At 39.3% G+C, this 288358-nt stretch overlaps 2 protein-coding genes across 30 annotated transcripts; one reads left to right on the forward strand and one right to left on the reverse strand.

Moving 5' to 3' along the window:
* Nucleotides 1–9782: 9782 nt before the first annotated feature.
* SNX14 (sorting nexin 14) lies at nt 9783–170558 on the forward strand. 26 transcript variants are annotated; one of them, XR_010336674.1, is made up of 35 exons: nt 9849–10043; nt 32585–32705; nt 34842–34918; nt 35001–35079; nt 38904–38947; nt 41063–41150; nt 49431–49515; nt 57071–57227; nt 59225–59300; nt 60067–60111; nt 60220–60300; nt 60391–60505; nt 70490–70645; nt 70990–71114; nt 72338–72396; nt 75608–75634; nt 77575–77707; nt 83176–83377; nt 86672–86755; nt 88416–88516; nt 92612–92723; nt 106803–106843; nt 106968–107087; nt 113021–113144; nt 113421–113585; nt 113762–113857; nt 120561–120652; nt 121311–121367; nt 122587–122670; nt 124097–124149; nt 124506–125498; nt 133581–133648; nt 144112–144228; nt 150469–150680; nt 150784–152339. XR_010336674.1 is itself a non-coding variant. In XM_012468806.2 (29 exons), exons 1-29 carry the CDS (start codon nt 9904–9906, stop codon nt 122623–122625), a joined length of 2841 nt encoding a protein of 946 aa, XP_012324229.1. In that variant the 5' UTR covers nt 9783–9903; the 3' UTR covers nt 122626–123866. The 26 variants fall into 26 exon arrangements, 6 of the variants coding, with proteins under 6 accessions (XP_012324229.1, XP_021521237.1, XP_021521235.1 ...); XR_010336680.1 differs by lacking the exons at nt 150469–150680; nt 150784–152339 and adding exons at nt 136312–136565; nt 144571–149634; XR_010336676.1 differs by lacking the exons at nt 150469–150680; nt 150784–152339 and adding exons at nt 144571–149316; nt 149413–149634.
* NT5E (5'-nucleotidase ecto) lies at nt 122738–178722 on the reverse strand. Of its 4 annotated transcripts, none has more exons than XM_012468813.3 (9): nt 178321–178659; nt 160262–160484; nt 155917–156105; nt 142114–142311; nt 140876–141030; nt 138807–138912; nt 137791–137940; nt 136354–136554; nt 122738–125488 (listed from the first exon to the last, which is right to left on the reverse strand). In XM_012468813.3, the coding sequence occupies exons 1-9, from the start codon at nt 178657–178659 to the stop codon at nt 125478–125480; spliced, it is 1572 nt and encodes a 523-aa protein (XP_012324236.1). In that variant the 3' UTR covers nt 122738–125477. The 4 variants fall into 4 exon arrangements, with proteins under 4 accessions (XP_012324236.1, XP_012324233.1, XP_012324234.1 ...); XM_012468810.2 differs by lacking the exon at nt 122738–125488 and adding an exon at nt 132781–134722 and having other exon boundaries at nt 178321–178722; XM_012468811.2 differs by lacking the exon at nt 122738–125488 and adding an exon at nt 132781–133899.
* Nucleotides 178723–288358: the final 109636 nt, after the last annotated feature.

Here is a 288358-nt window from a genome sequence, read left to right on the forward strand (position 1 = left end):
CTGGCCTGAAAGGCCTTTTTGGAAATAGGTTCAGAAAATGTTTCAACATTTAGTTTCTGAACATTTAAAAATAAACCATTGAGAATTTCTTTTTCCCCATTACATTTAACAGTTTGCCTTTGTGTTTTGTTTTAGAAAGGTAAAATTATTGGCAGGTAATGAAACTTAATTATTTTGGCAGGTATCTCAAACCTACCTTCCAGATTTTGATGAGTCCACGTGAATTTACTTGTGGAATATATTCTATACTTCTATCAACTCTGGTGATTAGGTTGTCTAATTTTCTACATAAAGGCAAGTCAAACATCTTGAGTCACTCTGGCTGTTCTTACCTCATCAAGATATCAAAACAGTTCTTAATTAGGTTTTATGTTATTAAGTATTGACTGATACCAAGGAAGACACTGACTTTCAAGGTGTCTGGTACCCACAATCTTGGCTGTTTTTAATGATAATAGCATTTGGTCAGCCACACATATAAATGTATGTACATACATATATAAATGTATACATGATAGGAAACTAAAGAGGGAAATAAATCATCTTAAGTAGTAGACCTAGATCTTTCAATTAAAATTCGAGGACATAAAACACTTAATTTTTCACACTAGTGTCTTACTCATATCGCTTTCTCTTTTTCTGAGATGGAGTTTCCCTCTTGTTGCCCAGGCTTTAGTGCAATGGCACGATCTTTGCTCACTGCAACCTCTGCCTCCTGGGTTTAAGCGATTACCCTGCCTCAGCCTCCCTAGTAGCTGAAATTACAGGCACGCAACACCACGACTGGCTAATTTTTTAGTATTTTTTAGTATAGATGGCGTTTTTCCATGTTGTTCAGGCTGGTCTCGAACTTCCAACCTCAGGCGATTTGCCTGCCTCGTCCTCCCAAAGGGCTGGGATTACAGGCGTGAGCCACCTTTCCTGGCCTTGGCTTTCCCATTCTAACAAGCATGATCTGGCTTGTATATTCATTTTCCACAAATACTAAGAAAGGGGTTGCTGAAATAATATGCTGTATGTGCATTAATACAATTTCCTTATTTCAACAACTTAGATAATTGCTCTTTTTTCAGGAGTTCAGATGAGAAACTGAAAATCTATTAGTCATTGGGGCATTTAATGGAAGCAGTTACATACAAACATTTAATCTCTCTGAGCTGGAGTTTCCCTGTAAAAAGATAATAAATTTTTCCAGCTCAACATAGCCTATGAATAGGATCCGATCCTGTTTTTAATTTTTTTTTTTTTTTATTCTGCCTAGAGGACCTTTTTGCCTTCATTCATGCTTTTATATGGAGGCTTATTTTCACGAAAGAATAAACGTTACATTAAAATAGACTTAATTCACCCTGTAATACCTTAAATGTATGAACATTTTGGTACTTTATTTTTGTGATAGCTCTTTGAGGGAAAGACAGGGTAATGTGACTCTTAAAGTTGAAGCTAACACTGAAGCCCTTATGTTCTGAGGAAGGAAACTATCAAGCCGTCAGTCCACAAAGCATTATTCCAAGTTATTCCCAAATTCCCTAAATTACCATGTTAATGCATGAGTTGGGAGTTAACCAGAATCACATAGATGTTAGCTAATAGATGGATCTACTTTGGTGGTGGTAACTACATTTTAAAAAGTTTTGGAATAAGTGTTCAGTTATTCTGTGTCTTAGTTTGAAATTCCAGTCAAAATTCTCAATGCTAGTCGATGAATGAACCAGATAAGGAAATACAAGACAGTCTAGCTGCTAAACCAATCTTCTAAATCTTATTTAGGTAATAATTGTTCTCTAACAATTAGAGGACCATCAGATAGTCCAAAATAGCATTGGTGTTGTGAGTACCAGTGACTCCCCAAGTGTCTTTAGACTGAAAACCCAAATATTTAATTATCAATAAACTATTTTATTGCACCTTTTCTAAAAGTGAGCTTGGTGGTTTGGAAATGATACCTCTTTTAAGTGGGTTTTCCTCCCTGCCCCCACCTTTTTTTTTTTTTTTAAACAGTCTTGCTCTGTTGCCCCCAGGCTGGAGTGCAGTGGTGCAATCTCTGCTCACTGCAACCTCTGCCTCCTGGGTTCAGATGATTCTCCCGCCTCAGTCTCCCAAGTAGCTGGGATTATAGGCACCGCCACCATGCCTGGCTAATTTTTTGTATTTTAAATAGAGTCTGGGTTTCGACACATTGGCCAGGCTGGTCTTGAACTCCCACTTCAGGTGATCCACCCGCCTTGGCCTCCCAAAGTTCTGGAATTACAGGCGTGAGCCACTGCGCCTGGCCTCCCCTCTTTTAAGAGTTCTTCGCAGGATACCAGTGTCCCCATATGAAAATTGTATATTTTAAAGATTTAATCTCTATGGCATTTATTACATTTACTTAACCTGTTTGAAAAATCTTGGCACTTTGCCAGGTTGTGTCATCTTGCATGCTTACCTGTTGTTTCCTTGATCACATCTATATTACAGCCCCAAATCACATCTCTGTGGACTCCTGTTTTAGTGTCAGGGCTTCCTTGATCTCTGTTAAGTGCAGTTCTGCATTTCAGCTGTCTGCTGTACACATTCAAGTGCTCCTCTCCATCAGCAACTGTCTCATTAATTTCTCATATCACATCCAGTCACATTTTGATAATTTACTTGAAGAGGCCTGAAATGTCCTCTCTATCTAAGTCCTATTAGTCCTTTAGGAAGTTCAGATCTGGCATAACTCCTTATAAATAAGTTAAACTTTTAAATGGCACATTTAATTTTACTGGTTCTCTATATCTAGCTCCAGAGTCTACAAACAGTATTGTCGAATGGAAATGAAAGCCACATGTAATTTATTTAAAGTTTTATGGTTTGCCCCCGGTTAATCCTTCTAGTGTTATCTTCCATTAAGAATGTCTGTTATCTTCCATTAATAATGTCTGTAAAACTGCCTGCCTTGTGTTTCTTTGGCTCATCTCGCAGTTTCTGATGTTTTGAATTCTGGCCCATTTTCTTTAACCAAAATAGGTTAAAATTATCTTACTATAGGCTCATTAAAACCACCAACATCAGTCGGGTGCAGTGGCTCATGCCTATAATTCCAGCACTTTGGGAGGCTGAGGTGGGTGGATCACCTGAGGTCAGGAGTTGGAAACCAGGCTGACCAATATGGTGAAACCCCATCTCTACTAAAAATTCAAAAATTAGCCAGGCATGGTGACATGTGCCTGTAGTTCCAGCTACTCGGGAGGCTGACAGGAGAATTGCTTGAACCTGGGAGGCAGAGGTTGCAGTAAGCTGAGATCGTGCTACTATTGCAATCCAGCCTGGGTGACAGAGCAACAAGACTCCATCTCAAAAAAAAAAAAAAAAAAACCTAACATTGTATCCCTGAGGAACAAGTACAGATTGGAGAACATCAAGGTAAAAGTCTTCACTTTTCCTTCTGGGGACAAATAAGGCTATTAGCTGATTTTTCTTCTTTTGTTTTGTTTTTTTGAAATGGAGTCTTGCTTTGTCATCCAGGCTGGAGTGCAGTGGTGCGATCTCTGCTGACTGCAACCTCTGCCTCCCGGGTTCAAGGGTTTCTCCAGCCTCAGCTTCCCGTTATACAGGCATGTGCCACCATACCCAGCTAATTTTTGTATTTTTAAGTAGAGACAGGGTTTTGCCGTGTTGGCCAGTCTGGTCTCAAACTCCTGGCCTCAGGTGATCTGCCAGCTTCGGCCTCCCAATGTGCTGGGATGACAGGCATGCGCCATGGCACCCAGCTTTCTTTTATTATTTGTGCTATAGGTTTGTGATACAAAAAATTTATCAACCTCTGTTTAAAGGTAACTTTAGGAGCAAAAGTTTAGTTTTATTGTTTATTTTTTTTGAGACAGGTCTTGCTCTGTCGCCGAGGCTGGGTTGAAGTGGTGCCATCTTGGCTCAATGCAGCCTGGACTTCTGGGGCTCAAGGGATTCTCCCACCTCAGCCTGGGACCACAGGTGTGTTCCACCACGCTCGGCTAATTTTTACTTGTTTTTTTTTTTTTTTTTTTTTTTTAGACAGTCTTGCTCTGTCATCCTGGCTGGAATGCGGTGGCATGATCTCAACTCACTGCAATCTTCGCCTTCTGAGTTCAAGTGATTCCCCTGCATCAGCCTCCTGAGTAGCTGGGACTATAGGCATGCGCCACCACACCTGGCTGGTTTTCATATTTTTAGTAAAGACGGGGTTTTACCATGTTGCCCAGGCTGGTCTCAAACTCCTGACCTCAATTGATCTGCCTGTCTCAGCCTCCCAAAGTGCTGGATTACAGGCCTGTGTCACTGTGCCTGGCCTCTAATTTTTGTTTTTTTTTTGCCTTGTAGAGGTTTCATCATGTTGCCTAGGCTGAAAGCCACAGTTTTAAAACATCTGACACCATTTGAAAATCTGCTATTTCTATGCTTTGCAATAGCAGGAACCTTCAGAATCATTTAAATTACTGCTACCCTTACAATTTATTTTTTGGCAGTGTGTATGTGGTAATTACAGTCTTCTTCCCTCCATGATGGTAAATGATAGTTTCATATGTTGCTTTACATAGTAGAAAATACGATGGAATTTGGTAGAGGTTTAAACCAATTTAAAAATAATTGTGTTAACATTTGAAAACTCAGTACTTGCAAGGGACTGTTTACATAGGGATAATGGTCATGCATGTCTTAACTCTGAAGCTACTTAAGTGCCCCACAAAAATTGCTCTAGTTCTGCTATCAGTGTTTCTGTGAGTATCCTTAAAGTTTTCTTTTTAGCAACAGGAAATATCTGAAAATTGATGTTTTAAAATATATGTTTTGTTTTGTTTTTAAACTAAAAATAGAAGTGATAGAACTGTTCTCTGAACATCTGGGGACAGCAGAGTTATTCACTGTCTTGAGTACTTAAGGATACATCTTGAATTGTTTCACAAAATTGAAGAGTATAGGCCATAACGCTAAAAATTCAGACTGTTTTAGAATCTTGTGTTCCTGTGAGTTAAAGAAACCAAAATTCAAATGGTACCTGTCTTTGAATATATAGGGGAAATTAAAAAATTTTTCAATAAAATTTTCAAAACTATGATTCAAGATTTATACTTAGATATATTATGTTGAGTTTATTTTCTGGAGTCAGCTTGCCAAAAGAGGAAAAGTTTATTTTTAGTGAAGGTAAAAGTTGATTTTAATTACTTGGTGGTAGTAACCCTTACTAGAAGAATATGAGTTGAAGTACCTATATTAGTGATTCTCACAGTTCCAAATTGCATGGTGGTTTTTAGGATAACTTCAAAGAGCTTCAATTTTTATGTTTTGGGAAATAGCTTGTGAGAGGTAAAAAGGATTGCAAAGTTTTTCCAAAATATTTTCTGAAGTTAGTGAAGCCAGTTGAAATCTACTTAAACATTTGAAGTGATACAGTTAACATTTTTTTAAATGAAGGTGAACCACTGTCTGTAGTTGAGAAATAAGATGGAGTGTTTTACTTATTTAAGGGGTAATTTAAAAAGTAAACAAAAGCATTGACCTACAAGAGAATGGTGTTGTTGGATTGTAAGTGCCTTTTCCAATCTTTAATATTCACCAAGAGGTGAGTGTATTTTCAGTTTCCAAGCAGTTATTAATTTACATTTTCTGAAATTATGGCTAGCTGCCTACTTCCCCAAAAGTGAGGCTTAAAAGGGATGGCTATTTCATTCTAATTTAGAAAAAAGATGACAAATATGAAGTGCTTAACTTTCTTGGTACTAAGATAATGAAACCATCCAGAATTTTATGATCAAAACATGGCATTTACCCAGGGAATATCTGTAGTTGAGCCACTGGCTCTATATAACATTGTTTGTTCTTTGTATCTTCCCCCAATGGAGGTTTTTCTCTCATGGCCATACAAATAAAAGAGGGTTAAATGTGAAAATAACTGCATTTTGAACATCTCAGTCCCTCCACTCATAATAATTTAACGTTCTTCTTCCTTGAATTACATATTTTCTATTGTAATAAGTTCCTATTTTGAAAACCAAGGAAGTGAACATTTTTTGAAGAAGGCAGTTCAATGGCCTCTTTAACAGGTGTTTTATCCAGAGGTTGATACATAGGGATCGGTTGTGGGGAGGAGAGCGTGTTATGAAATGTAAAATTAAGGCTGTGAAAATAACATTAGGGTTGCCACAAAAGGTGAAATAAACCTTGATCAAGGGAAAAACAGCTTTGAAAATGCATCATGTGACAGGAGGCATCTGTGAGGGAGGGAATGAAACGGCTCCCAGGGGTAGTATATCCATCCTCTTCCCGATATACTTGTGCCATAGAAATAATGACCCTCAACATGTTAAAATGTGGTTTACATTCAGGGTCATCAGAGTTTAGGCCTAATTTCTGCAATTCAGGTATCCAGCATTACTTTGCAAAATTCTTGTATGAACATAAAAAACATTTTGCTGGTGTGGTCGGGAGAATCAGGTTAAATTAAGAGGAAGCATTTTGGATACTTTGCCTAGTATTGCATGATTTCTGAAAATTACAAGTGAAAGCAGAGATAAGTCCTATTCTTTGCTCACATTATTTCCCACAGACCTTTCCAGATCCTCATAGTTAAAAATTTCCCTGTCATTAAAAACAAAAAAATGATTACAGCCTTTATGTATAAATCTGCTGCCCTTTATAACATTTTATGTGACTTGTTTGTTTCACTAGATTGTAAGCCTTTGGAGGTCAGAAAAAAAATGCATCTAAATTAATTGTATCTGCCACCACATCTAGGACAGTGCCTTACACTTATTTGCTATTCAATAAATATATTCATTAAAATAATGGACATACTACTGGATTGCAATTTAATGTCTGAGCCCTTTAAATGAATGCATTATCAAACTTTAAACTTGCTATAGTTTGTCCATGTACACCTAGCACATGTCACATTTGTAGCATTTATAAAAAATTTACACATTTCATTGTACTGAATCTCCAAGGCTAGCAGTCTGTAACAGCACTGACTAGCAGAAATATAATGCAAGCTACATATGTAATTTCAAGGTTTCTAGCTACATTAAATACCTGTAGGCAGCTAGTTCCAAAACAATGTGTAATCGCTTTAAAACTAATTTTAATTTACATTTAATACTGTTTCCATGGTAAGTCTTTGAAATAACGAGCCACATTTCAAGTGCTCAATGAGCTCAATTGAGCTACTGACTTGTACTGGACATTGCAGATGTAGAACTGTAGGGTAGGTAGTTTCCATGGATCTCAACCTTTCTGGATCTCAGTTTTCCGAGAAATCAGATATCTTAATATGTCATTTTCATTTTAGGTTGTTGTATCTAAATAAAAGCTAATTGGTTTAGGTCATTATTGTCATGTTCATAAAGCTGTAAAATTTGAAAAAACAATTTTGTATTAAGCATTATACGAAGATATTTAACAGGCACTTTCCAACTTTCCATCCATTTTAATTGTCCCTGGCCCCCAATTTTATAAGATAGCTCTGTTTTAGAGTTGAGGTAGGAGTGAGATAGATCAAGTTAACCTTGCTAACTAACATGTTGCTAGTAGGAGATAAAGCTAGTTTCAGAACCAGGATTGACTGTGGATATTCCATATAACCCCTTGAAAGTTCAAAACTTAAGCTTGGGGAAAAAATTTCTAGCTCTGTGGATGTAAAGGTGGATTCTAGACCATAGGCTAAAGAGAGAACATTTAATGAAATAAAAGTTATTTTATTTCCTCACGTGGGGTCTGTAGGGACAGAAATGTAATTACATTTCTTGCTTTAGGTGTGGAAATTCTCTGCCATAAAGAATTTCCTTATGGAAGAAGTATTATATATTTTTTTCCTTTTCTAATCATGAAGAGCAATTTGGAAATTTAAATAGTCTGTTGTCTAGTTAACTTATTCCATTGCCTCTAAGAAATCAGATGGGAAAGAAGTCTTTTAATTGGATGTTGTAATGATGTCTGATTTGAAAAGAATTCAAGACATTTTGTCTTTAAAATATACTGGTTCTTGGTGAAGAGAGTAATTTCAAAATAAGTCTTTAAGGAAGCAAAAGTTTTAAACAATAAAAGGTAATATAGTTTATCAGACAAGCTAATAGGGTAATTTACATTATTTTTCATGAAATTAAGAGTTTTTAAAAAAGTAATTTACAAAACCATAATGCACTCAAGTCCATAGGCACTTGATACATGTAGATCCACTCAACATACATCTCGAATATTTTAGAATAAACAGATTCTACTAAAGTAGGTATTCTACTAAATTAGTATTAGGTACCAAAATCTGTTTTAGTTACCTAATATGTACCTAAAAACAGTTTTAAAAAGTGGTAAGCTTTCCAGTAAGTAATGTTACACTGTAGTCTTTTAAATGGTTTAGTCACAAATGGAAAAGTATATTTGTGATGTTAAGACAATAATGCCTAATCGTGAGGATCAGTGAAATTGTTTACTTTTATACACCACTGTGGAATTGGTGCCACCATTCTACAGAGCAGTTTTACTATATCAAGAATGTTTGTTCTTACTCTTTGACCCAGTAATTGTATTAAAGTTCATCCTAAAGAAATAGAAATGTGCATAGATTTATGATCAAGGATGGTCATAATATCAATCAACTTTACTGATTAGTAATAATGGGACAAAGGGTGGTCCATTCTGAGAAAGGAAAATAATGCATCATTAAAGATACATGTTTTTATAATATGGGAAAATATTCATGAAACCACATACACCATTAAAAAACATTTGTTTCCCTACTTTGAAGGGTAAGATCCTAGGAAAGAGAGACAGCAGGGGCAGTCTCTGGCCTTAGAACCTATTCATATCCCGGCTCTGTGAGTTGTATGATCCTAAGTTCCTCTGTCTCAGTACCTGTATAATGGTTGAAACTATAGTACTGTACCTACACCATGGGGTGAATGCATGGAGGTTAAATGAACGTGCTTACCGCACCACCTAAGTAAATTTTTAGCGGTAATAGTCTTTCTGCATCTCTCATTGTAGCGGACAATACAGAAATAAAAATTTAGAAATGTGATGAATTAGCAAAGGGAAAACCCCATGAGACTCTCTGTAAAAGGGATTTCACCTAATCTGCCAACCTGCCTCGTCCAAGCACTTGGATTTTGGTTGGGCTCCCGGAACCGGCGTGAACTGAGCTTTACCTTGCCTTGTGAGCACGCAAAAAGATTCTGTTGGTGGGGTGGCAGCTTGGTGGGTTGTATTTATTCCACGGCTGTTTTACTCGCCACACTCGCAGTCCACAATATGCCCCTTTTAAAATACGGACTCAAAGGCGTCCTCCCATCCACCTTTCCCTTAGGCGTCACGCAAAGCTCGGACCTGCCCCCACCCGGAGCCGAAAGTAAGGTGAGGCGCGGAGCGTTGTGGCGTCGGGGAAACGCGACCACTCGCTCCATCCCTCTGCGGGTTCGTGTCACGAATACTACAGTTCCCAGCAGGCTCCACGAGCTCTGGGTGCCCCTCAGACGGCGCCCGGCGGCTACGGCGGGGGGCTGTAGTTTCTTCCGGGCTCGCCACAACCTTCTTCCCTCTCCTCCGCAAAACAGGCAGTTACCGGGTGCTGGAGCTTTCCCTCGATTTCCGGAAAAGGCCGGTCGCCAGTGGCGTCAGAGTTTCCGCGCAAGACTGCGCGCTACTCCGGCCTGGAGGGCGGAGCGGCGGGACCCTAAGAGCCTTGCGCTGGGTGACGACCTCGGTCACGTTTTACGGCCGTCCCTCTGGTCGGCGGGGTACGGCGGCCGCGCACGCGCGGCAGGGGGCTTGGGGCTGGGCCCTGCCTGACGCGATCGCAGCCTGCGGCGATGAACTGCCGGTAGGCGGCTGGCGACGGGGCGGGGACGCGGGGTGTGGTTGGGGGGCGTCTTGACCTCGGCCTCAGCCAGTAGGACAGCCTCGGCCTCGCGGACGGAAATGGTTCCCTGGGTGCGGACGATCGGGGAGAAACTGAAGCAGCGGCTGCGGCTGGACGTGGGGCGCGAGATCTGCCGCCAATACCCGCTGTTCTGCTTCCTGCTGCTCTGCCTCAGCGCCGCCTCCCTGCTTCTTAACAGGTAACGCCGCAGCGCGGAGCCGGGGCGGCGGCTTTTCTCTGAAGCTGCGGACGCCCGGCCCGTGCTGCTTCACCGTGTGGAGGCCGCGTAGCTGCGGAACTGGGGGCCGCTGGGGAGAGCGAGCTTTGCAGAGGAGCGTCCTCGGGGTGCTCTGCTGAGCGTCGGGCGCGGAAGCACAGGCAGGTGGGGTGGGGTTGATTGCCTCCTTTCCCGAGGCTTCATCTTCTGAGCTACCTTCTTCTTATGCATTTCTCAAAACGAGTCCTTCGTCTTCAGTGCTTTTCAAAACTGAAATCTGTGTGTCGTCTCCAATTGAGACCGTACAGAGGCAGTCGAGTCTGCTGACGGAGGAGGGTTCAAGGTCCAGTCCGAAAGCGCAATTTTAGGCGGAATCCGCACACCTCCAGCGCGTTCCTTCATCCCCCCTGCCCACCCTTCAGCTTGCAGCTGAAGCTTTTCCCTCAGTATTGTTGAATAAAACAGTCATAAAGATTTGTTGGATAGAAATCAGAAAGCAAAGTGGTACCCGTCTCAACATCCCTAGAATATTTTTAAGGGTACTTGATGACAAAAAAAGGAAAAGGGAAAAAAAAAAAAAAACCCTGAAATATTCCGAAAGGTTAAAGTTGGGAAATTCAATTGACATTTTAAAATCAGAAGATTCTACCCACGAAAGAAACTTGTTATCCTTCATTTTGGAAATTGTTGCGATGCAATAGGTAGCAGAGGATACTTTTCCATTAAAATTAATACCAGATTTGCTTTTGGTGGAAAGAAGTCTGAGACAGTTGTCATTGACAGCATCTGCATGCTGTTTTCTCTGATGTTTTGAACCGGCAACCATTCTTTTTTTTTTTTTTTTTTTTTTTTTTTTGAGACGGAGTTTCGCCCTTGTTACCCAGGCTGGAGTGCAATGGCGCGATCTCGGCTCACTGCAACCTCCGCCTCCTGGGTTCAGGCAATTCTCCTGCCTCAGCCTCCTGAGTAGCTGGGATTACAGGCACGCGCCACCATGCCCAGCTAATTTTTTGTATTAGTAGAGACGGGGTTTCACCATGTTGACCAGGATGGTCTCGATCTCTTGACCTCGTGATCCACCCGCCTCGGCCTCCCAAAGTGCTGGGATTACAGGCTTGAGCCACCGCGCCCGGCCAACCATTCTTAACTCTTTATCTTAAGGTAGTTTATACCCAAGGATAGCAACAGAGAACAATGCACAAGGAGTTTGGTAACTTCATTTTGCTCTAGCGTAACCATTATTTGTAACTATGTTGAAGTTAGATTTCTTCCCTAGTAGTGGCATTGCTTTCTTGTTGATTCTCGGTTTAAATATTATTGAGCTTAAATAGTAGTTGATATTTACTAAGAATTGTGCTTTGTGATGGTGAGATGTTTGAACTGTTGGAGTGTGGGAGAAATGGAATCCTTAACAGAGGGAAACCTAATTATTATTTACTTTCTGTCATCTGTAAGGTGTTCCAAGCTAGACAAACAGGTTTAGTATGAAAGAAATGTAAGCTTCATATGATTTTTATTTTATTTAATTTTTTTGAGATGGAGTCTCACTCTGTTGCCCAGGCTGGAGTGCAGTGATGTGGTCTCAGCTCACTGCAACCTCCACCTCCCGGGTTCAAGCGATTATCATGCTTCAGCCTCTAGAATAGCTGGGACTACAGGTGGTTACCACCATGCCAGGCTGATTTTTTAATACTTTTAGTAGAGATGGGGTTTCACCATGTTGGCCAGGCTGGTCTTGAACTCCTGACCCCAAGTGATCCACCCACCTTGGCCTCCCAAAGTGCTGGGATTACAGGTGTGAGCCACTGAACACGACCATATGATTAACTTTTGTCCATGGATTCTTGCCTGCCTCTTGGGAACTGGGTCAGTATAGGTTTCTAAGGTAGGACAGCCATCTACTAGGAGCAGGTTGAACTAGATTTCTGAGGTCATCTGCTTATGAAATCATGACATTTAGTGTTGTGTGTTATTAAGAAGTTACAGTATACCATCTGATCTGTATACCATCTAACCTGTACCCTTTATTTCTTTTATGCAGAGAAGGTAGGAAATACACATAAATGTTATCTGAGTGGTTGGCTTTATGAGTGAAGCTGTTTTTACATATGTTTTGGTGTTTTCCAGTTATTCTGTAATCAGCAAAAGTGATCTTAGACACTGTAGAACTGTCTTGAATAAAATAATTATTATGTATCCCTTTTCCAGGAAAAAGTCTTTTGGAAGGTGCCAGATGGTGTATATAGCATGCTTTTCAGTGTATACATGTGATTTTAAAAAAAATTGTGTGTGTTCACACACACACACACACACACACACACAGATGCTTAGAGTATCTCTGAAATGTTATTATACAAGAAAACATGCGCCCTTCTGAGATGACGTATACTAGGTACATCTATTCTGAAATAAACAATCGTAGATGAAATTGATCCTTGAACAGTGCAGAGATTAGGACATTGACCCCTATGAAGTAAAAAATCTGAGTTGAACACCTTGGGATCCATACAAAGTACCACTAATGTTGTTGGGAGTGCTCCCAGGAAGCAGAGAAAAGTAATGATATTACAGAAAAAGCTGAAATGCTTGATATGTACTATAGATTGAGATTTGCAGCTGTGATTACCTGCCATTTCAAGATAAATAAATCGAGTATAAGGACCACTGTGAAAAAAGAAAAGGACATTCATGAAGCCATTGCTACAACTATGCCAGCAGGTGTAAAAACTGCACTTTTTGCAAAATACTTTTTTATCTTGTGCTGAAAATTTAGCTTTTATGTGGGGGCAGAATTGCTATGAGAAGGGCATACGTATAGACTAATACTATTCAAAAAAAGGTAAAGTCATTCTATAACAGCCTAAAGCAAAAGGAAGGAGAAGAATCTAAAACTGGATAATTTAATGCCAGCAAAGGATAGCTTGATAATTTTAGGAAGAGGTCTGGTGGAAAAATGTCAAGCAAACCAAAGAAAGAGCCTCTGCTGACCAAGCAAGAGGCAGCAGATGAGTTCTCACACACCATTAAGAAAATCACTGAGGAGAAAGTATTAAATATATCTTCCTGAATGGCTGTTTTTTATGAATGCAAGTTTATTAAGAAAAAAGAATAAAAGAATGGTGACACCATAGACAGAACAGGTTTTTACTGCAATGAAAGTGTCTTGGTTTGGAAAAAATGCCACAAAGGACATTTATTAGTAAGGAAGAGAAATGAGCACCAGGATTTAAGGCAGGAGGGGATAGGCTAATTCTACTGTTTTATGCAAATACAATTGGGTTCCTTGTTTGTGAAGCGTCTAACCCCCAGCTTTGAAGGCAAAAGGTAAGTACCAGCCTTTTGGTTGTACAAGAAGGCCTGGACAACAGGAATCTTTCTGAATTAATTTCATTGATGTTTTGTCCCTGAAATCAGGAAGTACCTTGCCAGCAAGGGATTGCTTTTAAAGATTCTTTTGATATCTGACTATGGCCCTGGACACCCAGAACCCCCTGAGTTTGACACCAAAGGCATTGAAGTGGTCTGCTTTCCCCCAGACACAATGTCTCTAATTCAGCCTCTAAATCTAGGGTGTCATAAAGACCTTTAAGGCTCATTATAAGTGGTACTGTATGGAAAGCATTGTCAGTGCTGTGGAAGAGAACTCCAATAGAGAGAACACCATGAAAGTTTGGAAGGATCACACCATTGAAGATGCAGTCATTAAAGCCATAAAAGCCATCAGGCTTGAAGCAATAAATTACTGATGGAGAAAACTACACCCAGTTATTGTGCATAACCTCACAGGATTTACAGCAGAGCCAATCAAGGAAATCATGAAAGAGATTGTGGATATGACAAAAAAGTTTGAGTTTAGAGAGTTTCAGGATAAAGATCTTGGAGAAATTCAAGAGCCAGTAGACATCACACCAGAGGAATTAACAGAATACAACTTGATAAAGATGAGTGCTTTGCAACTAGTGCTAGACAATGAGGAAGAAGACTTAGAGGAAACAGTGCCAGGGGCCGAATGCAGTGGCTCATGCCTATAAGCCCAGCACTTTGGGAGGCCAAGGTTTATGGATTGCTTGAGCCCAGGAGTTCAAGGCAAGCCTGGGTAACACGGTGAAACCCTGTGTCTACAAAAAAAAAAAGTACAAAAAAATTAGGTGGATATGGATGTGCGTATCTGTAGTCCCAGCTACTTGGAGGGCTGAGGTGGGGAGGATCAATTGATCCTGGGATGCAGTGATCCATGATAGTACCTACCATTGCACTCTGACTGGGATAACAGAGTGAGACTCTATCTCAAAAAAAAAAAAAAAAAATTCAGTGGTGCCAGAAAACAAATTGACAGTAGACAATCTGGCAGAATGTTTTTGATTATCAAGACTGCTTTTGACTTCTTTTGTGACATGGACCCTTCTTTGATTACTGGCACTGAATCTAAAGCAAATGGTAGAATAAAGATTAGTACTGTATAAAAATGTTTTTGGAGAAATGTAAAAGCAAAAAAGTTGGGCAGAAATTATGATGTATTTCCGTAAAGTTACATTGAGTGTGCCTGCTTCTTGTGCATCCCCTTCTGTCTCTTTTACCCTTGTAATTCCTGAGACAGCAAGATCAGCCCCGCCTTTTCAGCCTACCCAATGTGAAGACAATGAAGATGAAGACCTTTATGATGATCCACTTCTACTTAATAGTAAATATATTTTCTCTTCCTTATGATATTCTTAATAGCATTTTGTTTTCTCTAGCTTACATTATTGTAAGAATGTATTGGTAAGGCTTTTGGTCAACAGTAGACTATTAGGAGTTAAGTTTTGGGGGAGTAAAAATGTATATGTGGATTGTTGATTGCAGGGAGACCAATGTCCCTATATTGTCTTTATCTGATTTAGGAATTCACATTATTTTAGCCCTTTTATTTATTTATTTATTTATTTATTTATTTATTTATTTATTTTTTTTTTGAGGCGGAGTTTCACTCTTGTTACCCAGGCTGGAGTGCAATGGCGCGATCTCGGCTCACCGCAACCTCCGCCTCCTGGGTTCAGGCAATTCTCCTGCCTCAGCCTCCTGAGTAGCTGGGACTACAGGCACGCACCACCGTGCCCAGCTAATTTTTTTTTTTTGTATTAGTAGAGACGGGGTTTCACCATGTTGACCAGGATGGTCTCGATCTCTTGACTTCGTGATCCACCCGCCTCGGCCTCCCAAAGTGCTGGGATTACAGGCTTGAGCCACCGCGCCCGGCCCCTTTTATTTATTTTTTTGATACAGAATCTCACTCCGTCACCTAGGCTAGACAATGGCATGATCTTGGCTCACTGCAGCCTCCACCTCCTGTGCTCAAGTAATCCTCCCACTTCAACCTCCCAGTAGTGGGGACTATAGGCATGTGCCACCCTGCTGAGCTAATTTTTTAAGTTTATTTTTTGTGTACAGATGAGGTCTCACTATATTGCCCAGGCTGGTCTTGAACTGCTAGACTCAAGCAATCCTCCTGCCTCTGCCTCGCAAAGTGCTGGAATTACAGGTGTGAGCTGTCATGCCTGGCCTAGCCCTTTTAAATGAGCAGTTTTCTTTCTCTCTTTCTCTTTCTCTTTTTGACCCTGAAGCAGTCTATAAGGTAGGTATCTGTTTCATGAAACTTTGGTAAAACCATTTGGGCCAGGTGCCTTTTATTGGCAATCAGGATTCTAATTACTGTTTTAATTTTTTAATGATAATTGATCTATTCAAATTCTCTAGTTTTTCACTTACTAGTTGCTAGCATATTTGTCTTTTAAAAAATTTGTTTAAGGCCGTGTGTGGTGGCTCATGCCTGTAATCCCAGCACTTTGGGAGACCAAGGCGAGGATCACTTGAGCCCAGGAGTTCAAGAGCAGCCTGGGCAATATGGCAAAAGCCCATCTCTACAAACAAGTAGTTGGGCATGGTGGTGTATTCCTGTAGTTGCAGCTACCCACAAGGCTGAGGTGAGAGGATCGCTTACTTGAGCCCAAAAGGTTGAGGCTGCAGTAAGTAAGCTGTGATCATGCTACTGCATTCCAGCCTGAGGTGACAGAGTGAGACTCTGCCTCAAAAATGTTTTATAAAGTTATTTTATATAGGTTTTCCATTTATTAATATGTAGTTGTTCATAGTCTTATATTTTATTTCAGTTATAGCTATGGTTACTTTTTTCATTCTGTATTTTATATATTTGTATCCTTGATCTGTCTTGTTAGAGATTTGTCCTTTTTTTTTTTTGAGATGGAGTTTCACTCTTGTTGCCCAAGCTGAAGTGCAATGGCGTGATCTTGGCTTACCACAACCTCTGCCTCCTAGGTTCAAGTGATTCTGCCTCAGCCTCCTGAATAGCTGGGATTATAGGCATGAGCCACCATGCCTGGCTAATTTTGTATTTGTAGTAGAGATGGTCTACAATTTTATATTTGTAGTAGAGATGGTTTCTGTATGTTGGTCAGGCTGGTCTCAAACTCCCAACCTCAGGTGGTCTGCCCACCTTGGCCTCCCAAAGTGCTGGGATTACATGCGTGAGTCACTGTGCCTGGCCAAGGTTTGTCTTTTTATTAACTTTTGATTTTGAAAATTTCCAAGCATACATAAGAGAGTGTTAAAAACTTCCAAGCACCCATTACTCAACTTTAACAACTATCCTTATTTTGCCACTCTTTTTTGGCCTAATCTTTTTTAAAAAAATATCTTGAATGGTGGGTGAGGTGGCTCATGCCTGTAATTCTAGCTCGCTGGGAGGTAGAGGTGGGAGGATCACTTGAGGCCAGGAGTTGGAGGACAACCTGGACAACATAGAAAAATGCTCTCTCTCTTTTTTTTTGAGATGGAGTCTCACTTTGTTGCCTGGGCTGGAGTGCAGTGGCATGATCTTGGCTCACTGCACTCTCTACCTCCTGGGTTCAAGATATTCTTGTGCCTTAGTCTCCCAAGTAGCTGGGATTATAGGGATGCACCACCATGCCTGGCTAATTTTTGTGTTTTTACTAAAGACCCCAACATGGGGTTCTGCCCACCTCAGCCTCCCAAAGTTCTGGGATTATGCACCTGGCCAGAAAGACCCTGTCTCTACAAAAAAAAAAAAAAAAAAAAAAGCCAGGCATGGTGGCACATGTATGTGGTCCTAGCTACTCGGGAGGCTGAGGTGGGAGGATTGCTGGAGCTGACAGTTCGAGGCTATAGTGAGATATGATTGTGCCCCAACACTCCAGCCTGGGTGACAGAGCAGACCCTGTCTCTATAAAAAATAGAAATAAAAAAAAAAATCACTTCTATACAGAACTAGGATATTACAAAATTAATAATTGGTTAGTATCATCTAATAACTACTCCAAAATAAAATTTTCTCAATTGAGTAAAAGTGTATAGTGTTTTTTCTAATTGGTATCTAAACAAGTTCTACTCCTATTTGGTTGCTATATCTCAAGCTTTTCTAAATGTTTTATAATCTAGAACAAGGGTTGATACTTTTTTTTTCTGTAAAATGTTAGGTAGTAAATATTTTAGGGTTTGTATGCTATGTTAGGTCTCTGTTGCATATTCTTCTTTTTTTTAAAAAAAAAAAAAAAACCCTTTAAAAATGTAAAACCTTTCTTAGTATGAGGGGCATACAAAAACAGGTATACTTTGGCTCACAGGCCATCATTTTTCAACTGCTGATCTGCAAGATCCCACTTCACCTTTTTTTCTCCTTGCTATTAACTTGTTGAGGAAACTGGATCATTTGTTCACATTCTGGGTTTTGTTGGTGGTTTCCTTGTAGTGTCTTGTTTTTTAAACCTCACATTTGTATTTTTGGTAGTCAGAGTGTTTGATCTATAGGCTCAGTTAGATTTAGTTTGTTTTTTTTTTTTTTTTTTAATCCATGCGGGGAGTGCTGCACAAAAACTTTAGTGATGCCGTGTATATTCTGTTGCATCACATCAGTGGATATGTAAGATGGGGTTGCCTCACTTTTAATGGATTTAGTAAATGTCAGCTGATACTGTGTCCAACAATCTTACTCCGGTTTTGCCATTTATCTATTTCCTGAATCAGTTACTTTATTATGGGGTACAACATGGTTATTCTCTTAATTCTTTCATACTTTCTGTAGTTTTAAATTTGAATTCTTTTTTGTAGAATTTCTTCATTCCATTCATTAGGTCTATTTAATTACTCTGATACACAGTTCAAATTGGAAAAGTAGGATAAATGCTTATTCTTTATCAATTTTTAGAGTAATAATTGGTGCCATACTAACCTCCATTAGTAGCTGTGACATTGATCTCGTCGGGGTCACCACCTGAGTTAATCACCACCTGTGGGGGGTCTGTCCTGCAAACCCTGACTCCGCAACACTCAACACAGAGTACAGTGAATGAATGGGCTAGGGAGGGTGTTAGCTTTACCCTATGACCTAATGCTCTAAGTTAGGAACTGGCTGCCTTCAGCCTGTTCCATTATTACAAGTTATGAAAACCTTTCGGCCTTCCAAAAGGTATGAGAGTATATCTTATAACTTTCCCTAATATTTCCCTTAATATTTTGCCAACCACTCTGAGTGAATCCCAATAAGTATCCAGTTAGAAGTTTCCTTGTTTTATTAATTTTTCCAAGAACTAGCTTATATTTTATTAATTTGTTGTCATTGTCTATTTTGTTGATTACTGCTCTTGACTGTTTTCCTGTATTTGAAGGTATGAATGCTCAACTTACTGGTTTTCAGTGGTTTTTTTGTTTTTTTGAATACTTCAAGTTCTGGGATACATGTGCAGAGCGCACAGGTTTATTACATAGGTATACATATGCCATGGTGGTTTGCTGCACCCATCAACTTGTCATCTACATTAGATATTTCTCCTAATGCTATCCCTCCCCCATCTCCCCCAGCACCCTACAGGCCCAGGTGTGTGACGTTCCCCTCCCTTGTGTCCCTGTGTTCTCATTGTTCAGCTCCCACTTATGAGTGAGAACATGTGGTGTTTGCTTTTCTGTTCCTGTGTTAGTTTGCTGAGAATGCTGGTTTCCAGCTTTATCCAGGTCCTTGCAAAGGACATGAACTCCTCATTTCTTGTGGCTGCATAGTATTCCATGGTGTATGTGTGCCACATTTTCTTTATCCAGTCTGTCATTGATGGGCATTTGGGTTGGTTCCAAGTCTTTGCTATCATTAACAGTGCTGCAGTAAACATATGTGTGCCTGTGTCTTCATAGTAAAATGATTTATAATCCTTTGGGTATATACTCAGTAATGGAATTTCTGGGTGAAATGGTATTTCTGGTTGTAAATCCTTGAAGAATTGCCACACTATCTTCCACAATGGTTGAACCAATTTACACTCCCACCAACGATGTAAAAGCATTCCTGTGTCTCCACATCCTCTCCAACATCTGTTGTTTCCTGACTTTTTAATGGTTGCCATTCTAACTGGCATGAGATGGTATCTCATTGTGGTTTTGATTTGCATTTCTCTAATAACCAGTGATGATGAGCTTTTTTTCATGTGTTTCTTGGCCACATAAATGTCTTCTTTTGAGAAGTATCTATTCATATCCTTCGCCCAGTTTTTTGGCCACATAAATGCCTTCTTTTGAGAAGTATCTATTCATATCCTTTGCCCACTTTTTGATGGGGTTGTTTTTTTCTTGTAAATTTGTTTAAGTTCTTTGTAGAATCTGTATATAAGCCTTTTGTCAGATGGATAGATTGCAAAAATTTTCTCACATTCTGTAGGTTGCCTGTTCACTCTGATGACAGTTTCTTTTGCTGTGCAGAAGCTCTTTATTTTAATTAGATTCCATTTGTCAATTTTGGCTTTTGTTGCCATTGCTTTTGGTATTTTAGTCATGAAGTCTTTACCCATGCCTATGTCCTGAATGGTATTGCCTATGTTTTCTTCTAGGGTTTTTATAGTGTTAGTCTTACGTTTAAGTTTTTAATCCATCTTGAGTTAATTTTTGTATAGGGTTTAAGGAAGGGGTCCAGTTTCAGGTTTCTGCATATGGCTAACCAGTTTTCTCAACACCATTTATTAAATAGGAAATCAGTTCCCCATTGCTTGTTTTTGTCAGGTTTGTCAAATGGTTGTAGATGTGGGGTGTTATTTCTGAGGCCTTTGTTCTGTTCCATTGGTCTGTATATCTGTTTTGGTACCAGTACAATGCTGTTTTAGTTACTGTAGCCTTGTAGTATAGTTTGAAGTAAGGTAGCATGATGCCTCCAGCTTTGTTTTTTTTTTTGTTTAGGATTGTCTTGGCTATACGTATCTATCTTTTTGGTTTCATATGAAATTTAGAGCAGTTTTTTCTAACTCTGTGAAGAATGTCAGTGGTAGCTTGATGGGAATAGCATTAAATCCATAAATTACTTTGGGCAGTATGGCCATTTTAATGATACTTATTCTTCCTAACCATGAGCGTGAATGTTTTTCCATTTGTTTGTGTTCTCTCGTATTTCCTTGAGCAGTGGTTTGTAGTTATCCTTGAAGAGGTCCTTCACATTTCTGTAAGTTGTCTTCCTAGGTATTTTATTCTCTTTGTAGCAACTGTGAATGGGAGTTTTCTTATATTTTGGCTATTATTGATGTATAGGAATCCTTGTGATTTTTGCAAATTGATTTTGTATCCTGAGACTTTGCTGAAGTTGCTTATCATCTTAAGGATATTTTGGGCTGAGACGATGAGGTTTTCTAAATATACAGTCACGTCATCTGCAAACAGAGACAATTTGACTTCCTCTCTTCTAATTCAAATACCCTTATTTCTTTCTCTTGCCTTATTTCCCTGGCCAGAACTTCCAATACTACGTTGGATAGGAGTAGTGAGAGAGGGGGCATCCTTGCCTTGTGCTGGTTTTCAAAGAGAATGCTTCCAGCTTTTGCCCATTCAGTATGATATTAGCTATGGGTTTGTCGTAAAAAGCTCTTATTATTTTGAGATATGTTCCATCAATATCTAGTTTATTGAGAGTTTTTAGCATGAAGGGGTATGAATTTTATAGAAGGCCTTTTCTGTATCTATTGACATAATCATGTGATTTTTGTTATGGCTTCTGCTGATTTGCGTATGTTGAACCAGCTTTGCATCCCAGGGATGAAGATGACTTGATTGTGATAGATAAGCTTTTTGATGTGCTGCTGGATTTGGTTTGCCAGTATTTTATTGAGGATTTTTGCATCTATATTCATTAGGGATATTGCCCTGAAATTTGAAATTTTCTTTTTTTCTTGTGTCTCTGCCAGGTTTTGGTGTCAGGATGATGCTGGCCTCATAAAATAAGTTCAGGAGGAGTCCTGTTTTTTCTGTTGTTTGGAATAGTTTTGGAAGGAATGGTACCAGTTCCTTTTTGTACCTCTGTTAGAATTAGAATCTGAATCCATCTGGTCCTGGGCTTAATTTTGGTTGATAGGCTATTAATAACTGCCTCAATTTCAGAATTTGTTATTGGTCTATTCAGGGATTTGATTTCTTCCTGGTTTAGTCTTGGGAGGGTGTATGTGTTTAGGGATTTATCCATTTCTTAGGTTTTCTTGCAGTCTTGGCAGTTAGACGCTTGATGTTACTATTTATTTCTTTTTTTTTTTTTTTTGAGACGGAATTTCGCTCTTGATACCCAGGCTGGAGCGCAATGGCGCGATCTCGGCTCACCGCAATCTCCGCCTCCTGGGTTCAGGCAATTCTCCTGCCTCAGCCTCCTGAGTAGCTGGGATTACAGGCACGCACCACCGTGCCCAGCTAATTTTTTGTATTAGTAGAGACGGGGTTTCACCATGTTGACCAGGATGGTCTCGATCTCTTGACCTCGTGATCCACCCGCCTCGGCCTCCCAAAGTGCTGGGATTACAGGCTTGAGCCACCGCGCCCGGCCTTACTATTTATTTCTTATTGCACTGTCTGTGTCTTAAGAAGTTGTAATTGTTTTTGATCAGTTCATCTTTTTGTCTTTGTACTTAAGCTATCAATGGTTTACCCACCACACTTAGAGTGTCATAATATTCTGTGCTTTTCTGTGTACTTACTATTACCAGTGAGTTTTGTAGCTTGAGATTATTTCTTATTGCTCATTAACATCCTTTTATTTTTCAGATTGAAGAACTACCTTTAGCATTTCTTGTAAAGTAGGTGTGGTGTTCATGAAATCCCTGAGCTTTTGTTTGCTTGGGAAAGTCCTTATTTCTCCTTCATGTTTGAAAGATATTTTTGCCGGATATACTATTCTAAAGTGAAAGTTTTTTTCCTTCAGCACTTTAAATATGCTATGCACTTTAAATATGTCATATGTCTCTCCCAGCTTGTAAGGTTTCCGCTGAAAAATCTGGTGCCAGATGTATTGCAGCTCCATTGTATGTCATTTGTTTCTCTTCTCTTGGTGCTTTTAGGATCCTTTATTTATCTTTGACCTTTGGGAGTTTAATTATTAAATTTCTTCAGGTAGTCTTCTTTGGGTTAAATCTGTTTGGTGTTCCTAATCTTCTTGTACTTGAATATTGATACCTTTCTCTAGGTTTGGGATGTTCTCTATTGTTATCCCTTTGAATAAACTTTATACCCTGATCTATCTATCTACCTTCTTTTTAAGGCCAGTAACTCTTAGATTTGCCCTTTTGAAGCTATTTTCTAGATCTTTTAGATGTGTTTTTTTTGTTGTTGTTGTTCTTTGTTCTTTTGTCTTTTCTGACTTTGCATTTTCAAATAGCCTGTCTTCAAGCTTAGTAGTTCTTTCTACCACCTGATCACTTCTATTAAGAGACTCTAATGCATTCTTCTGTATGTCAGTTGCATTTTTGAACTGTAAAATTTCTGCTTGATTCTTTTAATTATTTCAATTTCTTTGTTAAATTTATCTGATAGGATTCTGAGTTCCTTCTCTGCGTTATATTGAATTTCTTTGCGTTTCCTTAATACAGCTATTTTGAATTCTCCTTCTGAAAGGTCACTATCTTTGTTTCTCCAGGATTGGTCCCTTGTACTTTATTTTTTTTTATTTTTATTATTTTTTTTTTGAGACGGAGTTTCACTCTTGTTACCCAGGCTGGAGTGCAATGGCGCGACCTCGGCTCACCGCAACCTCTGCCTCCTGGGTTCAGGCAATTCTCCTGCCTCAGCCTCCTGAGTAGTTGGGATTACAGGCACGCACCACCATGCTCAGCTAATTTTTTGTATTTTTAGTAGAGACAGGGTTTCACCATGTTGACCAGGATGGTCTCGATCTCTTGACCTCGTGATCCACCCGCCTCGGCCTCCCAAAGTGCTTGGTGGATATTTTTCAGTGTCTGGGTATTGAAGAGTTAGTTATTTATTGTAGTGTTTGCATTCTGGGCTTGTTTGTATCGTGTCCTTGGGAAGGCTTTCCTGGTAATCGAAAGGACTTGGGTGTCTTGTAAGTTTTTGGTCACTGCAGCTGTATTTGCATTAAGGGGCACCACAAGCCCAGTAATGGTGGTACTTACAGACTTATAGAGGTACCTCCTTGGTGGTCTTGGATAAGATCTGGAAGAATTCTCTGGATTACCAGGTAGAGACTCCTGTTCTCTTCTCTCACCTTCCACCAATCAGGTGGAGCCTCTCTCTCTGTGCTGAACTGACTGGAGCTGGGGGAGGGGTGACACAAGTGGCCATTACCACTAGGAGTGTGCTCTGTCAGAGAAGCCAGCACAGTGCTGGGTCTCATCCAAGGCCCACTGTAATCACTCTCTGGCTACTGATTATGTTAGCTCTGAGCCCTAGGGCTCTATAATCAGCAGGTGGTGAAGCCAGCCAGGCTTGTATCCTTCCCTTCAGGGTGGCAAGGTCCTCTGGATATGGGATGGGTAGAGAGATGCCATCCAGGAGCCAGGACCAGGAGTTGGAAACCTTAGAAATCTACCTGGTACTTTATTCTACTGTGGCTGAGCTGGTACCCATGCCGGAAGACAAAATCCTTAGCACTTTTCCCTTCCTTTTCCCCAGGCAGAGGAGTTTCTCCCCGTGTCAACTACCACCATAAGCCCATGGGAGTGCTGCTAGGCTCTATCTATCTAACTATTACTGTCAGTGCTTACTTAATGCCCAAGGCCTCTTTAGTCCACTCGTGGTGAATGGTGCCAGGCCTGGAACTCACCCTTCAGAGCAGTTGGCTCCCCTTTGGCCCAGGGTAGGTCTAGAAATTGTATTTAAGAGCCAAGGCCTGGAATTGGGTAGCCCAAGAGCCCTCTTGGTCCTCTACCCTACTTGGCCAAGCTCGTACCTGAGCTGTAAGACAACATTCCGTTTACTCTTCCTTCTGCTTTTCTGAAGCAGAAGTTGTCTCTCCTTGTAGTCATCAGAGTTGTGAATATTCTAGGCACACCTGAGGCCAGCACATCTCAAAGTCTCACCCAAGACCTACTGCGTGACCCGGTTACCGCTGCTGTCTTATTCAGAGTCCGAGGCCTCTTTAGTCAGCAGATGATGAATCCTACCAGGATGGGTCCTTCCCTTAAAGGCAGTGGATTTCCTTCTGGCCAAGGATGCGTCTAGAAATGTCATTTGGGAGCTAGGGCCTGGAAGGAGGGCCTCATTACTCTGCCCAGTTTCCTGTCTTCCTATAGTTGAGATGGTATCGAAGTTACAAGACAAAATCATCTTTACTTTCCCCTCTCCTCTCCTCAAGCAGAGGGAAAAGGTCTCTTTTGGACCTGCAAGCTGCACTGCCTGGCACTTGGGGAGGGGTTTTACAAGCCTTCCCTTACCTGCCCTGGCTGATATCTCACTAGTTCACATGCCCTCCAAGTCCACTGGCTTTGAGCCCCAGCACAGTAGTAGGACTTGCCTAGGCGTTACAGTCCTTGTGGCCTAGACTACCTTTCAAGTTTATTTAAGACCTCAGAGCACTTTAACCTGTGATGTCAAGGCTTGCCAAAACTCAGATTTGGACTACTGGGATGAGCAGTTGCCCTCTGGCCAGGACATGTGTAAATGCCCCCTCTGTGGGTGTCGGCTAAGTTTTGCCTGGTGTTGGCAGCACTGAGTTTCAATGCAAATTCCCACAGTCACTGTGTTGTCCCTCCCTCAAGCCATGTGCTTTCCTTTGCCATTTGGCTACTTCTGGGGGCTGGAGAATGGGTGTTGGCATTTCAAGATTGCCTTTCCTACCCTCCTCTGTGCCTCTTTCAGCTTATGAAGTTAAAATCATGTACTGTGATCAGTCACCTGGGATTTGGTTCTTAGGAAGGTGCTTTTTTTGTTTAGATGGTTGTTAAATTTGGTGTTTCTGTGGGGAGGCTGATCAGAGGCTTTTATTTGGCTATCTTGCTCCGCCTCTCTCTCTTATTATGGTTCTTTTGTTTACTTATTTTTGCTTTTTGCTTGGCTGTCATTTCAGTTATCTCTGTAGTGAATAGATATTTTTCTTGCCCATGGCCAACACCTGGCTCTTGTCCTCTTTGGGGTTGGTCACTTGGGTGATGATGGTCAGGCCATCAATGAGTATGTGGCATGCCAGCTGTTTACCTCTGAATTTTTTTTTTTTAGACAGAGACCCACTCTGTCGCCCAGGCTGCAGTGCAATGGCATGATCTCGGCTCACTGCAACCTCCGCCTCCTGGGTTTGAATGATTCTCCTGCCTCAGCCTCCCGGGTAGCTGGGATTACAGGCACACACTACTATGCCTAGCTAATTTTCTTTTACTTTTAGTAGAAACGGGGTTTCGCCATGTTGGCCAGGCTGGTCTTGAACTCCTGACCTCAGGTGATTCACCCGTCTAGGCCTCCCAAAGTGCTAGGATTACAGGCGTGAGCCACTGTACCTAACTGCTTCTGAAATCTTTTTTTTTTGGTGTGGATTCTTGAGGGTTTTCTTAATATAAAATCATGTCATCTGTGAATATAAGTAGTTTCACTTTTTTCTTTCTCATGTGATTTTCTTTTCTCTTTTTTTTTTTTTTTTGCAGCATTCATATATTAAGTTGGATGCCAAAGTTTTTTTTTTTTTTTTTTTTTTGAGAGAGAATAGGAAGGAGGAAAAAGGAAGAGAAAGAAAGAGAGAGAATGGGGAGGAGGGAGAAGGAAAAGAAAGAGGGAGAGAGAATGGGAGTATTGCTTTCTTGCCCAGGCTAGAATGCAATTTAGTAATGGGTATTGAAAAGCTCTTTTATACTGATAATTATACTTAATGATGTAGTCAGGAAGGAATAAGGGAAGAAGATAACAAACAAACAGCCAACCAATATTTAATTTAAACCTATGAAATGCTATGCGATTACTGAGGAGTCATTTACTTCCAATTATATAGTCACCTTTGGAATAGGTGTGAGGTGGTAATGTATGTTTTGTGTATTTGAAGTGGAGAGTTCTATAAATGTTTATTAAGTTTACTTGTTCCGGGTCTGAGTTCAAGTTCTGAATATCCTTGTTAATTTTCTATCTCGTTGATCTATAGAATCGTTAGCTCTTCTTGTTACATTGATCCTTTTGCCATTATGTAATGTCATTCCTCGCCTCTTTTGATCTTTGTTGCTTTAAAGTCTACTTTATCAGAGGCGAGAATTGCATCTCCTGCTTTTTGTTTATTAGTTTATTTTTACTCTCTGTTTGATTGGTAAATCTTCCTCCTTCTCTCTGAGTCTTTGTGTATTGTTGCATGTAAGATGGGCCCGGATGCAGCATACCGATGGGTTTTGGCTTTTTATCCAATTAAAATATATATAGGTTTAATACCGGCGTTTGATGCTAGCTGGCTGTTTTGCCCATTAGTTGATGTAAATTTTTTATTGTGTTAAAGTTCTTTGCTTTTTGATATATTTTTGGAAAGGCTGATATTGGTTGTTCCTTTATATGTATAGTGCTTCTTTCAGAAGCTTTTGTAAAGCAGGCCTGGTGGTGGTGAACTCTCTAAGTACTTGTTTGTTCGCAAAAGATTTAATTTTTCCTTCGCTCATAAGGTTTAGTTTGGCTGGATAGGAAATTCTGGGTTGAAAGTTCTTTTCTTTAAGGATGTTAAATATTGGTCCCCACTCTTTTCTGGCTTGTAGGGTTTCTGCTGAGAGATCTGCTGTAAGTCTGATAGGTTTCCCTTTATGGGTAACCTAACCTTTCTCTCTGGCTGCCCTTAGTATTTTCTCCTTCATTTCAACCCTAATAAATCTGGCGATTATGTGCCTTGGGGTTGGTCTTCTTGAAGAATATCTTTGTGGTGTTCTCTGTATTACCTGGAGTTGAATATTACCCTGCCTTGCCAGATTGGGAAAATTTTCCTGAATGATATCCTGAAGAGTATTTTCCAACTTGGATTCATTCTCTTCATCACATTCAGGTACACCTATCAAACGTAAATTAGGTCTTTTCACATAGTCCCATATTTCCTGGAGACTTTGCTCATTCCTTTTCATCCTTTTTTCTGCATTCTTGTCTTCTCGTTTCATTTCACTGAGCTGGTCCTTGACTTCTGATATCCTTCCTTCTGCTTGATCAATTCGACTGTTTAAACTTGTGCATGCTTTGTGAAGTTCTCGTGTTGTGTTTTTCAGCTCCATCAATTCACTTATATTCTTCTCTAAATTGTCCATTCTCGTTAACATTTCGTCAAACCTTTTTTCAAGGTTCTTAGTTTCTTTGCATTGGGTTAGAACAAGTTCTTTTAATTCACAGAAGTTTCTTATCACCCACGTTTTGAAACCTGCTTCTGTTATTGGAACACACGTGTAATCTATTAAGCCTTGTTCCGTTACTGATGAGGAATTGCAATCCCCTGTAGAGGGAGAGGCATTCTGATTTTGAGTATTCTCTACCTTTTTACGCTGGTTTCTTCCCTTCATTATATATTTGTCCGTCTGTCGTCTTTATAATTACCGGCTTTCTAACTGGGTCTCTGACGTCCAACTTGTTGATTCCCTGCGCCGAGATCTGAGCAATCCACTGAGCCGGCCAAAACAGTGGTGTTAAGATTGATGGTGCTTTTCTGCCTGGGAATCTCCGGACTCTGCACCAAGAACTGGCGTGCTAAGGCACCAGCAAAACCACCACGCCGGCCACAAGAGTCGCCCTGGCGACCCGTGGGGCTCCTCCACTGGGAATCTCCTGGTCCGTGAGCAACAAATATTCGTCTGAAAGTGTGGCGTCCTCTCGTTCTTTTTGCTTTCACTGGGAGGTACGTGCCCGAGCTGCTAATCATCAGCCATCTTGGATCTCTGAAATCTTAAGAATCAAATATCTCACTTACTGGCCAGTGTCAGCTTATTTCATTTAGTCAGTCACACGGTTCCTGCTTCTTGACATTTCAATCTCCTGACTCTACTTTCTTTCTATATGTTGTTCCCTTCTGTTATTACTTTATGATGCAGTTTAGAGTCAGTCCAGCTAAGATACCTTGGTCCATCAGTCACTTCATGCAATCTATTTCCGGTATCCTTAATTCTATCCTTTCCATTATACTCGCCTGTCAAAACCAAAATCTGGGATCGGTGATGCTGTTTGCTTTTTTTAAGATTCATTTTCTGAAAACTGAATGCTGCTGGAAAAGATCTCACAACTGAAAGTTTGTTGTCTCCAGCCTCAGTGATGTCCAGCAGTCCCCCAGAATATCCCCCTCTTCCCTTCTTTGTGGCAACTGTATCAGAACTTCCCCAGTATTCTAGAACTTCTGTCATGCCACCTTTGTCATTTACTCTAAGCATCTCCTGTTTTATATAAAGGCCGTTATATGGCATTTAATTCTTGTTATGAAATCCTCACATGTACATGTTCATCCTTCTATGCTTCCTGTGTAGTATTGAGGAAGAGACATCTCTGTCATTTATAACTGTTTCTTGCATTTAGGTTTTGAATCCTAACTACACCTAACTTCTATAAGATATTATTCACTCAATTATTTCTTTTTTTCTATTTCTTTTCCTCTTACCTCCTTTTCTTCTATATCACCATTCAAATGTGATCAGGTTTTTACCAAAAACCTTAACTTATTGTCCTCCTCCAGTTACTGTGTTAGCTCTTCTTTTATTTAGAAAGACAATTATCTGCATTCACCGCTTCCACTTCCTCACCTCCATCTCACTCCTCAATCCATTGTAATCATTTGCCATTTGAAAATTGCTTTTGCCTAGTTAATCAGTGCCTCTTTTATTGTGAAAACTAATGAACACCTCTCAGTTTTTTTCTTTATTTTACAAATATTTGGTCATGTTGACCACTTTATTTCTGTAGATACATATATTTTTTTACCTTGCCAGTTTTTATGACTTGACCCTTGGTTTTCTTTCCAACTCTTCTAATTACTTGATTCCTTTATATATTTCCTCTGCCTGGTTCTTAAATATCTTATGCTCATTTCTTTAAATCTGTAGATTCTCCCTGGGTCATGTCATTTACTCCTATGGTTTCAGTGATATTTATGTTGATAATTCCTAAACCTTTATCCTTAGCCCATATTCTCTCCAGAGATTTATATTACCCAATATTTAGGTGCTTGTGGAACATTTCTGTGTAGCATGTTTTAAAGTATCCGAAACTTAACATGTCCAAAGAGAACTGATTTTTCATCTTTCCTTTCTCCTTACATCATTCATTCATTCATTCATTTAGAAGAAGTCTCACTGTGTCACCCAGGCTGGAGTACAGTGGTGTGATCTCTGCTTATTGCAGCCTCTACCTCCCACGTTCAAGTGATTGTCTGCCTCAGCCTTCTGAGTAGCTGGGATTACAGGTGTATGCTACCATACCCAGCTAATTTTTGTTTTCTTTGTATTTTTAGTAGAGATGGGGTTTTACCATGTTGGCCGGGGGCTGGTCTTGAACTCCTGACTTCAAGTGATCTGCCTGCTTTGGCCTTCCAGTGTGTTAGGATTATAGGCATGAGCTCCTCCTACCCAGCTCCTTCTGCTCACATCTAATCAACTACTTAATCTCAATTTTTACTCCCATTGTCATTCAAAATAATTCACTTTTTAAAATCTCTAAGTCTCTACCCTAGTTTAGGCCATCACTGACTCTCATAGATTACTGCAACAGTTTTCTAAGTAGGCTGTGTGTTTCCAGTCTAGACCATTTTCCATATTTCAGCCAGAGTGGACTTCCAGTTGTTTAATCTAATGATATCCTCCTTAAAACTCTCAAAAATTCTTAAAAATCTTCTTAAATCTCTCGTCTCCTAGGTACTACCAAGGACTCTTGATGGTAAATAACAGAAACTCAACTCACACTAGGTTTAACAAAGAGGACAAGATTGGAAGGTTTTGTAAGTGCAGAGATAACGAGTGTAGCTGGGCCCCGTAGACACATGGAAGCAGGATTTGGAATACTGCCAATACTTTCTCCTCTGAATTCTGGCTTCATTCTCTTCTCATTCCTCTTTCTTTTAAGTGGCAAAGCATATGGCTATCAGTTTTATTACAGCTTCATGTTTCTGCTCTCATGAGATAAACGAGACTGGTTGGACCCTAGTTCATGCAATATTCACTCTGTTTAAAATGCCTGTTAACCTCTTAGGTTGTCTCAGATGGTGTCCATCTCTGAACCAGTCAGCTGTAGGTAGGGAAGAAGATGCTATGATTGGCCTATTTTGTTGTTGTTGTTGTTACTGTTTTGTTCATTCTTAATCCAGTCTTGAATGAGGGAGATAGAATCTTAAGGAGATAAAAGCTCTTGTTTCCATTTGAACTTCATGAATAGAGTGTAAAGAAAGAACCCTTTGCAGAAGGGATGGTAGTCTCTTCTGAGTCTACAAAGTATTAGATCCCTACAGTGCATTTGCTTGTAAGATAATACAGGCAGTCCCTCCTTTGCCTGGTAGTGAGGGTCTGTAAAAACGATTGTGCAAGCAGAAACTGTGCAAAGTGGTTTTAATCAATTGGAAGATTATGATGGACTTTTAAAAAAAATTTGTCGAACAATTGAAAACTCTTGTCAGTTATAATAGTATAGGGAAATGAAAAAAATAGTAAAGTGAGTAGTACCCTAATTTTAAACATTAGAAACATTGAGAATTAAAGTGTTTTATTTCTTTGTAAAAATATATATTAAGAGTAACTTAAACAGTGCTTGTCCTCTTCTCATCCTATGACATAGGATACAGAGTGAGTATCTTTTTCATGCGTAGGTGAAGTACCATACTCTTAAGTTTGGATCAACTTCAGTGTTTTATCCAATGTTGCGAAATCTCCAAGAGTTCCTTTGCTGGTGCCACTTCTTCTGGGACATTTTCGTCCTTATGCTGTAACCACTTTTCTCATTAATGCCAATAAGTTCCCTTCACTATCTTTCTCTGGCTGCATAGAATCTGTTGAACAGCAGCATTGTCATCATTCCCACAGTCAGCTGTTTTTTCTGTAACTTCATTTACATTTGATTTGAATTTTACTTCTTGCATTATCACTGTTTGTTTCTTTGTTTCTCTTTAATATTTGTGGGATAATGGCCATTTTTGTAAAATGTCATGCATATTTATTATTGGGAGACAAGGAGTTAACATAGCTCCATAGTTTGCTGTCTGTGCATGCACTGAACAACAACAATGTACAGTGAGTGACCAGTCACTGACAGAACTGATGTGATTGGTCAATGATCATGAGGCACATCTGTTATTTATAAAGTGATTTATGGACTGATGAGTTAACAGCAAAATTTGTACTTTATGCAATTATTCACAGTTAACAAATATACTGGGGTCGTTGGCATTTGAACTGGGGCACTGGTGTTATTTAACACAATCATGATAACTGAAATTTTTGCATATCAGAACTGTGCCATGTGAGGACTGCCTGTATTAAGACACACATTGCCTATTATATGAAACTATATTATTTGGCTTCTGCTTTTGTTTTTAGATTCACCTAAGGCCTTCTTCCTTAGAACTATGTTCACACAGACCTAAGCCCATGCATTTCTCTCAAGTTTGAATTCCCCTGCCTCTTCCCCAGTCTTCCATACCTCTATACCATCCTCTTCTGTTTGTTTGCACCTACTTACCCTTTAAGTTTTTCTGTAGACTTTGCTTTCTCTGAAAAAACTTTTCTGTTCTTTCAAATTTGAATTAACTAATCACCCTGTGGTGTTCCCATATTACACAGACTTTCTGTTGTAATATCACATATGGATCACATTGTATCGTTCTTCTTTTTACTTACCTGTCACCACTACTAGACAGTGTTTTCCATGCAGGTAGAGACTATGCAGTGGAGTTCCTTGCTATATTCCCAAGGCCTAGCACTGTGTAGAACAAAATAGGTACTTAGTAAAATTCCTTTGATGTAGTGAAAAATAATCAGAATTTTGGTGGGGTATGTATGCAACAATATCGTAAGAAGGTATTCTGGAGGAATTTGGTATAGACTAAACATAGGTATGAATTTTGAAATACTGATAATTTATGCTTCCTTATACTTTAAATGAAATATATATTTGATAGCATACATTTTATGACTCTTGTATATAATAAATATATTACAGAAAATTAATCATAATTGGAAAAATTGCTTCATATGATATTGTAGGTGCTTGTTAAATCAATGAAGCTGCTTGTTAAATCCATGAAGCAGTAAGTTAGAATTATGCCTATCCTTTGGTTCTAATGATTATTTTTATTTATTTTTAAGGTATCTTCATGTTTTAATGATCTTCTGGTCATTTGTTGCTGGAGTTGTCACATTCTACTGCTCACTAGGACCTGATTCTCTCTTACCAAATATATTCTTCACAATAAAATACAAACCCAAGGTAAAATTATGTGTTCTTATTGCATTCAGTATATATCAGCCTCAGCTATTTATTATTTGAAAGCCTGCTAAAGCAGTGTATTTTTTTGTTAATTTATAAAAATTATTTTTTAAAAATTTCTTCTCTATTTTTCAGGTACTATGCTAAAAGCAGTGATTTAAAAAATCTGTCTAATACTACTTTTTTTTGAGATGTAGTCTTGCTCTGTCTCCAGGCTGGAGTGCAGTGGTGCAATCTCGCCTCCTGGGTTCAAGCGATTCTTCCGCCTCAGCCTCCCGAGTAGCTGGGACTACAGGCGCGTGCCACCACACCCAGCTAATTTTTTTTGTATTTTTAGTAGAGACGGGGTTTCATCATGGTGAGGATGGTCTCGATCTCTTGACCTCGTGAACCGCCTGCCTCGGCCTCCCAAAGTGCTGGGATTACAGGCGTGAGCCACTGCGCCTGGCCCTAATATTACTTAATAATGGAAGTGTATTAGAAAATTTTCAAAATATAATGTGTATATGTGTATGCTTTTAAGGCATACAATTCTCCTAGGAGGAGCTATAAAAAGAAAATGTGGTACAAAATTTTCAGAAAGTGGGGATCCACAATTTTAGGGTGTCCTCTATTAACCATGAGGACAATAAATTAAATCAGAGGTTCCCAAAGCTGGTTGTACAGTAAATCTCCTGGGGAATTAAAAAATACAGATTGCTGGGCTGTATAACCATGTTTTGATTGACTAGCTCTGGGTTAGAGCCATGTAATCAGTACTTGTTAGAAGCTTTCCGGGTGATTCTGAGGCACAGACTCAGGAAATTTGAGGTTAAATGATCTAATCATACTAAATTTTTTAAATGTTTATGTGTTCCATAGAAACAGATATAATTAGGCAGTTTACATAACCAAAGTAATTTATTTCTGAAATGTAATGAAGGGTGGTAATGTGTTGAATCTATCTCTGTAAAGCAAGGTTCTGGTCTATAGATCAAGGTTTAGTGGTGTATCTTTTTTTGTGAGATAGAATCCTGCTCTTTTGCCCAGGCTGGAGTGCAGCGGCACCATCTTGGCTCATTGCAATGGTGCCATCCTGGCTAACTGCATCCTCCGCCTCCCAAGTTCAAGTGATTTCTGCTGCCTCAGTCTTCCATGTAACTGGGATTACAGGCAAACACCACCAAGCCCAGCTAATTTTTGAATTTTAATAGAGATGTCGTTTCGCCAATTTGACTGGTCTCGAACTCCTGACCTCAGGTGATCCACTTGCCTTGGCCTCCCAAAGTGTTAGGATTACATAATCCTACAAAATACCAGCAAACCTGAGACAAGACACTACATCAACTGAAGGAATTATTAAGACTTAAAGATATCCCACTTGCCTTGGCCTCCCAAAGTGTTAGCATTCATCAATTTAAGGAATTATTAAGACTTAAAGATATCCCACTTGCCTTGGCCTCCCAAAATGTTAGCATTCATCAACTTAAGGAATTATTAAGACTTAAAGATATCCCACTTGCCTTGGCCTCCCATCTTAATAATTCCTTAAGTTGATGTAGTATCTTGTCTCAGGTTTGTAGGTATTTCTACTTAGAGGGAACACAGCTGAAAGTGGTGCCCCATATTTTTATCAGAAACTATAGTAGTTACCTCATAACTTTTTCATTAAATTCAAGATTTTAGAGAAATAAAAAATAGTTTTTTTCTTATTATACCCCTGAGGTAGAGTGTCACTTCTTTTCTCTTTCTTCCTGTTTTTGAAACAGGCTAGATTTGCACAGGCTAGAGTGCAGTGGCAGGATCACTGCTTACTGCAGCCTCAAACTCCCGAGCTCAGGTACTGCCACCTCAGCCTCTTGGGTAGCTGAGACTAGGCATGTGCCACCATACCCATCTAATTTTTGTATTTTTTTGTAGAGATAGGATTTTACCATGTTTCCCAGGCTGGTCTCAAACTCCTGGTCTCAAGTCATCCACCCACCTCGGTCTCCCAGATTGCTAGGATTATAGGTGTGAGCCACTGTGCCTGGCCAAGTTATCATTTCCAAATATAGATTGAATTTTTTTTAAGTAAACATAACAATTGATTTTAACTTTAAGCTTGGAAATATGTAAAGACAGTTCTCCCCACCACCTCTCATTTTCCTTTTTTAGCAGTTAGGACTTCAGGAATTATTTCCTCAAGGTCATAGCTGTGCTGTTTGTGGTAAAGTGAAATGTAAACGACATAGGTAAGTTAAATATTTTATTATTTGTTGATCCTTCTAATTACATTTGGATTTCAAGTGATTTAGTTGTATAATTTTTCTTTAGGCCTTCTTTGCTACTTGAAAACTACCAGCCATGGCTAGACCTGAAAATTTCTTCCAAAGTGGATGCATCTCTCTCAGAGGTAACTGATTTAATATTAACAGAAATCGTTAAATGCCTGTGGAAAAATTTTCCAGAATTTTTTACCAAATAATTTAATTATGGAACATCTTAACACACATCACCTAAATCAGTTCTAGGTTAGGTAGTTGATTATTGCAAACTAAGCCACTTGAATAGTAAGCTAGAAATGTTTTTGAAGCTCATGTTTAATTTATACATTTTAGCTAAGGAAAGTACTGCTTTACCTGAAACAGTCATGGAAGCACTGCTTTACCTGAAACAGTCATAAAGATGAAGACAGTAATCTTTATGATAAAGGCAGTAGAAATATCATTTTGTAATTCCAAAAGGAACCCTGGACTTCAAGGAGCAAATAGATACATATCTTACTGAATTATGACCCCAGTTTTGACACTAACTGAAGTATAGAGTAGGGAATGGGGTATTTTTCACTACTTCTGCGTAATACTGGACTGGAAAGCATGTTCTCGTATCTTTATTATAGTTAAATTTTATATGTATCTTTTTGGTAACATGTTTTATTTTTTTATTTTATTTTTTGAGAGAGAGTTTCGCTTTTGTTGCCCAGGCTGGAGGGCAATGGCATGATCTTGGCTCACTGCAACCTTTGCCTCCCAGGTTCAAGCGATTCTTCTGCCTCAGCCTCCCTAGTAGCTGGGATTATAGGCATGTGCCACCACGCCCAGCTGTGTTTTAGATACTTGTCTTCTCAGTGGTTTTGACAAAACACTCAAGTCCGTGAAGGCAAGGAATGAGGTCTCATTTGTTCCTAGCACCAAGTATTGGGTCATGAATATTTTTGGTAGCTAAGTCTATTGAATTAAACTAGATGCTAATTAGTTGAAGAAGAGCAGTAGGCATCTGATTCCCACTTAGTTGTTCTTTATCCTATTTTGTATCCTGCATAAAAGCCCATTAAAACTTGGCATTTTTTTCTTTGCTTCTCTAAGGCCTTTTTCATCTTCAAGATACCCTGATTTAAGACTCTGTCTAATATGGTAGTTGCTAGCCACATGTGGCTATTAATAAACACTGCAAGTGTGCTAGTCCAAGTTGACATGTGCTCTGTATGTGAAATATATAGTGGATTTTGAAGATTTAGTAAGAAAAGACTTAGAAAAACGAAATATAAAGTATCTCATCTTTTATATTGATTACATGTTGAAATGATAACATTTTGGATATGTTGGGTTAAATGAAATATAAAATTAATTTCACCTATTTCTTTTTACTTTGTAAAACATGTAGCTACTAGAAAATTTTAAATTAATGTGTGACTTACATTTCTGTTGGAGAGTGCCAAGTTGAGGTCTGTTGAAGAAAACTTCTAACAGCTATTATTTGTGTCTTTAACACATCAGATATTCATTCATAAAAATGAAAGGACTTTTATAAAACTCTCGGTCCAGTATCCGACACACATTGGTGTTCAATAAATATTAGCTCTCACATTTAAAAACATACTTTGAGATTTTACAGGTAGGAACTGGGCTAGGCTGTAGTGATTAAAAGTGAAATAAGATATGGTCCCTTTCTACTTTAGAAGTGAAGGCAGGCATATAAACAGGTATTCACAATATAATTTAACGCAGGCAATAATAGCAAAAAAAATTAAGGTATATAGAATTGATATAGAGGAGAAGTACATAACTATTGAGAGGGACAATCAGATCGGATAACTAGAGATTTACCAGACTAATAGGGTGGGAAAGAGTATTTCAGGATTTAGGTAGAGCTTTCAAAAGGAAAGAGAGGCTTGAAATAAGATGGAGGGTTCAGCAAACTGGAGAGTAAAATGTGAGGGAAGATGTGGGCAATGAGGAAACAATATTCTAGTAGCTAATATTTAGTGATCTACTTACTATATATTAGGCACTGTGCTAAGGTCATGCATTATTTTATGTAATCTACATGTAACCTATGAAGTTGGTACTATTATTGATAATTTTACCAAAGGTAAATGAAATTTAGAGTTTTAATAATGTTCTCAAGTTTCATACTTGGTTGATTGCAGAACTCAATAAAAAATTCAGATCTAGTTAAGTTCTTAATCGGTATTTTATATGGCCCTTTAGAAATCACACTGTCAAGTGACTTTACAGGCTATGCTGATGGAGTTTAGATTAATTGATCCTGCAAGTCAGTGATTTTCTTGAGTTTTCAGATGAGACTCATAGGGTGCACTGGAAGTGAAAAGGAAGTAATGCAGCTGCCCTTCAAAATCAGTGCAGTTTCACCTTTCTTATTTTCATATAATCAGGTTTGATACATTGAGGATTTCGTGAAAGAGGATGATGTGGTCAGATACACATTTTAGGTTACTTTGGCAGCTCTATTTAGGATGGAGGGGAGTGAGCTTGGAAGCAGGGAGGTGAGAGGCCATTGCTGCAGTATGAGGGGTAAGAAAATGAGGACCCAAGCAATGGTGCTGTAGAAGAGCACTACTTAGGATATAAAATCAGTAGGACTTGGTGATTGATTGGATGTGGGGAATAAAGAAAGAACAAATGTTTAATGGTAACTCTTTCTAATCTCTTCTCTCTATCCTATTCACTGTTATCCCTGTTTATATGTATCTTCATTTCCCAACTCATATAAACAATGCTTAGTTTTTGTACTAAAAAATCTAAATTATTGTTCCCTTAATATTTAAAGTAGAGAATTCACAGCCTTTGTTACTGCTGCCAGAGAAGTATGTGATCTGATTTTGGAAGGATTAGATTAGATATGCCGTTTTGTGGCCTCCCTACTACTTTTTTAAGTTACTGCCCAATGTTGCAACTCCTTGTAAAAATTATGACATCCTGCTACACCCAAATCCAAGGAATGGAAGATTTAACACCCAGGGTTTGTTTTGTTTTATTTCATTTTGTTACTTTTTCCACTCCTATAGCTTACATACTGATTTTGAGTGTACAGGTAAAATTTTCACAAGGTGAGCATATCTGTGTAACTGGCATTCAGATCAGGAAACAAAACATTATCAGCATCCCAGAATACCCCTTCATGTTCCCCTCTAGCCACTATACTTCCTTCAGAGGTACCTACTAACAACTAATTTTGACCCCTTACGTAAATCTTGCTGCTTGTTTCTTCATTGTATTCTGAAAATACTGACTTACAAAGTTAGGAATGCAAAGGGCTAACTTGCTCTTTTTCTTCTTTCCATAGCACACTTTTGGTTCAGTTAAGCTTCAGACTCAGGAACAATTTATTTAACTTTTTGTTTGATTATGAGAATATTTAGAAATAATTGCATGTTATTCTAATAATAACTTTTCCTATTTGTGGAATTTTTATAGTTTTCCAAATGTTTTCTCATATGTTCTCTTTGATCCTCAAAATCATATAAGGTTGAAATATACATTTTGTCATGTGAAAGCCTTATATTACTGTCATTATTTGTATTTTGTTTTTTTTGTGACAGGGCTCACTTGTCGCCCATGCTGGAGTGCAGTGGCAACATCTTGACTCACTGCAACCTCTGCCTCTCAGGCTCAAGTGATCCTCCTGCCTCAGCCTCTCAAAATAGCTGGGACTACAGGTGCATGCCACTACACCCGGCTTATTCTTGTATTTTTTGTAGATAAAAGGTTTCATCATGTTACCTAGACTGGTCTCAAACTCATGAGCTCAAGCGAACACTTGCCTTGACTTCCCAAAGTACTGGGATTACAGGTGTGAACCACTACTCCTGGCCTACTGTCATTATTTGTGATAATAAAATTGGTTCTTGGTAATGTTATATATTACCAAATAGTACCATTTATTTTCCAAAAACTAATTAATATCATGTTTCTTTAAAAAATAATTTTTATGCAGGTTCTTGAATTAGTGTTGGAAAACTTTGTTTATCCATGGTACAGGTATGTCCTTTTTATAAGATCTTTTTCTTTGATACAGTGAATACTATTAAGTTGAGCATGCTAATGATGTGTTTCTGTGGTGTAGACCAGGATTTCTTAACTTTGTCAGTATTTACATTTTAGGCAAAATAATTATTTGTTGTGGGGGCTGTACTGTGCATTATGTGATAATTTAGCAGCACCCCTGGCTTCTCCCATTAGGTAGTAACAGACCTCTCTGCCACCAGTTGTGACCAATAAAAATGTCTTCAGAGGTAGCCAGATATGACCTGGAAGGCATAATTGGCCCTAATTAAGAACCACTGATATAGATATCAGTTAATTAATAATTTAGTGATAATAAGGAAGAAGAAAACTTAGGCTGCGTTTTGAGACAAAAGTAACTTGTAGAATTCCTTATCCCTCCTAGATGTAGTGATTTAATAATTTTGTATTCAGTTTTCACATTTGAAATTATTATACCTTTTGGAAGGGAATCTGTATTCACATATTTCATTAAATTGAAAGATAACTTCAGTAGTTTTCCTGGAGAATTAATGTGTTTTTTTGCCCCAGAGTACCTTTGTTTTTGGTGTATGCCACGTATGTACAAGGGCCTTGTACTTTTGAAGATACAGAAAATACTTTAGATTTGAAAGAAATTTATTTTTAGAATCAGAGAGATCCAACTTATATTATTTAATAAATACATATTTCCTTAAATAAGCATCATGTGTTTAATATATATTTATATATATTTGAACACTTGCATCTCTATGGCTTATACATGTGATGTTTAATGACATCTACCCCAATTTTATATTGATTAGGTATATTTTGAATTTTTTTTTTTTTGAGTTGGAGTCTTGCTTTGTTGCCTGGGCTGGAGTGCAGTGGCATGATCTCAGCTCACTGCAACCTTCACCTCTCAGGTCAAGTGATCCTCCCACCTCATCCTCCCAAGAAGCTGGGATTACAGGCGTGCACCACCATGCCTGGCTAATTTTTGTATTTTTAGTAGAGATGGAATTTTGCCATGTTGCCCAGGCTGGTCAAACTCCTGACCTTAAGTGATCCACCTGCCTTGGCTTTCCAAAATGTTGGAATTATAGGCATGAGCCACCACGCCTGGCTGAATTTTCTAATTAAAAAAAAATGCTACTAGTTGAATTCTTCTGGAATGTGTTACGACAAATGCAATATCCAGTTTCTATGCCATATTTTCTTGAAAAGCTATATAAATTAATTTTTTACATTTAATTCTGTCTTAAATGTCTGGCATTTGCCATTTAATTAAAGTTGATGGTGAGGCTTTTTATAAAATGAATCCTTTTGTGAAGACTCCCTTACCTTCTCCCATCTCTGCGTTATGACACTTTAGACAAAATTTGGTTGTATTTCTAAGTGTGAAAGTATATATTTTCTTCTCAGTGGTAGCTATTGATGCTGTAATATCCCCTTCTTTAGGGTTAATAGTGGGAGGCATGGTTGATGCAATTATCTTTCCTATTCTGCCAAGAAAGTTAACAATTAACACCATTTTCAAGTTTAAGATATTATCATTCTTTCTTTTCTTGCCTTTGATTAGGGAAGTGTTCTTATTCTAGGGACCTCAAAACAGGAAAATGAAAGTAACTCCTCAGATGAAGGTTGTCAGAATTTCTGTTTTACAAAATGTTTGAGTTTCATTTAATTTCTTTTTCAAATAGAGCACACCTTTATTTTAACTTTTAGAATTAACATATAAGTATTTTAAACTATTTAAAAATTTTGTGTTAATTTAATTCTATTTCTTCTCCTAAATTGTTCATTGTTTTACTTCTTTAAACTTTCTTTCATGTTGCTTAGAACATGATCTCAGTATTGTAAAAATAAAACTATGTACTCATATATGTCTGCAAGGAAATAAATGTTACAATTTAGTTAATGGTGATTATGTCTTGATGCTAGAATTATGGTAGATGTTTGTTTTCTTTTTTGTACATTTCTTTTATTCTACAATGAGGTCTATTGTTTGTAAATGAAAAAGGAAAGTAGGTTAAGTAAACAGAAAAAAGGAAATTTTTTGCTTGTTTTCTTGAAGGTGAAACTGTATTTCTCTGAACTTCTGAATATTTGTTTTTCTCCTTATTGAAGGGATGTGACAGATGATGAATCCTTTGTTGATGAACTGAGAATAACATTGCGGTTTTTTGCATCTGTCTTAATAAGAAGGATTCACAAGGTAAATATTTTAATGAGAAATTTGGGGATTTGGGGCTTTATCATTAATGAAAGAGATTTAAAACAATTTTTCGTGGGTACATGGTGAGTATATATATTTATGGGGTACATGAGATACTTTGATACAGGCATGTAGTAAGTAATGATCACATCATGGAAAATGGAGTGTTCATCCCTCAAGCATTTATCTTTGTGTTACAAACAATCCAATTATAATCTTTTAGTTTTTTTTAAATGTACAATTAAATTATTGACTATAGTCGCCCTGTTTTATCAAATATTGGATCTTACTCTTTCTAAGTGTATCTTGTAGGAGATTATTTTAAATCTTATTTTTACTTTCTCCTGTACCATGCATGTTTGTTTTGTCTTCATTTTTTTCAGGGTAAAAAATTAGTGAATAATTTTTGATCCATTAATCAGTTTTGCTTGCTTGCTTTCTTTTCTCTTTTCTTTTCTTTTCCTTTTCCTTTCTTTTCTTTTCTGACGGAGTCTTGCTCTGTCCCCAGGCTGGAGTGCAGTGGCATGATCTCATCTCACTGCAACCTCTGCCTCCCTGGTGCAAGGGATTCTCCTGCCTCAGCCTCTCGAGTAGCTGGGATTACAGACGCGCACCACCACACCAGCTAATTTTTGTATTTTTAGTTGAGATGGGGTTTCACCATGTTGACCAAGATGGTCTTGATCTCTTGACCTCGTGATCCACCTGCCTCAGCCTCCCAAAGTGTTGGGATTACAGGCATGAGCCACTGCACCCGGCCCAGTTTTGCTTTCTTTCATTTTAATGCTTATCTTGGTTTGTAGAAATTAGAAGTGAAAAGACAGCTATAGAAAAAAAGTCATGTTCCAGTTAGATGTTTTTTGTTTTTGATATGGAGTCTCCCTCTGTCACCCAGGCTACAGTGCAATGGCACGATCTTGGTTCATTGCAACCTCTGCCTCCTGGGTTGAAGTGGTTCTCCTGCCTCAGCCTCCCTGAGTAGATGGGACTACAGGCATCTGCCACCGTGCCCAGCTAATTTTTTTTTTATATTTTTAGTAAAGACAAGGTTTCACCATGTTGCCCAGTCTGGTCCTGAACTCTTGACCTCAGGTGATCCACCCTCCTTTGCCTCCCAAAGTGCTGGGATTACAGGCATGAGCCACCATGCCTGGCCCCAGTTAGATGAATTTATTAAGTAAATGGCAATGATTATGATCTACTTTAAATATTTTTCTTGGCTGGGCAAGGTGGCTCATGCCTATAATCCCAGCACTTTGGGAGGCTGAGGTGGGCGGATCACTCAGGTCAGGAGTTTGAGACCAGCCTGGCCAACATGGCGAAAGCCTGTCTCTATACTAAAAATACAAAAAATTAGCTGGGCATGGTGGCGGGCTTCTGTAATCCCAGCTACTCGGGAGGCTGAGGCAGGAGAATCACTTGAACCTTGGAGGTGGAGGTTGCAGTGAGCCAAGATTGCGCCATTGCACTACAGCCTGGGCAACAAGGCGAGAATCTGTCTCAAAAAAACAAAACAAAACAAATATTTTTCTCAAGCTATATTTTGTGCATATTTGGATCTTTGCCTGTATATATTTGTATACCTATTTGAGAAATGAACAGTATAGTCAACTAGTATAGAAAAGATGTGCAAAAAACATAAATAGTAGTTCACAAAAAAAGATACAAAATGGACAATGAATACTTGAAAGTAGGTTGTCTCACAGCAAATAAATGTAATTTTTTAATGAGATATTGTTCTTTTACTTATCAGACTGGGAAAGGTAAAAAAGAGTGTTAATATCTAGCATTGGTGAAGTATGGAAAGCAAGTTCAAATTCAAATTGGCATAATTCTCACATTTAAAGGCAGTTTGGTAATCTTTCTTAAGACTTAAAAACATCTTGAGAGATCCAAGATGGCTGATCACTAGCAGCTCGGGATTGTAGCTCCCAGTGAAAGCACAGAGAACGAGAGGACACCACATTTTCAGACGAATTTTTGTTGCTCACAGACCAGGAGATTCCCAGCAGAGGAGCCCCACGGGTCGCCAGCGCGACTCTTGTGTCTGGCGCGGCAGTTTTGCAGGCGTCTCGGCGCGGCGGAGATACCCAGGAGCCAGACCCGAGATTCCCGGGCAGAAGAGCACCATCAACCTTAACACCGCTGTTTTGGCCGGTGCAGTGGATTGCTCAGATTTTGGCACTGGGAATCAACAAGTTGGACGTCCACTCACTGACCTTATTAGAAAGTCAGTAATTACAAAGACGACAGATGGATAAATTTATAACGAAGGGAAGAAACCAGCCTAAAAAGGTAGAGAATACTCAAAATCAGAATGCCTCTCCCTCTACAGGGGATCACAGTTCCTCAGCAGCAATGGAACAAGGCCTGATGGAGAACGAGTGCGTTTCATTAACAGAAGTAGGCTTCAGAAGGTGGATGATAAGAAACTTCTGTGAATTAAAAGAACTTGTTCTAACCCAATGCAAAGAAACTAAGAACTTTGAAAAAAGGTTTGACGAAATGCTAACAAGAATAGACAATTTAGAGAGGAATATAAGTGAATTAATGGAGCTGAATTAATGGAATATAAGTGAATTAATGGAATATAAGTGAATTAATGGAGCTGAAAAACACAATATGAGAACTTCGTGAAGTAAGCACAAGTTTTAACAGTCAAATTGATCAAGCAGAAGAAAGGATATCAGAGGTCGAAGACCAACTTAATGAAATAAAACGAGAAGGCAAGATTAGAGATACAAGGATAAAAAGGAATGAGCAAAGTCTCCAAGAAATATGTGACTATGTGAAAAGAGCTAATCTATGTTTGATAGGTGTACCTGAATGTGATGAAGAGAATGAATCCAAGTTGGAAAATACTCTTCAGGATATCATTCAGGAAAACTTTCCCAACCTAGTAAGGCAGGACAATATTCAACTCCAGGTAATACAGAGAACACCACAAAGATATTCCTCAAGAAGACCAACCCCAAGGCACATAATTGTCAGATTCATTAGGGTTGAAATGAAGGAGAAAATACTAAGGGCAGCCAGAGAGCAAGGTCAGGTTACCCACAAAGGGAAGCCTATCAGACTTACAGCAGATCTCTTAGCAGAAACCCTACAAGCCAGAAAAGAGTAGGGGCCAATATTCAACATCCTTAAAGAAAAGACATTTCAACCCAGAATTTCATATCCAGCCAAATTAAGCTTCACAAGCAAAGGAAAAATAAAACCTTTCGCAAACAAGCAAATACTTAGAGATTTCACCACCACCAGGCCTGCTTTACAAGAGCTTCTGAAAGAAGCACTAAACATATAAAGAAACAACCAGTATCAGCCTTTCCAAAAATCTATCAAGAAGTAAAGAACATTAACGTAATGAAGAATTTACATCAACTAATGGGCCAAACAGCCAGGTAGCATCAAATGGCAGTATTAAACTCACATATATTATTATTAATCTTAAATTTAAATCGACTACATCCCCCAATCAAAAGATAGAGTCAGGAAAAAGCCAAAACCCATTGGTATGCTGCATCCAGACCCATCTCATATGCAACGATACACAAAGACTCAAAACAAAGGGACGGAGGAAGATTTACCAACCAAACGGAAAGCAAAAATAAATAAATAAATAAATAAATAAAAAGCAGGAGTTGCAGTTCTCGCCTCTGATAAAATAGACTTTAAAGCAACAAAGATCAAAAGAGGCAAAGAAGGATATTACATAATGGTAAAAGGATCAATGCAACAAGAAGAGCTAACGATCCTAAATATATACACACCCAATACAGGAGCACCCAGATACATAAGACAAGTTCTTAATGACTTATAAAGAGACTTAGACTCCCACACAATAATAGTGGGAGACTGTAACATCACACTGTCAATACTCGACAGATCAACGAGACAGAAAATTAATAAGGATATCCAGGACTTGAACTCAAAGCCGGAACAGGTAAACTTAATAAACATTTATAGAACTCTCCACTTCAAATACATAAAACATACATTCTTATCAGTATCATATCACACCTATTCTAAAAGTGACTATATAATTGGAAGTAAATCACTCATCAGTAATTACATAGTATTTCATAGGTTTAAATGAAATATTGGTTGGCTCCTTGTTTGTTATTTTCTTCCCTTATTCCTCCCTGTCTCCATTGTTAAGCACAATTATTGGCATAAAAGAGGTTTTCAATTCCCATTTTTAGAATGCATTCTAGCCTGGGCAATAAAGCAATACTCCGTTCTCTCTCCCTTTTTCTCTTCCTTTTTCTTCCTCTCCTTCATTCTTTTTTTTTTCTTTCTCTCTTTCTTTCTTCTCTGCTTCCCGGGTTCAAGCAATTCTCCTGCCTCAGCCTTACAAGTAGCTGGGATTACTGGTGCATGCCAGTACCGCCCGACTAAGATTTTTTGTATTTTTAGTAGAGACTGAGTTTCACCATATTTGCCAGGCTGGTCTGGAACTCCTGACTTTAGATGATTCACCTGTCTTAGCCTCCCATAGTGCTGGGATTACAGGCATGGGCCACCATGCCCAGCCTCTTTTTATTTGTTTGTTTGTTTGTTTGTTTTTTAAGATGGAGTCTCACTTTGTCACCCAGGCTGGAGTGCAGTGGTGCCATCTCAGCTCACTGCAATCTCCGTCTCCCGCGTTCAAGAGATTCTCCTGCCTCAGCTTCCGGAGTAGCTAGGACTACGGGTGCCTGCCACTGCGCCCAGCTAATTTTTGTATTTTTAGTAGAGGTAGAGTTTCACCATGTTGGCCAGGCTGGTTTCGAACTCCTGACTTCAAGTGATTCACCCACTTTGGTCTCCCAAAGTACTGGGATTGCAGGTGTGAGCCACTGTGCCAGACATATGTTAGGCTTTGGGATAGCTTAGTGGATTCAAATTAATAGCACCTCATACTTGGAGTGTTTTGTATGTATGTATGTGTATTTTAAGAACGGTTTTATTGAGATATAATTTATATATCATGTAATTCACCCATTTAAAGTGTATGATTTGATGGTTTTTAGCATATTCACAGTTGTACAACCATCCCCATAGTCAATTTTAGAACATTTTCATCACCCAGAAAGAGACCTGTACCCTCTAGCCATAAACACCAACCATTCTATCACTTCATCCATAGCCAACCACAAATCTACTTTGTATATCTATGGATTTGTATATCTATTCTGGAAATTTTATACACATGGAGTCATACAATATGTGGCCTTTTGTGACTGATTTGTTTTACTCAGCATAATGTTCTCAAGGTTTATCCATGTTATGTTGTAGCGTGTAACAATATTTCATTCTTTTTATGGCTAATATTCCATTGTATGAATGTACATTTTGTTTATCCATTCATCAGTTGTTGGACATTTGTATTGTTTCTACCTTTTGTATATTACATACCTATTAGCATTTGTATACAGGATTTTTTTGTTGGATATATATTTTCACTCATCTTGGGTATATACATAGGAGTACAATTGCTTGATCAAATGGTAACTCTATGTCTAACACTTTGAGGAACTGCCAGACTATTTTCCAAAGTGCCTTCACCATTTACATTCCCATTAACAGTATATGAGAATCTCTATTTCTCTACATACTTGCCAGAACTAGTTATTATCTCACTCTTTTATTCTAACCATCCTAGTAGATGTGACATGGTATTCCACTGTGGCTTTGATTTGCGTTTCCCTGATGCCAGTAATGTTGAACAACTTTTATGCTTATTTGCCATCTGTCTGTCTTCTTTGAAGAAATGTTCATTCAGATTCTTTACCTGCATGTTAACTGGGTTTTTTTTTTTTTAATTATTATTACTGAGTTGTAAAAGTTCTTTTTATTGATATGCATCCTTTATCAGGTAAATTATTTGCAAAATATTTTCTGCAATTTTCTGAATTACACTATAAATTCTTCCTATTTTATCTGCATCACTATCCTGGAAGGTAAATGGGTCATTATTATATTCATTTTACATCTGTTTTTATAGAAAGTTATATATTAACTTTGTCAAAGTGTTAGCAGTTGTTAATGGGCAAAAGATTAGGTCTGGGTCATCTTATACCTTCTACAGTGTTCTGTTTGTGATTTTGTTGACTGTGTAATGTAAATTGGAAGTTTGGGGATGATGAAAACAAAGAATCATTTAGAGTCTAGAATTTTTAAAAAATCAAAGTTTAGGCCGGGCGCGGTGGCTCAAGTCTGTAATCCCAGTGCTTTGGGAGACCGAGGCGGGTGGATCACTAGGTCAAGAGATCGAGACCATCCTGGTCAACATGGTGAAACCCCGTCTCTATTAACACAAAAAATTAGCTGGGCATGGTGGCGCGTGCCTGTAATCCCAGCTACTCAGGAGGCTGAGGCAGGAGAATTGCCTGAACCCAGGAGGCGGAGGTTGCGGTGAGCCGAGATCGCGCCATTGCACTCCAGCCTGAGTAACGAGCAAAACTCCGTCTCAAAAAAAAAAAAAAAAAAAAAAAACCAAAGTTTAGTGACAAACCCATTATTTTACCATTTTAATTCTGACCTGAATTCCCTAAAGTGGAACTTAACAAATAAAAATCTTGTTGAGTATTCTCAGAAGACAAGACTTTACAAAATGTTTGAAAACTAAAACATCTTATTTATTTGATAAATATGAGAGTAATTTATAAGCAAGTACCAAGTGGCCAAGGGCAAATGAAGAATGATGTTACTTTCAGTGAGGTGTAATACTAGCAAGAATATCCCCTCTTACTGAATGTGTTTGATCTGGGTTTTATCAGCAAGTCATTAAATTTGGGGGTTTATAATCCATCATACTTAACTAGATTTATCACCCTGGGATTTTGTTCCATTCCTTAATGTGGAATTTGAAAAGAATTCAAAAATTGACACTATTGTGATGGAATTTTCTCATGCCTTTGATAAAGGAAATATATAATGTATTAAATTTTATAGTGGAAGATAAGCCTGTTGAAGTCCAGTAAATATGCTTTCTGGTGATTTATTTATAATTTATTTTTAGTAACTTTTTTCCTGTTTTCTGTGTGTGCATATAAGCCCTCAGCCCTCCCTCACTAATCTCCCATGATCACTGCAGCTTCTAGCCTTTAGGTTGAAAAATCTTGGAGGGGAATAATAAAACTTAATTTTATTCTAAAATAGAGTGTTTCCATATATCTTTTTTTTTTTTTTTTTTTTTTTTTGAGACAGAATCTTGCTCCATCGCCAGGTGCCAGACTGGAGTGCAGTGGTGCGATCTCAGCTCACTGCAACCTCCGCCTCCCGGGTTCAAGCAATTCTCCTGCCTCAGCCTCCCGAGTAGCTGGGATTACAGGTGCATGCCACCAAGCCCAGCTAATTTTTATATTTTTATAAAATTATTAAAATTTTATTAAAATTATATTTTTATAAAATTAGAGATGAGGTTTCACCATGTTAGCCAGGATGGTCTCGATCTCTTGACCTTGTGATCCGCCCGCCTCAGCCTCCCAAAGTGCTGGGATTACAGGCATGAGCCACTGCGCCCGACTCCATATATCTTAAAACCAGGATTCATGCTGGGCACAGTGGCTCATGCCTTTAATCCCAGCACTTTGGGAGGCTGTTGGGAGACTGAGGTGGAGTACTTGAGTCCAGGTGTCAGAGACCAGCCTGGGCAACATGGCGAATCCGTGTCTCTACTAAAAAGTGCAAAAAATTATCTGGGTGTGCTGGCATTCTCCTGTGTTCCCAGCTACTTGGGAGGCTGAGGTGAGAGAATCCTTCTTTTCTCAATTTAATTGAGCCTGGGAGACTGAGCGGCAGTGAGTCGAGATGGTGCCACCCCCAGCCTTGGTAGCCGGAGTGAGACCCTGTCCCAAAAAAACAACAGAAACCCAAAAAAACAACAGAAACCCAAAAAAACAAAGCAGGATTTATCTTGTAAGCTTAATGAAGAAGTTTATTTTCAAGTAATTTCTTACTAATCACAAATTTCAGCATCAAAGGGTTAGTAAATTACTGGAGTTTTCCTTGAGTGCATTTAATACAAAGAACACATAAAGAAACAAGCTAGAAATAAAGATAATTATTTTGTGGAAAAGATTTAGTATTTAGGGTATGCATATTAAGATTAATGTACTGTTCTTTTAAAAAAAGTAATGTTACAGTTTTAGTATGATGTAATATAAAGTGTTATTTTTGAAAGATTCTGAATAATACATAGTTTTTAAGATATATTGCAATATCATAATTGTAGTGTACCTGCCATTGTAACTTGGTGATAGTTATTTAAAAAGTTTTAATGTTGAATTTTTCTAGGTGGATATTCCATCCATTATAACCAAGAAACTATTAAAAGCAGCAATGAAGCATATAGAAGTGATAGTTAAAGCCAGACAGAAAGGTAATACAGTTTTCTACTACATTTTGAGTGATTTTGTTTTTATACACCATTTTTTACCTGAAATAGCTAATTATGAGTACCAATTCATTAACTTATGTATTCACAGTTGCTGTAGAGTATTCTTTTAAACTGAAATCTCTTTCAGTAGTTTGCTAATAATGAGTGAAAACTCGAGAACCTTTGAAAATTAAAATAAAGTTAACTTTACTGCTGACACTCTCATTGTTTTTTAAATGATAATCTGTTTCTCTTTGGTATCTTTCATTTCTCTTCTCCCTTTCTCCTTAATTTCAATGGTTTTGACCTATTCTAGCCCATCCTATATATTGCTCTAGTTTACTTTCGTGATATGACAAGTCTCATGTTGTCTTTCTACTAAAAAAAAATTTAGTAACTATCATAACATCTAAATTGTGTATTTAACTCCTTTTCTATCTAGTCAGATATTAGATCTAGTCTTCTCTTTCGCTATGTATTATGCTTTAGCCAGGATGACCTATTTGCTGGTTCTTATGTTTGTGCTTTCCTTTTTATGGTCATGATTTGCACATAGCAAATGTTCATTAAATGTTTTCCCTTCCTTTCTTCCTTTTCTTTTTATCATATCCTGCAGGATCTTTTCTGATTGAGTGAGTGGAATCCTCATTTGAAACTTTTCATGCTCTAAGATCAAGCTCTAAAATGTTTCTTTTTAACAAAACTACTTCTATGCATTAAGTTCTTTATGAAACTGAGATTTTCCTTGTATTTGCATTTGGTATTCTTTTTTGTCAATGGTTTCTGAAGTATGTTCCGCAGAATACCACTCTACATACATGACCATATGACCAGAAGAGGTTTTATGGTCATATCTTTTGTTAATTACTATTGTATTCCCCTTGTAAAAATTCCCATAGGTAGGAGCACACCAAAAACTCTTGGTAGTTTTGCAGCAGTGAAATAGCTTTAACTTCAACCTAGCACGTTCCAAATTCATTTGAGCATGGAACCATTTATCCCTCCCACATAGTGTCAATTATTTTAATCAGAAAACATTTTGGGAAATTATGCTATAGGTAGATTTGAAGTTAAATGTAATTATCAGATTATTTGCCTCCCCACTTTTTTTTCTTTTCCCTGGAAAATTAAAGCAATTAAATCAAGAAGAGCTGCACTGTGAACCCAAGCAGTCATATGCTCAGTTCTGGCACAGTGCATGAATATACAAGGTGCTAAACAAATGCTGTTTTGTTGTTGTTGTTTTTGAGACGGAATCTCTCTCGTTGCCCAGGCTGGAGTGCTATGGCGCAACCTCCGCCTCCTGGGTTCAAACGATTCTCCTACCTCAGCCTCCCAGGTAGCTGGGATTACAGACATACGCCACTGCGCCAGGCTAATTTTGTATTTCAGTAGAGACAGGGTTTCTCCATGTTGGTCAGGCTGGTCTTGAACTCTCAACCTCAGGTGATCCACCCACCTCAGCCTCCCAAAGTGCTGGGATTACAGGTGTGAGCCACCGTGCCCAGCCCCTATATGCCCTTTGATATGAATAGTTCCTCAGATATGAGTATTATTTTAAATTATATATTTAAAAATTATTCTGTGTTCATCCTATAACAAGTAAAAATAATTTTACTTTCAACATATTTAAAGGGAGGCTGAGGCGGGTGGATCAGTTGAGGTCAGGAGGTTGAGACCAGCCTGGCCATCATGGTAAAACCCCATCTCTACTAAAAATACAAAAATTAGTGAGGTGTGGCGGCATGTGCCTTTAATTCCAGCTACTCAGGAGGCTGAGGCAGAATAATGGCTTTAACCCAGGAGGCAGACGTTGCAGTGATCAGAGATAGCACCACTGCACTCCAACCTGGGTGATAGAGCGAGACTCCATCTCAAAAAAAAAAAGAATGTAAAAGAATTTGAGTACATGTAACTTTTCTTCTTTTTAGATTAAAAAAGGTTTTTTTTTGTTTGTTTGTTTTTCTTTTAGAAATGATGTCTTACTGTGTTGCTCAGGCTCGTCTCAAACTCTTGGGCACAAGCAATCTGCCTGCCTTGGCTGTCCAAAGTTCTGAGATTACAGGCGTGAGCCACCATGCCTGGCCAAGTTCACATAACTTAATTGTGTTGTGAAGGCTACTTTACTGTCAGAAGAACGTATAGGAAAAGTATTTTTTTTTTTAAATCAGTAGATTTTATGTTTTAGAACAATTTACAGAAATATTGAGCAGAAAGTACAGTGAGTTCTCATACACTTTCACCTTTTCCTAATATTAAAACATCTTGCATTACTTGATACATTTGTTATAGTCAATGTGCCAATATTGATACCTTGTTATTAACTAAAGTCTGTAGTTTACATTAGGTTTTACTCTGACCTTGTACATTCTATGGATTTTGATAAATGTATAATCATGTATTCACCATTACAGTAGCATACTGAATAGTTTCACTGCCTAAAAATCCCCTGTGCTTTATCTCTTCATCCTTTTTCCTCTGATAACCCCGGCAACCACTGATCTGTCTCCACAGTTTTGACATTTCCAGAATGTTATATAGTTGGCATCACACAGTATGTTTCAGATGGATTTCATTCACTTAGAAATATACATTTAACTTCCTCTATTTTTTCATGGCTTGATAACCTATTTCTTTTTATTACTCAATTACATTCCATTGTACAGATATACCACATTTTGTTTATCCATTCACCAATTGAAGGGCATCTTGGTCCAGTCTTTGGCAATGATAAATAATGCTGCTATAAATGCTTAATACAGTTTTAATTTTGTTCTAAAGACAAAGACGAGAAGCCTCTCAGGCTATGAGTAAATGGAATAATCTTTTAATTTTTAGTAGAATTGATGAGTTTAGTAAAATCCCCAAATTATTTTGTCTCTATGAGAGTGATGTTATATATATAACACATTGTTAATCCCAGCACTTTGGAAAGCTGAAGCTGGGGGATTGCCTGAGCCCAGGAGTTTGAGACAAGCCTGGGCAACATAGTGAGACCCTGTCTCTACAAAAAAATAAAAAAATTAGCCGAGTGTGGTGGCGTGTGCCTGTAAGTCCTAGCTACTTGGGAGGCTGAAGCAGGAGTATTTCTTGAGCCTAGGAGTTTGAGATGCAGTGAGCTATGATCACCCCACTACCCTCCAGCCTGGGCAACAGAGCAAGACCCTGTCTCAAAAAAGAAAAAAAAAAAGAAAAAAAAGGAGAGTGATACATAGGTAAACTAATTTGACTTAAATTTATTATTGAATTATTGCAAGAAGCATTCCTAATTTGCTACTATTCATGTAAAAAATAATCCTCAATTATGAAGTCACCCAAAAATGCTACATTGGATTCATTAATTACGTTGTAATCATTATAATTAATGAAGTCCATAGAAGTGGAGGGCTTTGATTTTATCCCAAGATCCCAGTGTTCTAAATATTATGACAGTAAATTAGGTAGCCTTGTAAAAAAAGGTTTTTAAATTTTCGATTTTTCATTTCTTTTAATGTATAAATTTGTTTTCTAAGTTGTTTGGTTCTACATGTGAGCATAATTCAGGAAGTAAAATTTCATTTCTTCATCCATAGTTGTCTTTACTGTCTTGGCATCCTCTGCTTAATCTTCTTCTTGAGAATAGGCATTATATAGAAGTTTTCTGTCTATGTAAGTACTTCCATGGCTCTTAGAAATACTGAATATATATATGTGTGTGAATATATACACATATATATATATGAAATATGCGAATATGTGTACTTTCAATGTTTATATACATATATATATAAATAACTGCATATATAACATTTAAATTGAATAATTATTATGTAGAAGGACCTTACTCCAGACTTTCAACCTGAAGATATCTCTTTATCATAGATTTTGGGGACCTTTTCTTTTATGGTCTGAAAACTGCCAATTGATTAGGCATTAAGTATACTGGTGATTCAGTGGAGATTAATCCATGCTCTGTATTCTAGCATCTCTGTTTTGCTTATATTCTCTGTTAAGATTAAGATGTTTTCCCCCACTTTTAAATATTTTGCCTGATTTCTTTAATTTCTTATCGCTTAGGATTATAAAAATCCCTTATGTCTGACAGGTGCTGAGTAGATTCCAATCTGGTGATTTAATTTATATATGATGTGTGAATGCTGAATCACACCAAATATTATAATTACTTTTTTATATTACATGATGACTTTTCAGTGTTAATAACTTTTTACTAATACAGATTCTAAGACTCAAAGGGATTATTTCATTTGTTCAAAATCTTACCAGTAATGAAGCAGAGCTGGGACTTAGCACAGCTTACTGTTCTAAGATAGTGTGCACAGATTTCTGACTTTTATGCCCATGATATAAATTTCTAAAAGATCTATGCCCCAAATTCTCGAGGGATGAAAAAAAAACTTGGCAAATAATTTAAAATGCACTTCTTATAAAACTATGTCCTTTGCCAATCCCACTTTAGTATCACAAGTGCAGATAGCCTTGATTTACCTTCTTAGTAGTGTTGCCAAACTGAACTTGGTTCTGCTTCCCTAGTGTGCAGAAGAAAACCAAGCACTGACACTGGGATCTGCAGTATGAGAAAGTGAAGCATTTGTTGCTAACAAGGAGAAAAGGCAGTTAATGCTTATGACCTGAACTCCCCAGTGGCATACAAGCAAGGTTTTTAGACTTGGGGTAAATTTCAAGAAAGCAAAAGTTACATGTGAAATCATAAGTCAGTACATGAAGGTTATACATTGGTTTGACTCAGAAAGCCAGGATATCTTGAGGGCTTACAAGTGATAGGTGGATTCAGAGAGTCTTTGGTTTGCAGTTAGTTAAGAAAGCAAGGCTTTGTCTAAAAACCTGGGGTTAGCAGAAGGGAATGTTAAGGTTTGGCCTGTGGGTGTGACTCTCTTCAGGCCCCTCAGGAAGAAATTTAGAACAAACAACAGTGGTTAGAGTTCAGTCCTCAGTTCCCCCTTGTCTTAGGTCTACGTGACAGTGGTTGGCATTTTCTGTTTAGTGGGGGTCCACGTTTCTGAAACGTAGTTCAAGGACATACGTTACAATTTTATCTTTAGTTTCCGTAGGGAACCAAACATCTTGTGACTCTGGCTTACTTGGGTGGCTACTGTTTATGTTACTATTTTCTTGTTTAACAGGTTATTCACTTACTCTCCTAATTGCTGGTTGTAGGGCTAGCTAGGTGCCTGCAATTTCCCTTGAAGGGACTCAAAAGTTTTCCTTTATTTTCCTGCTGGGTGTCCTGGCAGGCTCCTAAGAAGAGTTACTGCTCCATCTCAGTATTCACACTGTTGGAATGCATATAATGCCTTTTTGTGTATATGAATATGCTTGCATTCTATTTCAATAAAAATAGAAGGAAATAGTTCTAAAATAAATGCCATTGAATTGGGATTAAGATTCCCAACACAGACTCCATGATGTGAAAACTCTGTACAGAGTGCAGAAAGGGAAAAGCTTCACTTGACTTTCCACTTAGTCTTTTCAGGTCTGTAAAAAGGAGACAATACTATTAATTTTACATTTGAAAATATTAGTTAACGCCAGGCCTAAAAAAAAACTTTGTTAACATAACTTTTATTTATCAGTTAATGTTTATTAAGAAATCTATCCTTTCATGGGCTTATACTTTAAACAGTTTTATATTTCCGATGTCCTATGCTCTGGGCTGAAGATCCACAACTTAACCAGTGAACACAAGTTCTATTGTGACCACAAGTTCTCTGAAAAGGAATTTGAGAGTAAAGACACTTGGTTTCAGGGACAGTTTGCAAACCAGGGAAACATAGCCTTCAGTGTAAAACAAAGGTGCATTTCAGAGAACAAAGACAGAGTTACTGGTTTTATAGCAAAAGTTCCTCCCCAGGTTCCCAATCGGGCCTGTTTATACAGATGAAGGATTGAAATCTGATTGGTCAATGCAACTGAATTCTGATTGGTTGATACAGCTGAATCCTGATTGGCTGGGACAGGTGAGCTTAGATTGGTTGGTTCATGTGAGCTTCTGATTGTTTGGTTTCCAGGCCCAAAACCAGAAATCTGCCAGATATTTCTTTGAAATAGCTTCTAGGGGCGGGGGTTTCTGGCCACAGTTTATCTTGGCACCCAACAGCAGGAACTGGTTTTGCTTGATTGTCGAAAGGGAGGTCCTATGGAAAAAGTTTCACAGCATCTTTCCGAGAACACAGAGATGTAAGTGTTTCCTTACCAGCTACAGCCTGGTTGTATTTTAAATTTGAGTTTCTCAGTTAGCTAGGGGGAGTCTATTTTGTCTGATGGCCGAGGGCATATTTTGATACTGTAAGTGCTTTAAAAGGTTACTTAGATGTGAAGCAGATGCAATTAAAGAATTTGAGGCTGGGCTCAGTGCCTCATGCCTAGAATCTCAGCACTTTAGGAGGCCAAGGCAGGTGGATCACCTGAGGTCAAGAGTTCCAGACTAGCCTGGCCAATGTGGTGAAATCCCATCTCTACAAAAAATATAAAAATTAGCTGGAGGTAGTGGCAGATGCCTGTAATCCCAGCTACTTGGGAGGCTGAGGCAGGAGAATTGTTTGGACCTGGAAGGTGGAGGTTGTAGTGAACTGAGATCATGCCATTGCACTCCAGCCTGGGGGACAAGAGCAAAACTCCGTCTCAAAAAAAAAAAAAAAAAAAAAAGGAATTTTGAGGCCTATAATCCCAGTACTTTGAGAGGCTAAGGTGAGCAGATTGCTTCAGTTCAGAAGTTTGAGACCAGCCTGGCAACATGACAAAACCCCATGTCTACAAAAAAATACAAAAATTAGTTGGGCACAGGAGTACCTGTGGGCCCAGCTACTCTGGAGATTCAGGTGGGAGGATCACTTGAGCCAAGGAGGTCGAGGCTGCAGTGAGCTGAGATTGCACCATAGCACTCCAGCCTGGGTGATGGAGCGAGACCTTGTCTCAAAAAAAAAATATTAATTTTGTGTAGGAAAGGTTTTGCTTTTGGAGAGGATAAAGAAGATACAGCATTTGATAACAAAAGCCTTATGTGTGCTAGAAGTTGTAAAAGTTGTTTTCTCCAATTTGTTCCACTTAATCATTTGCTATTATTTTATAACTTGTAGAGACATAAGTTTAAATTCCTGTTTACAAAGGGTCCATTTATCGATTTATTTCAAAGTAAGCAGGCTTCTCCAAGAATGCACGTTGAAAAGAGGCTAGGAAAGGAATGACTCGGTTACATGCTTTTTTAAAAAAAAAAAAATCTTCATTCACTGCAACTTCTGCCTCCCAGGTTCAAGCGAATCTTCTGCCTCAGCCTCCTCAGTAGCTGAGACTACAATCATGTGCCCTCACACCTGGCTAATTTTTGTATTTTTTGTAGAGATGGGATTTCGCCATGTTGGCCAGACTGGTCTCGAACTCCTGGCCTCAAGTGATTTGCCTACCTCGACCTCTCAAAGTGCTGGGATTTCAGGCGCGAGCCAAGGTGTCCAGCCCATGCTCTTCTATTTGTTACTGGAAATGACCAAAAGTATTTAATATCACTTAACTTGTTTCAATATTTATCTTTAATCTCTTTTTATAGTAAAAAATACAGAGTTTTTACAGCAAGCTGCTTTAGAAGAATATGGTCCAGAGCTTCATGTGGCTTTGAGAAGTCGGAGAGATGAATTACACTATTTAAGGAAACTTACGGAACTGCTTTTTCCTTATATTTTGCCTCCTAAAGCAACAGATTGCAGGTATAAAAAGACTAGACAATGTAATAGTATTTGGATATCATGCCATATGTATATTGCTATTTTTTATTATGATAGAAGTAAACTAGAACTTGAGGTTAGCCTATGAATAGCTTTTCATTTGGAAAAAATTTATTAAATTATTAATGTATAATTTATTATTTATTATGGTCTTAAAATGCCAATTTAAGTGCTATTTGTGGTGTGTTGTGTTGCTTATAATTTTTCTTTAAAACTGATCTTGGACATATGGCCCAGTGCAGTGGCTCACACCTATAATTCCAGCACTTTTGGAGCCCAAGGCAGGTGTATCACCTGCAGTTGGGAGTTTGAGACCAGCCTTACTAACATGGAGAAACCCCATCTCTACTAAAAATACAAAATTAGCCGGGCATGGTGGCGCTGGCCTGTAATTCCAGCTACTTGGGAGGCTGTGGCAGGAGAATCGCTTGAACCTGGGAGGCGGAGGTTAAAGTGAGCCAAGATCATGCCATTGCACTGGGCAACAAAAGCGAATCTCTGTCTCAAGAAAACAAACAAACAGACAAACTTATCTTGGACATAAAAGATAAATATGAGTAAAATTATTTTTGTTATTTTATATTTTAAAATATACATTATATTTTATTTCACGTGTTCCCCTTTAAAGATATGCACGTGATAATAGGCAGACACACTTGAACAAACTATATAGATAAGTTTATGTTTCAAGGTATCCAGCTGGGAAGAAGAATTGGAGGTCATCTAGTCTTTTCTCCCTTTTTCTGGCTGGACCATGTTTAGATTATTCTGTAAGTTACCTTGTTACTCTTACCCTAATAGCCCTTAGAGGAAACAGAGTCTCACTCTGTTGCCCAGACTGGACTGCAGTGGCATGATCTCAGCTCACTGCAACCTCCACCTCCTGGGTTCAGGTTCAAGTGATTCTTCTGCCTCAGCCTCCTGAGTAGCTGGGACTACAGGCAAGCACCACCATGCCAAGTTAATTTTTGTATTTTTAGTAGAAATGGGGCTTCTCCATGTTGGCCAGGCTGGTCTCGAACTCCTGACTTCGTGATCTGCCCACCTTGGCCTCCCAATGTGCTGGGATTGCAGGCATGAGTCACTTCACCTGACAACCATGGCTTATTTTTAGTACATCACTTTACATATCACTAAAATACTTATTTATCACTAAAATATTTATCATATCAATATATTTTAAAATAATTATTTTATCACTAAAATATTTAGAGTGATGTGCTTTAAATATTACTTTTTGTTTCACATTTTCATTTTGTTCTTAAAAGTATTTTAATATTTTAAATTACATGATTTTTATGCTACACTAGTTTATAATAGTAACAAATAGGATTATATGGTAATTACTATAATTATCTTAAGCATTAATTTAAATATATATTAAACATTTAAGTATTCTTAGAAAGTATTTTCTTGATTTTTAAAAATTTTTTAAAGTTTTTTGAGTTGGAATCTTGCTCTGTGGCCCAGGCTGGAGTGCAGTGATGTGATCTCGGCTCACTGCAACCTCTACCTCCCTGGTTCAAGCAATTCTTCTGCCTCAGACTCCCCAGTAGCTGGGATTACAGGCGTGTGCCACCACACCCAGCTAATTTTTGTGTTTTTAGTAGAGACGGGGTTTCACCATGTTGGCCAGGCTGGTCTAGAACTCCTGACCTCGTGATCCGTCCACCTCAGCGTCCGAAAGTGCTGGGATTATAGGTGTGAGCCACCGTGCCTGGCCAATAGAAAGTATTTTCTAATGTCCCCCAAGTTCCTCCTGTTAAGGGAATACTTTTTTTCTCTTAAATAATATTCTCTTTTAGCCAAGTAAGAAATCTCACTCTCTGCTATTCAACATGTAGTCTGCAGACCAGTGGCATGAATGTTGGTTGACAGTTTGTTAGAAATGCAGAATCTTAGGTAATTCATACGCACTTGAAAGTTAAGAAGTTTATAAATTACTAAATATAAACAATTATTATCATTTATTTTTTCAGATCTCTGACCTTACTTATAAGAGAAATCCTGTCTGGCTCTGTGTTCCTTCCTTCTTTGGATTTCCTAGCTGATCCAGTAAGACTCAAACATTTTTTTTAATTGTTACAAAATACACTTAATATAAAATTTACTATCTTAAAGATTTTTATGCATATAGTCAATGATAATGAAAACATTTATATTGTTGTGCAACCATCCCCACTCTCCATCTCCAGAACTCTTCTTCTTATGAAACTGAGACTCTACACCTGTTAGCAGTAACTCCTCATTCCTTCCTTCCTCCAGCTCTCCTGGTAACCATCATTCTGCTTTTTGTCTCCATGAATTTGACTACTCTGGTTACCACATATAAATGGAATCATACAGTATTAGTCTTTTTATGACTGGCTTATTTCACTTAGCATAATGTCTTCAAGATTCATCTATGTTGTAGCATGTGTCAGAATTTCCTTCCTTTTCAAGGCTGAGTAGTATTCTGTTGTATGTGTATAACATGTTTTATTTTCATCCATTGATGGACACTTGGGATGTTCATCCATTGATGGATACTTCAGATGCCTCTACCTTTGATTCAGTAAGATTCTGAAGAAACAAGAATGATTTAGAAATATTTTAAATGCCAAAATCAGAATAGTTTTTATTTGCCGATTTTCACAAACGTTAAGAACCTCTTTTTGTAGATGTAAAAAAGTCCCTGCTGTAATACATATGTGCAGATTTTTTGCCACTGCTCCATTTGTTTCTTTATTTTTCTAGAAACTTTCATAATATAAGTTAGGACAATTTTGGGGAGAATGCAGTAATGGAATTATTTTGATTTACATTTATTATTTTCCACTAGGATACTGTGAATCATTTGCTTATCATCTTCATAGATGACAGTCCAGTGAGTATTGAATATATTAGAAAACACTTCAGATTGCATTGAATTTTGATTGTGTATGTCAAATCAGGTGGGAATTTTACCGAGTTAATAATTTTCTTTCTTTCAAAGCCTGAAAAAGCAACTGAACCGGCTTCTCCTTTGGTTCCATTCTTGCAGAAATTTGCAGAACCTAGAAATAAAAAGCCGTCTGTAAGCATTTTCAGCAATAACATTTTTTTGATATAAACAATTTTAGAACTCATTTATATAGCTTAAACTTACTCTTTCTCTTATATTGAGGTGCTGAAGTTAGAATTGAAGCAAATCAGAGAGCAACAAGATCTTTTATTTCGTTTTATGAACTTTCTGAAACAAGAAGGAGCGGTGCACGTGTTGCAGTTTTGTTTGACTGTGGGTGAGGCTTACCTGTGTATTTTACAAAAGTAATTTTTAAACCTTTTAATGTACTTGAATATTTTAAATCATATCTGATGTTGTGGTACCCATCTATCAATGTACTAAATTTCGTATACTAGATTTTCTTTTTTTTTATTTATTTATTTTTATTTATTTATTTATTTATTTTTATTGCATTTTAGGTTTTGGGGTACATGTGAAAAACATGCAAGGTTGTTGCATAGGTGCATACGTGGCAGTGTGATTTGCTGCCTCCCTCCCCTTCACCTATATCTGGCATTTCTCCCCATGCTATCCCTCCCCAACTCCCCACCCCCCCGCTGTCCCCCCCAACAGACCCCCATGTATAGTGCTCCCCTCCCTGTGTCCATGTGTTCTCCTTGTTCAACACCCGCCTATGAGTGAGAACATGTGGTGTTTGATTTTGTGTTCTTGTGTCAGTTTGCTGAGAATGATGGTTTCCAGGTTCATCCATGTCCCTACAAAGGACGTGAACTCCTCGTTTTTAATGGCTGCATAATATTCCATGGTGTATATGTGCCACATTTTTCCTGTCCAGTCTATCATCGATGGGCATTTGGGTTGGTTCCAGGTCTTTGCTATTGTAAATTGTGCTGCAATGAACATTCGTGTGCATGTGTCCTTATAGTAGAATGATTTATAATCCTTTGGATATATACCCAGTAATGGGATTGCTGGGTCAAATGGAATTACTATTTCTAGGTCCTTGAGGAATCGCCACACTGTTTTCCACAGTGGTTGAACTAATTTACACTTCCACCAACAGTGTAAAAGTGTTCCTATTTCTCCACATCCTCTCCAGCATCTGTTTTCTCCAGATTTTTTAATGATCGCCATTCTAACTGGCATGAGATGGTTTATCAATGTAGTTTTGATTTGCATTTCTCTAATGACCAGTGATGATGAGCATTTTTTCATATGTTTGTTGGCCTCGTGTATGTCTTCTTTTGTAAAGTATCTGTTCATATCCTTTGCCCATTTTTGAATGGGCTTGTTTGTTTTTTTCTTGTAAATCTTTTTTAGCTCATTGTAAATTCTGGATATCAGCCCTTTGTCAGACGGGTAGGCTGCAAAAATTTTTTCCCATCCTGTTGGTTGCCGATTCACTCTATTGACTGTTTCTTTTGCCGTGCAGAAGCTGTGGAGTTTGATTAGGTCCCATTTGTCTATTTTGGCTTTTGTTGCCAATGCTTTTGGTGTTTTGGTCATAAAGTCCTTGCCTACGCCTATGTCCCGAATGGTTTTGCCTAGGTTTCCTTCTAGTGTTTTTATGGTGTTAGGTCTTATGTTTAAGTCTTTAATCCATCTGGAGTCAATTTTAGTGTAAGGTGTCAGGAAGGGGTCAAGTTTCTGCTTTCTGCATATGGCTAGCCAGTTTTCCCAACACCACTTATTGAACAGGGAATCCTTTCCCCATTGCTTGTTTTTTTCAGGTTTGTCAAAGATCGGGTGTTTGTAGATATGTTGTGTCGCCTCCGACGCCTCTGTTGTGTTCCATTGGTCTATATCTCTGTTTTGGTACCAGTACCATGCTGTTTTGATTACTGTAGCCTTGTAGTAGAGTTTGATGTCCGGTAGTGTGATGCCTCCCGCTTTGTTCTTTTTGCTTAGAATTGACTTGGCTATGCGGGCTCTCTTTTGGTTCCATATGAAGTTTAAGGTGGTTTTTTCCAGTTCTGTGAGGAAGGTCATTGGTAGCTTGATGGGGATAGCGTTGAATCTGTAAATTACTTTGGGCAGTATGGCCATTTTCACGATACTAATTCTTCCTAAGCATGAACATGGAATGTTTCTCCATCTGTTTGTGTCCTCTCTTATTTCGTTGAGCAGTGACTTGTAGTTCTCCTTGAAGAGGTCATTTACGTTCCTTGTTAGTTGTATTCCTAGGTATTTTATTCTCTTTGTAGCAATTGTGAATGGCAGTTTGTTCTTGATTTGGCTCTCTTTAAGTCTGTTATTGGTTTATAGGAATGCTTGTGATTTTTGCACATTGATTTTGTATCCTGAGACTTTGCTGAAGTTGCTTATCAGTTTCAGGAGATTTTGGGCTGAGGTGATAGGGTCTTCTAGATATACAATCATGTCATCTGCAAATAGAGACAATTTGACTTCCTCCTTTCCTAATTGAATACTCTTTATTTCTTTTTCTTTCCTGATTGCTCTGGCTAGAACTTCCAGTAGTATATTGAATAGGAGTGGTGAGAGAGGGCATCCTTGTCTAGTGCCAGATTTCAAAGGGAATGCTTCCAGTTTTTGCCCATTCAGTATGATATTGGCTGTTGGTTTGTCATAAATAGCTTTTATTATTTTGAGATACGTTCCGTCGATACCTAGTTTATTGAGAGTTTTTAGCATAAAGGGCTGTTGAATTTTGTCGAAGGCCTTCTCTGCATCAATTGAGATAATTATGTGGTTTTTGTTTTTGGTTCTGTTTATGTGGTGAATTACATTTATAGACTTGCGTATATTCAACCAGCCTTGCATCCCCGGGATGAGTCCTACTTGATCATGGTGGATAAGCTTTTTGATATGCTGTTGTAATCGGCTTGCCAGTATTTTATTGAAGATTTTTGCTTCTATGTTCATCATGGATATTGGCCTGTAGTTTTCTTTTTTTGTTGAGTCCCTGCCGGGTTTTGGTATTAGGATGAGTTTGGTCTCATAAAATGATTTGGGAAGGATTCCCTCTTTTTGGATTATTTGGAATAGTTTCAGTAGGAATGGTACCAGTTCCTCTTTGTATGTCTGGTAGAATTTGGCTGTGAACCCATCTGGGCCTGGGCTTTTTTTGGGTGGTAGGCTCTTAATTGCTGCCTTGACTTCAGACCTTGTTATTGGTCTATTCAGGGTTTCGACTTCTTCCTGGTTTAGGCATGGGAGAAGGCTACTGTCCAGGAATTTATCCATTTCTTCCAGGTTTTCTAATTTATGTGCATAGAGTTGTTTGTAATAATCTCTGATGATGGTTTGAATTTCTGTGGCATCTGTGGTGATATCCCCTTTATCATTTTTTATTGCATCTATTTGGTTATTCTCTCTTTTCTTTTTTGTTAGTCTGGCTAGTGGTCTGTCTATTTTGTTGATCTTTTCAAAAAACCAGCTCCTGGATTTATTGATTTTTTTGTAGGGTTTTTCGTGTCTCTATCTCCTTCAATTCTGCTTTGATCGTAGTAATTTCTTGTCTTCTGCTAGGTTTTGAGTTTTTTTGATCTTGCTCCTCTAGCTCTTTCAATTTTGATGATAGGGTGTCAATTTTAGATCTCTCCTTTTTTCTCATGTGGGCACTTATTGCTATATATTTTCCTCTAGAGACTACTTTAAATGTGTCCCAGAGATTCTGGTATGTGGTGTCTTCGTTCTCGTTGGTTTCGAAGAACATCTTTATTTCTGCCTTCATTTCAGTGTTTATCCAGTCAACATTCAGGAGAAAGTTGTTCAATTTCCATGAGGCTGTGCGGTTCTGGGTTGGCTTCTGAATTCTGAGTTCTAACTTGATTGCACTGTGGTCTGAGAGACTGTTTGTTATGGTTTCCGTTCTTTTGCATTTGCTGAGGAGTGATTTCCTTCCAATTATGTGGTCAATTTTAGAGTAGGTGTGATGTGGTGCTGAGAAGAATGTATATTCTGTGGATTTGGGCTGGAGAGTTCTGTAAATGTCTATTAGGTTTGCTTGTTCCAGGTCTGAGTTCAAACCCTGGATATCCTTATTAATTTTCTGTCTCGTTGATCTGTCTAATATTGACAATGGTGTGTTGAAGTCTCCCACTATTATTGTGTGGGAGTCCAAGTCTCTTTGCAAGTCTTTAAGAACTTGCCTTATGTATCTGGGTGCTCCTGTATTAGGTGCATATACATTTAGGATCGTTAGCTCTTCTTGTTGCATTGATCCTTTTACCATTATGCAATGTCCTTCTTTGTCTCTTTTGATCTTTGTTGCTTTAAAGTCTATTTTATCAGAGATGAGAATTGCAACTCCTGCTTTTTTTTTGCTCTCCATTTGCTTGGTAAATCTTCCTCCATCCCTTTATTTTGAGCCTTTGTGTATCCTTGCAAGTGAGGTGGGTTTCCTGGATACAGCACGCTGATGGGTTTTGGCTTTTTATCCAATTTGCCAGTCTGTGTCTTTTGATAGGGGCATTTAGTCCATTTACATTTAGGGTTAATATTGTTATGTGTGAATTCGATCCTGTCATTTTGATGCTAGCTGGCTGTTTTGCCCATTGGTTGATGCAGATTCTTCATTGTGTTGCTGCTCTTTACCATTTCGTGTGTTTTTGGAGTGGCTGGTGCTGGTTGTTTTTTTCTATGTGTAGTGTCTCCTTCAGGAGCTCTTGTAAAGCTGGTCTGGTGGTGATGAAATCTGTGAGTACTTGCTTGTTCACAAAGGATTTTATTTTTCCTTCACTTATGAAGCTTAGTTTGGCTGGATATGCAATTCTGGGTTGAAAGTTCTTTTCTTTAAGGATGTTGAATATTGACCCCCACTCTCTTCTGGCCTGTAGGGTTTCTGTTGAGAGATTGTGAGTCTGATGGGTTTCCCTTTGTGGGTAACCCGACCTTTCTCTCTGGCTGCCCTTAGTCTTTTCTCCTTCATTTCAACCCTGGTGAATCTGATGATTATGTGCCTTGGGGTTGCTCTTCTAGAGGAATATCTTTGTGGTGTTCTCTGTATTTCCTGGACTTGAATATTGGCCTGCCTTGCTAGGTTGGGGAAGTTTTCCTGGATAATATCCTGAAGAGTATTTTCCAGCTTGGATGCATTCTCTTCGTCACATTCAGGTACACCTATCACACGTAGATTAGGTCTTTTCACATAGTCCCATAATTCTTGTTGACTTTGTTCATTCCTTTTTACCTTGTTTTCTCTAATCTTATCTTCTCGTTTTATTTCATTGAGTTGATCTTCGACCTCTGATATCCTTTCTTCTGCTTGGTGAATTCGGCTGTTGAAACTTGTGCATGCTTCGCGAAGTTCTCGTGTTGTGTTTTTCAGCTCCATCAATTCACTCATATTCCTCTCTAAGTTGTCCATTCTCGTTAGCATTTCATCAAGTCTTTTTTCCAGGTTCTTAGTTTCTTTACATTGGTTTAGAACATGTTCTTTTAGCTCACGGAAGTTTCTTATTATCCACTTTCTGAAAGCTGATTCTGTCATTTCATCACACTCATTCTCCATCCAGTCTTGTTCCCTTGCTGGTGAGGAGTTGTGCTCCCTTGTAGGAGGAGAGGTGTTCTGGTTTCGGGTGTGTTCATCCTTTTTGCGCTGGTTTCTTCCCATCTTTGTGGATTTATCCACCTATCGACTTTGTAGTTGCTGTCTTTCTGATTTTTGTAATTTTAAGTCTGCAGCAGCTGAACTCATAAACCCCCTTTTCTTCCCCCCAGGTGTTCTGGCCCAGGGAGTAGTTAGGGCTTTATGATTTTCAGCTGCGTTGCTGTCGTTTTCCCTGCCCACAAGGTGGCAGTCTAGTCACACAGCCTGCAGAGGCTTCGCTGAGCTGCTGTGGGCTCCGCCCAGCTTCCGTGTGAGCTTCCCTGCAGTCCTGTTTATATGGGTGTAGTTAGAACTGCTTCCGCTATTCTGACCCGCCCCTGTAGTGACGGAGTCTCTGTAGTGGCGAGTTGTCGTGGTTACGGCAAATTGCCCCGGGAACTGCAGGGTGTTTCCCGATGGAGGACGCCCCTCCCCCACAGAGCTGGACTGTCCCTGGTTCAGCCGTGTTTCCAGTGGGGCCTTCTTTGCCCGGGAATCTCTTGGCTTGACTCCCTGCCTCAGCTCCCCTTGCTGGCCCAGAGGGGACACAGTCTCGTTCACTTTGCTCAAGGAGCTGCTGCTCCCTGCCCCGGTGCAGGCCGAGCGGCTGCTCCGGTCCAACCAGCGGTGCTGGGAACCCGTGGAGCTTCTCCGCCTGTGAATCTCCTGGTCTGTGGGCAGTTAAAATCCGCTGCCCTGTGTGCCGCTGCGTCAGCCGAAGCAGAGGCACTGAGATTCGTGGCACACCCTTGCCTGGGGGTCTCCTGGCTTGACTCCCTGCTTCAGCTCCCCTTGCTGGCTCAGAGGGAACTCTGTCTCTGTCGCTCCACATAAGAAGCTGCTGCCCCCCGCCCCAGGGCGTAGGCTGAGCGGCCACGCTGCTCAAACCAGCGGCGCTGGCGACCCGTGGGGCTTCTCCTCCTGTGACTCTCCTGGTCTGTGGGCAGTAAAAATCCGTCTGGAAATGCGGCGTCCACTCACCCTCTGCGCCTTCTCTTGGAGCTGCAATCCCGACTTCCTCCTAAGCGGCCATCTTGTTCTGTCTTTCATATACTAGATTTTCTAAGAGCGTCTGTGAGTTTCTTTCAAGTGCTCACTCCTTTCCATATTGGGAAATAATCTGTCATTGACTTCGTTCAAATCCTAGTAGCAGAAAAAGAAAAAACTACTAAAAATACAATATAAGGCCAGGTGCACTGACTCACGCCTATAATCCCAGCTCTTTGGGAGGCCTAAGGGGGTGGATCACCTAAGGTCGGGAGTTCGAGACCAGCCTGGCCAATGTGGTGAAACCTTGTCTCTACTGAAAATACAAGAATTAGCTGGGTGTGGTGGCGGGTGCCTGCAATCCCAGCTACTTGGCAGATTGAGGCAGGAGAATCACTTGAACCTGGGAGGCAGAGTTTGCAGTGAGCCAAGATCGAGCCATTGCACTCCAGCCTGGGCAACAAGAGCGAAACTCCGTATAAGATATATACATATATATATATATATATATATATATACACACACACACACACACATACACACACACACACATACACACACACACACACACACACACAGACATATATATATTGAATATATATAAAAGACCCAAACTGTAGCCCTTATCAATATCACTTGTTCACAGTTTTTGTATAGCATTGTTTTGATTAAAATATCAAGTATAAAAATGTGTGATTTTGATTATAAGCTCTCTAGCATTATAGATTATTGGATTTACAAAAAACTTTATAAACTATGAAAAGTTTATTTTTAATGCATTTAATTTCTTTTTAAAATATAACTTTAAAAAAATTGAGGTAAAATTTATATAGTGAAACTCATAGAATTTAAACGTATAGTTTGATCAGTTTTACACATGTGTACATCCATGTAACCTGCATCTTTATCAAGATGCAGAACATTTATTTCCGTCAGCCCAGGAAGTTCCCTTAGGCTTCTTCCCAAGAGATCCACCCTTTCCACCTACTCCTGCCAAAGCAATCACTGGTCTCCTTTCTCTCACCACAGATTAGTTTTGCCTGTATAATTTTTTTTTTAATATAAATGGAATCACATAACATATACTCCTTTGTGTCTGGCTTCCTTCATTCAGGATAATGCTTTTTAAGGTTCATATATGTTTTTGTCTAAATAAGTAATTTGGGCCAGACATGGTGGCTCATTCCTGTAATCCCAGCACTTCAGGAGGCTGAGGTAGGTGGATCACTTGAGGTCAGGAGTTCGAGACCAGCGTGGGCAAAATGGTGATCCCCTGTCTTGACAAAAATACAAAAATTAATTGGGCGTGTTGGCTCATGCCTATAATTCCAGGTACTCGGAAGGCTGAGGCAAGAGACTCGCTTGAGCTCGGGAGGTGGAGTTTGCAGTGAGCTGAGACCATGCTACTGCACTCCATCCGGGGTGACAGAGTGAGACTGTCTCAAAAATAGATGAATAAATACGTAGTTTGTTCTTTGCTGAGTGGTATGCCGTTGTATGAATATATTTATCTTTTAAACTTTATTACTAGGTGCACACACATTTAAGATTGTTGTATCTTCTTAATAAATTTATCCTTTTATCATTATAAAATGCTTCTCTCTTGTATCTGTTAATTTTCAGTCTTGAAGTTCTACTTTGTCTGATGTTAATATGGCCACATCATCTTTCTTTATACTTAGGTGTGCATTTGTATATCTTTTTCTATCTGATTGAAATGTTTGATGTATTTCTAGTAAGCAGCATATAGCTGCTCTTGCTTTAAAAAAAAAAACTAAGTCATCTTTGCTTTTTAATTGGTATCTGTAGTACATTTACACTTGATATATTTATTATATGTTTATTGTTAGGGCTTCCATCTTGGTGTTTGTTTTATATTTGTCCTGTATATTCTTTGCTTTTTTTTCCCTCCTTTTTTGACTTTCTTGAAATTTTTTTAGTATTTTGTTTTATCTCTCCTATTGACTTTTCAAGTCTGTTCTGGCTTTTTTTAAGTCATTGATTAGAGATTATAATATGTTTATTTCATTTATCATAGAATCAATTTAAAAATATTTTACTGCTTCGGGAGCAATGTAAGAACCTCAGTGTACCTCAAATCATCCCGTCCTGCCTATTGTGCTCCTTTTGTTATTTATTTTAATTCTGCATTGGCTATAAACCCACAGTACATTGTTTCTTCATTAAATAGTCATCAGACTTCTACACATGTGTGGAGTGCACACATACATTGATTTTTAAAGGTCCTTATAATTATTGGCGTATTTACTGTCCCAGTATTCTTATTCTTAATTTATTTTTGCAGAACCAGATTTCTTTTTTTTTTGAGACTGAGTTTCACTCTTGTTACCCAGGCTGGAGTGCAATGGCGCAATCTCGGCTCACCGCAACCTCTGCCTCCTGGGTTCAGGCAATTCTCCTGCCTCAGCCTCCTGAGTAGCTGGGATTACAGGCACGCGCCACCGTACCCAGCTAATTTTTTGTATTTTTAGTAGAGACGGGGTTTCACCATGTTGACCAGGATGGTCTCGATCTCATGACCTCGTGATCCATCCGCCTCGGCCTCCCAAAGTGCTGGGATTACAGGCGTGAGCCACCGCGCCCGGCAGAACCAGGTTTCTAATATTGTTTCTTTCTGCTGAAAGAAATCTTTTTCATAGTTATTATAGTACAAATATGCTGGAGATAAATTTTCTTAGCTTTTGTCTGTCTGAAAAGATGGCATGATCATGGCTCATAAAATACAACCTCAACTTCCTGAGCTCAAATAATCCTCTTACCTCAGCCTCCGAAGTAGCTGGGACTACAGGTGAACACCATGATGCCTGGCTAATTTCTTTGTAGAGACATGGTCTCACTATGTTGCCCAGGCTGGTCTTGAACATCTGGGCTCAGGCGATCCTCCGGCCTCAGCCTCCCAAATGCTGGAATTACAGGCATAAGACACCACACCTGACCTTTAATCAATTTTGAAAATTCCTGGCTCTCTTTTCAAATATTCTGCCCCATTTTCTCTTCTTTTACAACTCCAGTTATATGCATATTAAGTCATATGGGAATGACAGTTGTATTCTATTGCCTCACAAATCTTATATGCTGAGTTTCAGGTTTTTTTAAATCCCTTTTTTCCACTTTATGTTTCAGTTTGAATGATTAAGAAGTAAAAAGTAAACTCCTTATTATAACAGCTTGGAGTAAAACGAAAAAACAATTGGTATTTTGGCTATCCTAATACTACCATCTTTTATTTTCGAATAAACATTCATTTATTCAAACTGTCACTTCTGCCACTAGTTTGCAACGTTCATGGTGGAGAAAAATATTGTTTACAAACATTGATTGGAACTAAAGTCATCATTTTTATTTTTATTTAGTAAATCAGATTTTGAAATAATAAAAGACTTTTGGTATCATAAATTAATCTAATATTGGTCTTTAAGGAAACTATTAGAAGTGTGTTTAGTGTTCTGAATTTTTGCAGATTTGTATTGCTTTTTATGTATTTACATATTTTCTATTAATCTATATAAAAATTGGTTGATTGCATTTCTCTTATTGAGTAGTTATTTTACTCTCAAATATTTTTTAAAAACTTAGATGAATTAGATTGCTTCTAATTGCTGCTTTTAGTATTGGCTACAATTAGAATGGGACGATGAAGTTTTCATGAATAGTTTTATATTAAAATTATTTTTTCTTATTCTTTTCCTTATTTCTTAGAGGAATTTAATGATAGAATTTTACGACCAGAATTATCAAATGATGAAATGCTGTCTCTTCATGAAGAATTGCAGAAGATTTATAAAACATACTGTTTGGATGAAAGTATTGACAAAATTAGATTTGATCCCTTCATTGTAGAAGAGATTCAAAGAAGTAAGTCAAAGATGATGAGAATGAATTATTTAGCACTTAAGCAGTTTTCAGAGTTTTACCATTTATTCTGTTTATTATTGCAGTGGCTACGTGCAGTACATGGGCAGCTATTATTCTCTTTTACTAATGAGATGAAAGCTTTGAAGAAACAACTTATTCATACTTTACATATTTGTCAGAACTAGACCTTGGTTGATGTAATTTCTCATTCTAGTATATTTCTTACAGTGGAGTTTCAGTAAAACATAGTTTTAGAACTGTATGCTCTTCACTACGATGACTTTTAAATTAACATACATTTATGCTATTTACAAATAATTTCTAAAATAGAATTTTTTTAATAGTTGCTGAAGGGCCATACATAGATGTTGTGAAACTTCAAACTATGAGATGTCTTTTTGAAGCATATGAACATGTTCTTTCCCTCTTGGAGAATGTATTTACCCCGATGTTTTGCCATAGTGATGAGGTAAGTCAAACTATTCACCTTGTTTGAGAATTACTTTTAGGGGTGGAGGGGTGGTGACGGAGTCTCATTCTGTGGCCCAGGCTGGAGTGCAATGGCATGATCTCAGCTCACTGCACCCTCTGCCTCCTGAGTTCAAGTGATTCTCCTGCCACAGCCTCTTGAGTAGCTGGGACTACAGGCATGCGCCACCATGCGCAGCTAATTTTTGTATTTTTAGTAGAGATGGGCTTTCACCATATTGGCCAGGCTGGTCTCAAACTCCTGACCTCAAACTCCAGCCTCTACCTCCCAAAGTGCTAGAATTACATGCTCACTGAGCCACCGCGCCCGGCCTTGTTTGAGGATTTTTATGCAGAATTTATTAGTAGCTCTGATATCATTAGATGAGTGATTCAAGTAACAAAATAAAATAGAAAAATAAAACAAGATTGCCAAGCGTGGTGGATCATGCCCATAATCCCAGCACTTTGGTCTCGATCTCTTGACCTCGTGATCCACCCGCCTCGGCCTCCCAAAGTGCTGGGATTACAGGCATGAACCGGTGTGCCCAGCCTAATCCCAGCATTTTGGAAGGCTGAGACAGGTGAATCACTTGAGTTCAGGCATTCAAGACCAACCTGGCCAACATGGTGAAACCCTGTCTCTACTAAAAATACAAAACATTAACTGGGTAGGGTGGTATGTGCCTGTGATCTCAGTTACTCAAGAGGTTGAGGCAGGAGAATAGCTTGAATCTAAAAGGCTGAAGTTGCAGTGAGCTGAGAGCATACCACTGCATTTGAGCCTGGGCAACAGAGCAAGACTCAGTCTCAGTGAAAAACAAAACAAAACAAAAAAACCAAGATTAAGAAAGTGAATATTCTTTTCTACTTTGTAATTAAGTGAAGATTAAAAAATAATTGTAGAAACAATTATCAATACCAAAATCTGTTTGTATTTATGTGAATAGATAGATTGGGATCAAATAGGTCTGCCTGATTTGCCATATGCCTGAGTGGCTTTGTAGTACTGCAGTCATGCAGAAATCTCATTGTATACACATTATTTACAAAACTGTGGCAGTCCTCTGCATTTGCAGTATTTTCATCCTTACCCTATTTGACTATGTCTGTATTCCCTTGATTGAGATAGCTTTTTTTTCCAAAACCAGAAAGTAGTCAGCTAAGGTAGCATGTTTTAATGTTAATTATAGTAAATGATAATTATTATTTATTATTTTAAAGTATTTTAGACAACTCTTAAGAGGTGCAGAATCACCAACACGCAATTCAAAATTCAACAGGTAGGTTGTATGTTTTGTTTTAGAACTTGCTGATGCTAATCATTCTATGATAGCATCATTGTCTTTATTAGCTATTTTTCTGAATGAATATGTGGTTCCGTTGTTATATGAGTAGACAAGGGATTTTACTAGTGAATTGTGGAACTGTGTTATATATAGTGATCTGAAAATGCCTAAAATTCTTTTAGAAAAATTTAACAAGATATATAATATGGCCTTGTTAATCTCATAATTAATATATATTAGTTTTGTATACCTGCCTTATTGGAGACTAGGGCATGCGTAAGTGGCATCCACAGATAACTCAGAATTTAGACAGTTTTTGTTTTAGAGGAAACTTCTTGTTAGAGTGCTTACTGGGTACAAAAGTGGAGGGATGTTTCTTTCTTACTTTTTTTGGCTCTCTGGAAATCTAAGTGTATAGTTAAATGATCCAGAGAAAGGCAATAGAAGAAAAAAGCTTTATCCATTTATAAACTGGATAATGTTCTGATTTGTCTTTGCACAAAATTGACACACCTTCCAATAATGAAGTATAGACATAAAATATATGAATAAATATATATTTTAAGTCACTTAATAGCAAATCAACAAAGCTTTTCTAAATTTCCAATGAAAAAATGTTAATGGCCAGGCACGGTGACTCATACCTGTAATCCCAGCACTTTGTGAGGCTGAGGTGGGTGAATCACTTGAGGTCAGGAGTTTGAGACCAGCCTGGCCGAAACAGAAAAATTGTTTGAGCCTGGGAGGCGGAGGTTGCAGTGAGCTGAGATTGCACCACTGCCCTCCAGCCTGGGTGACTCTGTCTCAAAAAAAAAAAGAAAAAGAATGTTAAGAAACTCTTTTAATTTACTATATATAAGGTAAATGAATCATTTCATTTCACTTACCTTATATGTGTACAAAATTGACAGACATCTCAACACCTTTCAATTTGAGCAAGTATCTAATAAACATACAAATAAATTGGATATATACTACAAAGAGAGAAGTAGATAAGTCAAGAAATGGAACAGTGTTTTAGATAGTTAGTACAAAGAAAAATGTGAAAACTTTACCATGAGGAAAATATATTGTATTTCTTGACATAAGCGTTACAAGAATGAACTTTTTTTTTTGACCATTGAATATTAATTCTGATTTAATGCCTCAGTAGAGGCATTAAATGTGTAGTACACATGTAATAACTTTTCTGAAAGGTAGAAAATACCTTTAGGATTATCTGTAAAAAATCTCTTTTTTTGCTTTTTCCTAAAAATTTATGTGTTATAGCCATGAAATATAGACTTTATTTAACAATAATCATATTTATGCTATTTAAAATAGCATTGTTTGCTCAGGCCACATGCCTCTTCTTGCATTTGAATACTTTTCCAAGGAGTTTCATCAAATTTGCTGACATACTTGAGAAGCAGGTAGAATTTATCCTTCGATGTTTGGAGTCTCATACCAGGATACGGAGCTAATGAAATGCCTTTTTCTAGGACCATTTAAGGGGAAGTGGTTCTGTGATCTTAAAAGCCTGCTTGGTAGCTGACCAGGCATGGTGGCTCATGCCTGTAATCCTAGAACTTTGGGAGGCTTCGACAGGTGGATCACTTGAGATCAGGAGTTTGAGACCAGCCTGGCCAACATGGTGAAACCCCGTCTCTACTAAAAATACAAAAATTAGTTGAGTGTGGTAGAAGACATGTGTAATCCCAGCTACGTGGGAGGCTGAGGCAGGAGACTGACATGAATCCAAGGAAGCAGAGATTACAGTGAGCCGAGATTGCACGACTGCACTCCAGCCTGGGCGTAAGACACTGCCTCAATTAAAAAAAACAAAGAAAACAACAACCAAAAAAACTAGCTTGATAGCTAAATCTAAATCAGGGTCATAACTTGGGAGATGAAAATCTTTCTTTGCTGCTTTGAGAACAGTTGATTATTTTCAGCATGTTAAGGCACTAATTTTGTTGGCTTTAAAATATATAAAAAAGAACAGGTTATATGGGTTTTTTCCATTCTGGATACTGATTATGACTTTTTAAGGTATGTTTTTCTTTATGGTAATCTGACTCTAATAGTAACTATCAGTCTTGCTTCTGTGATACTTAATAATTTATTTACCTATGTCTAATACATTAAAAGAGTTTCTTAACATTATTTCATTGGAAATTTAGCATAGCTTTGTTAATTTGCCATTAAATGATTTAAAATATATAAAGTATTTATTCATATACTTAATATCTACATTTTATATTTTCAAAGTAAAATTATAATGCATATTGTTTATTACGTTCTCTGTTTCGTTGTACACTCAAAGTACAACATTTTTTTTTAATATTTAGAGATCTTTTGTTAACTGTGCTTCTTAGCTTAAAACATATATATATATATATTTATTTGTTTGTTTTTCTTTAAGTTCTGGGGTATATGTGCAGATCTTGCAGGACTGCAGATCTTGCAGATCTTACATAGGTATACACATGCCATGGTGGTTTGCTGCCTCCATCCCCCTGTCACCTACATTAGGTATTTCTCCTAATGATATCTCTCCCCAGTCTCTCCACTCCCTGCTATCCCTTCCCTAGCCCTGCATCCCCCAACAGACCCCACTGTGTGATGTTCCCCTCCCTGTGTCCATGTGTTCTCATTGTTCAACACCCACTTATGAGTGAGAACATGCGGTAAAACATATTTTTTTACTCAAGCTAAAATGTGAAGCATAAGTGATTATATCTATTATGGACACAAATTTCATGTTGGAAAATATGAGGGTTTTTTTTTGTGCCAGGTATTTGGTGACTCAGTCTCTTTATACTTTCCACTGTGTGAAAGAAATGGTATGCCTAAGACAAAGGAAAGATATAATTATTTCTGGATATTTAATTTCTAAGAACATTTTTTAATAATGCAGAAAAAAGTTTTTTCCTGACATACCTAATTTTTTCCATGTCACCCAATATTATAACATATTTAATTTTTAAGAACCTTTTTTAGTATATAAACTTCCAAACACAAAAGACAATTATGTGCATTTATTTCTCTTCCCTTTATCACCTTATTCATGAGGATTTCTTCCCTTTGCAAAGATGAATGTTATACACCTGTGTAGCTTCTGAAGCTTTTAAATTTTGTTTTGTGTTCTAAATTGAAGTTTATATAATATCTGGGTTTTCTTTCTCTCCTCTTTTTATACAATTTCACATATCTGTTATTGCAGAGGTAGCCTAAGTTTGGATGATTTTCGGTAAGTGTTGAGCATGTGATTCTTTTCAGTATTAAATGTTTTTAGAAAGTACATTGTGAACAACCTCATACAAATAAAAAAGAAAAAAATGAAACACTGTGGTATTAACTGCCATTGTATCCTAGCTATTTAGGATAATCTTTTAAAATGAATACCTACTTTGATTCTAGATATCTACTTTTTGATATAGCATATGTCATTATAAAATAAAAATGTCCTGGTACTTTAAAGATATTTTCATCATTTAATTTGCCAGTATCTTGTTTTTTAAGGCTGACTCATTTTTGTTCTTCTTGTTGATTTTGCTAAATTAGTTTTAGAATTATTTATGTTTAAATAACCTTTTTTTTTTAGTAAGAAGTATAATGATGTTTTTGCATTTCTGGGCATAATCACAAGTGAGAGTTTTAAAATTTCATATTTCAACAACCTCCATTGTTTTATAATTTCCATGTTATAGAGACTAGAATAAATTATCTAGATTCTAGAGATTTTGAAAATATTTTGTTAACATTTTTGTGTTTTGGGAAGCATTTTTTTAAATCAAGGACAATTGTGTCTGCAATTCTGGATTAAAAAAAACCTAATTGTATGTTTTTAAAAATAGAATAATCTAGTTTAAGTACCCCTTTTCTGCTTACTGCTTATTATTAGTGTTTTTCCAGTTTTTTCAGAAGTTTGATTTACTTCTTGGATAGTGTAAAATACACATTACTGCATATTGGTATATTTAAAACTTCATTACTTTTCTTTCTTTAATTGTATTATTTCAGTAGATAATTTAAATTTTCCTCATAGGAGTAATAGCTATACACTTGAGGATTTAAAACTGGAGTGCAGTGGTACATTCTCAGCTTACTGTAACCTCTGCCTCCCAGGTTCCAGTGATTCTTCTGCGTCAGCCTTCCTGGTAGCTGGGATGACAGATGCTCACCACCATGCCTGGCTAATTTTTGTATTTTTAGTAGAGACAGGGTTTCACCATGTTGGCCAGGCTGGTCTCGAACTCCTGACCTCAGGAGATCTGCCTGCCTTGGACTCCCAAAGTGCTGGGGTTACAGGTGTGAGCTACTGTACCCAGCCTTGAGCATGACTTTTAAATTGGATAAAAGTTATGGTTTTAATTGCTGAAACATTGGGCAGTAGGCTAACAGACATTTTTGCTACTTTTAGCTTATTTATTTTGTTGCTTTCCAACTATTTCTGCTTTCAGAAATTCAGCTTTAAAAAAATTGCAAAATTAACATTTAATATTTATGGCAAAGCAGACTGCTTTCCTAGGGCTCCATTTGCTTTTATCCCTATTCTCATTGCTAACCTTTCTCTTTGGCACTATTCTTTTTCTTACTTTGAAGTTAAATAATTTAAGATCCATTTTGTACCTCATGCCTTTTTTGAGTATTTATATGATTATAAAGTTGAATTTTGCTTGAAAGTTTGTCAGTCATAGACAGTTTTTTTTTTAAAAGTTCTATTTGAAAATGAAGCACTGAGAAAGTAATAGCTTAATGTTTTTTTCTGTTGCATTATTTTAGTATAGTTACTCTAAAGGGATGTTTTCGGTTTTGAACAGATCTTAGGTATTTTTCTATCTATTTCAAAATATCACAATAAGAACTATATTCCACTAGGGGGCTCTCATCTTTTAAAAATTTTAATCTCATTAATATTTTGAAGTTAATACTAGGTAAATTTTGAGAGTTTATAAATATATATTGTCCCATTTATTCATCTACCAAATTTAAACTTTAAATACTATGTCATTTTTGGCTTCTGAGATGTTGTTACTTAATCCATGGATGAAAACTCCAGAACTTATGTTAGCTATACCTTTAGTTTACATTTTTAAAATTTTTTTTTTTTAAAAAAAATAGTTTACAATAAACTAGACTGTTGTGATGATTTGCTATGTACTTGATACATTTTTGTTTAATATTCAGGAACACGCAGAAAAGGGGAGAATCATTTGGAATCAGCAGAATAGGTAGCAAAATTAAAGGAGTATTCAAAAGTACCACAATGGAGGGAGCTATGTTGCCTAACTATGGTTTAGCTGAAGGTGAAGATGATTTTGTAAGTAAAAATGTATAAGTTTGATTTATGTATAACTTTAGACTTAACTATAACATAAAAAAATTAGATACACTCATTGTTTTCCTTTTGTTTTTGGAGAATCTGTGTTCTGTTTAATACTTTCCCTCTATCTTCTTACTTAAGACTTCCTTTGTATTTCTCATTCCTTCATTAGTTATGATAGTTTCATGATGTGAATCTAATTTTTAATATTCATGAGAACTATGTTATTGCTTATTAAGGCAGAGTGGTTTCTGTTAAGCTGAGGTATTTCTAGTAGTCAAACAGTTTACCATCTTTTGGTTAAGCTTCATATTCTGATGTTACCTTTTTCCCACCGTATGTTCCAGGTATACAGAGCTGTTAATAGATACTCTGACTCCTTGCTACTTAAACTGTGGTCTGTGGACAAGCAGCATTGGCATTACCTGGGAGCTTGTGTAAATACAGAATCTCAGGCCCTATCCTAGACTTACTGAATCAATTTGCATTTTAATAAGATTTCTAGTTGACTTATATGTACATTTTACTTACCATGCTATTTTATTTCTCTGTATGTTTGTCCTGCTTAAAATGCCCTTCCTTCATTTATTGACCTGGAAAATTCATATGCATCCTTGAGAATGCCGCTGTTCCCCATAAACCTTTATGTGAATCCCTGAGTTGAACTGAGCATTTTCTCCTTTTATGTCTCTATTATATCATATGTTAAAGCTTGTACCATAATGTATTTGAAGTTATATATTTATGATGGTCTTTCCTATCACATAGTCCCATAAAGGCAAGTATTGTCTCATTTGTACTTTTCATTTTTATTGAATAGAGATCTTGGATTCTCATTTGCCTTTTAATGACCCTGGGCACTGGGGATGAAAAAATGATTACATGTAGACCTCGGCCTTAAGAAATTCACTAACTCAGGTGTAAAGGGGATGTTTAGTACTGATTGGATTGATTATGACCAAGAAGGAGGAAAGGTGGGGAGACAGGAGTAAACCCTTTTCTTTACCCCATCCTTTTAACCTTTGTCCCATTGCCTTGATGAATTACTAAGGGTAACTGATTCTTCATAATGATTTAAATGGAAGAAAATCTTATTTAAGACCTTTTTTATTAATCCAAATACAGCAATTTTTTATGCCTTTATTTTTCCCTATAAGTGTGGGTAGTATTTTTGTGCAGGGTTTGGTAGCTCACATCTGTAATCTGAGCACTTTGGGAGGCTGAGGCAGGAGGATTGCTTGAGCCAAGGAGTTCAAGACCGGCTTGGGCAACATGGTGAGACCCTGTCTTTACAAAAAAGTAAAAAATAAACTGAGCATGATGGTGCACAGCTGTAGTCCTAACTACTTGGGAGGATCACCTCACCTCAGGAGGCTGAGGCTGCAGTGAACTGTTTGTGTCACTACACTTTAGCCTGGTTAACAGAGTGAGAGCCTGTCTCAAAAAAAAAAAAAAAAAGAAAGAAAAAGAAAAAAGTGTGGGTAGAAGAAAGTAGAGAAAGTCATTTTGAAAATAATGTTTATGTTTTCTAATTTTAAGCAATTATATTCTCAGTTTTCTTTCTTTCTTTTTTTTTTTTTTTTGAGACAGAGTCTAGCTCTGTTGCCAGGTGCCAGGTGCCAGGCGCCAGGCTGGAGTACAGTGGCACGATCTTGGCTCACTGCAACCTCCGCTTCCCGGGTTCAAGCACTTCTCCTTCCTCAGCCTCACGAGTAGCTGGGACTACAGACGCGCGCCACCATGCCCAGCTAATTTTTATATTTTAGTAGAGACGGGGTTTCACCATGTTGACCAGGATGGTCTCAATCTTGACCTCGTGATCTGCCCGCCTCAGCCTCCCAAAGTGCTGGGATTACAGGTGTGAGCCACCGCGCCCAGCCAGTTTTCTAATAATATAGAACAGTGGGAAAAAATTTAAATGCCACTTACACCCATAATCTTACCACCCAGTAACCACTTCTATTAATAGTTTGGTGATTTTCTTTAAAAAAAATCCCCCAAACACAAAAACCTTTTCCTTTTCACTAGACTAGACTACATTATAAATATAGTTTGCTATCCTTTCTCCCCATTCGATATTATAACAAAAGTATTTACTCATGTTATCCTGAACTTTTAAAACATATTTTTTATGGAGGAAGGTGTATTTTGCTTTCCCAATTGCTTGATACACAGGCTGTATTTCAGCTTCAGTAATAGGAGGATATCTTTAAAAAGCTGAGAGAGTTTGCTCTGTTTTGTAGTGACCCAAGGAAGAAGGAAATTATTGATTGGGAGCAAAGACAGTAGTAACAGAAAGTTGGAGAAGCAGGCAAACTAATGTTTAATACTATCAAAGGAAAATACAGGGACAGTAAGGTGCTGACACAGACTAAGATGATGCCACTTAGGATTTAGAAGACACTGTGCTAGTTCCAAGCTGGGGGTCCTGGGGAAATCCGCTTTGTCTTGTTTAGGAAGTTGAGGGAAAAGAGAAGTTGCCAGTTTCACTGCCAGGAATAAAGTGGTTTGTAATCTTAAATTGGAGACATTTAGGATATCTTATTAGAGACATAGAAGACGTTATCTTTCAGAACCCTTATTGTGTCATTTGGCAGCAGTGCCTACTCGCTCAGTGATCTTGGATATGTTGGTTAATTTTATTGTGATTTTGTTTTGTCACCTTAAAATGGAGATAATACTATTTATCTTACATAGAGATGTTATAAGAAGTATTAACCAAGTAATATATATGAAGCACTGAGAACAGTGCCTTGCACATAGAGTAAGTCCTGTAAGCACATCAGTGCTCATAGCTATATGATTGCAAGTTGTGAATTAAATTAGCATCCATCCATATGCTGCCCTGTGAACCAAAGCCTGGTATATAAGATTGGGTTGGGGCTAGGTTTGGTGGCTCACACCGGTAATCCCAGCACTTTGGGAGGCTGAGGCTGGAGGATCACTTGAGCTCAGGAGTTTGAGACCAGCCTGGCCAACAATGTGAAATCCTGTCTGTATAAACATAGAAAAATTAGCTGGGTGTGGTAGTGTGCCCATAGTCCCAGCTACTCAGGAGACTGATAAAGGATGATCACTTGAGCCTAGGAGGAGGTTGCAGTGAGCCTGGCAACCTAGTGAGACCCTGTCTCAACAACAAAAAAAATTGGGTTGATGTAGCAGAAAATGCATTTCTGTTTTAAGTTCAGAAATATGGCTTACAAATATAGTTATGAAATATAATATGCCTGTACATATTATACAGAGATATATACAGAGATAACTTGGGAGTTACCTCTGTATAGGAAAAGAATAATCAGAAATACTAACATTTCTTAAGGAAATAGAAGGACATTTAACCTTTTATCTCCACCTTCCATAATCACCATCCTCTTGGTAGAAAGAACAGCTGTTTGGAAACGAAAAGTATTTAAAGTACTTGGTTTTCCCTTATTAACATTTTGATTACAATATTTACTTATTTTCAAATAGCGTTAAAGGATGCCCTGAAAGTTCTTAGAGAAATATTTCCCTAGATATTTTTCTTTAGACTTTGTTGATAAAAATACCATTTAACTAGTAACAGTAATAAATTACTAAACTTTGACCTTTTTCATTGCTAAGAATTTTGTTTTCCCATTTTGTTTCTTAGATTGATTCTGAGGAGCTTCTTTTAATTTAAGAATGTCTTTTTTTTTCTTCTGGCTTTTAGTCAGCATTTTCAACAAATTCTCTGTCATTTTATGATTCACTTTTTCTTCTCCTCAGAAGCCAGATCCATTAACAAAAATATACTTGTAGTAACCATGGAAGATGCTACCTTAAACCTCAAGTATTAAGCGTTGGGTGTTTCCCTTATACATCTCTGTTTCTTCCAAGATTATAAGGAGATAATCTTGCCTCTTAAAAGGCAAAACCCAACATCTGTCATCTATTTTTATAGTTTTGTTTCTTAAGGTCTTCAAGTTATTTTCAACAGAGCATTAAGAAGTCTTCCTAAGATCAGTAAGAATCTTATTAGAGATTATGGAAAGCCAATTTAGGATGAGAACAGAAAAAAGCAAAGGAAGTTTCTGGGGGAGGAAAGGAATTTCCTTAGAAGAGAGGTGGGTACCAGGGTTAAGAGGAAAGAACTGAGAGTGAAGGTAGGGTTAGAATTCTGGAAATAAATTCCTCTGTATTACTGGTTTGCTCTGACTAGGCTACTCAGAATTCTCTTAAGTGCTGCAAACTTTGACTCATTGCTTTTAAAAAGGTGTGTTCGTTTTATTTATATAATTTTGTCCTTTTAAACATGAATAAGAGATGTCTAGGTGAGTTGATGTTTATAATATGCCAGATTCAAAGGAACTCTTCCAATTTAAAAAATAGAGACAGTTGTTTCCTTCTTCCTGTGTATCTATTTCTAGAACATGTAGTTTTGTTTTTTAAATAATTGTTACTTTATTTTTTTGGTATTTGAAAATATTTAGCATTTAAACATTTATGTTAAAGTTTTAGAGTGATGAAACAGAAAAACTCTTAATTCTGTAGAGGTGGGTTTTATTCCGACCTTTTTTCCAATTTTATGTTAACTGCTACAGTTTTTACTTGGGTCGTTTTTATAGTTAAAAAAAATTTTTGGAGTAAATATTTTTATTACAACAAATTTTCAAAAATGGAATTACTTGTTTGAAATCGTTTTTTGATTCTTTATAGATACACATTGCCATAACACTTTCCAGAAGGGTTGTGCTGGTATACCTTGTAACCAGCAGTGTGTCACAGATCTAGTTTATCTGTGCAGTCTCCCATCAGTGACTGTTGTCATTTATAAAATTTTACTTTTCAAAATGAAAAAATACCAGTACATTAATTTTTATTTCTTATCACAAAGGTTGAACGGTTTCTGTATTTGTGTTTTACATATTTTTTTCCCATAATCTCTAAGGTATTTATTCTTTATCTTCTATTATATTTTCTTTCTTTCTTTCTTTCTTTTTTTTTTTTGAGACAGGGTCTTCCTCTGTCACCCAGGATGTAGTACAGTGGCACAAACTTGGCTCACTGCAATCTCAGCCTCCTGGACTCAAGCGGTGCTCCCACCTCAGTCTCCTGAGTAGCTGGGACTACAGAGGTGCACCACCATGCCCAACTAAATATTTTGTAGCCACGAGGTCTCACTGTGTTTCCCAGGCTAGTCTCAAACTTCTGGGCCAAGCATTCCTCCCACCTCAGCCTCTGCAAGTGTTGGGATTATAGGCACTGTCCCTGGCCTATTATATTTTGATATACAGATGATACAACAAAACTTAGAGTTGATGCTAATAACTTAGTTTTTAACTTTTTGTCTTTATTTTTTCAGTAGAAAATTTAATATTACCTAGCTTTCAGAGTCTTAAAAAATTATCAATTGATATGGGCGTATTACTTTTTACTCTTATCTCATATGCTATAATTCTAAAGGTATTGGGAATATTAAATTTATCCCATTAATTTTTTTCCAGATTGAAGAAGGTATTGTTGTAATGGAAGATGATTCTCCAGTGGAGGCTGTGAGCACACCTAATACTCCCCGAAACCTTGCTGCATGGAAAATTAGCATTCCATATGTAGACTTTTTTGAGGATCCCTCCTCTGAAAGGAAGGAGAAAAAAGAGAGAATTCCTGTGTTTTGTATTGATGTTGAAAGAAATGATAGAAGAGCAGGTAGGAAGCTTTCTGAACACCTTTCTTAAAAGATGCCCATGAATGAGTATTGTTTTCAGGTACGATAAACATTTTGCCACTTCAGTCTAACAAATATAGCTGCATATCCAAAAGAGAGTGTCCAAAACAGAAAATTGAAAGAAGGCTTAGGATGTCCCAGGTTATCTTTGTTAGCAGTTAACTAACTCATTCAATCAACATTTATTGAATGAAGCCTGCTAGACACCTGACAGTCCATCAGGCATTTAATGTAATGTTCTTTTAATGGTTTTGTTGCCATCATTAGACATTATACTTACTCAATTATCATTAATCCATACAGCACTATATCAGGTATTATATTAATTTAATTAAGGCAGTATTTTTTTCTCGCCCATTTTGTGGGCTAATTAGAATTGATGAAAATATGGCCAGGCGTGGTGGCTCACTCCTGTAATCCCAGCACTTTGAGAGGCCAACGCGGGTGGATTACCTGAGGTCAGGAGTTTGAGACCAGCCTGACTAACATGGTGAAACCCCGTATCTACTAAAAATACAAAAATTAGCCATGCATGGTGATGTGTGCTGTAGTTCTAGCTACTCAGGAGGTTGAGGCATGAAGATCACTTGAACCCAGGAGGCGGAGGTTGCAGTGAGCCAAGATCTTGTGATTGCTCTCCAGCCTTGGAGAGAGAGTGAAACGCTGTCTCCAAAAAAACAAAAAAGAACTGATGAAAGTATGGTTAAAACTTTGCAAGTTTTCTTCATGTTTAGCCATATTTTTTCTTTTGATTATTTCAGGTATAGACTGTAGAAGAGATAAGGGTTAACGGCGTCTGTAGCAGGATAAAGTCACCCCTTTCAAGTCCTACTTGTAACTTCATAAAAAGAAATCGAATTAAAAAATAAAACAGTCACCACTTTGCACTTTGTCCAAGAAGTGGGTCAGTCAGTGTAGGGAAAAGCACAAAGTCACGTATATTTTGAGAATGATGAGCAGAAAATAAAGTTGAGCTCAGAAAGAGGGAGTTATGAGGAAAGAAGGAAAAAAAGTGACAATGTTAGAAAATGGTTTTGAGAGGATAACTAAGTGGTAGTGTGAAGATCAGTGCTAATTATTCTTTTTTATTTTTCAAAAAGTATTAGGTTTTCTGATTTTCTTCAAAAGCTGATCCTGTTTCAAGAATATGAGACACAGGAATTGGGAAGGAAGAATGCCCAGAGTAGCTAGTTATAATTTTTCCTATCACTAAATACCAGGCAGAGTCTTATTCTGTCCAGGTCTTAGGCCATACTGCCTGATTTTGTTGGAGTTGCTGTTTAGTCTTACTAGTTGTTGTTCTCTCAGCATTCTGACAGGTGGACAGCCAAACCATTGTCAATAATAGAGTCTGATTTCTGTTTCAAACTTAGTTTTGTTTGGAATATACTTTTGGTTTTGCTTTATGACAACTGCCTTTAATTTTTATGCTTTATTTTAAAAGGTTAATAATTTAACATAAATTATAATAATTTATGGCTCAATAACTGAAAAATAAAACCCCAAAAATCTTAAAACTTGTATTTTATTTTTTAATTTAATTTTTTTTTCTTTTTGAGAGAGAGTCTTGCTTTGTTGCCCATGCTGGTGTGCAGCGGCATGACTGTTACTCACTACAGCCTCAACTTCCTGGGCTCAAGTGATCCTCCCATCTTAGTCTCCTGAGTAGCTGGGACTATAGGTGCATGTCACCACACACAGCTAATTAAAAAATTTTTTTTGTAGAGGCAGGGTTTCAGTGTGTTGCTGAGGCTAGTCTTGAACTTTTGAGCTCAAAGCTGTCTTCCCACTGTGACCTCCAAAAGTACTGGGATTTCAGGTGTGAGCCACTGTGCCAGGCCAAAAGCTTGTATTTTAAAGATAATGCTTGTCAACAGTGCTGCAGACTTCTACTGTCAATGTAATGTGCGCTTAGAAACCATGATCTATGAGAGAGAAAAAAGTGTATCATTTACTATGTTGATTTTATATGGATAACAAAATAAAAATTTCAGCATTAAAAACCTAACCTAAATATACTGTGGATCTTTTAAGACCAGTGTTGAAGAAGAAAACTAGGATTTGTTTTATATGTTGTGATCAGGTTGGTTTTTTCTAAATAGAAGTATTGTTTTGGATGGTTGTGGTATTGATTGACTTGATCATCTAACACATGATGTTAGATGTTAACAATAACAATTAACATTTATGAGGTATGTACTCTGTGCTATGCACTGTACAAAAGTACTTTATGTAGATTATTTTATGTAATAGACACAATTATTTTTATTCTACATCTAAGTATTGTAAGGTACGGTGGTATTATTTGTTTAAGACCGCATGGTAAATGGGGGCAGGGTTAACTGGGATTAGAGTAGGCAGTCTGATTCCAGACTCACTCTTGAAACTATTACTATGTGCTGCCCAATTTGGTAGCCAGTAACTGCATGTGGTAATTAAATTCAAATTAAATTGTATTAAAATTTCAGTTCTTTAGTTGCAGTAGCTGCATTTCAAATACTCAGTGACAACATGGGGCTAGTGGCTGCTGTTTTAATGCAGATCCATGGAGCATCTTCATAATTGCAGACTTCTATTGGATAGTACTGCTCTGTACTATGTTAAATTAGGACAGCATGGTAAATATTTGAGAGACCCAAAATCAATAAAAAAAATTTTTGTGAAATACATCATTTTGGTGACATTTAAAAAATAATCATAATTGCATGATATTTTAAAGTTTCTGTCAGCTCTGATTCTGTATAGAAAAAGTATATTTTCTTGAGATAACTTCATAAATAGATAAAATTTGTTAGTTACTTCTAGGTAACTAAAATATGGGATAAAATTTGTTAATAATGTTATGCCAAAAATAACAAATTATGACTGTGGAATAATTTCCAGTTTTGTATTCTTTTTTTTTTTTGAGACAAAGTCTCACTCTGTTGCCCAGGCTGGAGTGCAATGATGCAATCTTGGCTCACTGCAACCTCTGCCTCCCAGGTTCAAGCGATTCTCCTGCCTGAGGTTCCTGAGTAGCTGGGACTACAGACGCCCGCCACCATGCCCGGCTAATTTGTATATTTTTAGTAGAGGCAGGGTTTCACCATGTTGGCCAGGCTGGTCTCGAATTCCTGATCTCAAATGATCCACCCACCTCAGTCTCCCAAAGTTCTGGAATTATAGGCGTGAGTCACCATGCCCAGCCAGCTTTGTATTCTTAATGTTTTAAACATGGCATTCTTTTAGGGTGTTAAAATTATTTGTTACTCAGTGTGTGTTTACTCAATTTACAGTTGGACACGAGCCTGAACACTGGTCTGTCTATAGAAGATATCTTGAATTCTATGTACTTGAATCAAAATTAACAGAATTTCATGGTATGTTATTCTTTTTGGATAAAACATTACATTTCAGCATTACTATTCTTTAAAGCTATGATACCAGATTAATTTATTTTAAATAATTATACCAAAGAAATACAACAGTGGCAGTGTACCCTTTTATTGATAACAGAAGTATATTGTTTACCTTTTTATTTTTACTTATCTCTGTATTTAAAGTTCTTGCAATGCACATTTATGCTTTTTTAATAATAAAATAAAAATTTAAAAATAGCTATTTTAAAGCTGTATTTTAGAAAGGGTTTTCTATTTACTCTCTTTTGTTCCTCCTGTCTCATCAATTTATTTATTTTGGTTAATATCAGGGATATAGTTATAAACAATTTCCAGCCTTTTTTTTTTTTTGTATGTAGCTTGGTGAGTTTTACCTGTGTGTTCTAAATCTTTTTATTTTACAAAAGCTCTGTAGAGTGTCCCCTGATCCAAATTCAGGTTGATTTTGAATTGAGAAGAGTAAGGAACGTTCCTTTCCCTGCTATAAGAACAAAGCCTGTGATAAGAATGATTATTATAGGAAAATAAAGGTCCCACTCCATATTTGTGCCTAAATTTTGAGTTTGTATGTGTATTGAAATGGTTTTTTCTTTCTCTCTACCAATCTGGTGCAGTACCATCCTTGTTCTTTCTCTGAAAACTTTTTTTGTTTAAGGCTGAGAGTTTTCTCTGAAAACTTTTTTTGTTTATACTTTTCTTTTTTGATACTAAAATTTCTAAAGCCAGTCCTATCTGAGAAAGTACATTCATAGTTTTTACATTTTTTTCTTTCTTTTTTTTTGTTTGAGATGGAGTTTTGCTCTGTCACCCAGGCTAGAGTGCAGTGGTGCGATCCTGGCGTACAGCAATCTCCGCCTCCAAGGTTCCAGTGATTCTCTCACCTTAGCCTCCTAAGTAGCTGGGATTACAGACATAGGCCACCATGCCTGGCTAATTTTTTTTTTTTTTTTTTTTTTTGAGACGGAATTTTGCTCTTGTTACCCAGGCTGGAGTGCAATGGCGCGATCTCGGCTCACTGCAACCTCCGCCTCCTGGGTTCAGGCAATTCTCCTGCCTCAGCCTCCTGAATAGCTGGGATTACAGGCACACACCACCATGCCCAGCTAATTTTTTGTATTTTTAGTGGAGATGGGGTTTCATCATGTTGGTCTCAAACTCCTAACCTCAAGTGATCTGCTCACCCCGGCCTCCCAAAGTGCTGAGATTATAGGTGTGAGCCACTGCACCCGGCTTACATTTTGATTTTAAGCTATTTATGTAGCATTTACAAAATGCTATCTTTTTTCCCTATGAGAAATTAGTTACTTCTTTAGTAAGGTTTTATCTAATATATCTCACCAATTTCAAAACAATGTCATAATAATTTTTGAAGCTGTTTTACTAGTATAGAAAGCTAAAAAAATCTATGTCAAACCATGGTTGTTACGAGTGATATTTTGTTTATCAGTAGACTCAAGTTCTTTCGTCTGGACTTCTGACTTGAAGTTCTCTGATTTTGTGAAGATTATTCAAAGAATAATGTCACATCTCTACAAGGCAGTGTTGTTAATCTGAAAGTGCCATAGTAAATGTTAAAACCTATTTTAAAGTTTTAAAAATAGTAGCAGAACACAGCAATAACTTTAATATGTACTAATTTCAGGTACATTTCCTGATGCCCAGCTTCCTTCTAAGAGGATTATTGGCCCCAAAAATTACGAATTCTTAAAGTCAAAGAGGGAAGAGTTCCAGGAATATCTACAGGTAGAGCATCAACTGTATTAATTCCAAAAGTTGCTAATTATAGCATTCTCTAATTTGTCTCTTTTTCTCTTGTACATTTGCGCTTTGCTCTATAAATACCTGTCCATGTGGATTTTAATTTTTAAAAATTTCCATGTAAGTTTTAGAATGAATTTTTGTCAAGAGTATATTACTTCCACCTACCTTCTCTCCCCGCCCCCTCCCCCCAAAAATGGAATAAAATACAAGATACTTTCTTAGGGGAAGAAAAATCTTTTTTTTTTTTTTTTTTAGACTGAGTCTCACTCTGTCACCCAGGCTAGAGTGCTGTGGCATGATCTAGGCTCACTGCAACCTCCACCTCCTGGGTTCAAGTGATTCTTCTGCCGCAGTCTCCCTAGTAGCTGGGATTACAGGCATACACCACCACGCCTGGCTAATTTTTGTATTTTTAGTAGAGATGGAGTTTCATCATGTTGGCCAGGCTGGTCTTGAACTCCTGACCTCATGGTCCACCTTCCTTGGCCTCCCAAAGCACTGGGATTACAGGCGTGAGGCACCACACCCAGTCCAGAAAAATCTTTACTTAGTTTTAGGCTGATTAAAACTTTGTATAGGACATTAAAAAAGAAACATTTGGTGTAAAAGATTAGATGCATTTGAAGAGTACTGAATAGTATTCTTAGAATATTTATTATTATTTGTTCTGTTTTCTGTTTGATTTTGTGTTTAGCATATTCTGAACTTTGGAGTACCTTTTCTTTTGGGTTCATAGATGTTTTTCCAATTTCCTGGGATCAGCTCTACTATTTGCTACATGGAATTGAATTCTATTTTTTCATAGTGTTATGTGTGCACGTAACATTACGTTAAAATATAATTGGTATATTATTTCAATACCTGGTACAGTCGGTGTAAAAGTTGCTTGAGACATCAGGCTCTCCAAGATTAATAACCGTCAAATTTGGATGCTTCCTACCCAAAAATAAATACTTTTAAATTAAAAATACTCAGCAGTGTAAAGGAGTATTTACACTTTATTTCCTCTCTCTGAACTGTTGAATGCTTTCAACTCCAAGTTGAAAAAATAGATCTATATTTTCTATATACATTTTTTGGTGATGTGAAAATTGAAATATGAAATAATAATTAACTACTGCAAGGATGTTTGGATAAAACATAAAGCTATGTCTTTGTTGATACTGTTAACCCATTATTTGAACCCGCTAATTATTTCTACAAACTAGAGTACTTCACTGTATAAGAAATATTTTCTGTTAATATGGATTTAAATTAGAGGTTGCTGTACTGGTTTTTAAATGTAGATTTCTATTTATGTTTTGTTAGTGTTTCATAGGTAGAAAACTATTAGGTTAAGACTGGGTTAATTTTGGCTTTTAAGTCATTTTTTTTTTTTTTGAGATGGAATTTCGCTCTTGTCATCCAGGCTGGAGTGCAGCATGATCTCGACTCACTGCAACTTCCACCTCCTGAGTTCAAGCGATTCTCCTTCCTCAGCCTCCCAGGTAGCTGGGATTACTGGCCATCACCACCGGCTAATTTTTGTATTTTTAGTAGAGACGGGATTTTGCCATGTTGGTCAGGCTGGTCTCGAACTCCCAACCTCAGGTGATCCACCCACCTCAGCCTCTAAAGTGATAGGATTACAGGCATGAGCCACTGCGCCTGGACCATTTTATCTTATTAGAAAATAGTGTTGCAGGAAGAACAGACAACAGATTTTTAAAGTTATTTCACATTTCCACATCTAGTTTTCTGCAAAACCCTTTATGCTAACTTTTAAAAATGGTTAAGAAAGTTGTATTGGCAACAAAAGCCAAAATAGACAAATGGGACCTAATCAAACTCCACAGCTTTTGCACGGCAAAAGAAACAGTCAATAGAGTGAATCGGCAACCAACAGAATGGGAAAAAATTTTTGCAGCCTACCCGTCTGACAAAGGGCTGATATCCAGAATTTACAATGAACTAAAAAAGATTTACAAGAAAAAAACAAACAAGCCCATTCAAAAATGGGCGAAGGATATGAACAGATACTTTACAAAAGAAGACATACACGAGGCCAACAAACATATGAAAAAATGCTCATCATCACTGGTCATTAGAGAAATGCAAATCAAAACTACATTGAGATACCATCTCACGCCAGTTAGAATGGCGATCATTAAAAAATCTGGAGAAAACAGATGCTGGAGAGGATGTGGAGAAATAGGAACACTTTTACACTGTTGGTGGGAGTGTAAATTAGTTCAACCACTGTGGAAAACAGTGTGGTGATTCCTCAAGGTCCTAGAAATAGAAATTCCATTTGACCCAGCAATCCCATTACTGGGCATATATCCAAAGGATTATAAATTGTTCTACAATAAGGACACATGCACACGAATGTTCATTGCAGCACAATTTACAATAGCAAAGACCTGGAACCAGCCCAAATGCCCATCGATGATAGACTGGACAGGAAAAATGTGGCACATATGCACCATGGAATATTATGCAGCCATTAAAAACGAGGAGTTCACATCCTTCGTAGGGACATGGATGAACCTGGAAAACATCATTCTCAGCAAACTGACACAAGAACACAAAATCAAACACCACATGTTCTCACTCATAGACTATGGAAATGATGTTAGACAAAAAGCAGATTTGAGCAATTTTCTTATTTGAGCTCAAAATGGATCGAAAAGCAGTGGAGACAAGTCACAACTCATTTGGCCCAGGAGCTGCTAATGAACATACAGTGCTGTGGTGGTTCAAGAAGTTTTGCAAAGCAGACAAAAGCCTTGAAGATGAGGAGCATAGTGGCGGGACATCGGAAGTTGTCAATGACCAGTTGAGAGCAATCACGGAAACTGATCCTCTTACAACTACCCGAGAAGTTGCCAAAGACATCAATGTTGACCATTTGATGGTCGTTCAATTTGAAGCAAACTGCAAAGGTGAAAAAGCTTGATGAATGGGTGCCTCATGAGCCGAGCAAAAAATTGTCATTTTGAAGTGTCATCTTCTCTTATCCCACGCAACAACAATGAACCATTCCTTGATCAGATTGCAACGTGTGATGAAAAGTAGATTTTATATGACAACTGGCGATGACCAGCTTACTGGCTGGATTTAGAAGAAGCTCCAAAGCACTTCCCAAAGCCAAACTTGCATCAAAAAAATGGACATGCTCACTGTTTGGTGGTCTGCTCCACTACAGCTTTTTGAATCCTGGCCAAACCGTTCCATCTGAGAAGTATGCTCAGCAAATCCATGAGAGGCACAGAAAACTGCAATGCTTGCAGCCTGCACTGGTCAAAAGAAATGGTCCACTTGTCTCCATAACAATGCTCAACTGCATGTCGCACAACCAATGCTTCACAAGTTGAACAAATTGGGCTACGAAGTTTTTGCCCCATCCACCATATTCAACTGATTTCTCGCCAACTGACTTTCACTTCTTCAAGCATCTTGACAATGTCTTGCAGGGAAAACACTTCCATGACTAGCTGCATGAAGAAAATGCTTTCCAAGAGTTTGTGGAATCCTGAAGCAGGCATTTTTACGCCACAGGAATAAATTTATTTCTCGATGGCAAAAATGTGTTGATTGTAACAGTTCCTATTTTGATTAATAAAGATGTGTTTGAGCCTTAAAAAAAAAAAAAAAAGGAAGTTGTATCATGCTATCATACTCATTTTACAGTTGAGAAACTGGGAAATAATAGTAGCTTATGTTTAGTTTTACTTCCTGTGTGTCCAATACATGCTAAGTGCTTTATGTAACAACACTATAAAGTCGGTAGTGTCATTATTCTTATTTTATAGGTGAGGAAACTGACTCTTGGGCAATTTAGGAACTTTTCTAGTGTCACTTAGCTAGCATGTGGAAGAGCCAGAATTCAAACTCATTCATGTCTGATTGTAAAGGCCAAGGTCTTACCTACTATCCTATACTCTTCTTTCTAAAAATGCAATTGCTTTCTTATTATTTTAAATATAAAGTAGGTTTTGGGGATAAAAATAAAAATAAAAAAAACATTTAAATACAGTTTTGATTACTCTTCTAGATTTCTAAACTGTTTTCCCCCCTTTTTTTTGTTCATTCAAGAAACTTCTGCAGCATCCAGAACTGAGTAATAGTCAACTTCTGGCAGACTTTCTTTCCCCTAATGGTGGGGAAACACAGTTTCATGATAAGATACTGCCAGATGTAAATCTTGGTAAGTCAATTTAAAGAATCATTATAAGAGAATAAGCTGAAAAGAATCAGCATTTTCAAATTAATTTAGAAAAATAGTTTGTATAGTGTAGCCTATGGTGAACTCCAAGGGCTCTTATTTCTGCATTTAGAGGTAGATTGACCTTACTCTGTCCATTCTGAGTTCTGATTATTTAAGCAGTCACTTCTAGCCATATGTCCTCATCACAGAAAATAATATTAGTCAATATATTTATAAATTTATTTTCTTAAATTTAATTATAAGAAAAGTAGAGATGGTGTTTTTAGCATATGTGAATCAGTGTTTTCAGCATACAGAATATGAATAGCTATGGTATTTGTGTCTCATTAAATATCTCAAAAAGACTAGCTCTGTTGGCATTTGACTTAGTGTAAAGACAGTTGATTTTTTCTTCATCTTTCAGTTCTATTGTGTCCTTTCTTATTTTGTATTTTAAAGCATATAAATATCGTTAAAACATAATTTTTGGATTACTTGTAGTAGTAATTTAGGTAAGTAAACTTTGTATAATTGGCTTTTAGTTAATTTGAATTAATCTTAATGTCATTCTGAGCAAATTTCATTTCATGGTACTTCTGTACATGGATTTTATTTAAAGTTGAATTGTTGTCTGTGAAACTGGCATGGAATGTACACATAAGATTGTAGAAACATTTCCGCTTTAAATATCATTGTTTTTCACTTGTTTTGATTTTTTAATTAGTAATTTAGAAAAATAATTTAGGTTCTTTTTCCTTAATTTCAGAGTAACTTTGTAATTAGTAAAACCATTTTGCAGTTAGTAGATTGCCTTATTTCTATTAGTACTGTTGTAAAGGAAATTAAGATGTGTCAGAAAGCTTATATTTGCTCTGTTTTTAAAATATTAATGGTTATTATGACAGATAAAAAATCTGTGGCCAAAGCACAGTCTGCTGGGATACTGAAGACATTATTATATTTTTACTATTAGAGATTGAAGTTAGTATTTCCTGAAGATGATGTTTCAGAAAGCATTTTTGTGTTGTAATATTTGAGCACCTAATTTCAGCTGTCACTTTTGGATGAAGTATTTATATTATAGTTTGTCTAAATAGCAACAAGGTCAACAGAAATCCAGATAGATCATCTTCTCTAACCACTAATTTAGTATATACCTTATAAGTGCATGTATAGTCCGGGCACGGTGGCTCACACCTGAAATCTCAGCACTTTGGGAGGCCAAGGTGGGCAGATCGTGAGGTCAGGAGTTCGAGACCAGCCTGGCCAGCATGGTGAAACACCGTTTCTACTAAAAATACAAAGATTAGCCAGGGATGGTGGTGCATGCCTGTAATCTCAGCTACTTGAGGAGGCTAAGATAGGAGAATTACTTGACCCTGTGAGGCGGAGGTTTCAGTGAGCTAAGATCACGTCATTGCACTCCTAGATTGAGACTCCATCTCAAAAAAAAAAAGTGTATGTATTAAAAAATAGAAATATAAAAAATAATTCAATGAAATAAATGGTAGTCTGAAATTTTCCAAAGAATCATCTTAACAACCCCCGTCACATGCCTCCATTCTGTTTTATAAACTGTTCCTTAATTACCTGCTGGTTATCAGTGATTAGATTTCTTTTTTTCCTGTGATGGAGTTTTGCTCTGTTACCTGGGCTGGAGTGCTGTGGTGTGATTTTTGGCTCACTGCAGCCTCCACCTCTCAGGTTCAAGCGGTTCTCCTGTCTCAGCCTCCCAAGTAGCTGGGATTACAGGTGCCCGCAACCACACCCAGCTAATTTTTTGTGGTTTTAGTAGAGATGGGGTTTTACCACATTCCCCCGGCTGGTCTTGAACTCCTGACCTCAGGTGATCCATCCTCCTCAGACTCCCAAAGTGTTGGGATTACAGGCATGAGTGAGCCACCGTGTCCAGCCAGTGATCTCATTGTTAACGGAGACATTTTCTCACTCCTCAGTCTTCTTGACCTCCTCTGCAGCATTCTTTCTTTTAGAAATTCTTTGCCTTTGGGATTCATTAATGTATACTATTCTCTTAACTGTTCCAGTCCTATCACTGCATTTCCATCCTACACAATCTTCCCTTATCTCTATACACCTAAATATAGGTGTTTTCGAAGCTCTGTCCTTAATTTTCTTCTTGCCAGTCTCCACAGAACCTATTATTTTAATTTTTACCTATATGTAAATGTTTCTAAATGTAGTCTGACCTTTAGTTGTAGTTTTCTAATATCCAGTCGGATGTCACCACCTGATCTCCTGTCATCTTTTCAGAACCAACATGTAATTCTGTTAATGGTATTACAGTCATTTCAGTCATTTGAAATTTTACCATTAACTCTTGGATTTTCTCTCCCATGCTCTCTCTCACTACACATCTTTTTTTTTTTTTTGGAGATGGAGTCTCTCTCTGTCACTCAGGCTGGAGTGTAGTGGCATGATCTTAGCTCACTGCAACTTCTGCTTCTCGGGCTCAGGCAGTCCTCCCACCTCAGCCTCCTGAGGACTACAGGTCTGCACCGCCATGCCTCGCTAATTTTTGTATTTTTAGTCGAGATGGGGTTTTGCCATGTTGCTCAGGCTGGTCTTTAACTCCTGAGTTCAAGTAATCCTCCTGCCTCAGACTCCCAAAGTGCTGTGATTACAGGTGTTAGCCACCATGCCCTGCCTTACGCATCTTTTTAGTTCCCATATTCTGTAAATTTTTCCTATTTGGTGTCTAATTTATGGCTTCCTCTTCATCTCCTTTACTCTTTCCTTAATTCAGTTTTCATTGCCTCTTATTTGGACTGTACTAAGTTTCCTATCTAGTCTCCAGGATTTCAGTCCTCCTCCTGCCCCTATCAGTTTGTCTTATATAGCACAGTAAGATTAATCTTCTTAAAGTACACGTTTGACCATATCTAAAATCCTTTTGTTTATCTCTCTTTATTAACTTAGGAAATCTGTATATGGAATCCTCTGAAAATCACTATGTGCTTTGATACCAATATATCTTACCAGTATTATTTCTTACTACTTCCTTTCATACTTTAGCAAAATTGAATCCCTTATATTCTTTTGCTCCAGTGCCTTTGTTTATACTCTTTTCTTCTACTTTAAATGCTCTTCCACTCTAACTATATGTTTACATATTACCTATCTTTGAAAATCTAGCTGAAAGAAAGGAACTGCTGGTTCTTCTTAGGGAGACCGGGAAGCCTTAGGAAGGCATCATTTGTCTAATCTTGAAAGATTAATAGAAATCGGCAGGAGACAGATAAGGAAATCATTCCAGTTGGAGGGACTGGCATGTACAAGAGGCATGAAAGAGGGAATCAGCTGGTAATGTTTGGAGTATCTTGAAGGTAGAATACATGTAAGAGAGTGAGACTAGAAAAATAAGTTATGGTCAAATGTGTCATGGTAAGGGGTGCGGAATTCAGACTTGATCATCTAAGTAGGAAGAAAGAGATATTAATATGTTTTAAACAATGAAACCAAATAAGATTTTAGTTTCAGAAATCCAACTCTGGCAGCAGTTTAAAGGATGATACTAAAGGTACTTAGAATCAGTATCTGGGAATAAACCTAGTAGAGTATGTGTGTGCATAACCATTACAGAGAACATTGTAAACTTTTATTGAGAGATACTAAAGAGACCCAAGTAAATAGAAATCGTAATCGTTGTTTAGAAACCACAATATTGTAAAGATGTAAATGTGTCCCCAAGTTGATTTCAAGCTATAGTACAGTCCCAATCAAGATCAGACAGGTTGTGTCTGTGTACACCTTGAAGCTGAATCTGTAATTTATATAAACATGCATAGGATCAAGTAGATAACACACTTTAGAAGAAGAACAAGGTTGGAGAACTCTATCATATGTCTTGACTTTTAACACTAAATTAATGGGTAGATCTGTGGAACAGAACAGAGAGCCCCAGACAGATCTGTACATTTGTGGACACTTGATTTGTGAGCATGGTTCTGCAGAATGGGGAGGGAGTCAACTTTTCAAGAAATGCTACTGGGACATTGGGTGTACATTCAAACTCTTAAAAAGTAGCCACACTTAAGTAGACTAGAGTCCTATATAGAAACCTGTAAAGATTTTAGAAGATTGCAGAGGTAAATCCATGTATTTATAGTCAACTAAATTTGACAGAGGTACCAAGAACATACATGGGGAAATGGATACCCTCTTTAATAAATAGTGCTGGGAAAACTGGATATCTCTATGCAGAAGAATGAAACTAGACTACTATCAATCACATAATAAAAAAAACTCATAGTGAATTAAAGACTTAATGTAAGACCTCAAACTATAAAACTATTAGATGAAAATGAGGGGAGAACTTTAGTCAAAGATCTTATGGCTAAGACTTAAAAGCATAGACAACAAAACAAAAAAGACAAATGAGGCTATATTAAACTATTAGGTTGGTGCAAAAGTAATTGCGGTTTTTGCCTTTTTTTTTTTTTCTTTTAAACAGCAAAACCTTACCTTTGCACTAATCTAATAAAAAGCTTCTACATAGCAAAGGTAACAGTCAGCAGAGTGAAGAGACAACCTGTAGAATGGGAGGAAATATTTGGGGGTATTTCACCTGTATGTTTTGCAACTATTTAACCTGTACAATGGGAGAAAGTATTTGCAAATACTGCAAATACAATTAGAAGACAATACAGTAGAAAAATGGACAGAAGAAAATAATTTCACCAGGCTGGGCAACATAAGTGAGACCCTATCCCTACAAAAAAACAACAATAAAAAATTAGCTGGGAATGGTGGTGTGCATGTGTTGCTCTGGCTGTTCAAGAAGCTGAGGCAGGAGGATCACTTGAGCCCAGGAAGTTTGAGGCTACAGTAAGCTATATGATCGCACCACTGCACTGTAGCCTGGGTGACAGAGTGAGACCCTTTCTCTAAAACCAAAGGGGAAATCAGATGGCCAATAAATATATGGAAAGGTGCCTAATTTCATTAATAGGGAAATTTAAATTAGAATCATATTTGGAAAATACCACATTCACCAAAGTTTAAAAGTTGATAATACTAAGTGCTAAGTATTGGTGCAGATGTAGAGCAACAGGAACTCTTATACACTGTTGATAGGAATATAAATTGAAAAACTACTTGAAAAATTGTTTGGTATGAAAATGAAGGACCCAGCAGTTCCTCTCTCAGATACATACTTTGGAGACTGTTTATGTTTAAGAAGGTTCAGAGTAGCATTGTTTGTATAGCCCAAACTGGAAACAGCACAAATGTTCATCAGCAGTTGAATGGACAGATAAACTGTGGTAAAGTCATAACATCAAATACCCGTATCATGAGGCTACTAGCAACAATGTGGATAAACTTTTAAAAATGTTGAATGAAAGAAGCAAGACATGAAAGAATATATACAGCCTGATTCTTTTTATGTAAACATCAAAACATACCAAACTAATATAAGTTGAAAAAGTTTGAATAAATTTTTAAAAAATGGGTGGGTGCAGTGACTCATGCCTGTAGTCCCAGCACTTTGGGAGGCTAAGACAAATGAACCACCTGAGGTCAGGAGTTTGACCAAAATGGTGAAACCCCATCTCTACTAAAATTACAAAAATTAGCTGGTCATGGTGGTGGGCACCTGTAGTCCCAGCTACTCGGGAGGCTTAGGCAGGAGAATTGTTTGAACCTGGGAGGTGGATTGCAGTGAGCTGCTATTGGGCCACTGCACTACAGCCTGGGTGACAGAGCGAGACTCCGTCTCAAAACAAAAAAAAAATTGTTAAAAAATAACATAACATTGGCTAGGTGCAGTGGCTCACACCTGTAATCTCAGTAGGCTGAGGTGGGTGAGTCACTGGAAATCAGGAGTTCAAGACCAGCCTGGCCAACATGATGAAGCCTTATTTCTACTAAAAATATAAAAATTAGCTGGGCATCATGGCATGCACCTGTAATCCTAGTTACTTGAGTGGCCTAGGCGGGAGGGAGAATCTCTTGAACCTAGAAAGTGGAGGGAGTTGAGATCATGCCACTGCACTCCAGCCTGGGTGACAGAGTGAGACTCCATCTTTAATAATAATAATAATAATAAAGGATAAAAGCAATATTTCTAAATATATTTTATTTTTTATTCATTATGGTTTTTAGAGATAGAGTCTCACGCTGTTGCCCAGGCTGGAGTGCAGTGGCACAATTATACTTCACTGCAGCCTCAAATCCTGGCTCAGGTGATCCTTCCTGCCTCAGCCTCCCAAAGTAGCTAAGACTACAGGTACACACCTGCTAATTTTTAAATATTTGTAGAAATGGGCTCTTGCTATGTTGCCAAGCTGGTCTTGAACTCCTCTCCTCAACTGATCCTCCCACCTTGGTTTCCCAAATTGCTGGGCTTACAGGCATGAAGCCACCCTAGCTAGCCTCTAAATATGTTTTATATGATGTAATCTGAAGTAATGTATGTGGAACTAAATCGTTGGATTAAATAATGCAAGTGGACATTTGGCCTCTGTCTATACCCCCACCCCCCAAATTAATACCTTTTTTTGAGCCGAAATATTTACTGTGTGTGTATCTTTTTATTAGGGGAAAACGTGAGGAAAAAATATTTAATTATATATGGTATTTAGGAGATTGGGTATTCCTGGTTACTGACTAGGTTTGATTGCAGAAGAAATGATCAAGGATGATCCAAGTTTCTGTTTAAATAACTAGATGAATGCTGTTACTTGTTGGGATAGACGATACATTAAAAGCAGTTTTGAACTTACTTGTAGAATCCAGTTTTACAAGGCAGGATAGGCCAGGAGACAGACAGGGATTAGAGATTTGAATTTTATTTGAAATCAGATTGAGCAAATAATTTGGCTCAGTAAGAACACATAGAAGACAGAAAAGCATAGGATAAAGCCATATAATTTAAGGAACTTGGGAACATTCTAAAGAGGGGGTGTTACGAGAACCAAAAATACCAGAAATAGGCAAGTAGGAAGGTTGGGTGGTTTGCCTGTCAAAAACAGTATTTTTATTCTTTATTATTAATATCCCCCTCTATTGCCATAAATGTACTTTTTTATGAGTTGTTTGGAAAGTGGTTTAAGTTATATTTATCAATTTTGATTAATTTTTAGCAGTCATTTCTAAATGCTGGAGAAAATCTCAAGATGTTTGATGTTTTACAGTAAGGGAACTTGGAGCTCAGGAAGTAATTTTAGCAAACATAGGATTTAGGCTAGAAGTTCTTAATCTAAAATTTTGAGTATAAACTACTGAAATAGTTTTAAATATTGAGGCAATTATTTTTAAATTCTTTTATTTTATTGCATTTTAGGTTTTGGGGTACATGTGAAGGACATGCAAGATTGTTGCATAGGTACACACACATGGCAGTGTAATTTGCTACCTTCCTCCCCATCACCTGTATCTGGCATTTCTCCCCATGCTATCTCTCCCCAACTCCCCACCCCCCGCTGTCCCTCCCCTATTTCCCCCCGACAGACCCCAGTGTGTGATACTCCCCTCCCTGTTTCCATGTAATCTCATTGTTCAACACCCACCTATGAGTGAGAACATGTGGTGTTTGATTTTCTGTTCTAGTGTCAGTTTGCTGAGAATGATGATTTCCAGGTTCATCCATGTCCCTACAAAGGACAAGAACTCATTGTTTTTAATGGTTGCATAATATTCCATGGTGTATATGTGCCACATTTTCCCTGTCCAGTCTATCATCGTTGGGTATTTGGGTTGGATCCAGGTCTTTGCTATTGTAAACTGTGCTGCAGTGAACATTCGTGTGCATGTGTCGTTATAGTAGAATGATTTATAATCCTTTGGATATATACCCAGTAATGGGATTGCTGGGTCAAATGGAATTTCTATTTCTAGGTCCTTGAGGAATCGCCACACTGTCTCCCACAATGGTGGAACTAATTTTACACTAACAGTGTAAAAGTGTTCTGATTTCTCCACATCCTCTCCAGCATCTGTTGTCTCCACATTTTTTAATGATTGCCATTCTAACTGGCGTGAGATGGTATCTCAGTGTAGTTTTGATTTGCATTTCTCTAATGACCAGTGATGATGAGCATTTTTTCATGTTTGTTGGCCTCACGTATGTCTTCTTTTGTAAAGTATCTGTTCATATCCTTCACCCACTTTTGAATGGGCTTGTTTGTTTTTTTCTTGTAAATCTGTTTTAGTTCTTTGTAGATTCTGGATATCAGCCCTTTGTCAGATGGGTAGGCTGAAAAGATTTTTTCCCATTCTGTTGGTTGCCGATTCACTCTATTGACTGTTTCTTTTGCTATGCAGAAGCTATGGAGTTTGATAAGGTCCCATTTGTCTATTTTGGCTTTTGTTGCCAATGCTTTTGGTGTTTTGGTCATGAAATCCTTCCCTATGCCTATGTCCTGAATGGTGTTACCTAGATTTTCTAGGGTTTTTATGGTGTTAGGTCATATGTTTAAGTGTTTAATCCATCTGGAGTTAATTTTAGTGTAAGGTGTCAGGAAGGGATCCAGTTTCTGCTTTCTGCACATGGCTAGCCAGTTTTCCCAACACCATTTATTAAACAGGGAATCCTTTCCCCATTGCTTGTTTTTGTCAGGTTTGTCAAAGATTGGATGGTTGTAGATGTGTGGTGTTGCCTCTGAGGCCTCTGTTCTGTTCCATTGGTCTATATCTCTGTTTTGGTACAGTACCACGCTGTTTTGATTACTGTAGCCTTATAGTATAGTTTGAAGTCTGGTAGTGTGATGCCTCCCACTTTGTTCTTTTTGCTTAGAATTGACTTGGCTATGCGGGCTCTCTTTTGGTTCCATATGAAGTTTAAGGTGGTTTTTTCCAGTTATGTGAAGAAGGTCATTGGTAGCTTGATGGGGATAGCATTGAATCTGTAAATTACTATGGGCAGTATGGCCATTTTCACGATATTGATTCTTCCTAACCATGAACATGGAATGTTTCTCCATCTGTTTGTGTTCTCTCTTATTTCGTTGAGCAGTGGTTTGTAGTTCTCCTTGAAGAGGTCCTTTACGTTCCTTGTTAGTTGTGTTCCTAGGTATTTTATTCTCTTTGTAGCAATTGTGAATGGCAGTTTGTTCTTGATTTGGCTCTCTTTAAGTCCGTTATTGGTGTATAGGAATGCTTGTGATTTTTGCACATTGATTTTGTATCCTGAGACTATGCTGAAGTTGCTTATCAGTTTCAGGAGATTTTGGGCTGAGACGACGGGGTTTTCTAGATATACAATCATGTCGTCTGCAAATAGAGACAATTTGACTTCCTCCTTTCCTAATTGAATACCCTTTATTTCTTTTTCTTGCCTGATTGCTCTGGCTAGAACTTCCAATACTATATTGTATAGGAGTTGTGAGAGAGGGCATCCTTGTCTAGTGCCAGATTTCAAAGGGAATGCTTCCAGTTTTTGCCCATTCAGTATGATATTGGCTGTTGGTTTCTCATGAATAGCTTTTATTATTTTGAGTTACGTTCTGTCAATACCTAGTTTATTGAGAGTTTTTAGCATAAAGGGCTGTTGAATTTTGTCAAAGGCCTTCTCTGCATCAATTGAGATAATCATGTGGTTTTTGTCTTTGGTTCTGTTTATGTGTTGAATTACGTTTTTAGACTTGCGTATGTTGAACCAGCCTTGCATCCCCGGGATGAATGCTACTTGATCATGGTGGATAAGCTTTTTGATGTGCTGTTGTAATCGTTTTGCCAGTATTTTATTGAAGATTTTTGCATCTATGTTCATCATGGATACTGGCCTGAAGTTTTCTTTTCTTGCTGAATCTCTGCTGGGTTTTGATATCAGGATGATGTTGGTCTCATAAAGTGATGTGGGAAGGATTCCCTCTTTTTGGATTGTTTGGAATAGTTTCAGAAGCAATGGTACCAGCTCCTCTTTGTATGTCTGGTAGAATTCGGCTGTGAACCCATCTGGACCTGGGCTTTTTATGGGTGGTAGGCTCTTAATTGCTGCCTCGACTTCAGACCTTGTTATTGGTCTATTCAGGGTTTCGACTTCTTCCTGGTTTAGGCTTGGGAGGATGCAAGTGTCCAGGAATTTATCCATTTCTTCCAGGTTTACTACTATATGTGCATAGAGTTGTTTGTAATAATCTCTGATGATGGTTTTTATTTCTGTAGAATCTGTGATGATATCCCCTTTATTGTTTTTTATTGCATCTATTTCATTCTTCTCTGTTTTCTTTTTTATTAATCTGGCTAGTGGTCTTTCTATTTTGTCGATCTTTTCGAAAAACCAGCTCCTGGATTTATTGATATTTTGAAGAGTTTTTGTGTGTCTATCTCCTTCAGTTCTGCTCTGATCTTAGTTATTTCTTGTCATCTGCTAGGTTTTGAGTTTTTTTGATCTTGCTCCACTATCTCTTTCAATTTTGACAATAGGGTGTCTATTTTAGACCTCTCCTTGCTTCTCATGTGGGCGTTTATTGCTATATATTTTCCTCTAGAGACTGCTTTAAATGTGTTCCAGAGATTCTGGTATATTGTGTCTTCATTCTTGTTGGTTTTGAAGAACATCTTTATTTCTGCCTTCATTTCATTGTTTATCCAGTCGACATTCAAGAGCCAGTTGTTTAGTTTCCATGAAGCTTGTGCGGTTCTGAGTTAGTTTCTGAATTCTGAGTTCTAACTTGATTGCTCTGTGGTCTGAGAGACTGTTTGTTATGATTTCCGTTCTTTTGCATTTGCTGAGGAGTGATATGCTTCCAATTATATGGTCAATTTTAGAGTAAGTGTGATGTGGTGCTGAGAAGAATGTATATTCTGTGGATTTGGGGTGGAGAGTTCTGTAAATGTCTATTAGGTTTGCTTGGTCCAGGTCTGAATTCAAGTCCTGGATATCCTTGTTAATTTTCTGTTTCGTTGATCTGTCTAATATTGGCAATGGGGTGTTAAAGTCTATTATTGTGTGGGAGTCTAAGTCTCTTTGTAAATCTTCCTCCGTCCCTTTATTTTGAGCCTTTGTGTATCCTTGCATGTGAGATGGGTTTCCTAGATACAGCACGCTGATGGGTTTTGGCTTTTTATCCAATTTGTCAGTACATGTCTTTTGATTGGGGCATTTAGCCCATTTACATTTAGGGTTAATATTGTTATATGTGTAATTGATCCTGCCATTTTGATGCTAGCTGGCTGTTTTTCCCGTTAGTTGATGCAGTTTCTTTATTGTGTTGATGCTCTTTACCATTTGGTATGTTTTTGGAGTGGCTGGTACTGGTTGTTCCTTTCTATGTTTAGTGCCTCTTTCAGGAGCTCTTGTAAAGCAGGCCTGGTGGTGATGAAATCTCTGAGTACTTGCTTGTTCACAAAGGATTTTATTTTTCCTTCACTTATGAAGCTTAGTTTGGCTGGATATGCAATTCTGGGTTGAAAGTTCTTTTCTTTAAGGATGTTGAATATTGGCCCCCACTCTTCTGGCTTGTAGGGTTTCTGCTGAGAGATCTGCTTTGAGTCTGATGGGCTTCCCTTTGTGGGTAACCCGACCTTTCTCTCTGTCTGCCCTTAGCATTTTCTCCTTCATTTCAACCCTGATGAATCTGACGATTATGTGCCTTGAGGTTGCTCTTCTTGAGGAATATCTTTGTGGTGTTCTCTGTATTTCCTGGACTTGAATATTGGCCTGCCTTGCTAGGTTGTGGAAGTTTTCCTGGATAATATCCTGAAGAGTATTTTGCAGCTTGGATTCATTCTCCATCACATTCAGGTACACCTATGAAACGTAGATTAGGTCTTTTCACATAGTCCCATATTTCTTGGAGACTTTGTTCATTCCTTTTTACCCTTTTTTCTCTAATCTTGCCTTCTCGTTTTATTTCATTGAGTTGATCTTTGACCTCTGGTATTCTTTCTTCTGCGTGGTCAGTTTGGCTGTTGAAACTTGTGTATGCTTCGTGAAGTTCTCGTGTTGTGTTTTTCAGCTCCATCAATTCACTTATATTCCTCTCTAAGTTGTTTATTCTTGTTAGCATTTCGTCAAATCTTTTTTCAAGGTTCTTAGTTTCTTTGCATTGGGTTAGAACATGTTCTTTTAGGTCACAGAAGTTTCTTATTACCCACCTTCTGAAGCCTGTTTCTTTCAATTCATCACACTCATTCTCCAGCCTTGTTCCCTTGCTGATGAGGAGTTGTGATCCCTTGTAGGAGGAGAGGCATTCTGGTTTTGGTGTTTTCATCCTTTTTGTGCTGGTTTCTTCCCATCTTTGTGGATTTATCCACCTGTCGTCTTTGTCATTGTTGACTTTCAGATTGGGTCTCTGAGTGGACGTCCAGTTTGTTGATGATGAAGTTATTTCTTTCTGTTTCTCCATTTTCCTTCTAACAGTCTGGCTCCTCTGCTGTAGGACTGCTGAGGTCCACTCCAGGCTCTGCTTGCCTGGGGATCACCTGCAGCAGCTGCAGAACAGTAAGGGTTGCTGCCAGTTTCTTCTTCTACTATCTTTGTCCCCGAAGTATACCCGCCAGATGTTAGTCTGAGCTCTCCTTTATGAGGTGACTCTTTGGATATACGGGGGTCAGGGGGCTGCTTGAGGAGACAGTCTGTCCTTTATAGGAGCTCAGATGCTGAGCTGTGAGCTCCATTGTTCATTCAGAGCTACTAGGCAAGTACGTTTAAGTCTGCTGCAGCAGAACTCATAGACCTCCTTTTTTTTTTTTTCCCAGGTGCTCTGTCCTGGGGAGTTAGGGCTTTATTTATGAGTTTCTGTAGTGCTGCTGCCTTTTTTCAGGGCTGCCCTGCCCAGCGAGGAGGCAGCTGGTCACTGTCTGCCTGCAGAGGCTTTGCTGAGCTGCTGTGGGCTCTGCCCTGCTGCTGTGTGAACTTCCCTGCAGTCCTGTTTATACGGGTGTAGTTAGAACTGCCTTGACAATGGCGGCCCACCTCTGTAATGGCGGACTCTCTCTGTAATGGTTGGCTGCCTCAGCAATGGCAAACTACCTCCACAGTGGTGGACTACCTCGGTAATGGTGGATGCCCCTCCCCCACAGAGCTGGACTGTCCTGGTTTCAGCTGTGCTTGCTGTGAAACTCTCAATCCAGAGCATTTCTGATTGCTGTTTTTTTATGGGGGTGGGACCAGCCGAGCCTATTCACCTGGCTCCCTGCCTCAGAGCCCTCTTTTTTTTTTTTTTTTCAGTTGAACGGTCGACTGTCTCCCAGGCGTTCCAGTCGCCTGTTGAAAAGGCGCCGGGATCTGTGTGATTTCCCGTGTGGCGACTCACTGCGCCCACTGAAACAGCCGCGCTGAGATTCGTGGTGCTTTTTTGCCCAGGAATCTGCTGTCCTGGCCTGTTTCAGTCCCCTTTTTAATCAGATGAATGAGCAACTCTGCCTTCCCCGAACTCCAATCGCCAGCAAAAATGGCACCCGGACCCTTGTATTTTGTATGGAGAACTGCTGTGCCAGGGCGCCGGCAAAAGAGCTGCATCAGCCAAAACAGTGGCGCCGCCGGGCGAAAACAGCCGCGCCTGCCAAAACAGCCGGCTGGCCAAACCAGCCGCGCTGGCAACCAGTGGGGCCCCTCCACCTGGGAATCTCCTGGTCTGAGGGCAATAAAAATACGTTTGGAAATGCGGCGTCTACTCATCCTCCGTGCTTTCGCTGGAAGCTGCAATCCTGAGCTGCTCCTAATTGACCATCTTAGTTCAAAAAACCGAGGCAATTCTTAAACCTTTTTTTTTTTGACTGGCCTTTGCATATCTTTAGATACCGTTATATATTCATTATTACCAAAAATCTCTTGAAAACGTTTCCTATGGAAATTTTCAAATCAACACAAATTAGACAAAATTGTATAATAAACTTCTCACTTGACTTATCAACACTTGACTTGTTCTGTCTCTTCTCCCACCAGCTAGCTCACTGGATTATTTTAAAATAAATTCCAAATATTATATCTATAAATATTTCAGAATGCCATATTTATTGAAAATTTCTATGGAGTATGAAATGGTCAATCATAAATACTTTTTACAGTTTTAACCTGGCTATTTCATATTTAAAATTACCTGGTAAAGTATTCATATGAGCAATTATGAAGAGTATTGTCATCCTAAAATAACGTTTTACTTTCATTTGCAGGGAAAATTATAAAGTCTGTTCCTGGAAAACTAATGAAAGAGGTGAGTAACTGATTTATGTGTTCTATAACATGATAATCATAAACATTTAAATATTGATGAATTTTGATGGATTATTTACTAAAAATTATCTTTATTTGTTATTTTCTTAAAATTATCACCACAGAAAGGTCAACATTTGGAACCTTTTATCATGAATTTCATTAATTCTTGTGAATCTCCAAAGCCTAAACCAAGTAGACCAGAACTGACCATTCTCAGCCCTACTTCAGAAAATAACAAGAAGGTACAGCACATTGCATTAAAGAACTATTAAGTTTTAAGTTGCCCTACTTGAGATGATGTTTCCATTATTGGGACAATGAATCCTTTGTTAATGAGATGGATTGAGCTATTCATTTCCTTTACGTGGAAATCAGTTGTACAGTATACAGAGGGTATTGTGTGTAATTACTTGAATTACTTGGTTCTTACATGCTTTACTGTGGTAAATGTGTCTTTGGATACTATATTTGCAAACTTATGCCACTTCTGTATTTGGGGGATTTTTAAAAGTGATTTTCTTAGCTTATATGTCACTAACGTCCAATAATAATAAATTAATTGCTATATTGTATTTATGTTTATTGGATGACATTACCTAATTTTAATGGCTTATAAAGTATTTTATCCGTTCATTAAACAAACATTTTACTATGTGCCTACTATTGCATGCTAGGCACTGGGAATGCAAAAATACATTTCTTGTCCTGAAGCTGTTTAGTGCCAAAGTGTAGTGCCCAGCATTGGGAGCTATGGGAGCTCAGAAGACCTCCATCTTTATTTTTGTTATTACTCTCAGCAATATCTTTAATATTATTATTTTCATTTTATTACTTTATTATATATATAGACAGAAATACAATTAATTTTTATTCAGTAATCTTGCTAGACTTATATTAGTTTTAGTAATATCTGTTAATTCTTTTATATTTACACAGTTGTCTGCAAATGATTGCAGTTTTGTTTTATTTCTGACTAGGACTGCTGTATGCAAAGGAAATTGTTTCATTATTTCACTACTGAATAGAATAGTGTAGCTCTTTTTGTATTACTAGATAACCTTTATAAGATTAAGGAAGTTGCCAGACGTGGTGGCTTACTTGAACCTGTTATCCCAGCACTTTGGGAAGCTGAGGTGGGTGTATCATTTGAGGTCAGGAGTTCGAGACCAGCCTGGCCACAGTGGTGAAACCCCACCTCTTCTAAAAATACAAAACTTAGCCAGGCGTTGTGGTGGGTGCCTGTAATCCCAGCTACTTGGGAGGCTGAGGCAGGGGAGTCACTTGAACCGGGGCGGTGGAAGTTGCAGTGAGCTGAGACCCTGCCATTGTATTCCATCCTGGGCAAGACTTTGGCTCAAAAAAAAAAAAAAAAAAAAAAAAATTAAGGAAGTTTACATTCATGTTTATGGGTAAAAATAGCCTACAATTTCTTATTCTGTTCTTGTTAGGTTTGATATCAAAGTTTTATTAGCATTTTTAATTTTTTGTAGACTTTTTATAAATATTTGGTAGAGTTGGTAAAGTCATCTAGGCCTCCAGTTTTATTTGTAGGAAGATTTTTTATAACTCATTTAATTTCTTTAACGGTTATAAAATTCTTCATGAATCAGTTTCAGTATTTTTGGACAAATTTTGTATTTTATCTAAATTTGTAATGTTATTGGTGTGAAGTTGTCAATAATTTTTCTTTTTGTAATTTCTGATGTTTGTAGCTATGTCTCTTTATTCTCGACATTGTTTACAACTTCTCTCTTTTTTAAATTTGAGCAGTCTTGACAAGATTCTGTTTTATCTTTTGGCTTTGTTGAGCTTTTCTATCAGACTTTTAAAATTACCTTAATTTCTGTTATTTTGAAAATTTCTTTGTATTTCCTTGGGATTTTTTTTGTATTATAGTTTTAACTTCTTGTGGTGGAGCTAATGCCTAATTTAGCCTTTCTTTTCTAATATAAGCATTAAAATGTATACATTTTTCTTTAAATCTGTTTTTAATAGTGGCTTGTAAATTTCAATATGTGGTATTTTTGTTATTCAGTTCAGAATTTTTTATTATGATTTCTTTTTTGACCTATGGGTTATTTATAATTTTTTAGTTTACAAACATTTTTGAATTTTCAGATTGTTTCTTTATTGATACTGATCCTAGTTTAATTACATTGTAGTCAAAGAGTACATTCCCTGTTATGTAAGTTTTCCATTTTCAAGAACAACTGCCTCATTGCTTTCTGACTTAAGTAACAGCTTGTCATTTTTCCAAGTTTTATAACAGACTCTGCCATTTTTCCAGCCTCCACCCACTCCTGGCTTCTAAAGCTAATACCGTGTATTTTAGGTTTATGTTATGGCAACACCCTACTTTTAGGTAGAAATCACTTAAACATTGTTGTGTTATAAACCGCTCCAAAAGTGAACAGTTTAAAACAACTCTTTTATTTGCTCATGATACTGTGGGTCAGCAATTCGGACTTGGCTTAGCTGCCTTGTACTTCTGGTCTCACTTGGGCTGCAGTCTTAGAGCTTCTTGAATTGGATGGCCAAAGATGGCCTCATTTATGTGTCTGACTGTGTATGTTTCCTATTGGCTGGGCCATATGTCTTCAGCAAGCAATTCTGGGCTCTCGTGGTACCAGCATTGTAAGAGAGCTCACCCCAACACACAACTTTTCAGGACTCTGTTCATCATTTTGCTCAACGTTTATCTCAAAGCAAGTCATGTAGCCAAGCCCAGAGTTGATGTGGGAGGGGACTACACAAGAGTGTGGCTGTAGAGAATCATGATCACTGGGTGCTGTTGCTTTAACAGTCTACTTCAGTTTACCAGTTTTGAAAAATTCTCAGCTGTTGTTCCTTAGATATTGCCTTGTCTCTGTCCCATCTCTTGTCTCCTTCTGGAATACAGATTTATTTCTCATTCTGTTTTCTGTATCTCTTAAGCCTTCCTCCATATTTTCTGTCTTAATTTTTGCTACTTTCTGTTTACTTTTTCTGATCTGTCTTCCAGCTCTGCCTCTTCAGTGTTGTCTGATCTTCTGTATAAACCTATCTAAACTTAAAAAAAATTGTTACTGCATTTTTTGTTTTTAGAATTTGTTTGGTATTCCCCCCAGGTCTACTATCATTTTAAATATGGTTTAATATTAGCTACAGACATTTTCCGGCAAAACAAATTTATTGCATTATAAAACCCTGGTTGGTATTCTTGAGTAGTAAATGCACACACAGGTTGGAAAGAGCAGGAGAAAATAACCTATCTAGTGCTCTGAAGAATATAGTGGCTTAAAATTTGGCTTAAGTTGATTTTGTTTGTGGTTTGTCAATATTAATATACATTTTGCTTTCCTTAATGGATCCTTTATGTTTATCTTTACTGAATACAAAAATTCCATTAAACATCATTATAAAGTAAAAATGTTAAAATGTTCAAGAGAAGAAATGGAGATATGGGCCCTAACTTTTTCCTCTCCTCTGCTCAAGCATGATAAGTGGCTCTTACAGTAAGTCTTCAGTCCTCCTCAGTAATAGCTCTGTCTCCTAAGGAACAGACATAATTTCGTTCATCAATCTTAGTAATATTTGTCTTCTCTCTCAGTATTATTGTAAATGCACCTTGAGACTTATATTCAAAACTACTTGAAAAGATGTGAGAGTTTCTTAGGAAATTCTTGACTAGGTGGCCTTCACTATATATGCATACTTTTGTGAATGATGGAATATGAAAGACCTAATGGGTATGATTTCAGAGGATTAACCAGGCTAAATATAGGGAAAGAAGAATTATACTGGAGTGTGGATTTTAGTACATAGGGGATATGTTTGCAAAATGAAATGTTGGTCAAACTGGATATTTACTTCCCTGGTGACTTACAAATGGGCCCAATTTTGGGGGAAATAAATTGATACTATGTAATGAAATAAGTCAGGTGTTTATGCTCTTTGACCTCCTGACCTGAATGCTAGGAATTTGTCAGGGAGAAGATAATAAAAGACCTTATAACATGTTTAATAAAATGATGTTAATGTAAGTGAAAAATTGGAAGCAACATGAAATTCTAACATTGTAGGAATGATTATTTTAAGAAACGTTTACTCAAGGAATGTTTTGCAGCAGATGAAGTTGTGCTTATGAAAACTATAAAGGAAAATAAAGATATCTGATATGGTGCTAAGTGAAAAAGTAGGATGTGATATTTTTTGAATCTCATTGATTTGTGGCTATGTACATAGGGTCTAGAAATTAATACACAGAAGTTTAATAGTTATGCTATTAGGTGGTTGGGTTTTAATTTAAAAGTTTAAATGCCCCTTTGCTCTGTGTCACTTTGGCCTTAGTGATTATTGTCAACAGATGTAATAAACTATATATCTCATAATTATTCTGACTTTTTAGATTTTCAGTGATCTGTTTAAAAATAATGTAAACCATGCTGAAAATACAGAGGGAAAACAAAATTCATTTGTTTTTCCCCTCTCTTGTCCAGACTTATTATGTAATATCACTATTTGTTAATTAAAAAAATTAAACTGAAAATTTAAAAGAGTAGAGGAAATAATATATTAGAAGGGAGAGCCCTTTTCCTATTTTTTGGGTTGGGAAAATGTTTTAAGTTTATGCCTCTGTATTAATATATCTGACAATAGAATATATAGTCTTTGTTCTCAGGATACTTTTCTAGAAAGCTTTTAAAAAACTCATCTTCAGGTAAAATTGAATACACTTTCCTTCACAGTCTCCTTACTTTTCTTTCTTTCTTTTTTTTTTTTTTTTTTGAGGCAGAGTCTTGCTCTTTCACCCAGGCTGGAGTGCAGTGGTGCAATCTCTGGCTGACTGCAACCTCTGCCTCCTGGGTTCATGATTCTCCTGCCTCAGCCTCCTAAGTATCTGGGACTACAGGCATGTGCCACCACACCAGGCTAATTTTTGTATATTTTGTAGAGATGGGGTTTCTCCATGTTGCCCAGGCTGGTCTTGAACTCCTGACCTCAAGTGATCCACTCTCCTCGGCCTCCCAAAGTTCTGGGATTGCAGGCATTAGCCACCGTGCCTGACCTCCTTTACTTGTTTCATAGTGCCTGTTTTACATTATTTTATTTGTTTCTTGACCTGTTTCTATTAGATGTTAAATTTTTTGGAGAACAGTGATCTATCTTTGTATTCCCTGCCCTTGGCACGCCATCCTGCACATAGGAAGTATTTAGTACATTTATTAAATGGATGTTTACATGAATGAAGTAATGTTTTTGTAAAAATTAGTTACCTAGGATATATTATTATTAGTGATAGTGGATTCTTTTTGTATATTTTTGGAGTAAGTAGGTATGAGATTTAGTGACATTTTATCGTTTTTACTATGATTGATTCTGAATGTCTTTCTTTTTTCACATTGATTAGACCTTTCTGGGCTTTGAATAGTGTCCAAATAAACTTTGCCTAAAGCTGGATTTTTACCTCTGCTCATAGTGATTTATAATCTTTGAATCATGTTCGGTGTTTTTTTTGTTTTGTTTTGTTTTTTGTTTTTTGTTTTGTTTTGTTTTTGGAGACAGAGTCTTGCTTTGTCCCCCAAGGTGGAGTGCAGTGGCATGATTTCAGCTCACTGTGACCTCCACCTCCCAGATTCAAGCTATTCTCCTACCTCAGCCTCCTGAATAGCTGAGACTACAAGTGTGCACTACCACAGCTGGCTAATTTTTTTGTGTTTTTAGTATAGATGGGACTTCACCATGTTGACTAGGCTGGTCTTGAACTGCTGACCTCAGATCATCTACCTTCCTTGGCCTTCCAAAGTGCTGAGATTACAGGCGTGAGCCACCACGCCTGGACTAAATCATGTTAGTTTTAAAGTTAACTATCAATAATGTATTTGTATGTCTTTTTATGTTACTTCGCTTTTGTGGTATATAAAAACAAAGGAGGGCGTCTTTTATGGATAATGAATTATTTGCTGTAATTAAAATGAATATTTTTGTTTTTATGTAATACTTTTGGGGCACATGTATTTTTTAGTCCAATTTGGGGCATAAATGGGGAATTTTAGAAGCATTATTAACCTATCTAATATTCTATTTTGATTGGAAAAAGTTTAAATGCCTTTGCTGTGTATCACTTCATCCTTAGTGATTATTGTCAACAGATATAATGAACTATATCTCTTTATTATTCCAACTTTTATTTTAGCTTTTCAATGATCTGTTTAAAAATAATGCAAACCGTGCTGAAAATACAGAAAGAAAACAAAATCAGAATTATTTTATGGAGGTGATGACTGTAGAAGGAGTCTATGACTACCTGATGTATGTAGGTAAGATGTAAGTGGTTTATTTTAAGACTTGTTTTTCATTCATCTTGCTTCTTCTGTGATGCAAATAATGATCTTGAGTATTGCCCCATCATAACTCTTTTTTTAATTGAAGATACCTTTTATAAAAATTCAGTACAGTTGGCCTTGATCATATTAAAGTTGCTAGTGTTTACAAATAAAATATTGACCATTGTCTTTCATGTTTTCTACATTGGAAAATTTTTTAAAATACCAGTTATCTGGAACAATGAGGCATCCCATTTTATCCTTCCTCAGGACGTGTAGTTTTCCAGGTTCCTGACTGGCTTCATCATCTCTTAATGGGAACTCGAATCCTCTTTAAAAACACCCTGGAAATGTATACCGATTACTATCTTCAGTGTAAGCTAGAACAGCTATTTCAGGAACACCGTTTGGTCTCACTCATAACACTTCTTCGAGGTTTGTATTTTCTCATGTGTTTGTTTCATGTTTTGTGTACTCTATGATTTTAATTGAATCTAAAAGAGAAAGAAATCTTGTTTTGCTTTGCTTTATTAGTATTTCTACTATGAGGAAATCCTTTGTGTATAAGTAGATGAAAATTCCAGAGTATTTCTTTTTACTTTTTTTTTTAGATGCTATATTCTGTGAAAACACTGAACCTCGCTCTCTCCAAGATAAGCAGAAAGGAGCAAAACAGACTTTTGAAGAAATGATGAATTACATTCCAGGTGTAATAACTAAATTTCATATAGATTAGCAGTCCTTTGAGGTCACAATGTATAGTAATTATTGAAGCTAATATTTACTGTGAGTTTTCATTTTATGAAAAGTTGAAAAGATAGTTAAAATTAACACACTAGTTAAATAATTCTTTCAGATGTTAGCACTAGGACTAAGATGTTAGAACTTTAAGGCAATGCTGTTTCTATTCCCATAATAGCCAGATTCATTAAAACATAACTTACAATCAGATTGGTCAAAGTGACATTTTGTGGGACAGTTGGAGGCCTGTGCCCACTACACCATAAGCATTGCTCACTAGTATATATGACTAAAAGATGAGAATTTATTTATTTCAAATTTATTGAGCACCTTCCATATTCTAGGCACTATGCAAAATGCAAGAGATATAAAAAATGTAGTTGAGTAGCTCAATGTAGCAGGAAGACAGACGTACAGACAAAACATATATGTGATAATAGAGGCATGTTCAAGTTACAGAGGTATAACAAAGGAGAAAGATAGTAGATTTGGGCCACTACAGAAATGAATGGTAGTAACCTCTTACTGTGATGAGAAATAACAAGGAAAAAAGATCAGGGGATTGAAGCAGAAGATTCTTGGTTTAGAACATTTTGAATGAGAAGTACCTATAAATTATTCAGCAATCTATTAAGCAATTAGACATCTGGGTTCAAAGGTTAGAGAAAAGGTGGTATAGAATAGATTATTAGAGCTATGGGAGCCATGTGTGAGTAAATACTAAAGCACAGAAAGAAAGTATGGAGTAAGAAGAAAAAAGAGTGACTTCCAGTTTCTGGTCTGGCACATGAGAACCTGGATGTCATCACTCCATCCTAGTAACAAGGAAAAAGCTGAATGAACTAAAAAATACTAAACAGCTCTTAGATCCACCAGAGAGTGAGGTCATATGGCAAACCACTACCTCTTAGATTGGAGATAATCATAGCTAGCTGAAGCAGAAACCCAAGAACTCAAACCTCTGGAGAAGCCAGTGCTGAGATAGGGAAACCTGAACTATAACTGACAAATTACTGCAGCCTTTTAAATCTCTTTCTAAGAGATTAAAAACTCCAGGGGAACCAAGACATGGGGTTACCCATCCACACTTTGGCATGATCTCAGGTCACTGCAACCTCCACCTCCTGGGTTCAGGTAATTCTTCTGTTTCATCCTCCTGAGTAGCTGAGACTACAGGCGTGCACCACCACGCCCAGCTAATTTTTGTATTTTAAGAAGAGACAGGGTTTCACCTTGTTGGTCAAGCTGGTCTCGAACTCCTGACCTCAGGTGATTACCACGTCAGCCTCCCCAAGTCCTGGGATTACAGGTGTGAGCCACTGTACCTGGCCCATCCACAGTTTTTTTTGAAACAAAGTCTCAGGGCTGGAGCCCAATCTCTGATCGCTGCAACCTCCACCTCCCTGGTTTAGGTAGTTCTCCTGCCTCACACTCCCAAGTAGCTGGAGCTATAGGTATGCACTACCACGCCCAGCTAATCTTTGTATTTTTAGTAGAGATGGGGTTTCACCATGTTGGCCAGGCTGGTCTTGATCTCTTGACCTTGTGATCCGCCTGCCTCAGCCTCCCAAAGTGCTGGGATTACTGGCTCAGTTTTTTGTGACTTTTACCTCCAGGGCCTTGACCAAGAACCCACAGTGAATACTGGAGAAAAATCTCCTTGTGCTTCTGGCACGGGGGCCAGAAGGGAACCATTTTGAAATACGTCATTCAGGGCATTCTGTTCTTTGAGACAAGGCCTTACCCTCAGGAGAAACTATTTAATCAGAGCCTGACTGACCTGAGGGAAGGGAAATAACCAACTCCAGCCAGCTCTGGCCTTCTGCATGGAAGAAGGGAAATATACCCAACAGTCCACTCTAGCCATCTTGTCCCATGCAAGGGGGTCAGTGGAGCCTGAGAAGCATGTGTGAAGTTCATAGTTCAGTGGTACAGGCTCACTAAAAGATTGATACCCCCTCCTAGGACTATAGAACCCTTCCTCTGCCTCCATATTTTATCACCACATTACTAAAGGCCTCTTTGCAGCAGTTTCTCTTACTCAGTGCATCATATCCAGCTATCAAGAAAAAAAATTACAAGACATTAAAGGCAAGAAAAATACAGTTGGATGAGAAAGAGCAAGTATCTGAATGGCAGGGATGTTAGAATTATATTTCTTGATATCTCACCAAACCTGATTTTAAAATTGGCCACATATCTTGAAATCTCACCAAAGCATATGAAAAGATGTTCCACATTATATGTCATCAAGGAAATGCACATTTAAAACATGAGATACCACCACACACCTGTTAGAATGGCCCAGATCTTTAACACCGACAGTACCATTTGCTGGTGAATATGTGGAGCAATTCTCATTCACTGATGGTGGGAATGCAAAATTGTGCAGCCACTTTGGAAGACAGGTGAGCAGTTTCTTACAAAACAAGGCATACTCTTATCATAAGATCTGGCAATTATGTTTCTGGTATTTACCCAAAGCAGTTGAAAACATGTCTGCCCAGAAACCTGATCATGAATGTTTATAGCAACTTCAGAATTGCCAAAATTTGGAAGCAACTAAGGTGTTCTTTATTTAGATGATTGGGTAAATAAAACTCACACTTTTTAGACAATCGGATATTATTCAGTGCTATAAAGAAATGAGCTATCACATTATGAAAAGTCATGGAGGAGCCTGAAATTCATCTTACTAAGAGAAAGAAGCCAATCTGAAAAGACTGTGTACTGTATAATTTCAACTATCTGATATTTTGGAAAAGGCAAAACTAAGAAGACAGTGGATTGGAGGGGAGGGAGGGATGAATAGGCAGAGCACAGAGGATTTTTAGGGCAATGAAACTACTCTATGATACTGCAGTCGTGGTTACATGATCTATTTGTCCAAACCTACAGAATGTACAACACCAAGAACGAACTCCAGTGTAAATTATGGACTCTGGGTAACAATGATATACCAATGCATGTTAATCAATTGTAACAAATGTACACTGTTGTTGGGGATGTTGATAGTGGGGGAGACAGCATGTTATGAGACAGGCTCAGTTTCATTGTGAACACAAAACTACTTTAAAACATAAAGTCTATTTCAAAAAGAAAAGAGGGCTTAGGACAGAACCTTAGAGAATTCTTAACATTGAAGAACTAGTCTTAGAATAGTTCTGCTGTTCCTTGTGAAAATAAGTTAAATATCTGTTCTGAATGTAAAAGTGAACATAAGCTGTTTTTGAGTAAGTTTTCTGTAGGCAAATGATGAAATAATTTTTTTTTAACCTGTTCTCTGATATAGTGACCCTTAGCATTCATACTTTCAACAGTGTCAGCTTTGATACTCAGAAACAACATGGAGAGCCAGAGAATACATTAATTTTTTATTTTCAAACCAGATTCACTTTAAGACTCCTGTTTGGGAGAGTAACTTAGCTCTTGAGTAAGCTTAGCATGCTTTTCTGTTATCCTCTGCTCCTCAACTCTTAGTGACACTTGAAAGATCTGAATGAATCAGTTATATTTGTTCATTAGTTTCCTGCATATTAATTGGGAAATTCCATGTAGTATTGGTGAATTTGAGGATTAACAAAGATTTGTATTGGGCCACATATCTTGAAAATACCCAGGATGTACTATGCCTATTGTAAATTAAATTTGGCCTTTGCCTCCTAGTGTTGGAATTTTTATGACTAACACTAGGAGTTTAGTTATGATAGGGGGAAAAGGATAAATATTTGAGTACCCTGTTTGCTTAAGAATACCTTTTTTCTGCTTGGGGAAAATCATCAGTGGAGATGTTTTTTTTTTTTTTTAATTTTTTTTTTTAATTGCACTTTAGGTTTTGGGGTACATGTGAAGAACATGCAAGATTGTTGCATAAGTGCATACGTGGCAGTGTGATTTGCTGCCTTCCTTCCCTTCACCTATATGTGGCATTTCTCCCCATGCTCCCCACCCCCCGCTGTCCCTCCCCTATTTCGCCCCAACAGACCCCAGTGTATAGTGCTCCCCTCCCTGTGTCCATGTGATCTCATTGTTCAACACCCATCTATGAGTGAGAACATGCGGTGTTTGATTTTGTGTTCTTGTGTCAGTTTGCTGAGAATGATGGTTTCCAGGTTCATCCATGTCCCTACAAAGGACGCGAACTCATCGTTTTTGATGGCTGCATAATATTCCATGGTGTATATGTGCCACATTTTCCCTGTCCAGTCTGTCATCGATGGGCATTTGGGTTGGTTCCAGGTCTTTGCTATTATAAACTGTGCTGCAATGAACATTCGTGTGCATGTTTCCTTATAGTAGAATGATTTATAGTCCTTTGGATATATACCCAGTAATGGGGTTGCTGGGTCAAATGGAATTTCTGTTTCTAGGTCCTTGAGGAATCACCACACTGTCTTCCACAATGGTTGAACTAATTTACACTCCCACCAACAGTGTAAAAGTGTTCCTATTTCTCCACATCCTCTCCAGCGTCTGTTGTCTCCAGATTTTTTAATGATCGCCCAACTGGCGTGAGATGGTATCTCAATGTAGTTTTGATTTGCATTTCTCTAATGACCAGTGATGATGAGCATTTTTTCATATGTTTATTGGCCTCATGTATGTTTTCTTTTGTAAAGTATCTGTTCATATCCTTTGCCCACTTTTGAATGGTTTTGTTTGTTTTTTCTTGTAAATCTGTTTTAGTTCGTTGTAAATTCTGGATATCAGCCCTTTGTCAGATGGGTAAACTGCAAACATTTTTTCCCATTCTGTTGGTTGCTGATTCACTCTAATGACTGTTTCTTTTGCCGTGCAGAAGCTGTGGAGTTTGATTAGTTCCCATTTGTCTATTTTGACTTTTGTTGCCAATGCTTTTGGTGTTTTGGTAATGAAGTCCTTGCCTACGCCTATGTCCTGAATGGTTTTGCCTAGTTTTTCTTCTAGGGTTTTTATGGTGTTAGGTCTTATGTTTAAGTCTTTAATCCATCTGGAGTTAATTTTAGTTTAAGGTGTCAGGAAGGGGTCCAGGTTTTGCTTTCTGCATATGGCTAGCCAGTTTTCCCAGCACCACTTATTAAACAGGGAATCCTTTCCCCATTGCTTGTTTTTGTCAGGTTTGTCAAAGATCAGATGGTTGTAGATATGTTGTGTTGCATACGAGGCCTCTGTTCTGTTCCTTTGGTCTGTATCTCAGTTTTGGTACCAGTACCATGCTGTTTTGATTACTGTAGCCTTGTAGTAGAGTTTGATGTCCGGTAGTGTGATGCCTCCTGCTTTGTTCTTTTTACTTAGAATTGACTTGGCTATGCGGGCTCTCTTTTGGTTCCATATGACGTTTAAGATGGTTTTTTCCAGTTATGTGAAGAAGGTCATTGGTAGCTTGATGGGGATAGCATTGAATCTGTATATTACTTTGGGCAGTATGGCCATTTTCACGATATTGATTCTTCCTAACCATGAACATGGAATGTTTCTCCATCTGTTTGTGTCCTCTCTTATTTCGTTGAGCAGTGGTTTGTAGTTCTCCTTGAAGAGGTCCTTTACATTCCTTGTTAGTTGTGTTCCTAGGTATTTTATTCTCTTTGTAGCAATTGTGAATGGCAGTTTGTTCTTGATTTGGCTCTCTTTAAGTCTGTTATTGGTGTATAGGAATGCTTGTGATTTTTGCACATTGATTTTGTATCCTGAGACTATGCTGAAGTTGCTTATCAGTTTCAGGAGATTTTGGGCTGAGATGATGGGGTCTTCTAGATATACAATCATGTCATCTGCAAATAGAGACAATTTGACTTTTTCCTTTCGTAATTGAATACCCTTTATTTCTTTTTCTTGCCTGATTGCTCTGGCTCGAACTTCCAGTACTATATTGAATAGGAGTGGTGAGAGAGGACATCCTTGTCTAGTGCCAGATTTCAAAGGGAATGCTTCCAGTGGAGATCTTAATAAGGATTGACTCTTCTTGGTAACAGAATCGATATCAGTGGTACATGACATCTATACAGCCAGACAGAAGTCTGAACTTGTTGGACCCTGAAAAATTGTTTAAATATTTGTTACATTTCCCAAAATGATTGGTCAGTAAGATGGTTAATAGTAACTTATGCAGAAGTCCAGAAATTAGGTGTTCATATTCACTGGGAAAAGTCTGCCTTAAAAATTAAACTTTTTTATTCTGATATTAAGAGCACTCTGAAAATATATAGAATAAAAATCAGAAGCCATCTTCTGCCCACCGTATAGGAGTAGGCTTATGCTCCATTGGGTGTCAATCCTTACATTTTTCCATGCCTTTCTATACATGTATGTACAGATGTGCAAACATCATTTTAGAGTTTAATTTGTTTTGTTTTCCCTTAGTAGGGTAATACAATAAGTATTATTTTCCAACTCTCTTTTATCATTTAATAGTATAAGCAGATTTTTTTTTTAACTGCAGCATTTAGAGTTTGCATTACGCTTTGTGCATCGTAAATCTCCAAAAATGAGATACATGATACTGTATTTGTCAACTTGACCATAGAAACCTCTTGTCCAGGAGCCTCTTATAGAAACATTGGTTTGGGGAGTACTGATTGTCAGATTTTGCCTAATATTTGGGAAACAGGGTGGGAATTTTGCTTTATGATCCAGTTAATGATGAGTCACTTTATAAAAATAAAATAATTTCACATGTGCCTTTTTGTTTAGATCTGTTAGTCAAGTGTATTGGTGAAGAAACCAAGTATGAAAGCATCAGACTTCTGTTTGATGGCTTACAGCAGCCAGTACTCAACAAGCAGGTAAAACTCATTCGTGTTAGCTAGGTTTGGTGAATGACATAGTAGGGTTTCTGGTAAATCATTAGCTATATAAATGACACTACAGTAAATCAAGGCAATATAATTTAAACCTTCAGATAAAAAAAGTTTATTTGTTACTCTTTTTGTGTCAGTTACCTTTTTCTTGCTTTGATTTAAAATTAATATATAGTCATTGCAGAAAATTTGGAATATGTAGAAAATTCATGAAATACAATAAAAAATTAAAAATTGGTAATTCCATTATTCAAGTCACATAGTATAACCAGTTAACATTTTTATGTTTATGGTTTATATAAACTATATATAAACTTTATATATTCTGTTGAGATCTTAATGCAGTTGTAATTTTGTTCTTGTTTTTCTAAAAATTTTTGTTACATATAAAATATTTAACATAGAAATGAATTAGTGAGGCATGATGAAGTGTCCTCATGCAAACACATTTGTACTTATTACCTGTTTTGGGAATAGAACATTATTGATACTACTGAGGCTACTTTTGTGCTTGTATTATATTATCGTTGCTATTCCCTGCCTTTGCACTTAGATGTAACAACTATCTTTAATTTTGTGTTCATCATTTTTATGGTTTTTATGTTTAGTGCCTTAACATTTATTATTATTTTTGGTGCTTTAGCTGACTTATGTTTTATTGGACATTGTGATACAGGAGCTGTTTCCAGAGCTCAATAAGGTAACTGAAAAGCAGTAATTTTATTCATTATTTTCTTAATGGTATGCTGACATTTATTTTAATTAGGGACAATAATGTAAGAAAACCCTTGACTCTGTTCTCTTTGATTATTTAAAAAATTAACCTCAGCAAATTGCTTTTTATATTTTCTTTATTAAACATGCCCCAACAGTTCTGGGGGACAGTTGTTGAATAGCTTCTGCTTTGATGACTTCATCCCTTTTTAATTACAAGCAGATAGGGACCTTTTACAGTCTTTCCAGGGAAAGAAGTGAGTTTAAGTCCTAGAAAAGGCCAAGCTCAAAGTTGTCATCTGTAACATTGTATGCTGTGTAAGTAGAAACTTGAGTATTTTTTGAAGCAATTTTTATATAAACCCAAGCACAAATAAACTAAAATTAGAGCATAGTTATGTTATTACTGTATTGAATCTTGAGGATTTTGACTTTTGAGCAATGGTTTAAGTCATTATTTTCTTTTCTTTTTTTTTTTGAGACAGATCGCCAGGCTGGAGTGCAGTGGTGTGATCTCGGCTCACTGCAACCTCCGACTCCCTAGTTCAAGTGATTCTCCTGCCTTAACCTCCCAAGTAGCTGGGATTTCAGGCATGCCACCATGCTCAGCTAATTTTTGTATTTTTTAGTCGGATAGGGTTCCACCATGTTGGCCAGGATGGTGTGGATCTCCTGACCTCATGGTCTGCCCACCTCGGCCTCCCAAAGTGCTGGAATTACAGGCATGAGCCACTATGCCTGGTAAATTCATTATTTCCTGTCTTACTTTTTGACTAATCCTTTTGGTTGGATGAAACAAATATTGTTCAGTGCTGTGGTATTGCGATGAAGTGTCGCTTTTGTAGAGTAGAGGAAACCAGATTTGGACTATTCTACCTATTATAAACTTTCAAGTTACCGTAATATTAAGTGCCTGTTAAAACAGAGTGGCAGTTACAGACTTTATATCTTTATAAAGATATAAAAAAATCAACAGCAGGAAACCTTTAGCTCTATTTGAGACTTCATAAGGTCTGTCATTAAATGTTGCCTTTTTTTCTCATTTACAAAATAGACATTACTTGCTCCATATGCCAGCCAATTTCTTTTGGTTTACAATATATGTATGTCTTAGGTTAGAATTTTAATACACTAGAGCTGTTAGGCAATTACAAATGAGCTCGTATCTTATTATCTTCTATTAAATGGATTTATTTTTACTTTAGGTACAAAAGGAAGCTACCTCTGTGACACCTTGGATGTAAACACTTGGTTTTGGTATAGGATAACCCATTGAAATTTCTGCTATGGTAGGGTGGTAGAAATGTACTTTTTTGATTATATTCTCATATATATCATGTACATCACTGTCTGAAATTTTAATTATTTTTTTGTTTTTAATAAAGACTAACACAAACAATAATAATTAAAAGTGATTGAGTCTCATAGCCTGTCATTTGCTGTCTGTGATCCAGATTTTATTAGAACATGTGTCACTTGTTATTGCCATTTTTAAAAGAGAAAATACATAATGATGTTAGGGCAAATAGTTAAGACTGATAACCTTCATATTGTATAACTTTGAAAATAATTGTGCCTAGTATGGAGAAACAGGAGTTAGATCTGATTTTCTTATTTAGAGTTAATATATTTAAGTAGATTAATTTTCCTTTTTTTATTTTGTACATAGTTAACTGTGTACCTATAAATAATATGTCCTATATTATAATAATTTTTCATAATAAACAAGGGATTTCTCCTTATTCTTGCTGGGTGTCTGACAGGTTTGTAGCCCTATTTTGTGTGAAAACCGAATACTTACAGATACTCGTGATTGTGTGATTGCCACTAAGTTTCACTGAATTGTCTGTAACTAATAATACATTCCCAAAGCTCATATAAACAATTTAGGCAAGTAGATTTTTGGTTTATGTTGTCTCTTATCTCTTTAAAAGAAAAATGTAGAATTACTTATACTTTTTGAAAGTTTACTTGAAACATTTCTTTTTAAAGAATCAATGTTTCAAAATTCTTGCAATTCCTTACCATGTTATGCAGTTATCCTTGAAACAGGTTTGTCAGGATTGAGCATTTTGCATTAGGTTATTGGCTGTAATGTTTATCAGAATATTTATTGAGCTTCATTCATGTATTAGACACTAAGCTGGGTAATGTGAGAATGCTGAATATGATTTAGAAAAATAACATTTAATTTTACCATTCATTAATTTTTCTCAAGATTTCAAAAAATGATTGTTAGGTGTTACAGATTTTTGAAAAGATTTTGTTAGCAGTTCTATTGTAGTTTTTAAATACTGGAAAGTTCTAGAATATGTATGAGGTTCCATGAATCAATGGTTTAATACCAAGCTTTAATAAAAAGTTACCGATTTCTCAGGGGCAGGTGGAAAATTGATAAAACGAACTATTCATATTTAAATCCATAGCCTTTTTATTATTTAAAATGTAATAGGTGAACTGGAAAAATAAAATATTTTACAGCCTTTTTTATGTCATCCTCACCTGTTCTTCTTTAAATTGTGGTATTCTCTTTATTTAGATACGAAAAAATTTGTGGGTGTAATATGTCTGCTCGATTTACCATAATAGAACACCAGACACTGGGTGGCTTACACCACAGATATGTAATTCTCACAGTTATGGAGGCTGGGAAATCTAAGATCAAGGTGCCTGCAAATTAGGTTCTATTCTGAGGACTATTTTCTTGGCTTGTAGGTGGCTGGCTTCTCGCTATGTGCTTACATGACCTCTTGTACACATGTGGAGAGGTAAAAAGAAATCTCATTCTTTCTTCCTTTTCTTAAAAGGCCACCAATCCTACTGAATTAGAATCTGACTCTTAGGACTTCATTTAACCTAAATTAGCTCCTAAAGGCTCTCTCTTCAAATATAGTCAAATTGGGATTTATGGTTTCAACATATGAGTTTTAGGAGGATACAGTTCAATCCATAACAGTAGGCGAGCTCTATTTAAAGGTGGTGTTATGTATACATGTCTGTACATATAAAATTAATCACATTGTGAAAGAAGAAAGGAACTAAAATGCAATCCCTATTTAATTTGCTGGGTGTTTTATATACATCATCGCAACAACTCTGAGATGGTGTTTCTTCTATTTTATAGGTGAGGATATTGGGGCCTGAAAGAATGGTAAAGTTAGAATTTGACTTAAATCTCTCTAGTCTTCATGTTCTTGTCACTGTTGCACCATGAAAGGAACTTGTTTTTAGATGTAGTCACTCTCTGGATCCCTTTGAAAAGTATGCTCCCTGATTTGTTTTAAAAATTGTTTTGCATATTTCTTTCTATTTATTTTTGTATGTGTCTAGTGTATGAGCTTCATGAAGAACACATTTTTAAATTTGTTTACGTAAACAGAGCTGTCAGTTTTTCTGGTTAGGGGAGATACAATGAAGTTAAACAGGTGTGAAAACACTTTGAAATTTATAAAGGACTTTGTAAGATTGTGTTAAAAGTATTACTTTTTTTTCCTTCAACTTTTAAGTTTTGGGGTACATGTGCAGGATGTGTGGGTTTGTTACATAGGTAAACGTGTACCCCATGGTGGTTTGCTGCACAGGTCAACCCATCACCTAGGTGTTAAGCCCAGCTTCCATTAGCTATTCTTCCTGATGCTCTCCCTTCCTCTGTTACCTCCTGGTCCCCTGCCACAGGCCCCAGTGTGTGTTGTTCCCCTCGGTGTGTCTATGTATTTTCCTTGTTCAGCTCCCGCTTTTAAGTGAGAACTTGCAGTATTCGGTTTTCTGTTCCTGTGTTAATTTGCTGAGGATAATAGTTATATACTAGAAGATTCAGCAAAATGGTGAAAGTTAACATTTAAATTACCATTTATTGACTTCCTAAAAAATTTTTGTTTTTACAAAAAAAGTATAAACAGAAGTCTAATTTGCCCACTGTTGTTCTTAGCAGACTGTATAATGATGTATGTACAAGTTATAATTTCAGATACAATCAACATTAAAATAGCAAATGACTGACCAAAGGAAGAAACAAATGAGTATGTCTTCTTAGTCCACTATACAGTAGTACTCCTTTATCTGCAGTTTTGATTTCCAAGATTTCGGTCACCCAAGATCAACCAAGATCTGAAAATAGGTGAGTACAGTACAATAAGATATTTTGAGAGGTCACACTCACATAACTTTTGTTACAGTATATCATGATAATTGTTCTGTTTTATTGTTAGCTATTGTTAATCTCTTACTGTGCCTAATTTTATGTTAAATCTTATCATAGGTATGTATGTATAGGAAAAAACAGTACTATCATGTGCTGCATAATGATGTTTTGGTCAGTGATGGATTGCATATATGACAGTGGCCCTGTAAGATTGTAATGGAGCTGAAAATTTCCTGTCACCTTGTGATGTAGCCATCTTAATGTCATAGCACAATGTTTGTGGTGATGCTAGTGCAAAGTAAGCCTACAGTATTTCTAGTCATATAAAATTGATAATAAATCACTATGGTACTGGACTGTATATTTACTATACTATTTAGCATTACTTTAGGGTGTACTCCTTCTACTTATAAAAAAAGAGTTGACTATAAAAAAAGAGTTCTTATAAAAAAAGAGATTTTTCAGGAGGAATTCCAGAAGAAAACATCGTTATCTTGAGATAGGACAGCCCCATGCATGTTATTGCCCCTGAATACCTTCCAGTGGTACAAGATGTGGAGGTGGAAGACAGTGATGTTGATGATTCTGTCCCTGTGTAGGCTTACACTACTGTGTGTGTGTCTTAGATTTTGTTTTTTAAACTTTTATGAGATGGAGTCTCACTTTGTCACCCAGGCTGGAGTGCAGTGGCTTGATTGCGGCTCACTGCAGCCTTGAAATCCTGAGCTCAAGGGATCCTCCTGCCTCAGCCTCCCAAGTAGGTGGGAATACAGGTGTGAGGCTGAGGCAGGAGGATCCCTTGAGCCCAGCAGTTTGAGACCAGCCTGGGCAACATAGTAAGACCATGTCTCTACAAAAAAATAGGAAAATTAGCAGGACATGGTGGCATTTCCCTATAGTCCCAGCTACTCATGAGGCTGAGGTGAGAGGATTGCTTGAGCCCAGGAGGTCAAGGCTTCAGTGAGCAGTGATTGTGCCATTGTACTCTACTCTGAGTGACAGAGCGAGACCCTGTCTTTAAAAAAATTAAAGTAAATTTTAAAATAGGAAAAAAGCTTATAGAATAAAAATATAATCAAAGAAAATACATTTTTACAGCTGTACAATGTGTTTGTGTTTCAGGCTAGGTATTATTACAAAAGAGTTAATGCTACTCTCACTTATTTGCATGTTGTGGGCTTTCTTGAATGGGTTGGGGATGGGTAGAATTTTAAGCAGTGCTCAGATAATCAAGGAACCAGAAGCCTACGTTATCAGTACTGTAGTTCTAGAGAACAGCATTTGCTAAGGTTACAATACTGATTTGTTCATTATGACTTTTATTCTCCAGTAGTATGTGGGATCTCTTTTCAGTTTTACCCAGAGATAGATTTTCAATGGGGAATAAGGCAAGGCTAGATAAAGAAGACTTAAGCAGAGTAATGATACATCTGTGTTACAAATGAGCAGGCATGATGCTATTAATATTTCTTGGTGATGAAACAAAATTTGTGATCATATAATCAAAGTTTCACAATGTGATGAGTTAGTGAAATTTTCAGGAACACTGTTTGTATTAATGCTATGCATTGTGATTTTACTAGTAAAATAAAACATGTTTAGCCTTCAAATTTATAGCCTGCCTTCCTTCATCTGTGGAGTTTAGAAGTGAACAAAGAATCAACATCCAATTAAGAACATCAAGCTCAGTTAAAAATTTGATTAGCCATATTTATTTATTGTTATAAAATAATACTTTGAAATATCTTAGGGGCTCATTTTATTACTCACATGCTTACAAATTATTTAATGATTGTCTTACTAAAAAAAGGTTATTTTGTTTACTTATCTGGCATTTTTGACTTTCATACAAATCTGGATATCTCACATGTGAATATACATTGTTGGAGGGAAACTTAAAATGTAGTTTTTAAGAAAGACTTAGAAGGTAATTTTATTTGTTTTTAATGTTATTTTTTACATATTTTTGTATATGAATTCATATTCATTTTCATAGGGCCATTTCTGGGTAATTTATAAAGAAAAGGGGTTTAGTTGGCTCACAGTTATACAGGTGGTACAGGGGTGCTGGCATCTGCTTTGCTTCTGGGGAGGTCTCAAGAAACTTAAAATCATGACGGAAGACAAAGTGGGAGCAGACACGTCACATGGTCAGAGAAGGAGCAAGAGAAAGAGAGAGAGCAGGGAGATGCCACACACTTTGAAATGACCAGGTTTTATGAGAACTCACTGTCATAAGAACAGTACCAAGGGGATGGTACTAAACCATTTGTGAGAAATTGACCTCCATAATCCAGTCACCTCCCACTAGGCCCCACCTCCAACGCTTGGGATTATAATTAAACATGAGATTTGGGTGGGTATGCATATACAAACTATATCAGAAACCAAAAGGCTAGAGTTCATTCCTCAGTCAGCCTTCTATCTTTATAAACTTGGACTTGAACCAGGCTCAGCTATTTAGATGTTCCCATCTCTACATAGGCAACATACCAACACACAAGAATAGTCAAAGGTCCTTCTGGGTTTTAGCTGTGGCCAAGGTGAACCCAGCAGCTCTCCATTCTTAGTCTGGGACGTGCAGCACCAGGGATACTAAGACTCTTGTGGTGGGATTTTAGCCATGCCTCACTTTTCTTATTTGCTGTCCATTTTCTAGCTAGTTTTCCAAGTTGCTTGATTTGGAGAGCAAGCTGATACCCTTCTGATAATGTCTCTGTTTACAGAATATACTTTTTTCCAACCAAGTATCCTAATGAATAATGTGTATAGTATAGTTTCCACGATTGTAACTAATATGCCAGCCATCCTTGTCATGGATTAGAGTTAATTGTTTGTATACCCTAGCTAGCTTATTTGTTAACAGTGTCTTTCATGAAGTATTTATGAAATACTGAGGAGGCCTCAGAGGTACTACTCACTAGAGATTTGAGATTCTCCCATTTTATTATAAAACTCCAAAGCTCCTCCTCTCACTGCATTGGATAACAAAACTGGTTCCTTTTGCTGGTCAGGAGCTAAAGGAACTTAAAATGTCTTTGATTTTGCCAGTAAAAAAAAAAAAAAAAAAAAACCCACATGAATGATAACCTCTCGTTTACAAACTATATAGGACATAGAGCTGTAGGTTGCTCCAGGGCTGCTGCAGCTGATGATGGAGTTGTACTAAGGACTGTTCATCTGTTGAATTGTGTCCTCCAAAAAGATCTTGAAGCCTGTGATGGGACTTCCATCCTAATCCCCCAGTAACTATGAATGTGACCTTATCTAGAAATAGGTTTTTGCAGACAATTAAGATGAAGTCATTATAGAGCAGCCACTAATCCAGTATATAAGCCAAGGATGCCTGAGGCTAGAGGCTACCTGGTGCTGGGAAAGAGGCACAGAACAGATTCTCCCCCACAGCCCTCAGAAGAAACCAACACTGCCAGCTTGACCTTGGACTTCTAGCCTCCAGAACTGTTAGATGATACATTTCTGTCATTTAAGCCACCCAGTTTGTGGTACTTTGTTATGGTGGCCCCAAGAAACTAATACTAATACAGGAAACTACCTAATCTTGGCAAGCAGTTAGGGCTTCTTGCCAAACCAAAACAACCATGGAACTACATACTCACAGAGGTAGAAAATTCCTCTGAAGGACACCTATTTGCCAAACCAAACATCCATTTGACTATACACTCACAGAGGTAACAACGTCTTCTGAAGGACACCTATTAGCAGCCTAAACTTTACTCTAAGAAACCCAGCCTACTCTTTTGGCAGACTGCTAAAGGCAGCTACTGCTATGGTCTGAATGTTTGTTTTCCCCCAAACTTCTGTGTTGAAACTTGATCATCCATGTGATGATGTTGGAGTTTGGGCCTATGAGAGGTAATTGGGTTATGAGGGTTTGAATACGATTAGTGCTTCCCATAAAAGAGGCCCCGAAGTTACCTGGTCTCTTCCATTGTGTGATGACACAGTCCGTTGGTACCATCTATGAACCAGGAGGCAGGCCCTCACCAGACACCAAATCTGCTAGTGCCTTGCTTTTGGATTCCCCAGCCTCCAAAACTGTCAGAAATAAATTTCTGTTGTTTATAAGCCACCCATTCTATCATATTTTGCTGTAGCAGCCTGTTTACAAGCCATCGATCCTATTGTATTTTACTGTAGCAGCCTGATATTGTAAGGCTATGTCCCTACCCAAATCTCATCTTGAATTGTAGCTCCCATAACCCCCATGTTTCATGGGAGGGACTCAGTAGGAGGTAATTGAATCATGGGGATGGGTTTTTCCCATGCTGTTCTTGTGATAGTGAAAGTCTCACAAGATCTGACTATTTTATAAAAGGCAGTTCCCCTGCACTTGCTCTCTTGTCCACCGCTATGTAAGATGTGGCTCTGCCCCTCCTTCACCTTCTGCCATGATATGCCTCCGCAGCCATGTGGAACTGCGAGTCCATTAAACCTCTTTTTATATTACCCAGTCTTGGGTATGTCTTTATTAACACTGTGAGAATGGACTAATACAGTAAATTGTTACCAATAGAATAGGGTACTGCTATTAAGATACTTGAAAATGTGGAAGTGACTTTGGAACTGGCAGAAGTTGGGACAGTCTGGAGGGCTCAGAAGAAGACAGGAAGTTGTGGGAAAGTTTGGAGCTTTCTAGAGACTTGTCAAATGGTTTTGACCAAAAAGTCCAGGCTGAGGTGGTCTCAGATGGAGATGAGGAACTTATTGGGAACTGGAGCAAAGGTGATTCTTGATATGCTTTAGCAAAGAGACTGGTGGCCTTCTGCCCCTGCCCTAAAGATCTGTGGAACTTTTTGAGAGAGATGATTTAGATTATTGGACAGAAGAAATTTCTAAGTGGCAAAACATTTAAGAAGAAGCAGAACATAAAAGTTTGAAAGATTTGTACTTGCTTCAGCAGCACATAATGGCGGGGGGGGGGGGGGGGGGGGGAGTTTGGGAAATTTGCAGCCTGATGATTTAATGGAAAAGAAACACCCATTTTCTGGGAGAAATTCAGGCCTGCTACAGAAATGCACATAAGTAAGGAGGAGCCAAATGCTGATCATCAAGACAATGGGGAAAATATCTCCAGGGCATGTCAGAGACCTTCATAGCAGCCCCTCCCATCACAAGCCCAGAGGCTTAGGAGGGAAAAATAGCTTCCTGGGCCAGGTCCAGGCACCACCCCCTGACTTGCTGTGGCCAGCCTGCGGACTTGGTGCCCTGCATCCCAGCTGCTTCAGCTCCAGTCATGGCTAAAGGGGGCAAAGGTACAGCTCAGGCCATGCCTTCAGAGGGTGCAAACCTGAGGCCTTGGCAGCTTCTATGTGGTGTTGAGCCTGCAGATGCACAGAAATCAAGAACTGAGATTTGGGAACCTCCTCCTAGATTTCAGAGGATGTATGGAAATGCCTGATGTCTAGGCAAAAGTTTACTGCAGGGGCAGGGCCCTCATGGAGAACCTCTGCTAGGGCAGTGCAGAAGGGAAATGTGGGGTTGGACCTCGCCCATGCAGAATCCCTACTAGGGCACTGCTTAATGGAGCTGTGAGAAGAGGGCCCACTGGGGTACTGCCTAATGGAGGTGTGAGAAGAGAAGCTGTGAGAAGGGGGCTGTGAAAATGGTAGCTTGACCTATAGCTTGCACCATGTGTCTGGAAAAGCTGCAGGCACTCAACGTCAGCTTGTGAAAGCAACCAGGAGGGGGCTGTACCCTGCAAAGCCATAGGAACATAGCTGCCCAAGACCATGGGAACCCACCTCTTACGTCAGCATGACCTGGATGTGAGATGTGGAGTCAAAGGAATTCATTTTGGAGCTTTAAGATTTGGCTGCCCTGCTGGATTTTGGACCTGCATGGGGCCTGTATCACCTTTGTTTTGGCCAATTTCTCCCATTTGGAATGGCTGTATTTACCCAATGCCTGTACCCTCATTGTGTCTAGGAAGTAACTAGCTTGCTTTTGATTTTACAGGCTTATAGGCAGAAGGGATTTACCTTGTCTCAGATGAGACTTTGGACTGTGGACTTTTGAGTTAGTTCTAGAATGAGTTAAGACTTTGGGGGACTGTTGGGAAGGCATGATTGGTTTTGAAATGCGAGGACATGATATTTGGAAGGGACTGGGGCAGAATGATATTGTTTAGCTGTGCCCCCACCCAAATCTCATCTTGAATTGTAGCTCCCATAATCCGCACATGTCATGGGAAGGACACGGTAGGAGGTAATTGAATCATGCGGGCAGGTCTTTCCCATGCTGTTCTTGTGATAGTGAATAAGTCTCATGAGATGGTTTTGTAAAGGTCAGTTACCCTCCACTCACTCTTTTGTCTGCCTCCATGTAAGACGTGCCTTTGCTCCTTCTCTGCCTTCTGCCATGATTGTGAGGCCTCCCCAGCTATATGAAACTGTAAATCCATTAAATCTTTTTTTCTTTTTTCTTTTTTTTTTTGAGATGGAGTCTTGCTCTGTTGCCCAGGCTGGAGTGCAATGGTGCGATCTTGGCTCACTGCAACCTCTGCCTCCTGGGTTCAAGCGATTTGCCTGCCTCAGACTCCTGAGTAGCTGGAACTACAGATGTGTGCCACCATGCCCAGCTAATTTTTGTATTTTTAGTAGAGATGGGGTTTCACCATGTTGGCTAGGATGGTCTCAATCCCTTGACCTTGTAATCTGCCCACCTCAGCCTCCCAAAGTGCTGGGATTACAGGCGTAAGCCACTGTGCCCGGCCAACCTCTTTTTCTTTATAAATTACCCAGTCTTGGATATGTCTATAGTAGCAGCATGAGAACAGGCTAATACATAGCCCAAACAAACAAAGGGCGCTAACATGGTTTTACTCTGTCTGACTGATTGAGGTATGATGAAACCAACTCACTGTGTTATTAGTATGCTGAGGAAGATTACTGGGCCCACAGCTAGTACATTAAAATCCTCAACATTAACTTGGAAATTTTTATTTTTAGCAGTCAGTACTAGCCTCAAAACCATTTTTATATCAGATTCTGTATATCAAAGCCGCCAAATTTAGTAGTTTTCCTTAAAATACCACTCACTTTTCTCTCCTACTTAAAAATTAGATGCATTTTTCTTCTCGTTTTAGGGGTGTGAGGGAAGAAGGAGGGTTATCAGATGACAAGTGGCTTATGATCAAGACAAATGATACCAGTGAAAATCTGCCAGAGTTTTCCTTTAGGCATATTGTCTTGAGTTACAGGTGGTTGATTGAGAGAAGAAATAACTATCAAAGACCAAACAGCGTATCTTCAATTTTATTGTTGGGAATCTACAATTGCAAAGTGGTTCAAAGTCATTTCTTATACCACTGTACAATCCATACACACATTTAGGAAACTTAAAAAAATGTTCTTTAAAAAATTGTGCTAATAAGATTTACCCTATTTTACTGGCCAAGCATAAAAAATCCTAAATGTACCTTTCTCTAATTTTCCTTGTACAATCTTACTGACTTTTTTTTTAACAGCTAATCCATATATGCGTAGAACTGAGACTATTATTTTACTGCAACAACTTTTATAAAAAGGTTATGAAGTTTAAATGTATATTTTTTTAATCAAGAGTATTTAATATTTGTAAACACTAAGAAACAAACGTACTCCCTATCCAAACCTCTAGCTGCCATTTGCACACTATTTTAAGGTGAAGTCCCCCATTTCTTGAATTATGCTGAGCTGAGCAGGCTCATATGGTTCTACTTCCTCCTTAAGTATTTGTTCTTTGGGCCTAAGTAATTTCATCAGCATGGGTATTTCCTGAACACCCACTCAGAGGGTCCCACTTTGCCACAGGAGTTCTCATATCTAGACTTGAGAATGATTTACAGTGACTGTTCAGATTTGGAGGCAGAGTTACTTCAAAAATGTATACCTCTTACTTAAAGTCATTTCTTCCAGAACTCTGGACGTTCCATAACTGGGCGTGTGTGTTATAAGTAGAATAAGTGCAGTGCTGGCATCTTGTTCGAGAGGGACGGGTACTGGTTTAGAATTACAGCTTATCTTAGAAGGTTCTCTTCTCATGATACCATCATTTTAGGAAGAAGAAAGAGGACAAAGGCAGAACTGATGGAATCACATAAAATAACAACTAATGCCATCTGTCAGGTAGTATGCTTAACAAATATCTGTTTAATGTGTAAATGCTCTTTAGCTCTTGCTCTTTTATAATATAAACCAGTCCTGGTGTCCTGTTCTTCACTTTGCTTTCTCCCCTGTCCTTTGACTGTCGTTTGCAGCTTCTATCCTTTCCTGTTATCTACTACAGCTTGCTCTCTGACTCATCGAAGGCACATGGGTGTTTCGAGAGAGAACGGTATCCTGTGTTTAAACCATTAAACTTGCTGTTGTAACAGGAGCTAAACAATGCAAAAATAGAGACAAGAAATAAAGCAGCGATTTGTTATCCGTGAGCTTGGACATATTGATAATTATGAAGAGAGGAGATATTAAGTATCATTCTGAACAGTAACTTGAGATAGTTGAGAGTGCTGGACTTGAGTTCAAAAGACCTCGGTCTAGGTCTTGGATCTGTCGGCATTAGCTGTACGGTCAAGTCAGCCCTTTGTGAGCTTCAGTGTTTTCATCTGACAGGTAGGAAAAACATCTGTCTTTACTGCCAAAAGCAAGCTGTGGACATCAAATGAGACAGTCTGCTTAAAACTTCCTTCTAAATGATAAAATTTTATGTAAACATAAGCTGTTTGATGGATTGGAAATGGATATGAAGAAGAAAAGTGTGGCTTAAAATCATTAGTAAAATTTTATTAAAATTTAGAAATGTAAACTAGTGGGCTTTCTCCATATAGGGCCCTATATTAATTTTTTTTTCTAACTCACTAAGTTACTGACCCTGAGTGATCACGTCAGTCTCTTCATTTTATAATGCTCTAACCTTCAGCTTCTAGGAGCCTGTGAAGATGTCTGTGCTGTCACTAAAGCCAGGTCCTAAAAGGCAGATTTGTATCTCTCTTGAAAAAATGCAGTTTCACACGTTAATGCCAAGGAGAATTTTTGGCTATTGGTATAAAACAAACATCACTGTCCAAAATGAAAGAAATAGTAAAGAAAAGCTTCCATGGCAATGACTTCCTGTGGAAAACTTGATCCGACCTTCAACTGCTGGATAAATTACTTTCATTTTTGAGATATATGTGGAAACTACGTTGATATCTTGGTCACCTAGAAAAATATATACATGATTTTAACTACAGAAAAGATAATTATCAATCAATAGTAAGGCAGCCCTTTGTAATTATAAAAGGGAAGCTATTTCATAAGCAGGGTAAAGTGTCACAGAAAACAAGAACAGTGGTGATCATAAGTACAAAGAATTTGATTGCTTTTTCATGCTCAGATGTGAAATGTGTCTGTTGTTCAATATTGGGTAATTGGGGGAAGTAGAATTGCCTCAGCTCTGAGATGACTAGAAAGAGGTCATTGACATCACAGCCTTTGAACCACTCCAGAACAAGGGCATTAGGGAATTGGGTCAAGAGCGATTAGTTGAGAGATAAAAGTGGCTTCCTTTTGTTTGTCTGCCCAATAATTATTTTCACATAATTGATGATGGGACTTAGGGAGTTTCCTTTACAAAAGAGAGGAGAGGTGATAAATGCTAATTGCCTATAGCTACAACAAACCTATGGGGACCCAACAGAATTTTATTTTAAAAAGATCACTCCAATACTTAAGAACCCTTCTCTCGTCAATGGTTTTCACCTTGGGGTATAGACTAGAATCACTGGAAAAGAGTTTAGCCCCAATCCAGTTAACTTAGAATCTCTTAAGAGCTGGGGCCAAGCCATTGGTATTTAATTTAAAATGCTCCTGAAGTGTTTCTAATGTATAGCTAGGGTTGAGAACCCTTAGGTCCAGGGCTTCCTTAGCCTTCTGCATGAGCTCCTTCTCTGTGACACCCATCAGTCTAGGCTTGAGTGGTACACAGCTGATGGCTATCAGCCTCTTTGTCTCATGGGGCTTTTACGCCAGCCCTTCCATCTTCTGTCATGGAAGGGACAGAAGAAGCCAGCACCTTTCCTTCCAGGAAAGGCTGCCTCCTTTGGTCTGGTTTTGCCCTCCACCCTCCTTGAAATAAGCAGCTAAAATGACAAGTCCAGCCTGGTAAGACTGAGGAGGATCCTGGTGGAACTTCCCAGAGATGCCAGGAAGCTGCTTGTGTGTCTTGTAAGCATTCTGGTCTCTGCCCTAGGAAGAGGAAGGGGAAGTGTGCTCTCTGTCAGTGGAAGGTATGCACATAAGGTGACTCTGAACTGGATTTCTAAAAGTGAGGCTGGCATATAATGTCCCTCAGTGCTGCCAGAAATACCAACTGACATCAAGTATGGTTGTTCCTACGATTTGTACCACCAACCACTGTGCTGAAAGGGTGGCGCGTACCCCATCCTCGTCTACCTGACCGATTCATACAGAAAGCTGCTTCAAGAAAGAAAATTTAGGTGATTTAATGTGATGATATTCCATGTCCTAAAATTCCAGAGGTGTGATTTTTCTGTAAATGCAAAACTCATATTTCACAATTTAAATGACTGCTTAGATGTAGTTAAAAGGATTTTAAAACATTTTTGATTTACAGATGGTTTCTCTCTGGGGTTGGATCAAGGCGTATGTGTGCTTGGGAGTGACAGGCTACACATACTCTCTGCTCTGCTGTGCTGCTGCTTTCCAACAAGCAAAGCAGGAGGGAGTCAGCAATACAGGGAGTCACTTTGACCTCCTGGCACCACTAATAGCTCCCCTTCTTCGTTCAGTTCTGTTGTTTTTTAGAGGAAGGAAGAGACACTTGTGCTTACCAGAGTCATGTCTTAAGAGTTCATCTTTTATCATCTGGAATCCATCTCCACCGTTGGCCAGGAAGTTTGGGAGGATCACCTTATATACCTCATCCATTTTGAGAGGGTCATAACTGGGTACTCGACACTTGGTGCAAAGAACATCTAATTTGACTACTCTGTCTCCAGGTTTTCTGGAAAGATCATATACCACGTGGATTCCTAGAAAAGAAGTGAGTCTGTTTTCACTGGATCCAAAGGGAGATTTCTGTTTTCTAAGAAAGGGATTTTGGCCAAGCTGTAGAATTGGGACATGGGGCTGTGGTTTTCCTTTGGTTTAAACTTGAGTGAAATTTTATCAAGAGAATTGTGACATTGCAGCCACCCTTTATCTTTGAGTCCTTCCAGGACATATGAGAACCATTGGAAGGAAAACCAGCTCTGGATCAGAATGGGCAAAGAGTGACTGTACATGAAGAAACCACATCTTCTTTTGTTTTTCCTTCAAAATCCTGAATTGGCCTAGTAACTTGGTTCAGTGGCCTTAGCGAGAAACAGATGAGAGGCACAGAGCATTTTACAATTTTGAAGATCATTAAATGGTAATCATTTGGGATTGGGCAACTTTCACAAGGCATATAGCTATGCAGTGCTTCCCTAGAGCATCAAAACACTGCTGTTCCTTCAACTCCCTTCTGGGAAAATGGAGGATGTCCAGGTTGCCCCATAGGCGGTAGGATAGGGCCCCACTGGTTAAAAAATGAGGCCAGATTATGGTTTCCGGGTAAAATAAGGTTACTTTTAAAGGATTAATTCACTGGACTGTGGAATTAATTATTAACAAAGTGTTTCAGAAGCCCTTGGCAATTTGGGAAGCATTTATTTCTGTTCAACTTTCACTGCAGTCCATGAGATAAACAGGAAAGGTTTTCTCCCTGTGCCCAAAGGGATTGAGAACTTGTCCCAAGACACAGTGGGACAAGAACCAGTTGTTTAGGTGTATCTGTGCAGTAGGCTGCTCCTTCCAGGAATCATTCTGATTAATACCAATTGGACAGCATGCCTTTAAATCTTGTCATGGTTCCAGGCAGTGATAAGTAGAACAGAGGAGAGGTTTGTTTTTTTGTTTTTTTTTTTAAAGAATATTGAATGCATAAATACGATTTTATTAGAAACTAGACCTCAAAGCAGCTGATCTGCTTAGAGGGCCCATCTGATGTCCAAATCAGACTTGGCAAATACTGCTTATTGCCAGGGCTTTAGGGCTTTGATCCCAACCTAATCTCAGTGGCTCTGAGAGTCCACAGCCATTAAAGAATGATGTATTGGTATTGGATGGGGAAAAACCCAAACCCACCTGACCATAGGAATTTTGGTAAGGGGGAAGCTGAGCCAACCAGCAGGAAATCCCACGCACGTCACTTTGGATGTCCTAGCCCTACAGGATGGGTTACTTACCGCCCACCTGCAGGAACTCTCCAGTGGACTGGCCATAGCGGTGCACGCTGTGCTCAAAGGCCTTCTTCAGGGTGGAACCTTTTAACTGGACCAGGTCAAATGTGCCTCCAAAGGGCAATACAGCAGCCAGGTTCTCCCAGGTAATTGTGCCTGAGCGTAGTCACAGATGAGGCAAGAAGGAAAATAGCTTGAGAAAATACTAACCCCATGACCAGTTTCCCTAGGGCTGGGGAAAGAAATGAGGGGGACATGGGGAGGCTTTTAGAGCAGCATCAGCTATGCGTAAGTGGTTTCTGACACTTAGGGAAGGAATGGGTTTAGGAGGCCTCTGACCCTGCCCTCCACCATTGGGCAAGATGGTGGGAGCTCACAAATGGCTATGCCTCAGAAGTTCACTGTGCTGTCTTAGATCACCCAGCTTGGGGCTGGATCTCCGGTAGTTTGCATTGTTCAGTTCCTCCAGACAAACAGTGTGTGCCTGCCGCCTGTCCCTGTTGTCTGACAATGGGATGCATTTGGGGCCTTATACTGATGCTGATTGGTTTTTACAGTAAATCAGGGAGGGCTACAAGAGCATCTTGAATATTTGTCTAGTTGATTTGTTTTGCCATATTATATAATCTTGTAAATATACTAAAGTAACATTTTAATCCAGTGGTATGTCTTTTCCGGGACAGAAGATTGGTAGTTTTGTCTCTTTTCAGATGCTAAGGTGGAGGATGTTGATAGTTTGCATAAATCAGAAACAACCAGTATTTAGCTTTGTTAAGTCAGAAAGTCAGACCACACTTGAGTTCCACTAACCCTAGCTGCAGCTTCTGTGTGTGAATACATATAAGAACACACAAGCTTGTGCGTGTCCTTCAGGCTAGGTCCTAGACTTTAATAATTCTAGTACATGGCTGGCAGCAGAGATGAACTGAGGCTGCACATGGGTGCGTTCAGGGCAAGAACCCCAGCAGAAAAGGAGATGAGAGAGAACATGACACACTGAGGAGCTGGGCCTGGGAGCATACCATTGTTGTGTTCATCAATGGGCGACCGGATACCACCTCCATTTAAAATGCACATGGATACATGGTTCCAGAACATTTCATCCGGGTGTCTGAGGTTGTTGTTAATCTGCAACAGTAGCACAAATTTACATTAGTTATTCTGGATCTTCTTTCTCAGGATCAGCTCCAGGAATATGGTTAGCTCTAGTGAGGAAATAAAGCTACTTTTGCCCTGCTACTGTGTTCTCAGGGATTTCTCAACTATAATTAGAACTAGTTTTATGCTCTGAGAAGTAAAAATATGATACTGTTACCAGTTCATGTCAAACTTTTAGTTTCCTCTCCTAGAACTCCCATACTTTTAGGGCAGTGGGCCTTGGCAAGATAGTCTTCTGGTTGTAGCCCTGGTGTCAGGACTGGGCTTCCCATGCAAGGTGGCCTGCAGAGCCACTCCCGTACAGGCTTCTCCAGGGCAGGGTGGGGCCCCCTGCCTGATTCCGAGGGCTTGGCTGTAAAGCCTGCTCAACAACAGACCTCATGCCAAAGAGAACCTGGCCTCCATGTCTATGTCTCCAGCTGATTCTCAAGTTGGCAGTTTTGGAAAGGACAACCTTTCAAGGACAGCCTTTTGAAACTGGGGAGAATCACATCCATCTTACTTTTCTTTTACAAACTATATGTTTAATTATAAGAAATGAATACTTTCTCATTTAGAGGAAAAAAAAAAAAAAAGGCTGGGCACAGTGGCTCACACCTGTAATCCCAGCACTTTGGGAGGCCGAGGTAGGCAGATCACCTAAGGTCAGTAGTTCAAGACCAGCCTAGCCAAGATAGTGAAACCCCATATCTACTAAAAATATAAAAATTAGCCGGATGTGGTGTTGGATGCCTGTAATCCCAGCTACTTGGGAGGCTGAAGCAGGAGAATTGCTTGAACCCAAGAGACGGAGGTTGCAGTGAGCCAAGATCACGCCACTACACTCCAGCCTGGGCAAGAGAGCAAGACTCCTTCTCAAAAAGAAAAAAAACCCAAAGCTCCCCTTTATTTGTTCTAGGCTCTTTAACAGAGGGATAAGCCCTGCCAACAGCCTGGGGTGTTTCCCTCCAGACTTCTCTTAACATTATATACTAGCTTCTCATTAACTACTTCTCTAGCATTAACTGCATGGTGCTGAGACACTATGAGTCTCATCCTGGCATGAGCATAATTGTTGTCATTTACATGGCAAGCATTTATTGACTGCAGTTGTATCCTGGGCACTGGGCATCACATGCCAAGCACTGACAGAAATGACTCTCCTGGGTGCAGGCTGTGAGCCTGTGGAAGTGGTGAGTCTGATGTAGGAGACCTTGGCTCAACAGGGCCCCCAGAGAGCTACCATGGCCACTCTGCCTGTAGACAAGTAGACAAGGGCTTGTTCTTCAGAGGTGATCTTGCTCAGCCACAGGACTTATTAAAACTGTGTGTTGTCTTTCTGTGCCTGTGAAAGAGGTTCCTGTCACACAAGGCCAAGGTTCTCTGGAGCCAAGTGAACAGATGAGGGAAAAACAGTATGGCCAAGTTATATCAAAGCAGATATGCTTTATCTATTATGTTGATACCTCCAGAGTAGCAGAGTTTGTGCATTTGCATCATTTTACAAAATGAAAACAACATCCAAAATTCAGACAGAACACCTTAAAATAAAGGTTTTAGTTCTTGTAAAGCAATACATTGGTAGTTACCTGATCTCCTTTTGGTACCTTAAGAAGGTACTGAGTATGAAGCTACATCAGGCTTTTGTCTGGGCACTAATGTTTTATTTATTTTTCATATTTATTTAATTTTAGAGACAGAGTCTCGCTTTGTTGCCCAGGCTGGAGTGCAGTGGTGCAATTATAGCTCACTGCAGCCTCCTGGGCTCCAGCCATCCTCCCACCAAAGCATCCTGAGTAGCTGAGACTTATAAGCACATGCCACCATCCTGGCTAAAAATGTTTTGAAATCTTTCATTTGTAGCTATCGGTCTGTCTCTTCTTGCATCCTTCCTTCCTCTTTCCTCTTCCTTTCCTTCCTCCCTAGCATATGTTCACTCCTGCAGATGACTTACCATAGCATCACAAATCAGGTTGCCCATGTTACATTCTCTAAAGCGGCACGATTGAGAGGAGCCATCTAGATAGACAATTGTTTTCCCCAATTCCTGGGTAGAATAATTATCCAATTTTACCCTCCATTTGTTAATGTCTGCTTTTATGCTTGGATCTAGAAGAAAGAAAAGAAGGTAGCCTACAATTAAATCTCACACTGGGCTAAATTCTGGAAAAGGAATGGAATGATCATCTAGCCTACTTGCTGTTAGAACACATTTCTTTACCATATTTGTGTGCATTTTGGTTTTGACCATGAAATTTCTTTAGGAACTTCTATTTTGTTTCCTGGTAATAAGACTTGGAATGCATCTTAATTTAAGAATATGTCAAACATCTACCAACTAATTACATCTGTAAGAGGTACCCACTGGCCACCTGGGACAGCATTAGTGGTGGTGGTAGGGGCTCTGAAAGGCCCAGGAGCAGTTGTAAAGGGCCTGCTGAGGTGCAGCTGGGCTGTCACTGTCATTGTGGTCCTGAACCCCTTTCTTATCTGGCTACTGAGAGGCCTGTGTTGTGACTACAGGCTCTCCTGGGTGCTGTGCACCTCACCTTTGTGACATGATCGTAGTCAACAGAAAAGGGAAGATGAAAGAAGCACAGGAGTGTGTTCTGTATACATACAAAAATCATTGACATAAAAATGTATCTTTACTCTGAGACTCAGATGTAAAAAATAAGTTACTCCCTCATTTGATAAAGAAACTGAGGTCCATGAGATTGGGCAACTTGCTTAAGGCATACTCCCTCTAGTTGGGGGCCAGGACTTGAGCTCTACTCTGCCCAGTTTGAACCCCTTTGCTTCAGTTATCATCTTTCCTGTAAACACAAGCTGAGAGTGGCTTTTGCATGTCAGGATCAAGATTTTAAAAGGCAGCAAATCACACTGCCACGTATGCACCTATGCAGCAATCTTGCATGTTTTTCACATGTACCCCAAAACCTAAAATGCAATAAAAAAAAAAAGGCAGAGGAAGGAGTGATGCTGAAAAGACTTGAAGAAACAAATGGGGCTTTTGGCATTTGGGTGTGTTTTAAATCTATCCATGAAGAGGGTAAACTTAAGGAAGAAGCTAAATTCTTCAACAGTATTACAGTCTTTTCCTGAAATATTAAAGGAAAAAAACGGGAATGAGGAAAATTTTCACCTATCTGCATTTTAGATGGGTGGAACATTCCCCTGAATTTCACATACCTTCAGGAATGCTGCTGTTTAGAAGAATGGGATTTCCATGGGAAGAGATGACATTTCCTTTTTCATCAAACTCGATCTTCAGATAGCCGAGGTATTTGCCAAAAGCATAGGCCTGGACTACAGGAACCTTCCGCCCATCTTCAGAAGTGACTATGAATGGGTACTTCCCAGCAGGCACCTCTTTGGAAGGTGGATTGCCTGAAATAAAAGAGCCACCACTGATCAAGTCAGGCTTTGTACATGGCTGGCTACAGGCCAGCAGGCCACTGGCTGGATAACAGAGTTTTAAATTGATGATTCGCCATCTGTTGCTCTACATAGTCTTTCAGAGCCCGCCTGAGCATTTGCCCATTTTTGAATGCCCTTTTGGTACATGAATCCTACCATTCTCAACTCAGCAGGCATTTACCAAGCTCTTCCTAAGCCCCGGGCATTGTGCCTGTGCTGTGGGGCACACAAAGATGAAACGCTGCTAGGAGTATCCTACCTCTAGGCTGACTCTGTCTCCATTCTTACTAGCCGGGTGGATTGGCCAAGCCACTTTACCTTACTGTACTTCTATTTCCTTGCCTGTAAAGTGGGTGAAATCCATTTTAAACAATACTTATTTTACAGGGCTGTTGAGAGGATTAAATATCTAAACTCCTTAGCTGGGTGCCTGGCACATTGTAGATGCTCAGTAAATACAGTAAGTTTGTGTTTTTTACCTTATGAGGGAATAGCAATCTCTAGAAATCCCATAGACTTCAAAGTTTAAAATCTTTGGTAGAAAATGCAGAGGTGACAAAGAGCTATTCTTGGAGTTTGCTGCTAAATTTTGCATCCCTTCAGGTGTCTTTTAGAAGAGCCACATTCACCCTGGGGGCTGACCAGTATGTACACTCCCCACCCCAGCCAGCCCTTACATGGGTCAGGGTCAGGTTCTTCAGGCCTCTGTCTCAAAGGGGAGGTATGGGAACTGCTCATCACTCAGAAGCTAGGAGGCCCACCACTGCCTGGGGTAGTGGGGAGTATGCAGGAGGGTACAGAGTGTGGCCATACAAGGAGCAGGCAGCCCAGCCTTTAATCACTTGGCACATTTAAGTTCCTTAACTGTAGCCCTCCTTCAGGCACACTGTGACTTATATCTTACCTCCAAGGAGACAATAGCACAGTTCAGCTGTTTCAAATTAGAGACTATGGGACAGATTTGCTTGACCCCACTACTGTTTCTATTATCTCCCTCATCATACCCATGACTACTCCTTCCTATTGGATATTTACAGAGGGTCCAGATAACTTCAGCACATGTTGATTACACACATGAAGCTGTTAAGAGAATCAGCCATGAGCCAGGCCCTGGGCTTAATCTCATTTAGTCCTCCAAGTTTCCCATGGGCAGGTCCTCTATTATCTATACTCTGCAGACAAGAAAATTGGTTGTCATAGACAAAGTACCCAAGATCACACAGCTGGTACGTGATAAAGTTTGGGAGAAGGCAGACTGAAAAGCCAGGCTGTGAGGTATGGGAGCTTAGGTTTTCTGTACTACCCACAAAGCCTACCATGTATTTTTTCCCCTAAAGTCTGCAAGCTGGTGGTGAAAGGCCACTTACCAAATCAAATGCAAACCCAGGATTTATTTGCATCTTTTCTCTCCAAGCTCTTTCTGGGCTTCTCTTTTCACGTAAGACAAGCCAGGGTAACATGTTATGTAGAACTCAATCCTGCCATGCTCCTATGCCAAGAGCAGCTTGGAACATAACATGTTCCCCCTTTCAACTCAATTACCAGAAGCACCCGACTTGAGATCCAATGAAAGCCTTTGTTCCATCTCCATCTGTATTGGATGCAGATGTTGTTTGTCACAGAGGCAGATAATGTGATGCATGGAAGGTTAACACCCTACTCAGCCTCATTCTGCTCTGTGCTGGTCCTCCATTGGGCAAGCCTGGCGCCTGGTCTTTACTTCAGGGAACCAGGTGGTTATGGCAGCCTCTGTTCTTCCTCTGATCATAGATGCTTGGAACGGTGCAGTTTCCCAAATGTCCACAAGGTGGCGGAGAATACCCTGCCCAGGAGGAGAAAGCACTAATTGCAGATACCAGGAACTCTGTGAGTTAACCCAAGAGCTAGGTAAGCCAGAATTTTTTTTTTTTTTTTTTTTTTTTTGTCCTTTATCTTTCTGCCGTCCATAGAAATATCTCAGTTTAAAAAGGATGTAAAAGTTAGGAATCCAGTAATCCGGTCAGATGCTTCACCATGCACTCTGCAAATAGGGGCCAGCAATCTCAGCTCCAGAAAACATTCATTCATTTGGGAAGACCTTCATGATCCTTTTGCCATTGGCATATTAAACGGGCCTAATCAGGAACAAGGAAGATGCTAACCATGCAACTGGGGCGATAGCTGGTCTAGTTTGGCTAATTTCTGCCTCCTGCACAGCCGAGCCCTTTCTGCTCTCCTTCAACTTGGCAGTCCCAGAAAACCACTGGCACAGAGAGCAGTCCAGGGATTCACGTTTTCCACATCATTCCATGCTGTTCAGCCGAAGATGTTCATGCCCAGAATATTCTTGCCACAAAGAGCTACACATCTGTCTTTAGAAACCTGACTTATCTTAGCAGGAGGGAAGATGTTCACCAGAACTCTGTTCCAGTCATCTAGCCAGGAATTCATATAGGAACCAAACCCAAAAAGGCTGTGGAGTTGTGGACTGACATCTGGAGTTGATAAAGGCTGCACTTCCCAGCATAGTGTGGATGCTTGAAGGAACCTCAAAGGACTCTGTCCTGGGAGCCAAGGAATGCAGTGAACCTACGTGTGGGTCTGGACAATTGCCCTCCCAGGGTCACATGGTAATGGAAGTGCCAGGAAGGAGCCTTTTCTTTCTCTTTTTTCTTTCTTCCTTTCCTCTACCTTCCCTCCCTCCCTCTTTTCCTTTTTTCCTTCCTTTCTTCCTCTTTTTTCTTTCTTTCTTCCTTTCCTTTCTTTCAACAGGGTCACATTCTGTTGCCCAGGCTGGAGTTCAATGGTCTCAGATTCCTGGGCTCAAGCCATCCTCTCGCCTTGGCCTCCAAAAGTGCTGGGATTGTAGGCATGAGCCAGCACACCTTGTCTGACGTGGTTTTCAATGGACTGAAGTATAGAATGTTTTAAGGCAGTCTATGCTATGATTTTAACACAAGAACTGGTTTAAGAGTTCCTGAATTGAGACCCCATAAGAGAAGTGGATAAAAAGGACTGGTAATTAGGTTATTTCAAATGATTGCTTCTAAGGGACTTGAGTTTCTTTTAAATTACTTGGAAGTGCACACTCCCTGGATGCTACTTTTATCTGTCTACTTCTCTGCACTTCCTCAAGCAAGCTAGTCGTGACCACTATTATCTTGTGCGTAGGTTACTATGACAGCTTCCTAGTCTCTGTAGGTCTCTCCTATGCCTCTTTCTATTCCAGTCTCCACACAGCAGCCTGAGTGATCTTTCTAAAAAATAAATATGATCATGCACTTCCTGGTTTTACATATTTCCTACTGGGCATAGGCAACACATTAAGTTTTAATGTGAATATCCTAACCTATATGACCTACATGATGTGGCCCTTTCTTGTCAAGCCAGTTTCATCTAGAACATTCAGCCTGCCCTTCAGGGTTCTTAGCCTTTTCCCATTCCTAGACCACACCCACATGCCCAGGAACCTTATGGAGTAAGGGCTTTTGAAGCCAGAGGCCTACATGTGAATTAGTTACATCTTTTGCTTACCTGTTTGTTCATCTGTAAAGTGGAAAAAAAGTAAAAACACCTGCCTTACGGAGTTACCGTGTGGATTACAGAAGTTAATGCAGCAATTGGAAGCCTGACTCAACTCAAAGGAAGTGCTTAATAAAGATTAACAATGATTATTGACCAGGTTAATCCCTGGACATCTTTCTGATCTTGGCCCTAATGTCAGTCCCTCAGGAAAACACTCACTGATGATCCCCTAGACTTGGCCAAATCCTCCTTTTATGTGCTCTGATAGCATATTGTACTTTTCCTTTCATACAATGCTTTGTAATTATATAGAATATGATTTATTTGTGTAATTATGTATTTTTAAAAAATCTGATAAGGTCAATATCTCTTTCAAGACATTTAGTTCCATGAGGGCAGAGGCAGCTGTGTTTCTAGGATTTGCCTAGCATGTGGTAGGTGCTAGATAAATGTTTATTGAATGACTCAACTTCAGGAGTTTAGCAAACACTTTTCTACAGATCATACAAGATTATTATGTTTTCCCTGTGGTGGAATCATGTAGAAGCCAGCAATGCCTGAGTGCCAGCCCTCTACCCCAGGTCCCCTCAATTCAATGTCCTCAACTATGCAGCTGGGTGGACACTAGTGAAGAGGAACCTGAACTGGGAGTTGGGATACAGGAGAATGGGTTTTGCTATTAGCTCAGTTTCGGTCTGGTTTCTAGACCATGGGAGAGACATTTAGTCCCTGGGGCCTAATTTTATTTTCTAAATTTGCAAAACAAAAGATTTGACTAGTAGTTTAAATCAAATAAATTTCATTAGTGTGTTTTTTTTTAAGCTATGAATATCTTTAACACACAAGAAATCCTTTGCAGCAAGGCAAGCCAATAAAGCAGGAAAGCTGAGTTGCTCAGGCTACAGCCTCGGTAGAGCTGGAGCTCAGGACTAGGTTCCTGCCACCAGAGCCCCTCAGAGCACAGCACAGAGACCCCTGTCCTAGAAGTCCCCTTCAGCTCTCCAGTCAGGCCTGGCTGCTGCCTCTGCTTCTAGTCTAGGAGCCTCTTCAGGTGACCAGGACAGAGCACGTGCTCCAGTCATCACAGACCATTCAAGAGGTGTCCAGCAACCAGAGGAGCAACCACTGTCTCTTCAGCCATCTCTGTACCAAAATGTGATGCACAAGCTGTCATGTCAACTTTAGGGAATTTGAGGGGTCAGGTTTTGGTATCTATGCTCAGACTTATGTCACTCTAGTTTGTACATGCTTCGATTTCCTGCTCAAATTCTTGCCTCTGGCCTTTCAATAATGACCTAGGAGGTCTAAAAGAGATTATGCATCTTCCAGTAGTATCTAGAGTGGGCAGAACCCTCATGAAATCTGATCCAGGCCATCTGCTTGTACCCAAGCCTGACTGGCTGGGTAAAGCAGGGAACCCTGTAGGGAGGGAATGGTTCACCATACATTTAGTCATTCATTCAACAGATGTTTACAGAGCTCCAGTGAGTGCTCAACGTTTTGGATCTCCACTGCCTAGCAGGGCCAGGTCTGTGGTCTGTGCATCATCTTTTGGAATGGCTGCTTCATGGAGACAGAGTAGGGAAAGCCAGCAAATCTCCAGCTTTCTGCCAGCCTCTTCTCTTCACATGGAATCTGGCCATCTCCACAGCTCAGCATTGTTCCAGATATTAGGATTCCTGTTCACTTCTTACATTATAGAACAGGCTTCTGTACAACAATTTAAAAAATAAAACAAAAACCACTGAAACACAGCTACCTCCTGATTCCATCACCATGGCCTGTTAAAATGCAGTGGCCAAAAGAATGGGGTGGAGAGAGAGAGATTAATTTTCATCTTGACATGCCTGTGTAGTTCCATTTACTAATGGTATTCTTTTCAGAAGTAACGACTTTATTTCTTGCGATTAAAAGGGTAACTGTGACCATACATTGATATACTCCTGATACATAAGCATTTGGCCAGAGGTCTTCCTACAGTGGTCATCTGTGGCTGTGTGAAAGACTGTGTGAATGGTCTGAATGGCCAGTTCCCTTGAGTCATTCCTTCCCATCATGCTGGTGCGCAATGCAGTGTGGAGTACTTCAGTTAAGCTTAGAACCTGGAGGTCATCTGGAATGAATGGCCAAAGCTCTGGTTCCAAATCATGACAGAGTACTTGGAGAGTCTCTTATAGATGAGCAGTCATGAATTCCCAGCCATAAATGTTTCTTGGCCTGGGTGAAACATATATTCTCAGGGCAAGAGAACTGAGTGAGGAATGCGGGTTAAACTACTGCATTCCTGGTTTCTTATCTTTTAAAGGTAAGAAGATACATTTAGTCATTTGTGAATTTAGCTCAGATTCTTAAATTTAGAATTATCTTTTTTTTAAATTTAACAAAAATATGTATTACAGTTCAAATTTAGGATTGATGATTACTTTTATAGGGTTTAGAGGGGCTTTAAAAATTTGTTATAAAAGTAAAACTAGCATTACAGAATATTTGGCAAATGCGGAAGAAAATTATTCATAGTCCTACACCGACTTATAACCAATATAATTTCTGTGATTTAAAATAATATATATGAAAAGCAAGGAGGGGAAAATTGATGTCAGAATACATTTTAAGGAGAAACCATTTTGTTCAGTGAAATATCTGTATTAGTCAGAGTTCTTCAGATAGGATATATCCTACTGGTTTCTATTTCTCTAGCTCACTTTCCCTCTTTCTCTTTCTCAATACTATATATATATATTAAGTGAGATAATACATGAGCAGAACTGGGCCCTAGAATATAGTACGTCTAAGATAAATATGTCAGTTCTCTAATATTCTCTCTCTAAATATATTACAAATATTAAACAGATCAAATATGTTTATTTGTAGACATATATTCAGTTCATATATTATCTCATTTAATCCTTACAACTCTCTGAGGTAGCCATATCACTGTCACCATTTTAAAAAGAGAAAGCTGATGCTCATAGCGGTTGAGTAGCTTGTCCAAAGCCAAACAGCTAGTGGTGGCTGAGCCTGGGAGGAAACCAGGTCTTAAGAGTTTAAAGCACTTTCCACAACCCTATGCCAGTTCCCAGTAAAAGTTGGAGAAATGAGATCTTTTGCAGAAGACCATCAAGCAGCAAAGTTAAGGAAACACAAACCTCAGTCCTGGTAAGAGATTCGTAGCTATGAATGGGCTTAAGACTTCACAGTAGCTGGCCGTCACCTTTCTTTATAACTCAACCCTGCCAAATGACCTTGACTGCCATTTTTTCTGTAGTCATTCTTTTTAGATTTTGGGTTTGATAGTCTCACTTCATCTTGGAAAGCAGTTTCATTAGACAGCTAAAATGGATCAGTGTTATGTGGCTGCAAAAATTACAAACCAGAAGGCTCTGGCTTTGCTCTGTAAAGGAAGCACGTGCTCAGGCTGGGCCATGGCCAGAAGTTTACTGAAAGGACCCAAGTGGGTGACCACTAGTACAAGTAAGTCCCTGTGCTTACCACATTAAAAAAGACCAAGAAACATCTTTTTTTTTTTTTTTTTTTTTTTTTGAGACAAGTTTTCTCTCTGTCACCCAGGTTGGAGTGCAGTGGTGTAATTATCGCTGACTGCAGCCTCAAACTCCTGGGCTCAAGTGACCCTCCTGCCTCAGCCTCCCAAAGCACTGGGATTGAAAACACTGGGATTGCCAAAATGCACAACCACACTCAGCCAGGAAATTATCTTTGAAGCTACCAGCTACACCTCTGCCCCTTGTCTGATTCTCCCACCTCACTCAATAAATGCAAATTTGAGCAGTTCTTGTCAAATGCCCAAAGGAAATGGTTCTTTCTTGGGGAGTGTTTCCTGTCTTGTGAATGTTGCAATAAGATTGTTTTCTTGTTCTAAAAGGCAAGATTATCTAAACTATAAGGATGAAAATTAATGGAGAGACGAATTGTGATTGCAAACACCAAGAACAGTCTTCCACCCTCCTTTACTCATTCTTATTACAGGAGGGTTCATCTCTCCCATCAGACTATGCACAAGTCTGGTGAGAGCATGAAGAAAATGCAGCAGGTGCTTCTAGTCTGTCTTAGTTATAATTACATTGTAAGCTCCATTTGTTTTAAGAGCAAAATTCTGTGGTCATTAAAATTATTTCTTTAGATACATGAAAAGTTTTGAATTTTATATTCAATATGTGTGCCTAAATCCAGAAGCAATGGAAATTAGATACTTAATTTTTTTTTAAAAAAAACCTGATTAATCATATAAAGAAATCTTACTTTTAAATGAAATTGCCCTTGTTAACATTCATTTAACAACACTAGACACCTGCCTTCTGTGTGTCAGCCTCAACACAGTCAGGGGTGTAATGGACACTTCCAGGCTAGCAAGGAGAGAAATGAAGCCTGCTGGACTAGGAGGGAAAGAGGAATTCAAGAGACTTGAGGTTTCATAAAGCTGAAGGCGAACCCCCCAAAAAAATGAGGAGGAGAGAAAGCTTTATGGATAGGAGGCCCATGACAAGAGAGTTGCAGAGTGGAGGCAGGGAAATACTAGGTAGAAAAGGGTGGGGTCCCTGGCAATGGATCCACCCTCAAGCCTGGACCCATGGCCCAAAGTGAGAACTTTACATCCCTGTTTTCCAGCCTGAATGTTGCCTTTTCCAAAACCACCCTGGCCTGTCCTGCCCCATATCCTGTACCCATAAAAACCCCAGGATCCACTGGCAGTGGAATGGCAGAGAAGTAGAGAAGAGAAGCAGTGGCTTGACATTTGTGAGTAGCAGCGTGACTTCAGAGGGATGGCTTGATGGTGGGACCTCAGAGAAGAATTCAGCTGGGGATGGTCTAACTCCAGGGTAAGACACCTTCCATCCCTCTTCTAGCTCCCCATCCCACTAAAAGCCACTTTCATCAGCAATAAAATCCTCCACACATACCATCTTCAATTCATTTGTGCAGGCTGATTCTTCCTGGATGCTGAACAAGAGCTCAGGTACAGAGGGCTGTCACACTGAGCTGTTAAAACACTTAAGCTGTCCACGAACAGCAAAGCTAAAAGAGAACATTGTAACACACGCCCTCTGGGGCTCCAGAGGTTGCAGCTACCCGCCTGGATGCTGCTGCAGGGCTGCACAGAGTTCTACTCCTGCCAGCACCCAGAAGCACTTGTCCTAGGCTCTGCACCGGTTCACCTATGTGCTCCCCATCTCATGAGGGGCTAAGAGCTGCAAGATGAGTAAACAAGCCAGCCCCTTCATGGATCCCATGAAGGATTTGACATGGGATTTCAGTTTTGGACATGGAACAATTCTGGAGATAATCAATTCTCAGCCTGTGGCCCCAGAAGTAAAGTTGCTGAAATGGAATGGAAGTGTCAGTCACTGAGTTGAAGAGATCAAGGGACTCTGAACCTTGGGTATTGGATCAGTTACCCACGTGGACACCCTGTCATGTGAAGGCAGGAGCTAGAGTGGAGAAGAAGATAGGAAATTGTGTACTAAATTTTCAGTGATGTGAGACATTGTTTGGAGGTGATTAGCTGACAGTGATAAGGAGAGGGACAGATGGTCTCAAAGGAGTTAGAGGAATAATTAAGTTCATATCAGTAGCCTAAGGAAAGTATAAGGTAGTCTACCAATTTTTTATTTTTATTTCCCCAAATCATGAAAAGCAAGCTGTCAGGCTCTATGCATGGATGACGTTCTAGTTAACAGGATGCTAGAAAGGGAGGGATGATAGAATTAACAATTTGAATCCGTTTACCTTGCGACTACAGAAACTGGTGCTTATACTCACCCAAGGCCATAGCTAGCCAGATTGATTTGCAGAATCCAAACCTCAGTTAAAATATTGGGAGGCAAACAGAGAAACAGCATCTTTGGAGTCCCTTCAAGGATAGCACAGAGAACAGAGTTCCCTGGTGTACCTGCTGCAGGTTTCAACCTGCATTCATTGTACTACTTTTTTCTTTAAAGGAAGCAACATGGACCAGTTCATGACTCTAGGATTTCACTTCTTTAGAGAAAGCATTTGCATTTTAGCTCTTATCTTTGTAACTTTATCATTTTGTAAGCCTCATAGATGGAAGTTCCCTTCTGGCAACGCTAGGGTTACCTGCATATGCACAGTAGTTGGCAAGGAAAGAAACGGGAATAACTTTCAACATTTGGAAGGGATCCGTTCATGTACTGTTTTAGTCATGCCAACTTTGAAGCTGAGTTTTAAAAAAATATGAGCAAGCTACAATACAGTAAAATTAATATAATGGGTGGTAACCAGCATTTAAAAAATCAAGTAACAGAACAGAAAATATAAGGGTACAATCCATGAGCTTTGGAAAGGTTTTCTTTCCGGTTTGTTTGTATATTGGACACTATGTGTGCTGAAATGATTCTCAGTAAGATTTAAAATTCCAAGGGATGTATTATTTTAACTGTGCTTTTATTAACTAATCATATTTATCAGATTCATTATTTTAATGTCATTCTAATTCCATAAAATGATTTGGCAGAGTATTTTTGTTTGTTTGTTTGTTTTTAAGGCCAGGAAAGTTTATTTAAACAGGCAAATATTGACTCATCCCTATTGTGCCTTGTAATACCTTAAATTTTTTTTTCTCTTTTTTTTAAGAGAAAGGGTCTCACTCTGTCACTCAGACTGAAGTGCAGTGGAGTGACAGTGATCATAGCTCACTGCATCCTCAACCTCCCAGATTCAAGCAATTCTCCCACTTCAGCCTCCTGAGTAGGTGAGACTACAGGCATGCGCCCCTACACCTGGCTAATTTTTAAAAATGTTTTTGTAGATATGGATATGGGATCTCCCTATGCTGCCCAGGCTGGTTCAAACTCCTGGGCTCAGGTGATTCTTCTCCCTTAGCCTTCCAAAATTCTAGGATTATAGGCATGAGCTGCTGTGCCCAGCCACCTTTAATTGTTAAGTTCACGCCTCCAAATGATGAGTATCAAAAGTGAAGATTTTCATCAGAACAAGTTTAATCTTGGTAAGCAATCATGAAATGTGAAATAAATGACTAAGTCTTCGTTACCTCAGTTTTCTCAGAGACCGTAATTATCTACTTCAAGATTTACGGATAAGCAAACTCTAACTTTTATCCTGAAATCTTTCTTTGATCTGGTCATTCATCATTAATTAAATTTATCTACTTAGGAAATCTACTTACAGTTGGCTGTCTCTATCTGTGGGTTCTGCATCGTTGGATTCAGCCAACCATGAACAAAAAATATTTTCTAAAAAAGGAGAGTTTTATCTGTACTAAACATATACAGATATTTTTTCTTGTCATTATTCCCTAAACAATACAGTATAACAACTATATGTCATTTACATTGTATCAAGTCTTGTAAGTAATCTAGAGATGACTTAAAATATATGTGAGGATGTGTACAGGTCATATGCAAATACTACACCATTTATATAAGAGAGTCCTAGAACCAACCCCCACAGATACTAAGGCATGACTATACTGTTAGGGTAATAAAGGACAGGCTGCAGAAATAATGAGAAGCTGGGTGTGGTCACCCAATCTTTTCAGGTCTATTAGGGCATACTCACTGGTAGGCATGCACCACCGGCTATCAATGACCAGTTGTTCTAAGACAGCATTGATTAAGATGGTGTCAAGACAAGTCAAGAGGAACATAGGAATGTTCATATCTGAATGAAGGGGTGAAACTCCTTTGAGTGTTCATGCATTATTTTGGCCATGTCTCATTTAAAGCTGAGTTTTTAGAAACATGGATTAGCTACAGTATAAGAAAATCAATTTAATGAGTGGTAACTGGCATTAAAGAATGAAATAGTAAAACGCAAAAGTCAGGGTGCATTCCAGGTGCTTTATGAAAGTTTCCTTTCACTTGTATGTGTATATGCTTTTGTGCATTTGTATGGGAATGCACACACACATATATGTTTGTGTGTTTGGGCTCCCTGTCTAAAGTGTTCTTCTTACTATGGGTCACAGTTTACACATTTTGAAACCATTATTCTAAAGGAAGAAGGGGGCAGAAGACATATCTAGCTCCCACTGTGTGTCCAAGGGTGCTGACCTGCCTCAGAGAAAAGCTAAGGTTTGGGGAAAGGTTTTACACAGGTCTTATCCACTGAGTCAGCACATAACTAAAATAAGAACAGCTAACATACGAGGCCCTGTGCTAAGGCCATTTACCTATACATTCATAAGTCACAGTGAGCCTTTATAATAGGTACTCTTGTTACCACCTTCATTCCACAAATGAGGGAAATCAGGCTTAGAAAGGACCCCATCATTAGTTAGTGGTAGAGTCAGAAGGACTTCACTGAGTCTTCACCTCTACCCAGTGCTTCCCAATGACCTGCTCCAATGTGGGTATTTCCTAGTCTTGGCTCTTTCACTTCATTTAACCCTCATGGAGTTGCTGAAGCTGTTTGATTGCAATGTTATCTATACTAACACTGTCCAGTGCTTATCATCATCCTCATCACACTTATGGATTGTCTGCTATGTGCCTGTGGCTGTTTTCAACATCTTATATGCATCTTTTTTCATGGAACAATATTTATCGTTCTTATGACTAATGTAAGTGCCTAATCTATTTTAGTCTTATCTGTCAAAAAAAAAAAAAGCGCTACTGGTCATAACACCCATGAATTGATTTTACAACCTCTCAGTTTAACTCAGTTTGAAATTATTCTTTAGCCTGTGTTTATCAGGAAGTAAAATATCTGTGAAGGAATTGAATCAGCACACATTCATACTGGTATTTTCTTAAGTGAAGGCCAATTTTAGTTTGTGAGTTATGATTCTGATTGACATTTTGATTGCCCATTTTTATGGGCAAGCAACCTCCATAACACTGCATACCAGAATATAGCTATTTATAGTTTATAAAGTGCTGTCACATATTTTTACATCTCATATAATTTTCACAGTAATGTGGCACTTTGAGTATGATCATCCCGCATTTTGAAGCTAAGATAACAGGTTCAGAGAGGCTAAGTGACCTGCTCAAAATCATTCAAGTGAATTAGGAATGACTTTTGACCCAATATTGTGTTTCTTTTCTTTTTTTAACTTATATCTTGTTTTCTGATTGCAAAAGTAAGATGCATTCATTATTTGACAATACTCCAAAGTAATAGAAAATAAAAATACTTTCTTAGTGATAATCCCCTTTTACATTTGTGGGTATTTCCTACTTACTGTTTGGGGCATTTTTGAGTTTTGCTTTTATAAAAATGCATGGCCTTTGACAGCCCACATAAGGATGCTAGAAGCAGAAGCCTCTTCAAGGGGAGGGCTGTTCCCACACCAAAACCTTCTTTGCAAATGCTGATAGAAGAGCTAATTACCAGCCTCTTCTTCCTTTCCTTGGGCATACTTCAAAGATCTATGCAGTGCAAGGTGGGGAAAGTGGGAAACATGGAACCAGATTCAAAAGTTTGGGGACATTATAGGTTTAAAGTGAAAAAAATCATAGAACAGTTATTCTAATGAAAACTACCTAACAGCAAGCTAAGAGAGAAAAAAAAAGAGTGGGGGTAGTCAGGTAGGAGGTAGGGAGATGGCATGCTCTCCTGAGGACCCAGGGTCATGCGACTTCCAGGATACTTATATTCCTAGCCTGCAGCTGAGTTAGGACTCACACTCAGAGTTCCAGCTTCTGCTCCCTGTGCAACCTACAAATCAAATCCACCTTGAGTTATAAAGGCTCTATTTACATTATTTTGTTAATGCTTACAATTTTTATATGCCATGTTGCTTTTTGATAAGAATCTATCATAAATGACTTTTGGTTGGGGCTCAGTAGTCTTTTGTTTTACATATATATGTTTTATACATGTTTTATGTCGTATAATTATTACATAAATACATGGAATTGACTTATAATCATGAAATCAAATAAATAGTAATGTTTCTGAGTAAGATTTACACATGTTCCTATTTAATGTATATTACATATACATTATAGATCATATAATACACATTACATATTAAATAGCAGTAAAGAGAATAATAACAGTTACAAATGCAAAAGAGACAAAGTAGTTATCTGGACATCCTAGTCCATGCAGTCCTTTCGAAACAATTACCTGTGTAAAGAAATGTGTTGGAGTGTCCTCCCACCACGACGTCCACACCCCTCACTTTCTGCGCGATGAGCTTATCCATTTCGAAACCTGAATGTCCCAGTGCAATAATTTTGTTCACATTTAGAGTTTTTAACTTATCTACTTCAGGTTGTAATGCAGTGATTTCATCTTCAAACACTAAATTTGTTCCTAAGGAACAAAATAAATAAAATTGATATTTATTAACAAGTTTTATTATATTACTTATCATACATACTAACATGCAAAGGTTAAACACCTTAATTTACTAAAGCTCAAAAATTAGTATAACCAAAATATATTTATATAATAAATATAAAACCCTTAAGAAGTAAATAAAAATTCAAATCAATATCCTCATTACATTCACTTTATGTTGTATTAGTTTAAGGTTGTGGATATTGTTTTGCTCAAACTCGGTTGCAAACTGTGAGGAAGCTTCAGATATTGTTTGTTTTTATATAGTTGTACATCTCAACTTCCACAGTACCAGTGCAGAAAACACCTGAGCACATAAGCATGATATACAAAACAGTATTAGTAACTCCAAAACACTGGGTGGAGACTTGGGATAATCAGTGTTCAAACTTAAAACTGTCGGGAAGTAGTCCTTGAATGCCTATTTTAATGTGGCAGTCGATAACCTATCTTGTTCACTTTAATGCCAGCAGGTCAGGCACACTGGCTCAGGCTTGTAATCTCAGCACTTTAGGAGGCTGAAGCAGGCAGATTACTTGCTTCCAGGAGTTTGAGACCAGCCCAGACAAAATGTTGAAACCCTGTCTCTACTAAAAATATAAAAATCAGGTGTGGTGGCACATGCCAACTACTTGGGAGGCTGAGGAAGGAGAATCTCTTGAACCTTCGAGGCAGAGGCTGCAGTAAGCCGAGGCTGCACTGCACTCCAGCCTGGGCAACAAGAGTGAGACTGTCTCAAAAAATATATAAATAAATAAATAATACCAGCATTAGAGCATTATTAATCTCTATGTTAAGCAGGGGCCTCATCTAAATGTTGCTGGCACTGGGAGTATGTACATTTTTCCCTGGGTGCTTATTCCTGCACAAAGAGGTAATAAATGATCGCCTTTTGGTATCCACTGTCAAGCGTGGGTCTGGTTGCACAACGTGGGTTCTCTGCATACAGCAAGACAAGTGGTTCCTCCCACTGGCTCTGCAGCCACCCTTCAGCAAGCTTTGAAGTTTTACAGCTGTGACTGGCATGAAGATGACTACAAATACAGACATGCTGCCCTGAAGTCATGTCTGTGACAGAGGGCGGTGGGCAGGGGGAAGAATGACATCTCATTAAAAACTTTCAAAATGCAGGACTCTGCAAACTCCAGTTTGAAAAGTACTAATGCAAAGATTATTAGAAGTGCATCCTTTGTTCCACCACGATGTTTAGGAATGTCTCTGTGCTTCAGCAGGGGAACTCCTAAATCCTTAAGATTAGCCAACTCCACCAGTGCAAATGATCATGGAAGATAATTCATGGCTGACATCACAGCCAGGGAGGCCCCAGACTGACAGCCTGATAATTAGCAGCTCACTGATGTGTTGGACTGGCAAGGTTGTCAGTAACTAATAGGCAATGTTGAAAAATCAAGATTTGTAGTTTTGCCACCACTGTCTATCATGAGAACATCAAGGACAATTTGCTTCTTGTTGGTTGCCCCAAAGCCCAGGGCTCCCCGTCACCCTCAGTTCTATGTTGCCTTCTACGTGAGCCTTTCCTTGAGCATCCCTTTGAAACAACAAGGTGCATCTTCTCCCGTGCTGCACTTGCTATTGCCCTCCTGCTTAATTCTCCACAGCCTTACCACCTTCTGACACACCAAACCGTTTACTCATTTATTGATTTTCCCCACTGAACATGTAAGCTCCAGTGAGCAACATTTTTTTTTGTTGTTTGTTTTTGGGGGGCCAGAATCCCTGGTGCTTAAAACAGTGCCTGGCACATAGGTAATCAGGGGAATGACGGAATGTCAAGAGCATGCTACCATCTTCTGCTTAAGGTTTGGCTCCCAAGAAGAAACAAAAAATTTAGAGAAATGCCTCTGAGGACAAAGGAATGTATTCCTATTATATCAGAAACCTAACAGGACTTGGCATCCCATATATATAAAGCATGGATTATATTTCAAGATGTCATGAGGAAAATTATAATACAGGTATTTCATGATCTAGCTAAAATAAATTAGATTAAATGTGCTAGGAATACAAGTTATGCCCCTGTGGGTGCCCATGCCACTAGGATGGGGAGAACTGGGCTTGATTAGGGCCAAAGAACTGTAGGAAGAACCTACACCAGGCTGCTGGGTCTGTGGTCTTGGAAGAAGCAGTGCTCCTGGAAACTTTGTTTTTTTTTTTGAGATGGAGTCTCGCTCTGTGCCCAGTCTGGAGTGCAGTTGCACAATCTCCTCAGCTCATTGCAACCTCTGCCTCCTGGGTTCAAGTGATTCTCCTGCCTCAGCCTCCCGAGTAGCTGAGACTACAGGCACCCATCACACCTGGCTAATTTTTGTATTTTTAGTAGAGACAAGGATTCATCATGTTGGCCAGGATGGTCTCAATCTCTTGACCTTGTGATCCGCCCGCATTGGCCTCCCAAAGTGCTGGGATTACAGGTGTGAGCCACCATACCGGGCTGCTCCTGGAAACATTCTATTCCACCTCAGCCCTTTCCCCCACATTGGTCCCTGCAAAATGCAGCCCTCTCTTCCAGCAGCTGCTGAAAACATCATTGTCACTTTGGATCCCCTCTCTGTTACAGCCTGGTAAAGGGCTGGTCAGAGTCCCAGCTGGGGCAGTTTGATTTCTGGAGCTGCTGTGCCTTTCAACACCCCCACCTGCTACCTCCTTGTGGGTGCCTTTTAAAGAAGAGATGGTGTTTTCCTCCAAATCACACCTGAACTTCTCAGCCCTACAATCAAGCCCTGACCCAACTTTCTAGCTTTTCCTAGTCAGAACCCGTGCTCCAGGAAATGGAACTACCTGCTGTTCTGTGACTGTGGCCCCTATACCTTCCTGCTCTCAGGTATTCATCCCAGCAATGCTTCCCGAGGATTTATCATATGCAGGCACTGTGCACAGTACATTGGGCAGTAGTGAGACAGCAGAGGTCCCTGCCCTTATAGAGCCTGCATCCTAGCATGATCTCATTTCTGGAATGTCCTGTGCCCCAGGGTATTTTACACAGCTCTCAAGGAATCAAGGAGGTTCTTTAGCAAGCCAACCTGACCCCAGGGTGGGTTGGGGGTTCTTTAGCAAGTCCTCTCACTCTTCTCACTGACTACACCAGCCCCAGCCACTCCACCCTGCCTCCATCTCTGCCTCTATGCCAGCTGAAGAACCTGCTCACTACTCTCAGTAAGCACAACTGACTTCTCTGTTATTTCCAATGGCCTGGACCTATTTTATAATAACAACAACAACAAACATATATTTTTGAATGGTCAATTACATGTCCTTTATCAGCTAATTCTTAATGAAAACTCATGTTTCTGGACAATGCTAGCTCCTAGTTTCCCTTTTTTTCTTCAACTATGGTGACACGCTTAATTTGGATAATTTAAAGAAAATGTCATTTTTGTTCCCATTGCCAAAGTGTTTCAAAAAGTGTTCTTATAAAAGTGCCTCAAAATAGTTTCTTGAATGGTCTTAAGATTATATATGTGTGCATGTCTTATATTACGTATGTGTATGTGTCATGTATGTATGTGTGTGTCTTAAGATTATATATATTTATATGCACGTGTGTATATGTCTATAAATGTATATACATACATTTATATATGTACATATATATCATAAGACCACTATATATATTTCCCAGAAAGTCAGCTATAAGAATGTCATTAAAATGAGATAAATAATGAAAAGCAAAAAAGGAGAGTTAGCTGGACATGAAATAATCATCCTAGAAAAGGAGCGATAAGGTAAATTGAGGTAAAACCCCGGCTCTGGGCTCATGACTCCACGGGAGAAGGGCAGTGAGTTCTGAGGCTCTCATTCTCTAGTAAATGAATCTGTACTGTTTAGCACTGGCTATAAATTGTCTCCTCTTTCCATTTTGAAAGCACTGATTTAGACAAAGATACTGTTTTTGTCAACAAAGAAGTTCATTGAGCAGAAGAGGAAATCTCTTTAAGAAGTACCTTGGAACAACAGCCTAGAATTTACCAGATTGCTTTTATCAGTGTTATTCTAAGTGCACTGTTTACCCAGTTGTTCCGACTTTTATCTACAGTCTGTAATTATAATGCCAAGCTGTGATTTGGCGCATCTGTTTTCAAGCAATCAGTGTTATCAAAGTAGAAAATACCTGGATTTGAGAGAAAAGGGGTTTCTTTGGAAGTGTATCCAACAATTCCCACAACTTCATCACCAACAGGAAGAATTTTATATGGCAAATAAAGTCCTGATATTTGAGATGCTAGTGGCCCCTTTGCTTTAATGTTTGCACTCAGAATTGGAAATTTGGCCTCTTTGAGGAGTGGCTCAATCAGTCCTTCTACACCATTATCAAATTCATGATTTCCCAGTGCCTAGATAAGAGGGAAAAGAGAAAAAGAATTAGGTACTTTGGAATTTTCAATGAAAGTATACTTCAAAAACATGACACTAGTCCAGTGTCTACTGAAACTGACCAAGCTCTATGAGACATATTCCATGATCTTGTGTCCTCCTCACCTGGGTCAGGCCCAGGGACATTCAGATCATCATCTGGTTGAGAATTGCTACACAGGTATCACACCACCTAATGAAGGTGGTTCGCCAATGCACGCATGGATCACCTGGAGAGCTGGTCAGGGGTCCACTGTCCCACCATCTCAGATCAGGGGTAGGTTCAAATATTCACATTTACCAGCCTCTGCCCGATTTTTCCATATTGTCTTTCTCTCATAAACCCACATTTCAGACCCCACCATTCAAACCGCAATCTGCTGGAGAGAATGAGTAACATCAACAGGACTTTAGCAAAAGGCAACCTGAAATGTACAGTTGGCGGAGACCAGAGGCCTCCTTCCTCATTTCATCTCCTCGGTCATCATTCACCTAGGTTCCCACAATTGCTTCTTCCCAAGCACTCCCATGGTCCTCTAATTCTTCTGGGAAGATGAAGATCCTCAATAGCAGGCAGGAGCTAGCGTCTCCACATGTCCCAGTGTGGCTCTGGCTTCCTCCTCCAGTCAGCTCTGGGCACCCCTTTGCTCCAGTCCCAGCAGTTTCACATCTGGGAAAGAACTCCATGGTGAAATGATTATGTGACCTTCAGTGGGATCTGAACCTGCTCCCAGCATGGGACTTCAGGAGGAGCAGGGATGGCGACAAGCAATCCTCGTTTCCTACCTTCTTAGCTCTCTCTTCTATTTCTCACTGGTTGAGGAGTGGCTGCTGGGTACAAAGCCACCCACTATCTGTCATCATGTAGCTCCCCGGAGTGAGTCCGGCTCCGGGGGTGTTCAGGAGTCCATGCAGAGGCCCCACGGACAAATTGGCTTTCTAGATACACCCATCTCCTCTGGCCCCCTACCTACCTGCTCTGGCTGCCAAGGCTGGTTTGCTAACTTAGTACTTAAACCGGCAAATCTCAAACTTTCTAAATACCACATCCAGTTTCGTTTCACTTTGTGGGTCATCTAGGAACAGGCATGAAGTGCTGGCTGGTGACCCCTCCACCTAAATGAGGGCCCCATGTACTCTCTTCCAGCCTCACCCTCTTCCTTCCTTGCTCATTCCACACTCTGTAATGGCATGCTAGCAGGGTCTTTCTTTTAGCTCAGTCTCCTGACTATATGAGTGCTCCTGGGCCATCAGACCCTGCCACCTCTCCTGCTCAGTGCTGTCCCTCTGCCTGGCACACACGCATTCACTGAGTACCTATGCCTCCAAGGGTTGTGTATACATCCTCATGGGTATGTGTTTATGTAGAGAAAGCAGCACAATGTGTTTATATGCCTACATACTTGTCTCCCCTATTAAATTCAGAATTTCTAAATCTACCTTTTTCCCCATCTCTGACGACCTACCCATTTTAACCTCTTCCTGTTATCAATTAACTTTCTTCTTAAAAGCTGATCTGGTCTTAAAGGTTCTTGAAGGCTTGGGTAATTATTATTTTTTCTTTCTATCGTTAGAACGTTATGATTTTTCACTATGGTGAAACAAGTCTCCCTTGTTATGGTACAATAACTATCTTGCTTAATGGTAAAGTCATTTTGTTTTTAATGAATGTTTCTACAGTTCTTCAAGAAGGACTATCCAACTTGTTAGCCCCCTTGCAGTTTAACAGCAACATTATATTCCTAGCACTTGGCAATAACTGAAGTTATAATTTTCACTTATTTGTTTAATGCCTTCTCCACCTCCCCATCCTAACTTGAGCCTAATCCCCCTAAAACTAGTGACTGTCTTTTCACCTCTCATGCCCCATGAGGAGAGGAGCCCCTGATTCATGGTGCTCAATGTGGTGTGATGGACTGAGTAAATGATCTCATTCCCATTCATACGTTCAACTCCGAAATGAAAATCTCCAGCCCTGACTATTCTCCTGACCTCTAGATCTACATGTCAACTGTCATGTGTCATTTTCTCCCAATGTCTCAAAAATGCCCCAGGCTCACCAGGCTCAAAGCCTCTTCCCTGTGACTCACTGTTTTGGCCCAAGGTGCCACCATATACCTGGTCAATAAAGCCAGAAACCCTGGTGCAGTGGAGTCCTGTCCTGTCCCTTCTCTCTCACCCTCACATCCTCTGGCATCCCTCTCTCTTACCTAAATGCTCTAGTTTCCGTCCACCTATTGTTGCTGCCTTAGTGTGCTCCTGGACTACCACAGCCTCCTAACTGGGCTTCCAGCTATCCTCATTTCTTTCACTAAACTATTCTTTATGTTGTTGCCAGAATAATCTTTCTCAACTGCAAACCTGACCTTGGCACTCTCCACCGTAAGTCCCTACAGAGCACAGCCTTCATGATAGAAGTAAACACCCTAAGCAGGGCCCATGAGGCTCTCCCTCGGGGATCTGGTTTTGCCTTCCCCTCCAGCCTCATTCCTGACACCCATCCCATAAAGTGTGAGGAAACAAGGCAGGGCTATCTCCCTCCCTGGTTCCTCCTGTTCCTCAGTAGTGACCCAGGGCACATTTTGAAACTTCAGCTTCCTCTGGAAGGGCAGTGAATAAACAATAAAATAAAAGCAGTTAAGGAAATGAACCAGCATTGAGTCAGCACTTGCCACATGCCAGTGTCATGGAAAGCGAGTATGTATAGAGTACAGAAAATCTGATTTCATGCTGTGAGGATGGAACTATCACTGCACTCATTTCACTGATGAGAAAATCTGAGATCTAGAGAAGTTAAATGAATTGTTGAAGTTTACACAATTTGTAAGTGGGAGCTAGGACTAGAACCACTTCTGTTTGATTCCAAAGTTCTTAACCTCCGTGCCTGGCTGTAACTTTGCATAAAGCCTAGCACATACAAACCACCCTCACCCCCCAAAAAATTCCTAACTACTTGCACAGCAAATGCATCCCTTGCACTACCACAGTGCGAGTAGTTAGTACTCCCATGGCAGGGATTCATTGTTGAATGAATAAATGAATGAATGGAAGAATTACTAACAAGTTTCTTTTTTCTGTACATAGTTCACTTTTCCACAGAAATGAATGCAGACAAATTCCTTTGTAAATACTTATTTTCTATAGACACTCGTATTTTCATTTCCCCACCTTGACTTCCTTCTACTGGTTTTTCTTCTATTGTCCTTACGAGAACTCAGTGATTCCTAAGATCTTCATGATCATGCAACTCACCTCAGTACATCAAGTTCCCACCACACCCAGGCATACTGCAGGCACTCAAAAAACCTTGTAAATACATTGATCTAGTTTATTCATTTCTGTTATTTTTGATTAATAACATGAAAACGTCTCAGGAAAAGACTGCCCAAGAGAAGAACGTAGAGCAGTGAAATACAGGGCAACATAACAGAGCGGGTAATCTTATTCCGCCTTTTTTGGTCTTCCCTGAACGTTCCCATGTAACTTTCCTTATGTGTTCCTGTACGTCTTTTGTAGCTAAACTGTTACTTGCCACTTATTTTTTAACCATGAGTTTAGGGATGTGATTTCCATGACCCTAAATCATATCTTCTTTTTATTTGTATAAATGTATGGGGTACCTAAGTCATGTTCTGACTCTTGTTCTTTTGCTTTCCAAACATTTCATTACTAAGATTGAGCTCATTCATTCACAAACCCTATTCCTTCACTAATTCTAGCCCTATGACATCTTGTACATGTTTACTAAAAACACTAAGCTTCACCAAATGCACTTTTCTATAATTTAAGAGAGCAAACCCCAGCAAAATGATCTTCAGTATCTCCAACACCAAAATAGAAATATAATGTGAACATCTGGTCCACCCCCAGCTCCCCACCCCCCACCATTTTCTTTATGTAGGAGAAAGCCTAAAACACTATTTTTAAAAAAAGAATTGATGATCTGATATGATAGAAACTTTCCACACTCACATAGAACAATTAACAAACTCTCAAAAAAACTGTTTCATTCACAAGTGCTAGTAAGATATTAGAAATATAAACGTGACTGGTACACTTATCAAGATGAAGTTCCACAAAACAGGAAGAGAAGAGATATCATTATTAACCAGTGAGTATTCATTGGGTATCTACTGCATATTCTTAAATGCTTTATCAACCATAAGACAGTTTACAGGTATGAGATAGTCTAATTACTTTGGTGACCACTAGCCAGTACTACCAACATTACTACATGGCTCTATGCTAGTACTATAAAAGTATAAAATAAATATATTCTGTAAATTAAAAAAAAATGACTGGTAAATTAAAACACAGAAATGAAAACAAGAAAACCTGGGCAATTGTCCAGAAACAGCTACCGGAGTGGTAGGCTGTGAATGTGAAGCTGTTGGCAAAGCTTTTCACCTGCTGCCAAGCAACTTGCTTTCTCTCACTTTACAACGAAGACATTGCTTAACTACTTTTTGCCAAGTTTGTTTCAAATCCTGACTTCTTCTGAAAAGTTTTAATGGTTCCCACACCAAATTACTAAAATGGAACCCATTTAAAAGCAGGTGGAGTGAGTAGTTTTGTTAATCATTCAGTGAACATCTGCTGGGCACTGGTGCCAGAGCTCACCTGGTATCACAGAGAACATAGGGTCAATCTTATGTGTAAACAGACAGTCACAGTGGACAGATGCTTAGAGACGTGTGTGCAAGGTACAGCTAATACACCAGAGACAGACGTCTGCAGTAGAGGTGTCATGGAGAGGCCTCAAAGATGCCACACCTTGAACTGCGTCATAAGCAGCTCATAGGAGCGGGGTGATTTGGTGCTTCTGGAACTGAGGGCACCGAAAATTTGGCAGAAAAAAAAAGATGCAGCTAAGAGCATCACTGGGAGATCAGGGAGGGTCTGTATGGTGTCCAAGGAGTCAGGGCTTTCATTTTGAAGGAAGTGGGAAGCCTTGAAGAGAAAGCAGGCCTGGAAGCATTCTGGGGATGCTAGAAAGCTCTGTCTGGCGGCCTGTGGTGAGTGGACGGGAGCTGTGTGAGCCTGGTGGTCAAGAGACTGGCAGGAAGCTCTGGAATGGTGCAGGGGAGAGGTGATGTGGCAAGTGGGGCAGTGGGAATGTGGTGGGGAGGTGACACTGGGGATAATGCAGGAGTGGAAGTCACAGGAATTCAGCTGGTGGGGCATGAGGGCATGGGCAGGAGAGAGGATGGAGTTCCTGGTATTTCACTGCTCCTCCGTGCATTCCAACAGAAACCATTTGCATCCTCACAAGTGTCTCATTCACAGCGTCCCGGTCCCCAGGGCTAAGAGCCCTTCTCTGCTGGTGGTTGACCTGGCAGGATAGGGAGGAGTGGGGAGCTAAGGGGAGACTGGGGCAGGAGGAGTTACCCCTAAATCTGTCTAGACAACTCCACAAAGTGTCTTTTGAAACAAGAGAAGAGAGGGGCGCCAGGCCTCTACCCCACCTGTCCCCTCCCATCTCCCAGTATCTTAACCCACTTTGCCTGGTTTCAATCTGGGCAGGACCAAAATGGGGGTGGGGGATGGAAGTGTTATCCCAACCTTTAGAAAAAGTCTAAATAACTGTTAACCCTTGGAATAAAAATTCTGCTGCTGGTTGAGGCAAACTAACCAAAGATGCTATAACAGAGGCTTGTCAGAGCTGGGCCGTAGTGACCTCCTCACAGCTTTATATATCTGGAGACACTCATTTCCCAGTTGAGAAAGCAGCCTCTGTCCCAGGTGCAACCTAACTGCCTCTTGGCCTGTGAGGCTTTTTCAGCCTTTGGGGCTTTGTGGCTTGCTTGCTTTCTGTGGCTCAATTTCCTGCTAAAGTTATCACCGTGGCTGTTGTGTTCATTTGTCAGAGGCTTTCAAAACAGAACTCTTTACTCTTTTGGTACCCCAGGCCAAGAAGACTGTGTTTTGTGACCTTTTTTCCCATTACAACACACATAGAAAATGAGGAGACTTGTAGAGAATTCAAGGTCACGTGAATGGGGCTGCCAGGGGCAACTGGACAAGGGGCTGAAGGACCAAAAACTCCAGCCTCAGGATTTAACTCTCCATTTCTTTCCCCCTCCCCCCAATTATTCATTTTTCATTCATTCAGTAAATATTTACCAAAGATTTCTCCTGTGTTAGATACATTTTAAATGGTTATAGGGATCAATTAATGCATATTGTTTAATTATTTAATAACAGGGAGAGGGACTGCTTTGATCAATCAATTCTAACTGGGGAGATCAGGAAGTGGGAGATTTCTCTATAAAAACGAAATGTTCCAGAATAGTAAGAGGCCTTCATGGAAGACTGCTGGATGTCCACTGACCTCTGTGTTTCCTCCTGCAGACAATGCAGACCATGGTCCTGCAGGCCAGAGTCAAGTCTCAGGCCTCCATCCTGGTTCCGGTGTTAGCCACCATCTCTGACCTGCTCTCACGCCACATGTTTACAGTCCTCTTGCTCTCACCGCAGGAGTATTCTCATGATTTCTTTCATTCACCCATTTACTCAATACCAACGGGAGCATTCATTTACAGGTGAAAAGAGTAAATGGAGAAGTGGCAGCTCTTTCTAGGAAGAGCTTTGGGAAAAAAGCATAGGAGTTGACACATGGCCTCAGGACAGTGTAGTCAAGCAGCAGAGTTTCAGTGTGATGGCTAATTCAGTTGCAGTTTCCATCCATATTGTTTGTGAGTAAAATGTGATAAAGAGGAAAATCAGAAGGATTGTTCCCTCTTTATTCAAAAGCATTACTTTTACCATTTGTTAGTTGCTAAAGATGTTATTTTACTGTTAAAAAGCCAATAAATAGATTCTATGCTTATTACATTAGTGCAAGATGGAAAATAATTTTATCTTGAATGCCATCTCTAGTTGATTGACAGTAACTCCTTGTAGTTTGGGGATAAGGAGGATTCTGAGGCTCAGTCCAAACACAGTGGGAAAGGCTGACTAGATCAATTGACTTCTCTCTTCTTAGGGACAAGTTTTTTAGCATCTGCCATGGACAGGGTAAGGGCTAGGGGAGGGGCACATAATGATATCATGCATTTGTTTACATTTCAACTTGGTACCCATTTAATTTGGTTTCCAAATTAAAGAGATGATAATTGAATGTTATTTTGAATTCTTTTTAGCATATAGTGCATTAGATAAATAGATGAATAAAGATATTATTACTTCATAATTACTTGAAATAATTTCCAAATAAGGACATTGTATATCCCCAAAGGGAAGGTAGTTTTTGGCCTGTACATAGAATTCATGTGACTTATAAGCCAAACTTTACACATAAGCTTTCTCTCATGCATAACTAATTGCAAAGTATTTTTAATAATCAAAAACAGAAACTTGGCATCAGAAGTCTTAGAATATCTTCATTCTTCGATCATTGATTCATTTGACCTTCTGGGTCTTATTCTCAGTGAACAGGATTTCTCCAAAGCCACCGGACTTTCATAAGCTATCCACATCAAATGTAAATATTGACAAATACCCACAGAAGGTGTTAAAAATACCAGACTGCAACCTTCAGGGTTCATTTAACAACAAAAACAGGATTTTGAGTCACAGAAGAATAACATCTCCTTTTGTTCTTTACATTTTAATTTGGTTTTGCCTTTAAACATCAGGCAAAATTCCAGGTATTTAGGTGTCAAAATACTGGGCTGGGCTAGGCTAGGAAATGCAAACTAGACGGGTGAGGCAGTAAAAAATGTTCCAAGTGACGACAGGAGACTGAAACATGTTAGAAGGGAAACAAAGAAATGTTAGATGGAAAAACAAAGAAAGGAGAGTTTTTTGAAGGCAGTTCAGGATGTGTGATGCAGAAGAATTTTTTTAATCCACAGAAATAAATTGTAATAATGTCAAGAATCCATTTGTCAGAAGTTTGCAGCACATTTATTAGCTAGTCACTTACACACTAGCTCATTGGTTAAGGGCTGAGGTTGCAGATGCCCTATAATTGAAGAGCTAAAGAGACAGCCTGCGCTGGGCATGGTGGCTCATGCCTGTAATTTCAGCATTTTGGGAGGCTGAGAAGGGATGATTGCTTGACCCCAGGAGTTCGAGACCAGCTTAGGCAACATATGGAGACTCTCTCTCTCTCTCTTTTTTTTAAAAGAGAGGCAGCCTGGTTTATTATACAATGGGGTTCGGTTGTCAATCACTCAGCATCATCTAGGGAGGATTACAAATTACATTTAGTTTGGTTGATAGGGTTCTGGCATTGTTGCCCACTTCTGATGCTGGGTTGGCCTCCATCCCTGCAGTTCTGGGCCAGGGAATGTGGGCCACAGCAGGTGAATGTGGCATCCCACTGAATGGGAGAAAACACCCTGGGGCTCCACGCAGAATGTACCTCCTTTGTTGAAAGAATGACTGAATGAGCAAGTACCAAATAGACAGTATTCTACTTTTTTTCTATGGGGAGGGGGGATGTACAAACTCTCTCTCTTTTTTTTTTTCCTTTTTCTTTTTTTTGAGACAGAGTTTTGCTCTTGTTACCCAGGCTGGAGTGCAATGGCGCGATCTCGGCTCACCGCAACCTCTGCCTCCTGGGTTCAGGCATTCTTCTGCCTCAGCCTCCTGAGTAGCTGGGACCACAGGCACACGCCACCATGCCCAGCTAATTTTTTGTATTTTTAGTAGAGATGGGGTTTCACCATGTTGACCAGGATGGTCGATCTCTTGACCTCGTGATCCACCCGCCTCGGCCTCCCAAAGGGCTGGGATTACAGGCGTGAGCCACCGCGCCCGGCCTTACAAACTCTCTATACATGCAAAATGGGCACATCAACATTCAGAATTAACTGCCCAACTAATTGAGGTCCAGGAAGTTTCAACTATATCTCTGAGAGGCTACAGGGCTCCAGCTAATGTTTGGATTATATATAGAACTAATTATTCAAGTGAGAGAAAATAAGTGTCAAAAGAATGTTCAAATTCTGGTTATGTGGCTGAGGAAAATAAACACTGGAGAGGACAGAGCATTCAGATGTATTTGTGCAGAAAGCTGCCAATATGGTGTGTGAGTTGTTTGGTTCTTTCCAATCTTCAGTTAGGAAAATATGCTATTAATAGTACAAGGACAAGGTGAGCTGAGAAACTACTTTTGCTTCCTTCCTCCCCTCCCTGAGGCTGGTCTCATCCATACCCTCTCTGCTCTGGAATTTAGCCTGGAAGAGAGGAAGTAGAGGCCTGGGGCCACAGCCCCAGAATGGAGTGGGGCTGTTCCTGTCTCGGAGGCTTGGAAATCCACAACCCCCTATACATTCACAACTTCAGACACCTGAGCTTTAGGAATAATTACCTTTTTGCTGTTGCCTTTTCAAAAGTGTCATTACAAACAGGATCTCTCTTTCAAGTTTCCCAAACTAGTATTCCTCATTTATCTTTCCCCAAGCAAGTCTTTGTGATTGAAGATAAAGTAATTCTGACAGTTTCCTTTAACTTGAAAGTCCCTGTAAGCGCTTGTCTCTCTTTTTAGGGACAAGTTCTTTGGGGAGGAGAAGCATGCTCAGTGCTGATTTGGGCATAGATGCTAAATATGAGGGTCTGATATGTCTTCTTCTACAGACCAGATCTTTTGCTCAAGAATCCCCATGCACGGGTGTTAGAATTTCAGTCACTTTTACATTGCTCTGTTTAACCTCTCTCCTTTATAGATCTTGCCCAGCCCCTCTATGTGGTTAAGAGGAACTCGAATGGCCATTACCCTCTCTGCTATCTTCTGAACAGTAATTTTCATCCCAGCAGGTCCTGATCACTGTCCTCAGCACTCGGCAGAGAGCCTGGCATGTGGCAATGAAGAATGAATATTTGCAGATTGAATGAATAAATGAGTCTTGAAGACTCAGGCTCAATACTGGGCTCATGCTCCTTCCATTCCCCATCCTATCATTTCTCCAGAGTAACATCCCACCAGCATCCTGGAAACCTCTTCATCTGGAAACAGTAGCCAACTGGAAGCACCTGAAGGAACTACACTCTCTCTCCACAAGGAAATAGCCACAATCAATCAATCAATAAAGGTGATGGAGAAATTAGAGAGTTGTTATGCAAACTTAGACTTGTCCAGAGACAAACCAAGTGATGTGGGCAGATTAGAAGCAAGAGGGAGGGCTGGGCAGAGGCTGAGGTGCTGAGAAGTAACATTCAATAGACCACCCTCTCCAACTCCCCCATTTTGTAGATAAGGAAATCTCTGCCAAATCCACACAGCTAATAAGTGGAAGAGTCAAGAAGTAAAACCTGGGTGTTCTGAAGTCCCATCCAAATCTCTTTCCACTGCTCCTGTTGGCCACAGCCTCATACATTCCAATGGTGCCCAGTAAGCCCAGGAAAGTCTTCAGAATGCATTTCAGGGCTAAGGTAGCAGGCCTCAGCTGTCAGTGGTAAGCTTAAGTAGAAGAATCTAGCCACTATGTAGGAGCAATAAAATCTTCTGACTCTCCCATTGCCTTGTACTTGAACCCTCACAATCATCTTTTGATTACACCCTTTCCCGAGTCACCCCTGCCAAGAGAAGGTGAGTACAGCCAGCACTTACTGTGGGCTGGCCTTGTGCTAAGCACGTTATGTGCACTACTAACTCTTCTAAACCCCACAACACCCTTGGGGTGGAGACAACCATCATATACCTCATACATGTGGAAATGGAGACTTCATGAGATTAAATAACCTGCTCACAGTCCATAGATTCTAAGTGGTAGGAAGGGGACTTGATCCCAATCTCCCCCCACGTTTTCTCCTTAGCCCTATACCTCCAGACTGCCTGACTTTTGCAACTGGTTCCGTGGATTTGGCCTCCTCAATTACCAGAGTTCAGGCCTTATCATCTCACACCTGGACTGCTGCCTGGCCTCTTTCCTCACCCTTGTCTCTCCTGTCCTCCCCCGCCATCCATTTCTGCTCATCTTCCAAAATAGTGATTTCCCTATGTAGCTAGGAGAGGTTTTCCTCACATCAATCAATTCCCCAATTCTGTGTGGTCACCAACTTGGTGTCCAACAATTCCATTCAATTCTGACACTCTCTACCTGGACTTAGCATCAGATCTCACAAGTTAGAAGGCTCAAATGCACAAGACTGCCCCCACTTCAGACACCAGTCGAGAGTTCTGGGCCACCTGTATTCCCAACCAACTAGTTATAAATGGGAAGTACCCATGACCCTACCCTCAGGACTGACAATTTGCTAGAATGATTCACAGAACTTGGAAAACACTTTACTCGCCATTACTGGCTTATTATAAAGGATACAACTCAGGAACAAGCAAGTGAAGAGATGTACAGGGCAAGGCATGGGAGTGGATGGGTTGCACTTCCATGACCACTCTGTGTGCACCACCTATCCAGCACCTCCATATGTTCACCAACTTGGAAGCTCTCTGCATTTGGTTGATGAGGGGTCTTCATGAAGGTTTATCATGAAGGCATGACTGATGAATTGACCATTGGAGACTGAACTCAATCTCTAGCCCATCTCCCCTCTCTAGAGGTGGGGGAGGTAGGGCTGAAAGTTCTAATCCTCTAGTCACGAATTAGTCTTTCTGGTGACCAGCCCCTTTCCTGAAGCTATCTAGGGGTCTCCAGCCATCAGTCATCTCATTAGCATACAAAAGCCCCCACACACAAAACAAAGTGCTTTTTCTCTCTACTGTCACATTTAACACAGTAACACTTCTGTGACAAGATGTGTGTGGGATTTCCCCCACACACCAAGCAATTCTCCAGAAAACACAAACTTAGTGTCTTATAATTGAATTTAATTCTGATATTTTCTCAAGACACCGTCAAATCCCATAGGTTAAGGGCTCAGTCCTCTAAGACTGCCCCCACTTCAGACTGATCAGCAGCCTGAGGTTGTGCTTCTGGTTGAGCAGCTGTAAATCAGGTGTTCCCATTACTCCCTCCTTGGCTTCAAATAACTTGCTAGGATAGTTCACAGAACTCATTCATTAGTTTATTATAAAGGCTATAACAAAGGATACAGATGAACAGCTAAGTGAAGAATGGATAGGACAAGCTGGGTATGCACCTTCCAGGAACCCTCACGTGCTCAGCAACCAAAAAGTTCCTCACATCTTGCTGAAGAGTTTTTCAGAGCTGTATCTCCAGTCCCACCCTCCTTTCCTCAGTGGGACTGAAAGTTCCAACTCTTTGATCCTTTAATCTCTTGGACTTGCTGGTGACTGGCTCTATCCTGAAACTCTCTAGGGACCTCACCCTAAGCTGCAGGAGAATAAACCCAGGTATTATCACGAGGTTTATTAAGAATCACAAAGGACACTTCTATTACGAAATTTCCAGGGTTTTAGGAGCTCTGTGACAAGTACTGGGTACAAAGACCAAATATTTATTTTTTATTATACCACAGTCGTCTTCTACTCAGAAACCACATGGCAGCTGATGGCAACAGAGCTCAAACTTCTCAGGGGGCCGTTAGAGCTTATACAACCTCTTCTGCCATGATTCCTGCTACCTCACTCTGATCCAGCCTGGTCCATTGTATAGATTCCTGCCTCTACACTTTTGCCCCATCCTCCTGTCCCTTCACCAAATCACGACATTTCACTGCAGGGCTCCAGATATGTATGGGGCCTCAGAGGTAAGCTGGTTCAAACTCCTATTTTATAGATGAGGAACTGGTGATGCTGAGAAGTGAAAGCATAGCCACAGATTATAGATTTATCTCTTAAAAGGCAGAGAGAACCATAGTGATCTCTGAATTTCCGGTGAGGAGTGTTAAAAGTGATAAGCTTTAAATTAGCAAACTATGAGGCAAACTTCTGAAAGCACAAACCACAAGGAAAAAAAAGATTAATTCAATTACATCAAATGAAGAATTTCTGTTCAATAAAAGATACCATAGACAAAATTAATAGGCCTAATATCATCATAATACATTTTCAATGTCTAAATTGATCACAGATCAAAACCTAGAACTCCTGAAAGTAAAAAAAATAAAACTAACCCAATTTTAAAAACACCAAAGAATATGAATATACAATTAGGGGAGAGGAAACATAAAAGTTTACAAACATATCAAAAAATGTCCAAACTCACTAGTTATTAGAAATATACATGATAAAGCAGCAATGTGCATTTTACACCTACTAGAAAGCTGGATACTGCCATGACGTAGAGAAAAAATATAGAAATTTACATGTCCTGTTTGGGGATGGGAGTAGGTGGAAGAGAATGGAGGGTGCAAATCATTGAGGAAAGCAATCTGGTAGTACTCAGTCAAAGTATGCCCTGTGGCCAGCAATTCTGCCCCTGGGTAGAAATCCTCTGGTGAGACCACACAGGAAGGTACTTGGAGCAGCATTACTTGTGGAGGCGGGGTGTCAGATGCCATCTCCAAACTCATCAGCCAGGGAGCAGATGGGTAAAATACACGGAGCACAATTCACAGTGATGTATAGACACAAGTGCATCTAGAGCAACATGGACAAATCATAAAAACAACAAGTTCAGGACAAAAGTAGGAAACAGAATGGGCTGAATAACAGGACTAGTTATGCAATTTTAAAATAGAAGCACATCCCAACTACTCGGGATTGCTTGAACCCGGGGGAACGGAAGTTACAGTGAGCCAAGATTGTGCCACTGCACTCCAGCCTGGGCGACAAAGCAAGACTCCGTCTCAAGAAAAAGAAAAAATTTAAAATATAAGTACATAAAGGTTTTGGAAGTACATGTAGAAACAAAATTACATGCAGTCCATCAAACACATTAGAATGTTGTCTATGTGGGAGGTGGAGGGGTGGTGAACAAAGGGCCATTCTATCTGACTAACCTGTCCCCTGGCTGCTGCCTCCCCCATTGAGGAGCAATTGGCTAAGGCTAATGCTGCAGTCTTATGGGCAGGAAGTAGGCTCGGCAGCCAAGGCCTCAGAAGCAGGAGGCACGTGGAGAAAAGGCATTCTTCTAGGGGACCCTAGAGACCTGCTCAAAGCTACCTTCCCCATAGCCTGTCTTGATGGTGAGAATCCCACCTCTGGAGGTGGATACCTTTGGTTTTGTGCTGTGAGGAGATTTCTTAAGTCTGCTCAGTAAGTAAATATAACAAAAATAGCCTAGGCAATGGTACTTAGATAAGATGGTAGAAGGGAGGCAGGTGGCTGTGCCAGGCTGCAAGAATCAGATAACCGGATACAAAACACAAACTTTCCCTTCCTCGCAATTCCCCTCCTCCCCACCTATAGCACGTGAAACTGCCAGGCTGCAAGAATCAGATAACCGGATACAAAACACAAACTTTCCCTTCCTCGCAATTCCCCTCCTCCCCACCTATAGCAAGTGAAACTAACTCTCAGTGAGCACTACTATTAATATAAACCAGCAGGACTTATCTCATGTATTGCTCACAAAACCTCTGCAAAGTGGGGGTTATCACTCCTGTTTTACAGCTAAGGAACATGAGGCTCAGAGAAAGTAACTAGGCCGAGCGCACGCCATCAGTGCTTCCATGTTGTCTTCCTTGTGCCTCAGGGGGCAACAGTCCTTCCACTGAAATAGCTACACTAACTGACAGGTTTTGCCATCCTCTTCCCAGTTTTTCTGCCTAGTAGTGGGTCCAGGGGGGTCTCCAGGATTGCCCTGGGGCCTCTACAGCAATCAGGATTACTCCAGTAGGTCTAGAAAGTCTACACCTCTTTGGAAGTTCCTGCTCTCGGGGACTCCTGTGTTTAAGCTGCATTCCAGGAAATTCCCCTTTATCCCCCATATGCTTCAGTCCTATGTGGCTCCTGTGAAATAGGTCCAGTCTCCTGGAAGCTGGAGCTGCCCTTCCACAACTGTTTTCCACCCTGATTCGAATCCCCAGTGTCCTAGGCATCAAGATGTGGTGAGTGGCTATGGTGGAGGAACATTTATATCACAACAGCAATAAATTCTCTGAGGGTTAGTATAATATAAACAAATGACAGTGAAACATCTGTGCAATATAGGAGTATAGGAGGGCTTTGGCATATGCTTTAGCACTGCAAGAACTAGGATTTTATGCAGGTCAAATTATGTTTGACAAACCCCCAAACTGCACAGAGTAAGTCCTGAGGACACAACCATCCCACCTTGCCATTTGATCCCCTCCCCATCTTTACCCCTGCCAACATTTATGTAAGTAGCCTATTTTTCCTCAGCACCCAAATCAATTGTTTTGAGCAAAATTTGAAAGAAAGCAATTTCATCCAACAAAAAGGATTCTGAACATCCACAGAAGAGATAAGCTGTAACTTACAGTGGTTTACTCAGGCCTCACCTAGATGTCCTGTCATAAACATTTGGGACCTTTAACAGAACATTTGGGACCTTGAACTAAACTTTTGGACATGTTTTAAGAGTCCATTATCTCTGAATTTGGACTCTTCCTAAATGCCTGCTGCCAGACTGACTTTATTGAAATCCTTTCAAACCCAAATGTTTCAGCATTTTGGCTCTCTCTAAAGTCTCTCTTTCTCTTTTTCTCTTTCTTTCTTTTCTTTCCTTCCTTTCTTTCTTTCTCTTTCCTTCCTTCCCTCCCTCTTTCCTTCCTTCCTTCTTCTTTCTATCTTTCCTTTCTTCTCTTTTTTAAACCCTATATTATAGTGTCTGGTATTAATAATAACATCTATAGAGACCACACTATGCTCAGGCAATGTTTGCAGTAAGTAAAATTACGATCCTTATTTTATAGAGGATAGAACTGAGGCAAGAAAGAGTAAATAACTTGCTCAAGGTCACATAGAAGGTAGTTGAGCAGGGAATCTACCGCAAAGCTGTGAGCTTAGTTATGCTCAAGCTCCAGGGTCAAAGGGATCTGGTGTCCATTCTTATCACGTCTCCCTTTTTGAGGGGATGGTGACCTGATAATTTATTCAGCTTCTTTGACGCTGTTTCTCATGATTAACACCAGGAGTTCAACTGGACTTACAACAGAGAAATATTATTGGGGAAAACTAGGAGTTCTTCATTTTTTTTTTTTTTTTTTCATGAAAAAGGGTTCACACAATTGTGGAGAAAAGAGTGTCACAAAAAGTAAAGTTTACAAAGTCGTGGTTTATATGCAAAATAAAACAAACACATATAAGTTTATTCTACCCTTCTCAGAGGAAGTGGAGACACAGGGTAGTAACAATCCAGTTCTATAAATATTTATTTTGTCATTACTGGGTGCAAAGTATCAGGGAAGTGTAGCTGTGGAATACTAATGTTTAAGAGACCACAGAGTTCTTGAGACCCACGATTCTTCTTAAAATCCAGATGTGAGTGAGCCCCACCCCATGAACTCTGAAGGCTGAAGGTCTGCTGGAATGTCTGCTGCTGTGTGTCCCTGGTAAGTTCAAAAGCATCAGAATGGAGGGAGCTTTCTCCCCGTCTCTCATCTCTTTAAAATGAGTTTTCTTCTTGCTGGGGGTGGGGGGAGCTTAAAACCAAACAAGGGCGCCCTCTTACCATCTTTTCCTGTCCTCCTTTCTCCAAGTTTCCGGAGGGGAAAATAAAAGCAAACAAAGCCCTCAGCATTGTGCTCTCCTGACCGCTAAGCAGTTCTTACACAAAAAGTGCTGTGAGCCTTCTGTGTCCCGGCCTCATCACACTGCGCTTTCCCTTCCACACTTGTGGACTTCACAGATTTCTCTGGATCTTTCTCTGGAGAGATCTCTATTCTTCCTTTTCCACAGCTCTTAAGTTTTCTTCTCTCAAGTTTCTCCACACTCTTGTCGAATCCCTTTACTCAGGACTTTTACACAGGGTAAAATGTGGGTGATGTTTTGATTTGTTTTTTAACCACCATGTATGCATCTCGGTTGTGCTTATTTATTACTATGTAACCCCCTCTGCTCCTTTTCTATAATTTAGTGCAACAAACAAGGCATTACCTTTACCTGAACATTTGGGACCCTGAACTGAACTTTTGCACATGTTTTAAGAGCCCATTATTTCTTAAGTTGGACTCTTCCAAAATCTCTGGTGCCAAACTGACTTTATTAAAACCCTTTGAAACACAAGTGTTTCAGTATTTTGGCTCTCTCGGAAGTTTGTTTCTTTCTTTCTTTTCTTTATTTTCCTTCCTTCCTTTCCTTCTTTTCTTTTCTTTCCCTATATTATAGTGTCTGGTATTAATAATAACATCTATAGAGACCACACTATGCTCAGGCAATGTTTGCAGTAAGTAAAATTACGATCCTTATTTTATAGAGGATAGAACTGAGGCAAGAAAGAATAAATAACTTGCTCAAGGTCACATAGAAGGTAGTTGAGCAGGGAATCTACTGCAAAGCTGTGAGCTTAGTTATGCTCAAGCTCCAGGGTCAAAGGGATCTGGTGTCCGTTCTTATCACGTCTCCCCTTTTAGGGGGATGGTGACCTGATAATTTATTCAGCTTCTTTGACACTGTTTACCTTTCAATAAGATTGACATAAGCATTTTCCGAAAGAGCTAGATTGAGATAAAGCATTCTTTGAATGATGTAACAGTAAATGAGAGCTGCCTGAGGGACCTGATTCAGTCCCTAGCACTGGGTAACTGTCAATGCTTCTATGCACCCCACCTGAACCCCCTCGCAGACAGGACTGGGTTCTGCTCCTCTAAATACTCCCATCTCATAGTGGGAGCCCAATAACATCCATTTAAGACGAATCGTCCAAAAGACTTCTATGTCTGCATCCAGCTGGCACACTGGCCGGAGTCTCACTTTATCCCCACATCTCTCCGCTCCCTGGTCCTAGGCTTGCCATCCTCTGACACTCGCTGCTTCTCCAGCCCGGCTCCTCTCTGTTAGGAGTCCGGGACTCCTAACCCTGGCGCGGACTCGGGTCTTACCATGACATCGTAGCGCAGGGCGTTCATGAAGTGCGCCACCTCCGCGCCCTTGTACACGGTGAACCAGATGGTGCCCTGGTACTGGTCGCCGGCGTCCAGTAGCAGCACGTTGGGTTCGGCGCGGCGGATCTCCTGCACCTTGGTGAAGAGCCGGGCCACGCCACCCACGCAGCGGCTGGCGTTGACGCACTTGCTGGAGTCCTCGCTGGTCTGCTCCAGCCGGCTGTGCACGTCGTTGGTGTGCAGAATCGTGAGCTCCCAGGCGCCGGCCGCGGGCCACAGCAGCGCGCCCAGGACGAGGAGCAGCTTGGCAGGCGCCCGCGCTGCTCGGGGACACATAGCGGCGGCGCGTGAACTGAGTGCAAAAGCTGGCGAGCCGGGCGAGCGGCGACTGCGGGCGAGCGGCTGGGGCCGGGTCTCGGCGCCCTGGCTGGAGGGGCGGGGCCCGGGTCGGGTCGGGTCGGGTCGGGTCAGGTCGGGGCCGGGGCGGGCCCTACTTCAGCCCCGAGGCCGAGCTGGCGGCCAGTCGCACGCCCGCGACGTCACAGATCCGACCCCGGTACCCGGAGGGCCCGGGCGCGGCTGTCGGCTGGCAGCGGCTCCCCACGGGAAGAGCTGGGAGGTTGTTCCCAGCAGCGAGCGGGCCCCGGCCGCATCCCGGCCCGACCGGGGAGCCTGGGCGCCAGCGGCCCGGCTGCTGGTGCGATGCTCGTTCCGGGGCGCGAGGAAGGAATTGGAGGGGTCCGCCCTGAGTGTGGGTCCTAGCTGAGTCTCACCTCTTCCGAGGCGCGGGTTTTTCTGCAAGAGAAATGTATGGTTTGCGTCGGGCTTGTGGTTGCGCGAGCTCCACAAAGAGCGGAGGAGGGAAAAGAGAGGGGGCGGGAAGAAAGATGAGCGCGCTGGGGGGAAGAGAGGAGGAGGCAAGAGAGGCCGGGCCGAGGAGCTCCTTGCAGTTTCGGGCTGTGAGAGCTGAAGCGCACTGAGATGGGACGCTTCCTATGGTGTTGAGAACGCATGAAGTCCACAATGCTTAGACAGAGAATCTCAGAAAGTAAGCAATCATTCGAATCCAGTTCCTCGTTTATTCACTATTAAACCCTTAGTGATAAAACAGTGGCGACGCGTGGACAGCTCCTGGAAGCTAAAACACCATTGGGGTAAAATCTGACAACTATAAGGACGGGATGCTGACCTTCGTTGCTTTTCTGGTCTTTTTTTTTTTTTTTTCCTTCTGTTCGACTTGTCTTTTTTTTTCTTTTGTTGCGTGTGCTTTCAGTGTCATAGTGAAGTCATAGCCAAATACAATGTTAGGAAGCTTTTCCTCTATGTTTTCTCCAAAGAGTTTTATAATTTAAACTCTTACACTTAGATCTTTAATCCATTTTGAATAATTTTCATATGTGATGTAAGAGTCCAAATTTGTTCTTTTGCATGTGGATATCCAATTTTCTTAGTACCATTTGTTGAAAAGACGTCTTGTGCTGTACCGTTTTTAAGACACTGGCTCGAAGCTTGGAAATTGTAAATCATTTGCCATGATTTACAACTGCAAGAAAGGCCATGCAGTTTGGGAGCAGCAGAGCCTGGGGCCACACAAGACCCTTGCTTCTGAGACACCTCTAATGTCATGCTTTGCAAGGTTTTGCTCTGTCCCTGTTTGTCACCTGCCAGAAGCAGGTAGTTTTACTATTTAACTTAAAATAATTTTAGACTTGCAGAAAAGTTGCAAAGGTAATAAAGGGAGTTCCCACATAATCACCTATATTATCCTATGTTGACAGCTTATATAACCAATGAAACTAAAAAATTAACTTTGATACAAAACTATTAACTATACTACTGATTTTATTTGAATTTCACCAACTGTTCCACTAATGTCCTTTTTCTGTTCCAGGATCCAATCTGGGATACCATATTGCAGTTAGTTTTCATGTGTTCTTAGCCTCCTCTAATTTGTGACAGTTTCTCAGTCTTTTGTCTTCAAAAACCTTGACCCTTTTGAACAGTACTGGTTTCTGTATACTGCCCCTCGGTTTGGGTTTCTCTGATGTTTTCTCATGATTGGACTGAAGCTGTGGATGTTTAGGAAGAATGCCACAAAGATTATGTGCCTTTCTCATTGCCTGGTATCTGGGGGTAGATAATGTCAACATGACCTATCGCTGATCACTGGTGAACTGATCGTTTGTTGTTTCTTGTCTTTTAAACCTGAGCCACTGCAATAGTTTCTGAAATTCCTGTCCTGGGGATGCTACCAGACTTCTGCTTCAATATCATTCCCGTGTGATTTGTTTTCATATAGATCTAAAATGTCCTTTGATTGTTTATTGCACCACGTTCAAGCTTTGCAGACTGGCCTTTTGAAGTCTCATTTTATCCAGCCAACTTTACCTTCCACTGTTCCTCACACATTTCCTTTGTCCTCATTTCTTCTCTCCAAACCACCATTCCCATTCTGCCCTCAGGCCAAGGTGCAGGGTTCCTTTAATTACTTGTTCAGGTCAACGTGAAATTCCTTTGGCTCCTTCACAGTGAGCTGTTCTCTTTTCTAAATTTCTGGTCAGTTCCTATAATCTCACTTTAATGTGTTTTTTTTTCTCTCTCTCTAGGTGTTTAATATATGTTTTTGGTCTTCTCTCCAAGTGATGGAAACAGAGTCACTGCTTCATTAGTAGTAGCACTTGCAATTCAAGTAACACTAACCTAAAATCTACTTTAGACACAGTGGGCCGTAGTATGAAAGAACCAAGAAGGATTTTGACTCTCCTGGAGCTGATACTGCTGCAAACAATGTGAGGGTGCATACACTAGCTGCAAAGCCATGAGGATCATAGACATTTTCCCAAGTCCATGAGGAAAGTAAAAGCAGGCAAAGCTCCACATACAAATCAAGGCTTTATGTATTGTTTCATCAGTTGATTAGACTTAAGAAAGTAATGAAGAAAATGTCAAAATAATGCAGATAAATGTAAAAGTGTGTAGTGCTAATATCCATTACATTGGGAATAGCCCTTTAAATTGAGGAAATATTATTTCAGTACATATTAGAAAACTATTATCTGATTCAGGAAAAATCTCACATCATTGATGAACAACGTATTTAGTGCTAAACTAGATTTAAATGAAAACTAATTTAAATTTAGTTTTAAATTAAAACTAGGTTTTAATTTAATGAGTATAGTCTGTACTATATTTATTAAACATATAGTAGAGAGACAAATACTTTAATAATAGATTACATATTAGATCTAATAACAATACATTATTGATTTATTAGAAAATAAATGGGTATATAACTCCATTTGTCAGATCACAGTTCAGTCAGAACTACAGGTTGGCTATGGATTACAAAAGTTATGCAAAAATCAAGGCAAGCAATTTGTAGGAACCGATAGCAAAATTTACAAATAGTAAATTGTGTAACAATTTTTGATATCAGAAAAATTTATAATAAATATGTGCGTGTATAAATGCATACATTTTTCTTTGAGAGTCAGTTGTTGAACATTTACCAGCACACCACTGGAATTATCTAATGGATAATATATGTTTAAGTTTCTTTTGTGATGAGAACCTATTTTATAACTTATCACAAAGTCTTTAATAAAATATCCATTTTTTTTTTTATACTTACAGTGGTGCGATCTCAGCTCACTGCAACCTCCACCTCCCGGATTCAAGTGATTCTCCTGCCTCAACCTCTGGAGTAGCTGGGATTATAGGTGCTTGATAACATGCCTGGCTAATTTTTTGTATTTTTAGTAGAGTTGGGGTTTCATCACCTTGGCCAGGATGGTCTTGATCCCTTGACCTGGTGATCCACCTGCCGCGGCCTCCCAAAGTGCTGGGATTACAGGCGTGTGAATAAAATATCCATTTTTAAAAATTTGTTGAGATAGATTTATTAGGTAAGCTGAATTAAAAATCTGAGACCTGCTTTGAGATGGATGCAGGGTAAAAACAGAGGGACCTTGTCATAGGCATCCTGGCACATTTGGATTATACAGTTAAAGGGCTGATATTAATATTGCGTTTTATTAGTAAGAAAACTTAATGTGATATTTAACCTGGCTAAATAATTTGCTTAAGATCATTCATGTCCAAGTAGGTGGCAGGCAGGTTTTGAGCACAACTGAATTCCAATACTCAGGTTCCATTGTTAAGTCTTCACAAAAGCATGAAGGGTAGGTATTATTATCTGCTCCCCATCCCTACTTCTCTGTGGAGAGAACACAAAATCTACTCACACAGTGATTTTCAAGTATACAATACATTGTTATTAACTATAGTCCCCAAGTTATACAGTAGATCTCTTGAACTTATTATTCCTATCTAGCTGAAGTTTTATATTTTGTGACCAGCATCTCCAATAACCCTTCAGGCAGCCCCTGGTAACCACCATGCTACCCCTCTGCTTCTGCGAGTTAATCTTTTTCAGATTCTATGTATAAGTGAGATGATACAGTATTTGCCTTTCTGTGCCTGGCTTATTTCACTTAACATAGTGTCCTCCAGTTTCATCCATGTTATCGCAAATGATAGGATTTCCTTCTATTATAAGGCTAAATTGTATTCCACTGTGTATATATTCCACATTTTCTTTGTCCATTCATCCATTGATGGACAGTTAGGTTGATTCCAAAGCTTGACTATCGTGATAATGCTGCAATATTATTCTCCTTTTATGGGTAATAAAATGGAGTTTCAACATGTTAAATTAATTGCTCAAAGTTGCACAAGCAGACAGGGTTTATTTTTTTTCTTTTTATATTTGTAACTCTCTTTCACATAAAGGCCCTCTGTCCACTCAAAATGTTTATCTCCTGCTGTCTGCCATCTCTTATGCTCAGGAAGCAGTTCTTGGTCTGGGGACTTCTGAGAAGGCTACAAAAGCTCAGGATCCTTTCTTGCAACTTTGCCATGGTCTCTTTGTGGCCATAGGAGGATGATCAATGTATACTGGCCTCTTTCATAAGTCACAAATAATAGAGTGGGTTAGATTTAAGTCAATCCAGGACACAGAATGTGTATTTTCAGAGGCAGATAGGTCACCTGAGGTCAGAAGTTCGAGACCAACCTGCCTGACATGGTGAAACCCCATCTCTACTAAAACTATAAAAATTAGCTGGGTGTGGTGGTGTGCACCTGTAATCCCAGGACTGGTGCATTTTGATCCATTTTGGGGTTTGGGAAATTAACTGAATATGGTTGACAGGGGGAGCATGTGTATGGTGGCAAAAGATTATAAGAGATGGGGAAGAAATTTGGGCTTTGGAAGGGGATACATGATACCCCTTGAGTATAGATGCTGAAGAATCAGGAGGGTGAACTAAAGGCCATGTTGCAATAGACGGGTGATAACAGGCTTTACTTTTAAAGCCTGTTGTGGGATGGGGTACTGGGGCTGGGCAGGTTAAGGGTGGTTGGGTTTTAAAGGGATGATGAGGGGTGAGTGACTTGTAGCAACAGATGGGAAGGTGGTGTTCCACACCCTAGGATTAAGGTAGGGGAACATAAGGGGAGCATTGAGGGAGGTGTGGGTTCAGGGAGGATGGCGGCAATGAGGTGTGGCTGTAGCCCAGGAATACTGAAGGAGGCAGACAATTTTGCTAGGATATCCCGGCCTAACAGGGGAACTGGATAAGTGGGGATGATTAGGAAAGAATGTGGAAAGGAGTGCTAGCCTAATCGACACCAGACCTGGGGAGTTTTGAGAGGCCTGGAGGCCTTGCCGTTAATTCCCACAACAGTTATGGAGGCCAAGGAGACAGGTCCTTGAAAAGAAGGCAGAGTGGGGTGGGTGGCCTCCGTGTTGATTAAGAAGGAGATGGACTTACCCTTCATCGTAAGAGTTACCTGAAGTTTGATGTCCGTGATGGTCCAGGGGGCTTCCAAGATGCTAGGGCAGCGTTAGTCTTTAGCTGCCAAGCCCAGGATTGGAGCTTCAGGAGCTCTGGGAGCAGCGACATGAGTTGGACAGTCGACTTTCTGTGGAGGCCCTGCACAGATGGGGCAGGGCTTAGGAGGAATTCTGGGCTGTGGGCATTTCTTGGCCCAGTGGCCAGGTTTCTGACACTTGAAGCAAGGTCCGGGAGGGGCAGCTGGATACGCTGCAGTCTGGGCGCTTTGAAGTCTTTGTGAGCCGATGGTGTGGCTGGGGTTTGTTTTACGGAAGAGGCAAGCATCTGTAGTTCTGAGATGTGCTGCTGCCAGGCAGATTTTTCCCTATTATTGAACACCTTGAAGGTGAGGTTGCTTAATTCCTGTTGTGGGGTTTGAGGGCAGGATTTTAATTTCTGTACCTTTGTAATGTTGGGGTTGATTGGGTGATAAAATGCATATTAAGTGTTTTTCAGGCGTAAGAGTAGAAATAAGGATGACATTTAAGTTACTCCAGGTGAGATTAAAGGACTGGGTTAAGTGTTGGAGGATTTAATGAAAAGGAGCCTAACCGGTGGCTGATTTGGGAAAGGTTGGATAAAGGGAAAGGAACGTGCACCCTAACTGCGCCTTTGGCTCCAGTCACCTCTGGAAGGGGGAATTGTTGGGCAGGGGCAGAGGAGGTAGCCACAGGACTAAACTGTAAGCTGGGCCGCTTATGAGGTGAGGAGGTGACAGGAGGGGCATAAAGAGGTGGGTTGTGGACAGAGGAAGAGGAGGAAGGCTCTGGAGGGGTGAGATTAGATTCCAGATTAGGGCCTGGTTTGGACAGGTTGGGAGGAGAACGGTTGGAAGGGTTGGTGGACAAGCAGGATTCTGGGTTTCTGGCAGAGGAAGGAGGGGCAGACGGAATGGAGAGAAGGAGTAGAGATTAGGGAGGGATTGGTGTGTAAAAAAATACCTGGGCATAGGGAATTTCAGACCATTTGCCCATGTTGCGACAAAAATTGTTTAAATTTGTAAAATAGAGAGGTAGAAAGTGCCACTTTTTGGCCAATTGGAGCTGTTGTTTAACTTGTATTGTGACCATGCAGTGTTACGGAAGAAGATGAGACATTTGGGTTTTAGGTCAGGAGACAATTGAAGAGGCTTGAGGTTTTTAGAACACAGGCCAGTGGAAAGGAGGGAGAGACAGAGGACAGACGATTGCCCATGGTTCTGGAAAGGCAGCAGAGACAAGGAGAATAGGCACACAACCCAGCCGCTCAACAGGCATCCCTAGTTGAGCCTGAGTTGAACCTCGTCACTGGTGAGTGGTTAAAGAGAGCATCCTCTACATTGACCTGCCACCAATATCGGCCATGCGCCTGGTGGTCGAGTGACTAGGGTGAATGTCTCCATGATAGTTAAACCCCTGGGGAAACTGGGTCCCTGGATCTGTGACCTAAGTAGGATTTTCCGGTCATGAACCTCACGGAAGAACTTGGTCTACCTGATTTTCCTTGTTTTTGCGGTGGAAAAAGGATGAAACTGAAAGGAGGAGGAAGCGGAAAGGAAAAGACAAAAGAATGCGAAAGCAAAAAAGAGACTGCTTACCAGAATAGCCGGTGGTGTGCGTCTGTGGGCTGGTCTGATGACCCCGGGTCGGTAGGTAGAGTTCTTCATGGAGGGAGCACAAAAACAGGGGCAGGGGTTTGGTCTCCCATAGGAGTTCCCCCATCCCAGGTTTTGCCACCAAATGTTGAAAAACATGCGCTTTGAATGAAGAGAACTTCCAAACAGGCTTTGTGTGAGCAACATGGCTGTTTATTCACCTGGGTGCAGGTGGACTAAGGCCAAAAAGGGCGTTAGCAAAGGGCAGTGGGATAGGAGTTGGTTTCATAGGTTTGGGTAGTTTTTTGGGGGGCAAGGGTGTTGCAGAGTAAGTTCAGTTACAGTGGTGAGGGGTAGGGGCAAGGAGTATACATGACCACAAGTTCAGTTAACAATGGCAGGGTTGGGTGAGAGGTATTCACATTATCATAAGAACAGTTAAGATGGCAGGGTTGGATGAGGGGCTTGGCCAGGGAAGCTTCGCTGGGCGATTAGGGACAATGGTGAATGCAGGCAGGGGGTGGGAGACGTTAGCTGAGGCAAGCAGGACTTCAGACTTTCAGGCTCCGGGCTTGCATGTGGAGACCTGACAAAAAGGATAAGTGGTTGCCAGGGGTTTAGAGTGAAGAAGAAATGAATATGTGGAGCACAGTTGATTTTTAGAGCTGTGAAACTACTTGTATGATACTTTAACAGGAAAGAGGGTCTCACCTAGATCCCAAAAGTGGGTTCTTGGATCTCACACAAGAAAGATTTCAGGGAGAGTCTGTAAAGTGAAAGCAAGTTTATTGGGAAAGTAAAGAAAAGAATGTCTACACCAACATAGGATCCCTGAGGTCTGCTAGTTGCCTATTTTTATGGTTATTTCTTGATGATATGCTAAACAAGGGGTAGATTATTCCCCTTGTTTAAAAAATAAAAAATTAGTTTTTTAATATAATTATAAAATACTGTCAGATAATACAACTAAAGGACTTTTTTTTTCAGATTGAAACAAGAATGAGTTTTCTTTTTCTCTTAGAAAAAGTATAACTTCTACTCATAGTTTTTCTCTCTTTTAAGGTTTTTCTCTCATATGAGTGGTAGAGAAGTGCTCTGCATGATATTCTCTATTTCTGACAAAATTTTTTTCAAAATGCAGTAATTCAGAGATCTGCTTCTGATAAGGGTATTGACTCTATGGCTGTGGAAAAACTTCAACATACCAGGAGTCTTTCTTATCAGGGCTTGTCTGTGCAGGGAGCAATGAATTATAATGACCTGAGGAGGTTCTTTTTTCATGAAAGTAGCAAAACGGGATATGTGACAAACCTCACAAAAGCTCCATTTGCACAGAGGGCAAAGTATTTCTTTCCAGGCAAAATTGTGTTTGGCATTTTTTTATTCTTTCTTTCTTAAAAACCATTTCTGGACTGGGCGTGATGGCTCACGCCTGTAATTCCAGCACTTTGGAAGGCTGAGGCGGGTGGATCACAAGGTAAGGAGTTCAAGACCAGCCTGGTCAAGATGTTGAAACCTTGTCTCTACTAACATTAGAAAACAAAACAAAAAATTAGCCGAGCATGGTAGCAGGTGCTTGTAATCCCAGCTACTTGGGAGGCTGAAGCAGGAGAATCACTTAAACCCAGGATGCGGAGGTTGCAGTGAGATGAGATTGCACCTCTGCATTCCAGCCTGGGCGTACAGTGAGACTCTGTCTCAAAAAACAAAACAAAACAAAACAAAATACCATTTCCAACGTAAGGGACACAAACATACAGTTAGATAGAGGTGTTATAGGACAGGGGTCCCAATCCAGATCCCAAGAGAGGGTTCTTGGATCTTGTGCAAGGAAGAATTCAGGGCAACTCTGCAGTGCAAAGTGAAAGCAAGTTTACTAAGAAAGTAAAGTAATAAAAGAATGGCTATGTTAAAACACATGCTCTGAATGAAGAGACCCCTCCAAGCAGACTTTCTATGAGCAACATGGCTGTTTATTCACCCAGGTGCGTGTGGGCTGAGTCCAAAAATAAAGTCAACAGAGGGTGGAGGGATAGGAGTTGGTTTTATAGGTTTGGGGTAGGCAGTGGAAAGTTACAGAAGTTACAGTTCAGAGTGGTTTTTCAAGCTGGAAGGGGGTCATAGGGTCTGGAGTCAGGAGGTTGACCAAGGTTGGTTACAAAGTCCAGTTGCCTTATCAGTTGAGGCGGGAATAAGGAACAATAGAAGAATGTTTCAAAGTTAATTAGGCACTGCAGGGGTTGATCATTTCTTCTTTTATGGTTTTCCAGTTACTTCAGACATTCTAGTTCCAGGAACTCATCTGCAGTGTACATGCAGGTCACAGAGGTTACCATGCCATCCATGGCACAGCCAGTCAGCCTAAAAGACCTTACAGGCTACTCCACAGACAGAGCAGCCCTGGGGCCTGCTGGTTGCCCATTTTTATGGTCTTATCTTTTGATGATATGCTAAACAAGGAGTGGATTACTCATGCCTTCTCTTTTTAGACCATATAGGATAACTTCCTGACATTGCCACAGTATCTGTAAACTGTCATGGTGCTAGTGGGAGTGTTGCAGTGAGGACAAACGAAGGTCACTTTTGTCACCATTTTGGTTTTGGTGAGTTGTGGCTGGCTTCTTTAATGCAACCTGTTTTATCAGTGAAGTCCTGATGACCTGTATTTTGTGCTGACCTCCTATCTCATCCTGTGACTTAGAATGCCTTAACTGTCTGGGAATGCATCCCAGTAGTTTCAGTGTCATTTTACCCAACTCCTATTTAACATGGATTTGCTTTGGTTCAAATGCCTCTTACGGAGCTATAAATTATAGCATTCCATAGTACAGTAGAGAAATTATAGTTAATAACTTATTGTATATTTCAAAAAAGCAAGAAGAGAAGATTTAAGTGTTCTCAACACAAGTACAATGTTTCAGGTGATGGGTATTCCAATTACCCTGATTTGATCATTACACACTGTACGTAAGTATCAAAATATGACGTGTCCCCAAAATATGTATACATCAATAAAAGAGGTAATACATTTTCAAAAATGTTGACAGTATTTGTAATTTCTAAAAAGAACTCAAAAATATAATAATTATTTTTTGATGGCAACAGCAAAAACATTGTGAACAAAACAAGGAGTTGGCTACTTAAGAAGATGGCCTGTAATTTCAGTCAGTTGTGTAGTAAAGGGGAACCTCTACGTCGCCAATTTTTTAATGATTTTCTTCAAAATGTTAAAAAGAAATATCACTTCTTCAGAGAAGACACACATAAATGGAAAAACATCCCATTCTCATGGATAGGAAGAGTCAGTATCATTAAAGTATCCATACTGCCCAATGCAATTTATAGATTCAATGCTATTCTTATCAAACTACCAACGATGTTCCTCACAGAACTAGAAAACACTATTTAAAAATTCATATGGAACCATAAAGAGCCTGAATAACCAAAGCAACCATAAGCAAAAAGAATAAAGCTGGAGGCATCATGTTACTCAACTTCAAACTATATTATAAGGTTACAGTAACCAAAACAGCATGGAACTAGTACAAAAACAGGCCACATAGACCAATGGAACATAACAAAGAGCCCCAAAATAAGGCCACACATCTGATTTTCAACAAAGCTGACAAAAACAAGCAGTGGAGAAAAGACTCCCTATTCAATAATTGATCACTGGCTATCCATATGCAGAAGATTGAAGAGGGACCCATTCCTTATGCCATATACAGAAATCAACTCAAGATGGATTAAAGACTCAAATGTAAAACCTAAAACTATAAAAACCCCAGAAGACAACCTAGGCAATACAGTCCTGAACATAGGAACAAACAAAGATTTCATGACAAAGACACCAAAAGCAATTGAAACAAAAGTAAAAATTGACAAGTGAGATCTAATTAAACTTAAGAGCATCTGCATAGAAAAATAAAATATCAACAGAATAAACAGAAACCTAGGGAATGGGAGAAAATATTTGCAAACTATGCATCTGACAAAGGTCTAATATCCAGCAACTGAAACAAATTTACAAGATAAAAACAACCCATTAAAAAGTGGACAAGAGACATGAACAGACACTTCAAAAGAAGCCAACAAACATATGAAAAAAAGCTCAATATCACTGTTCATCAGAGACATGAAAATCAAAATGACAATGAGATACCATCTCACACCAGACAGAATGGCCATTATTATTATTATTATTATTTTTTCAGAATGGCCATTATTAAAAATTAAAAACTAACAGATGCTGGCAAGGTTGCAGAGAAAATGGAACACTTATACACTGTTGGTGTGAGTGTAAATTAGTTCAAACATTGTGGAAAGCAGTATGATGATTCTTCAAAGAGCTAAAAGCAGAACTACCACTCAACTCAGCAATTCCATTACTGGGTATATACCCAGAGGAATATAAATCATTCTACCGTAAAGACTCATACAGGCAAATGTTCACTGCTGCACTCTTCCCAATAGCAAATACATGGAATCAACTTAAATGTCCATCAGTGACAGATTGGATGAAGAAAATGTGGTACATGTACACCATGGAATACTATGCAGCCATAAAAAAGAATGAGATCATGTCTTTTATAGGAACATGGATGTAGCTTGAGGCTATTATCCTTAGCAAACTAACAGAGGAACTGAAAATGAAATATTGTATGTCCTCACTTGTAAGTGGGAGCTAAATGATGGACACATAAACACGAAGAAGGGAACAACGTACACTAGGGTCTACTTGAGGGTGGAGGGTGGGAGGAGGTTGATGATTGGGAAAGATAACTAACAGGTGCTAGGCTTAATACCTGGGTGATGAAATAACATGTATAATATACTCCCATGACATGAGTTTACCTATATAACAAACCTTCACATGTATCCCTGAACCTAAAATAAAAGTTAAAACAATTATTTCTGAAACTTACCACATAATTGGCAAACAGCCATTTCTAGCCTTTTCCCCAATAATAATAGGGGGATTTCAGAAACCTTGCATCATTTTTCTGGTACGTTGTATGAGAAGTTAGAGGCCAGAGAATCATAGTGTGTTTTGCTATCCGAAGGATATATGTGGGCCACACTGCCTATCAAATTTAACACTCTTTGGAATAGACCCAACAGTTATTTAAAGAAATTTATAAGTTAGCCTGCCCTAAAGCTATTTCAGAAAAATGAGGATTCCACTTGTTCTGGAAACAATCACCAGGAATACCGTGCTCCAAAGATGAAACTTTTTCCTCATATTTTTATATTAATAATCATAACAGTCCAATTCCCATTTTAAGCAAGATACCTTTTATTCTATAACACCCCCTTTTTCCATCAAAAAGCTAGAAATTTCAAAGAGTATAATCATTTGTGGAAAAAAACATAGCTATATATTTGTATCTACTACGTTTTAAAGAAAACGTAACTGCCCCATAGGTTCTTTCTGCACGCTGCTGAAGCAGGAGTAATTCACTGAGACCATGACATTGCAATAGAGTTTAATTGACATGAGGCCAGTCATGCCACATGGGAGACAGAGTTGTTACTCAAATCAATCCCCCCCAAAATTTGGAGGCTAGGGCTTTTCAAGGATAGTTTAGCAGGCCAGGGAGTTGGCCTCTGGGTGAGGCCACATGACAAACTGGCAGGAGTCGGTGTGTCTGAGTGGACACATAGGTCATCAGAAATGCAAACACCTGAAAAGACATCTCAAAAGGCTAATCTTAGGATCTACAATAGTGATGTTTTCTCCAAGAGTTGCAAATGTTGTGACCTTGGAATAATGGCTGGTAATAGTTTATATCAACTCCTTAGCAGAATTCAGGCCCCTCATATCCTAACTTGGTGGACTTCCATTGGCTTTACAAAGGCAGTTTAGTTTTGGGGAAGGGCTATTATCATCTAAACTCTAAAGGTTTCTCAAATTAGCTTGGTTTAAGCCCAGGAATGACCAAGAGCAGTTTGGAGGTTAAAGGCAAATGGGGGTTGGTTAGATTAGATCTCTTTCACTGTCAGAATTTTCTCACTGTTACAATTTTTTGGAAAGGCAGTTTCAAAAAGTATACATATAACACATACTGTTTTTTAAACTTTAGGAAATAGGAGAGGTAAGCCCTATGGTCAACACTTTACTTTCATTGTTTTATTTAATTCTCACAGCAGCCTTTTCAAAGTTGAAGATGCAGAGAGAGAAAACCCTTTGCCTAGTTCAACTTAACCAGATCCTTCTGGCTGTTTAATCTCATTGACTCAAAATTGAATACATTTTTATTTCCTTTGATTGGGAGGAAGCACGTATTAGAAAGAGCACACTGAGACCTTGGGCAACAGTCTTGGTTCCTCTGTGGCATAATTTCTCATTCTGTGTCAGAAGAGACAATGTAATAATCTACTCTCCGAAACCTGCAAAACAGGTTCCAAAAATATTGCTCTCTGGTGATATGGTGATAGGTTGGGCAGGCCTGGAAAAGGTGCTTCATTGAACGACAATGGGAGAGCTGGATAGGCTGATGCCCGTTTATAGAATGACGGACCAGAAAGTACTGGAGATAGTGGTAGGTACTAATTGCACTCAAGGGACATTTTTTTGTGGGGAGCTGAGCAGCCTATTCACTCCCATTAAAGGAAAGGAAGGAAGGTAATGTTGGTAAGGAAGACTGACATTACTATGCCTGAGTTTCCCCCTTCCCTTTGCAGAATAATTCACATATATCTCTAAGGGCAGCCAGCATCCATCATATCTTTTCCACGTAACTGGCATTGTATATCTATTAAATCTCATTGAATTATCTCAACAATCCTATGAAGTACAGTTAGTACTTTTAAAATCTCTATTTTACAGAAGGTACAATTAAAGATTTGAGTGTGTGCCTTGCTCAAATTCACAGAACTGGTAGGTGAATACATCACCTTGCTTTAATTGTGAACCTATCTGTACCACTTCTACAGGCTTCTGTATACTCTTAAAAAATTGTGGTGCCCTGGATTTCCCTTAGCTAAGAGAAGCCAGAGGACAAACTATAAAATAGGTCAGCAACATAATCCCATTTTCATGAGAATTACTAATATAAGATTAACCTGATTTTATTGTCTTAGCCCTATAACCCTCAACCTGTCCCAGACCATTGTGCCTGTTAACCCGGGCCTTCAAAAGAGATAGAAAGGTTACTCAGCACTCAACAGTAACTGTATTTTTAAATAATAGCTTTATTGAGTTGTAATTCAAATACTATAAAATTTACCCTTTTTAAGTGTACAATTTCCAGTTGCTTTTACTATATCCACAAAGATGTACAACCATCACCAAGGCAATTTTATAACATTTTTGTCACCTCCAGAAGAACTCCCATTAATGGTCACTATTTCTCCCCATATTCACCAAACCTAGGAAATCACCAATCTATTTTCTGCCTTTATGGATTTCCCTATTCTGGAAATTGAATATGAGTAGATTCATACTATATGCAGTCCTTTGTGACTGACCTCTTTCACTTAGCACAAGATTTTCAGGGTTCATCTGGGTTATAGTGTATATCAGTACTGCATGCCTTCTTATGGCTGCATAGTATTCCATTGCATGAATATAAAAGATTGTATTTATTTATCCATGAATTGATTGACATTTAGATTATTTTCACTTCTTGCCTGTTATGAATAATGCTATTGTGAAATTCTAGGAAAGGTTTCTGAGTGAACATATGTTTTCAGTCCTGAGTGGAATGACTTATTTATGTAGAAACTCAATGTTTCTACATCTTAAGGAATTGCCAAATTGTTTTTCAAAGAACTAGTGAGTATGAAGCAATATCTCATTGGTTATGAATCAATATCTCATCGGTTATGATTTGTATTTCTCTAACAGCTAATTATTTTGAGCACCTTTTATGTACTTTTTAGCTATTTGTATATCTTAGTTGGAGAAATGGCTACTAAATCCTTTCCATATTTCTAAAATTGAGTTTTTTGTCTTTTTGTTGTTGAGTTGTAAGAGTTGTTTATGTATTCTGGATGCAAACTCCTTATAAGATATATGATTTGCAAATATTTTCTCTCGTTATGTGGATTTTCTTTTCACTTTTTTGATAGTGTTTCTTAAGCACAAATACTTTTAACAGTATAAAAAGTGGTGTCATATCCAGGAAACCATTGCTTGGTCCTAAGATATAAATATTTACTTGTATATTTCCTTTTGAGAGTTTCATCAACACTTGTTATTTTTGTTGTGTTTGGTAATAGTCATTCTAATAGGTACGAGATGATGTATCATTGTAATCTTAATTTGTATTTCTCTGATATTGAACATTTTTTCATATTACTGTTGGATGTTTGTATACCTTCTTTTGAGAAATGTCTTACTCAAAATGCCCATATTTTAAAAAATAAGAAACTCAATAGCAAAAAGTAGAAATAACCCTATTAAAAATGGGCAAAGAATTTAAATAATTTCTCTCTAAACTGCCTTCAGTGTATCCCATAAGTCATGGTGTTTTTTTTGTTTTTTTTTTTTTTTTTTTTCATTTTCATTCATCTCAAAGAACTTTCTAATTTCCATGTGATTTATTCTTTAATCCATTGTGAATTTCCTAAATTTTGTTTATTTATTAATTTCTAATTTTATCCCATTGTGTTTGGAGGACATTCAACCTTTTACATGATGTAAATCCTTTTTAATTTATGGAGGCTGGTTTTGTGGCCCAACATATCGTCTATCCTGAAGAGTATTTCATGCACACTTGGAAAGACTGTATTTTCTGTTGTTGAGTGGAGTGTTATTTAGATGTCTGCTAGGTTTACTTATAAAGTGTTGTTTAAGCCTTTTATTTTTTTCTTGATCTTCTGGCTTCTTGTTTTATCCATTATTGAAAGTGAGGTATTGAAGTTTTCAATTGTTATTGAATTACTTATTTTTTTCAATTCTGTTTTTACTTCATGTATTTTTAGATTTTGTTGTTATATGTGTACATGTTTATAATTGTTGTTCTTATTCTGATAAATTTATTCTTTTGTCATTATAAAATGTTCTTCTTAAAGTCTACTTTGTATGATATTAATACAGTAACTCCAGCTCTCTTTTGGTTACTTTATGCATTATATCCCCTTTACCATCCTTTTATTTTCTTACTTTTGTTTTTGAAATTTGTTTTTCTTTTCCACCTGCTACCCTCTCACTCGGAGCACTGCTCAGGCTGCACCATGCTGGCTCTGAGCTCTGGGCTCTGGCTAAGCTAGTGCCGCCATCGTCTCCCTTTAGCCAATGCCTATAATCAGACAATACCACCTATGGAGAAAACCCTTGTGAAAACAGACATTCAGATAAACTCTTCCTTCTCTGGGTATTATGGAAGAGTAGTTCCACAATTGGCTTGGCTGCAAAACACTTTATTGATGTAGGAGCTGGTGTCATAAATGAAAATTATGGAGGAAATGTTGGTGTTGTACTGTTTAATTTTGGCAAAATTTGAAGTCAAAAACAGTGATTAAATTGCATAGTTCATTTGTGAATGGATTTTTAAAATCTAGAAATAGAAGAAGTTCTAGCTTTGGATGACACTGAAAGGGGTTCAGGAGGTTTTGGTTACATTGGAAAGAATTAAAATTTATACCAGGAATAGAAAATGAGAATTCATACATTTTTCTTAAAAACAAAGAATTTTTGCTTAAAAACAGTATGTATTTTGGCCAGGTGTGGTGGCTCATGCCTGTAATCCCAACACTTTGGGAAGCTGAGGTGGGTGGATCACCTGAGGTCAGGAGTTTGAGACCAGCCTGACCAACATGGAAAAATCCCATCTCTACTAAAAATGCAAAATTAGCCAGATGTGGTGGCACATGCCTGTAATCAAGCAGGAGAATTGCTTGAACCTGGGAGGCGGAGGTTGCAGTGAGCTGAGATTGTGCCATTGCACTCTAGTCTGGGCAACAAGAGTGAAACTCTATCTCCAAAAAAAAAAAAAAGTATGTATTTTGTAGACAGTATATGGCTGAATCATGTTTTATAATCTTCTTCCAATCTCTGCCTTTTGATTGGAATTTTAATCTATTTACATTTAATGTTATAACCAATATGAAAATATTTATATCTGTCATTTTCTAATTTGTGTTATATGTTTCTCTTATGTCCTTTTATTGCTCCTCTAGCCCTTCACTATTGCCTCCTTTTTTGTTACGTATATATTTTTTATTGCATCATTTTAATTTCTCTTCTTTTTTTTTAAATTTTTTTTTTACTTATTTTCTTAGTGGGTGCCCTGGAGATTATAATTAACAATTATAACAGGCACTTTGGCTTAATACCAATTTAATGTCAATAATATAAAAAAAGTTGCTCTTATATGTTTGTTCTAGCACCCCATTTTTGTGTTTCTATTGTTATATAAATTACATCTTTATACATTATAGGGTCATCTAATTATTACTTTTTATGTAGTCATATTTTATTTTTATTTTATTTATTTATTTATTTTTATTTCCATTTTATTTTAGATTCAAGAGGCACATGTGCGAGTTTGTGACAAGGGTATATTGTATGATGCTGAGGTTTGGGCTTCCACTGATCCCAACGCTCAGATAGTGATTCCAACTTCCAATAGGAAGTTTTTCACCTCTCTCCCTCTCTCTCCCTTATAGTAGTCCCTGGTGTCTATTGTTCCAAACTCTATGTCCACATGTACCCAAAATTTAGCTCCCATCCCACATGTGAGTGAGAACATGTGATATTTGGCTTTCTGTTCCTGTGTTAATTTGCTTAGGACAATGGCCTCCTGCTGCATCCACGTTGCTGCAAAGAACATGATTTCATTTTTTTTTTTATGGCTACGTGGTATTCTATAGTGTATATGCATGATGCTTTCTTTATCCAATCCACAGTTGGTGAGCACCTAGGTTGTTTTCATGTCTTTGCTATTTTGAATAGTGCTACAAGGAACACAGAAGTATATGTGACTTTTTGATAGAACAATGTGTTTTTATTTAGGTATATAAATAGGAATGGGATTGCTAGGTCAAATGGTCACTCTGTTTTAGCTTTTTGAGAAATTCCCAGAGTGCTTTCCATAGTGGCTGACCTGATTTACATTCCCACCAACAATGTATAAGTGTTCTCTTTTCTCTACAGCCTTACCAATATCTGTTTTTTGAATTTTTAATAATAGCCATTCTGACTAGTGTGAGATAGTATCTTATTAAGGTTTTGACTTGCATTTCTCTCATGATTAGCAATGTTAAACATTTTTTAATATGTTTATTGGCCACTTTTATGTCTTTTTTGAGAAGTGTCTGTCCTCTGCTTACTTTTTAATGGGGTTATTCTTTTTTTATGTTGATTTATTTGTTTCTTATAGATTCTGGATATTAGATCTTTGTTGGATACATAGTTTACAAATATTTTCTCCCATTCTGTAGGTTGTCTCTTTACTCTGTTGAGAGTTCCTTTTGCTGTGCAGAAGCTTTTTGGTTTAATTTGTTCCCACCAATCAGTTTTTGTTTTTCTTGTAATTGCTTTTGAGGATTTGGTCATAAATTCTTTGCCAAGGCTGATGTTGAGAGGGGCAATTCCTAGGTTTTCTTCTAGGATTTTTATAATTTGTGGTCTAACATTTGATTATTTCATCCATCTTGAGTTAATTTTTGTTATGGCGATAGGTATGGGCCCAGTTTTCTTTCTGCATATGGTTAGCCAGTTTTCTCAGCACCACTGATTGAATAGGAAGTCCTTTTCCCATTGCATATTTTTGTGAACTTTGATGAATATCTGTTGGTTATAGGTATGCTGCTTATTTCTTATTTCTGTCTTTCTTCTATTAGCCTTTGTGTCTGTTTTTCTGGAAGTGCCACACTGTTTTGGTTATTGTAGCCTTGTAGTACAGTTTGAAGTTGTGTAATTGATGCTTATAGCTTTGTTCTTTTTGCTTAGAATTTCTTTGGCCATTTAGACTCTCTTTTGGTTCCATATAAATTTTAGAATGGATTTTTTTCTAATTCTGTGAACAGCAATGTTGTTGATTTGGTAGGAATAGTGTTGAATCTGTAGATTGCTTGGGATAGTATGGTCATTTTAATGATGTTGATTCTTCCAATCCATGAGCATGGAATGCTTTCCCATTTATTTTTGTTGTCTCTGATTTCTTTCAGTAGTGTGTGTGGTTTTTTAAAATTTTTATTTATTTTTTATAATTGTATTTGGGCTCTAGGATACATGTACACATCCTGCATCCTGCAGGATTGTTGCATAGGTACATACATGCCATGGTGGTTTGATGTCTCCATCTCTCCCCCATCCCCTTTTGCCTATATTAGGCATTTCTCCCAGTGTTATCCATAACCATTCTCCTCGCACCCCCACCCACTGTCTCTCCCTTCCTCTCCATCCCTCAACTTAGCCCTGTGAGTGTTGTTTCCTTCCCTGTGCCCAAGTGTTCTCATTGTTAGTCACTTGCCTATGAGTGAAAACATGTGGGGTTTGGTTTTCTGTTCTTGTGTCAGTTTGCTGAGAATGATGGTTTCTAGATTCATTCATGTCTGTAAAAAGGACACGAACTCATCGTTTTTCTATGGCTGCATAGTATTCCATGGTGTATATGTGTCACATTTTTTTTGAAAGAAAGAAAGAAAGAAAGAAAAATAATAAAGAAGAGGAAGAAAAAGGAAGAGAAAGAGAGAGAGAGAATAGGAGTATTGCTTTCTTCCCCAGGCTAGAATGCAGTTTAGTAATGGGTATTGAAAACCTCTTTTATACCAATAATTATACTTGATGTAAACAGGAAGGAATAAGGGAAGAAAATAACAAACGAACAGCCAATCAATATTTCATTTAAACCTATGAAATGCTATGCGATTACTGAGGAGTGATTTACTTCCAATTATGTAGTCACTTATGGAATAGGTGTGAGGTGGTAATGTATGTTTTATGTATTTGAAGTGGAGAGTTCTATAAATGTTTATTAAGTTTACTTGTTCCGGGTCTGAGTTCAAGTCCTGGATGTCCTTGTTAATTTTCTGTCTCATTGATCTATAAAATCGTTAGCTCTTCTTGTTACATTGATCCTTTTGCCATTATGTAATGTCCTTCTTTGCCTCTTTTACTCTTCGTTGCTTTAAAATCTACTTTATCAGAGGTGAGAATTGCATCTCCTGATTTTTATTTATTTGTTTATTTTTACTCTCTGATTGGTTGATAAATCTTCCTCCTTCTCTTTGTTTTGGGTCTTTATGTGTTGTTGCATGTGAGATGGGTCTGGATGCAGCATACCAATGGGTTTTGGCTTTTTATCCGGTTAGAATATATATAACTTTAATACTGGCATTTGATGCTAGCTGGCTGTTTTGCCCATTAGTTAGTGCAAATTTTTCATTGTGTTAATGTTCTTTTCTTTTTTATATATTTTTGGAAAGGCTGATATTGGTTGTTCCTTTATATGTATAGTGCTTCTTTCAGAAGCTCTTGTAAAGCAGGCCTGGTGGTGGTGAACTCTCTAAGTACTTGTTTGTTCGCAAAAGATTTAATTTTTCCTTCGATTATAAAGCTTAGTTTGGCTGGATAGGAAATTCTGGGTTGAAAGTTCTTTTCTTTAAGGATGTTAAATATTGGTCCCCACTCTTTTCTGGCTTGTAGGGTTTCTGCTGAGAGATCTGCTGTAAGTCTAATAGGTTTCTCTTTATGGGTAACCTGACCTTTCTCTCTGGCTGCCCTTAGTATTTTCTCCTTCATTTCAACCCTAATAAATCTGGCAATTATGTGCCTTGGGGTTGGTCTTCTTGAAGAATATCTTTGTGGTGTTCTCTGTATTACCTGGAGTTGAATATTACCCTGCCTTGCCAGGTTGGGAAAGTTTTCCTGAATGATATCCTGAAGAGTATTTTCCAACTTGGATTCATTCTCTTCATCACATTCGGGTACACCTATCAAACGTAAATTAGGTCTTTTCACATAGTCCCATATTTCCTGGAGACTTTGCTCATTCCTTTTCATCCTTTTTTCTCCAATCTTGTCTTCTCGTTTCATTTCACTGAGCTGGTTCTCGACTTCTGATATCCTTTCTTCTACTTGATCAATTTGACTGTTTAAACTTGTGCATGCTTCGTGAAGTTCTCGTGTTGTGTTTTTCAGCTCCATCAATTCACTTATATTCCTCTCTAAATTGTCCATTCTCGTTAACATTTCGTCAAACCTTTTTTCAAGGTTCTTAGTTTCTTTGCATTGGGTTAGAGCAAGTTCTTTTAATTCACAAAAGTTTCTTATTACCCACATTTTGAAACCTGCTTCTGTTATTGGAACACACTCATAATCTATTAAGCCTTGTTCCGTTACTGATGAGGAATTGCGATCCCCTGTAGAGGGAGAGGCATTCTGATTTTGAGTATGCTTTGCCTTTTTATGCTGATTTCTTCCCTTCATTATATATTTATCTGTCTGTTGTCTTTGTAATTACCGACTTTCTAACTAGGTCTCTGAGCAGACGTCCAACTTGTTGATTCCCAGCGCCGAAATCTGAGCCATCCACTGCGCCGGCCAAAACAGCGGTGTTAAGATTGATGGTGCTTTTCTGCCCGGGAATCTCCGGACTCTGCACCAAAAACTGGCACGCTAAGGCACCAGCAAAACCGCCGCGCCAGCCACAAGAGTTGCCCTGGCGACACGTGGGGCTCCTCTGCTGGGAATCTCCTGGTCCGTGAGCAACAAATATTCATCTGAAAGTATGGCGTCCTCTCGTTCTCTGTGCTTTCACTGGGAACTACGAGCCTGAGCTGCTAGTGATCAGCCATCTTGGATCTCTCCGTGTCACATTTTTTTTGTCCAGTCTATCATAGATGGGCATTTGGGTTGGTTCCAGGTCTTTGCTATCGTAAACAGTGCCACAATGAACATACGTGTGTGTGTCTTTATAATAGAATGATTTATAATCCTTTGGATATATACCTAGTAATGGGATTGCTGAAATTTCTATTTCTAGATCCCTGAGGAATCATCACACTGTCTTCCACAATGGTTGAACTAATTTACACTCCCACCAACAGTGTAAAAGTGTTCCTATTTCTCCACATCCTCTCCAGCATTTGTTGTCTCCAGAGTTTTTAATGATCACCATTCTAACTGGTGTGAGATGGTACCTCAATGTGGTTTTGATTTGTGTTTCTCTAATGACCAGTGATGATGAGCATTTTTTCAGTTTGTTGGCTGCATATTTGTCTTCTTTTGAAAAGTATCTGTTCATAGCCTTTGCCCACTTTTGAATGCGGTTGTTTTTTTTTTTATTGTAAATCTGCTTTAGTTCTTTGTAGATTCTGGATATTAGCCCTTTGTCAGATGGTAGATTGCAAAATTTTTTTCTCATTCTGTTGGTTGCCAATTTACTCTAATGATTGTTTCTTTTGCTGTGCAGAAACTCTTAAGTTTAATTAGATCCCATTTGTCTATTTTGGCTTTTGTTGCCATTGCTTTTGGTGTTTTAGTCATGAAGTCCTTGCCTGTGCCTATGTCCTGAATGGTGTTGCCTAGGTTTTCCTCTAGGGTTTTTATAGTGTTTGTTCTAATGTTTAGATCTTTTAATCCATCTGGAGTTAATTTTTGTGTAAGATGTCAGGAAGGGGTCCAGTTTCAGCTTCCTGCATATGGCTAGCCAGTTTTCCCAACACCATTTATTAAACAGGGAATCCTTTCCCCATTGCTTGTTTTTGTCAGGTTTGTCAAAGATCAGATGGTTGTAGATGTGTAGCATTGCTTCCGAGGCCTCTGTTCTATTCCATTGGTCTCTATCTCTGTTTTGGTACCAGTACCATGCTGTTTTGATTACTGTAGCCTTGTAGTATAATTTGAAGTCAGGTAGCATGATGCCTCTGGCTTTGTTCTTTTTGCTTAGGATTGTCTTGGCTATGCAGGCTCTCTTTTGGTTCCATATGAAGTTTAAAGTAGTTTTTTCCAGTTCTGTGAAGAAGGTCTATGGTAGCTTAATAAGGATAGCATTGAATCTATAAATTACTTTGGGCAGTATGGCCATTTTCACAATATTGATTCTTCCTAACCATGAGCATGGAATGTTTTTCTATCTGTTTGTGTCCTCTCTTATTTCCTTGAGCAGTGGTTCCTAGTTCTCCTTGAAGAGGTCCTTTATGATCTTTGTTAGTTGTATTCCTTGATGTTTTATTCTCTTTGTAACAATTGTGAATGGGAGTTCACTCTTGATTTCGTTCTCTTTTAGTCTGTTATTGGTGTATAGGAATCCTTGTGATTTCTGCACATTGATTTTGTATCTGAGACTTTGCTGAAGTTGATTATCAGTTTAAGGGAGATTTTTGATGAGAGAATGGAGTCTTCTAAATATGCAAGGCTGGCAAACCCCACCCCATCCCCTTGTGGGGACCGCCGGGCACCGGGGGCCTCCCACTTATTTTACACCTCTCATGTCTCTTTACTGTGCCAGACTAGAGTCAAGCTCAACAGGGTCTTCTCTCCCTGCTGATTCGGCCAAGCCTGTTCCCTTGGCTATGGTTTTGCTGGTTCGTAGGTAGGGACGGTGATTCATGAGCATCACTAATTAGATGAGGCATTTGGCTACCTTAAGAGAGTCATAGTTACTCCCGCCATTTACCCACACTTCATTGAATTTCTTCACTTTGACATTCAGAGCACTGGGCAGAAATCACATCACGTCAACATCTGCCGCAGGTCTTCACGAACATTTTACTTTCTACTTGTATGAGATCAAGCTTTTTTAGCTTCCATATACGAGTGAGAACATGTGATATTTACCATTCTGTACCTGACTTATTTCACTTAACATAACATCCTCCAGGCTCATCCATATGCATAAAATCTTATTATCTGAAAATTTAAAAAATCTTTGTCTCCTCCTTTCCCATATTAATAATCATATTTTATAATATTAATCATTTTAACTAATATTAATTCATCTTGAAGAATATTAAATGATAGTGGTGACAATAAGTATCATCGGTTCAATGTAAATCTTATAATTTCAGTCTTTTTTTTTTTTTTTTTTTGAGACGGAGTTTCGCAATCTTGTTACCCAGGCTGGAGTGCAATGGTGCGATTTCGGCTCACCGCAACCTCCGCCTCCTGGGTTCAGGCAATTCTCCTGCCTCAGCCTCCTGAGTAGCTGGGATTACAGGCATGCGCCACCATGCCCAGCTAATTTTTTTTGTATTAGTAGAGACGGGGTTTCACCTTGTTGACCAGGATGGTCTCGATCTCTTGACCTCGTGATCCACCAGTCTCGGCCTCCCAAAGTGCTGGGATTACAGGCTTGAGCCACCGCGCCCGGCCCACTGTTAGTTTTTTTATTTGACCAACGTAGTTGATTATGATAAGTGAGTACCCTCTGATTCCTGCTTTTTTAATTAAAAAAAGAATCAGCTGTGCACTATGGCTCAGGTGTGTAATCCTAGTACTTTGGGAGGCTGAGGTAGGTGGATTACTTGAACCCAGGAGTTTCAGACCAGCCTGGGTAACATAGTAACACTCTGTGTCTACCAAAAGAAAAAAATTAACTGAGTGTGGTGGTACCTGTGTATAATCCCAGATATTCAGGAGAAGTACTCAAGAGAAGCTGAGTAGCTGAGACTATAAGGTCCTAGCTGAGATGGGACCTTGAGCCCGGGAGCTCAAGGCTGCAGTGAGCTGTGATCCTGCTGCTGCATTCCAGTGTGGACAACAGAGCAAGACCCTGTCCCTGCCCTTCAACCCCAAAATAACTTATGTTTTATTTTTTAAGAAAATCATTTATTGAGGTGATTTTTTTTTTTTACATTTTAACTTGATGTTTTAGTAATATTGAACAGACTTTGCACTCCTAGACTAAACTGTCTTTAGTCATTGGATTGAAAATATTGTTTGTTTATTTTCCAATATTTTATTTAGGATTTTTATATCAATATTTATGAGTGAACTTGGGATATAGTTTTCTGTTAGGTTTTCTGTTAAGTTTTAGAATCAGTGCTACGAATAATTTGTACAAATAATTGGAAAGCTTTCCATTTTCTTCCTCTGGAAAATTTAACAAACATTTAAATATTTATTCCTTGAAGATTTGAAACAGTTCAACTGCAAAAAGCTCGAATCCTTGTACTTTGGAGGATATTTATTCTTAGGTAACTTGAAAAATATTTTCCAGCACTATAAATTTCTGTAGATTGTCTGTCTACTCTTGAGCTTTTTTTTCTGGATTTTCAAACTTGTTGACAAGGAGTTTAAATTACCTCACAATTGGCAGTCATTTTCACTCTCTCATTCTATTGTTATTTTATTTTACAATTTTGTCACAGTGATATCAGAGGATATGATTTAAACTATTTGCTGGAGGATGTTCCTTTTCTTTTCTTTTTCTTCTTCTTTTTTTTTTGTTTTGAGACAGGTTCTCCCTCTGTTTCCCAGGCTAGAGTGCAGTGGTGAAACCTCTGCCTCCCAAGCTCAAGGGATCCTCCCACCTCAGCCTCCCAGGTAGCTGGGACTACAGGCTTGCGCCAGAACACCCAGCTAATTTTTTTGTATTTTTGGTAGAGATGGGGTTTCATCACATTGGCCATGCGGCTCGTGAACTCCTCAGCTCAAGAGATCCACCTTCCTTGGCCTCCCAAAGTGTTGGGCTTATAGGTAGGAGCCACCACACCCAGCCCAGGATATTCCTTTTTGACATTAAGTCAGCTGAATGGCTTGGGAAGCAGGCCATGTTCTTTCAACTGTGTACTCTTTCTTAACCAATGCAGTCTAGAGGTTTGCTTGAAAATTTGATCCCAAGATCACCAGCACTGACCTGGCCAGAGAGCTTGTTAGAAATATAGAATCTCAGGTCCCACCCCAGACTTACAGAGTCACAACTTATGTATTTAGCAAGAGCTACTAGTGATCCATGTGTACATTAAAATTCTGGAGAATTTCATACTTTAAATCATAACATTTAATTTGATTGTGAATGTCTTCCACATCATTTCTTAATGTTGCACTTTAAAATGAAATCCATCTTTCATTATAATCTAGCAAAAAGCAAGTTTTTAAAGCTAAGACATTGAATACACTGTAAAATTGCCACCACTTTTCTGAGGACCTAATTACAGCGGGGACTGGCTCCTAACCACATTCTGATGTCATCCTTTCTTCCATATACCCTCCCTTCTACTGCTTGGGAACTTTGAGAATTAGGACTTAAGGATCTTGGCTCTGCAGACTAGGCAGACACCCCCACTGAACTGCAAAATCAAGTGTAATAACAATTGTTTTGTCTGTATGTTTTTCTGTGATGCTCTGGCTTGAGCTCAAGCCACCAGCCAGTGATGCCAGCCCTTGTACTGAACATCAACTGCAATAAACAAGCAGTGCATTCTTTCTTCCTTGCAGCACAGCAACTCCAGGAAACCATAGGAAAGGGAGGGCAAGGAAAGACCAGCAAGCTGGTAGCCACAGAGGAGCTTAAAAGGTTAGGATTGGACACAAGTCAAGCTAATGTATGCATCTCAGGAATTAGGGCTTTGCAGAAGTAATTCATCAAAATATATTATATTCTCATCATGCCAGCCAATTGACCTTTCTCAAGGAAATTGTCTTACATCTAAAAACATGACAAGTGTTCTGGGTTTCTTGGCTGTTGCATTTCATTTTTGTGCAACTAATAACTCTGGAAATATCTCTGGCAGAGGAGAATTTCCAAACAAGCAAGAAGTGGATAAACCACAGCAGCTCATTCTTGCAGGGCCTATCAAGTTACCCAGGCAGGCAGCTTTATCATCTCCAGAATCAGGAGCACCTTCAGCAAAGGTGTAGCTCACTTAGCTCAGAAAAAAAATGCTGCTTCTTGGTCCAGCCAATACCCTGGATGAGACTGAATCATCATATTGACGCTTGTCACAAACAATCTACTCAATTGGCATGTGTGTGAGAAATTGGCAATGCCTGTTCCACAAACATCTGAAAAATTTTGAGAGCAGGTTTTGAATAACTTAACTCCTTTAAGTTCTTATCAATTAGGTATTTTTTAGGTTGTTTTATGATCAGACCTTCTGGAATCAGGGGATTGCTTTTGTTTGGATTAGATCTCCTGTACCACAGATGCCACTAAAGTGGACCTCTAGACAACATTTCAGATCCTGCATCAGACCCTACCAGATACAGCTCTCCTCTTCCTCTCTCCTCTTCTTTTGTTCTTTCCCTCTTTTGTCTTCCACCTCTCTCTCCATTTCATTTCCCCCAGGCTTATGAGTGGGATCTCCAGAGCAGTGCGTCAATCAATTATCCAGTAGACATCTATTATGTATCAGACACAATGCTGGATCACTGTTATCTTGGCTGGTCAGAGGAAAAAACTTTCCAAGGCAGGTGAGACTTGAAACATAATAAGCTAAGATAGTCTTATTGGTGTTTCTTGAAGCAAAACAAACAAATGTTGCTGAGGCCTGGACTGATTCCTCCTGGACTTATTGTTCCTTCTTCTTTTACATTCTTTCTAGTCCAAAGTGAAATATTTGATTGTAGGACAGATTTTGATTGCATATAGAAGTTTTTCTCAATATAATATATATATAGAATAAACAGTTATAAATTTTTTTTTCTTTTAAGTATTAGTAATTTTCACTGCAAACCAAAGATCTAAACTTAAATTTCCAAGCATGTATTAATTCATTTGAACTTCTCATATTGGCTCACAAAAGAAAGCATCCTCTCTAAAATTCCAGTTGTGTAATTGACCCTACTGTTTCCTCTTATCTAAATAAAATGTACTGAAGTTGTGAGCTGTTTGCTACATTAAAATATTGAAGGTAAATGACTATGTTTTAGTTGAATATTCTTATTAGGACCTGGAACTAGTGTCAAATTAGAACCGTTATGCTCTTCCCTAAGGACCTTCCAGAAACAAGAGTAAATATTGTAGGGGAACCAGTGCAACATTGGCTAATGATTTCTTTATCAGTAGGAGCTGGGAAGAGTTTTCCCAAAAGTCAATAACCGGTTTAGGCCTTTCTGCATAAGTCTTGGCACAGTCTCTGTATCCTAGAAATTGGAGTCAAGTTGGAAAGCTTTCCTTCTCCTTGTCCTTGCTTCTTTTGACCCTTGCTTTTATGGCTTACTCTATGTCAATTGATTTGCTTCTGCATGTACAGACCTCACTTCACCTTCCTGAGGAGAGATGAAGGCCAGAAGTTCCAACCTTTTTGTCTTAGGTTCACAGCTGTTTTTCATATCCTTGTTCTCTCACCAGGTTATCTCACTACTGACACAGTTGGATGTGGTTAAGTTAATGTCTACTAATACCATCACTGTAACTATTTTGATTGCATTTAGTATTCTTTCTCTGAGGTAATCAAGAGAACCAACAATCTTTTGTAAGTCATTTCATTTTTCTTATTTTATTGGCATCACAATAAAATCAGGAAAATCCTTTCTGATGACAAGTTCGGTTGGCGATAAATTTTAGAGCCATGGAATAGATCACTGCTGTCATCTGAATGCTTGTGTCCTTCTCCACCTCCAAAGTCCTATGTTAAAATCTAATCTCCAATGCAATAGTATCAAGAGGTGGGGCCTTTAAGAGATGATTCAGTCAGGAGGGCTCCACGAGGGATTCGTGCTCATATAAAAGAGGTCTGAGAGAGCTTATTTGCCTTTTCCTCTACTCTATGTGAGGATGCATCGAGAAGGTGCCATCTGTGAAGTAAAGGTGAGTTCTCACCACACACTGAATCTTCTGCTGCCTGGGTCTTGGAGGGACATCCTAGCCTCCAGAACCGTGAGAAATAAATCTCTATTATTTATAACTTACCCAGACTGTGCTATTTGGTTATGGTAACAGGAATGAACTAAGACAGTCACAAAAGTTAACTTTTTCACTTCGGCAGTTTTGGGGGGTCTCTGATTATGTGGGTTTGTCTTCTGTGTGGTGACCCTGTGGTTGGATGTCCCCACCTAGAATTTGCAAGAATATTTTGACCTCTTGGCCAGATAGATCATTCTCTGTTTAGTTAACCTATTCTCTCACTGTGTCTGGATTTTAATTTACTCATTAGTGAGTAACAAAGGAAAAATCCTTGTTAATTCTAATTGGAAAACATGATTAAACCTGTCTCTCAAAGTTGAGTCTCTTTTTCCTTTAGGTCCCACAGTGCTGCTGTGCTTGGCAGCTGCTGACCGAGGGCTGAGGTGACGGGGTTGGTCAGGGTAACCTCTACTGAAACAGGACAGTTTTAGGGCCCAAGGGCTTGGAAATTTTTTTTACATGGCTCAGACGTGAAAGTTCCACTCTCCCAGGCCTCTTTGTTCCTCCATGCCTATCTTGCCCAGTGTTGCTTTTTCCTCTTTTGAGTTTTCCTGAATAATATTGTTGCTTTTCATTGGTACTCCCTGCTGTACTTTGACCAGCTCCTCCCCACTGGCTGAATAAAGTTTCACATTTTCCTGAGGCCAGCTTCTGGATGACTGGCAAGGAACCTTAACAGCGGAAAGCATCAAAACAACCCTTTCGTTAAGTGAAAACATTACCTTAGAGCGACTGAAGTTTTAAGGCTGAGTGCAGATAGACGTTGATCACAAAATTCTTGTTGCTGTAGGTGTGGCACTTCACTTGTTTTCCTGAGTGTGTGTGTGCATGAGAGAGAGAGAGAGAGGGAGAGAGAGAGAGAGAGGGAGAGACAGAGAGAGAGAATCTAATGTATCTGTGTTTAGTATCATTTATGCTCTATTTGTATTCATTTACTCATTCATTCTCATCCTTTCTCTTTTACATGGCTTCAAAGTAATTTTTTCCTGTTATTTTCACCATTAAAACACAATCACAACTGATGGTTAGGTGGTCCTTAGTGGCACAGCTATCATGATTGTCATATATAGAAATACTTCTGTACCTGATGGCAAGTAACTGTTGCCACAAGACCCACATGAGTGCTCCTCTGATGCCAGCGGATCTCCCAGCCCTCCTCACGGTTCAGGTCCTGAAGGGCTCATACGCGGCGTAGTGACAGGGGTGTCCTCCAGGATCCTACTTTGGCTCACCATCTGCCTGCACCCACCCACTCTTAGTGTTGCCTCTGGGCTGTATTAGTTATCACATATTTTGATCTTCACTTCCTGCAAATAACAATGTTAACCCAGCCTGTAGGGCTATTTAGCCAATTCTAGTTCTGGAACTCAGCCAAGGTTTAGGAAGAAAACAGAAGAAATTCCTGGACCATAGAATAGATTCCACAAAGTCCAGGCATTGTGCTTATACGTGTTCCTCATAAGGAAGGACACTGGGACAACTTAGGGATGGAATTCTTTCTTCTGAAGGAGACCAAATACAGCATAAATCTGTAATTATGAAACTTTATCTTAAAGCACTGCTCATCCACAGCAACCGAAGAGGGCGTGGGAGGCAATGACAAGCATGTATGTGAGGTATCAGGATTTTGTGGAGGGAAGTGGTTTAATTTGGGAAATAACAGTTGATCAATGGAGGGAGGATTTATCTTCTGGGACTGCACTGAAATGGAAGAAATTCCTGAGACTGATGAGGCAGTCATTACTATGGGGGTCTCTAGAAGGACTTAAGTCCTTAGCACTTCTGGTTCTGAATTTGGAGTCTGGATGAAGTGATTCCAGCAGACTAGGGGTTAGTCCTCTGCTTGTGAGGGCTGTTGGAAGTGAAGGATACAGTAGCTACGAGATGAGTACAGAGAACTAGTCAAAGGGACTCAGGGGAATCTGAAAATCAGTGTGGCTCCTGCAGGGGTCTCTGGCAAGTTAACTAACTTAAGTGTGTTTTGGTTTCCTCCTCTGTAAATGGAGAATAAAATATGTCCCTACTGCAGTAACTGCACCCACCGCTACCCCCCCCTTTTTTTTTTTTAAGCAATTTAAAGCTTTGTGATTGGCCCAGACACGTGTCAGTAATGATTTTTGCTAGAACTAGAAATAAAGTGGTACCTGGGAAACAGAAACATCCTAAAGGCTTATAGCCGTGAGATCCCCTCTAATCCCACGTGTTCTCTGACCAAGCCTGGCTGAATTGTATATCTTTCTTAACTTTTTCAAATTAAAAAAATGTTTTTAAATGCTTGAAAAAAAGAATTGAAACCACCCAGAAAAATTAATGCCCATATACTGCTCTCCTAGATTTAAAGCTATCAGCAGTTTCACACACACACACACTTCCTTTCGTAAGCCGTCTGAAAGTAGTATGCAGGCATCATGACACATCACTCCCATATAATTTTCCTATTCAATAATCATAATTGAATAGGGACATTTCACATCTAAGGAACATTAATTCAATAATACTGAACACATAGTCAATAACTAAATTTCCTAAATTGTTTTTAGAATATCATCAGAGTCAAGGTTAATGCATTATATTTGCCTGTTTTGTTTCTTTCATAGTCTTTAGTCTAGAGCAGCTTTCCCTTCTCTCTGTTCTTTCTCATGGAATCTTTGAAGTGTCCATGCCAGATATCTTGCAAAGCACTCCATGGATTCCCGTCACTGTTTCTTTGTTAGATTGCATTTCTGAGCCAGCTTTTCTCTCCGTGGTCTTGTAGGTCATGGGGTTGGCTTTGATGCTGTGGTCTGAAGACCTTGCTAGGTGTTTGGGGTTGGCACTTAGAGAACAAAGAGCAAAATTTTAAAATAGATTTGAAGACTCAAAACTTATTAAAACGCTCTGAAGGACTCTAGGTTTATTCAGTTCCTAGTCACCACCAACTTAACTTATATTTATTGCAAAATCAATCAGACTCACTATAGAATGACCTCTGGGATCATTTCTAAAATTCACAACAAAAAAGAAACAGAAGTATTTGATTCATTTTTCTTCTGCACTGATGATATGGGCTCTCAAGGCACCAAAAGTAAAATAGAGGTTGATTGCAGACTTGGAAGAAGAGGATTTGTTGTTTCTGTCTTTGTGATTTGTGAAGAAATCTCCTCAGCCTCCAGCTTCCCCATAACAGACGGACCAGGCTATAAATTAGGCTAAGACTTTGAATGGGGTGGGGGGTGGGTAGACAGAAAAAGTGGTTGATCATTGCCACAGGCCACCCAGCACTCAGACAGCTCCTGTCATTTCTCTGGACATCTATAATCATGGAGGCAGAAGAGATCATTTTGCAGATGATGAAATGGAGGTCCATAGAGACAGATTTGTCCAATGCCACCCAGTTCGTTGGTGGGCATGAGATTAAAACCTGTGTCCAAAATCTAGCCCAGTGATTTGTCTATGATCCACAATTATGGAATCATTAGATTTTGTATTTAAATGCCTGAAGAAACAGTTTTGAAATGGCTAGTGCTGAGGAAGAAAAGAACGCAATCAATCCAGCAGATGCAAGAGACTCTTACGATAGTTCAAATCTAAGCAAAGAGTGTTCCATTGTCATATTCTTGAATCTGGAGGAATGGCAAACATGCTGCTCTCTGTGAAAGGGCAAAACACTTTGCTTCTTGGAAACTTTTTCCTTTCTGGTCTGACAAAAATCATAGTTTATTCTGACCTTCAGAGTTTGAGTCAAGATACTATGTGTGGGGGTGAGTAACGTTTTGTTGGTTTTTCATAATGGATTGTTTATCTTTTAGGTTGCAAACAGTTTATTTTTTGAACTATATCTGTTTTCCAGGCATTTTCCTTCTGAAGTAATTTTGCAAAAATCTCTCTCTTCCTCCTCCACAGGCATATAAATAAATACACTTTGCAGTTACCAGGTGTCTGACTTCACCTGTTTATTACAAAGGGAGCTTTCAGAAGTTCCTATTATATATCAAATCATGGCTTAGATTGTACTTTGATTCTAAAAGTAGAATTTAAGATAATTTTTGTCAAACAGTTACACGTATCACTGTGGTCTTAATTATCATTTTTTTACATAAAATATATTTGTTTAGCTAGGTCCCCTTTTTAAGAAAATGTATTATTGGTGCCCCATAGAGGAAAGAAAGGGAAGAAGGGAAGAAGAAAGGAAAAGAAAACTCACCAGTGCCGCCTGCTCTTAGTTACAGTTATTTTTTTGTCTAAATTTCTCAATCTTTTTGAATGTTTATAATAATCTTCAGAAGCAGAATAGGAAGGAAGAGTCAATGAGATGCACACCTGTATCCGTCAGATGTTTTGGATGCAAGTGGCAGAAACAGACAAAAAAGAGACCCCCAGGTTGCTTCAAATAATAAAGAAATTTATTGGCTTACATAATAGGAAGTCTAAAAATGGGGTGGCCTTCAAGGTGCATTGATCTTGAAACCTAGTGTCATTATGAACTCAGATTTTTTCCATCTCTCCATTCTGCTAATCATAGTATAATCTTTGTTCTAAGACTCCTTGTTTTGGGGTCAAAATATGTTTGTCGGCCGCAATGGAAGCTGCAGGAGTTCTTGTTCAGGTTTAACTTCAAAGAGATACCATCTCTTCCTATGGTTTTCTCTAGTATCAAGAAAATTTCCCAGAAGATCCCAGAACAAACCTCCTCATACTGTATTTACCTAAATCCAGTTATTTTCCCATTACTGAACTAATTCCTGTCTTAATAAGTATATACCATGCTTAGACCTAGTATATAAGGTTGTCCCCAGGTAGCAAACTCTGGGACAATTTGTGTGCTGGAGGTTAATTGGCAAGTACCCTCCAGTCAACACTTGTGGAGGTGTAAAAAAAATGGAACTGGACAAAGGAAGGAGTTCAACAAAAGACTCAGCCAGCTCCACAGGGAATCCTGGCCTTTCAGAGTTGTCCCTCCTTGCATTAATGCTGCCCCAGCTTTATGGTCTGCTTTGAACAGTCACTGAATGTGAGCTGACTCCAGGGATATGGTGTGGTCTTGGGTAAGGTAGCCTTTGGCTTGCTTCTCCAGGGTAATGCCTAGAGAGGGGCTCAGCTGACACCCATTAATTACCAATACTTTTAGCATGGAGGCATTGTTGGGCAATGAGTATTTCAGACCTAAGGTGAAGGCATCTGAGAGGTACACCATAGCAAACATTACATTTCACATATTGAATCATTTGGATCTTTGGTCTTTGTCTGTGTTCTGGGAATAACTCCTCTAGAATCCTTAGTGGTCTGTGTTCCTGGAGCTTACAAAATAAGGTTAGCAGTCAGAATGAATCATTACCCCTATGAGAGTTGAAGGATGAAATAGCCTGCTACCAAGTGATTGGTTGATTTCTTCAGAGGGTAGTGATACTGCCCTTCTATCTGCAGTCATAGGCAGATTGGGGAAGAATAACAAAATTTCATGTAACACCAAATTAGCAGTTAGTTTACAATATTTTTCCTCCAGGATCTCCAGCTGGCTCTCAACATAGTCAGAATCTACAAGTACCACTGTGGAACAGAAAGAGAGCCAAGGAAATCCGTTTAGTTCTGGCTTGAGGAAATCTTAAAGAAAAGAGAACTCTTGGCTGGGCATGGTGGTTCATGCTTGTAATCTCAGCATTTTGGGAAGTCAAGGTGGGCAGATCACTTGAGACCAGGAATTCAAGACCAGCCTGGGCAACATAACAAAACCCTGTCTATACTAAAAATACAAAATGTCAGCTGGGCGTGGCGGCGCATGCCTGTAATCCAAACTAGTCGGGAGGCTGATGCAAGAGAATCGCTTGAACCCAGGATGTGGAGGTTGCAGTTAGCCAAGATCATGCCATTTGCACTTCAGCCTGGGCAACAGAGCGAGACTCAGTATCAAAAAAAAAAAGAACTTCTGGATATCAGAAACAGCGAGGGATTCACTTGAGTTTCTTTACCCCCTCTCCTTTTTCTTCATTCTCTTTTATCCCCAGCCCTAGACAATTTTATGTGGATGGCAATGTTTGTCATGGAAAACTACATGAATTAAAACTCTGAGGGAGAAGAACCTTGATTTTTCATTTGGTGGAGCTGCAGTTCCAACCCCCAACCCCCAACCCCCTTTATAACACCCCCCTCTCCTTTGTCATTTGGGCCCCAAATGTAGCTCACCACAGAAGAGAGAGGATTTTGGCTGATGGACTGAACACAGGGAAATCCAGGGAACAGAAACTACTAGGAAGATAGCAGAGAGGGAAGTACACAGGAAATGGATCACATAAACCTGTTTATTAACATCTGCGCTGATCTTCAACCTGCCTATGGGAGGATCTCCTCCTAATTAGCATTCCACAAATGAGCCACCAGACAGACTTCTTCCTAGAGCCCAGACAGATCCCTGGGTAACATACTCACAAAACTGATCTGAATAGCACTTAAAGCCTTTGAAACCTGAACTGACATTGTAACCACAGTCACCAGAAAGTGGGCTGGAACTTATGACGAACTTAACCAAGTGCCTGCTAAAACCCAAACATCAACATTCTCTCCTAGGATTTAAACATGATTCACATAAAGTAATATTCAAAATATCCAGGATACATCCTCTGGTTTCTCTTCCAATTATATAAATCTTTTGCTTTTTACAAAATACCCAGGATACAATCCAAAATTACTTGGCATACAAAGAACCATGAAATTATCAACTTGTACAAGAAAGGACAATCAATGGATGCTAATGATGAGACAATACAAATGTTGGAATTATTTGACAAAGACTTTAAAATGGCTACTATGCAAATGCTCAAAGAAGCAATTGTGAACACTTTTGGAATAAAGTTACAATAGAAATAGAAGATATAAGAAAGAATCAAATGGAAAGTTTAGAACTAAAAACAGAACCTAAAATTAAAAATTCGCTGGAAAAGTTCAATGGCAGGATGAAGATAACATAGGAAAGAAATAGTGAACTTGATGATAGATCAATGAAAGATTATCCAATCTGAACAACAAAGAAAAAATATATATGTATACACACACACACACACATACATATATATAAACTAGAATCTCATGGTCCCATGGAATAACAACAAAAGATCTAATATTTGTGTCCTGAACTTTCTATAAGAAGAGAAGAAAGAATGTGGTACTGAAAAAAGATTTGAAGAAATAGTGGCTGAAAACTTCATTTGTTTTGAGAAGGACATATATGTACATATTCAAGAAGTGGACCAAACCACGAATAGGATAAAATCAAGGAAATGCATGCCCAACACACTGTACTCATGTTTCTGAAACACTAAAGACAAGGAAAAATTATTGACACATCCAAAGAGAAACAATACAAAATCTACAGGAGAACAATGGTTTGATGATAAGTAGCCCAACATTTTCAAGTACTGAAAAAAACAAAAAAAAGGACTCAGCCTCATCCACCAAGATGAGGAGGTGACAGACTGGAATTCTGTGGTCAAATAGGAGGTCACCAAGGCAGGGAGATAAAAGAACAGCATGGGCAGGAGAACACAGGAGCCACAGTTGCTGCAGCCTCAGGGATCATGTCAAGTTTGAAGAGGGGAGCAAGTTCAGGATGGTTATGTTTTGCTAAGATTTTGGGGAGCAGTATGAGCAGAGGTAATTTTAGATACATTCTCTGATGGCAGGGTGGAGAAAGATTTGAATTTCAGAGACACCGAAAACAGGAAGACCAATTAGGAATCTGGAGGCAGTAGCGAGGAAGCGAGGAGATCCAGGAGGGAAAAGATGAATGGAAGTAAATGGAGGATTTACGTCCCCATGTCTCTATGGGGTGGAAGGGAAGGTCCTATGGGAGTGAGGAAATGAGATGGATGAAAGTTAGGGGTTTGCCAGAGTGGGGTATTGGGTATCTTATGGAAAACTCATGAGGAGGCAGAGTCCTTGGTAGTGGAAGACAGAAGATGTGGTTTTGAAGGTGGGAACCAAAGATGATGATGATCTCACTTTCATCTCAACCAAAGATGATGATCAATTTACTATCCTCTATGTGCCAGATCATGTTCTAAGTGATGATCTTAACCAAAGAAGATGATCATTGCATCTTGGTGGTACTAAAAGCAAGTGTCTTTATCTTACACACATCATTGTGTGTGTAAGATGATGATGTGTGTAAGATGATGTGTATAAGAGAGAGACACTTGCTTTTAGTACCACCAAGATGAAATGCATGCTGGAAAGTGAGATCATCACTTATAACATGATCTGGCACATAGAGTACAGTAAATTGATAAGTATTCAACAAACATTTGCCAAATGAGTAAATGAAGTACTGGATATCCTATACGTACCTTTGGTAGAAATTTTTGTGCTGCCAGAACAGACTGCAAGTTGCAAGCTGTGTCTGGTCTCATTTAATATAGGCAGAGAGGCTCTCTGATCTAGGTGGGGGCTGTGTCATGCCACTGAAATTGTCCCTACCCTCAGGGATGTGGCCTCAGGGGGTCTATCTCTTGTGGAGTCCATCAGTTGCCTCTTGTCCTTCCCACGTGCTCATAGAGCACATCATTTACCCCATCCACACAACGTGTATCATGGGATGATGCATTGTCTGACTCGTTTTTCCAGGCCTCAAAGAACTAGAAAAAGCAAAATGGTCTGGGAAACCTGGGTTTTGCCCTACTTGTAGGTGTATTACACAGTCCTGCTATCAACTTGCATTTGTACATTTCTGCTGTGTCAGTCAGGGCCCCAGACAGAAAGAGAATAGGATAACTTAAGAAGGGTTTAATCACACCTTGCCTTTTCTTACAATGGCTGAAAATCCAAATCACAGGCAATAATGGGTAATGCATAAATGAACATATGACAGGTTCAAGGGGACTCTTAAGGTATTTCTATGCAAGGGAATATTATGCTGTCATTATAATATTTCAAAAAAGTTTTTTTTTTTTTTGAGACGGAGTTTCGCTCTTGTTACCCAGGCTGGAGTGCAATGGCACGATCTCGGCTCACCGCAACCTCTGCCTCCTGGGTTCAGGCAATTCTCCTGCCTCAGCCTCCTGAGTAGCTGGGATTACAGGCACGCACCACCATGCCCAGCTAATTTTTTGTATTAGTAGAGACGGGGTTTCACCATGTTGACCAGGATGGTCTTGATCTCTTGACCTAGTGATCCACCCGCCTCGGCCTCCCAAAGTGCTGGGATTACAGGCTTGAGCCACCGTGCCCGGCCTCAAAAAAGTTTTTAATGTCATGGGAAAATAAGTATGATCTATTGCACAAAAAAAGCCCAAACCTTCTATTTCATTTTGATCCCAAACTTAAAAAAAAAAAAAAAAAAAGAGGTAGGCTAGGCGTTGCACTTCAACAATAAACAGGCATTGTTTTAGAATTATGAAGGCACCACATAGAAAACAAGGTCTGAGCAAGAGGGGCCTGGGATTGGGTTTTTCCACTCAGCACATTTTTATCAGCATTCTAGCCAGGATGAGATTAGGAAATTGTCACTGGGGATCTTTGGAAGTGATGAAGCTCCAATGACACAGGACATGCTGAAGGTGGCTCCCAGGCTGGGTTTTGAACTAGAACAGGGGGAGAATGAGGACAGGGCATGGGTCATGTGTATATAGCCTGTAACCCTCTGAGGGGAGAGGAGCCCTGCCTGGCTCGCTATAGGCTGCTCCCTGCCTCTCAGAGGCATCCTGGGTCAGTGGAGCTATGTGATGTATTTTCATATTTCCCACAAAGGGGCTGAATTGGCCAGTGGTTTCTCTGTGAGGGAGCTTCTTGCTGAAGAGAACAAGTGGATAAGGCTGTGTTGGAGTGGGCAGTTCAGGTGGAAAAAGGCCAGAAAGCAGGGGGGATTTTGGAGGCTGTCTGCATAGGGCAGGGCTTCCCCAGCCCCTAGATTTCCCCAAGTCAGAATCAGGGTTGGGCCACAGAGGAGACATTGGTTAGAGTTGAGGCAGCTGTCCATCCTGGACTTTGCACAGGCATATCAAGCATTAACTTATTAAGACAAACCCGCCCCTAGAAAAAGGAAGTTTTCAAATTTTAAACCACTTGGCTTATAGCCCCGCCTTTCCTCTGATTTGAGGCAAAGATGTGTGTGGTTTTTCCCTGAACAATAAATGACTTTTTTCTCTGCAAAGTTTTGTGGCTCCCCAAATCAGCTCTGTTTATTTTGAATTCATAGCCACAAGCTTGAATTAGACTGAAAAAATATTGAGTACAATCACATTTTATAAAGTAGGGTCTGGAGGGTTTTTTGTTTTGTTTTGTTTTTTGAGAGAGTCTCGATCTGTCACCAGGTTGAAGTGCAGTGGCGCAATCTCGGCTCACCACAATCTCTGCCTCCTGTGTTCAAGCGATTCTCCTGCCTCAGCCTCCAGAGTAGCTGAGATTACAGGCACAGACCACCACACCCAGCTAATTTTTTTTTCTTTTTTCTTTTTGTATTTTCAGTAGAGATGGGGTTTCACCATGTTGGCCAGGATGGTCTTGATCTCCTGACCTCGTGATCCGCCCACCTCGGCCTCCCAAAGTGCTGGGGTCACAGGTGTGAGCCACAGCGTCCAGCCGGAGGGTTGTTTTATCTTCGAGAAACAAATGAAATTTCCTCTTGTAACTTGGTATGAGTTTTCTCTGTGCCCAATCAGGACTGACACCTGTGATTCCCTTCCATCAACTTGGAAGCACAGACGAGCTCTTACTTGTGTTCTGGGTTCGGAGAGTTCTTCAGCTAGGTTTGCAGTAAGATCTCTTTGGGCTGACACAAACAAAAGACAGAGGGAAGTAACCGGGTTTATAGGATTCGCTCAGATTATACTGAGACTCAGCTTCATTGCTCATCATTTTTAGGTCTAAGAATTCATACAAATTCTGGAAGATTAAATAAAAATCCTGCCTCCGTCTGGGAGTATTATTTATTTGCATAGCATAGAGAGGCCTCACACCCAATTTCCTGAAGAATTGCTAACCAGTTTGACTCACCTCCCCCACAGTGAGGCCCGATTCTTCCATCAGTGCTGGAACACAGGAGCAAATAGCTTGAACATACAAGGATTACATTGTTCTTTCTCTTAAAGTTACCTCCAGATTCAGTGTTTTTAATCTCTTTAATTTTTCTGATACGTTGATAAAAAGTGCTCTAAGGATACACAGCCTCTCTTTGTTAGGTCCCTATTATATTTCTTTTAAAAGAAAAGTGGTTTAAGGGGAGCATAAGCCATGATATTTCCTAAAGCTGGGTTCTCACTTGCTTTGACTTTATTCATCAGCCTTAGAAGTGCTCCCCAAGATTCATTTATGTAGGCAACAGTAAGAGTATCAAAACCACGGAGTAAGGGCTTTACATTAAGGTGATTTGCCTTTTACCTGGACAAACACGTGGGCGCCAACATTATCCACCTTGAATTAGTAACAGGGCATACCTGTTTCAAGGCTTTAAATGGTCATTTCAAAGACAGCCACAGGGAGTCAACTGAACTAACTTTATGTCTTAAAAGATTCCACAGTGCTGATTTACATAGCCAGTTGTTTTTCCTGAGGGATGTGATTCACTCATACCCAGCAGAGAGGGAAAAAGCAACATCTGAAAACATTTAATGAGGGGTGGGTAAAACTGTATTATTTCTGGCAAACAGTCTTATGGTGTGAAGTGGATATTTTTTACCATTTCTCTCTGGGCCAAGAATTGGAGATGCTGTTTTTGAGGCTGCAATTGGAGGTGTGAGAATAGCTTGTTTCTGCCCAGACTGAGACCTTGAGGAAAGCAGAGACCTGCTGTTCAGTGAAGTCAGGCAAGCGGGCCCTTTTTGGAGTTGGAGACGTCCATTCCTTGATTGTGATGATTCACAGCTAAACCCGCATCTCTGTGCCTTGCTCCAGGGCGGCTGGCCATGGGGGTCTAGTGAAGCAGGAAGTGGACTTACTCCAGTGACAGGCACCTGGTCTGCTTGCCGTCTCATTCCTTGTCAAAGGCATGACGCTCTAGTCTTCTTTACCGGAGGACCCTTCTGTGGCTCTTGGCTCTAGCTTTGCTTTTCCTTCACAGGCATGGTGTCTTATTCTTTTGTTTAGGAAACATTCCAGCCTGCAGGTAACCTCCGTGCCATATAACCTTTTATTTCCTATGATCAGGAAGTTTGCTGAGGAGCCATATATCTTGTGCTGACTTGTCCATTTTGATACATGCTGCAGAAACGCTCGATTCCACCTAAACCTGGAATTCATCTTTCTTAGATAATAAACAAAACGAGCCTCCGTTTGCTTATGTATTCATTCGCTCCCTTGCATATTCCACCAATATTTGATAAGTGCCAGCTATGTGCCAGGCGCATACTGAATTACTTACTTGTGTGGAGATATTTTATTTACTAGAATTCTGGAAAGGACTGGAAAGAACAAGAGCTGGCCCACAGGAGAGAAACAGGCAGAGGAGAACAGGGCTGGACAGGCCTTCCCAAAGTTGCTGTGTGCGGCGCACAGGGTGATGACTGAGCTGGGCTTTTGGAGACCAGGGTCTGGATATGGGGCTGGCTCTGCAAGCAAAAGAGGAGGAGAGCTGGGCCCTGGGTTGTCCTGTGGGAAGTACCTTCACCCCCAGGGCCACTCCTCTTCAACCCAACAACCATGATCATGATGTGCTCATGAGACTGCCTTTCTTCTTGTGAAAAATAAGAGGGGTAGATTTTGCTTCTGGGTTGGCCTAGAGTGGAACCCCTGTACAGAAGCTAGAGCAAATGAAGGTATCTTGAGGATGTCACATCTTTCACAGGGAGGACACGAGGCTCATTCAAGATGGTGCAATTGGGAGGCTCGAGCCAGGTTCACCTAATTCTCTGTACTTTCTCAGGACAGAGGAACTACAGGAAGTTCCACCCTGTAAGCAGCACAGCCCGGTGGATAATGGGCTTGGCCCCTAGAGGCTTTTTCATGCAAAGAAAACTAAAGCTGTGGTTGTAGTCACAGAGGCACTGTCTTGGGGCAGTGTGGGGCCTGGGTTTCAGCCTCTGTGTTGTCTCCTCTCCTCTGGGTGATTTTGATCTGAGCACACGTTGCCTATTTCATCAGTCTGCTTCCTGTTAACCACTGGTAGACACTAGTAATCAAGGAGGTGACTCCAAATGTTTCCTGTTTGTCTGCCAACCAGCTGTAAAGTTGCCCTTGTTGGGAATTCTGGTTTCAGTGTCTCAAAGAATGTTATCTGTGATAGTTGTAACCTGATGGCAAATAATAATATTTAATTTGTAGAGTATTCAGTATCCCCTGAGTTCTATTTACAAGAGTAGGAAAGTGCATTTCAGTTCCAGGCGGGAATCACAGGTCATTGTCCTATCCTGCAGGAAGTTCTTCTTCTAGGAAGATACTGCTAATGAAGGAAGTAAATACAAATAATAACAATGAATAAAAGCAGTTGTTTATTTAGCACACTGCACTGTCTAAAGAAAACTCTCATGACGCACACACTAGGGTCCTCGTTGGTAGAAAAATCGTTCTCAGTTAACTGGCAATTAAGGGGAGCCAGGATTCCCCAGAGGTTGGAAAGTCCGGGTGAGCAGCTGACTCTGCCCCTCCCCTTCAGATATGTCTAGTCTGGAAGTCCTGCAGGCTGGGATTGCTTGGAGGGGCTCACTTTCTCTTTCTGTATGTTTCAGTTCAGTCCCCAGCTAGGCTGTAACCACTTTGAGAGCAAGGACAGAAATGACTTTCTGTTTGCCCCCCAGGAAATGGAAAAGGACCCACAAGAAAGAAGTCTGCTGTGTGTAAGGTTCCGAGTCTATTCAGTGCAATATATGCTATTTTCTCCCTGAAGCAGCAGTGAACACATTTCTTTTTAGTAGTCACAATTTCTATTTTTAAGCCTTCCAAAGGTCCTCACAGTTGCTGAAAACCACTCTAAACTTTCACTTGGATAGCGCTCAGGCCTTCCTGAGTCTGCATCTGGTACACAGTTTTTGTTTTTGTTTTTCTCTCTTTGTGCTCTCAGGTCCTTCTCCCTCTTCTGCTTCTTAAAAATGTAGACTACAAGAAAGCACAGTCAGTAAGCTCGTTGCCTGCACTTCCTGGTTTTCATGTGGCTTTGAAAATTCTGTTCTTGGAAGGTAGTTGTAAAACTTGGGTACTGAGAATATTTGGCACTACTCAGGCAGTTTTATATTTATGAATAAAATTGGTAGGAGGTCACAGTTTACCTAAATAAAGCTTAGCACCCTAATCTAGTTTTATTTATTTGTTTTTAAGAAAGAAACAGTTTAGGCAGGAACAATTAAAAATTTTAACCCCAAGGAAACTTTTCACACCTTTATTTTGTCCTGGAACAGTTGCTCATAGAGATGGTCATTATTGGTTTAGATGTCAATCCTGAGAATATACACTATCTTCCCAGAGTTGTTCATATTTATTAAGGCCTCATTCTGAGCAGGGCTCTGCACTAAGCTCTGGCCAAACTTTAATGCTTCATTGAAGACCCTGAGCCAGATCTGGGAAACTTTGCTCTAATTTAAGGTGTTATATTAAAGACACTACAAAACATGACTGCGATTGATAAGAATAAATAAGCAATTCTGGCTTTTATTACTTCTCTTACCTTTTTGATTCATTGATTTTGGGCTAATCTTATCATTATTAATGTGCAAAAATGTGAGATGCAAAGGTTGCCAGTCCCCCCAAGAAATTCCTGTATGAATTGTGTAGCCAGATTAAAAATATTACATATTGGCATTAAAATTATGGGCCTCTACTTTTACCACCCACGGTGTTTGGGAAAAGTAGTGAGGGACAAAGAGAAGTTATTTAGAATCACAGAGTTGTTTGTACTACCCATGGTTCTCCTAGAATAATGGGTCTTTGGAAATGTAAAGTCATGGTATTTGTAGGAGTAAAGAAAACACGGTGGAAGCACGGTCGGGAATAGTTAGGTGGAGAGTCCCGGATGTGGGTTGTGTGAGTGGTTAATTACCTGTCTCTTTTGATCGGGCTTTTGGAAAACTCAACAAATTCCAAGTTGTTTTTCCAGCCTGAGGGTTGACTTACTATTTAAACTTGGACAAGTTACTGTATGTTTTGTAAAGAATATTTGAGAAATGTTTGAGAAAGCTTCTTCATAGTCATTTGCTACATTCTCTTTTGTCTTTTAAGGAAATACCCAGGGACTTCAACAGTCTTCCAAACAGAACTGGGGAGCAAAATATCCACGATTCTAGAACATTCTAGAATTGGTCCTTAAACACTATGTAGTAAATGGGTTAAATAGAATAGTGGTATAAAAAGAAATAGGTGTGACTCTTCCAGATATGTGACTTTGTGTTGAGAAATAGGCAGTGTTTCTGCAATATTAATTTTTCCATTCATTCAATACTAATCAGGTTTTTATTGAACTCTGCAGCAGATGGCATGGGTGACCAACCCTGAGTTCACCTGCAGTGACAGCAGAGAGCTCTAGGGTGCACTGGCAGATTCTTACCTTACCTCCACGGCTCTCTGTTTCTCTCCCTGCAACTAAAGAGCTCACTCAGCCATGTGGAGGGCTGCTGGCAGTGCTGAAATGGATGCTCCAGGGGCAACACTTAATCAATGAGGTATGAGAATTTGTGAATAAATACTGCAGCTTCTGCATCCCTTGATGGAACCATTCTGAAGGGTGATTCCCATAAGATCCTCACTTGCCCACAGTGGCCATCAACTCACTGATGCACCCACTATTGGCATTCCTCTCTTCTTTGCCTTGATTTCCCGACTTGCACTTCCTGGGATCATCTTCCCAATAAACTACCTAAGCAGGGTTGCCTAGGGGTTAACTTTCAGAGGAACTCAAAAGGCAGACAGACTGTGACGAAGGCACCATGCTAGACCAGTGAAACTCTCAAAAATCTAGTAATAGAGACAGAAGAGACTAAGCAAAAATTGACAACTAGCAGAATGTGGCCTGTACTATGAATGGTACAAAAATGGCAGCTATAGAGGGATTCAGAGAAAGGGAAGATGGTTTCAGTTTGGAAAAAACAGGACACTGGAGTAAGAAAATTTTTATCTGCAAAATGTGAGTCCATTGAAGTTATCAGGCCCAGAGAGGCATTAAAATGGAACAGCAATCACATCCTACTCTCCTCTTTTTTGAGCTGTGTTTTCATCTTTTGAGACTGCTTATTATTGCCACAAGTAACTAAAAATTAACCTAATAATGCCACCCAGGACACTATAACCCACATTCTACAGCTTAACAATGTATAGCCAATCAACAGTTAATGTTATTTTAATGTAAATTCTTGGTAAACAACTCTGGAACTGCCTCTTCTTTCCCTTTAAAAATCCACTAGTAATTGCTGCTAATCAGAGTGTATACTCAGGGCAATTTGAAACTATGCTCCTGGAGTGCAGTCAGCTTTGCCCAAATAAACTCTCTACATTTTTTTTCCCCTTTCCTTTTCTTTCGTTCTTTTTTTTTTTTTTAACTTTTATTTTAGATTTAGGGGTACTTGTGCAGGTTTGTTATATGGGTAAATTGTGCATCACAGGGGTTTGGTATACATACTATTTCATCACCCAGGTGATAAGCATAGTACCTGATAGGTAGTTTTTAAATCTTCTCCCTCCTCTCACCCTTCACACTCCATCCTCAGGTAGCCCCTAGTGTCTGTTGTGCTCTTCTTTGTATTCATGTTCTTAATGTTTAGATCCCACTTATAAGTGAGAACGTGTGGTATTTGGCTTTCATTTCTGCATTAGTTTGCTTAGGATAACAGCCTGCAGCTCTATCCATGTTGCTCTAAAGGACACGATCTTGTCCCTATTTATGGCTGCATAGCATTCCATAGTTTATATATACCACATTTTATTTTATTTATTTATTTATTTTTGAGATGGAGTTTCGCTTGTTACCCAGGCTGGAGTGCAATGACGCAATCTCGGCTCACCGCAACCTCCGCCTCCTGGGTTCAGACAATTCTCCTGCCTCAGCCTCCTGAGTAGCTGGGATTACAGGCACGTGCCACCGTGCCCAGCTAATTTTTTGTATTTTTAGTAGAGACGGTGTTTCACCATGTTGACCAGGATGGTCTCTATTTCTTGACCTCGTGATCCACCCGCCTTGGCCTCCCAAAGTGCTGGGATTACAGGCGTGAGCCACTGCGCCCAGCCTATACCACATTTTCTTTAACTAATCTGGCATTGATAAGAATTTAGGTTGATTTCACATCTTTGCTATTGTGAATAGTGCTGCGATGAACACTCACGTGCATGTGTCTTTATGGAAGAATGATTGATATTCCTTTGGATATATACTCATTAATGAAATTGTTGGGTTGAATGGTACTTCTGTTTTAAGTTCTTTGAGAAATTGCCACATTGCTTTCCACAATGGCTGAACTAATTTACATTCCCACCAGCAATGTATAAGAACTCCCTTTTCTATACAACCTTGCCAGTATATGTTATGTTTTCACTTTTTTTTTTCTTTTGAGATAGAGTGTTGCTCTGTTGCCCAGGCTGGCGTGCAGTGGTAGAATCTCTGCTCACTGCAACCTCCGCCACCCGGATTCAAGCGATTCTCCTGCCTCAGCCTCCTGAGTAGCTGGTGTTACAGGTGCGTGCCACCAAACCTGGCTAATTTTTTGTATTTTTTTAGTAGAGATGGGGCTTCACCATGTTAGCCAGGATGATCTTGATCTCCTGACCTTGTGATCCACCTGCCTCAGCCTCCCAAAGTGTTGGGATTACAGACGTGAGCCACTATGCCCTTCCCTATTTTTTTTTTTTTTTTTTACTGTTTAATAATAACCATTCTGACTAGTGTGAGATGGTATCTCATTGTGGTTTTGATTTGCATTCTCCAATATTTAGTTATTTTGAGAATCTTTTTCATATGCTCATTGGCTGCGTGTAGGTATTCTTTTGAAATCTGTTCATGTCCTTTGCCCGCTTTTTAATGGGATTGTTTTCTGCTTATAAATTCACTTATATTCCTTATATATTCTGGATATCAGACCTTTGTTGAATGCATAGTTTGCAAATACTTTCTTCCACTCTGTAGGTTGTCTGTTTACTCTGTTGGTAGTTCCTTTTGCTGTGCAGAAGCTCTTTAGTTTAGTTAGGTCTCGTTTGTCAATTTTGTTTTTGTTGGAATTGCTTTTTGTGTATTTTTTTATGAAATCTTTGCCAGGGCCTATGTCCAGAATGATATTGCCTAGGTTATCTTCTGGGGGCTTTTACAGTTTTGGGTTTTACATTTAAGTCTTTAATCCATCTTGAATTGATTTTTGTATATGATGTAAGGAAGGGGATCCAGTTTCAATCTTCTGCATATGGCTATCCAGTTATCCAGCATCATTTATTGAATAGGGACTTTTTCCCCATTGCTTGTTTTTGTCCACTGTCAAAAACAAGAGGGTTATAGGTGTGCAGCATTATTTTTGTGCTCTCTATTCTGTTCCATTGGTCTATGCGTCTGTTTTTGTACCAGTACCATGCTGTTTTGGTTACCGTAGCCCTGTAGTATTGTTTAAAGTTGGATAATGTGATGTTTCCAACTTCGTTCTTTTTGCTGAGGATTGCTTTGGCTATTTGGGCTCTTTTCTGGTTCCATACAAATTTTAAAATTGCTTTTTCTGACTGGGTATGGTGGCTCATTTCTGTAATTCCAACACTTTGGGAGGCTGAGGTAGGTGGATCATTTGAGCCCAAGAGTTCGAGACCAGACTGGGCAACATGATAAAACCCCATCTACACAAAAAATACAGAAATTAGCTGGGCATGGTGGTATGTATGTGCTTGCAGTCTCAGCTATTCAGGAGGCTGAGGTAGGATCAATTAAGCTTGGGAGGTCAAGACTGCAGTGAGCCAATTGTACCATTGTACTCCAGCCTGGGTGACAGAGTGAGAGCCTGTCTCAAAAAAATTTGCTTTTTCTAATTCTGTGAAGTATGTCATTGGTAGTTTGATAGGAATAGCACTGAATCTATAAATTGCTTTGGGCAGTCTAGCCATTTGAACAATGTTGATTCTTTCTATTCATGAGCATGGCACATTTTTTCATTTGTTGGTATCGTCTCTGATTTCTTTGAGGTGTGGTTTGTAATGTTTATAGAGAACTTTCATCTCCCTGGTTAGCTGTATTCCTAGGTATTTTATTCTTTTTGTGGCTAGCGTGAATGAGATTGTGTTCTTGATTTGGCTCTTAGCTTAGATGTTGTTGGTGTCTGGAAATGCCACTGATTTTAAACTCTCTACTTGTATTAATTTCGCCTTAGCTTCCTTTTCGGTTGACAGGAGGAAGTAGGATAAAGTGAGGATCCGAAGAATGAGTTGGAATTAAATTATTTTTCTACAGATTTGGGAAGATAGCTTTGGATCTGTGGTCTGGGGCTGACAAATAGAGCCTTTATCTGGAGGGGGAGGGAGACGGAAGGGAACCAATGTTTGCTGAAGTGGGGCTGTGAGTCATACAGGTCACATAGGCCTAAAGTCGGCACAATGATTGGGAACACAGTTTACGCATACTACCATATTTAATCCCCCAAATAATAACCATCTGAGAAAGGTATCATCATCCATAGTTTATAGAATAGAAATCTGAGTTCAGAAAGCTTAATTGGTTAGCTCAAATTGGCACAGCTAGTAAATGGAAGATATAGGATCCAAATCTATATGGGGCCAATCCTGGAAAGTGAGTGTAAACACAGCTGGCTGAAAAGTGAAAGATTAAACTGAACAGTCTTCTGTTGGACTATAGTGCCAAAAAAGATATTCATTATCCATCCACTGCATCCTTTGCTGTGATCTGACTTATTATTTACCCACATCAGATCTGGAGACAGTTTTAATCATGATGAAGTCTAGGATGCTGCATTATTTTGAGATGGAAAGACAGTTCATTTCTGTCTCAATAGACACTATAAAAGGCATTAGAATTTTGATTTATATTTAGCTTAAACAAAGATAAATGACTTGCATTTGATCAATCAATGTAGATCTTTAAAAATACTCTTTACCTAATATGGTAGTTTATTAGTTGTTAGAATTGATTTGAACTTTTCGCCCTATCTGATCTTAGCCTAGTAACAGAAAGGAATGATGAATATTACACATTTGGAGAGCAATTAGAATAACTCTCCTACTGGATTGTAGTTGGCTCTTAAATGTCATGTAAATTGTTAAATAAGTATTAAATAGACATGAAAGGCTAAGCTTTTCTCTTTTAATTCAGAAACTGCCAAGAAAATAAAAAGATAAAGAGGGAAGACTATAAGTTAAACAGGGATGAAAGCCAGAGACCTTGTCTCTACTGCAATTTGGAATTTCCTGCTTCCTTAGGTTTTCAAATTATTTCCCTTTGCTTTTAAATGAATCTAATCTGGATAATAATTTGTCTACAGACCTTGGAAGTTAAGGGATTCTACTTAGTTTAAAAAAGTGAAAGAAACAAATGAAGAGTTAGAATATAACTCTAACACCCTTTCTTCAATCTCCATTGGCAAAAGGGAGATGAAGGCAAAAATAATAAAATGGCCAACTTTTATTAAATTCTTATGTGGGCTAGCAATTCTTCTAAACAACTTTACTTAGAGGAAGCTAAGGAACAGGATAAGTGATTTTGCCAAAAGTGGATCTGGGATGAAGGCCAGGCATTTGGGTTCAGAGTGTATGTGCCAAACCTCTTTACTTTCTTACTTTAATAAAAGAAATAAGAGCACTTAACAACTCTTCATCTGTGCTCTCTGTGGAAGATACTATTTCCCTTTTATAGACAAGGACATTGAGTCTTGAAAAAATTAATTAACCAATTAGCTCAGGATCAGACAACATAGATGAAGTAGTGTGAATTTTAGCATAGGGCTGTGCAATTTCAAAGTCTGTGCTTGGAGTGTTTTGCTGCTTAATGTTTGAGGTCAAAGGTTTACCAAATAGGTTGACAGAAAGAGGTTTTGGCCAGGCACAGTGGCTAATGCCTGTAATCCCAGCACTTTGGGAGACTGAGGCGGGTGGATCACCTGAGGTCAGGAGTTTGAGACCAGCCTGGCCAACATGGAGAAACCCTGTCTCTACTAAAAATACAAAAATTAACCGGATGTGGTGGTGGGTGCCTATAATTCCAGCTACTTGGGAGGCTGAGGCAGGAGAATTGCTTGAACCTGTGAGGTGGAGGTTGCAGTGAGTTGAGATCGCCCCATTGTACTCTAGCCTGGGAGACAAGATCGAAACTCCGTCTCAAAAAAAAAAAAAAAAAAGAGGTTTCACCTTTCTGTCCTAAGAGGTGGCCTTAGAGCACAGTGCCATGGACAGGAAACTGGGCTAACAGAGCACCTGAAGTCCCCAGGGGCAGCTTCTGTGCATTCCTGTTCAGGGGGTAGACCAGTCTCAAAGAGATGCTGATCAGTATGGTGTTCCAGGAGGACTGGACTGCCTTGCCACTATTAAGGTCAAGTGCTAAAAAAACATCTTGCAAGTTTTATACCTGAGAAATAAAAATAAAATCTCTAACCCTCCAATTGACAGAATCTACTCCCTCTTAGCCAAGGAGATCCCAGAGAAACCTTAAAAACAGTTTTGGGCCATTATGGGGAGGCTGGATATGCCTCATTATACCTTCTCCCTTAGTAGCTGCCATCAAACCTTGTTTCCTAAGGGTTTAACAGAAACCAGCCATTTCAAAAGACTCCCCTCCATTTTTGCAGTTTTGACCCAACAATCAACCAGCATTTTTTCCTGATAAGAAACCACTAACCATGAACTGGTTTTGGCCAGTTTATAGTCTATGCACTGGATACCTCTGTGTCCTCCATTTCACCTTATAATGTATATAGCCTAATGTTAATGCATTTAAATGTTAAGTCTCCACCACAAAGGGAACCTGGGATGTATGTGACATGCATGTCAGTTTACTATGCATGCATGCATGCATGCCCTCTTTCATGAATATGTATTGCTCCTCCTATAATCTGATGAATATGTTTGCTTAGCCAACCCATTTGGCCTAAATTTCTGTGTCACCATTTCCTCCCTGTTTCTACTGGAGGCTACGCTTCCCAGGCTGTGGATTGTTACCCTGTAGGCTGAAACCTTTTTAAGAAATAAAGTTCTCCTGTCCAAATGTAGAAACCTCATGATTTTTTGATTGATACAACTCAGGAATGTTTCTTCAATGTGTCAACTTTGGTTGATACAATTTCCTCATGTCTCCTAGTCGTCTTGAAATGTAATCCTCAAAAATGGTAAGGCCTTATCTCCCAGTTTTCTGGGAGAAAATAGGCCTAATTTCAACTGTACCCTGACTTGAAATGGCAAACCCTACCTCTAGTCAAGAAGATACAATACACATAGTGATTTTTTCTTGAAAACATGAGTATAATGGATTGTATCCACTTCACTCTATAAAAGATTTCTTTTCACCATTGCAGTCTCTTCAGTGAATTGTTTGTGATTTGCATTACATTCTAGTTTAATGTTTATTCAATAGTGAAATTCTTTTCTTTCTCCATTATGTTTGTGGAGAGGTTTTCTGGGCTGGGAGATTTTGCTTTTCATTATATTGCTTCAGCACTACCTTAGGAAGCTTCTTCTGGGAGATTCCAAAAAGGCAAAGCTGCTTCTGGGAAAGATCTAGGGAGCAGGGGAGGGGAAGGTGTACCAGACTTACCAGGAGACCTTCTAGGATTGATACATTTGATTAAGGCATTAATTAATTCCAAAAATATTTAATGAGTACTTACTATGTTCCTAGCCCTGTGCTAGAGTTATGATGTCAGAGAGGTACTGTTCCTAATTAGAGCCCAAAGGGATCGTAGTGATTGGAAACACACCTGACTCCCGGGTGGTTAGGAACAGGAATTAGCTGTGGATTTCCTGCTTGGGAACCTGAGAGCTATATAAAGAGATAAGAATTGAAGAACCTAAGATCTCTAAAGGAGGTTTAAGTGTGTCTTCTTGGGATTGGACCTCTAGGGAGGCTTTTAAAGAGAACTCCATTTTCTAGACTGGCATTCTTAGATGGCACAGCTCCTGTGTTGATTGTCCTGGCACAGCCAGGCTGTAGCCTAGTATCTAAGATGTAGGAGGCAGCTTCTAAATGGTTGTTGATGAAATAAATGAAAGAAGGAAACTTTTTCCTCTGGCAAAGAAAGATTCAGACAAAATTCCCCATGACTTCTAATGGTGCTCCTGGGCATTGCTTTTCATTGTTTTCCTCCTGGGGAGGCTGTTTCCTAAGGATGGCACTGTGTTATAGTCCATTCCTTAAGGGATATGGTTTCAATTTTTCCGAATGTTGCTCCTTTCTCTCATTTTACTGGCTCCTTTTTACTCCCTTTTACTTTCAGTCTCTTTTCTCTCTTTCCCTTCTCCTTCAGCAGCTTCTCTCCCCATTGAAGTTAGACAGAAGTAAAATGTAACAATTAATCAGCCATTTTAGTAGGGACTATTTTTCCTTTGAGACATAAGATAATGTCTCTTTATCCAACAGGTCATCCTTTACAATGTTTTCTTGTTTTTTAGATTTGTCAGTTAACTATATTAGTCCATTTTCAAGCTGCTATGAAGAAATACCAGAGCTTGGGTAATCTATAAAGGAAAGAGGTTTAACTGACTCACAGTTCTACATTGCTGGATAGGTCACAGGAAACTTATAATCATGGTGGAAGGCAAAGGAGAATCAGGCACTTTCTTCATAGGGTGGCAGGATGGAGTGAGTGCAAGCAGGGGAAATGCCAGATGCTTATAACACCATCAGATCTCATGAGAACTCACTCACTATCAGCAGAACATCATGGGGAAAACCTACCCAATGATCCAATCACCTCCACCTGGTCCCACCATTGACACATGGGGGTTATTGTTGGAAATTTGTAGTGCAATTGTTGTTTTCCTTTGCTCCATGGAAATTTATCATATTTTTGGTTGTTTTGACTGCTTGACACCCATTTACTAGTGATGACTGAACTTGGGGTAAGTTGCCTCAGTTATATGGCTTTAATGCCTGCTTTGTGGCTGCCATCTTGAGAGACTGGCATAAGTTCCCCAGCGGCATTCTTTCCCGTAGCACAACTTAACCATGACTTTGCACATTCCAAAGATTTAGTTAAGCATAACTTGTTCCTAGATAAGATTTAGTGCTTGATTGAAAACAACTTCATCAGCATGCTTGCAGAATTCCAATGAAATTATGTTTCATTTCAATTGAAGAAAACCCAATGGCAATTGTCAAAATGGGAGATAATACTGCTGTGTGGCCTAAGAAAAGATAATTTAGGCATTTAAACATGAAATGTAATCTCTTGTTTTTTTTTTTTGTTTTTTTTTAAAAAGAGATTATACAAAGGTAAGAATGGGGATCTTTCTTTTTCTAGAAAGTCATTGATCTATGATCTCTTAAGGGTAACATTAAAAAAGTTAATTACAGATTTTAAAATTTGCTTCAGGTTTGTTAGAATAAGAAAGTGAGGGAGGCAGAAACAAAGTGGAATGGATTCCGTCATTGAGAGGAGAGGCAGAGTTCGATTTGCAGTGTGAGCTTCAAAGTGTTAGTGTGAGCTATCTACTGCTCTTTGGCTTGTTATTTATTTGCTTTTTCTTCCATTCACTTCTTAAATCATTTATCAAACATTTATGGAGATAAAGAGTTATAGAGATAAATCAGAAACTATATCTGTTCTCAGTCTCAGGAGCTCAAAGTCCTGGGAGAGATGGACACATCAACCAATAGTAATAGCAGGTGTGATGCGTGTATATGGAGCTATGCCTAGGGTTATGAAGAGCCTGGAAAATAGATGAGCCTGGCTGGATCAGGTTGTGGTTTCAGAGAGGAAACACTGTACTAAGACTTGAAGAATGCATTGGAAGAGCAAGTCAGGCAGAAAAGAGGACAAAGTCATTTTACTCAGAAGAAACAGCATGTGCAAATGTGCCACAACCATTCAAAGCAAGTTGCTGCTTAAGTCTTGCTCACAGCTTTTTATCTGAAAAGTGGAGTAGCTGAAGTAGCCAATGCTGGTGGTTGTAATTCTTGAGGCTGCAACAGTAAGAACGATAAGAAATACTCTGCATGTCAAGGGTCGAATGAAGCCTCCTGGGTTGGTCTTGGCTAGGCACAGGGAAAGAGGTACACATCTTTTTTCAGTGTAATTTTTATTTCCAGGGACTATGTTCCTGGCACTAAATAGACAATACATATTTATTGAATTGATTTGACAGATTTTTTTGTTTACTTATGGAGATAAGAAAGTAACAAAGCAAACAGAGAGCAATACATATCTTATTTGCCATTGGTGAATCTCTGGTAATCCAATCTAACCTCTAGTATTTCTCTTATAGAAACATAACTGTCATTTTAAAGATGTTATTATGGGGTCGACATTCCATGTCAGTATGTTTTATCTCCATGGAACAAAGGAGAATAACAATCCTACAGCAAACCAAAACCAAAACCCCACCACCACCTTCCATGGTGTATACCAGAATTTGTACCCAATGGTGACTCAACTGATTTACCATGAGTAAGACATTTAATCTGTCATTGTTCCTCTCTTCAAGGAAAGGAAATAATCCCTGAAGCCTTTACAACTAAGGATGTGTATCTTTCAGACAAGTATGTACTGGGCAACTTCTTCATGGCTGTAACCGAGTGTGGCTCATTGCTCACAAAGATGATTGCAAAATCCCTTCCGTCCCCTACCTCACTTCCCCTTCCGTCCCCTACCTCACTTCCCCTTCCGTCCCCTACCTCACTTCCCGTTCCGTCCCCTACCTCACTTCCCCTTCCAGTGTGACTCTGCCAACTTCTCCTGTCGATTTTGTTGTAGACTGTTGCTTCTCCCCCTTGAATCTGGGCCGGCCTTGTAACTTGCTTGACCAATAGAATGCAGAGGAATGAAATGCAGCCTTCAACGTTCAAGATTATGCTCAAGGAGTCTAACCCTGTGGGGATGCTGGTGTCAAACGAGGGACCTTTAGTTAGCATGTTGGAGACACACAGATGACCCGACAGGCAATACCAACATTCAGATATGCCAAGTTATACTGTCTTAGACCACGCTGCCTAGGTGAGCTTTTAGATGACTGCAATGTGTGGGTGACTCCAGGCAAGACCAGAAGAACCTTCTAGCTAAATCTAAACCAAATATCAACTCATAGAATTGTAAGCAAATAAACTGTTGTTTAAAGACACTAACTTTTGGGGTGTTTTGCCACACCTCAGTATATAACCGTTACACTAATTATTTTTCACTGCGAAATCCTCAGTGTCTTATTCTGTAATTAAACCTGAGTGTCCTGCCTTCTTAGCACTTTGCCACAGTCCAGTGGGGTGCATAGACAGCAGCTGCTCATTTATGCTCATGCTCATGTTCATTATTTGCATTTGGACTAAAAGGAGCTCTGTTCTCCAGGACAGAACTATTCTAAAGCTCTTCAGGAGCAGGAACAGGAGTCCATCACAGACAGTGAAATCAAAAGTGCCCTACATAGAGGCATCCACACTGAGAGCTGAAGGGATCTGGGAAATCATTTAGTCTCACTCCCTCATTTTCCATTCAGACCACAGAGATGAAATAACTTGCTGGAGTTCTCACAGCTCTGTAGTGGCACAGTCAGAACAAGGATCCCAATCTCCTGACTATTAACATAAAATGCTTTCAGCATGCAAGTTGAATGTACAATAGGACAGTTTAAATGTAAATGGTGTTCTGAGCAAGGGGAGAGTCTGATTAATTACTTCAAAGTATAATTTTGGAGCCACCAGAAAGGCTTTGAAGTTCAAAAATGCTTTGGAACCTAGGTGCTTCATATTTGAAATTGGGGCAGGTACAGGTGTGTTCGTACCACTAAAGGGTCATTAGTTGGTTGAGCAGTCCTGTAGTGTTCTTGGTAGTAAGCACAAAACATGGGTAACATAGTTCAGGGCTGGTTGCAGTGGCTCATGCTTATAACCCCAGCATTTTGGGAGAACAAGGCTGAAGGATAGCTTGAGTCCAGGAATTTGAGACCAGCGTGGGCAACATTGCAAGACCTTGTCTCTATAAATAATAACTTTTAAAAAATTGGCTGGGCATGGCGGCACACACCTGTAGCTCCAGCTACTTGGGAGGTTGAGGTGGGAGGATTGCTTTAGTGTGGGAGACCGAGGCTGCTGTGTGTTGTGGTCACACCATAGTACTACGGTCTGGGCAACAGTGCGAGATCCTGCCTCAAAAGAAAAAAAAGGTATATGTTCTCAATATTTGAGAGATGAAAGCAGTTTCTCCTCTTTTTGCAGCAGCTTTACACCTTCCTCAAGCGGAAGGAATAGCAGAATCGTGTAATAAACCCTCATGTACCATTATCTAGCTTCGACAACTATCAACACTCTGCTGTTCTTGCTTCATTTATACCTCACCTCCTTTCCATCCCCCATTTGAATATTCTCATCATTTTTTAACAGTTTTTAAGATAACATTTACATAACTGAAATGCACAAATCTAAGCTGTACACTTTTGACAAATGGATACATGTGTAACCAATGACTCTATCACAACATAGAGCGTTTCACCTCCCCAGCAAGATCCATGTGTCCTTTCCTAGCCAATGCCTCTTTATTTCTGAGGCAGTTGGTACTCTGCTTTTACTTTTCATCTTAGGCTAGTTTTGCTGGTTCTAGAATTTCATATAACTGAGAACATACAGAATGTACTCACTGTCTGACTTTTTCACGAAGGATAATGTCTGTGATATTTGTTCATGCATGCATCAGTAGTTTTTTTTTCTTTTTACTGTTAAGCAGTGTTCCAAGAACTATTTTTTTTTTTTTTTTTTTGAGACGGAGTTTCGCTCTTGTTACCCAGGCTGGAGTGCAATGGCGCGATCTCGGCTCACCGCAACCTCCGCCTCCTGGGTTCAGGCAATTCTCCTGCCTCAGCCTCCTGAGTAGCTGGGATTACAGGCACGCGCCACCATGCCTGGCTAATTTTTTGTATTAGTAGAGACGGGGTTTTACCATGTTGACCAGGATGGTCTCGATCTCTTGACCTCGTGATCCACCCGCCTCGGCTTCCCAAAGTGCTGGGATTACAGGCTTGAGCCACTGCACCCGGCCCAAGAACTATTTTAATAACATCCCACAAATTATGATATGTTCTATTTACATTATCATTTGTAATATTTTATATTTTCTCTTGTGATTTCTCCTTTGACTCATGAATTATAATAATTGTTAAAAGTGTAGTATAATATGTTTAGTGAAATGATAATATTTAATTTACCAATGTCTGGTGCTTTTGTATCTGGTGTTGCTGGTTTCTAATTTAATTCCATTATTTTCAGAGAACATACTCTGAAAGATTTTAATCTTTTGAAATGTGTAGATATACTCTACAGCCTAGCATATGGTATAGCTTGGCGAATGTTCTATGTGTTCATGAAAAGAATAGGTATTCTGAAGCAATTGGGTGTAGTTTTCTATAAATGTCAATTAGGTCAAGTTGCTTGATAATTTTATTCAAATATTCTATATCTATATTGATGGTTTTTCTAGTTGGTCTATCAGCTACTGAGAGAAAAATGTTAAAATCTCTAGTTTTGATAGTGGATATGTCTAATTTTTTCTTTAGTTTGATCTGTTTTTATATATTTTGAAGCTATTATTAGATTCATAACATTCATAATTGTCATACTTTCTTTTTTCATTTTTTTGTTATTCCCATTTTTTTTCATTCTCTCTTATCATTAAGAAATGTCCCTGCTTATCTCTAGTAACAGTTTTTGCTTTGGAGTCTATTGTGTTCCATGCTAATATAACCACACTAGCATTTTTGTGATTAGTGTTTTTTGAGAAATCTCTATTTTGTTTTCCATAGGGGTTACAGTCCCACAAACAGTGCATGAGAGTTCCTTTTTCTCCGCATCCTTGCCAAAATCTGTTACTATTTGACTCTGTAGTAATAGCCATTCTGACTAGAGTAAGATGATACCTCATTGTGGTTTTAATTTGCATTTCTCTGATTAGTGATGTTGAACATTTTTTTATATACCTGTTGACCATTTGTCAGTTTTCTCTTGAAAACTGTCTATTTGTGTTCTTTGCTCACTTTTTAATGGGATTATTATGATTATTGTTGTTATTGAGTCATTTGAGTTCCCTGCATACTCTGAATACTAGTCTCCTGTCAAATAGAGAGTTTGCAGATATTTTCTCCCATTCAGCAGGTTGTCTGTTCATTCTGTTGATCAAAAGCTTTTGAATTTGAGTCCCATTTGCCTCTTTTTGTTTTCTGTTGTCTGTGCCTTACTCATCTCCTTTTTGTGGAAGTGTGTCCTTCAGTAGGTTTATTTCAGTGAGGGTCTCTTGACAGTTATGTCATTGTCTTGGTCTGAAAATGCCTTTTCCCCCTAACTCCTTGGAGTGTAATCGAACTGGATATAGAATTTTAGACTGACAGTTATTTTCCCTCATTCCTTTAAGATACTCACCTGTTGTCTCTGGCATATATGGTTGATGATGAGAAGCATTCTGTCAGTATTATTGTTGCTCCTTTTTAGGCAACGTATCTTTCCTCACTGATAGCTTCCAAGGTTTCCTGTTTATTCTGGATGGTTCTGTAGTTTTAGTTTCTGTTTTGTTTAATTTTGTGTATTTTCATATGACTTCTCATAGCTTTCTTCAATTCTGAAAAATTCTCCGCTGTTACCTCAAAGTTATCTTCCCAATTCTGTTTAGTCTTTTCTTCTAGGGCACCTACTAAACATGTCAAGGCCTTTCATTCCAGCTGCCATACATCTAACTTCTCTTTCATATTTTCCGCTTCTTTACCGATCTGTGTTATGTTCTGAGTAATTTCCTCAGATCTATATTCCCACTGTGAATTATTTCTTTATCTGAGTCTATTGTTTAACCTGTTTATTGTTCTATTTTGACTACATGTTTCACTTCTAGAAGTTTCCACTTAGCTCATTTTGAAATCAATCAGTTCTTATTTATTTTTTATCTTCTTCTTTATTTAGTTTTTTTGAGACGGAATTTTGCTCTTGTTGCCAGGGCCGGAATGCAGTAGCGTGATCTCGACTCACTGCAACTTCCACCTCCTGGGTTCAAGTGATTCTCCTGCCTCAGCCTCCCAAGTCATTGGGATTACAGGCATGCATCACCACACCCAGCTAATTTTGTATTTTTAGTAGAGATGGGGATTCTCTATGTTGGTCAGGCTGGTCTTGAACTCCTGACCTCAGATGATCTGCCCACCTCAGCCTCCCGAAGTGCTGGTATTACAGGTGTGAGCCACCAAGCCCGGCCTATTTTGTATCTTCTAAAAAATTAGATTCTACGTTTTCTTTTCTGTTTTTCTACAGTTAAAATACTCATTTGAAAATCTATTTAACAATACTCATGTTTTTAGTTTCCCAGACATAAATTCTTTGTCCAAATGTCCCTTTTTGTTTTGTGTTTTTTCATATGTTTTATAATTTAGGTCTACAAAGTTTATCTTCAGGAGGGGTTACATGTCCATGCCCCAGAAGTTGCAGAGGCCTCTTAATGACAGAGGTTCACCATTGCCCTTGCCCAAGTCCTACTGAGTTCACTGCTTCCAAACCAATGTTTACACTAGGTTCTCAGCTCCTGATTCCCATAGTGCATGGGCAATACAAAGGTGGTTGATTTGGCATCAGTGTATGGTGCAGGCTCAAGATTCAGACTTCTCAGTGTGTGGTAGAACAGCTGTTGGAATCTCTACTTCTGAGAGCCCCAGGAAGTCAGCTTGCTTTTTCCTGTAACCCTTGACCTGCTGGAGAAAATTTCCAGGAAATGTTCATAATCTCTTCAGCACATTTCTGGGCAATTAGTGCTAAGCAGTATGCCCCATTCCTACTCCTTGATGTATCTCGGGCCTGAGGGGTCAATTCCTTTTCCACAGAGTTATGAACACACCGGCCCTTAAAATAGATGTCTGGTACAATTTCTCTCAAGGTCTGTGTGGTTTCAAAAACTGCTTCTTTTTGTACTTTTGAGTCCCCTGTTACTTTTTGGCATATAAAGATCTCCTTTTTTTTTTGAGCTCAACTGTGCCTTAATGTGGAACAATATATGTATTTCCATGAGATTCTCACACCTAATCAGCTGTCTTCGTGAAAGAAGTGCCATAGGACCTTGGTTTATACTGTTTAGTTTCCCTGAAATGTCCTTCTTATCCTTTCTATATAACCATTCCCCATTTATAGCTCTTCTTGTGATTTCAATTCAAACATAACTGCCTCTGGGCTCCGTAAGATCAGAAACATGTCAGTTGTTCACCATAGTATCTTACTATCATCACAATGGCAGGCACACAGTAGGTGCTCAAAAAATATTTGTTGAGTGAATCAATGGACAAATGAATATTTTGCTATTGTAATCAGAAGAAAATGAATATAGAAAAAATCAGTTCTAATTTATTACAATCCTACTTGTTGTATGTTCCTACATACAACTCCTAGGAGAAGAAATAGTCCAAATGGCAAAGGCTGAGATAAATGAATAAAACTCAATGTCAGCAAATCTAAGCCCCTATTTAGAATTTTTGTTTTTAAGTCTTTACAACTGTAAAATAACTATGTGATGCTTATGACAGTGTTATCAACATATTTTTATAATTAGATTTAATTGTGGTACTTAGGAGAATTACATGTGATTTAAATCTTACAGTTTTTAGCTCCCAAACCTGAAATCAAAGAGTGGTAACCTATTCTAGCTTGAAGCTAGGTGCCCACTAGGAAATGTAAAAGCATGAGGGAAGAGGGTTTAGTCCAGATCTAGCTCATATAATCAAAATATTAACAAGTCTATCAACATTCTTATGTTGTTCCAAAAGCCTTTTTAAAAAAAACAGCGGGGTCAACAGGCCTAGATAAGGCACTGGTAGAGTTAATTAGTTGAAATTTAAATTTACAGTTGCACAAAAGCAACCTCTGAGTTGAGAAACATGTTTTACATGAGTCATAAAAAGTTATTTTAGCTTCGTAGCAAGGAAAGAGGCTGTAACCATCTCCTGGGATATACTTGAGTAGTCTAATTAGGTTAAGTACCCATTGCTTCAATTAAGCAATTTTGCTGAAGTAATTGGAATGATCCTTTAGGACTGCTATTCCCACCTTCTCCACTAAAATGCCCTTATACCTTCTTGGACTGCAGCAGCTATTCAAGCCTTAACGGAGGACTGCATCTATTTAGTGCTATGGAAGGGGAGGGAAGAGCAGAGCTCAGTTCCAGCCCTCAAAGAGTTATAAGGTAGTCTGGAGACAAGCCACAGGCAGAAGCTAGATGAGAAGTATACAGTATGATGATGACAAGCACAGGGAAGCAATACAAGAGAAGCTGCAAGGCTGCTTGTGGTTAAGAGCCAAGTGTTTTAGATAGTGTCATGGACTTTGTCACCTTGGGAGTCATAAACTTCTTCCACCTTGAAATGAGACACCATTTTCTTTTCTATGCTGCACAGCACTAAGCTTATTGCACCATCCTACTAAGATATATTTTTCATTTCTTTAATTCTTTACCCAGAGTTTCAGATAATGAAACATAGGCCTCCTGTCTGGCACATAAGATATCCTTTGTATATATTTGTTCATGTCTCTGAAACCTCCTTTCCTTGCATTCTTTCAAAAGTGAAAGAATCACTACAACTGATACCCCATAGCAAGGAATTTCCTGGATAGAAGAGTTGAGTTGATGTGTACAGTCCAAGAGAGAGAAAGGTTGAAACCCAGAAAGGAACGATGGTGGAACTGAAGGTCAAGTAGCAGGAAGAAACTCTGTGTGAGTTTAGCATGCAAATAACTAACTGGCAAACTGATCAGTAAACTGGTGAAATTTTGTTTGTTTGTTTTGAGACAGGTTCTTGCTCTGTTGCTCAGGCTGGAGTGCAGTGGTGCCATCACGTCTCATTGGAGCTTTGACCTCCTGGGCTCAGGCAGTCCTCCCACCTTAGTTTCTTGAGTAGCTGGGACTACAGGTGCTAGCCACTACACTTGGCTAATTTTTGTATTTTTTGTTTTGTTTTGTTTTGAGAGAGAGCTTCACTCTTGTTGCCCAGGCTGAAGTGCAATGGCGTGATCTCAGCTCACTACAACCTCCGCCTCCCAGGTTCAAGTGATTCTCCTGCCTCACCCTCCGGAGTAGCTGGGATTATAGGCATGCGCCACCATGCCTGGCTAATTTTGTATTTTTAGTAGAGATGGGGTTTCTCCATGTTTGTCAGGCTGGTCTTGAATTCCCTACCTCAGGTGATCCGCCCACCTTGGCCTCTCAAAGTGCTGGGATTACAGGCGTGAACCACATCGCCTGGCCTAATTTTTTTATTTTTTGTAGAGGCAGAGTTTAGCCAAGGATACTTCTCTATGAAATATCTTAATTTTAAAGTATTAAATCATTAGCATTAGAATTCCTGGACTCAAGCAATCTGCCCATCTTGGCTTCCCAAAGTATGGGATTACAGGTGTGAGCCACTGCACGACTTGTGCAAATTTATAAACATCAATCACATGAGGACTATAGGATAAGTTTAAGGCCAGTGAATTAAGTTAATGGCTAGACTATGTGAAAATCAGGCTAGGATGCTTTTAGACTACAAGTTTGTCACTGAGATTGAATCAATTAAAATATAATCTTACCTTTAAGCAGGTCTGTTGACTGAGTATGTAAATTGGAGCTTGGAGGCTTAAATGTAGAGAATTCATTTGTTGATATTTCAAGGTCATGCCAAAAATAATGATAATGTTGCTCTTTTAATTTTTCCTTTGATGTCAGTTCTCACATTAAAAATATTTTTAGGTAGGCCAAAACTTGAGGTCTAATGAGTGTCTACCTTTGGTGAATTTCCTCTTCCTTCCCTGTCTTTTATTCTAAATGCAGGCAAAAAATAAAAATCATTTTTTCAACATGTTTTTAATTTCTCAAGTACTAGTTATCTTGGATTGTTTGAAGCAATCTAAGAATAAATGAATAAACCCAGTAAAATACCAGGAAGTACAAAAATAGGTTACTTTAGTCAAGTTACTTTGTCTTTCTGGGCCTTGATTCAAACATTGATAAAAAGATGATTGGATTAGATGATACTCGAGTTTCATTCATCTTTAATCTTCTGCTTCAGAGAATATTTGCAGTCAACATAATATTTTGAGTAATATTATGTGTCATTCTTAAAGTGATAATCGCAACTGTGTGGCTTTTGAAACTGTGATGCAGGCTGATCTCACCCATATAAGCCTTAATAGACAGTGGTGGTCTGATTATTACCAGCTTTGATAACTTTATCAAAAATATCTATGATGCCTGAAATTTCCACCATTGACCACATGGAAAAACTCAAACCCTGATCCAGTAGGGCAGTGTAAATGGAGAGGAGAGTTGGAGTGAAGCAGGAGATGGGCCTGGGTAAACAGAGGAGGGCAATGTCCTTTCAAGAAGAGAAGGGATGTTTACCTGCAACCAGTTTTTGCCTTGTGGAAATAGTGGTTTAGAGATTTCAGTGGTCTAAGTTTTCAAGAGATGTGGGATGTCCTGATTCTCTATGAAATATCCTAATTTTAAAGCATTGGATCAACAGTGTTTGGGCCAATAAACATGTCTTTGACTTACGTTGTCTCATGGGCTGTCAGTTTGCCATGTCTATTTAGGAGCAATCAGTTAAGATACTAGCTATAGACTGAAAGTTTGTGTCCCCCAAATTTTATTTGTTAAAGGTTAATCTCCACGATGATGGTATTTGGAAGTAGGAGGGCCTTTGGGAGGTGATTAGGTCATAAAGGAGAGGCCCTCACAAATGGGATTAGCACCCTTACCAGAAATGGATAAAAGCTTTCTTCCCCTCTGTCTCTGCTCTCCCTTAAGTGAGGATACTATGAGAAGGTTGGCACACCAGTAAGTGGGCCCTCACCAGACACGGGATCTGGGAGCACCTTGGTCTGGACTTCCTGGTCTCTAGGATTGTGAGAAATAAATTGTTGTTTAAGCCACTCAATCTATAGTATGTATGTATACATACACATAGTCAGACCCTGTCTCTTAAAAATTATGTATCTACGTCGGGTGGAGTGGCTCACACCCGTAAGCCCAGCACCTTGGGAGGCTGAGGCAGGTGGATCACCTGAGGTCAGCAGTTTGAGACCAGCCTGGGCAATATGGTGAAACCCCATCTCTAAAAATACAAAATTAGCTGAGTGTGGTGGTGCATTCCTGTAATCCCAGCTACTTGGGAGGCTGAGGCAGGAGAATCACTTGAACCTGGGAAGCAGAAGTTGTGGTGAGCCATGATCGTGCCACTGTACTCCAGCCTGGCCAATAGAGTGAGACTCTGTCTCAAAAAAAATTATATATCTATAATGTAAAGTGTTATATGCAATGTAGTGTTGTATACACTACACACTATAGATATATAATTTTGAAGAGGCGGGGTCTCACTATGTTCCTCATGCTGGGCTCAAACTCCTAGGCTCAAGCCATCCTCTGCCTCAGCCTCCTGAGTAGCTGGGACTAAAGGTGTGAGCCACTATGCCTAGCCATCTATGGTATATTTGTTATAGCAACCTGAACTGACCAAGACAATGCTCAAATCCTTGAGAGAGACCACTTACTAACAGTTTTTTGGCAATGTCAACATTATGAGATTATGAGGGACATTCCCATTTCTATGTGGACAGGACAGCTTGGAAGCAGAAGTCAGGGGTGGTGGTGAATGGAGGGAGTGGAAAAGCAGGTAATTAGGGACCTTTGGTGCATGCAGGGAGTAGGTTCTTCTGTTATCAGCATGATTTCAGTGTTACGATCCTCCAGCACAGATTTGCAGAATCCATCAGTTTACTTTTCCAAACCTAAGACAGCCTGAGAGACGGGAAACATAGTATTATAAATATCAAATCAAGTAGATGAGCAATCTGGATGGGTAGTTGTCCAATATCATCATGAAATTCCCCTTGTTAAAGCATTGTAAAAGGGTCTCAATCTGTCCATCTGGTGTCAGAAAAATCAGTAGGAAAATCTGGGCCAGGCAGTAGTGGCTCACACATGTAATCCCAGCACTTTGGGAGGCCAAGGTGAGAGGATTGCTTGAGGTCAGGAGTTCAAGACCAACCTGGGCAACATAGTAAGAACCCCCTCATCTCTACAAAAAATTTAAAAAAATAGCCAGGCATGGAGTCCTAGCTGTGTGGGAGTCTGAGGCAGGAGGATTGCTTGAGCCCAGGAGTCTGAGGCTGCACTGAGCTATGATTGCACCATTGCACTCCAGCCTGGGTATCAGAATAAGAACCCACATTTACAAACAAAAAAGGAGACAACAATAAAAATCTGTGTATATTTGGTATTTAAAGTGTGTTAATGTTTACAATAATTTAGTACGGTAGTATATCAGATTAACTTTCTAATCCAAATTTTAAACATGCACTTGATTTTGGATTTTTCTACAAAAAATGTTATTTTAATTTTTGTGGGTACATCATAGATGTATATATTTATTGGTTACTTGAGATGTTTTGACATAGGCATGCGATGTGTAATAATCGCATCAGGGTAAATGGGGTATTCATTACCTTTGTGTTTCAAACAATTGAATTGTACTCTCTCAGTTATTTTTAAAGGAACTATTAAATTACTTTTTACTATAGTCACCCTGTTGTGCTAGCAAATAATAGGTCTTATTTATTCTTTTTATCTTTCTTTCTTTCTTTTTTTTTTTTTGAGGCAGAGTTTCGCTATTGTTGCCCAGGCTGGAGTGCAATGGCGCAATCTTGGCTCAGTTCAACCTGTGCCTCCCAGGTTCAGTGATTCTCCTGCCTTGGCCTCCAGAGTAGCTGGGATTACAGGCATGTGCAACCATGCCTGACTAATTTTTTGTATTTTTAGTAGAGACTGTCCACCTCGGCCTCCCAAAGTGCTGAGATTAAAGCCACTGTGCCTGGCCATTTATTTATTCTTTCTAACATTTTTTTGTTCCTGTTAACCATACCTCCTCCCCATACCCGCTCCTCCTACTACCCTTCCCAACCTCTGGTAATCATCTTTCTACTCTCTTATCTCCATGAGTTCAATTGTTTTAATTTTTATCCCCCACAGACGAGTGAGACTATGTGAAGCTTGTCTTTTTGTGCCTGTCTGGATTTATAATTTTTCATTCAGAATTTTGCTGTTTACAAATAGCCTGGCAATGTTTAAAAGAACGTAAGATTAACTATATTCACACATTTAATTTTATTAGACTTTACTAAAATTAAACACTTGGGAAGCATTTGCTTGGTAGACATTTGAAGAACACAGAAATTTGAATATATTTCTTTTGTAAATTCAGTTTAAAATATTAAAGGGAGTCAATAAACTATGTTTACAAATGGTTCCAAATGTGGATCAAAGTTTCGTTTAGTGAAGAAATTCTCACTGCCAGCACAGCAGTCTGAAGTCGATCTGGGACACTTGAGATTGGTGGGGGAAGGGGCATCTGCCATTACTGAGGCTTGAGTAGGCAGTTTTCCCCTCACAGTGTAAACAAACCTGCCAAGAAGTTCAAACTGGGTGGAGGCCACCACAGCTTGGCAAAGCTGCTGTAGCCATACTGCCTCTCTAGATTCCTCCTTTCTGGGCAGAGAATCTCTGAAAGAAAGGCATCAGCACCATTCAGGGACTTATATATGAAACTCCCATCTCCCTGGGACAGAGCACCTGGGGTAAGGGATGGCTGTGGGCGTAGCTTCAGCATACTTAAATGCTCCTGCCTACTGGCTCTTAAGAGAGCAGCGGATATCCCAGCATAGTACTTGAGCTCTGCTAAGGCACAGACTGCCTCCTCAAGTGAGTCCCTGACCCCCATGCCTCCTGACTGGGAGACACCTCCCAGCAGGGGACAACAGACACCTCATACAGGAGAGCATTGGCTGGCATCTGGCAGGTGCCTCTCTGGGATGAAGCTTCTAGAGGAAGGAACAGGTAGCAATCTTTGCTGTTCTGCAGCCTCTCCTGGTGATACTTAGTAAACAGGGTCTGGAGTGGACCTCCAGTGAACTCCAGACCACATGCAGGAGAGGGTCTTGACTGTTAGAAGGAAAACTAACAAACAGAAAGGAATAGCATCAACATCTACAAAAAGGACATCCACACAGAAACCCCATCCAAAGGTACCAACATCAAAGACCAAAGGTAGATAAATCCACGAAGATGAGGAAAAACCAGTGCCAAAAGGCTGAAAATTCCAAAAACCAGAATGTCTCTTCTCCTCCAAAGGATCACAACTCCTTGCCAACAAGGGAACAAAACTGGATGGAGAATGAGATTGATGAATTGACATAAGTAGGCTTCAGAATGTGGGTAATAACAAACTCCTCCAAGTTAAAGGAGCATGTTCTAACCCAATGCAAGGAAACTAAGAGCCTTGAAAAAAAGGTAAGAGAAATTGCTAACTAGAATAGCCAGTTTAGAAAAGAACATAAATGAACTGATGGAGCTGAAAAACACAGCATGAGAATTTCGTGAAGCATACACAAGTATCAATAGCTGAATAGATCAAGTGGAAGAAAGGATATCAGGGATTGAAGATCAACTTAGTGAAATAAAGTGTGAGACAAGATAAGAGAAAAAAGAATGAAAGGAATGGACAAAGACTCCAATAAATATAAGACTATGTGAAAATACCAAATCTATGTTTGATTGATGTACCTGAAAGTGGTGGGAAGAAAGGAACAAAGTTGAAAAACACTCTTCAGGATATTATCCAGGAGAATTTCCCAACCTAGCAAGACAGGCCAACATTCAAATTGAGGAAATACAGAGAACACTACAAAAATACTAGAAAAGATCAACCCCAGGACACATAATTGTCATATTCACCAAGGTTGAGATGAAGGAAAAAATGTTAAGGGCAGCCAGAGAGAAAGGTGGGGTTACCCACAAAGGAAAGCCCATCAGACTAACAGTGGATCTCTCAGAAGAAACCCTAGAAGCCAGAAAAGAGAGGGGCCAATATTCAACATTCTTAAAGAATTTTCAACACAGAATTTCATATCCAGTCAAAGTAAGCTTCATAAGCAAAGGAGAAATAAAATCCTTTACAGACAAGCAAATGTGGAGAGAGTTTGCCACTACCAGGCTTGCCTTACAAGAGCGCCTGAAGAAGGAAGCACTAAACACGGAAAGGAACAACCGATATCAGCCACTGCAAAAATATACTAAATTGTAAAGACCATTGTCACTATGAAAAAACTGCATCAATTAATGGGCAAAATAACCAGCTAACATAATGGCAGGATCAAATTCACACATAGCAATATTAACCTTAAATATAAACAAATGGCATTTATAAATAAATGCCCCAATTAAAAGACACAGAATGGCAAGTTGGATAAAGTCAAAACCCATTGGTGTGCTGCATTCAGGAAACCCATTTCACGTGCAAGAACACACATAAGCTCAAAATAAAGGGATGGAGGAAGATTTACCAAGAAAATGGAGAGCAAAAAGAAGCAGAGGTTGCAGTCCTAGTCTCTGAAAAAATGGACTTTCAACCAGCAAAGATCAAAAGAGACAAAGAAGAACATTACATAATGGTAAAAGAATCAATGCAACAAGAAGAGCTAATGATCCTAAATATATACGCACCCGATACAGGAACACCCAGATACATAAAACAAGTTCTTAACAACCTACAAAGAGACTTAGACTCCACATAATAATAGTGGGAGACTTTAACGCTCCACTGTCAATATTAGACAGATCAACAAGACAGAAAATTAACAAGGATATCCAGGACTTGAAATTAGATCTGGACCAAGTGGACCTAATAGACATCTACTGAACTCTCCATCCCAAATACACAGAATATACATTTTTCTCAGCACCACATCACACCTACTCTAAAATTGACCACATAATTGGAAGTAAATCACTCCTCAGCAAATGCAAAAGAACGGAAATCATAACAAACAGTCTCTCAGACCATAGTGCAATCAAATTAGAGCTCAGGATTAAGAACACTAACTTAGAACTGCACAACTTCATGGAATTGAACAACTGGCTGCTGAATGTCAACTGGATAAACAATGAAATGAAGGCAGAAATAAAGATGTTCTTCGAAACCAATGAGAATGAAGACACAACGTACCAGAATCTCTGGGACACATTTAAAGCAGTATCTAGAGGAAAATTTATAGCAATAAATGCCCATATGAGAAACAAGGAAAGATATAAAATCAACACCCTATCATCAAAATTGAAAGAGATAGAGGAGCAAGATTAAAAAAAAAAAAAAAACTCAAAAGCTAGCAGAAGACAAGAAATAACTAAGACTAGAGCACAACTGAAGGAGACAGAGATCCCTTCAAAAATCAATAAATCCAGGAGCTGGGTTTTTGAAAAGATCAACAAAATAGAACACTAGCCAGGTTAATAAAAAAGAAAAGAGAGAAGAATCAAATAGATGCAATAAAAAATGATAAAGGGGATATCAACACCAATTCCACAGAAATACAATCTACCATCAGAGACTACTACAAATAACCTATGCATGTAAACCAGTAAACCTGGAAGAAATGGATAAATTCCTGGACACTTGCAACCTCCCAAGCCTAAACCAGGAAGAAGTTGAATCCCTGAATAGACCAATAACAAAGGCTAAAGATGAGGCAGCAATTAAAAACCTACCAATGAAAAAAAGTCCAGGTCCAGATGGGTTCACAGCCGAATTCTAACAGACATACAAAGTGGAGCTGGTAGCACTCCTTCTGAAACTATTCAAAACAATACAAAAAGAGGGAATCCTTCTCAAATCATTTTATGAGACCAACATTATCCTGATACCAAAACCCAGCAGAGACTCAACCAAAAAAAAAAACTTCAGGCCAATATCCATGATGAACATAGATGCAAAAATCTTCAATAAAATACTGGCAAACCAATTGCAACAGCACATTGAAAAGCTTATCCACCATGATCAAGTAGGCTTCATCCTGGGGATGCAAGGCTGGTTCAACATACACAAGTCTATAAACGTAATCCACCACATAAACAGAACCAAAGACAAAAATCACATGATTATCTCAATAGATGCAGAGAAAGCCTTTGACAAAATTCAACAGCCCTTTATGCTAAAAACTCTCAATAAACTAGGTGTCGATGGAACGTATCTCAAAACAATAAAAGCTATTTATGACAAACCCACAACCAATATCACACTGGATGGGCAAAAACTAGAAGCATTCCCTTTGAAATCTGGCACTAGACAAGGATGCCCTCTCTCACCACTCTTATTCAATATAGCATTGGAAGTTCTAGCCAGAGCAATCAGGCAAGAAAAAGAAATAAAGGGTATTCAATTAGGAAAGGAGAGTGTCAAATTGTCTCTATTTGCAGACGACATGACTGTATATTTAGAAGACCCCATCATCTCCTTAAACTAATAAGCAACTCCGGCAAACTCCAAAATCTCCTTAAAGTGATAAGCAACTTCGGCAAAGTCTCAGGATACAAAATCAGTGTGCAGAAGTCACAAGCATTCCTGTATAGCAATAACAGACTAACAGTGAGACAAATCAAGAGCAAACTCCCATTCACAATTGCTACAAAGAGAATAAAATACCTAGGAATACAACTAACAAAGGATGTAAAGGACCTCTTCAGGGAGAACTACAAACCACTGCTCAATGAAATAAGAGAGGACACAAACAGATGGAGAAACATTCCATGCTCATGGTTAGGAAGAATCCATGTCGTGAAAATGGCCATATTGCCCAAAGTAATTTATGCTATCCCCATCAAGTTACCAATGACCGTCTTCACAGAACTGGAAAAAAACCACCTTAAACTTTGTATGGAACCAAAAGAGAGCCTGCATAGCCAAGACAATCTCAAGCAAAAAGAACCAAGCTGGAGGTATTATACTACCTGACTTCAAACTATACTACAAGACTACAGTAATCAAAACAGCATCATACTGGTACCAAAACAGAGATAGAGACCAATGGAACAGAACAGAGGCCTCGGAGGCAGCACCACACATCTACAACCATCTGATCTTTGACAAACCAGACAAAAACAAGCAATGGGGAAAGGATTCTCTGTTTAATAAATGTTGGGAAAACTGGCTAGCTATGTGCAGAAAGCAGAAACTGGACCCCTTCCTGACACCTTACACTAAAATTAACTCCAGATGGAATAAAGACTTAAACAAAAGATCAAACACCATAAAGCTCTAGAGGAAAACCTAGGCAAAACCATTCAGGACATAGGCATAGGCAAGGACTTCATGACTAAAACACCAAAAGCATTGGCAACAAAAGCCAAAATAGACAAATGGGATCTAATTAAACTCCAGAGCTTCTATACAGCTAAAGAAATAATCATTAGAGTGAACTGGCAACCAACAGAATGGGAAAAATTTTTTTGCAATCTACCCATCTGACAAAGGGCTAATATCCAGAATCTACAAAGAACTAAAATAGATTTACAAGGAAAAAAAACCCATTTAAAAGTGGGTGAAGGATAGGAATAGACACTTTTCAAAAGAAGATATATATGAGGCCAAAAAACATATGAAAAAATGCTCTTCAGCACTGGTCATAGAGAAATGCAAATCAAAACACATTGAGATACCATCTTACTCCAGTTAGAATGGTGATCATTAAACAATCTGGAGACAACAGATACTGGTGAGGATGTGGAGAAATAGTAACACTTTTGGGAGTATAAATTAGTTCAACCATTGTGAATGACGGAGTGGTGATTCAAGTATCTAGAAATAGAAATTCCATTTGACCCAGCAATCCCATTACTGGGTATATATCCAAAGGATTATAAATCATTCTATTATAAAGACACATGCACACGTATGTTCATTGTGGCACTGTTTACAATAGCAAAGACCCAGAACCAACCCAAAGGCCCACTGATGATAGATTGGACAAGGAAAATGTGGCATATATACACCATGGAATACTACATAGCCATAAAAAACGATGAGTTTGTGTCCTTTATAGGGACATGGATGAATCTGTAAACCATCATTCTCAGCAAACTGATAACACAAGAGCAGAATATCAAACACCACATGTTCTCAGTCATAGGCAAGTGTTGAATAATGAGAGCACATGGACACAGGGAGAGGAGCATCACATACTGGTGTCTGTTGGGGGGAGTAGTGGAGGGACAGTGGGGGGTGGGGAGGTGGTGGGGAGATAATATGCAGAGAAACACCAGATAAAGATGACAGGGGGATGGAGACAGCAAACCACCTTGCCGTGTTTGTACCTATGCAAGAATCCTGCATGATCTGCACATGTACCCCAGAACCTAAAGTACAATAAACAAAAAACAAAAAACACAAAGAAAACCCACATGATCATCTCAATAGATGTATAAAAGGCCTTCAATAAAATTCAACACTCCTTCATGCTAAAAACTCAGAAAAGACTGGGTGGTGATGGAATGTATCTCGAAATAATAAGAGCTATTTATGACACACCCACAGCCAGTATCATACTGAATGGGAAAAAGCTGTAAGCATTCCCTTTGAAAACTGGCACAAGACAAGGATGCTCTCTGTCACCACTCCTATTCAAGATAGTATTGGAAGTTCTGGGCAGGGCAATTGGGCAAGAGAAAGAAATAAAGAGCATTCAGATAGGAAGAAAGTAAGTCAAATTGTCTCTATTTGCAGATGACATGATTGTATATTTACAAAACCCCATCATCTCAGCCCAAAATCTTGTGCTGATAAGCAACTTCATCAAAGTCTCAGGATACAAAATCAGTGTACAAAAATCACAAGCATTCCTTACACCAATAATAGACAAATAGGGAGCCAAACCATGAGTGAACTCGCATTCACAATTGCTACAAAGAATAAAATACCTAGGAATACAACTTACAAGGGATGTGAAGAACGTTTTCAAGGAGAACTACAAACCACTGCTCAAGGAAATAAGAGAGGACACAAACAATTGGAAAATCATTCCATGCTTGTGGATAGGAAGAATCAATATCATGTAAATGACCATACTGCTCAGAGTAATTTATAGATTTAATGCTATTCTTATCATGCTACCATTGACTTTCTTCACAGAATTAGAAAAAGCTACTTTAAATTTCATATGAAACCAAAAAAGAGCTCATATAGCCAAGACAATCCTAAGCAAAAAGAACAAAGCTGGAAGCATTATGCTACCTGTCTTCAAACTATACTATAATACTACAGTAACCAAAACAATATGGTATTGGTACCAAAATAGATATATAGACAAGTGGAACAGAATGGAGGCTTCAGAAATAATGCCACACGTCTACAACCATCTTATCTTGGACAAACCTGACAAAAACAAGCAATGAGGAAAGAATTCACTATTTAATAAATGGCTGGCTAGCCATATGCAGAAAACTGAAACTGGACCCCTTCCTTACAACTTATATAAAAATTAACTGAAGATGGATTAAAGACTTAACCATAAGACCTCAAACCATAAAACCTTAAGAGAAAACCTAGGCAATACCATTCAGGACATAGGCATGGGCAAAAACTTCATGCCTAAAACAATAAAAGCAATGGCAACAAAAGCCAAAATTGACAAATGGGATCCAGTTAAACTAAAGAACTTCTGCATAGCAAAAGAAACTATCATCAGAGTGAAGAGGCAACCTACAGAATGGGAGAAAATTTTTGCAATCTATCCATCTGACAAATGGCTAATATCCAGAATCTACAAAGAATGTAAACAAATTTACAAGAAAAAACCAAACAGTCCTATCAAAAAGTGGGCAAAGCATGTGAACAGACACTTCGCAAAAGAAGACATTTATGCAGCCAACAAATGTATGAAAAAAAGTTCAGCATCACTGGTCACTAGTGGAATGCAAATCAAAACCGCAATGAGATACCATCTCATGCCAGTTAGAATGGTGATCATTAAAAATTCAGGAAACAGCTGGGCGCGGTGGCTCACGCCTATAATCCCAGCACTTTGGGAGGCCGAGGCGGGTGGATCACAAGGTCAAGAGATCGACCATCCTGGTCAACAAGGTGAAACCCCGTCTCTACTAAAAAATACAAAAATTAGCTGGGCATGGTGGCGCACCCCTGTAGTCCCAGCTACTCGGGAGGCTGAGGCAGGAGAATTGCTTGAACCCAGGAAGCGGAGGTTGCGGTGAGCCAAGATCGTGCCATTGCACTCCAGCCTGGGTAACAAGAGCGAAACTCCGTCTCAAAAAAAAAAAAAAAATTCAGGAAGCAACAGGTGCTGGAGAGGATGTGGAGACATAGAAACACTTTTATACTGTTGATGGGACAGTAAATTAGTTCAACCATTGTGAAAGACAGTGTGGCAATTCCTCAAGGTTCTAAAACCAGAAATACCATTTGACCCAGCAATCCTATTACGAGGTGTATACCCAAAGAATTATAAATCATTCTACTATGAAAACACATGTACATGTATGTTTATTGCAGCACTATTCACTATAGCAAAGACTTGGAACCAGTCTAAATGCTCATCAATGACAGACTGGATAAAGAAAATGTGGCACATATACACCATGGAATACTATGCAGCCATAAAAAAGGATGTGTTCACGTCCTTTGCAGGCACGTAGATGAAGCTGGAAACTATCATTCTCAGCAAACTGACATAGGAACAGAAAACCAAACACCGCATGTTCTCACTCATAAGTGGGTGTTGATCAATGAGAACACATGGACACAGGGTGGGAAACATCACACACTGGGGCCTGTCAGGGGGTTTGGACCTAGGGGAGGCATAGCATTAGGAGAAATACCTAATGTAGATGACGGGTTGATGGGTGCAGCAAACCACCATGGCTCATGTATACCTATGTAACAAACCTGCACGTTCTGCACATGTATCCCAGAACTTAAAGTATATATATAAATAAACATAGATCCAATCAGTACTAGAAATAAATGCAGTTTGAAGGAAAAAAAAAGTGGCTCCAAGTTCTTTGTTGTAGCTCTTATCAAGAGCTGATGTATATTTCTCTGTTCCTTGAATCTGAGCTGGCCTTGTAACTGGTTTTAATCAGTAGAACATGGAACAAGGGTTGTTACAAAATATCTGAGACTGGGCTTTGAGGGACTGGCAGCTCCCTTGTAGACTATTTCCTTTTGGAAGCCAGTGGCTTCAGAGCTCCTGCTGCTCCCTATGGTAGTTTTCTGATCTGTCTGAGACCATAATGCTGCAAGTAATCTAAAGCTAGTTACCTGGAGAGAGAGAAAGGCATATAGAGGTGTACTGGGGCACCAGACATGTGAGTGAGGACTTCTTGGACTTTTAGCATAATCCACTCACCAACTGAATGCAGCCAAGGGAGTGATCTCAGTCAACACTACCTGCAGTAGAAGACCCCCTAACTGAGCCTTGTTCAAAATATTGACTCATAAAAATTATGAGCAAATAAAATGTTTGCTGGTTAAGTAAAAAAAATCATAGATAAAAGAAGTTTTTGTGTTTGATAGTATAATAGGGTGAATATAATCACAATAATTTATCACATTTAAAATTGCTAGAAGAGAGGATTTTGAATGTTCTCAACACAAAAAACATTTGAGGTGACAGATATGCCAATAATCCTGATTTGATCATTATACATTGTATATATGTATCTAAATATCACGTGTACCTTACAAATATGTATACTTATGTGTCAATTAAAAATTTAAAAATTCAGGGACTTATGATAAACCTTTACTGAAAATTGCCTATGAAATTAATTTTTTGTTAAGTCTGTGTCAAAGAAAGAATAAAATTGCATCATTATATGATTCATTTCATTAATTCAACCCCTTCCTTCCCCCTTCAAAATGAGATGGTCTCAGGAATGTGGTTGTCTAACTGGAATTTTTGTAAGGTTGAGTCTAGGTTCTCACTTATAAAATACACATTGAAATCCTTTTGAAAATTCAACTGTGATAATATAAGACACATATTATCTGAAGCAGGCCGTGGCTTCTATTCTGTATTACATAGAGTTTCAGGCATTAGCTTTTATTTTTTTCCCCATGTTTTTAATTCCTACTTCTACTTGCATAACTTTATCTGTGAAGTATGTTCCAGCAATAGGACAGGGGCCTGATGTACCCATTTTTGCTCTGTTTTTCAGAGGAGAGGCTACCTCAAGCCCCTTCACTGGAGCGTGGCTGGGTCAGTGTTGCTGCTGTGGGATATGTCCAAAAGGCCAATTTCTTGGTCATTTTCTTTCAAGACAGCAGGTAGCTCAAGAACCTCCCCACTACATTTTGAACTCTTGTGCACAATTCTTTAAGTACCATGTCTAGCTTTTGCTTTTAGCTGATAAAAACATATTAGGTCATTCATTTGTGAATCTAAGAAAAGATTATTTTGATTGGCTTCTTTCCTACCGTCTCTAGTTACTATGTTCTCAACCAAATGAGTAGTACGTAAAGTGGCCCTTCTTGTCCGTCTGCCAGTTTAGCCACAGACTGAGTCCAGGCTTGGCCGCCCACTCTGTTCCATGTTTGGGGAATGTATCCTGCAGTGAGAAGGGATGGGCTCTGATGTTAAGATCCTGAGTCAAATCAGCCAAGAGTTCTGAATTTTCTGCATTCAGAGGCTATTTCATTTGAGTGGATGATTTGGGAAGGGCTTTCCATCCCTCTTTTCCATTTTTCCCTAGGCTGTCATCACTTCCTACCTATTAATACAAATTTCTCTCAGCCAGTTTGGCAATATTCTATGTCTACCTCTTCAAAAGTCCAGCAGTACATTTTTTTCAATAGCTTCCAGCCATTACAAAGGTCAGCCTAAATTCTATGAAGCTTCATGAGAGAATCCATTCTCACTTGTCAATGAAAATTATAGACTCAGGATTTGAATGGTTGTTTCAAATGTGATGTGGACTTCATCAAAAGTTCTAAGCTTCAAAGACTAGAAATTACAGAATTCCAGAAATAAAGAGACTTAAGATAGCACCTACAGCTTTTTAGGTTACAGATAAATACTTTGAAATCTAGAGTTGTTAAAATTACATACCTAAGATTTGAAAATGGAAAGCAATTTCCAAAAATGATACAGCTTTAGCTGGCATTTTTTTTTTTAGCTTAAAATTAAAGCATAATGAACCTTGTAGGAAACAGTTGTTTTCCAGGAAAAAATAACTTTTTCCAGGAATTATTGACTGTGATGTCAAGTGGCAAATGGCAACCCCTAAAAAGTTCTGCAGAAGTTGCTGATTCATGATGGTTTACAGGATATCCTTTCCTTCCCCAGGTTTGAGTCTGGAGAGGACAATCAGGACAAGTTAACAATCACAGGGATATCAGAAAACCCTTAAGCCCCAACCCAAAAAATCCGTGGGGCCACACGTCATCTCTGGTCCTGTGGCAGGCTTCCCAAGTGGTCCACCCTGGGCAGCTGCCATCTTTACTACTGTCATCACTGTTAAGACTGTTCAGTACTGTGGTCCACATGGGTAGTTGTGAGTTCTGCTTGTGCTGCTGTTCTCAGTATTTCCTTCATAAATGCAGAATGTTCTAGTTATGTAATGACCACATATACAGGAATATGGACCCTTCTTTTAGTTTTCTCCCCTAGCATCTTGATGGAGTCAGAGTATGTTTGAATGGTATTAATTAGGTAAACTCAAAATAATATCTCCCTATTGGTCACCAGCAGCATCCATGTTCCTCATACCAGGAATTGAATCTTTGAGGTCAGCGGCTCACATCACTGTCCAAGCTGCTTCTTCCAAACAACCACCCTGAGGGAAGGTATGCCCAAGAGCTTGACACACAGGCCCTTGATAACTTGTTTTCTGGCCTGTCTGGCCTTATACCCAAGAGCAGTTGTGCACTCTAGTACCTATTCTTTGCTCCAGCTATAGTTGATACTTACTATTCATGGATTCTAAATTTGCAAATTTGCCTACTCACTAAAATTTATTTATTTAACCCTCAAATCAATATTCATGGTGCTTTGGCTGTCATTCATGGACATGTACCTGCACATGTGAAAAATCTGTCATCCAATGCTCATTTTCCACCGAGGTCAAACAAGCTGACACTCTGCCTTTTTATTTTAGCTCTTATGTTATAAAAATAGTCTTTTTTTAGGTCTATTTAGTACCATGTTTTCCATATTTTGTGCTTTTTGTTGGTGACTTGGCTGTTTAAAATGGCCTGCAAGTACAGTGTCAAAATGCTGTCTAGAGTTTCTAAGTGCAGAGAGGCTGTGATGTGCCTTATGGAGAAATACGCATGTTAGATAAACTTCATTCAGGCAAGAGCCATAATGCTGTCCACTGTGAGTTCAATATTCATGGATCAACTATATATATATTAAATAAGGTGTTTTTAAATAGAAACATAAATAAAATAAAGGCATGGATTGACCAGTTAATGAAAATGTCGTGACCAGTGGCTCTCAGGAACCTAACCTTATGTTTCTCCTAGGAGCAATGGTTCAGTATTTACTCATTCAGTGTCTGTGAGACTTTACAGAATATAAGCACTGCATATAACAAGAATTAACTGTGTGTGAAATGACTTATAATAATTTTTGGGGGGACAGTGTTTCTCTTTTTTTGAGACAGGCTGGAGTGCAGTGGTGTGGTCATAGCTCACTGCAGCCTCGACCTTCTGGGCTCAGGCAATCCTCCTACCCCAGTCTTCTATGTAGCTGAGACTACAGACATGTATCACCACACCAGCTAACTTTAAAATTTTTTTTTTTTTTTTTGTAGAGACAGGGTTTTGCTATGTGCCCAGGCTGATCTCAAACTCCTGAACTTAAGCAGTTCTCCTGCCTTGGCCTCCCAAAGTGCTAGGATTGCAGACATGAACCACCATACCTGGCCTTATAATTCTTTAAACATGCCAAATGCCAATGTGTACTTGCCTAAAAGTATTCTGTGCCTGAGTTTCATCTGTCTATCTGGCCAACTTCTCTCCAGCTCCTCAGCCTTCCAGCCACTTTTCATTCTTCAAGGTATAATTTATAAATTTATTTGTCCCTTAGCTTAGAATGTGCTTTACCCACAACTCATTATGTATATTTACATACTTGCTTTTGTATGACCGTGAAGGATAATCTCAAGGGGAAGCGAGATCTCAGAAGTGCAGGTGGTGCTACTGTGGAAAGGAGGGACAGTCCTCTGATTTGCTCTGGTGATGAGGCAGTTCCCACATGGAGAAGAAGGACAGTTTGACCAGGTTGCTTCATTTTCCTCTTCTGCATTTTGCATACATTCTCACATACTCCCATGGTTTCTTCTATTTTGGCAATGACTCTGATGGGAATTTGAATGATTTGGGATGAAAAACACTTGAAGACAAACTATGTTACAATAAATATATGTAGAAAAGGTGACAGCAACACATAGCCTGCTGAGTGTTTCCAGGGGAGAAGAAAAGGGAAAACTTTGAGAGCAGAGACATGAGTGGGTTCACAGATGCCCTCCCTCCTGCCTGAGACCTCAGATGGAACTGTAGAATTCAAGAATGTGAAGGAGGAGGCTGTGCCCAGTTTTCCTGCTAGAGGCTATGAAGGTGGCAGAAATTTAGAATAAATCACCACAGTAACTGTTGGGCCCAAAGGGGACTCAGCAGCCCCAGAGTCAGTTATACTGCATAATGAAGGGGGGATGTACAATGACTTCACCAGGTAGTGGGGCCCCCAAGCCATGCATTTTCCCAAAGGGACCATGAGGTTGGAAATGAGGGGTATGTCTTCAACAAGCAGACAGGCTGACAGAATACAATCCTAATGGATGCTGACGTGTACAGATGCCATCAATGGCCAGAATGTTCCCCTCCTTCAGGGGTCTCTCCCCACCTCCTGGACTTAGGCACAACCCTAGAGAACTCTAAATCATTGAGATGAGTTTCTGCCACTTCAGCAGAATGGAAGATTTACATAGAAAAATAGCAAAAGCTCTAGCATATTTCTTACACATCTGAGTCACTGAGATTTGTACCTATTAGATTTAAATATATCACCCAGAAGAACTTTATTTTTGAATCTGCAATAAATGTTATAGTAAGCTAGGTCACTCATAAAGAGCTTGCAGGTTTAATGTACTGAAACTCTCAAGTAAAAATGTAAGTCTGTGACATATCTGGCATAAGTCTTTATGTTGCTTCATAAAAACTTCCATTTATACTTTTATATAGACCCTGCATATTCTAGATCATCATTTCCAGCCTCATCATCTGCCCCTTCCTGACACCTGGTCCAATGCCTGACATCCAACAGGTAATCAGAAAATAATCATTGAGCTAAGGAATGGATACAAAGAACACATACCTATTCATGAGACCCTGTGGGGATCGCTCCCATGTGAAGCCCCTCAGAATTGGGCCTCACCATATGGTGAGCTTGAGCCCGGACACAGTTTCCCATTGGAGGCAGTCAAGAAATGGGAAAGTTAAACTGAGATCAAAGGACATATGAAAACAACTTTGCTAGATGATGAGGTGATACCTATGTGGTCTGAGAAGACATTGTGTTTATTTTCTGTTTCTGCATTTTATGACTTTGTTTACCCATTTGCTGGGTCCTGTGCTTGTTCTTGTGATAGACATTTGCAAAAATAACAGGCTGACTGCCTCTCTGGTACCTTGTATAGATTATTAACTTTTTAACTATTGTATTATCTACTGTCTAGACTTGTTATCTCGAGGACTTTCTGTTCCCTTTCATGTATAAGATAATGGTATCTGTTCCTGTAAGTGATGCAGGACAAGATAAGGGTTTCTGTTCCCTTTGATGTGTGAGATAATGGTGTCTGTTCCTGCAAATGAAGTAGGACAAAGATATATATACTAACTGTGTGCAAAATAAATTTGCTGTCTAAGCATTGCTTACTCAGTCCTCCAGACCCCGCTTTCTGTCTACTTTTCTTCCCGCGCACTCCCCTATTCAGGTTGGAACCCTCTTGCTGGCCTAGAGTCCCTGGCAGACGTGCTGGCCTCTCGGGAACCCAGAAGACCCTAGAAAACTGACATCAAAGGCTGGTCTTTTTGCTTAAGACGCTGTAATTGGCTAACATGGTTAGTTGTTTACTCAGTATTTATTCTCACCTTTATGGGGACAGTGTGCCCAGTCCTAGGTGACAACCATTATTGGAAAGTGGTTTCCTGCTTTCTCAGACCATTTTACATCTCTGATGGTCATAGGACTCAGCACTGGTTGTTCCCAGACACCAGGAAGGCGAGGCTTTATGTCCAGAGTATCCTCTGGGAAATCTTTTTCTTTTTTTATAAAAGGGACAGATGTGTTTAGTAAAATACCTGGTTCCACTTCTTTCTTCCTTAAGTGTTGCAGCAGCCATTGTATAACCAAGACAGAAAGCTCAAGAGAATTGCAGAGATACCAGCTCTGACATTGTTGAACTGCTGAAGTGATGCCAGAAGCTGTCTACTTCCAAACTGCTTTTTTTTTTTGAGACAGAGTTTTGCTCTTGTTACCCAGGCTGGAGTGCAATGGTGCGATCTCGGCTCACCGCATCCTCTGTCTCCTGGGTTCAAGCAATTCTCCTGCCTCAGCCTCCCGAGTACTGGGACTACAGGCGTGCGCCACCACGCCCAGCTAATTTTTGTATTTTTAGTAGAGACGGGGTTTCACCATGTTGACCAGGATGGTCTTGATCTCTTGACCTCGTGATCCACTCGCCTCGGCCTCCCAAAGTGTTGGGATTATAGGCGTGAGCCACCGCGCCTGGCCACTTCTTGTTTTATATATATTTATATATATATATATATATATATTTAATCCCTGATTGTTTAGGCCACTATTCTGTTACTTGCAGTCAAAGTGTTCGCAAATGATACACGAATACTGGTTAGAAGAGATAAATGGAAGACAAAGACATGAAGGACAACTTTACATGATAGGTAGTGCTTTCTCTGATTTTTCCTTAGAAGAGTTTTTGAGTTACGATCTTTCTGAAGGAAGTGGGGAGTTGTGGAAATCTATGAGTCAGGATAGGGTAGTTTACGCTGAAGTTACAAAGAAAACTCATCTCAGTACCACAACACTGTAAAGCAAGGGTCAATGAAGTACTGCCCTTAGGCAAATCTGTCCTGCAGCTTGTTTTTGTAAAAAACAGTGTGGGATGCTGAGAGATTAATGAATGCCATTCCTCAAAGCTCCTGTCTTTTAATTCATTTAAATTTAAATTAATTGAAATTAAAAATTCTGTTTCTTAGTTGCTATTCAATATTAAGGGATGGATACAAATAACACATATCTATTCATGAAACCCTAGAAAGCTAATCAGAGGATAATTTTGGAGCTGAAGATATCATGTGTGTGTGGCAACTACCCAACTGCCAGTGAAACTCAAAGGCAGCTGCAGATAACGTGCAAACAAATGGGTGTATCTGTGTTCCAGTGAAACTTTGTTTACAAAAGCAAGTTCTGGCTTTATTTTCTGACTCCTGCTTTATAGTTTTGGCTACTGAGATGGGGTCTTCTTTGTAACTTCAGCATAAACTATCCTAATCTGACTAATATTTCTATGTCAACTGGGTATCAATAGAATGTACCTTTGACATCATTCTAAAAATGTCATACAAAACATTATCAACATAGGCTTAGAACAAATGTAAATAATTAGAACAAAGTTTATTTTTTGGATTAAAAATATTCCTGGTTCAGTATGATTTTATAATTTTAAAATAATTTTATCTTCTTGCAAATTATTTGTCTCTTGTTCTTTCCTCGAGCTCTGAAATCATCTTGATGGTGACTAAAGTGCCCTGTTGATAATGTTGAAGGCTTAAAACTGGCACAAAAACATCATAAGATATTTAATAAAAAGTGCAAATGTTATCAGTGATTTGATTTAGACCAATTTAATTGCTTATATCTATTTAATCATTTCAGGGCTGTTGACAGACCTACCAGACCACTGGACTGGAAGGTGGAAGTAGAAAATATTAACTAGCTTCGTGACCTTGGACAAATAATTCATATAATCAGGCTTGTGTTTTCTAAGAATTTTATCTTCTAGCACTTAAAAGTTATCTTAGAGGATACAGTGGCTCAATTATCCGAAGCAACCACTCAGGCATGTGCACTTTTATTAGATGGTATCGCCCTCTGCTGGATATCTGCTGCATCTGCACTGGGCGTTCTTTCCCACTGCAGTCCTCTTGCTTTGCTTCCTTTAATTTAGCACAGTGGAGCTGGGCGGGCTGGTTTATTATTCCTGTAATCCCAGCTACTCAGCAGGCTGACGCAGCAGGTATCTCTTGAGCCTAGGAGTCTGAGGCAGCAGTGAGCTATGATTGTGCCACTGAACTCCAACCTGGGTGACAGAGACCCATTTCTTCATAATTTCCTTCCTTCCGTCCGTCCTTCCTTCCTTCCTCCCTCCCTCCTTCCCTCCTTCCTTTCTTCTTTCCTTCCTTCCTTTCTCTCTCTCTCTCTCTCTCTCTCTCTCTCTCTCTCTCTCTCTCTCTCTCTCTCTCTCTCTCTCTCTCTCTCTATTGATAGGCCTCTGTATCACTCCATGAGCTGCAATATTTCATGATCAGTGAGGCACAAGTGTAGAGAGAGGGAATTGGAAAAGTGCCTTCACTTTTATTATTTTACTAAAATAAAAAAGTCACACTATACCATAGAATTAGAAAGGACTGTAGATATCATGCTAAAAATTTTCAACACATACTGTATACTGTTTTCAAATACATAATTACATTGCAAGAATATAAAAACACAGGCAGGAACTGTACACACCAACTTTAGAATAGAAGTTGCTCCTGGGAAGGAAGGGAGGTAAGTGGTAATGGGAAAGGGGGACTTTTACTGTATCCGTAATGCCTTATTTTTTAAAAGGGAGAATTTAAGCCAATATGGCAAAATATTTATGTAACACTTGGCCTTGGTGGAGCAGATGTCATGCAAAAATATGTTCTCACATCACTTCTTTCACATGTACCATGTAGAAATCTCCCTTCCCAATCCCTGAGTGACATTTTGAGCAGATTCCATAAATTTTGATGTCACTTTTAGGTATTAATTCATAGCTTCCTTTAAAAGCTCTTAAAATGTCCAGAGTGATCTAAGCAAAAGCTTTAACCTCTCATTCAAATGAAAGCATCCCTGCCTTTGCCTGGCTTGGACCTGACAGGCTCAGATACTTGCAGTGTCAGACTCTTCTATACTTCTCTGCCCTGCTTTGTGCTGTCCCTTGATCTTCAGGGTGCTGTGGAACAGGAAGGAGGAGAGAGGTCAGAGACGTCTTACTTGACTGGCTCAGTCTGCAGTTTGGGTTGATGTCCTCTTGCAGTGGCAGATGCCTGTGTGATGTGGGAACATGCCTGGAGCTATTTGGAGACCTCTACTTCCTGAGGGAACCTGTCTCTATACCCTTCTCTGATGCCATCTGCCACTCCTGCCTCTGGTGGTACATCCCACACAGACCCTCTCTGCTGGGTCACCTCGCCCGGTAGATAGACATTTTGGTAGAGTTGTTTTTGGATGCTGCAAGCTTGCTATCTTCCATGAGGCCCCTTCTGGCTTTAGGTACCATATCTCCCTATGGTCAGAGGTAGTACAGCCCACCCTTGTTGAAGCCTCCTCCTGTTCTGGCACCTGCAGCCATTATCAGCCTGTGTCCTCAGGCTCCATGGAATCTTGTCAAGTGGTCCTCACTTGGAGTGGGTTGGAGGGGACCTACCACCCATGGCAAGTGGAGGAGGCTTGGCACTCCAACACCGCTCTCCAAAGAGATCCTCTCTACCAATTTCAAGGAATATTTAGTCTTTTCTTTTAGAGCCTGGACATTGTTGGGCATATGGTGGTGATACGAATTTTGGATAACCCTTAGCAAGTTTTGCCTCAGTGACTCTGTGTCTCTTTTTAGCATGGACCAACACACACATCTTTTGTTTTACCTCTTGAGTAAGTGTCTGTGCCCTTGCAAAAATGTTATTCCATGTGGGAGAGCTCTGTCTAGAATCCCGTATCTGCAATTGCTAGCCGTAGGTATGTGTGCATAGGGAGCAGAGCATCACACACTGGGGTCTGTTGGGGGGAAATAGGGGAGGGACAGCGGTGGGTGGGGAGTTGGGGAGCGATAACATGGGGAGAAATGCCAGATATAGGTGATGGGGAGGAAGGCAGCAAACCACACTACCAAGTGTGTACCTATGCAACAATCTCGCATGTTCTTCACATGTACCCCAAAACCTAAAATGCAATTAAAAAAAATTCTTAGCTTAATTAATAGTGAGGAAACCAGCTATGAAAGTATTCTTATTTTAATTATTATATTTTAAGTTCTGGGATACATGTACAGAATGTGCAGGTTTGTTATATAGGTATACAAGTGCCATGGTGGTTTGCTGCACCCATCAATTTGTTATCTACATTAGGTATTTCTCCCTGCCCTGGCCCCCCTACCCCCCAACTGGCCCCAGTGTGTGATGTTCCTCTCCCTGTGTCCATGTGTTCTCATTGTTCAACTCCCGCGTATGAGTGAGAACATGCTTTGTTTAATTTTCTGTTCCTGTGTTAGTTTGCTGAGAATGATGGTTTCAAGCATCATCCATGTCCCTGCAAAAAACATGAACTCATCCTTTTTTATGGCTGCATAGTATTCCATGGTATATATGTGCCACATTTTCTTTATCCAGTCTCTAATTGATGGGCATTTGGGTTGGTTCCAAGTCTTTGCTATTCTGAACAGTGCTGCAGTAAACATACATGTGCATGTGTCTTTATAGTAGAATGATTTATAAACCTTTGGATATAAACCCAGTAATGGGATGGTTGGTTCAAATGGTATTTCTGGTTCTAGATCCTTCAGGAATTGCCACACTGTCTTCCACAATGGTTGAACTAATTTACATTTCCACTAACAGTGTAAAAGCATTCCTGTTTCTCCACATCCTCTCCAGCATCCTCTCTGTTACTTCCTGACTTTTTAATGATCGCCATTTTAACTGTTGTGAGATGGTATCTTGTTGTGGTTTTGATTTGCATTTCTTTAATGACCAGTGATGATAGGCTTTTTAAAATATGTTTATTGGCCACATAAATGTCTTCATCTGAGAAGCGTCTGTTCATATTTTTTGTCAATTTTTTGATATGATTGTTTGTTTTTCTCTTGTAAGTTTGTTTAAGTTCTTTGTAGATTCTGGATGTTAACCCTTTGTCAGATGAATAGATTATAAAAAATTTTCTTCCATTCTGTAGGTTGCCAGTTCACTCTAATGATAGTTTCTTTTGCTGTGCAGAAGCTCTTTAGTTTAATTAGATCCCATTTGTCAATTTTGGCTTTTGTTGCCATTGCTTTTAATGTTTTAGTCATGAAGTCTTTGCCCATGCCTATGTCCTGAATGGTATTACCTAGGTTTTCTTCTAGGGTTTTTATGGTTTTAGGTCTTATGTTTAAGTCTTTAATCCATCTTAAGGTAATTTTTGTATAAGGTGTAAGGAAGGGGTCCAGTTTTAGTTTTCTACATGTGGCTAGCCAGTTTTCCCAGCACCATCTATTGAATAGGGATCATTTCCCCATTGCTTGTTTTTGTCAGATTTGTCAAAGATAAGATGGTTGTAGACATGTGGCATTATTTCTGAGGCTTCTGTTTTGTTCCATTGGTCTATATATCTGTTTTGGTACCAGTACCATGATGTTTTGGTTACCACAGCCTTGTAGTATAGTTTGAAGACAGGTAGCATGATGACTCCAGTTTTGTTCTTTTTGCTTAGGATTTTCTTGGCTATGTGAGCTCTTTTTTGGTTCCATATGAAATTTAAAGTGACTCTTTCTAAGCCTGTGAAGAAAGTCAATGGTAGCTTGATGAGGATAGCATTGAATCTATAAATTACTTTGGGCAGTATGGCCATTTACATAATATTGATTCTTCCTATCCATGGGCATGGAATGTTTCTCCATTGTTTGTGTTCTCCCTTATTTCCTTGAGCAGTGGTGTGTAGTTCTCCTTGAAGAGGTTCTTCACATCCCTTGTAAGTTGTATTCCTAGGTATTTTATTCTCTTTGTAGCAATTGTGAATGGGAGTTTTCTAATGTTTTGCCTCTCTGTCTATTATTGATGTATAGGAATGCTTGTGATTTTTGCACATTGATTTTGTATCCTGAGACTTTGCTGAAGTTGCTTATCAGCTTAAGGAGATTTTGGGCTGAGACAATGGGGTTTTCTAAATATACGATCATGTCAACTGCAAACAGTTTTTTTTGACTTTCTCTCTTCCTATTTGAATACCCTTTATTTATTTCTCTTGCCTGATTGCCCTGGCCAGAACTTCCAATACTCTGTTGAATAGGAGTGGTAAGAGAGGGCATCCTTGTCTTGTGCCGGTTTTCAAAGGGAATGCTTTTGCCTGTTCACTATGATATTGGCTATGGGTTTGTCATAAATAGCTCTTATTATTTTGAGATAAAGTCCGTTAATACATAGTTTATTGAGATTTTTTAGCATGAAGTTGTGTTGAATGTTATCAAAGGCTTTTTCTGCATCTATTGAGATAATCACATAGTTTTGTCATTGGTTCTGTTTATGTGATGGATTGCATTTATTGTTTTGCGTATGTTGAACCAATCTTGCATCCTAAGGATGAAACCGACTTTATCATGGTCGATAAGCTTTTTGATGTGCTGCTGTCTGGGAATAGTGAAGTACTCCTGTAGGTGACTCATCTTATTTTCTTATTTGCATTGATTGAATTCACATTTGAAGGGTGAGTGGGTAAATAGTGTCTCCCCAAAATTCATTTCCATCTGAAACCTCAGAATGTACTTCATTTGGAAATACAGTCTTTGCAGATGAAATTAGTTAAGAATTTCAAGATGAAATCATCCTGGATTTAGAGTGGACCTAAATCCAATAACTAGTATCTTTAACAGAGAAAGGAGAGGGATATCAGACAGGGGAGATTCATAGAAACAGCCATGTGAAGACAGAGGCAGAGGATGGAGTGGTGCAGCTACAAGCCAAAGAATTCCAAGGATCTCTGGGAGCTACCAGAAGCTGGAAGGAGTAAGGAAAAATTCTTCCTTAGAGCCTTCCAAGGAAGTGTGGCCCCGCCTACACCTTGATTTTGAACTTCTGGCCTCTAGAACTGTGAATTTTTTTGTTGTTTTTTTAAGCCACCAATTTGTGATCTTTATAGTATCTCTAGAAAACTAATAAGAAGACAATATTTTTGTTATTTTCCCCAAATTATTCTGTAGCGCGTTACTCATTCATTAAATTCAGTATAAAGGGTCTTACACTGATCAGTGAATTGTGTTCCAAATTTGTTTGAGACTTAGCTTACATTTTCCAATAGATTACTAATAAAAATTTGGTGACTATATTCTTAAGACAGTCGTTCATTCACTTATTTATTCATAAAAATAGACACACATACGTAGCATTCCTAAAGTTAATAAGTCAAGAAACATCTTCACAAGGGCTTATTTACTCATATGATAGCCCAAGTTATAGCAGTAGCCAGAATTCTGGAATAGAGTTCTTTAGTGCAGGACAGAGGAAAGAAAAGAAACTTGCTTCTTCTTTCTGGAACACAGAATCAATCAGGTCATTTTTTTTTTTTTTGTAGATAAAGTTTGTATTTAACATCCTCCCCTTAGCCCATGTGGCACAGTTTCCTCATGTTTTATTAGTAATCTATTGAAAAATGTAAGCTAAGTCCCAAACAAATTTGGAACACAACTCACTGATCAGTGTAAGACCCCGTGTACTGAATGTAATGAATGAGTCATGAGCTACAGAATAATTTGGGAAAAATAACAAAAATATTGCCTTCTTTGGGAGGCTGAGGAGGGCGGATCACGAGGTCAAGAGATCAAGACCATCCTGACCAACATGGTGAAACCCCGTCTGTACTAAAAAATACAAAAATTAGCTGGGTATGGTGGCGTGCGCCTGTAGTCCCAGCTACTCGGGAGGCTGAGGCAGGAGAATTGCTTGAACCCAGGAGGTGGAGATTGTAGTGAGCTGAGATCGCGCCATTGCACTCCCGCCTGGCACCTGGCGACAGAGCAAGACTCTGTCTCAAAAAAAAAAAAAAAAAAAAAAATTGCCTTCTTATTAGTTTTTTAGGGCTACTGTAAAAATCACAAATTTGGTGGCTTCAAACAAAAAAAACGCACAGTTCTAGAGGCCAGAAATTCAAAATCCGTTACCTCATCCCTTCCCCTGTTCCACTCCACAGAGGACCCCGCACTCTAGACTCATTACCATCATTGCCCACATCACCATCTAAAAGACAATTACTGCCTGTGAGTTTTATCTTTTCTAGAATTTGGTTAATCAATTAGATTACTTCTAGTTTATATTAATGGATACATGCTTGTCTTTCTTATAATCTAGGGATGTTGGCATTTTAAAAGAATACTTGTGTATTTGTTACTTGTTGTACTTCTATTTGGTAAAAGTTGGACTGATCTTTAATGCTTTATGTTTGAAAATGAAATGGTTTCATCAGAATGCTGCTGCATGTTTGCAGTGCTTGGGTTGGTCTGTGGGGGCCAGTGTTGCACTATCCCTGGGATGAGGGACAACAGTGAATGGCCTGAGGGCTTCATCTGGGAGACCAAGGCTAAGGGAAGTAGGGTCTAGTTTCAAGGCGTTGAGGCAAGTGGAGGAGAGTAGGACCTGGTCCACTGGTCCTGAGTGAGGTGACACCCATGATCACAGAGTTCTGTCTGATCTTGGGATTCACACTAGGGACTCTGGGTGAAGAAGAGGAGAGGGAGGTTGGCCCAGTCACTCCACATTAATTGCACTGCAGAGAAAAATAGAAAAGACTGTCCTCACCAATTAGCCATCCCTGTCTTTTAAAAAGTCTGGATTAATCTGGATTAATATTTCAGATCTCAAAAGCAAATGAAACAATATAAATCTATATAAAGAAAAAGTACAAGGCTAGAATACGCTGTGATCTCACCACTATGCTCCAACTTGGGTGACAGAGTGAGACCCTGCCTCAAAAAAAAAAGGACAAAATATTACCTCATCCTATGCTTTCTCATCCCCTCAAGATAGCTAGGCAATCAGTAACTGTGTATCCTTCCACATCCCATGTGAACATGTACACAATTGTTCTTTTCACTTGTTGATCTTTTTTGTCTTTATAAAAATGAATTATATTTTAAACATTACATCATGGACTTATCTCTGGGCAACATGGATATGCATCTCATTCACTCTGTTTAATAATTACCTAACATCCCATTGTATGGACCTGTTGAACTTAATCATTTCCTTATTAATAGATATTTAGCCAGTACCCTCCCTTCCCAGGTTTTGATACTAAAAATAACCTTTTACATACATCTGTACATATTGGTGCCCTTATTTTTTGTAGCGTGAGCTTTCCCAAAGTGGATTCCTGGGCAAAGAGGTGTATTTAAGAGATGTTTCCAGTTTACTTTCCAAAAGCATTGCTGCATTTCACACTCCTATCCACAGTGGAAGAATGTCTGTTCCTGACATCTTTGCCAGCCCTGGATGACATCATTCTTTTATTTTTGCCAACCAGATGCGTGAAGTTTTCTCATTGCTGGTTTTACTTGTTTTTCTCACCTAGAAACTTTCCAGGGTGTTGGGGGAAATAAAAAAGAATCTCCTGGGCTCCAGTTTACAAGCACAGCCTTTGGAAATTGATAGGCTTTTTAAAATCAGTCCTGGCTCTGCCAATTCCTACCTTTGTGATCTTGGGAAAGTTTTAATCCTGGGATTAAAACTGTGATCTTGGGAAAGTTTTAAATCCTGGCTCTGCCACTTCCTACCTTTGTGATCTTGGGAAAGTTAAGTAAGTTTTCTAGTTCTCAGTTTTGCCATCTATAAAATTGTTGTAATTATTAAATAAAGTAATGCACATAAGCTTATAATGCAGTCTCTAACAGCCACAAGAACTCAACACATGGTAATTATTATTTTTATAATTAATAAGTAATGATATAAAGGGCTGGAGATAGAGCTGCAGATTCATTATTCTATTACTGCCTTTGATAACCAAAGTGGTTATCTCAATTTATGAACTAAGTTTAAATGAATTACCAATGCATTTAAAATCAATTTGTTTTAATCTTATAGGGATAGTTTATTATTCTTCATTAGTTTATTAATTCAATTAAGAGTTTTTAAAAAAGTAATTGACATAAGTACTATCATAAGCATTATGAATTTATCAGCAAATACATTAGGCTAAGTTATGGTAACAAACAATATTAAAATTTTGGTGGCCTAAAACACAGAAGTTTATTTCTTGTTCTTACTACCTGTTCACTGAGGGTCATTCTCAATCATCTAGTCCTCGTTCAGGAACTTATTGGGGAGCCACTCTCTGGCAGAGGGAAAAGAGTGCATGACAGATGCGGGTTGATTCTTAAGGTTCTGGCCCTGAAATGCACGTGATTTCTGCTCACACTTCATTGGCCAAGGATATGGGAAGTGTCATCTATCATGCACCAGGAAGGAGAGAGCTGGCTATTTGTGAACTGTCCTAGTGATGACTACACGAGATAAAGATGAAAAAGACAGTCATGACTCTTCCTCCCTTCCAGTTGGAAGGAAGGGCATACAGACAAATTATTTTAATTAGTTACTATTTTAATTATTACTGCAGATGAAGAGGAAGGAAAGACTAATAATGCTTGGTGGTGGGGACAGGGAAAGTTTTCACAGAAATGTTGATGCTTGAGTTTTTATTTTATTTTATTTTTTAAATTTGATAAAATACACATAACAAAATTTACCATCTTAACCATTTTTAAGTGTGCAGTTCAGTGGCACTAATTTTATTCACATTGTTGTACCACTGCCATCCCCATCCATCTACAAAGCACTTTCATCTTGCAAAACCAAGATTCTACATCCACTAAACAATGACTCCCCATTTCTGTAATCCCTCAGCCTCTGAAGACCATCATTCTGCTTTTTGGCTCTATGAATCTGACTACCTCTAGGTACCTTATATAAGTGGAATGACATCATATTTGTCTTTTTTTGTGTGTTATTTCACTTAGCACAATGTCCTCAAGGTTGATGCATGTTGTTGTGTGTGTCAGAGTTTCTTTTTGTGCCTTGATAATATTTGATTGTAGGTATATACTACATCTTGTTTATCTACTCCTCTGTCAATGAATACTTAGGTTGTTTTCATCTTTTGGCTATTGTGAAGAATGCGTCTATGAACATGTGTGTACACGTATCTGCTTGAGTCATTACTTTCAATTCTTTTGGGTATATATCCAGAAATGCAATTGCTGGATCTGATTCTTGAGTTTTAAAGGATAAGAAGATCACCAGGAAGACCAGTTGAGAGGGATATGCCAAGGAAAGAGAAGAGCCCGTGCCAAGGCTGGGAAATGAGAGGGAACCAAGTACTGGGAGGAGCAGTTTGCTGCGGTTGAAAGATCAAGTGGTGGAGGAGTTTTTGGAGTGAAGGTCGGGCCAGATGGTAGAAGCTCAGGAGCTTGGCTTTGACTTCACAGCTCTTGTGGGACCCTCTTAATGACAGTGTCACCCTGTCAGCTGAACACATGGTTTGGAAGCTTTACTGAGAGCCCTTCCAAAAGAGTTTAAATGGTTTTTCCATAATCAACTCATTTCGAATAATTTAGGAAATATCTAGTATATTGTTGATACTCAAGAAATTGCTTAATAATGGTAATTTAAACAGAAGAAAATAACAGAGAAAATTCCTATGATCGTTACAAACTTTGAGTTTCTTTAATACCTCCACAGACTTCTTGCGTCCTCTTCCAATTAAATAAAGTACAATATCAGGCAGCTGTTGTCACAAATGGCCAAATTGCTTTTCTTAAGTGGCCACTTTTATACCCTTTTTGCTTCCAGACAGAACTTTAATAGTACTAAATACACTCAAACAGAAGAAGAAAGTAAATAAAAATTTCCAATAGCTGTTAACTTTGGACAACTAGTATGTAACATCTCCATGCCAGCTGTGTTCACCCAGAGGTTCTGGGGACTCATAGCACAGAAAAAAAGTTATTAAAATTTTTATAAAGGCAAAACTGTACTGCAGAAATCTAAATGTGCCAGTACTTTATATTAAGAACCAGATAATTTGTGTTAAATGGATACATTCAAAGTTCTTATAAAACCAGTTGCTGAAGAGAGAGAGAGACAGAGAGAGACAGAGAGAGACAGAGAGAGACAGAGAGAGAGAGAAATCTGGTTGTGTTCCAGAAGCAGTGTTGTTTGAAATAATACAAAATTCTCTTCTGGGCTTCTTTAAGTCAAGAATTGATTGGATCTACCAAAGCTGTCCTTTTCAGGGCCTTGCAGTGCTTAAGAACAATGGATTTTCTTCAGCCGACTTGAGACACAGGCAAGAGGAAGAACCTGTTTCAGATTTAACCAAGAGATGCATTTATGCAGTTTTACCCTAAATGACCGAATCAAATGGCATGGGCTGAACCATCTTTGAGTGAGGCTGGACCCTGGTGAATATCATACTCTTTCTTCCCCAAATTGCCAACCCATTAGTGGAGGTAAAATCAAGTTTAATAAAATATAAAGCAATGTTGATGGAGAGAAAGAAGGCATCGCAAGCGCAACTGTAGTTAGAGTTAGTGCTTTGGTGGTGGTGGCTTGCTTTTATGGAACATGTGCTTTTGTTTCTTTATTTTTTTGTATATTTTTCTCTTCAGTGAAAGGAAGGACAACATTCTTTTTCTGACCTAATGTGATGTTGTTTGAGGATAAAATTTTGTCCCTTGGGTCAGAACCCTTGTAGCCTGCCTCCACAGGAGGTCATAAAGCCCTTTACTTAGGCCTTACTACTAAGGTTAGTGGTCAGGAATGTCACTTTGTTGTCTATTTGTTGGAGATGGGGTAGAGAATAAGGATATGTGACTCTCATCAGTCAGAGTAGGTATTTTGATACTTCAGGTGCCGATCAGAGGTCAAACTTGTGTTATTTTAACCCGGTGTCTACCAAAACCACAGGAGAAATGCTGATACATTAAAGATAAAGTCATTGCTTTGTTTTGTGTTGTTTGTTGTCAATACGTTAAGCATGCAGTTGTCCAGGATTTCTAAGCTCTAGCCCTCCATTGAGTTAGATGAAGTTCAGGAGGCCCAGGAGGCCCAGACTCCCATTAACTCCACAGCTGACTTAAGTGACTGGGATCTGTTTTCACAACTGTAACGTGGGAATAGTGAAGTCTGCTAGGCTCAGTTCACAGCATAGTTGTGCGTATCAGATATATGTGAAATATGAAGTCCTATACATAAGAGACTTGTTAAGGAATTACTATTATTATTATTTTATAAATTTGAAAATATACACTTTGGGTAAATGTGCCTGGGATAAAAGGAGACAGCTCAAATAGACTCATTTGGTATCATCAAATCAGTAGCAAGGAAGTCTTTAAGGATAGCTGTTTCCAAAATTGGTATGGAACCTCCCTCTTGCCCTTTAAGCCAGGGTGACTAAATACACTCATGATTCCAAGTATACCCCAGAACTCTTTGAGGTCACTGCATAGGCCTCTTTGCTTGGCATCAGTTTCTTTTGCTTTGGTCTTCTCTTTGCCAGATTTGAACTCCTGTCTATTTACTCTGCTCTTATTCTGCATCTGGACTTGGTGTTCAGTATGGCTGCCCAGAGCTTAGATTCTCCACTCTCCTAGTTGAATTTAGCTTGGATTACTCATGGGCATTGCCACAGCTCCCTTGGCTGGCAATAAGTCTATTTCAGCCATTGCCCCACTACAAGTAGGGAACTGGGCAGTGTGAGTGTCAAATGCTGGAACCAGCCTTCCTGTGGGATAAGCCAGTAAACATGGATTGGTCTCCTAGATCACTGTGAATGTAAGCCTTGATTTTATGCAACAATTCCTAATTCCCTTGTGAGTATACTCAACCTTGGTAGAGTTGTGTCCGGGAGCCAGGGGAGCCATCTGGCCTGTAAGTATAACTTGAAATGCCAGACACATACAAGAAGATTTTCTCTTATGGACCAATATTGTTCAATTTTAGCTGCTAATTTCACCTTAATTATGAGTGTCTGTGGATCTTCCTTAGTTCTTGGCCTCTGTTTTGTGGCTGTTCAAGTTTTTGTTCTTTTGTTCTGCCTGTGCCTTCAAACTCCGTTTCAATTTAACTTAATTCACTTGGCAACTATTGAGCCTCTCCTTTGTGCCAGGCATTGTGCAGAAGTGGCTGACTCGGTGGCAGCTGGTGGGTGGCGAAGTGTCCAGGTGGGCATTTCCTTCCTTCCTTCTCTAAAATTGTCCAGCCATCGAGCATGAAAAGCCTCTATGTAGAGCTGAGTCAAGATACGATGGGAGCAAGGAGATGTCCAGACCTCATTCTGGGCAGGATTTAGGAGGGTACACTTCTATTTTGTGTGGTATCCATGGCTGGACAGAAGTGGAAGAAAAATTAAGATGGCAGCAGGAAGGGTGGGGGACAGGAAGTCTCGGTAACACAATAGCTTGCTACAGTGTTTTCACCGTTTGCCATGTTCTCCCATATATGTTCTGGTACTTCATCACTTCCCTCTGAAGTAGTGTTACTGTTTCCTTTTTTCCAGAGGAGAAAACTAGGACTCAAAAGGGCTAAGTGGCTGCTCAGAGTCTTGTATTAACATCCCGTCTTCTGGCTGTTGACCCTTGTTCCCTCTGCTTCAGCCACACTAGCTTCCTGGCTGTGGGAAGCTCCTGCCTCAGTGCCCTGGCCCTTGCCATTCCTTCCCTAGAAGCTCTGTCTCCATTTATCTGCATGGTCCACACCCTGACCGCCTCACTGCTCTGCTTACAATTGCTATCTCCCCCAACCCCTCTACCTCCTTTCCAGCTTTACTTTCTCCATAATACTTTCTACTATTGAACACACTACAGGTTTTACTTATTAATTTTGTTTATTTTTGTCTGTCTTCCTCCATTAGAATGTAAGCACCTTGGAGACTGTGATGTTTGTCTTTATTCACTGTTGCATCAGTACAGCCCTTAGAATTGTTCCTGGCATGGAGAAAGTCCTCAATAAATGTTTGTTAAATGAATAAATATAGAGATCCCAGGGTCAAGCCCAGTTCAGCTGACTTCAATTCACACTGTAGGAGGTCACTGGATTCCAAATTGATATACAAATTGATGCAGAAGTAAGTTGGCATGACTGGTGGAGATAGGAACTTACCACCATGAAATTCCTTCAACCTAGATGGAATTCTTTTAGCTGTAGTACTTTAAAATTCATATATCTTAACATCTAGAGCTATAATGGCTCATGCAGTATTTTAATGCAAATTAAACAAAGGAGTCTCTTCTTTCTGGTGGACATAACCCTAGACTGGGGCTTATGACTTGGTGAGTACCTCTTCTCCCTTCCTCATTTCTCTCTTTTTTTAAAATTTATTTTATTTTATTTATTATTATTATTTATTTATAGAGACAGGGTTTCACCATGTTGGCCAGGCTGGTCTCGAACTCCTGACCTCAGGTGATCTGCCCGCCTTGGCCTCCCAAAGTGCCGAGATTACAAGCGTGAGCCACTGCGCCGGGCCTCCTCATTTCTCTCTTGATTGGAGCCCTTGAACAAGGCAGAGTCTGCACATGGAGGCTATACTGGGGTTCCCGCAAGGAAAGCAAGACATGCACTTATTTGGGTCTCAGAGCTGTAGGCTGCTGCATTGTGTGTGTGTGTGTGTGTGTGTGTGTGTGTGTGTGTGTGTGTGTGTTGGGGGCAGGGATAATAATTACCTTGATTATCTTTTTGTGATGTGCTTATTGTGGTCACCAGGGCTGCCAGGCATGTTTTGTGGGTGAGAAAGAGAGGAGTGTATTGTAGAGAGAGTGGAAGACCCCACTCAAATTCTCCTGCCTCAGGAGGTGCAGGGAGTGAGGCAACTGCAGAATAGCATACGTGTGCAGATTACCTGAGAGGCACTTTGGAGTAGATGTTATAATTTCTTTTCTGGCTCTGTCCTCACTCCCAGTTCCAGTGAAAATTAGGAAACCAGGAAGTCCTAGTTGAAGCAATCAGACAAGAGAAAGACCTAAAGGACATCCAAATTAGAAAGGCAGAAGTCAAATGATTTTTGTTTGCAGATGACACGATATTATATTTTGAAAAACCTGGAGACTCTACTGCAAAACTATTAGAACTGATCAACTTAGTAAAGTTGCACAATACAAAATCAACATACAAAAATTCCTAGCATTAGTAGCATTTCTATATGCCAACAGTGAACAATCTGAAAAAGAAATCAAGAAAGTTATCCCATTTACAATAGCCACCAATAAAATAAAATACCTAAAAATAAACTTAACAAAGAAGTGAAAGATCTGTACAATAAAAACTATAAAACATTGATGCAAAAATTGAAGAGGACACAGAAAATGGAAAGATAGTCCGTATTCATAGACTGGAAGAATCAATATTGTTAAAATGTCTATACAACCCAAAGAAGCCTAAAAACTAAATGTAATCCCTATCAAAATACTAAAGACATTCTTCACAGAAATAGAAAAAATAATCCTAAAACTTATATAAAACCGTAAAAGACTCAGAATGGCCAAAGCCATCCTGAGCAAAAAGAACAGAATTGAAGGAATCACATTACCTGAGGTCAAATTATACCATAGAGCTATGGTAAGCCAAGCATCATGTTATCATCAACATAAAAACAAACACATAGACCAATTTAACAGAATAGAGAACAGAAATAAAATCCACACATCTATACTGAACTCATTTTCAACAAAGTTGCCAAGAATATACATTGGAGAAAGGACAGTCTCCTCAATAAGTAGTGCTGAGAAACAAGACTATCCATATGCAGAAGAATGAAACTAGACCCTTATCTCTCACCACATACAAAAATCAAATCAAAATGGATTAGAGACTTAAACCTAAGACCTCAAACTATGAAACTACTAAAAGAAAACATTGAAAAAACTCTCCAGTACTTTGACCTAGGCAAATGTTTCTTGAGTAATACCCTGCAAGAACAGGTAACCAAAACAAAAAATGGACAAATGAGGTCACATCAAGTTAAAAAGCTTCTGCTCAGCAAATGAAACAATCAACAAAGTGAAGGCCCACGGAATGGGAGAAACTTTTTGCAAACTATCCATCTGACAAAGAATTAATAACCAGAATATAAAAGAAGCTCAAGCAACTCAATGGGGGGAAAATCTAACAATCTAATTTAAAAATGGGCAAAAGATCTGGATAGACATTTCTCAAAAAGAGACATACAAATGGCAAACAGGTATATAAAAGGTGCTCAACCTTACTGATTATCAGAGAAATATAAACAAAAACTACAATGAGATACATTACCGTGAAAATAACTTTTATCTAAAAGACAGGCAGTAATGAATGCTGGTGAGCATGCGGAGAAAAGGGAACCCTCCTACACTGTTGGTGGGAATGTCAGTGAGTATAACTACTGTGGAGAACAGTATGGAGGTTCCTCAAAAAACTAAATATAGGCCTGTCATATGATCTAGCAATCCTACTCCTAGGTATATCTCCCCAAGAAAGAAAATCAGTATACCAAAGAGATATCTGCACTATTATGTTTATTGCAGTACTATTCACAATAGCCGAGATTTGGAAGCAACCTAAATGTCCATCAACAGATGAATGAATGAAGAAGATGTGGTACATATACACAATGGAGTACTATTCAGCAGTATAAAAGAACGAGATTCTGTCATTTGCAACAACATGGTTGGAACTGGAGGACATTATGTTAAGTGAAAGTAGCCAGGCACAGAAAGACAAACTTTGCATGTTCTCACTCGTTTGTGGGAGCTAAAAGTTAAAACAGTAGAACTCATGGAGATATAGAGTAGAATGGTGGTTACCAGAGGCTGGGAAGGGTAGTTGTGAGGGAGGGGGTTGTCAAGTGGCAATGGTTAATGGGTACAAAAATACACTAACTTGATAGAATGAATATGATCTAGTACTTGATAGTACAACAGGGTGACTACAGTAAAACATAATTTTTTGTACATTTAAAAATAACTAAAAGATTATAACTGGAATGTTTGTAATGTAAGAAATGATACATTCTTGAGATGCTGGATACCCCATTTACCTTGATGTGATTATTATATATTGTATGCCAGTTACAAAATATCTCATGTACCCCATCAATATTCATACACCTACTAGGTACCCACAACAACTAAAAAATTGACAATGCCTCTATGATGAAGACCCCATAAAAATTCCTCAATTATGGGGGTTAGAGAGCTTCCAGATTAATGAACATGTGGGAATGTCTAGATGGTAGAGCATCCAGAGAGGGCATCAGAGTTCTGTGCCCTGCCCCTCATTCCTTGCCCTGTCTCTCTCTTCATTTGGCTGTTTATCTGTATCCTTTTTAATATCCTTTGTAAAAACCATAAATGTAAAAAAAAAATTGGGAACCAGACTTCCAAGGAAGAGCAGTGGATGCCAAAGAGTAGATGCAATAATCCAGGAACTCGGGGGTGAGTGCACAAAACCACATGGTGCGTTGTGATGTGTGATTTTAAACTTGGCTGTTTGTTTAGGCATGGTCATCTAGAGAGAAGGGTTCCAGGGCTTAGGGGTATTTGCTGTGGGCAAACATGTGATTTTCTATGTTCTTTGGACATCTCCTTTAATAAGTTCTTTCTTTCCTCATATGGAATTAATTAACTGGAAACATTACTAAAACATTGGACAAAGTATTCACCATGTTATCTGGCTTCCAAGGGTGAGTCTTTTCCAGAGTTGCAGATTTAGGAGAAGGTCAACTTCGGAGAAGGGAATGTTGAGTGTTCAGTAGTCCAGGGTCACTATGGGGAGGCCATGGGCTTATTAGAGGCTGGCCTGAGGATCACATTTAATCATAGGTCTGGCAAGTGCTTTCCTCTCATGATTCTCCTTCTAGAGAAGCCAGTTGCCAGAAAGTTCTTGGAATTTCTACGACCTTATGATGATATGAACAAAGGAGCAGGAAAGGGAGAGGAAGCAAATGATTCTTGAAATCCTACAAGTAACTTCTCAGGTACTTTATTATTATTTTTATTATTTTTTGAGACCAGGTCTCACTCTTTTTCCCAGGCTGGAGTGCAGTGGCATGATCATAGCACACTGTAGCCTCAAACTCCTTGACTCAAGCCATTCTGTTGCCTCAGTCTCCTGAATAGCTGTGACCACAGGCACAGGCCAACATGCCCAACTATTTTTTTTTTTTTTTTTTTGGTAGAGATGAGGTCTCACTGTGTTGTTCAGGCTGGTCTTGAACTCCTGAGCTCAAGCAATCCTCCCACCTAGGGCTCCCAAAGGGCTGGAATTACAGGTGTGAAGCACCATGCCCAGACATCAGGTACTTTTTTATTTTTTGAGATAGAGTCTCACTCTGGTGCTTAAGCTGGAGTGCAGTGGTGCGATCTTGGCTCACTTCAACCTCCAGCTGCCAGGTACAAGTGATTCTTGTGCCTCAGCCTCCTGAATAGCTGAGATTACAGGTGTGCACCATCACACCTGATTAATTTTTGTATTTTTAGTAGAAACAGGGTTTCACCATTTTGGCCAGGCTGGGCTCAAACTCCCAACCTCAGATGATCCACTCACCTCAGCCTCCTAAAGTCCTGGGTTTACAGGTGTGAGCTACTGCGTGTAGCCATCAGATACCTTAAATAGTATTTTGTTTTAAGTTGCCCTCAACCATTTAAAATATGTTTTACTCCTTATACTGATGTAGAAACTACATTCATACCAGTTAAGACAACTTCCTTGAATCACAGATCTTATGAGGGGTGAAACTGGTCTGCAAACCCCAATCTGGCTTCCTTCTGGTGCACACCACAGGTGCCTTCTCAATAGAGATGTGCTGGAACCAGTTAAACAGCCACTGAAAGCTTTCCAAAACAGGGTCTGTGCTTCAAGGTATGCATGTTTCAATTCTGTGGTTGGGATTGAGTTGGTTGGAGCAAGCCCGGCGTCTGGTCTTCAAGACACCGAGAAGCTTGTCCCTGAGCAGGAGCAAGTTGACATTGTGCTGTGTTTATAGACAGCATGTCATTCAAATTAATAAACACTGGGGAATTCACAATACATTAAAAAAATCTGTCTTCTCCCTATTTTCATTTGCCACTTTCCTTGCTAGGATTCAGAATGAATCATTGAAGGAGGCTAGATCTAAGACATCAAAGATTTGTGGTCAGACTCAGAAGCAGGTGACTGAGGCTGGGTGCGGGGAGAGCATGGTAGCAATGATGCAGTGACAGGTGGCATAGTGATAAACTAAAGCTTGACTAACAGCAATTCTCAGTCCTAGCTATATGGTGGCATCACCTGACAGAGTTTTAAATTCTACTGTTACCTAACCCCAACTCCAGGATTTCTGGTTTATTTAATTGCTTGGGGGTGAGGCTTGGGCAGTGTTATTTTAAAAAGCTTTATATTAGGGAAAATTTCAATCATATATACATATATATATATATAGTATTATAATAAACCCATGAGTACCCATTACTCAGGTTAATCAGTGACCACTAAAAGCTGTCTTGTTTCATCTATATGTGCACCTATTTCCCATCACTTCTGTGCAATATTTTAAATCAAATCTCAAATATTACATAATTTCATATAGAAATATCTCAGAATATACTCTTTTAAAAAAGCAGGTTATTCTGGTAAGGTTTGTGCTATAGTTGGCTTCCTAACAGGAGGTAAGGAAGTGGGCAAATGTGATTTTCTATGTTCTTTGGACAAGGGGTGAAGGAGAGTGACTGAGTGGAATGCAGATCCCCAGGGCAGCTCAGCCCCTGAATTAAGGTTAGCACAGGTTGTTTTTTCCAGGGCTGCCAATTTCGCTAGATTCAGAAGAAGATTTCTCTCTTGAGCTCTGGTTCCATATGTCCACCTAACTATAGCAATCTCCACCTGGATAGTCCATCTCAATCTTTCCCCTTGGATATTCTATCTTGCAATTAGTACAACCATTTACTCCAGTCCAGAAATAAGAAAGTTGTCTTGTGAATCTTCCCTTTCCTCTCCCATTCCTTCACCATCTAATGAATGACCAACCTGCAAAGAGGTTTAATCTAATGAAAATATTCCCCCCAGCTCCATCTCTGTCCTCTGAGTCCATCAGATTTATCAGTTTCTTCTGTATCCTACCAGGATATACCGTCATAGACAAGCAAAAACACATGTATCTCCTCTATAGTTGTGCATAACTGTAGCATATTATAAACAACTCCTGTACCTTGCTTCTTTCACTAAGTGTGTCTTGTCAACTTGTTCTTATTAGTACAGAAAAACTTCCTCATTTTTTATGAGTGTGTGTTTCATTGTAAAGCAAGACTCCTACTTATGGATGTTTATGTTGTTTACAATCTTGTTGCAAAAGACTATTGTTAATATGCCTTTTTGCATATTTACAAATATATCTGTAGAATAAATTCTTGGAATGAAAATTGCTGGGTCAAAGGGAATGTGCTTTTGTAATTTTGATATATATTGGTAAATTATGTTTGAAGGATAGTTTTTTAAAGGAAGACAATAATAACAACACACATATAGATATAAAATAAACATGTGGCTGTTCCGTCAGGATGGCCAAATAGGAACAGCTCTGGTCTGCATTTCCCAGTGAGAGTGATCCAGAAGGCAGTGACCTCCACATTTCCAACCAAGGTACCAGGTTCATCTCATTAGGCTTGGTTAGACAGTTGGAGTAGCCCGAGGAGGGCAATCTGAAGCAGGGTGGGGTGTTGCCTCACCTGGGAAGTGTAAGGAGCTGGAGAACTCCCTCTCCTAGCCAAGGGAAGCCATTAGGTTTTTGCTCTTTTCCACTCTAAAGCTTTCTTCTTCCCTGTCTGCCTATGAGTATCTGCCAAATGTCGGTGATGATGGTTGACTCCTTTGCCATAGCAAGTGCAGAATTAAAAACCTTTGCTTGTTCTCATTTGGGTGGTCTTCATTTAGTTCCACGCTCTTTTTAAGTAGGGCTTCCTGTATGAAATTTTCTTAACATCCTCACCCATGATGATACAATAGTCTCTTTTGATATTGATCTTTTGGGTATGTGTGTGTGTTGTCCCTGCAATAAAATACTATGCTTTTTGAGGGAAGAAAACAAATATTTTCTCTAATATTTTCTAAAAAATAGCACAGTTCTGTGTACTTCATTAACACTTCTTCATACGCAGTTGATAGATTTATTTTATTTCCATGAAAACTTATCGTTTCTGTGGCAGAGTCAAGCTAGATATTCACCGATTTATTGCCTTTTCCTAGGCATACAAGAAAACTATTTCCCAGCCTCCCATGAGGTTAGGTTGGAACATTAAACTGAGTTCTGATCAATGAACACATCATTAATGATATGATTCTTCCGATATGAGGCAGGAAAGACAGGGTGGACCTTTTCTCCTCCTTCTCTACCCTTTTTGTGGCTAGAAGCAAACAACTGCACGACAATAGTGAAGAAGTTCAAAGATGGAACACCCCCACTCTCCACCCCAGGCTGCTTGGAGAAGAGCCTCACAGGACTGTTGTCAAACTAGCTTCTGCCATGACCTGCACAAGAGGTAAACCTTGAGTAAGCCTCTGAGATCAAGATCTCCCCACAATCCCTCAAACTGTTAGTATAACCTTGACTAATAGCACAGTTTCTTCCTTTCATAGTCACTGGAGGTCTGTCAATTGTGCCCTGCACCCTCCATGAAAACTTTCACCAGTGCAAACAATTTTGCAATATTTTTACCATTTCAAAATGTGTATTTGGTATGATTGCCTCAAGTACACTGAGTTCAGGGCTGGCTTCAGGGGTTTGCAAACTGTTTAGAAGGATCCCATACTTGATTTAATGCTCTGATATTGCTGTCTTAAAATTCTAATTTTTGAACACAGGGTCCTCCATTTTTGTTTTGCACTGGGCCTCATGAATTATGTAGCCAGTTCTGACTGAGTGACATGAAATGAGATTAAAAATGGGCATCAGCTGTGATGGAGGTGAGTCTTTTAAATCCTAAAACTTAATGAACTTGAGAATGACATAAAAGAGCTCAGAAAACCATGACCCAAAATAAACAAAGGGAGTTGCCCCGCTTCTTTGCTCTCTGCATAGCTGGTGCTCACACCATGAGAAGTACCTTTGCTGGAAGTTCTTTGAGCATGGGAAAGGCTCACATTGTTTTGTAGGCCAATAGATTTTTAAAATTTACTTTCCATGTTAACATATACATAGGGATATCTTGCGTTCTTCCTAAAGTGAAGTAAGGTATGGAAGATGAACATGGTATGTGTTATGAGTTAAATTGTGTTGTCCCCCAAGTCATCCCCAAAAAGTTATGATAGAGTCCAAACCGCCAGTACCTCAGAATATAACCTTGTTTGAAATAGGATCTTTACAAAGGTAATCAAGTTAAAATGAGAACATTAGAGTATCCCTAATCCAAAATAACTTGTATACTTATAAAAGGAGAAAATCTTGACCCAGACAGATACACACAGAGGGGAGGTGATGTGAAAAGACACCGAGAGAAGACAGCCATCTACAAGCCAGGAGAGAGGCCTGGAGCAGAGCCTTCCCTTAGAGCCTCCAGAAGAAACTATCCTTGCCAACACCTTGATCTTTGTGTTGTAGCCTAAAGAACTGTGAGACAACACATTTTTATTTCATAAGCCACCTAGGATGTAGCACTTTGTTACAGCAGCCCTAGCAAGCTAATACAGTATGCGTATGTAACAATAATAACATAGTAATAACAACAATAACATAATAATTGTGATCCTCGCATATTTCTTCAAGCTATCCAAGATGGAGATACTATAAAGAAATCCAATTTCACAAGACACATATACAGTATTTTTAGCCTATACTTTTGCGAATGTTTAAGGGCACTTATTACTGACTATAATTCATGAGTTGGCTGTTTTCCCACAGTATTAAGATGACATTAAAAAAATATATATATAAGAGATGGGGTCTTGCCATATTGACCAGGCTGGTCTTGAACTCCTGGCCTCAAGTGATCCTCCCATCTTGACCTTCCAAAGTGCTGGGATTATAGGCGTCACCACTGTGCCTGGCCAAGTGTTACATCTTGAACTCTTTCATTTCTTCTTCCAGTTTTGATCTGTATTTGTAAGTTAACTTGGGCATTTATGGAACTAGAAAGCGCAGTCAGGATTGCTTTCAACTCAGACTTCCTTTTAAAGCATTGTGAAAAGTGACGGATATAGCAGTTACAAGAGACTTGTTGCCATCTCGTTGTACCTGGGCATTTTGCCCTATCATACCTCTTTGGTTAGTTGAGCTTAATTGTACAAGCAATTTACTATTTACAGAGACAGGAGAGAAGGAGGAACCTCAAAAACAGTGAGCATCCTTAATGAAAGAAAGAAACATTTTAATTATAAGTTAAGTTTAACTGTGATCCAACAGCTAAAGCAAAATAGATCCAAGAATAACCCTAGTTATTGGCAAAACAAACTTCATTAGGGTGGGAACATTTGGCTCTGAGGAGGAGGATAAATTCAGAAGCTGAGAGTTTGGATGTTGTGATGTTTGATTTTGTTTAAAGACTTCTTAATGTAGAGCCAGATGAACAATTCTAGGTGCTTAAGAATTTGGAAACTCCCTTTTCTACTAGCATTAAATAAGAAGTGAAATCTCAATTGAGATGATGGGGCCCAAACTAAATTCAAATGTGAGAAGTCTATAAATCACAATGCCAGGATCTGGAACCCAGGGGACACTGGCCATAATCTGTGGTTTGAGATTTTGAGCCAACGTAAGGACTGTGGCCACAAGACAGGAAGTAAGACCAGGAAACCAAACAGGGGTTCAGGCATTACTTTGGAGGTGCATCTGGTTCTGTAAGCCAAGAGGGAGGCAGCCAAGAGAGCCGGGCCCAGCATGCAGACAGCATTCTGCCAGGCAGAGCCAGGAATCAGCACCTTGGAACAAGAGGAGTAGGTCCTGCTCCAGCAATCTTCCGGGCATGTCCCTCCTCCATGGCACAGCAGCCCACAGGGATGGTGAGTGGGGTGTCCCTGGTTTAGAGGACCAAGAGTAAGTCCAAGTCTAGGTAACCCTGAAATGACCTTTTTAAGGCATGCCAAAGTTAGGGCTTTCTAGGTCTCTAACCCTTTCATATGAACCTACGTGAATTATGGGATGTTGGAACTAAACTAGATGAAAGCAAAGTCTAATTAGCTATCTTGGAATCATTATTAAGGTGGAAAAGGGAGTTGAGGAACTTTTCATTCAACAATTAAATGCCTTCTGTGAGCCCAACACTGGATGAGGCAGTGTGAGAACAAAGATGAAAAAGATTCAGTCTGTGCCTTCAAAGAGCTCATAGACCAGAAAGGCAGATGAACAAAGGCAAATCATGATAGTGCAGCAAGATGCGGCACAGTGCGGCAGGGCGTGCACTGGTGACTCAGGAGTCCGAGAGGGGCTTTGGGGAAGCAGTCTCAGAGAGTGCTGGCACCTGCTATAGAAGGGCCTGTTCTGAAGCTGTGTCTGCAGGCAAGCATACTGTTTCTTCCTTTGGCCGTGTGCTTATTAGGGGTGGTAGGAGAAAAGGGTTTGGCACCACTAGGGCTGGTCCTGGGGTAGGGCATTTGAGCCACTTTCTCTGAATGTAAAACTTAGTGGAGTACCAAAAAAAATCAGTGATCAAGATAAAGAATACTTTAATGCAAATTTAATTTTTAAATTATTTATTTATTTTTATTTTTTTGGGACAGGGTCTCTCTCTGTCACCCAGTCTGGGAGTGTAGTGGCATGGCCATGGCTCACTGCAGCCTCGACCTCCTGGCCCAAGTGATCCTCCAAGTAACTGGGACTACAGGTGTACCTCAACCTCCAAGTAAATGGGCCTACAGGTGTGCACTCCTATACCAGCTAATTTTTAAAAATTTTTTTGGTACAGGCTGGATCTTGCCATGTTGCTCAGGCTGGTCTCAAACTCCTTAGTTCAAGTGATTTCTCACCTTGGACTCCCAAAGTGCTTGCATTATAGACATGAACCATCACACCTGGCCTTTGCAATATTTTTTAAAATAAAAATTAATGCCAAAAATAAAATCCATGATGAGCAAAACTTCAAAATCTTTAATACACTGAGCTATACTGGGACCTGAAGCAAAAGGAAAAAGTATCAGTGACTCTTATACTTTGTCTAAAATTTTGATATTTTGTGCATCATGACTTTTTGGCATTAATATTGATTATTAAAATATTGCATTAAAATATATCTTCATTATGCTGATGAAATAAGCCAGTCACAAAAGGACAAATACTGTATGATTTCATTTATATGAAGCTCCTGGAATTAGCAAATTCATAGAGACTGAAAGTAGAATAGTGGTTACCGAGGACTGGAGGAAGAAGGAATGGTGAGTTATTGTTTAATAGGTGCAGTACAGAGCTTCTGTCTGAGATGATGAAAAGGCTCTTGAAAGGGACAGAGGTGATGATTGTACAATGTGAATATATTTCATGCCACTGAATTGCATGCTTAAAAATTGGTGAAAGAGTAAACATTATATATATTTTCCCACAATAGAAATAGAAATATTATTTATATTAATTACTGAATGTTTTGGCACCCTCTTACATTGGCTCCTGTGTTAAGTGCCCATTTTCCTCACTCCAGTCCTCACCTGGCATTGGCCTGTTCTGCAGGAGGTTGAGAGGCAGCATAAAGAAAAGAAAGACCTTGTGGGAGAGGGAGAGAAATGCAGGTGTCAGGGGAGACCTGGCAAGGCGGTATTAGTTGAGCTCGGCCTCGAAGCTAGAGGTGGGTGGAAGACATTCCCAGCAGAAGGACTAGCAGATGTGGACCGTGGGAGCTGGTGTTCCATGTGAGGATATGGAGCCCTGCCGGGGAGGCAGATGGGCCAGGCTTTCTGGAGGGGCAAGTTTGGGCTGGGGGTAAGGAGTGAGGTGTAGCCTTTGGAAATGAGATTACAAAGGTGAACTGGGACAAGCTCATGGAGGACCCGGTATGAGGGTTAATTGCAGTCTTTAGGCAGTGGTGGGATAATGAAGTTTAAAAACAGAACAAATCTTCGTTTCTAGAGTGCTATGACATAGTGTGGGGTGGAGGTGAGAAGGGGAGGAGATCTGGAGCCTCGAGAGCAGCTCCAGTGGTGGGTACTGTCGTACCCAGAGAGGAGATGAAGGGGCAGTGCTAACACAGAAGCCAAAGAGAGCCAGATGAGAAGGAGGATTGGAGATGCTGTCAGATGGTTGAACTGATAGGATTCTACTCATCTGAGACATACGTTAAACTAGATTAAAAAGCGTTATTGGTTAGTACCTCTAATTTTGCTAAGAGGAAGCTGCATGGAAGAATGCTTTTCAGCTTGGTTCTGGGGACTGACGGTTTGGGCTCAAACTGTGGCTTGATCACTTGTAGTGGAATGACCTCAGGAAACCTCAGGAAAGTTTTGTATCCTCTTAGTGCCTCAATTTCTTAATTTGCAACATGGGAATAATATTAGTAACTACCTCATAGGATTATCATTAAGATGAAATGAGTTACTATTTGTTAAGCACTTAGAATTTTCCTGGCATGTAGTAAGCTCTAAATGACTGTTAAAATAGCAGAAATAAATAAGTAAAATAATGTTGCAGATCACCTTGCTGAGGCATTGTCCAAGAATACTGGGATAAAATTCTAGGAATGTTTTATGTAGAGTCACTATTAAGCACTAAGAAGAATGCCTGGTGTCTATTAAGCATCAGAGGAGATGTAGCTAAGTAGATATTGCCCATATAAAAGAAAACTCTGTAATCCCAGCACTTCAGGAGGCTGAGGCAGGCAGATCATGTCAAGAGATCGAGACCATCCTGGCCAACATGGTGAAACTCCATCTCTACTTAAAAAATACAAAAGTTAGCTGGGCATAGTGGCGCTCACCTGTAGTCCCCAGCTACTCAGGAGGCTGAGGCAGGAGAACTGCTTGAACCCAGGAGGCAGAGCTTGCAGTGAGCCGAGATTGCACCACTGCATTCCAGCCTGGCACCTGGAGACAGAGCAAGACTCTGTCTCCAAAAAAAAAAAAAAAAAAAAAAAAAAAAAGAAAGAAAGCTCCGGTATTGGAGACACGGTGCAACATGCTAAAATGATGCAAAGATGAAGAGATGAAGCAGAGAGCTCATTGGAATCTGTAACTTCCAGCAGGTGGATGAAAAACACAATGCCCACTTGGTAGAAGACCTGGCCACTCTCCTCTCATTTCCCAGCACACAAGCTGACAATTCCATTTGCTGGAGGAATTTGGTCAATTGCTGGGAAGAATTTATTTGTATTTATTTATTTAGTCAATTTTGTAGAAATAAATAAAGACATGGATGCCCATGGCAAAGGTCACACCCAGGATCTTGCCCCTCTCTGCCTGGCAGCTGTGTTTCACCTGCTCATCTCTGCCTGGAATGCCATGCCCACTCCGACCCTCAGTAACTACTATTTGTCCTTTTGATCTCAGTGATAATATTAGTTCCTCAGGAAACTGCCTCCACTCCCCGAGACTATATATCCACATGACATTGTGTACCTTTCCTTCATGTCTTTTGTCATGGTTTGTAATTACTTTTCGGGATTATTTATCTTTTCCGTTAGACAACAAGCTCCATAAGGGCAGGTGTTGCTTTTTCTCACCTCGCAGGAGGATCGCTGTTTCCTTGGTGCCTACACAGCACCAGAACAGTGTCAGTGCTTACTAAAAATTTATTGACTATGGTGAATTATTTTTTGTTGAATGTACCCCAGCCACCTGGAGGGTCTCTTGGTTTCCTGAACTCATAGAGATTCCTTTAGAAGTAAGTGGTTGAGGTGGTTGAGCTTGACAGCTGCTTTCAGATCAGGATTGATACTCTATGCTGTGTGTGGATGGTTGTGAGAGTCTTATTGCAGACCCAAGCTCTTAGTTGATTTCCAGTCCAAGTGGCACGGAATCAGGGC

Source organism: Aotus nancymaae, unplaced genomic scaffold, assembly GCF_030222135.1.
Source record: "Aotus nancymaae isolate 86718 unplaced genomic scaffold, 86718_ANA_hifiasm-v0.15.2.pri h1tg000040l, whole genome shotgun sequence".
Classification (NCBI taxonomy): Eukaryota; Metazoa; Chordata; class Mammalia; order Primates; family Aotidae; genus Aotus; species Aotus nancymaae.

Coding starts and splice junctions, on each gene's coding strand:
- NT5E (XM_012468810.2), bottom strand. CDS start 178,659: ATGTGTCCCCGAGCAGCGCGGGCGCCTGCCAAGCTGCTCCTCGTCCTG. Junction 142,312..155,916: donor CAACACATTTCTTTACACAG/GTAATTGTTTCG, acceptor CTTTTATTTCAG/GCAATCCACCTTCCAAAGAG. Junction 138,913..140,875: donor ACCTGATTTGTGATGCTATG/GTAAGTCATCTG, acceptor CTACTGTTGCAG/ATTAACAACAACCTCAGACA.
- SNX14 (XM_012468806.2), top strand. CDS start 9,904: ATGGTTCCCTGGGTGCGGACGATCGGGGAGAAACTGAAGCAGCGGCTG. Junction 35,080..38,903: donor TGGATGCATCTCTCTCAGAG/GTAACTGATTTA, acceptor ATTTTTATGCAG/GTTCTTGAATTAGTGTTGGA. Junction 60,506..70,489: donor GCAGTTTTGTTTGACTGTGG/GTGAGGCTTACC, acceptor CTTATTTCTTAG/AGGAATTTAATGATAGAATT.